General features: G+C 28.4%; 33 protein-coding genes, 2 non-coding genes and 1 pseudogene across 46 annotated transcripts in view; 15 read left to right on the top strand and 21 right to left on the bottom strand.

The window, feature by feature from the left end:
- Positions 1-3,025: 3,025 nt before the first annotated feature.
- On the bottom strand, positions 3,026-7,976 carry LOC145752738 (uncharacterized). 2 transcript variants are annotated; one of them, XM_082569066.1, is made up of 13 exons: positions 7,868-7,976; positions 7,555-7,733; positions 7,206-7,373; positions 6,841-7,008; positions 6,340-6,507; positions 5,971-6,204; positions 5,236-5,862; positions 4,922-5,047; positions 4,688-4,810; positions 4,186-4,305; positions 3,851-3,976; positions 3,498-3,560; positions 3,026-3,275 (listed from the first exon to the last, which is right to left on the bottom strand). In XM_082569066.1, the coding sequence occupies exons 1-12, from the start codon at positions 7,936-7,938 to the stop codon at positions 3,535-3,537; spliced, it is 2,136 nt and encodes a 711-aa protein (XP_082425192.1). In that variant the 5' UTR covers positions 7,939-7,976; the 3' UTR covers positions 3,026-3,275; positions 3,498-3,534. The 2 variants fall into 2 exon arrangements, with proteins under 2 accessions (XP_082425192.1, XP_082425193.1); XM_082569067.1 differs by lacking the exon at positions 4,922-5,047.
- Positions 7,977-10,117: 2,141 nt separating this feature from the next.
- LOC145753420 (properdin-like) lies at positions 10,118-15,348 on the bottom strand. The gene is made up of 11 exons (XM_082569833.1): positions 15,014-15,348; positions 14,507-14,679; positions 14,095-14,259; positions 13,461-13,628; positions 12,857-13,024; positions 12,402-12,569; positions 11,917-12,084; positions 11,295-11,528; positions 10,951-11,073; positions 10,494-10,613; positions 10,118-10,260 (listed from the first exon to the last, which is right to left on the bottom strand). The coding sequence occupies exons 1-11, from the start codon at positions 15,085-15,087 to the stop codon at positions 10,118-10,120; spliced, it is 1,704 nt and encodes a 567-aa protein (XP_082425959.1). The 5' UTR covers positions 15,088-15,348.
- Positions 15,349-15,481: 133 nt separating this feature from the next.
- Positions 15,482-21,442, bottom strand: LOC145752381 (uncharacterized). Of its 2 annotated transcripts, XM_082568659.1 has the most exons (17): positions 21,340-21,442; positions 20,932-21,054; positions 20,560-20,607; positions 20,199-20,309; positions 19,986-20,084; positions 19,697-19,795; positions 19,547-19,609; positions 19,318-19,410; positions 18,755-18,964; positions 18,526-18,612; positions 18,314-18,370; positions 17,507-17,611; positions 16,936-17,031; positions 16,670-16,739; positions 16,186-16,251; positions 15,974-16,020; positions 15,482-15,857 (listed from the first exon to the last, which is right to left on the bottom strand). In XM_082568659.1, the coding sequence occupies exons 1-17, from the start codon at positions 21,424-21,426 to the stop codon at positions 15,816-15,818; spliced, it is 1,503 nt and encodes a 500-aa protein (XP_082424785.1). In that variant the 5' UTR covers positions 21,427-21,442; the 3' UTR covers positions 15,482-15,815. The 2 variants fall into 2 exon arrangements, with proteins under 2 accessions (XP_082424785.1, XP_082424786.1); XM_082568660.1 differs by lacking the exon at positions 19,697-19,795.
- A 677-nt stretch (positions 21,443-22,119) lies between these two features.
- LOC145752775 (uncharacterized) lies at positions 22,120-29,471 on the bottom strand. Its single transcript, XM_082569109.1, has 18 exons — positions 29,251-29,471; positions 29,035-29,085; positions 28,719-28,882; positions 28,097-28,224; positions 27,586-27,685; positions 27,030-27,111; positions 26,419-26,574; positions 25,795-25,960; positions 25,274-25,442; positions 24,828-24,989; positions 24,366-24,536; positions 23,996-24,078; positions 23,866-23,921; positions 23,148-23,244; positions 22,982-23,058; positions 22,869-22,911; positions 22,668-22,765; positions 22,120-22,491 (listed from the first exon to the last, which is right to left on the bottom strand). Exons 1-18 carry the CDS (start codon positions 29,383-29,385, stop codon positions 22,324-22,326), a joined length of 2,106 nt encoding a protein of 701 aa, XP_082425235.1. The 5' UTR covers positions 29,386-29,471; the 3' UTR covers positions 22,120-22,323.
- Positions 29,472-31,402: 1,931 nt separating this feature from the next.
- On the top strand, positions 31,403-32,962 carry LOC145752982 (uncharacterized). Its single transcript, XM_082569361.1, has 2 exons — positions 31,403-32,680; positions 32,785-32,962. Exons 1-2 carry the CDS (start codon positions 31,417-31,419, stop codon positions 32,859-32,861), a joined length of 1,341 nt encoding a protein of 446 aa, XP_082425487.1. The 5' UTR covers positions 31,403-31,416; the 3' UTR covers positions 32,862-32,962.
- Positions 32,963-38,927: 5,965 nt separating this feature from the next.
- LOC145753266 (serine/threonine-protein kinase ULK3-like) lies at positions 38,928-44,696 on the bottom strand. The gene is made up of 15 exons (XM_082569674.1): positions 44,556-44,696; positions 44,143-44,286; positions 43,579-43,699; positions 43,374-43,478; positions 43,017-43,123; positions 42,685-42,801; positions 42,170-42,325; positions 41,742-41,847; positions 41,591-41,631; positions 41,366-41,453; positions 40,950-41,017; positions 40,649-40,724; positions 40,287-40,375; positions 40,062-40,140; positions 38,928-39,140 (listed from the first exon to the last, which is right to left on the bottom strand). The coding sequence occupies exons 1-15, from the start codon at positions 44,664-44,666 to the stop codon at positions 39,124-39,126; spliced, it is 1,425 nt and encodes a 474-aa protein (XP_082425800.1). The 5' UTR covers positions 44,667-44,696; the 3' UTR covers positions 38,928-39,123.
- Positions 44,697-44,700: 4 nt separating this feature from the next.
- Positions 44,701-45,976, bottom strand: LOC145753268 (succinate--CoA ligase [ADP/GDP-forming] subunit alpha, mitochondrial-like). The gene has a single exon (XM_082569675.1). It carries the CDS (start codon positions 45,929-45,931, stop codon positions 44,936-44,938), a length of 996 nt encoding a protein of 331 aa, XP_082425801.1. The 5' UTR covers positions 45,932-45,976; the 3' UTR covers positions 44,701-44,935.
- Positions 45,977-47,144: 1,168 nt separating this feature from the next.
- On the top strand, positions 47,145-50,102 carry LOC145752207 (uncharacterized). Its single transcript, XM_082568439.1, has one exon. The coding sequence runs from the start codon at positions 47,206-47,208 to the stop codon at positions 49,561-49,563; it is 2,358 nt and encodes a 785-aa protein (XP_082424565.1). The 5' UTR covers positions 47,145-47,205; the 3' UTR covers positions 49,564-50,102.
- Positions 50,103-50,890: 788 nt separating this feature from the next.
- LOC145752875 (uncharacterized) lies at positions 50,891-51,905 on the top strand. The gene has a single exon (XM_082569237.1). It carries the CDS (start codon positions 50,911-50,913, stop codon positions 51,610-51,612), a length of 702 nt encoding a protein of 233 aa, XP_082425363.1. The 5' UTR covers positions 50,891-50,910; the 3' UTR covers positions 51,613-51,905.
- A 1,658-nt stretch (positions 51,906-53,563) lies between these two features.
- Positions 53,564-56,798, bottom strand: LOC145753212 (cathepsin D-like). The gene is made up of 9 exons (XM_082569609.1): positions 56,337-56,798; positions 56,019-56,169; positions 55,636-55,759; positions 55,361-55,479; positions 54,985-55,184; positions 54,630-54,726; positions 54,255-54,434; positions 54,002-54,094; positions 53,564-53,920 (listed from the first exon to the last, which is right to left on the bottom strand). The coding sequence occupies exons 1-9, from the start codon at positions 56,390-56,392 to the stop codon at positions 53,747-53,749; spliced, it is 1,194 nt and encodes a 397-aa protein (XP_082425735.1). The 5' UTR covers positions 56,393-56,798; the 3' UTR covers positions 53,564-53,746.
- A 396-nt stretch (positions 56,799-57,194) lies between these two features.
- LOC145753213 (cathepsin D-like) lies at positions 57,195-60,880 on the bottom strand (annotated as a pseudogene). The gene is made up of 8 exons (XR_014283835.1): positions 60,146-60,880; positions 59,608-59,733; positions 59,332-59,470; positions 58,856-59,050; positions 58,656-58,752; positions 58,296-58,472; positions 57,737-57,835; positions 57,195-57,584 (listed from the first exon to the last, which is right to left on the bottom strand). The product of XR_014283835.1 is annotated as a cathepsin D-like (transcript).
- Positions 60,881-61,940: 1,060 nt separating this feature from the next.
- On the bottom strand, positions 61,941-66,271 carry LOC145753171 (cathepsin D-like). The gene is made up of 9 exons (XM_082569572.1): positions 65,564-66,271; positions 65,313-65,454; positions 64,815-64,938; positions 64,459-64,577; positions 63,796-63,995; positions 63,624-63,720; positions 63,281-63,457; positions 62,641-62,739; positions 61,941-62,525 (listed from the first exon to the last, which is right to left on the bottom strand). The coding sequence occupies exons 1-9, from the start codon at positions 65,617-65,619 to the stop codon at positions 62,349-62,351; spliced, it is 1,191 nt and encodes a 396-aa protein (XP_082425698.1). The 5' UTR covers positions 65,620-66,271; the 3' UTR covers positions 61,941-62,348.
- Positions 66,272-66,784: 513 nt separating this feature from the next.
- LOC145752728 (eukaryotic translation initiation factor 3 subunit J-A-like) lies at positions 66,785-69,885 on the bottom strand. Its single transcript, XM_082569055.1, has 6 exons — positions 69,748-69,885; positions 69,192-69,311; positions 68,749-68,952; positions 68,146-68,316; positions 67,436-67,509; positions 66,785-67,170 (listed from the first exon to the last, which is right to left on the bottom strand). Exons 1-6 carry the CDS (start codon positions 69,758-69,760, stop codon positions 67,057-67,059), a joined length of 696 nt encoding a protein of 231 aa, XP_082425181.1. The 5' UTR covers positions 69,761-69,885; the 3' UTR covers positions 66,785-67,056.
- Positions 69,886-70,356: 471 nt separating this feature from the next.
- Positions 70,357-70,430, bottom strand: Trnai-aau (transfer RNA isoleucine (anticodon AAU)). Its single transcript has one exon. It is a non-coding gene; the product is annotated as a tRNA-Ile (tRNA).
- Positions 70,431-70,542: 112 nt separating this feature from the next.
- Positions 70,543-70,616, bottom strand: Trnai-aau (transfer RNA isoleucine (anticodon AAU)). The gene has a single exon. It is a non-coding gene; the product is annotated as a tRNA-Ile (tRNA).
- Positions 70,617-71,175: 559 nt separating this feature from the next.
- Positions 71,176-72,792, bottom strand: LOC145753419 (equilibrative nucleobase transporter 1-like). Its single transcript, XM_082569832.1, has one exon. The coding sequence runs from the start codon at positions 72,790-72,792 to the stop codon at positions 71,176-71,178; it is 1,617 nt and encodes a 538-aa protein (XP_082425958.1).
- A 3,564-nt stretch (positions 72,793-76,356) lies between these two features.
- On the top strand, positions 76,357-80,536 carry LOC145753887 (glucose dehydrogenase [FAD, quinone]-like). The gene is made up of 13 exons (XM_082570407.1): positions 76,357-76,501; positions 76,982-77,042; positions 77,112-77,259; positions 77,610-77,886; positions 77,960-78,083; positions 78,242-78,467; positions 78,544-78,660; positions 78,797-78,906; positions 78,986-79,082; positions 79,222-79,414; positions 79,595-79,703; positions 79,869-79,988; positions 80,172-80,536. The coding sequence occupies exons 1-13, from the start codon at positions 76,387-76,389 to the stop codon at positions 80,308-80,310; spliced, it is 1,836 nt and encodes a 611-aa protein (XP_082426533.1). The 5' UTR covers positions 76,357-76,386; the 3' UTR covers positions 80,311-80,536.
- Positions 80,537-81,785: 1,249 nt separating this feature from the next.
- On the top strand, positions 81,786-82,864 carry LOC145752843 (tRNA N(3)-cytidine methyltransferase METTL2-like). Its single transcript, XM_082569197.1, has 2 exons — positions 81,786-82,175; positions 82,230-82,864. Exons 1-2 carry the CDS (start codon positions 81,881-81,883, stop codon positions 82,835-82,837), a joined length of 903 nt encoding a protein of 300 aa, XP_082425323.1. The 5' UTR covers positions 81,786-81,880; the 3' UTR covers positions 82,838-82,864.
- A 73-nt stretch (positions 82,865-82,937) lies between these two features.
- Positions 82,938-86,942, top strand: LOC145752842 (fructose-1,6-bisphosphatase 1-like). Its single transcript, XM_082569196.1, has 7 exons — positions 82,938-83,174; positions 83,376-83,538; positions 83,802-83,894; positions 84,113-84,253; positions 84,871-85,008; positions 85,261-85,380; positions 86,250-86,942. Exons 1-7 carry the CDS (start codon positions 83,008-83,010, stop codon positions 86,439-86,441), a joined length of 1,014 nt encoding a protein of 337 aa, XP_082425322.1. The 5' UTR covers positions 82,938-83,007; the 3' UTR covers positions 86,442-86,942.
- On the bottom strand, positions 86,887-114,949 carry LOC145752841 (E3 ubiquitin-protein ligase UBR5-like). 3 transcript variants are annotated; one of them, XM_082569193.1, is made up of 58 exons: positions 114,818-114,949; positions 114,224-114,447; positions 113,653-113,856; positions 113,347-113,483; positions 113,060-113,189; positions 112,508-112,640; positions 111,945-112,123; positions 111,367-111,455; positions 110,756-110,896; positions 110,432-110,630; positions 109,967-110,082; positions 109,389-109,548; positions 109,277-109,307; positions 108,911-109,055; positions 108,412-108,561; positions 107,893-108,055; positions 107,123-107,181; positions 106,406-106,554; positions 106,119-106,260; positions 105,633-105,804; positions 104,973-105,183; positions 104,652-104,733; positions 104,278-104,401; positions 103,832-104,015; positions 102,935-103,080; positions 102,245-102,411; positions 101,403-101,494; positions 100,673-100,844; positions 100,179-100,339; positions 99,892-100,067; positions 99,399-99,664; positions 99,109-99,278; positions 98,702-98,768; positions 98,422-98,574; positions 97,953-98,051; positions 97,458-97,573; positions 97,178-97,380; positions 96,879-97,093; positions 96,288-96,450; positions 96,015-96,088; positions 95,577-95,779; positions 95,106-95,304; positions 94,585-94,774; positions 94,015-94,227; positions 93,548-93,669; positions 93,160-93,297; positions 92,366-92,524; positions 91,766-91,906; positions 91,377-91,470; positions 91,124-91,267; positions 90,609-90,725; positions 90,049-90,264; positions 89,758-89,978; positions 89,433-89,585; positions 88,994-89,110; positions 88,444-88,594; positions 87,878-88,115; positions 86,887-87,806 (listed from the first exon to the last, which is right to left on the bottom strand). In XM_082569193.1, the coding sequence occupies exons 1-58, from the start codon at positions 114,910-114,912 to the stop codon at positions 87,746-87,748; spliced, it is 8,736 nt and encodes a 2,911-aa protein (XP_082425319.1). In that variant the 5' UTR covers positions 114,913-114,949; the 3' UTR covers positions 86,887-87,745. The 3 variants fall into 3 exon arrangements, with proteins under 3 accessions (XP_082425319.1, XP_082425320.1, XP_082425321.1); XM_082569194.1 differs by having other exon boundaries at positions 103,832-104,012; XM_082569195.1 differs by having other exon boundaries at positions 113,347-113,447.
- A 2,788-nt stretch (positions 114,950-117,737) lies between these two features.
- On the bottom strand, positions 117,738-119,519 carry LOC145752829 (meiotic nuclear division protein 1 homolog). 2 transcript variants are annotated; one of them, XM_082569177.1, is made up of 5 exons: positions 119,381-119,519; positions 119,062-119,185; positions 118,510-118,733; positions 118,242-118,356; positions 117,738-117,981 (listed from the first exon to the last, which is right to left on the bottom strand). In XM_082569177.1, the coding sequence occupies exons 1-5, from the start codon at positions 119,381-119,383 to the stop codon at positions 117,830-117,832; spliced, it is 618 nt and encodes a 205-aa protein (XP_082425303.1). In that variant the 5' UTR covers positions 119,384-119,519; the 3' UTR covers positions 117,738-117,829. The 2 variants fall into 2 exon arrangements, with proteins under 2 accessions (XP_082425303.1, XP_082425304.1); XM_082569178.1 differs by having other exon boundaries at positions 119,062-119,207; positions 119,381-119,481.
- An 828-nt stretch (positions 119,520-120,347) lies between these two features.
- On the top strand, positions 120,348-132,063 carry LOC145753161 (uncharacterized). Its single transcript, XM_082569557.1, has 22 exons — positions 120,348-120,472; positions 120,829-120,930; positions 121,076-121,169; positions 121,753-121,885; positions 122,268-122,358; positions 122,741-122,845; positions 123,576-123,659; positions 124,034-124,183; positions 124,264-124,371; positions 124,659-124,736; positions 124,868-124,916; positions 125,077-125,162; positions 126,259-126,381; positions 126,568-126,642; positions 126,866-126,976; positions 127,749-127,849; positions 128,145-128,291; positions 128,588-128,689; positions 130,076-130,180; positions 130,516-130,633; positions 130,903-131,071; positions 131,188-132,063. The coding sequence occupies exons 2-22, from the start codon at positions 120,829-120,831 to the stop codon at positions 131,229-131,231; spliced, it is 2,175 nt and encodes a 724-aa protein (XP_082425683.1). The 5' UTR covers positions 120,348-120,472; the 3' UTR covers positions 131,232-132,063.
- Positions 132,064-134,022: 1,959 nt separating this feature from the next.
- Positions 134,023-138,539, top strand: LOC145752804 (ceramide synthase 1-like). 2 transcript variants are annotated; one of them, XM_082569145.1, is made up of 7 exons: positions 134,023-134,290; positions 134,603-134,759; positions 135,865-136,045; positions 136,289-136,450; positions 136,920-137,070; positions 137,403-137,506; positions 137,947-138,539. In XM_082569145.1, exons 1-7 carry the CDS (start codon positions 134,042-134,044, stop codon positions 137,972-137,974), a joined length of 1,032 nt encoding a protein of 343 aa, XP_082425271.1. In that variant the 5' UTR covers positions 134,023-134,041; the 3' UTR covers positions 137,975-138,539. The 2 variants fall into 2 exon arrangements, 1 of the variants encoding a protein (XP_082425271.1); XR_014283790.1 differs by lacking the exon at positions 137,947-138,539 and having other exon boundaries at positions 136,920-137,139.
- Positions 138,540-138,660: 121 nt separating this feature from the next.
- LOC145753243 (uncharacterized) lies at positions 138,661-140,193 on the bottom strand. The gene is made up of 4 exons (XM_082569644.1): positions 140,028-140,193; positions 139,370-139,569; positions 138,876-139,001; positions 138,661-138,800 (listed from the first exon to the last, which is right to left on the bottom strand). The coding sequence occupies exons 1-4, from the start codon at positions 140,191-140,193 to the stop codon at positions 138,669-138,671; spliced, it is 624 nt and encodes a 207-aa protein (XP_082425770.1). The 3' UTR covers positions 138,661-138,668.
- A 1,110-nt stretch (positions 140,194-141,303) lies between these two features.
- On the top strand, positions 141,304-143,464 carry LOC145753121 (uncharacterized). Its single transcript, XM_082569519.1, has 6 exons — positions 141,304-141,401; positions 141,669-141,843; positions 142,047-142,162; positions 142,437-142,546; positions 142,780-143,029; positions 143,228-143,464. The coding sequence occupies exons 1-6, from the start codon at positions 141,350-141,352 to the stop codon at positions 143,386-143,388; spliced, it is 864 nt and encodes a 287-aa protein (XP_082425645.1). The 5' UTR covers positions 141,304-141,349; the 3' UTR covers positions 143,389-143,464.
- Positions 143,465-144,309: 845 nt separating this feature from the next.
- On the top strand, positions 144,310-144,963 carry LOC145753418 (aldo-keto reductase family 7 member A3-like). Its single transcript, XM_082569830.1, has one exon. It carries the CDS (start codon positions 144,310-144,312, stop codon positions 144,961-144,963), a length of 654 nt encoding a protein of 217 aa, XP_082425956.1.
- Positions 144,964-150,830: 5,867 nt separating this feature from the next.
- Positions 150,831-152,173, top strand: LOC145753417 (uncharacterized). The gene is made up of 2 exons (XM_082569829.1): positions 150,831-151,228; positions 151,483-152,173. Exons 1-2 carry the CDS (start codon positions 150,918-150,920, stop codon positions 152,171-152,173), a joined length of 1,002 nt encoding a protein of 333 aa, XP_082425955.1. The 5' UTR covers positions 150,831-150,917.
- Positions 152,174-154,732: 2,559 nt separating this feature from the next.
- On the top strand, positions 154,733-159,184 carry LOC145751908 (metallophosphoesterase MPPED2-like). The gene is made up of 8 exons (XM_082568060.1): positions 154,733-155,155; positions 155,257-155,423; positions 155,819-155,931; positions 156,214-156,409; positions 156,596-156,721; positions 157,377-157,495; positions 157,803-157,916; positions 158,308-159,184. The coding sequence occupies exons 2-8, from the start codon at positions 155,287-155,289 to the stop codon at positions 158,454-158,456; spliced, it is 954 nt and encodes a 317-aa protein (XP_082424186.1). The 5' UTR covers positions 154,733-155,155; positions 155,257-155,286; the 3' UTR covers positions 158,457-159,184.
- A 1,621-nt stretch (positions 159,185-160,805) lies between these two features.
- LOC145751977 (sodium/calcium exchanger 3-like) lies at positions 160,806-168,274 on the top strand. The gene is made up of 18 exons (XM_082568154.1): positions 160,806-161,033; positions 162,205-162,514; positions 162,631-162,857; positions 163,009-163,106; positions 163,568-163,675; positions 164,353-164,525; positions 164,642-164,662; positions 164,883-164,982; positions 165,102-165,249; positions 165,586-165,748; positions 165,878-166,001; positions 166,384-166,513; positions 166,672-166,771; positions 166,852-166,918; positions 167,050-167,248; positions 167,452-167,615; positions 167,713-167,871; positions 168,015-168,274. The coding sequence occupies exons 1-18, from the start codon at positions 160,806-160,808 to the stop codon at positions 168,139-168,141; spliced, it is 2,646 nt and encodes an 881-aa protein (XP_082424280.1). The 3' UTR covers positions 168,142-168,274.
- On the bottom strand, positions 168,221-169,816 carry LOC145751976 (tRNA (guanine-N(7)-)-methyltransferase-like). The gene is made up of 3 exons (XM_082568153.1): positions 169,610-169,816; positions 169,055-169,177; positions 168,221-168,986 (listed from the first exon to the last, which is right to left on the bottom strand). Exons 1-3 carry the CDS (start codon positions 169,814-169,816, stop codon positions 168,522-168,524), a joined length of 795 nt encoding a protein of 264 aa, XP_082424279.1. The 3' UTR covers positions 168,221-168,521.
- A 477-nt stretch (positions 169,817-170,293) lies between these two features.
- On the bottom strand, positions 170,294-172,485 carry LOC145751975 (ATP-binding cassette sub-family F member 1-like). The gene has a single exon (XM_082568152.1). It carries the CDS (start codon positions 172,450-172,452, stop codon positions 170,296-170,298), a length of 2,157 nt encoding a protein of 718 aa, XP_082424278.1. The 5' UTR covers positions 172,453-172,485; the 3' UTR covers positions 170,294-170,295.
- An 839-nt stretch (positions 172,486-173,324) lies between these two features.
- On the bottom strand, positions 173,325-175,975 carry LOC145752871 (ileal sodium/bile acid cotransporter-like). 3 transcript variants are annotated; one of them, XM_082569232.1, is made up of 8 exons: positions 175,782-175,975; positions 175,455-175,579; positions 174,998-175,133; positions 174,810-174,928; positions 174,586-174,674; positions 174,276-174,371; positions 174,040-174,209; positions 173,325-173,920 (listed from the first exon to the last, which is right to left on the bottom strand). In XM_082569232.1, the coding sequence occupies exons 1-8, from the start codon at positions 175,898-175,900 to the stop codon at positions 173,680-173,682; spliced, it is 1,095 nt and encodes a 364-aa protein (XP_082425358.1). In that variant the 5' UTR covers positions 175,901-175,975; the 3' UTR covers positions 173,325-173,679. The 3 variants fall into 3 exon arrangements, with proteins under 3 accessions (XP_082425358.1, XP_082425359.1, XP_082425360.1); XM_082569233.1 differs by having other exon boundaries at positions 174,040-174,197; XM_082569234.1 differs by having other exon boundaries at positions 174,840-174,928.
- A 3,404-nt stretch (positions 175,976-179,379) lies between these two features.
- LOC145752893 (uncharacterized) lies at positions 179,380-180,003 on the top strand. Its single transcript, XM_082569257.1, has one exon. The coding sequence runs from the start codon at positions 179,407-179,409 to the stop codon at positions 180,001-180,003; it is 597 nt and encodes a 198-aa protein (XP_082425383.1). The 5' UTR covers positions 179,380-179,406.
- A 126-nt stretch (positions 180,004-180,129) lies between these two features.
- On the top strand, positions 180,130-182,117 carry LOC145752892 (uncharacterized). The gene is made up of 6 exons (XM_082569256.1): positions 180,130-180,388; positions 180,466-180,664; positions 180,765-180,979; positions 181,068-181,159; positions 181,289-181,469; positions 181,729-182,117. Exons 1-6 carry the CDS (start codon positions 180,130-180,132, stop codon positions 181,842-181,844), a joined length of 1,062 nt encoding a protein of 353 aa, XP_082425382.1. The 3' UTR covers positions 181,845-182,117.
- Positions 182,118-232,072: 49,955 nt separating this feature from the next.
- LOC145752939 (sodium-dependent organic anion transporter-like) lies at positions 232,073-234,754 on the bottom strand. Of its 3 annotated transcripts, none has more exons than XM_082569313.1 (8): positions 234,126-234,754; positions 233,702-233,837; positions 233,518-233,636; positions 233,141-233,257; positions 232,820-232,915; positions 232,581-232,738; positions 232,374-232,449; positions 232,073-232,206 (listed from the first exon to the last, which is right to left on the bottom strand). In XM_082569313.1, the coding sequence occupies exons 1-4, from the start codon at positions 234,229-234,231 to the stop codon at positions 233,142-233,144; spliced, it is 477 nt and encodes a 158-aa protein (XP_082425439.1). In that variant the 5' UTR covers positions 234,232-234,754; the 3' UTR covers positions 232,073-232,206; positions 232,374-232,449; positions 232,581-232,738; positions 232,820-232,915; position 233,141. The 3 variants fall into 3 exon arrangements, with proteins under 3 accessions (XP_082425439.1, XP_082425442.1, XP_082425441.1); XM_082569316.1 differs by having other exon boundaries at positions 233,522-233,636; XM_082569315.1 differs by having other exon boundaries at positions 232,075-232,206; positions 232,298-232,449.
- A 491-nt stretch (positions 234,755-235,245) lies between these two features.
- The window catches only part of LOC145753159 (protein fantom-like), a 14,373-nt gene continuing 3,723 nt past the window's right edge, over positions 235,246-245,895 (bottom strand). Inside the window, exons 9-31 of the mRNA XM_082569555.1 lie at positions 245,721-245,839; positions 245,084-245,223; positions 244,774-244,884; positions 244,283-244,399; positions 243,761-243,879; positions 243,048-243,149; positions 242,718-242,789; positions 241,925-242,112; positions 241,690-241,759; positions 241,399-241,528; positions 240,446-240,528; positions 240,149-240,287; positions 239,641-239,795; positions 238,670-238,795; positions 238,107-238,279; positions 237,938-238,034; positions 237,838-237,867; positions 237,215-237,591; positions 237,004-237,104; positions 236,724-236,935; positions 235,913-236,105; positions 235,693-235,830; positions 235,246-235,615 (exon numbers count right to left, since the gene is read on the bottom strand). Of these exons, the coding sequence (XP_082425681.1) occupies positions 235,428-235,615; positions 235,693-235,830; positions 235,913-236,105; positions 236,724-236,935; positions 237,004-237,104; positions 237,215-237,591; positions 237,838-237,867; positions 237,938-238,034; positions 238,107-238,279; positions 238,670-238,795; positions 239,641-239,795; positions 240,149-240,287; positions 240,446-240,528; positions 241,399-241,528; positions 241,690-241,759; positions 241,925-242,112; positions 242,718-242,789; positions 243,048-243,149; positions 243,761-243,879; positions 244,283-244,399; positions 244,774-244,884; positions 245,084-245,223; positions 245,721-245,839 (3,180 nt within the window). The 3' untranslated portion in view covers positions 235,246-235,427. The remainder of the gene's footprint in view (positions 235,616-235,692; positions 235,831-235,912; positions 236,106-236,723; positions 236,936-237,003; positions 237,105-237,214; positions 237,592-237,837; positions 237,868-237,937; positions 238,035-238,106; positions 238,280-238,669; positions 238,796-239,640; positions 239,796-240,148; positions 240,288-240,445; positions 240,529-241,398; positions 241,529-241,689; positions 241,760-241,924; positions 242,113-242,717; positions 242,790-243,047; positions 243,150-243,760; positions 243,880-244,282; positions 244,400-244,773; positions 244,885-245,083; positions 245,224-245,720; positions 245,840-245,895) is intronic.

Raw genomic sequence — 245,895 nt, 5'->3', positions numbered from 1 at the left:
CCAATTAACGTGTTGACAAAATATTTTTTGAAAATATTAATATTCATAAAAGTCATGACACTTTTATTAAAATTTAATGAAATCTCAAAACCTAAAATTTTATATTTTATTAGACGTACATTGGCCTAACTAACATTCAAGATAAAACATTTCGCAAAAATTTTCGGTAGAACACAAGTTAGAGCTAATTTTTATTTTGGGTTTAATTAGGTCACGTGATATTTTTGGCCAATGATATTGCATAAAAAATTTTTTTAAAAAAATAAAAAAAATAAAATTAAAAAATAATTGCTCCGTGAGAACTGCACAGGTCCAATTAACGTGTTCACAAAATATTTTTCGAAAATATTAATATTTATAAAAGTTATGACATTTTTATTGAAATTTTATGAAATCTCAAAACCTAAAATTTTATATTTTTTTAGACGCGCATTGGTGTAACTAACATTCAAGATAAAACATTTAGCAAAAATATTTATCAGAACAAAAGTTAGAGCTAATTTTTTTGGGGGTTTAATTAGGTCACGTGATATTTTTGGCCAATGATATTGCATAAAAAATTTTTGAAAAAAATAAAAAATTTTAAATCAAAAAATAATTGCTCTTTTAGAACTGCACAGGTCCAATTAACGTGTTGACAAAATATTTTTCGAAAATATTAATATTCATAAAAGTTATGACACTTTTATTAAAATTTTATGAAATCTCAAAACCTAAAATTTTATATTTTATTAGACGTACATTGGCGTAACTAACATTCAAGAAAAAAAATTTTGCAAAAATTTTCAATAGAACAAATGTTAGAGCTAATTTATTTTGGGTTTAATTAGGTCACGTGATATTTTTGGCCAATGATATTGCATATAAATTTTTTGAAAAAAATAAAAAAATTTAAATTAAAAAATAATTGCTTCGTGAGAACTACACATGTCCAATTAACGTGTTCACAAAATATTTTTCGAAAATATTAATATTCATAAAAGTTATGACACTTTTATTAAAATTTCATGAAATCTCAAAACCTAAAATTTTATATTTTATTAGACGTACATTGGCCTAACTAACATTCAAGATAAAACATTTCGCAAAAATTTTCGGTAGAACAAAAGTTAGAGCTAATTATGGTTCGAAATCTTAGATTTTTATTAAAGCGCAGAATAATGAAAAAAATTTAATTTTTTAGTCTAATTATTAAAAAAAGGTATACGTAATATTTGTTTAATTAGTTCAGGTAATATTTTTAATTAAGTAATGTTTATGCATAAATTTATTCCCAATAAAGAATAATTTTAAAAATAATCAAATAATTTCGAACCATTTTTTATTTATGAAATAAATCTAGTTAATATTTTTATTCGTTCTAGTCCCAATTTTAAAAGAAGATATCTTTAGTTCCTTAGAATTTAAAAATCTGAAATTTTAGTATGTTGTTTATTATCAGATTATGTTTTTATTCTCCAATTTACAACATTTAATTATCACTAATTACTAATTAATAATGTTTATTTATTAAAATTTAAAGGTTGTTATTAATTTTTTAAATCTTGGTCAATTGTATATCATGATATTGGTAACTCAAAAATGAATTAAAATTTTAATTTTTATCACTAATTACTAATTAATAGGTGTTTATTTATTATAATTTAAAGGTTGTTATTAACTTTTTAAATTTTGGTCAATGGTATATCATGATATTAGTAACTCAAAAACGAATTAAAATTTTAATTTTTATCACTAATTACTAATTAATAGGTGTTTGTTTATTAAAATTTAAGGGTTGTTATTAACTTTTTAAATCTTGGTTAATTGTATATCATGATATTACTAACTCAAAAATAAATTAAAATTAAAATTTTCATCACTAATTACTAATTAATGGGTGTTTGTTTATTTAAATTTAAAGATTGATATTAGGTTTTAACATTTTGGTCGGTTATATCTTATTATATTTAAAATTTGAAGATAATTAAGAAATAATGCTTGTTTGTTTGTTATATTAAATGCTGGTTTGTTAATTAAAAATCAAAGGTATGTAATATTCTTAGTTAATGTTTATGCATATATTTTTTATTTATAAAATTTTATGTTAAAAATAATCAAATAATTTCGAACCATATTTTATTTATCAAATAAATCTAGTTCTTTTTTATTTTGTTTTAAATACTTTTGTTTTTTGTAGCATGTTTTTTTTATATGTCAATACATTATTTTAACATCATATCTCTATTTCTTAATACCTCACTTACTTTAAGGTTCACGCTATTAGGTTAAGTTTTGCTGTAGCTGTTCATAGCTCAATGGAAAGGTCTTACGCTCTGGTACGATACGTTTCAGGTTAAAATTCAGTTGCCTTTACCCAGTTCTTAGGAATTATGGTTCAAAAGTTTAAATTTCGAAACATATTGTTATTGTCAGTGTATTTATTACTATTATGGTTCAAAATCTTACATTTCGAAACATATAGTTATTGCCAATATTATTATTATTCAGAATAATCTTTTCTAGTGTTTTAAGGCTGTACATTTTGACTTTAAATATAACTTCTGTTCTTGAACATTTACAGTTTTAAAAATTTAGTGTGTTGTTTATTATCTAATTGTGTTCCAATCCTCCTATTTATGAAATTTATGTTTTTAGTCTAATAATTAAATACGTAATATTTGTTAATATAGTTAATATTTTTAATTAAGTAATGTTTATGCATAAATATATTTATTAATAGAGATTAATTTTAAAAATGATCAAATGATTTCGAACAACATTTTTTATTTATCGAATAAATCTAGTATTGAACTTGGTAATGCATTTTATAATCCTATTACTCACTAATATATTTATACAGATGTTATTTAAAAATGAATATATAATTGTAAACCTTTTTTATTCATTAAATAAATCAAGTTTACATTTACTACCACCAATACTTAGTAATATAAGGTAACCTACCACTTTAATGCAATATTTTAATACAGTTCCTATGATTTGTTCAATAATAAAACTAAAAGTATAAAAGAGATTTCAACAGAACAAAATTTATTTTTTAAAATTTTGTTATCAAGAATCGAAAATAACAACAATAAAAGCAACAAAAAATATTTATACATATACAGTCCAAAAGAAACTTTGAAAAACATTATTACAAAATTACACAAAAATGAAAATAGTCTAAGACTTTGGCTTAAATTTTCAATCTATTTAAAGATCTTTACCAGCAATGTTGTTAAAACCAAAAACTCAAGTTTTCAGCAGAAATATTTCTTGCTTGTTGAGTCTTACTACATAAAAAAGAAGAAATTAAAAAATTTTTTTTTTTAGGTAAAATAAAATAAAAACACCAACACAAATTTTAGTTAAAAAAAAACTAAAAAAAACTTGACAATAAAAAGATCAACCTTAACCACAGCAACAACTTAAAACAAAACACTTGCAAATCCAGAAAAACAAATTAAGAAATATTTTATTAACTCAGAAAAAAATTTAAAAACTCATTTAATCACCATTTGAAGCTTGTTTTGATTAAATATTGTTAGAAAATTAAACCTTGGAATCTGGAGCAGTTTCTATGAAAAATAACATATGATATTTTTTAATAAACTTTACCATATAATTAAATATTATTTGCATTTATAACAGTAACCATTGGCAACAATTATTTTATTTATAATTAAATAGTTTTACATGCATTTGTCATATCAGGCAATTAAATTACAATATAATACATACAATGCAAATATTCTCAAATTTTCAAACTTTTTGTTAAAATACTAAGTCTTATTTTTGTTAAATGTTGATTTTACAAAAGTATTTTATAAATAACACAAACAATTAATTCAATAAATTTTAAACCCACCAACACATTGGCCATCTTTGTATTCCAAAAATGCTCCACAATCACAATAAAATGTTCCATCTGTGTTAACACATTTTGCTTGCAACCCTTGACAATTGTCTGTGGATGTTAAGCATTCATCGATATCTAAAATAAAATAATTTTTTAAACACAATTGTTAAACTTTTTTAATATTAATTAATATAAATTACATGCAATACTCAAAAAATTTAGAACCATACAAAAAAAGAGAGAATCTGCAAAAAAATTAAAGCAAAAAAATAAAAAAGTTTTTGATTGTGGACCATAAAGTACAAGTGATCCATTAAAAACTAATAAAAGTTATGCAATTCTACCTTCACAAGTCATCCCATCGCCCTTATAACCAGCATTGCAATTACAATCATAATAACCATCTGTGTTTGTGCAAGTTGCATGAATTGCACAGTTGTTTACCCCAGAACATTCATTTAAATCTGCACAAAGATTAACAAGTTTTATTTTTATAAAAATTTAATAGTATATGTGTCTGGTGTTTAAGGTAAAATAGAACTTCGTATTATGTGAAAAAAATGTGAAATTACCCCCACAAAATATGTTCGCATTTACCTAATCCTGTCAAAAACACAACTTGAAATATAAAAATGCAGAATATGATAATAAAACATAAATAAAACTTAGTTTGCAATTAGAAACTGTATTAAAAAGATACCAAAAATTTCTTAGTATTTTCATAAAACCTTAGTTTGGCTTCCTTACTTTAAGTAGACTATGTAAAAGCAAATCACAAAAAATTAAGCTTTTATAAAGTAAAACATTAACAACCAACCCCAAAAAATAATAAAAACGAAAAATCACCTTCACAATGAAATCCGTTGCCAGTATAACCATCTTTACAAACACATGAATAACTTCCATTTTTATTTACACAAGAAGCAAGAGAGCTACAATCATGGTCATTATTTTTACACTCGTTGATGTCTAAATTATTTATTTGTATCAGTAATTTTTATTATAACCAAACTCAAATAGCTATTTAGATTAGAAGTTTTAAACAAAAAATTTAATAAAGTTTTTAAATTTGGTTTCTACCTTGACATTCATGTACACCATCACCATAGTAACCATGTTGACACGAGCACTTAAAACTGCCCAATGTATCCTCACATCTGGCTAGGTTGTGACAGTTATGAGCGCCATTTTTACATTCATTAACATCTAGGTAAAGTGATAACAGTTTATAAAAACTATAAACTTAAAGATAATATAAATTTATTGCCATTATCTAAAATATGTTGTTTTCGTGATCCATTTTACAACCATATGTTTAATCTCTATTACCAAATGTAAAAATGTATACATCTAAATAAACTGTATTGCTTTTAGAATATCAAAAATTAACTTACTAGAACAGTCTGCACCATTTCCAGAATAACCATTATTACATTGGCATGAGAAAGAACCAGCTGTATTGGTGCAAGTTGCCAATGTGCCACGGCAATTGTCAGTTTTTGCTTGGCATTCATTCACATCATTGCAGTCCACACCATTTCCAGAATAACCATTAATACATTGGCATGAGAAAGAACCAACTGTATTGGTGCAAGTTGCCAATGTGCCATGGCAATCGTCTAAATTTTCCGAACATTCATTAACATCATTGCAGTTTACACCATTTCCAGAATAACCATTAATACATTGGCATGTAAAAGAACCAGCTGTATTGGTGCAAGTTGCCAATGTGTCATGGCAATTGTCAGTTTTTGCTTGGCATTCATTCACATCATTGCAGTTCACACCATTTCCAGAATAACCATTAATACATTGGCATGTAAAAGAACCAACTGTATTGGTACAAGTTGCAAATTCATTTTGGCAATTGTCGGTATTTGTTAAACATTCATTAATGTCTTCACAGTTAACACCATTACCAAAATAACCATTTATACATTTGCAATTGAAACCACCATTTGTGTTTTTACAAATAGCATGTTCTGAGCAGTTATGTGTTTCCAACGAACATTCATTGATATCTACAGAACAATTTTTTTTTACATTTACATTTAAAAATTTAGATACAAAAAGATAGACAAAAACACCTTTTAAAAAATTAATCAAAAAAAAAAACAATTTTAAGTTACCATTTTCACAACATTCTCCATTCCAACCAGTATTGCAGGAACAACCATTTGCAGTATAAAAACCATTATTTAAACAAATTCTATCACATGGTCTTGATTCTTTTAAAGCTGGACATTCGAGGCCTGCACAGAGTGGTTGAACAAGTATTCTTCTCTTTCTGTAAGATAGCCCTTTACTGCCACAAGTGGTTGAACATTCTGACCACTGAGACCAGCTTGATGTTGAACAATTTACTAACAAACAAGAAAATTGTTACTGTTTTAACATAGTCCAGTATGGTGCTTTACGGGTAATGGCATCAAGTTACTTTTTACCTATTACCAAAGTGGGTAAACTTCCACAAGAAGATAAAGATTAATTAAACATACCTGGACAGCATTGAGAGTTACAAGATCTGGATTCAAGTGGGCTTCCAGAACAGGGGCTTCCCCCGCAGCTAGCTGATACAGAGTTTGCTCGTGTTCGCGATTGTTTTCCATTTCCACAGTTCAGTGTGCAAGTAGACCATCCAGACCACTCTTCCCATGCACATGACACTAAAAAAATTTTGCGAATAACTGTTTTAAAAATTTTGTTTGAGGTTTAAATATTTTTGATGTTAAAAGGTTGGCTTTGCAGTTAAATATTGTAAAAACATAAGTATATTTTTATGGCATAGAGGAATTATTTAAAACACCTGACATTTAAAAGGTGCTATTTTAGTTTTACTCTAGGATACTGCAAAAAAGGCTTACACTACTACTAATCATACTTTATAAAAAATAGTGTTAAATTTAACCCATGCAACTTTATTAACGTTGCATAATATTTAAAAATTTGACTTATTCTTGATTCAAAAAAATTTTATTTATAAAGTGTGTACACTGTACCTGGACAGCATTGGGTATTACATGATAAACTTTCAGTACTTGGGCCTGAGCAAGTTTTACCACCACAGGAACTTTGAACAGAAATGGATCTAGATCGAGTTGTGGTTCCACGTCCACAACTTTCTGAACAGGTTCCGTATCCAGACCAAGAACCCCAAACACAGTCCACTGTAGAAAAACACATGTAACTTTAAACAGTATATAATGTAATTAACTTAAAATCTAGAAATAAATGTATGAACAAATAAATCAGTAGAATTAGATTAGTTAGTTTATTGAATAGTTAAAGATTAGATTCCATGGGTAACTTTACAGTTACATTTCCTTGAATATTTTATTCAAAATTGAAAATTATATAAACATACCTGGGCAGCATTGAGTGTTGCACGATCTTGATTCAAGAGAGTTTCCAGAACAGGGGCTTCCCCCGCAGCTGGCTGTCCCAGAAGGTGCGCGCGTTCGCGATTGTTCCCCACTTCCGCAGTTCAAGGTACAGGAAGACCATCCTGACCAATCTCCCCACGCACACGACACTAAAAAAAATTAGAGCAGTGTTTTATTAATCACAAAATAACCAGGATTCTTGATATCTATTTTTAAATGCAATCACTATCTGCTGCAAAAGCGGGACTACTATAGTTTCTATACAAATATTCAACACGGTACCATTATCAAATAAGCCAACTAAAAAAATACCAGTAAGCGTCCAAATACCTGGGCAACACTGTGGGTTACATGAGCCTGGACTCGGTACACTGCATGCACCACACGCTCCTTTAGCCCTTGAAATATAAGGCGAGGTCTGTACTCCGCCCCCGCATGTAACTGAGCAACTTCGCCAACTGTAAATACAAGGGGTGGTATCGCACCTACGTCGTCTTCGTCGACGTCGCCTACAACAAATATTTTGCTTCTGTTTAATAATAAATTTAATACAAACACAGAAAAAGTAGGGCAGCTACTTAAAAAAATTAACTTAGAGCAATTGTGTATGTTATATATAAAAGACTTATCTACTCCGACTTACCATGCGTCGGCTTCGCTTATAAAAAGCGTTGCAAACACCAGCAACAAAATTATTTTAGTAAGTTTATTCATATCTAAAAGCTTTTTTCTAAAATTAATACAAAAATAGGCTTATAGGTTCTCTTTTTTTGTTGCAAGCGATAGTTTATTTCGTCGTACATATCATTAAACATGCACGTTCTAAATTGCTCAAACCTTTATTTAAGTAGGTGGTCCATTCTAAAATTGCAAAATTTAAACTGCGGCAAGAAATACTTTGTTTATAATTTAAAATTTGTTCTCTATCGCGAAAAAATCGAAATATGATGTTACTAACGAATTGAAGAACTTTTATATTGACGTTGTTTTGCAAGTTTGTGATATTTGAACGCAAACAGGAAATCAGGTTAGTTAAAATGCTTTCTTCTGCAACTGACGTCACAATATGTAAAATATGATCCATTTTAAATAGATTGTTTGAAGAAAAGTATTTCCTCGTTTCGTAGACTGCGGTGAGTCAAGGGCCGTGTGAAAATACTAATTAATACACACGACAACTTCGCTTTAAAAACTTTTTTCGAAAGATATAATTTTGTATTGGATAATTACACGTTTTTTTAAGCCAAATTGTTTATTTAATTTTCCGAAAGTGAATTCATAATAGAATAATAAATTTTAACACAATCATGGTAAAACAATTTTCAGTTTCGGTTTGACAAATTTTGTTTGACAAATTTAAAATTTAAAAAAAAGATATCCCAAATACTAATTTAAACTTAACTATATCTTAATCTTGTATTTCACAAAAAAATTGTTTTAGTTCAATTCTCAATAGAATTACTACTAATAACGGGAAACGAGATCATTTTACAGGTAACTAGAAATTTTTTTAAAATTTGAAACCCCTTTCCTATTGTAAAGCGACACAGGAAAATTCGTAATGGAAATTTCGTCTGTTACGTCATTAGGTACGTGACCGGTAGACTATTTCACCATTCCACGTAAATCAGTAGTTCGGGGGATGCAGTTTATAGTCTCAGTATTCCACTTTCCCGGTTTATTGCAACATAACTGATAGTCAAAATTAAATATATTGTATTTGAACATTTTTAATAAGTAAAATTAATCACGTAATTTTTTTCGCCTTTAAAAATTTAAATATGTTTTGTGTACACTATAGGAACGATTTCGAAACCAAATCGCGACTTTTGTAACCATATAACGCGTTAACTTTAAACGGCTTAAAAATAAACGGCATTTTTAATAAATTATTTATTTAAATATATATAATTTTATAATACTAAGATTTTGTGCTGGTGGCATAGTTATAGGTAATAATTCGTTTTTAAAAATTTATTTTAAATAGATAAATATTTTTCTACTGTTTTAAAATTTTTTTTGTGTACTCTATTAAATTTTGTTGAAATCGCTAACCTTAGTTTGCTAACCTTAATCTAGTTCAAGTCCTTGCTCATGCGATTTTGAGTTTAAGTCGGGACATTTATGACGTCACCATATATTGCAAAAACTTTAAAATACTTCAAAATTATTTGGGTAAAATTTTTAATGTAGGTAGTTATTCTATTATATATTTAATAATATTGAACAAAGTTTTTATTTTTAAAGTGTTCAACTTAGTAAAATCATTATTGGAAGTGTTTGACAAAGTGTAAATTAAGTTTTTGGTTTAATCAAACGTGAAATTAAAAATTGTTTTCTTACATTTCGTAAAAAACGAGCACGTGCTTTAACAGAGCGCTTTATGATACAAAACCTGAGGTTGTGAAGGAATGTCTTGTGGAAGCGCACTAATTATGACGTGACGTTTTACGCCTCGCGCTTAATGGAAAATTTAAGGTTTCAACCGTTTGTAACAAGTGTTACTGTCGAAATAATTAATCCTTTTTAAAATTCGTCATTTTTTGTTGACAATACCTAATTATTTTTTTTAACAACACTTTATCTTACAATACAAGTGTAATATAATGCATATAGCTTATGCTGTTATACATTTTAAACAGTTTTTTAATATATAATTACCTATAACTTTAACAATTAAAAATCGGAAGGTGTAATTTTGTTATAGCATGTCACGCGTTATATTTTTATTTTTAAATATATATTTTAAATATTCCGTTGACTTCATTTTAGCAGATAATATTTATAAAAAAATGGTAATTAAGATGTGTTGTTTTCAATAATACAACGTGTATTAACGAAAATAACCATATTGAAATTACCATTAATAAGATCAACAACGGAATACATTTTTTTAAGTTTTAATTTCATCGACACAACGACCACTTTTGTATTGCAAAAATTTTTTACAATCACAATAATATCCTCCATCTGTGTTAACACATTTTGCTTGCAATCCTTGACAATTGTCTGTGAATGTCAAGCATTCATTAATATCTAAAAATCAAACGTTTTTTTAAACATAGTTGTTGAACTTTTTAATAACAATTTATAAGAATAACTTGTACTTTATGGTACTTCAAAAAATTTATGACCGTACACTGAATAGGAGAATCTGCAGGACCTTACCGTTAAAGAGTTTTTTTTGGACATGAAGCACAAGTGGTTCATGTCCAATAATAAAATAATATTTTTTTTAAACAATGTATTAGGTATTTATTTAATTCCACCTCTACAAGTAATTCCATTCCCCTTATACCCAGCATTGCAATAACAATTGTAATAACCATCTGTGTTTGTGCAGGTTGCATGAGTTGCACAGTTGTTTACCCCAGAACATTCATTTAAGTCTGTGCAAAAAGTTTAAATTTAAATTTATAACAATATAAGTGTCTGATGTTATGGGTAATATTTTATTTAAGGCTTATACCTGTTTAACAAATTCAAAACAAAAAAATGCAGACCATGTTAATATTATATTAAAGGAACTTGGCTTGCAATTAGAAACAGTATTAAGAAAATAGTTCACTAAAATATCATAGTATTACTATAAGTCTTCTTGTTTTTTGAAGTACAAAACTTGTTTTTTGAAGTACAAATTAAAATATAAAAACATTACATTTTTTTTAAAAAAACATTAAGCTAACCTCAAAAAAATCACAAAAATTTTTAAAAACCAGCAATTACCTTCACAATAAAATCCATTGCCGGTATAACCATCTTTACAAACACATGAATAACTTCCCTTTTTATTTACACAAGAAGCAAGAGAGCTACAATCATGGTCATTATTTTCACACTCGTTGATGTCTAAATTAAAGATATCTATAAGTTACTAATACAACCTTGGCTGAACATTTATTTATTCCACCAAAAAAAATATACTACATTTTCAAGAGCAGTTATGTGTTTCCAACAGACATTTATGGGTATCTACAAACCTTTTTTTATTATACATTTAACATCCAAAATTTTGAGTACAAAAAGACAAAAATATTTTTTGAAAAATTTAAAAAAAGAACACACCTTACCATTTTCACAACATTTTCCATTCCAGCCATTTTTACAGGAACAACCATTTGCAGTCAATAAACCATCATGTAAACAAAATCGATTGCATGGTTTTAATTTTTTTAAAGATGGACAACCAAGACCCGCACAGAGTGGTTGAACAATTATTCTTCTTTTTCTGGAAGATAGCCCTTTACTGCCACAAGTGGTTGAACATTCCGACCACTGAGACCAGCTTGTTGTTAAACAATTTACTAACAAATAAAGAATGTGTTACTAGTGCGGTAGTGTGGTGAACCAGTCATGGTGTCGGACTACGAGCTGAACTGTTTCAGGTTCGAGCTGCACCAACTCCACACTATTCGCCATTCATCCCGGCGTTTACAGATATCTAAGAGACGTCCCAAAACGCACGCCCTTACACGATAAAAAATATCAAAAACCTATTCCCTTAAGGGGATATAAAAAAAAAAATAAAATAAAAAAATTAATTTAAAAGTTTAATTAAAAGGATATGGAAAAAAAAGTGTTACTATTTTCACATGGATCAGTATTTTCGTTTTACCAGTTGACATAACTAATCACGCAATATTTAAGATGTTATAAATTAAATAATGCCATAAAAAGGCTAACTTATTCTACCTGGGCAGCATTTAGAGTTACAAGATTTAAATTCCTGTGAGCTTCCAGAACAGAGGCTTCCCCCACAGCGAGCTGACCTAGAAAGTGCACGCGTTCGCGATTGTTTTCCGTTTCCACAAGTAAGGGTACAAGAAGACCATCCTGACCAATCTTCCCATGCACACGACACTTAAAAATTAAATAAAATAGTTTCGCGATTATTTATTCAAAAAATTTTGTTTATGGTGTAATTTTTTTTATGTTTTACAGTTGGTATCACATTTTTTTGTTTGTAACATTATTACGTTAGTCTACAAGAGTGACTTCACTACGAGTTTAAAACAACATTCTGCGAGTTTCAATGTAAAAATTTGAGAACAGGCAAATAAACCCTAGCCTTTAATCTCCAGTAAAATTAACCCATGCAACTAAATCAAGACACTTAATATTCAAGATATATTATTTGTTTCTTAACTAAAAAACACAACTCAATAAATATACCGTACCTGGACAGCATTGAGTATTACAAGATAAATTTTCAGTACTTAACCCTAAGCAAGTTTTACCACCACAGGAACTTTGAACAGAAATGGATCTAGATCGAGTTGTGGTCCCACGTCCACAACTTTCTGAACATGTTCCATATGTAGACCAAGAGTCCCAAACACAGTCCACTGTACAAAAACACAAAGTTAATTCAATAAAAAACTGTAGAAACTTAAGATATTGTATAATCAGGTAATGTAATAAAAGGTTTGAAAAGCGAAACTTAAAGAAAGAAAAATGAAAGAACGGATTGTCGGTAATTAGTTTTTAATTAACGACAATATCCACAGATAAATAGCCTATTCTTTTTATTTCCTAAGATTTCGGCTTTAATTTTTAGTTTTGCTTTATATTTCGTTCTACTTTTCCGGTAGGACTACTTTAATTTCAATTTCCTTATTTTTAGGCGACCCACCTGGACAGCACTGATTATTGCAAGATCTATGTAAGCGTGTCATTCCAGAACAGGGTCTTCCCCCACATTTCGCTTCCCTTTCAGGTACACGCGTTCGATATTGATTTCCGCGTCCGCATTTCAGTGAACAAAAAGACCACCCTGACCAGTCTCCCCAAAGGCACGACACTAAAAATTTAAAATTTATATTTTAATTAGGTTAAAATATACTTTCAAATGCAACAATCATTTTAGATCCGACGCTAAATCCGGATATCGTTATTAAATAACAAGACATTTTAAATACGACATTCGTTAAACCAGGCTGTTTAATTTGAATATGAAATTGTTCGTCACCCCATTAGCCTTTTTACAACATTCTTTATTCGAACAATTTTTGCTGTACCAAATATTTTCAATTATTTAACCATCTTTTAGGCAATTTATATGGCATGGTCTTGATTTTTTTAGGAGCAAAGTTAAAAAAAAACAAGATGTTCGTAATTGACCCCGGACAAGATTTACCCTAGCTTGAAGTTGGTATTAAACCAAAGTAAAGATGTCATTGTTAACTTAAACATTTTTCTTATTGTTTTATAAAAAAGTAAACGTTGAAAAAACATACCCGGACAGCATTGAGTATTACACAATAAGTATTGAATACTTCGCCCTGGGCAAGTTTTACCACCACAGGAACTTTGGACAGAAATGGATCTAGATCGAGTTGTGGTTCCACGTCCACAACTTTTTGAACATGTTTCGTATTTAGACCACGAGCCCCAATCACAGTCCACTGTACGAAGACATGTTTGGTTAATTTAAATGATTAAAGTTTGTTACAATAAAAACTGTAAAAACTTAACACATTGTATAATCAGGTAATGTAATAAAAGTTTGGGAAATCGAAATTTAAGGGAAAGAAAAATGAAAGAACGGAATAAAAAAAAATGTAAATTGTAGAAACAAAACCTTAAAATTAAAAAAAAGGAAATCACGTTGACTGTTTATTTGTTGTTTAGGTCAACATTTTTTTATTTAGGTCAACATTTTTTTATTTTGTTTTCCAAAGAATGGAGGTAAGTTAGGGTAAGTATAAAATTACTCAATTGTCGGTAACTTGACTAACGACAATATTCACAAATAAATAGGTCAAGCTTTTTATTTCATAACATTTCGCGTCTAATTTTTAGTTTTGCTTTATATTGCGTCCTATTTTTCCGGTACTTTATTTTTCATATTTTTAGTTTTAAGCGACCCACCTGGACAGCAACGAGTGTTGCAAGATCTAAATTCATGTATAGTTTTTGAACAGGGACTTCCCCCACAGCTTGCTGCCCTAAAGGTTACACGCTTTCGATATTGTTTTCCGCTTCCGCATTTCAGTGAACAAGAAGACCATCCTGACCAGCCCCAGAGGCACGACACTAAAAAAATTAAAAAGTTTATTTTAAAAAAATCATATACAGTCGAATGCAACAATAATTTTGGATCCGAAATATCGTTATAAAATAACAAAACATTTAAATTACAACACTTATATGAGACAATTGATACAATTGGTAAAATGCTTTAAACCTTGCTGTTCGTTCAAATTTAGGTCCAAGGGTAAAATGGCCTACTGTTATAATACAGCAATATTTACTACTAAGATAGAAGCAAGCGTTGAAATACCTGGACAACACTGTGTGTTACATGGACCAGGACTTGGCACAACACATTTACCACACGCTCCTTTGGCCCTAGAAATATAAGGCGAGGTCTGTACTCCGCCCCCGCATGCAACTGAACAACTTCGCCAACTGTAAATACAAGGAGTGGTATCGCACCTACGACGTCTTCGTCGCCTACAAATATTTTACTTTAAAATGTTTTTGATACTAGTGCAAAAAAGCAATTTAAAATTTATGTTAGCGGTTATTAAAACCTCATAAATCATATATTTATAGTCATATGTACTGTAGGGCCTTTTAAAATGTATATATAGAATCTTATACTTGATATATTTATACTTAATTGTCCTTTACGGCACTTAAAAATGAAAGTGTTTTTAACATCCAAGTAGCACATAAATTCGTTTGGTTTGGTTTTATTAAAAAGGGCATAATTTAATATTTTTAATAAAAAAAGTTTAGACCGATTTTTACAAAATTTTGGAAATACGCCTCTACTTCGACTTACCAGCCTGCTTCGGCTTGGCTGGTAACAAGCAATGCAAACACCAAACACCAAATTATTTTAGTTAGTTTTTTCATTTCTAAATTCTCACTTTTTTATGAATAAAAACAGTGCACTGCTGCAATAACTCCTAAATATAATTAATGTTACTAAATAGTTTGGAAGTCTATATAACAAAATTGCTATACAAGTTAGCGGTATTTGCACACAAACAGGAAATCAGGTTAATTAAGAAGCATTTCTTGCAACGCAACCGGCATCCTAAACTAAATATGAGCCATGTTGAAAAAGGTAATAAAACAATTTTCCTTTTTCATAAACTAAGGTTAGTAAACGGCCGTGTGCGAATATTAATTATTTTTCTAGGCCAATTTTTTTCCAGGCACCATTCAGCGTCGAAATGATTTTCCTTTTTTAAAAAAAAATCCTAATTAAATTTTTAAAGATGGGTCTGAGTTTAATAAACAACAATAAGAGTAAAGCATTTTTACTGAAAATGTTAAAAAAGTTGTGTATGATGAGTTTCTGTACCAATGGCAATTTTGTAATGCATATTTGTATCGAATATTGCTTAAAATCCACTTAACTTAACTATAACACCTATAAAAAATCAACTACTTCACCTTATAAAAAACTACTACAGTACATAAAAATATTAACTCTAAGCCAATCTTAATAAAATTTAAGATTGTTGTGGTTTAGTACAAACAAATATGATAAAAAAATGCAATATTAGAACTTGTAAAAATAGAAAATGATGTTCATATACAGCAATATTTATATTAAAAAAGTAACTTATACAGATCTAAACCTCCCATTCTTGCACATCGTTTTCTTTAACTGGATACTAAATTATTAAATAATCATCATTAAATATATACCTTACATTATGTAGAAAATAGTAAGTTTAGAATCTGATTAGGCAATTAAAAATCTCCTTTTAAAGTTTGTAAATTAACTTACCTCTTTGTTGGAAAGCAGCGGTGTAAAAAAACTTTCTAAAGATGGGTCTATAAAAACAACACCCCACAATTATAACAAATCAAAACAAACTAAAAAATAAGCCAACAAAATTTGGAGCTCCTATATACACTTTAAATAAATCATTGCCCTTAAAATATTTTGTTAAATTATATTAAAATGATATAAAAATAAAATAAATAATTTAAAACAACCTTTAATAGCCTTGGTACTTTTGCTAGTATCAACAACTGAACCTTTTTGATCTACTACTTGCGGCACTGCAAAAATCAAATTATTTATATTATGAACCTAAAAACATATCTTTAGTTGTTTAAACAATATGCTTTTCCTTTTTAAAAAATCCTAATACATAATGTAATTAAACAAAATATTGTAAGTTGAAAACAGGGGTAAATGTAAGTCATACATATAATTACAACAAACACTGTACCGAATAAAACTAACAGTAAAAAGCTGGTGGCATTGCATATTAAATATAACATTTGGCTTCACAACATGAGATCATATGTTTGATTTCCACTGCTTCTGCGTGGTAGCAAATTAATTATCAGTTAATAAAATATTATCTTAAACAGCCTAAGGTAACTCGAGAGTGAATTAAGGTAACTTAAGAGTGTTAAGGTAGTAAAAATGGCCCTTTAAGGATAAAATAAAGAAAAAAAATTTTTTACTCACAGTTGAATGGTTGATGGTAATCATTTAAATTTTGTTCATGAGAGAACGACAAAGATTTGATTTCCTCTGTCTTTAATTAAAACAAATTTTTGTAAATTAAACTATATTTAAAAACAAAACTCAATTACTCATTTCTTTTAAAAATGATATAAATTTACTTAAACTTCAAATAACAATTATACCTAAAATTTTGTTACTACTAAATTATTCCAAATAATAATTATCTAACTTTAAACTAGTTTTTTTTATACATTACATTAATTTACCATTGGTGAGTGCAAACTAGCAGCACACAAAACCATATTAAAAATTGATAATGGGATTGTAATTAAACTGGTTAAGACCATGATCACATAAAACGTCTAAAAAATAAAAGTTAAAAATATAATTTAAAAAAGGAGAATTCTGGGAAGGTATTATTCAATGTTTAAATAAATGTTAAATTAACAACAAATTTACTTTAGTTATAAGTTGTATAGGCTATAATAAATTAACATTTATTGTGGGAAAGCTGACTTAAAGGCAAAAATATAGAGTAACATATATTACTCCAACCCAGGCTTAAGTTGATTTTGGCATTTTGGGGTATTGTTGATTATTTAAAGTGGTTGGTTTTTGCACTTACCATGGGTTTATATTAGTTATAGTGCCTTAGCAAAGGGCACTACAGCAAGAATGATGTGAAAATTAAACCATTAAACCCTGAACCCTATGTTTTGAAGTAAGGGCTTTACCAACTACCATAGGTTAAAGCCAAAGGGTTTAACCAATATCTCGAAGCAAGTTTTATTGAAATTAAGCTTAAATTTTTTCAACTAAAAATTGAATTTGTTGTACCGTGCGCCTAATAGAAGGATAAAAATGAAGACGACTACATTCTGAATACACAACAGATACAGCAGCAATGATAGTTAAAGTTGATAACAATATTTCAGCAACAATCTTAAGAAAAAAATAGTTTTTTTTTTATACTAGGGTACTTTAAATACTAAATTGCAGCAAACGAAGTATTTTATCAATTTTTTTTATATTTATTCATCCTTAATGTGAGAAGGTTGATTCATGACTCAAACATATAGTAACATCCATAAATCTGTTTCAGTTTAAGTTTCCTTTGGCAGTTTGCAGTTATTATAGATTATAATTTAGCCGGCAGCGTGGTGTAGTGGTAAGAACACTTTCTACACCACACATGAGGTCGTGGGTTCAATCCCCACTGATGTCATGCTGTAGCACCCTTGAGTAAGGCGCTATAAACGGCTAATCAGCAGTATAATTATCGGGCAATTATAATCTATAATATCCCAAACTGCCACAGGCAACTCGAGACTGGGTCGGAGTAACTGATGTTACTCTATGTTTAAGTCAAGCATTCGACTTTCCCACATCGAGGATAAAGATATACACTAAAAAAAAAAAAATTGCCTGAAAGTTACACTGATGATTAAGTTTTGGCTCAGCAAAAGTTCATAGCATTTATAGTACCTTACTCAAGAGTGCTATTGCATGTGAGCAGTGGGGATTAAACCCAGGACCTCATGTAGTGAAGCCAAGTGTTCTGACCACAATACCACGCTGCCGGACTAAAATGTTGGCCCAACCAAATATAAACAGTTCATATCACACTAAAAAAAATTTACTTACCAAAATCAACCAGCGCCTTTTTCCAGCAAAAATTCTGACAACTGCGTTTATTACCATCTAAAAAATAACAACGTCATGAATAAGCTTTAAGTAATTTTTATTACTATAATTTTGGGTTAGCAATATTTTGTGAATTATATAAACTTATTCTGTCTGATAAAATTTAAATTACTAAAACAGCAACAAAAAAATTCTGTTTATATGATACTTACAAAAACAAAAACATAAACTATTCCTTGGCCCCAGTAGCGAAAATAAGCTGCTATAGCCGCAATAACACTGATAACAAGTTGCCATAACTAAAAATAATTTTATTCAATTTATCTTGTTTTAATGAAACTTAATTTCACTAATGATAAAATAACATCAATTTTAGATATGTTTCTTAAAGTAACACAAATCCAAAAAATTATTATCGTTAAACATAAGAATAGTATTTACCCCAATTATTTTAATTATTTTTGTAAAATCCTCAGTTCCCTTAGCAGCTTTTTGAAAGATGTCATTTGCAACAAATCTTAGAACGTTAGTGTCAAAAATATGTTTTTTCCAGGACATTTTGTATGTTTTGTACGCATAGCAAGCAATCTCCATTGTAAGTAAGCAAAGTGGTATGATTGACAAAAAAGCATGTATTACAGTTGCACTGCTCTAAAATTTATAAAAAACAGTTGTCTATAGCAATATATATTTGGAACAAGTGCTATGTTATAACATGTTTTTAGCAATCCTTGAGCATCAAGCTAATGGATGAATAATGTGGCGTTGTTGTGTCTGGGACCCAAAGCCCTTTCTCTCATATTTAGATGCTATAACCAGTACACCTACTACCCAACTTTATCTTTAGTTAACAATAACAAACAATGAAATTCTATAAAATACTTTTTGATGTCAACCAAAAAATATTTTTTTCATTTTTATTAAGATTATAATAGGACCCAGGTAAATTGCCAGGTAAATTGATCAATACGATGTTAATGCTAAATGTGAAACAGGATATTTACCGGAAAATTACACAGCCAGTGTCCATATACTGTTATAGATGAGTTTGCTTCAATGAGAAACATAATCATTGCACACAAAGATACTATTAAGCTCTATATAACATAAAATTAAAATATTTTAATTAGCTACAAAAAATTAACAAAAAAATAAAGTTAATATTTTTTAACAAGTTATAAATATTTTGAAAATTTAAAACTGGATAATGTTTCAAATTGGATAATAAAATACCTGCTGTTTTAATTTTTCTGATTGTACTTTTTTTTTAATTCCTGATATTCCATAAATAACAAACTAAACAAAAAATATAAATCTTGATAATTAGTAATCACATTATCAATTTTTAAAGATATTTTCACCAAAAAAATATAATATAATTACCCCAATCCAAAGCAGGTTAAATATATTCCAGTACATGCCAAAAATTAAAACTACAACACATAAAACACATGCTAAACAGCTGCATGTTATTTGAATTATCTATTGGTATAAAAAAAATATAGTTTTGTAAAAAAACATACACTAAAATTTAAAACCAATTTAACTAAAAGTTACTATACACAAAATCATAAAACATATGTAATATAATTTTACAACAAAAAATTTGGTCGTTTAACTATTAAAAACAGTTTGATTTTATTTTAAGCACCATTAAAACACTTTACCTTACCCAGTATGACTTTGAGGACCATTCAAAATTATCACATGAATATAAAATATGTGTAACAGAATTTAGATTCATGATTATTCCAACTGTTATCATAACTGCCTAAAAAAATAAACAAAAACTCTTTTTTGAAAGCCTTTTTAGAAAATCAACAAGTTTTAGGTTTTATATAAATCATTTTTGCACAATATATACACAAATACAAATATTTATTACCAATAGCATCGAGTTATATCTTCCATCCCAACATTCATCTTTGAACATAAGCGAAGTGACAGCAAAAGAAGAAAAAAAAGTTAAAATGGAAAAAACCAAATCAACTGTCATCTAAAAATAATAACAAAATTTGCAAAAATGTAATAAATAAAAATATGCATAACCTTAATATAATATTTTGTTGGTTTAAAACTAATAACTAAAAACTAAAAAATTCTAAATAAAACAAAAATAACTTTTTTAATATAAATAAGTAGTACAAATAAAACAATTTTTTGCAAATAAAGCATAAAGAAATTTATGTTACACATACTATATTGAACCTTATCAAACTTTTAAAATACAAATATAACACACTTACAAATTTACGAGAATCAGATATTAATCCAACAATGCCAGCAACAATGCACTACAAACAAAAATAGTTTTTGTAAGTTTAAAACAAGTTACAAAGAAAAAGTTTGACTTATTGCACAAAAACTCAGGAAACAATATTGACATAGTTTTAATAGATTTTAAATTACTTTTAAATGTAATTTAAAAAAAGTCATTTTAACTTTACATCTTAAACATACTTTTATTCTGGCCAGTCAAAACTGGTAATAAAAGAGTAATAAAATGACAAAACTACATTTTTCGCTATTCTTAAAGTTGAAATAATAAATAATCTATTATACCTGTAGAAAAGATTTTAGTATTATTCGTTGTATATACAAATTTGAAAAATTCTTACCAAAAGAATATTAAGTATAAACAGAGCTAGAGTTGCAGGTTGTCTTTCAATGTGCCACCAATAACAAAGACTATATATAATTGTGAACAATATCATAAGCACAGAAGTGACCAGATAACATGACTAAAAATAATTTATGAAGTTTAATTTTTTTATAAAGATAATTTTAAAAGGATAGTTTTGTATTTAATTTAATTTTTTTTTGATTATTTAAACAGCTGGCTAACCCTTGTCTTCACTATATAAGGTTCTGGGTTCAATCCCCACTGCTTTAAAGCCCTTAAGCAGTTAAGTGATGTACAATACTGATATAAACTCCCAGACTCTTGCTTAGCCAAATACCAATCTGTAATTTTATTAAGGTAAACATAAAACTGCAAAAAAAAATAGAATTGTAAAATTTATTACCCGAATCACTTTGGATATTTTGGCCGCTTTTGATTCTTCAATTAAGTATAATCTAAGTTTATTAAGAACATGTTTAGTTGTGTCCATATTTTAACACAATCCTAAAAAAGAAATAAAAAAATATTTGTACTGCTTATTGTAGTCTGAATCTGTAACCAATACTTTATGCCATTAGGAGGATATTATGTATAAACAAATAAGTAATAGTAAAGTTGATTTAGAACCTTTTTAATTTACGTTTACTGTATACTTGAATGACGTCAGAAAATAGGGAGTTACCCAAAAACATTTAGTTATCCTCTTTATTTATTCAGATTTTTTTTCTTTTGCTACTAAACATTTGTTCTTTCGAAATACCGTGTTTAAACTCTAATTGAGTTCAAAATTTAACTCCTGCAATTTCGAGAACTATTGCGAAAAAGTATTAAAAAAAGTATTTTTAACAATTTTTAATACAAACATAAAAAACAGCCTTATTGTACAATGTGAAATTTATACTTAAAGATAACTAAGTAACGGTTTTACTTGATTTGATATAATAACAACAACAAAAAACTTGTTTATCTTTCCTAGATCTGGTCGTTTGACTACATAAACCAGTCATAGAGTCCCCATTCTTTTAATCTGCATTCTTTACTAACTAATTTTAATACACTAAAAGTAATATTGCAAATTAGATTCGTGACTAAATTTTATTTCAAAGGATCGATATGAAATAGAAATAAATAAATAAAACATAGCTCAAAAACTAAAAGTGAAGAATAAAACAGTAGAGAGAATATAAAATTATAAGTGCTTATCCTAATTAAATTTTTGCTAAGACCAAAGATAATCGAATTCATATCTTTAACATCAGTTATTAGTTACATTTTATGCTAAAACTTTTCTTATAAGCCACAAATAAGTTAGGTAACCATTACTGGTTAGTGGTTAGTTAAATGTAAATATATTAAAATCCAGTAAACTGCATCTAAAATTTTAACTCTAGTGATGTATTTTACCATTTAAAACATACCAATCTATATTAGATTGTTGGTTACAGTCTGATATATAAATATTTATTTCATCATGTCCCTGAATAATGGAGTTAATATTTTGCCAGATGGTTTCAGATGAAACACAGTATTTTTTGATTTTCCAATTTGAAAATATCTGAAAACGAATTTTTACAAATTCAAATTTCATTATTTTTCAATTTGGGTATAGATGTTCTGTACAACATTTTAGTACAAATTCAAATATTTATATAGCACTGTTTTGTGTATTCTTTATTTTTAAACTAAACCCAAGTAATTTAGAATAAATAATAGGTTAGAGTGTTTACTTACTAAATTTTGAGCTTCAATAAGTATACTGACAAGAGTTGTTGATTTTGTGTAAAAATTAAATGACTTAAATCCAGAGCAAAGCATATGCACTAAAGTTTCTTTAAACAAAATTAAGAGTTTTTGCAAAGCTTTTGCAAACTTGTGAAAAAATATACATTCGTATTGCTTTTTCAATTTTAATTGTTTTTATGTTAAAAATACCTTTTGGTGAAGTTTGAGTGTCCAAACCCATAAACCTAGCGTCCTAAAAAAAGGCATGAACAAAATGGTTTAAAACTTAAAAATTGTTTATTTAAAGAATTAAAAATACTTACAAAACTATCTTGAAAGGTGTTATCGATGTGTACATGTCTTTCACTGGGCAATCTTTTCAATGGCAAAGAATAGGAAACTTGAAAGTAAAAAGTTAAAAAATAAAATAGAGACATCTAAATTCGCATTTGCTATTTTACTGTTACATAAACTCTAAGTAGCACTTACCCTTTTCAAAGTCTACATTTTGTTTGGAAATTATTTCAACATCATTGGTAATGTTGTTGTCTAAATTTGATTCAGTTAGAGCTAGAAAATTGCCGGGCTAAATTAAAATGAATATGATCAATATATATATATTTTTTTGTATATATCTTTATCCTTGATGTGGGAAAGTCAAATGTGCGACTTAAACATAGAGTAACATCAGTTACTCCGACCCAGTCCCGAGTTGCCTGTGGCAGTTTGGGATATCATAGATTATAATTGCCCAGTAACTATGCTGCTGATTAAGTGCTGGCTCAGCAGGAGTTCATACCGTTTATAGCGCCTTACTCAAGGACGCTACAGCATGAGATCAGTGGGGATTGAACCCACGACCTCATGGTGGTGTAGCAAGTGTTCTTACCACTACACCACGCTGCCGGTTATATTATGTTTGATGCCGATAGCGCAGTGTAGTGGTAAAAAGACTTGGCTACACAATATGAGGTTATGTACCGATTCTCACTGCCATTGTATTGTAATGCCATTAAGTAAGACGCTATAAACAGTACAATTTCTTGCCAAATTTAAAACCAATTAGCAGATTAAATATCAGGTAACTTTAACAATAAAATTTCAACTGCCGAAAGCAACTCTGCACTTGGTCAGAGTAACTCTATGTTAAAGGTCAGCAAACCCATACAAAAAATAAAAATAGTAAAAAAAATTGTTGATTACTTACATCTGCCAGAATAGCTTCCAACTCACTTTGCACCTGGTCTGGATTCTGTAAGGAGTCTAAAAAACGAAATTAGATTAAACAATTTATTAGTAAATGATAATAATGACATTTATTAATTTCAATGTTTTACCTTGTACGTCCATTTCCATTAAAAGATCTTTTATCTGAGCTGTTTCATCATCATCAACATTCTTATCACTTTCATCGCAATTGCTGCATTTAACAGTTATAAATTATAAACTGAAGCTTATTAAATTTGTTTATTATTTATTTTACACTTTAGTGTCTATAATAACTTGTAATATGCATCGGCTGCATGGTGAAGTGGTAAGAACACTTGCCACACCACCATGAGGTCTTGGGTTTAATCCCTACTGCTCTAATGCTGTAGTGCTCTTGAGTAAGGGTAAGTAGTAAAAAGTAAAGGATGTTACTCTATGTTAAGGTTGCGCATTTGACCTTCCCACATCAAAGATAAAGATATACAAAAAAAATTGTACCATCTTTTCTCCATATAAGGTTGTTTAGTGGGTGAAGGTGTGGTCATTACATCTCCACTTGCTTGACTAACATTTGTGTTCTCTTCATAATTAATACTTTGGGTTTGAGGTGTAGCACAAGAAGTTTCCTCGAATGATAGCATAGTTTCGACACATTCATTTGGCTGTTGGCTGCAAGTATATACTATAAAATAACAAATGTGACAGAATGCTTAATTGGGAAGTTTAATTTAATCCCAATTACAATTTTGGGTTCAATCTCTAAAGTAGGGCACAATAAATTCTATAAACTCCTGCTAAGTCTAAAACAAATCAGCAAACTAGTTATTATGCAATTGTAACCTAACCAATAATATCCAAACTGGCAAAGTCAATTCAAGGCTAGGTTGAATTAATAACACCAAAAATATTGTAGCTAAAGTAATACACATTACGTGGCTAAAGTAATACACATTTAATTACCTATATGATAACTTAGGCCCCAAACTTAGTAAACTTTCTTCCCCCAATTTAAGTAACTCTAGGGATGATTTTCGATTTTCAAACAGAGCAAAAGAATGTTTGAAAATGTTTTTAGTTTCATCTTGTACGTCTTCAGGAACTTCTGCTAATATCTCCAAGGATCTAAAGCAACAATAAAAAAATTCTTTACCTTTTTTTTGACAAATATTTAAAATACTAAGCCAAAAAAGTTATATAGATATTATGGTTCTTGTAATATTTTCTGGTCTATACCAAATTGTTGATAATAAGTTTATGGCCAGCAACAGTAGTAAGTACAAGGTTAATTATACTCAAGGACTTTTCAAAAAGAAAGCAGTAAGAATCAAACCCAATACCTAAAGATGCCAAGTGCATTAATGCAAAAATTAGGTATTAGTTAATTTTAAAAACCAGACAACACTTACCTTTCTGCAATTGTATATAAATATGTACTAGCATCAGGATACAAGGTCACCCATGGTTGCTTCAAAGTCAGCATGTTTAAGAAGAAACAAGCACAAGACCAAACATCACTCTTCAGATAAAATTCACTAATTTTAATAACTTCAGGGGCCAAATATAATGCTGTTCCACCTATTATATCAAAAATGTTAGAAAAATTTTTAAAATTAAATTACCCATTAAAATTAGTATATAATTGTTGGATATTGGGCAAAAAAATCCTTTTCTTAATCTATTATGGTTTAATTAAGTGCTTTTAAATGTTACATCTAACACTAATTTTTTTTTCGTAATAAAAACAATAATAGCGATGTTTTAGGCTAGGTTAACTAAGCATCATGCGGAGAAGTCTAAAATAATTAAATCCTTTATACTTTATGGTCCTCAGTAAGGACTGTTTTGTTAAAAAGAAAATCGACAATGACTGAAAAGTGAAGGTGATTCAACTAATTAAATATTAGCATTAACAACCAATCAAACCTACATAATTTATCCAATTTTATAGAAGACTGATTATGTGGTATTAGCTGAGCTTCACCAAAATCGGCAAGAAAACAATGTCGATAATTGGAAGACAAAACTATGTTTTTGGCTTTTACATCACAATGTACTATGTTCCTTTCGTGAATATGTTTTAAAGCTGACATTACCTTAGAAGAAAAATGGAATGTTATGCCACAAAATTGGTATCCCACCATTACTTATTTTAAGTTTAGGTGTTTATAAATTTTTTGAAAAAAATATGCTTATATTTTTGTTCGCATCTATGTATATTCAATGAAAAATTGCTAAATTGATGGCCAAGCATTAAGTAACGTTTTGTTGCCCTTACCCAGTCTCGTGTTGACTTTGGCAGGCTAAATATTTTACAAACTTGTATTTAACAACAAATCTACGAATGTGTTTTAGGCTGGCAGAAGTAAATACCAGTTAAAACACCTTAGAGTGCTACAGCCAAAAAGAAGTGGGGATCTAACAATAAATGTTATGTAAGAAAGCCACTTGTTCTAAACATTACTCTAAGGCCAACATTTAAAAATAGAAACCAACAAATTAAAAAACTATAATGTTTTTGTACTAAGATAAAGAATTATTTTAAGTTATTTACTTGTTTGTAATAGTAGGTTGCCCAGAATTCTTTGTACAATGGATTGTCATTAACAAATCCGTTAGCCGATATTAAATCATCAATGTTACCACCCGAAGCATAATTCATGAAAACATGAACATTTTCTTTAGATCTTACCGCACCATACAAGTTAATCTAAACAATTTTTATTAAACATTTAAAACATGAATTGAAGTTAAAGTTTCTAAAGGTGGTTTTTGAAAATCTTTTACATACTTAAAAAGCTATATCAAAATAAAATGATTTTTTAGCTTAGTAAACAATATATATATATGTATATAAATGCCTGATTTGAAAACTTAAAAAAAAAACTGTTGTTGTGGTGTGTGGACAAATTATCACAAATATATATATTATTTGTAAGTTGTGCCTTTAATGACAATTAAAATGCAGCCTGCTTAACTAGTCTCCGAAAATATATATAAGTTACATTTCTAAGAAATCAATTTTATGTTATACAGTTAATTGTAAATTAATTACTACATAAAACAAATCAACTTTGAATAAATGTGGGCAGAAAATTGAATGTTTAGTAAAAAGAGTCATAATTTATTTGCAAGACCTTTTGCTAATTCAAAATATAAACTTACAATGTGGCTGTGTTCAATTAAACTAAGAATAAGTAGTTCATTTTTTTGAAAATTATTCTGTGGAATGACCTTTTCTGCAAATCTACAAATAGCAATAAAGAAAAATAAAACATTAACATAACAAAATTAAAAAAAAACATTTGTGTACTTAAAGTAACTTTAATAATAACTTAACATTGAATGATTAACAGAAAAAATATTTAAATCAACTACTGGCATATAAATGGTGAGATCCCTTGTGTTCAGTTCATTAGGTCCTTGGTTTGATCTCCAGTGATCTTATGTTGTAGCGCCCTCGAGTAAGGCGCTATAAACAGTATGAACTTGTGCTAAGCAAACATTTAAGCAGCAGCTTGTAATTAGCGGGCAATTGTAATCTATAATATTCCAAACTGCCAAAGGTAACTTGATACTGGGTCGGAAAAACTAATGTTACTCTATGTTTGGATTGTGAATTCGACCTTTTCACATCAAGGATAAAAAAATGTAAAAAAATTTAAAAGATAGAGTAAAGGAAAAAATAGAAAATAAAAAAAGTTGTTTTTACATGACTTACTCAACAAATTTTTTTCTCATGTAATTAACTTTGTCCACGGCTCGATAAACTCTTCCGAACTGACCAACTCCAATATTCTTTATGCTAGTTATGGTTGAATCTAAACAAAAATTTAAAATACTTTTTAACACAGTTTACTAATACATAGTTGTATGTATATTTATCATTTAAGACTTTTTCAAAATTTTTTTTATCCTAATGTTGAAAGGATAACTTTTTGGGCTTAGAATAGAGTACGTTTGCTATCATGATAGAGTACGTTTGCTATCAGTACGTTTGCTATCATGTCTTTAATTAATTTAGGCACTTTAAGATATTATTGATCATATTTGATCAATGATTATTCTGCCACTTGGTTTTTAGCCCACCAAAAATGGTTTACTCAAGGGTGCTAAAGCATAAAAACAGCAAATATTTATCCCCGGTTCCAGGATCTTATTTAGTGAAGGCAAGTACTCTAAACACTACACCCCAATGCAGATTTGTACCAAAAATAAACAAGAAATAATACCATTCATTGTAGTTGATGATGATATTCTAAAGTATTGTACTTCATTTTTATATGACTGCGCGGAGGAGATTGTCAGGGAATGATTAAGTAAAATTCCCTCAGAATCAACACCATCTGCCAGTTTACTACTAAATAATATAATAAATTTTTTTATAACTTTTATATACAAAAATCGACTGTAGATTAAACATTTTTTCAACATATTTTATGGAATTTTGAACAATTAATAAATATGTATATATATATTTTTTTGTATATATCTTTATCCTCGATGTGGAAAGGTCAAATGCGCAACTTAAACATAGAGTAACATCAGTTACTCCGACCTAGTCTTGAGTTGCCTGTGGCAGATTGGGATTATATATAGATTATAATTGCTCAATAATTATGCTGCTGATTAAGTTCTGGCATAGCAGGAGTTCATACCGTTTATAGCGCCTTACTCAAGGGCGCTACAGCATGGGAGTGGGGATTAAACCCTTGACCTCATGTGTGGTGTATTCTTTATCTTATTTAAGCCAAAGTTTTAACAGAAACATATATTTAACAATGTTATGACAACTTGAAAAAAAAACTTTAGCATTTAACTTCAGGTTTACTAAATTTTAGTAGCCCAGCATACTTTTTATAATCTTCCCAATAGCGTGCAAACATCATGATATCTTTTGGTTTTCCACGAGTTACTTGTCCAAGATATTTAGAAATACTGCTCAAGTAATTAATTGTCGGAATAGGGGACAGAATTGAACTAGGAGATTTTCCTAAGTCAAGGGCATATTTTCGTTTCTAAAAATTTATGAGAAGTTTAAAAAAAATTGAAAAATTTTTTCAACAAAAAAAAAATCATTTTATTTGCTATTGGAAAAAAGTAAAGAAAAGTTATTTTTAAATGTGCACTGAAGTTAATAAATTAACACAAACATTTATTTGTTACTTACAGTTTGAAGACGAACTTTAATTCTTCGATTACTAGTACTTTGTCTATCAGTCTAAAAATGTTTCAATACATTAAAATATACAACAATATAACAATATAAAATGTTTTATTTGCTTAAAAAAGCAAATTTTAAAATCACAAGATAATAATTAAAAGGGCATAGCACCTAGTGTATATAACTTACAATGTACGTTTACGTAATGTTTATATAAAATACCGAAGCTAGTGATTGTGTTGTTGTATTTTCTTCGTCATGTTCAACCGGTTTTTTCTTTTTTAATCTGGAATGTGGACGATTAAATGTAAATTCATCATCATCATCATCGTTAGGAGTTCGCTTTCGAAGAGGCATTTTTTTAATGAACCAACAGATCAACGTTATGTAAGTTAAGAAAATTCTGTAATTTTTAAACAACAAAATATAATATCTAAAACTAATTGTCCTAATTTCCATTGATTTTATAGTTTGATACAAAAAACGGCATTTCCGTTTGTCGAAATATCTAAAAGTCATAACACAATTTGTTGCACCACACACAATCTGAGGTATTTTACCGGTGGGGAAATCCCCATAATAAATTTAAATACAAATTCCTCAAAAAATTACAAAAGTGTTTTTTGAGAAAAGAGATAAAAAAACATATAAATTTAAAGAATATTTTGCAGCGTTTTTCTTATAAAAAACAAACAAAAAAACCCTCCAGCAGCAAGTGAAGATTTCCACAATTATTTTTAACGTGTTCATATTTAATAGCACCTAAACACAATTTAGTTGATGCAGGTAACCAACCTAAAACTTTAATATTTACATTTTTTTATTTATTTAAAAACTGTGCATTCCAAGTTAGGTTATTTCACTTTGACAAGTTTTACCCTTTTATTTAAAAAAAACTAGTAAAAAGGGGTGACAAAAATTAAGTTAACTAATTAACGATAAGTTTTACAGTAAATTTAACATTTTTAAATTAAAAAAAAAATAAAAACAGATGTTTAGTATCATATTTAATTTACGTACAAATGCATGCTAATTTAAGATAAATCAAAATTGTTTTGACCGCTAAAAGATGATAGAGATCTAGGAGAAATTAAGCCACATTTTTAACAGAAATGGCGGCGATCAATATTATTCCGTGTTTTTACGTTGTTAAGTTTTTTATCAGTATATAAATAACAAACCAAAAATTTAAGGTTTTATTTTTTTTTGTGATAAGAGCAATTTTAAATATCAACGCTATATGAGCCTAGATTCAAACTCACCGTACACCGCGCAGTAACAACAACGTGAAATTGAATGAAAACTATTTTTGTCTGCGTTTAAACCCCGCTTAAAATTGATAAAGCGTGCTGTGTGGTCTCAGTAATACCACGATATTTTCACGTTACTGACGCTTGTTTTCAGCTAATGACAGACGGATATAAGCAGAGTAAGAAGAAGTTGTCGTAGAGGAAACTGTACGAGGCGGAAAAAAATTTGGGTTAAAAAAGTAAAGAGCTAAAATCTGGACTTTTTTCTTTTGGTTATATAAAACAACCCGATGTCGAAATGCTTCACTTTGCCAGAAAAACTTGAGGGCTGCTGTAGCTAAGACCATATACCAAAAGTTAGTTAAAAGCATTGCTAAAAATATACTTTAAGGAATGTATATTTTAATAATATGGCGGAAAAATGTTTAGTAATAATTTTCATTATTATTAGATTATTTTATCCTTTTAAAAGATTTCGTGTTCTGGGTAAGTTTTAATGAATGTAACGTAAAGCTTGGATTAATTTACTTTACACGCTACAATTCCCCCTCGTTGCGTTTACCCAACCAGAAATGAATTTGCAAGAAAAATATTTAATTTTCACGCGCAAATCCCAAGAATTTATTTGTCGGGTGACATAATTTTGCTTCCGCGTCGGCGAGGGAAATATGTATTTCAATATAAACACATAATCTTTTAAGGAAAACAGTTGCCGCGTAAAAAAACAACAGAACGAGTTTTTAAACAAAAGCCTTATGTCTTAATAAAAGTTAAAGAAATAGTTATTAGAATTTGTGGTAAGAAGGTGTCAGTTTGCTATGAGAGGTGTTATTGTTGTTGTACTTCCCGGTACGCGGGCATTTACCCACCCACGTTGCTAAGCAAGTAAAAACAAAAACAGCAAAAATACAGATTCAACAAAATATCGCAACCTTTAAACTAAGAGCGTGTGCGGCAAAAATATTAACCGATTTATTTATAATTGACTTTTTCAAACGTGACTGCATTGGTTATTTGGCATCTCAGGCTAAATTGCATAATTTTTCTTCATATAAATTTAATGCAAGTAAGGTATTTTTGTAACAACTAATAGTAATATTAAATTCGTTACAGGTATTAAATAAGTAAACTTTTAAACATGGTTAATATTTGCTGCTTTGTGTTTATTTTATTGCCTCAATTGTATATGGTATTAGCCAGACAACCGACAAAAACTAAAACAGCCCAAATTCAACCAAAACAACTTTTACTGCGGGATGAACTGCCATGGCACGATAGCTGGAAAACGTTCATGGAGGAGACAGAGTCTTCCACGGACATTAAGACCAGTATCCGTACCGCATTGTCATCAGACACGTGGTGGGAAAAATGGGAGCAACTTCCTTCATTTACCAAAGATGACGTCATTAAAAAACTTACTCCTGTTTTAATTGGGGGCGAAGATTGGAAAATTCATTGCTCGGATGCTTACCGCCTTTGTTTGGCAGACAGCAACTGCAGGATTAAGTACTGGAACTATGTCACGAGTTGTACCGATGATAGTAGTGACGTCATGCCGAAGGTATCACTGGTGAAGTCACGCTCAGTTTTGCAACCCCTGCTTGCGAAAACTAATAGCGATGGCTTACAAAGAACTAAAAGGTCTGCTCGCAAACACAAACTAACAAGAAAGAAAAATAAATTTCTTCATAAGCCGTCGTGGTATAGGAAAAAGAAATTCAAACTGCGCAGAAAACGCCGAAAAATGAAATTGGAACGCCATAAAACAACACAGCCTCTACATTCTTGGATGGGAAATCGTTACAGAAATATTTTTCATACTTTTCCGCCTCCTTCGGAGTGCAACCACGATTGTGTAAGTTCGTTGCTAATGTTGAACAATTCCGTGTACGGCGCATTGCTAGCTCGGTGCGATTGTAACACTAAACCGTCCAAAGCAACAAATAACAACACTCGCAGTGTTTCTACAATTTTTATAAACACCATAAAACAAGAACAAAGTAAAAATACTTGCGTTCGGCAGCAGTTGGTAGCAAAGACTTGCAGACCCCGTGTTTTTCGAACAACAGCACGGACAATCGGATGTACCGAAGCCCGATTGCGATGCAAAAATAACCCAAGGTGTTACAGAGCGCAACGCAGTTTTTTGCTGAAATGCTCACAGGTCATAAACGGCGTAACCTGTACGCCAGCATGTCGCAAAGCAACAAAAACACTTAAACGAGCGTCAAAATATTTTTCAAAATGTCGATGCGATGGGACAGAGGGTCCTGCTTGCCAAAAAATTCGATTTAATTTAAGCAATCTTTGTGAAAAACAGCGTACGAAGAGTCGTAAGGTAATCAACAGGAACAGATTGTCAAATTCATTTACACAACGTCTTACCTTAAAATCGTCATCAGGTAAATCTTGGCCTATTATTTTACCAAAACTGTTTATTATTATTGTTTTAGTCAATTTTTTTTTGATATAAACATTTATTCGATAGCCTTTCTTTTTCTTGCAGAATTATTCACCGGTTTTACCTCAAAGCGTACAAAGCGCCCTCTTCAATATAAAGTTCTAAACAGAGGAAAATTTTGATTTCTTAAAAATAATTCTTATTTAGCAACATCAAGGACATCAAAAAATTTTCCATTTCTAAGCTGTACCTCATAAAATGTATTTTTTTAAAGTTGTGTTATCTTAACTACCTAAAATATAAGATAAAGTCATATGATTTTTAAAATACCAATGTTTTCAAAGATAGATTTATTTTTTAAAGTTTTTTTTTTTTTGAGATATATTTACTTTAAAAATACAAAATAACATATTTTATTAAAATTTTAAAAACATTTATTTGTTTTTGTAAATACCTTTTTTGAATTTAATTTTTTTTAATATTTTTTATTTTTAATAATGTTTTTAAATGTTGTGCAATCGTCTGTTTTTCATATATGCAAGCAAGTGTTATTAAACGTAGCCTTCACAAAAAAGTGTTTTTTTCACGATTCTTTCTACAGAAAAATCTTAAACTTTAGTATTTTGAAAAAACAATCACGCACTTTTAAATTATTTTAACATTTGTGGAAAGGTGTGGTATTGGGTTTAAAATTTAAAAGAATTTAACAAGGTATCAACCTGTAATTTGGGAGTTGCGTTACCCAGTAATGTAATTTGGTGCTGAATACCACACCTGCCTTTATAACTAGCTGGAATTTCAATGATCGGATTATAGAAAATTTGTCCCTCAAAACACGTATTAAAATCATGTCAAAACATTTTTCTTAAGCTTTTTATTAAATTATCGTATACTTTAATATACAATAAGTTACTTGTATTAACCGTGAATACTTTTAACACACTTGGAACGCGTAAAATGGAGTTTGACATTTTTCAAACCAAATACCATTATGAAAATTTTGCTGATAAAATCGCCTGGTGACAAAATTATTATAGGCTCAATATGTTATTATAAATGTAACTTAGCACCATTCTTTAGTTAGATTTTTATCGTTTTATATTATAGTGTCACAAACATACCACACAATCCGATCAATATCTTTTTAAATCCAGTATTAAGTATCACACCCCCTCGGTGACAGCTAGCAAATTGTAAGTCTTGTTCTGAAATGACAAATAAGGGAATTTCAAAGGCGAATTAGACAAAGTAAAAGGTGTAGGAAACTCCTACAGGCAAACACATTATTCACTTCGATCAAACACGCTTGTCAATAACCAAGTCACACCTCCAGCATAAAAACTAATAGACTATACTTTAAAAACGTTTTTGCCTAATACCAAAATTTTGCCTATTTTGTGAGCTAAAAAATAAAAAAAATGCTTTTTGATGTAATATATATCATGTAAAATACATAAAAATAATTTTTATAGCATGTGAATACTTGAAAAAGGGTAACGATGGCCGTCACTCTAGAAGCATTTTTTAAAACCTTCATAATTAAAAACAATTGTTAGTAAATATTTTCCATATGTATGTATAAGGATATAGGTTAATAAATTGTTTAAAAAAATCTCTTAATATAGTTTTTAAATATTGTCACGGTGAAATATTTGAAATATCTGGATTTAAATTGGGATATGTAACCCAGCTTCAATTTTGTTATCTTTACATGATTTAACGGGTATTTGGAGAAAGATATTTTAAACAGTGTGGCCCACCTTCTAATATGGAATACAAATATGGCAAAGGCCGCACGTTGTTTACTTGTCGATTAACATAACAACCCGGTACTATTCATTACAGAATGATATAGGCAAGAATAAGGCCCTTATTATGTCACATCAACAAAACTTGTTTTGCAACAAATAGTTTAAGGATAGTCGCAAGGCTCCCTGCTGCCTAATTGCCCGAAAAATTCCATTCTACATTGGGCCCAGTGTTTAGTAAACTGGTTAACTTACGGACTGGCTTTTACTTACTCCTGTAGTCCAATAATACTCGGACGTTTTAAAGTTTTTAGTTGCCACCCAGTGTTTGAACATTTTGCACAAACACAACCTGGTTAACCCGTAGGAAACTCTTCATTTTTTGAAGACCTAATATTGCTCTTTGCTTTCGCTAGCACTTTTTTTAAAGTAGGTTCATGGAGACCACCCAGAAAAAAAAAGTTGGTCAAAATAAAGAAATTTCAGTTTTTCGAATTGGTAAAAACGTAAAATCTTGCAAATTCATTTAAAAAAACGCAAATTTATTTATTCACCTTTTGATATGAAAAAAGTATTCAAATTTTTTTCTAAAAATTTCTTATAAGGCATTGTTTTTTCTAGTGAACGGCATTTAATTAACATAGAAATACTCAAAATAAAAAGTATTTAGAAATCAGATCATCATTTTTTGCTTAGACTTAATTATATTTTTAATAGCTGCGCACTTTTATAAAAAAGTAAAAAAAATTTTTAGATGAGAACATTCCAAATATACATAATTAGTCTCAAAACAATTGAATCGATGTTTTAGTTAACAAAATCAACTTACTTAGCTATTATATAAACAAGCATAGTAAAAACAAGTGAGTAAGCGTTTATTGGCAAAGATAAACCAACTTACGAACGTTTATGTGGTGCACCGGAATTTAAGAAATTTTGAACATGTTATACAGCATAAAATATATATGTTAGAACTTTAAAAAAGAGAAAAAATACTTGAAAGCGTTTTATAGTAATTTGAAATTTTTTGCTGTTGTTAAATTCTGTATTTGTTTTTTGATAAACTCATTTCCTATGCGGTGACGCGAGGCCCAAAAATGTTAGTTTTTACAAAGACATAAAAGCAAGGCGGAAAGTTTGTTTTCTGCCAACTTTCACCTGAATGCTGATCCCCGATTTAACAAGCCTAATCCCGAATTAATAACACCGAAAGTACGCGCCAGGCTGAACCACGTGACGTAATACTAGACCACCCAAATGCTTGAGTGACGGGGCACCTCAGATTAATAGATTAACTAAGGTCCATTAAGAGAAAGATTGTTTTCAAACTCGGCGTGTCTGATTAAACAAAATACCACGCGCCTACTCTGCCTAAGCCTACATATCGGTAACCTACATGGCCTATGTACACTGACAGTGTATAACCGCTGGTAACTGCCTACAAACGAGGTGAACCAAAACGAATAATAAAAAGTAACGACATTTAAACGTTAATATTGTTTTGCTCGGGGATAAAAAATACTGGAAAATTTGCCCAACTCCCATAAATTTTTTTTATTGGTGCATTATTTAAAATATATGATATTGGCGAATTTCACTTTAAAAATGATTATCTAAAACAGCTTTATTTTAGTTCTAGGGATATTAGAACAATATTTGTCCAGAACAAACCCTTTCTTAATTTAAAGAAATGTCAACACCGATGAAATTTGTTGGCTAAATTGCAATTTAATTAAAAAAAAAGGCAAAATGGACGAAAGTAGGCTATAGTTAACGTTTTAAAAACGAGTTTTCTGTTTGTTTGTTTAGTGGTCGCGTACAGCAAAACAAAAAAACATTTCACCGGTGAACAAAAATCATCTAAAAGCCTATCGGATTGCTCAAAAAATGCCTAAGCCCCAAGATTTGCCACAGATTATCCTCTCTAATTTCATTAAACTTAATTACCACCCAAAAAAAACTTAAAAGAAGGCTGATGCAAGCAATTGATTAGCAACTGCTTATAAGCTTGGCCAAACAGAGTTAATCGAATATAAACAGAGGGGTTCTTTCTTGAGAAGACCACAGCAATGAAGAAAATTCTCACAAGGAATTTTTCGAAAGATAATTCATCATCGTTAACTTTAATTAAGTCCTAAACCCAACGATCGGCCAGAAAACACGTACACATTTTGTTTTCTTAATTAAACACTAATTACACTTGTATAACTTACATAAGTCAGGTAAAATACAAGTTTCAATTTTAAATAGAAGTTTCGCAATAATAGTTACAGGGGCTACTGTTGTACCTCAAAAATTGCAAACGATTATTTTGGTTTCGAGATTTGATTAGATTGATCTTCAAAGTGAAACTGCATCTTTCAAGGATTAACTGATTTGGGGCGTTATAAAAACTTTCAAAGATGATGAACGACCGACGTATTGCGGTTACCACAAAACAAAACAAGTAAAGCCAAACGCAACAAAACAATTCGTTAAAACCTTTGTGGGTCTAACTTTTGTTAAAAGGCTTGATAAAGTAATTTAAATTCGTATATCGACAAGCTTGTAAAGTTATGGTTTTATTAAATTTTTTTTTTAATCAACTTTAAAAATGTTTGCCCAGGTTTGCGTCTTCTGCCATCTTGTGGAAGGCAATATAAGAAATTTGTTGCAACTTAAGGGGATTTAAATCTATACAAACTTTATAGCAATACAATTTTTATAACATTTTAAAAATATTTTTGTAAAGTTGAAGTTATTTGATAAAAACATACGTTTATTTAAAGACGTTTCTAAATTACTTAAAAATATGTCGTCCGAAATATAAATCACGTGGAATTACTGGCAAAAACGTTTACGTTTCGCTTTATTGTATCTGTGTCTAAACAGTTCTATTCTGTGAAGCGTTAACGCGACAAATTAAAGACCACACAGACATTTCTATTTGTAGCCAGTTTTACATTTAAAATTTAATTAGTGTTTTCCACACGATTCACGTTCGACCAGGGCTGTTCAATAGGAACTTAGTTTGATGAAATTTCTGTAAGGGGAAAACTTGTTGACACCGGTTAAAATAATTAATAATTTAATTAGTGGCCCTTTATAACTCGCTGGTTTGGAAGGAGACCACCCACAACGATTTCATAACTACAACGCGCTTTAAAGCAACCCTTGTGAACCCTAAATAAACCTCTGGCGCGACAAAGTGTTATAATTAAAAATACACGATGCATAGTATATTTAAGGGTAAATAATATATTCTAGAATATGAATAGGAAAATTTTGAAAAAATGAATATTTTGCTACTAATTTTAGAAAGACCTGAACTAGCTGAAATTCAACCGAGTGATTTTTAAAAAACAAGGCCTACCTTTTTTTAATTTGAATTTTGCAATGCACAAGATTATACAAAGGTAGGCTGTATTAATTGTTATTCTTACTTTGCCACAACTCTGCCTTGCGCTACATCAACAACTCCGTCATCGCTTTCAATCACAGCCGAGCCATCAATTACTCGATCGTGCCTCCGACCAATACGGTTCAAAGACGGTTGACTGCTATCAAACACTTGCGCTAATTCAGGTTATGTGCCCCCCGTCAGATTATCGACCGTGTGTGGCGCGCCTGGGTTCACCCACAATCGATTCGATTGCCCCCGGTGAGGCAGGTCGAGGTGATAGGATCAAAGGACCGCCGGGCTGTCGTGGTCGATTGATTTCAAATGGGGCGTGGACAATAGGGCCAAAAAGTGAAACTAATTTTCCTAAGCTAATCCGTGCATTTTGAGCTGCAGAGGAAGGCTTAGTGTTAGCCACACAAAGGTTTCTTTGGCTTACGCATGCACGCGGTGAACACAATAGCTGGGATCAAATGCCGTCCGCGTGGAAGGTGGTCTGATAGCGGCCGAGAAAACAATTTACTTTTGATTGTGAGAATTAATTTAGTGTTCAATGTGAAAAATAATACGATAATAGTCCTCAGAAAAAAAGGCCAATTTGGGAATCCGTTACGGCTTCGATAAAATTAGCATTTAAAGTGTAGGCTTTGTGGATTAAGTATTTTCACAACATACCTTCTGACAACGCTATTTTTTAACAGATTTTCTAATACACATAAACAACTTATTTTAACCGGTTGTAAATATCCAAAGCTCACCTTGTAGTTTTAAAAATAAGTTTGTTTTTTGAAAAGAAATGCCAGCAGCCTTGTAGCTAAAACCAACAACAAATTTAACACGAACTATTTGTTGACTGTACTCGATTAGTTTTAAATTGAATATCCGTAACGAATTGAAAACAGAAAAGATTTTCTGAGATGGGCCTCCCAAGTCGAAACAAAATTAAAAAATAAACGTTGCAGATTTTTTTGAGTTTTTATAATACGCAAGCACGTCACCTTTTACAAATATTTATTTTTTGTTTATTGCTAAAACATGTTTTTCTTGATTTAATTTTAAATCTTAGATAAATTAGTTAAAAAATAAATATGTTACATAATTTTTTTAGAAATACGCGCGTGAAAAAAAAAAGACAAAAAGCACAATTGACAGAAAAATTAAAGAGACAATAGAAACACTATAAATAAAAAGAAAATTGTTGATTTTTTTGATTTGTCATTCTTGTGGAATTGTTAAACAATTAAACAAAATATTGCTGGCCCCAAAAGTATGTGGGTGACACTACTGCTGGGTTACGTCATCACATGGTCTATGACGTCATTGTAACAGGCACACTTAAAAAAAAAGATTTTTTGAAAAACTAAATTAAAAAATAAAAAACTAAAATTTAGAATTTGTATATTTTACGCACCTTTAAAAAAATGTGTTTATTTTCTGACATTTATTTATATAACACCTTATGAATATAATCCTATTACCAAACCAAACTACCGTATCACACCAAAACCTTGTTATTAAATCGAATTTTGGGAAGAAAATTAATTTATATTTGTGTGAAAATTTTATGCCAACACCCAAAAAGAAAACTTATAATAAAAAAAAATCTATTATTAGATGGTAAAAAAGTTTATTTAAAACTGCCACAGGTTTAGCTGAATAGTTTTTAAATATTATCAAAGTTTGGTAGTTATCTCAAAATGTCCATGATAGCAGAGTATAAAATTACAATTTTTAACGTGAGAAACGGTCGATATTTCTATCAGCATCTATTTTTAAATACGTAAGTCGAAACCTCCTGTCACATGCTCAAAAGAGTCAAGATATACGTTGTATAATCGAAAAAGTTTTTTTGCCGATTTTTTTTTAAATACCGACTTTTAAAATTTTTAAATTTTTCGCGAAATGATCAAAATTGAACACAAGTAATTAAAAGTTTCTTTTTGTATCACGTTAAGGTATATAGATTTTGGAATCTTTTTAAAAAAAGTGTGTGCTGTTGTGACGTATTTGAGCTATCCGTAAACGCCAGCAAACAGTTTGGCATTAGTGCGACTCAAACCCGAAACCTTTTGGCTCGTATTACGATACCATGACCGGTGTATCACGCTACTAAACCCAAATAACTGGAAGCCCGATGTCACTTACTATACATGGCTAACGTACACCATCTTGTGATAAAGTTAATTTTTAAAATACGTCCTAATTTTACAAAAAAATTTAGTGCCACATTTCAAAAAATATTTTTATAAATTTACCTGAAGTATGTTCTGACGACGAATGACCAGATTTACCAACATCACTGGTTTCACTTAATTTACTTTTAGATTTATTTATCTAAAAAATAACGTTTAAGTTCGAAAAAATAATTTAAGTTCGAATTTTAAAAGTACCTATTAGACTTTCGTTTAAAAAAAATATAACCCATAGCATCTTATCTATATTTTTAAATTAAAAAATCTACGAGGCCCAGAACTACTTACAGAAATAAACTTGCGCAGTGACTCAGCATTTTTTAAATGAATATTAACTTGCTCATGTACCATATCACGTAATAAAGAAGGTGGTAACTCTAAAATAAAAACAGGTTAACTAACTTGTTACTCATTTTAAACAACTTTAAAATATATGACATTTTGTTGTCATGACAACAATTATAGTACGCAAATTTAACCAGTGGTTCTTTATACAAAATTGATAAACAAAACGAAAGCAGTTGATATATAAATAAATTGAACATCAAAATATAATTTAGGAAAAAACCTAAAATGTTTGTGATTTAAAAAATAAACTAAAACGTAATAAATAGTATATTTTAATATTATTCAACTGAGTTAAAATATACTTGGAATTAAAGGAATAAGAACTTCGAGAGCTTCTTCGTATAATTTCATAGCAACATCATATTCTTCTTCATTTTCCTTTATTAATAAAAATAAGACATTTAAATCGTGAAAAAAATACCAGCTAATAATATTAAATAAATTTTATTCTGTAAATTTTCTGTTATCATTTAGTCATTCAAAAAAGCAAAATAGCTATACAAAATAAAATTAATAAACTCACATACTGATATTTTATTAAAATCTAAACACCACACATATAATTAAGTTTATAAAAAAGAATGCTATAATTTTAAAAATTACCTTATCCTTAGCAACAAATAACTTTTTAATTGCAGCATGCAAAGTGAGATCATTTTGTGACAAGTCAACTAAAAAAAATTAATACATAAACAGTTAATAAGGTACCAATAAAATACTATATTTTTTTAATACCGCTGACAGTAGCTTTTAGTTATATTAAACAATGGACTAATACAAAATTAAATTTTTTGAGCAACAAAATTATATTAATTTATTCTCACTATTAGTTTTATTATTAACAGTTTTTGCATTTTAAATATTTAGTCTATAATGAAGTTAATTCGTGGACAGTATGTACAAGTTATAGTAATAAAAAAAATTCAGTAGCTTGAGTAAACTATTACAAAAAAAATAAATTGGCATTAAAATAAAATAACTAAAATTTAGCCTGAAAGACGTGCAACTGAAAAACTTACGTATTTGTTGTTTTGAAATGTTACTGCTTCCATAACTAGGTTTGGATAAACGTTTAAGCTGTTCAGCCCTAGAGCAATATTCATTTACCTAATAACAGAAAAAAATAACAACTACTATATCTACAAATACCCAATATTCAACCAAAATTACCCCTAACTATCAAATAAGACAAAATTAAATAGCTTAGAGGTATTTTATTTTAAATTTCTTCATTTTATAGTTACCTTTTGTCTTAACGCTTCTTTCTTTATTTCATCTTTTTCGTCTTAACTTAGAAAAAAATTCGTTTAAAATGTTGTATTTTTAAACTATAGGCCTATTGAAATTTTTATTTTTATTGAATTTAAAAAAAAACAAATAATAACATGGAATTACAATATATTGCTGGAACAAAGTATTGGATTGCATCAGAATAAAGCTGAATTGCTTCAACAATATTTTGTTTATGATCTTCTTCTACCGCTTTGTTCACAATTTTTGACTAAACAGAAAACACATTATTAGAAAAAATGTAACTTATTTAATTATATTGAAGCGTGGATGATATAAATGTATATGAAAAAATATACAAATATTTAAAAAGATTTTTTTTTACAAGAAATATAAAAAGTAAAATATATGTGTATGTCCAATTTAATGGCTTTTAAAATGAAAAAAAATGCGATTTGTTGCGCATTAGTAAATAATCATAAGTGAATATTCATTGTTAGTAGCAACCATTTCAAAATGCAGCATGTAGAAAAAAAATTCCCTAGTTAAGTTTATTCACACAAGGATTTAAAACTTAAAAAAAAAATAATTACTGCTTTAGGAAGACATTCACTGCTGGGTCTATGTTCTAAATCAACAAATGGATGAGCAAAAAATTCCGAAAAACTTATTCGAGATTTTGGGTCCCGCTGCAATAATCCTCCCAGTAGATTGCGACACTCAGTAGATATATGGGGATAAACTGGAAACTAAAAAATATTGAAAGTTACTTAAAATACTGTCATATCATTGAAAACCATGTTACTGAATACACATGTGACTAAAAATCATCTGCCAAAAAAGCCATTTTTGTAACAGTGAGGTAATTTTTTAACCCCTTCTTACCTTGACTCTTAATAAAATACCCTTTTAAATTATAAAAAAAATTTAACCCAAATGTCAGTAAAACGTAGTTTCCAAAAAAAATTTTTTTTGCAAAATATCCTTTTGGTATAAGGGGTTTTCATAAAATGGGCAACTAACTGTTACATGACTTAATAATACAACACTAGACAAAAGGAGATTAGAATTACCATAAATATCATTAAAATATTGATAAAGTTCTTACCACAATGGGTCTTTCATCTTGAAATTTTTTTAACAATTCATCCAATGTTCTAGATGCAAAAGGTGCATGACCGTACAAAGCTTCAAATAAAATCACTCCAATAGACCATAAGTCCACCTTTAATACCATGCATTAAAATTAAAAAACATTAAAGGTATATAAATTATATAATTCTCGTTATGCATAAAAGGTTATATTAATAATTATCTAAAAAAATTAAAATACAATACAAAACATTTACAGAATTTTTACAGTAAATTGTATTAAAAATTAAATGGCTGAAAACCACAAAATTTTATTATTCATAAAATATTTAATTTTTAGCTTTTTACATTTGAATCATATTGTTGTTTAAGAATCATTTCAGGGGCCATGTAAAGGGGAGATCCCCTCAACGAGTTGTCATCGAAAGTTTCCAAGTGTTGAGCAAAACCAAAATCTATGAAAAGTAAAACCAAAAAAATAAACTTAAAAAATATTTAAAAAATTAAAACTTTACTGTTATATTTCTCACATAACTATTATATTTAGAGTAACAACTATGTTCAAATCAAATTATTAATTTGTTTTAAAAATATTACATTTTTTTTTTACCTTTACACTAATTTATTTTAATAAACTACCTAATCACTGAATATAAACTAGTTAACTTTAATAAAGATTCACAGTTTAAATGCAAACTTTAATACCTGCTAGTTTTAAAATAGGATTGTGAGTGGAAGAAAGAAGAATATTTTGTGGTTTAAGATCCATGTGGGAAATGTTGTTTTCATGGAGTAGAAATAATGCAGATGCTAAATTTAAATAAACAAAATTAAAATGTTAAGTATAAACATAAAAATAATGCCTGGTACTGTATTTTTATCAGGTACTGGTAAAAAGTAACAACATTACCAATTTGCTGTAGAAATCTTTTTACAACAAACTCGGGAAGGGTTCGTTTGGCTTGAATGAAACCAGATAAATCACCTCCTGCACAGTATTCCATGATCAGATAAATATAAGTTTCATCCCACTGTAATTTAATTTCATATTTAGTAATAACTAAACATACCACTGTTCATTTTTTTAACACAATATGCTTTTCAGTTTTGTGAAAAAAACTGCAGCAGTAAAAAATAAATTCCACCCCTAATTTTTAAATAGCTTAATTTATACATAATAAAGCTCAGTAAATGACATATACATATATAATATAAAAAACTGCCCCTTGTGATGAATATATTATCAAAAGCATATATTAGTTGTGAGTTGGGGCCACATTACAACAATTAAAATATAGCCCATAAGGCAGCGATCAACTAGTATATACCTATAATTTTATATAAGTGGCCAAAGCTTAATTTTATATAAAAATAAATTGCATTATAAAATATGTCAAGTAATAGACTAAACAGAAAAATTGCTTTAGGCCAATTACAAGCATGTTACTAGTTAAAACATTTTTAATAAAGTTACCTGAAAATCGACCAATTTGACAATATGTTCATGTTGTATTTGTTTTAAAATTTCTATCTCAACGAGTAAGTTCTCGATGGAGACTTTGTTTAGGGAAGATTTTTGAACACATTTAATCGCAAGAACTTCCCTTTTTTCACTTGTCTAAAAAAATATTTAAACAACAATTTAAAGTGATATGGTTTTTCAAAATTTGTCCCTTAAAAAATTAAATTACTGGCTTTTTTTATATATGCTACAATGTTTTACTTGTTTTAAACAAATCAAAAAGCTGTATCCCATCAAAATGTTTGCTTAATGACAAAGAATAGAATAGCTTTTACATCATCAAAAAATTAATAAAAATAGAACAATTAAAATTTTATTTATATATAAATAAATAAAGTAAAAAAATTAGACACGAAAATTCAAACCTTTTTAAAAGCTTTGTAAACGTTTGCGTAAGTTCCACTTCCAAGTTTTTCTGTGATGACAAATTCTTTTAATTTCGGAGGATTAAAATATATGGATGATTTACCAGCCATTTTTCATTAGGCCTACTTAAGTTAATTTTTTTTTACCTAAGAAGAAAAATACATTACATAAATAATAAAAATTTCATTCTATTTGAGTTTTTATATCTTTAAGTTTTGTTTTGTAACCCACATAAACAACAAATAAATTTTTTTGCTAAACGAACAAAAACATTTATGAACAAAAGAACAAGTATGAACTTTCAATAAAAAATTTAAATTCAGATTCAAATAACAATTGTTTAAAGGAGATTAATTTTTATAAATATTCCATTTAAAAGTTAGCGGCTTTGCTTTCGGCCACCATAATATTTCTTGTATTGCTTAATCATTTTAGTTCCCATCTCTGCGGGAGATAACGTGACATCAACACCAGCATCTTGGAGAGCAGCAATTTTACCCTCAGCACCTCCTTTGCCGCCGGCAATAATAGCACCAGCGTGACCCATTCGGCGACCGGGTGGGGCAGTAACTCCAGCAATAAACGACACCACAGGTTTCGCATTGGGCCCCGTGTTATGTTCTGCAAGATAAGCAGCAGCATTCTCCTCAGCGCTTCCCCCAATTTCACCAATAAGCAAAATTCCTTCCGTCTGAGGATCACCCAGAAATACTTCCAGACAATCAACAAAATTGGTTCCGTTAAACGGATCTCCACCTATTCCTACGCACAGGGTTTGTCCTAAACCAACATTGGTGGTTTGATGAACAGCTTCATAAGTCAGTGTTCCAGATCTTGAAACAATACCAATATTACCAGGCATGTGTATATGACCGGGCATAATACCAATTTTGCATTCTCCTGGATAAATGATTCCTGGGCAGTTGGGTCCAATCAGTCGAGTTTTATCCTGTTGGCGAAGTCTGGTTTTTACGCGAACCATATCTTGTTGTGGAATCCCTTCTGTAATGCACACCACAAGTGGAATTTCTGCATCAATAGCTTCCATAATTGCATCGGCAGCAAACCTCGGTGGCACATAAATAACAGAAGCATCGGCACCTGTTTTATCCCGGGCCTCTGTTACATTTGCAAATACTGGCAATCCAAGGTGAGTGGTGCCTGCTTTGGTTGGGGAAACTCCCCCTACCATGTTGGTACCATAGGCAATAGCTTGTTTACTATGAAATGTACCCTGTTTTCCAGTGAACCCTTGGCAAATCACTTTTGTAGTATTGTTAATTTTCATGTTTTTTCTTGTTGCATCATAGGAAGCGTTTCTTACAAGAGACTTTCCATTTCTTAAAAAACTTCGGGTTAATCCGGCACAAAACATACTTTAAAATTATTTTTAAATTGAATAAATGAAATTATTTTTACCAACTCTAAATATTTAAATAAACTTTTTTTAATAAAAGTAATTAAACTAATATATATATATAATAAGGCTTGGTAAATGATGTATATGTAAATTTATAAATGTTTGTGTATGTTCAATTTCTAAACCCACATAATAATGTTAAAAAATAATGTTGAAAAATTGCTTAAAAATGAGCAAATGAATATTAAAAATATATTTAGTTCAGAGTATTTTCATTATTTAGTACAGTATTTAGATCAAATAATATGCTTAACTAGATTGTCCTTTTACAAACAAAAATGGTATAAACAATTGTAAAATATAACTGTATATATAAAGCAATCCATTAAAAGATTAGCCCATTTAAGTTAGGCTATCTATAAATAAAAAAAAATTATTAAATTAATGTACCAAGTGCCCTTGTTTGCAATCCTAATGAATTAATGATGTTGTTGCTTGCAACCATAACTTTTTAATGTAAAAACCTAACATCAACATGGTCAACACCCACACGTGTAAAAAGGAACAATATTATATCCTAACACCTAACTGCCTAATGCGTGTTAAAGTTTGGGCTTTTATATCGACCTTCTTATAAAAGATTATGAGAAAAAACACAATATTGGATTCAACAAAATTAAAAATAATATCAAGATTATTTACATAAAAAAAATTATAAATTGGCTTGCCTAATCTACAACGTAAATGTAGAAAGTTAAAAGCATGATTAACCTTACGCTGCATTGATCTTGAAAAAATTAGATCTGCGATGGCTGGTGAGATGGTTGCCGATTATTGTCTAGAGTCACGACACAGTTAGCCGAGTCTTGCAATAAAGTTATTTATATTTAAAAACTGTACAATTTACTTGAACGTGAAAATTTATACATGTAATAAAATCAAAATAAACTTTAAAAAGTATAGAAAGCAGTGCAGTTAACTTATAACGGTAAATAGGTTATAACACCTGCTCGTTCACGTTGCGCAACGTCAAAGTAAATTCACCGTTGTAGGGAAATTAGTTTCTTCTTTCAGTCTTTTTGTCTGCATGTAAGAAAGGAATACAGGCTTACATTTTTAACGGGTTTACAGTATTTTGGATGGGCAGTAAAGTAAAATATAGCATCCTAAATAAAGAAAACGCTTACAGAAGCTTGGGGCTGATAATTTTATTTTTGATTACAGAAAATTTAAAAATATTGAATAGGCAAATAGCTATTGTACTAACATTTAAAAAAATTAGGTTTAACATGTCACGTCCAAATAGCCAATTATACAAAAGAAACAAGCACCAAAGAAGGCCACAAAGAAAGCGCTTAAGCGAAAGCGAGAGTGATGGCTCATGTGTGGTTTGTGCTCATCCCATTGATGTATATGCCATCGGACATTGTGATCACTTTATTTGCTATAAGTGCTCAACAAAGATGAGGTTGTTGTGTAATGAAAATTTCTGCCCAGTGTGTAGGAAAGATTTAAAAAAAGTGATCTTTTCCAATCGAAAGGATACTTTTGATAAGCTGAACACCTTACAAATAATCAAGGACAAAGACCATGACATTAATGTGTATTTCACGGAAAGCAGCATAATTGAGAAGTTTCAAAAGATTTTGGAGCACAAATGTCCAATTTGCAAGGATCGACCACCAGACGATAAATTCGAACAACTACAAAACCATTTACGAAAAGAACACACCTTATTTTATTGCGAGATATGCCTTGAACACAACAATAATTTTACAAGCGAATTTAAAGTGTATACACGAAAGGATCTTGCAACGCATAAAAGGGTTGGAGACACAGATGACTTCTCACACAGAGGTCACCCGCTTTGCAAATTTTGTGATATTCGCTATGTAGATGATGACAAGTTATTTCACCATTTACGAACTGTTCATTACTATTGCCATATATGTGATGGAGCTGAAAATTACGAGTTTTATCCGAACTACCATGAGCTTCGAATCCACTTTAAAGAGGCACATTTTCTTTGTGAAATCGATCAATGCATTAATGAAGAGTTTACATGTGTATTTGCAACTGAAATAGATTTTAAAGCCCACAGAGCAGCCGAGCATATTGAAAATAAATCGCAACAAAAACTAGAGCGACAAATCGACTTAGGCTTTCAATATTCAAGAAGAGAACCATCACACAGAAATTTAGGTGAAAGCAGCAGAGGAAGAGGACATGCCTCAAACAGAGATAGAGATGGAGAGAGAAGAGGTGACAACAGGTCCGGTAATCGGGGCCGAGGGGGAGGTAGGGGAGGGGGCAGAGGAGGAGGCAGGGGAGGAGGCAGAAGGGCTTATGATCGAAATCAGTCCAATGCATTTGAACGTGATGATGATTTGAAAAAAGCAATTGAACTATCGAAGCAAGAGGCAAACAAAACAGGTCAATCTTCAACATCAAACGAACCGGAAGTTGTTGTAGAACCACCACCGCTTCTTGTTCCTCCTATAAATCATAATACAGATTTTCCCTCTCTCCAGCCAGAAGTTCAAGAACCAGTATCTTCTAATGTTGCAGAACAAAAGAACATAAATGCAAAACCTGCTTTAAAACCACAAAGTACGGCACCATTAATGCCAACTTGGAACCAAAAGCCAAGTTTATCTAAACCTGGTCTGACAGAAGAGGAGTTTCCTTCACTTTCTGGTGGAGGAAATATATCAGCAGTACCGCCTTGGTCATCACAAAGTACTGCAAAACCACAAAGGTCTCACACAAATAATGATGCAAGATTTAATACCCAAACAAAAACTAAATTTCAAAAGCCCAAAACAAATGCAGGGTTTAGTTCAAAGCAACAGCCAAAGTCTACAGATATGGAAGATTTTCCATCTTTGAATCCTCTTAACAATGTGTTAGTTGGCAGAGGTGCTAATAAACATATGGAGGGATATAGTAGCAACACAATAGAACAAAAATCAAATGTACAAATGGTGTCTGAGAAAACAGGATTTAATGAAAACAAAAGACCTGTGTTGAACACTACATTTAACAGCAGTGCGTCTGATTTTCCAACATTGCAGTCTAATAACCAACGTCTCTTAACCCCACCAGGGTTTAACAATAACAAACAAAGCAAAAAACAAAAAAATATCCCTAAAAAATCAACCCCAAAACCTGAAGCAGGACCTCCATCACAGAATGCAATCAAAAATGTTAGAGTTCCTCCCGGGTTCACTGCGCTGTCTTCTCAAACCAATACAGGCAATGAAAATACTTTTTCGATTACTGATGAAAGTTTTCCAAGTTTTCCAGTTAAACAAAAGAAAAAGTCTCTAGACTTTGCCTCAAATTCGAAAAATGCAGGTACAACTTTAACATCATCATCATCCTCTTCAACTCCTTTTGGTCAAGTTGATGATGTAAACAAAAGCCAAGTTATGCCACAACATCAAACTAACGGCATCAAGAAGAAAAAGAAACAAAAAGAATTCAAGTCAATGAATCCTCATTTAGATTTTCCTGGTTTACAGTCAGGCAATCAAAACCCGTTAATAGCCAAACCCTTTTCAAACAGGAGTAAGGAAAAGTCTTCGAATATTGAAGAACCGCTTCCACCTGGAACAAAATATAGCTTAGCAAATGTTTTTGATTAACTTTACTGTAAAAGTCAATAACTAACAACCAATATTTGTCCACCTAAAATAACATACGTTTGATTTAGAGCAATCATTTTTCATAAAATATATAATATTCTTGATTAGTTTTTTCGTAATTGCTTTTATTTATTTAATATATAGTTCAATGGCAGCTAGAATTTAAACATAGGCAATACTAAAATATTTTGTAAACACCGTATATATATTTATTATTTATTGCCTTTTTCTTTTTTGTGTTTACTTAAGTTGCTTAACTGGTGAGCAGTGTGTTATAATGTTAATTTAAAGGACGGTTTTTCATGGGAATAAATCAATTGTTTTATTTGTTCAATTTGTAATAACTTAATTAAATTGCATTGCTTGAATAATAGTTTATAAAATAAGTTTAATAATATTCACCAGACAAGTCACTAAACTAACAAATGCCAAGCGTAACAATTATTCAATGAAATAAATAAACAAAGACTAGATTAATAATAACTAAGCAGGTAAACATTTTTTATGTGGATTTTTTCGCGCATTAACAAAATTAATAAAATCTTAAAACCAATTTAATGATGTAAAACATTTGTGCATTAATAAAAGTAATAAAAATCTCAAAATCAATTTAATGATGTAAAACATGCCATAAATAATAGTGTTTACACAAAGAATTTATAGTATATTATGTATGGCATGGTCAACAAACCCAGAACTTGCAAAGGGGACTTAATCACTGACAAATCAGGTAATAATTGATCGATGTATAAAGAGTATAACTATTTTAGATGATTTGTGAAGGTAGAAGAGTTCCTCTATAAAGTTAACCAACCCTATATAGCAATATCCTTTTAATATTTTTTCCTAGGTAATGAAGAAACGCAGAATAAACTAATATTTTTTTCAAGTTACAGAAAGCTCTGCACTTAAAACGATGTGAAACAAAGATAATTGCCTGTTTGGTAATAAAAAGAAATAATAAACGTGATGACAATACTGTCAACCAGTTATACCGTCATGTCAAAACGTAGGCCTAGTATAGGTAAGACTATTACGTGTCAATTTTTTTCGTTATATAATAGAAAACAATAGACCCAGGTGAGAAAACGTATGTTAACAGGTATTAAGTTACTTGTAAACAATTCTTAGGTCTTTAAAAACACAATCGTACATCCTCACTTTCAAAAGAAATTTGATTGCGATGTATACGAACTCCCAACAAAACCTTAAATGTAGAAACGCCGTTATATATAGATTAAACCACGCATACATCAGACGAGGGTTTACAATAATATTAATATATTTTTAATTTAACATTATTTTATTGTTTAACACTTTTAGTAAGTCGTAATTAATAGGTAGAAAATGCTTATGTTGTTGACGATAGGATTACTTACCTTAGTCGGAGTAAATAACGCGATCACGGTTATATTTTTTAATTTGGATTCCAATGACGAGGTAACTGGAATACAGAATTGTACTTGCAGCGTCGACTTTGGGTGTGTTTCGTCATTAGTCCCAGTTTTCTGCTCAATTCCTCCGTGTACAGTTTTGTCCATTGACGATGTTAGGACTCATGCACAGGAAACAAGGGCAAATGGGACTGTCAATTGGTGGTTTACTGATGCTGTGACAGTGTGCTGTGACGACACTTCAACAACTTTAGCAAAAGACATGCTGACTGATTTAGTGGACTTTTCTTATTCCTCAGACACGTCCCTTAAAAACTGTGATGGTATTTCATATGCGGACGATTTTTTTACAATCTATGGACTGCGAAGCTTTTCATTTAGTGCCCCAGCAACAGCCAATGTACCAACAGGTTTTTTAAACTCGGATGACACGGATCTTACAGATGAAACTAGTTCGTACCGAAATCACGTAGTTGGGTACGTGGGGACTGATACCTATAGCGGTAACGTTGAATTGAAATCAATTTCTCTTTTTGCTTCAATATACGATGACTCCAACGAAAAATGGATAACCGCTTTACAGCGAGCTCCAAATGAACTTCGATCAAAATCGGATGGCACTTTTATGTCTTTTATTATATACGTACTACCATGAAAAAACACTATTACACTTCGCCTATTTTATGCTAATTAACTTTTTTGACAATTATAAGTTTTGACAATTATATTATAATATATAGGCTACATGGTTTTGTTATATCAATTCAACTTATGCTAGACACTCTCATGTAATTTAATCACGTAATTTAGAATATGGCACTGTTCTCTTGTATAAATATGTCATTGTCAATCTGTATTTATGTTCTAATCTTTTGTAGCCTATTCACCTTAAAATTGGCGAACTTTACTAATGCGTAAATTATATTTTCTAATAGTAATCTTACACTATTTATGTATTAATGACTTAGAACCATGGCTTAAAGTACCTCCTATAACATGTTATTGTTTCCATGCTTAACGCAACAAAAGCAACCCCAAGTTACTAGGCTTAAGTAGATAGTTTAACTAGGGTAACTCTACCTTAAACCGTTCTTTTTGTAAACATCTTTTAAACTGCATATTATATAACCACGTCCACATGGACTATAAACCATAAAGTTGTTTAACGTATTTTGAGCATTTATTTAAGTTATCCTAACGTGTTAAATTCGTAAAAATATGACGTCATAAGTACCTTTAACAACAGTTTTGCCGTGCAAATTACTTAAAGGTTAAAAAATTAGAACAAAACGAGTAGATAGCAACCCAACGAAAAAAGTCAGGTTTGGTATTTCTAAAAGGTGATAAACCAGGCTATCCTTGCATAAATAGTCATTTCTCTTTATTTTTTAACTACAAAATAAGGCAAAATGGAAGAGACTCTGTGTCCTATTCGATATTCTCTTGAGGTTTTGGACTTTTTGTTTATGGTAGCTACTGCCACAACACCAACTTGGGAATTAATATTTAAGCAAAAGGGTTACTTTGCAATATTGCCTCGTTTTATACATCTTGCCTTTAATATTATTTATGGGTACATTGTTTATGCTAATTATATTCAAATGCGCTGGGCCTCTGATGGATTGGTGCACTCAGTTACACTTTTTGGAGGGTCTCCAATAACATACATGGCTGCCCTTTTGGGGCACAAGCACTATTTTTATAGTGGAAAGGCTTATCACAGAATCAGAAGAATTTGTTCTGCATCAAGTTTTTATCTGCGATATTTTATGGTGCGAATATTTAACAGTGATGAAGAACCAGTTTGGCAATTCTTTATTAGAGGCTTGTCACTGCTGGTTGTGCTTGCTTTTCTTTTCAGCAGGCCTTACAAAGACGTGTACGTGCTATATGTTGCCCTTTTCCTTATTTTTGTTGTTGCTACTTACTTTCAATTTGGTTTTCAGTATAACGAAATAAGCACAACAACAGAAATGATTGTGTATGACAACATATCCATAGGCCCAGTGGTAGCGTTTTTATTATATTCCTACATTTTACTAAATGATTATAACAGTATTTAAATTATTTTTGCCACTTTTTTATTAGTGTAATGCACCGGCCTAGTTTATTGGCAATCAGTATTTAAACTATGCCTTTTCAACTAAGCAAGCAAGGCTAAGCCAACTTTGTTAGTATTGAAATTTAGTTTATATTTTATTTTAAGAATGTGCCAAAAAAAAAAAAAAAAAATTTAGTTTATATTTTATTTTAAGAATGTGCCAAAAAATATAAAAAGCAACGGGTTTACTATTAAAAAGTTTTTTTCACAGTATCTAAGTTGTTAATTTATTTAAACTAAAGTATTTGCAAAATTAAGTGGTCTTTTTTTTTTCTTTTCAAAACCTAAAACTACAGTTTTCAAAATTAAGTGGTTCTTAACCAGGGGGTTTATTACCAGTAGACCATTCAATTAGTTTGGGAACATTTTAAATCCTGTGATTGGTAATATTTATCGCATGAAATCTATTAAGAACTGAGTTATATACAAAAGTACCTCTAATTTATTGTAAAAAATAGTGACCTGCAGAAACTAAAGTAAACAGGAAACTTGTTAGTACACAAAATGTTAATACACCGATTTAATATTTACACCTAAAATACTGCACATAATAACTTTTACAATAAACATAGAATAACTAATATATCCACAACTACAAAATTTGTAAATGTTAGATGAGTTATGGATTATCAAACTTTAAAATTTTAAATAAAATGTTAAGCAAATTTAAACAACCATTAGTTAGCATTTATGGACTGGTATCTTTTAAGGTAGCAAAACCAACACGATTAGTAGCAAAATCAAAGGTGGAGTAAAATTTGCTTATGAATACATCACCTAAGAGCCAAAGTGGACCTTTACTAGTTGGAATGTCCTGTCCCGAAAAACTAGATAAACAACGCCTATACCTCCCGCTTTCAGACTAAAAGTAAAGTAAAATTGAAGAATTGAATACACAAATTTAACAAAATATTAAATTTGCTTACAATTTTAACAATACTACCTGAATAACATAATCATAAGATGTTAGTGTATAATCTACATGATCAAATGTAAAGATAACATCTGGTAGGTAACGAAGCCGTTCACAATTAACCTTAAAAAATTACCCAACAGATTTTTAACTTTTTGATACAAAGGTACACGAATTAAAATTAGCTCCACAAATTTATCTTCTAATTTTGAAATCTAGTATAATTTTAATCTATTAAAAAGATGTCAATAAAACTAATCTTAAAACATTTTTTTAAACAAACTTGTCGAGTAGAAGGGTCTGCACCAATGGCTTTATTAATAGCCTCAATATCATGGGTTGATCCCACAATTAATGATGTTCCAGTATCAACTGCTGCTTGACAACCACCAACACAAACTCTTACATTATGCTGTCTGCGTCGTTTTACCATGACACGACCCATTAGAATTTGCCAATAACCCTACATTACAATACTAGGTTTCTTAAAGATTTTAAGCATTAGGTTTAACAAATATATAAATTAATAATCATGTTTTAATATTGGTGGAATATGAATTAGAAAAAAAAAATTAAATAAAAACATCAAATTAAAACTAAAATACATCATTAATATACAAAAAAACAATATTTTGCTGGGAAGCTTAAATTAACCTACCCGTTTTACAACTCTGTGATAGGTAAAGTCTCCAGTGTAACGGTCAGGGTTTGCTCCCCCTAAATACAGTTCACCTCCAATTGGAGAACTAGGGTCTCTGTATAAAAAAGAAAAAAAATTTACACATGGGGGGATTTAGTCAAATGTAATTGAAAATATTTCCAATTTTAAATATTTTACAACCTAACTATTGCCACACAACTAAAAACCCACAATACTATGTGGGTATCAGGCTATTTCTATCTTCAGGTAAACAGATACAAAACCGCTCTAAGGTGCAGTAGTAAAAGTATTTATAGACATCATGTTAAAAGAAAAAAGGATACTATTTTTAGTAACTCAATACTGTTTATACTTGTTCAAGAAAAATGAAAATTGATATTTGTTGAATGCACCCTGCTGAAACATCTGATTGAAAACTGGTGTTATTCTGTTAATACTGATTTCTGGGTATGCCATTCCTAATATTCCATCAAACTTAGCATACACAAATGATTCACCAGGTTCCTTAATGGCTTCGACAAATATTTGATTTTTTGAAAATGCACCCCCAATCTATTTTTATTAAATATTATGTTTTTAGAGCCAAGTTATTCCTGAGTAAATAAAACTAATGGTCATGTTTGCCAGGACAAGCTTACTTTTAAAATAACAACAAAAACAATAAAAAAATTTACATCATAACAAATATAATATTAATGAACTAAATATTAATTAATTTTAATATTAACCCCAACTATATCTTTACTACAGAATCCTGTCATGCTTCCATCTCCATATTGTATTTCAAATCTTGTCCCATTTTTAACATAAGTCGATGACTTGGAACTATCATATTTTTTGTGATATGCTAAGAATAAAACCTACTTTAATATAAAGTGTTAAAAATTAGATTTATTTCTATTATTGATCTATAAATCGATTTTGATTACTATTTAAAAAAATTCTATATTTATCTCTTCATAATTGAATGCAACAAGTTTTAAAATAAAATTATAATAATAACCACAAGCATGATCACTCCTTGGACACCTGACGGATGGAACCCACAAATTACTAGAACCAGTGTCAAAAACTACTGTGAAAGTTTGGGGTGGGGTTCCTATTGTGATATCTCCAAAATACTGAACCTGTAAAAAAAAAAAATTAATTATCCTAGCAATTTGCTAATAGTAAGAAATTCCAGAAGTACTTAAGGACACTGCAAATTTAACCAAATTTTTCTACCCTTTTTTTAAACAAATTTTAATAGATTAAATAGATGAAACAAAACTGCCTGAAAATTTTTAACATGCAGTGCAAAAGTGCTTCACTTCATAGGTAAAAATAACAACAAAATAACATACAAATAATTCCTAATTAACAAATAACAATATGTTATTTATTTACATCTTCATAATTTGAAAGTGGTTCTGGAACAGATAAATTGTAGTTCAAAAACGATTTTTTGTATTTATCAAATGTTTGAGTTAGTTTTGGGTACTCCAATTTTAGGTCTTTTATTTCTTGATAAATAGATTTTTTTCTTCTCAGTTTAATACTAAAACATAAAAAAACAGCTTTATGTTGCCATAAGTAGATCGTTTTTAAAAACAGTATTTTAGCATATTAATTATGCAATAATTGCAACGTATAATTGAAGTTTAAACATAACATTGGTCACTACAATTAAGTAAATAATATTAAAACATGTGAGGTTACACTTACACATATCCAGCATTACCTACACAAATAATAAAGGCTAGTATAACAAATACTTTCATGTTTATTAAATCTATTTAGTTATTTAAAAAAATGACTATATGAAACACCTTTATAAAGCTTCTATATGAATAATACCTAAATATAATAATAAAAACCAATCCTGTAATTAAATGTGTTTATAATACATCACATTGCTGTGTTGACAAATTAAATATATAACAAACAAAACAATTATATTCAACACCTAAAGGAAGTTGATGTCAACACACACAAAACATTAGTTACATACCCCCTGACAAGAACTATTAATATTCTTCTATTTAAATAACAAAACAAGTTTTTTAACTAAAAATAAAATTTATGGCTACTATTCATTGTTTTATATAAAATGGGCAAATAAATTCGTTCAAGTTTTTTTTAGACTATTAAATTATGGGCATTTAACTTATACATAAAAATTTGTAATTAAAAATATTGAAATTTGTAAGTTGTATTCTTTTTCTTTAAAAAACTTGTCTTATATTTTCTCAACAATGTCAAAAAAAGTATGAATATTTTTATTAACAAGATTTCGACCAGTAAATCATTGATTCACAAAAATTTGATAGTAATAAACTATATGTATTCAAATTTTATTGGAAAATATGCTCAGTTGCATATACATGACAAATATCCCAAAATAGCTGTTTTTTAAAATATTTGTTTTCTACAAACTAGATTTGTTTACCAATTAAATTAAGGTTCAAAATTGTTTCAATATTTTTAATTAAAATCTATTAAAGTTAATATAGATATAAAAAAACATAATATAATTAGAATAGTTTTATAAATTAATAAATCCATCATTAATGATCAAACTAAATAAAAAGGGGATTTTGCTTCCTTTCATAATTTTTCTTCTTTTAATTAAACAATAATTACTCACTAAAACGCCTATTGTTATTTATTAAATATAATTACGTAATTTGATTATATATATTTAAAATAAAAAAAATATTTATTGTCAGAAACTATTTACTAAAATTTAAATACAAAATTTTAATCCATTAAAATATATTGAGAAAAAATTAAACTTTATTTTGTAACACTGTCCTTTTAGGTTGCAAAACCGACTTGGTCACCAGCAAAATCAAAAGTGGTGTAATATTTTCCCATGAACAAGTCACCCAAAATCCAAAGGGGGCCTTTAGGTGGGGGGACGTCAATTCCCATGAACCCAGACAGACAAAAAGTCTCACCTGCATTGGTTTCCTAAATTAAAATAAAGAAAATTAAATTTAGCATGTTAAGTATACAGTAACTGAATTGTAATAAGAAATTGAGAAAATTAGGAACTATTTCAAAACATGTTGTTCTCTAAAGAATCACCAAATTTGCATTTCAATATTTTGTAGCAATTTTACTTGGATAACATAATCGTTTGGGGTAAGAAAATAGTTTTTTTCATCCAAAATGAAAGTGATATCAGGCATAGTTGGAATACGGCTGCAGATAACACGATACTAAAAACACAGAATGATTTTAATGACAAAAAATAATAGTTCATTTTTCTTTTTTAACTATTGATTTTGTTCAATAGCTTTAAGAGTACACATTATTTATTTTATTTCTAAGTAAGAATTTATGTATTTTTAGTGCATATACTAATTATTATACTTTATTATTTATTTATTTTAACAAAATCAACCATAAAAGGAAATAGAATATAAGCGAAGGCATGAGATTGGATGACAGATATGTACTGTAAATTTGAAAATAGGTTTATACTAAAATTTTAAATTGAAATTTTGGAAAGGAAACTAAACTATTTTAAAATCAGTGCTGCTTTTTTATTAACTTTGTTTATTTGTGTATACAAAAAAAATAATAATAGTAAAAAATAAGTCAAGTCAGTACACTTTAAGTATGTTGTTTTGTTCCTGCAGTAAGTAATCTGGCAGACTTAACTATCATTTTGTTTACCTCTCCCTCAAAGATTGAAACAGCTCCTATAGCTTTGTTGATGGCCTTAACTTCGTCGGTTGGTCCTGCAATCAAGGAAGTTCCACTGTCTACAATAACCTGACAACCACCTTTGCAAAACTTAAATGGAGTATGAGAATTAACCACACCGCTGTCCATGTTAATTTGCCAATATCACTAAACAACAAAAATAAACTGGGTAAATTACTATTATATTGAAATTAACTGCGGTGATTTCGGGACTTTTAAAGAATAAAAAATGTTTTTTTTGTAAGTATATATAATATATAGTTTATCTAATAAATTTGGAATAAACTTTCCCTTTTAATAAGCAAATTAACTTTTGTAATGTTAAAATACCTTTTTGGTAGCTTTGTGGTAGGTGAAATCTCCTGAATAACGAAAGGAATCTACTCCTCCTAAATACAATTCACCTCCATCAGGGGTTTCAGCATTTCTGTCAGAGAATTTATTTGTGGTAATACAAGTTATTATTACAAATTAAAAAAAAAAATGAAACAAAAAGGTTAAAAAAAAATTAAATATGTGGTCTAAGTAACCTGTTCAGGTAAAATAAGAACTGATTTTTGCTAACAGCCCCTTGCGCAAACATTTGGTTAAATACTGGTGTAATTCCATTCCCGCTGATTGTAGAGTATCCCATTTCCAAAATTCCATCAAATTTAGCTGCTACAAAATTAATGCTTGGTGCTTGTATGGCTTTAGCAAATATTTGATTCTGTGATTGCACCCACCTACCTACATAAAAAACACAATATTAACCCTTAAAAAATTATAGCCTACCAATTTTCGTATTTGTAAGCAAATTTCTGATTTTTAATTATAGTTCAGTTTGCATTAACACAGCATGAGAGCAGTTGGGATTAAACCCACGACATCATGGTGGTGTAGCTAGTGTTCTTACAACTACACCACGCTCCTGGTGAAATTTGAAACATATGGTGAAAAACCGAACTGCAGTTTAACTGTGTCATACTTATTGCATCTTTTACAGAAATTAATAAAAAAGTAATACCAAATTAAGGTAGGTTTCCTTACCATAACTGTATACTGACTGCAGACTCCAGACAAAATGCTACTACCATATTGAATTTCAAAGTTAGCTTCATTCGCAACATATGTGCTTGATTCAGCACTATTGTATTTGTTGTGAACAACTAAATACGAAAATTTCAAATACCAAAACACTTTTCTTCTTTGTTACATTTAGAATAACAAATAGGATTTTTAAAACAAAAATTTTTTGTTTTTATATTAAACAGTAAAAAATAAATAGTTGTTTTTGAATACTTAAGACATGCTAGATCTGCAAGTGAACATTGAACTGATAAACCCATAAATTACTTGAACCAGTGTCAAAAAACACGTTAAAAGTTTGGGGTGGTGTTCCTATGGTGATAACCCCAAAATATTGTGCCTAAAAATTTAATAATTTGGGATTAAAAACTCTATTCTTTAAATGATTTTATTTATATTAAAAGCCACAACTTAATAAATTAATTTATTAATGAAAACAATATATATATATAAAAAGGTCAAGGAAGAAAATTTTTAGAATTTTCAATAAGTAGCACAATGGGATATCACATAATTAAGCTATAATATGACAATTAGACTATTAAAGGTTTGATAAATGAACAACTTAGAATAATAAAATTCAAAACCAAACATATCATTTTTGTAAAATAGTAGTAAAACCTGTTGTTGTTTTTTTTTCTATTAAAGAACTTCTTTAAATTTAAAATAGACAATTTTTTTTTAATATGAACATACTTTTTTAAAAAAACTGGTTAAATTTGGTAAGCATATTTTATTTAAAAATTATTTACATCCAAATAATTGGTAAGTGGATCCGGAGCAGCATTTCTGAGATACTTTGCGTTATTGTTATTGGATGGAATCTGCTCACTGACATCTCTTTTTAATCTTCTCATCACTTGGCAAATAGATGGGCACTTTTTCAGTTTCACCATAATAAATTTTTCAGGTATATATATATTACAAAAATTTATTTAAGGGTAATTTTTTTTTTTTTTTTTTTTTTTTGTATATATATCTTTATCCTCGATGTGGGAAAGTCGAATGCGCGACTTAAACATAGAGTAACATCAGTTACTCCGACCCAGTCTCGAGTTGCCTGTGGCAGTTTAGGATATTATAGAGACTATAATTGCCCAGTAATTATGCTGCTGATTAAGTGCTGGCTCAGCAGGAGTTTATACCGTTTATAGCGCCTTACTCAAGGGCGCTACAGCTTGAGATCAGTGGGGATTGAACCCACAACCTCATGGTAGCAAGAGTTCTTATCACTACACCACGCTGCCATGTAAACAAATATCAAATATTTTTTGACATATTTTCAAGATTGGATTGTAAACTAATATTTAAATAGCAATAGTAACGCCAAAAATATAGTTATATTTAAATACTTACACGTGGGATGGATTGCCCATGGCCACCAAAATGCCTAAAAGCAGCAAAACTTTCATCTTTTTTTATATCCAACTCAAAAAACTTATAACAACTTAATTTAAAAAAAATATAACAACTAAATTTAAAAATGTTATTTCTAAATGTTAAATCAAAATAAACTTGAAATTTTTTTAACAATTTAGTTTTTCTAAGGAAATCTTTGACAAGATTTCGAAAGGTTGGTATTTCTAATAAAAATAATTTATAGACATTATTTAGGTAAGACCAATAATCCTATATATTTGCACATAGCTTTCTTATTAGTGAAGTAAAACTTTATTTATATATAATTGTTGGTCACTTTTTCTTGCATTAGTACTGTTTAATAAAAATGTTTGTCTAACTGTATAAATTTGCTATAAAATTGACTAAGTAAGTTTTTAAAATAAAACTTACATACAAACGCTAAAACAACCTATACAAAATAACTCTTAAAAAAAATTTTTTTTACCTTGTTTGTTGAAATTAGTAATTTAAAAAAATTAATTGGATAATTTTCACCCCACTACTTTTCTATAATACGAATATACTAACATACCATAACAAAAATTAGGCTGGCTATACGCAACTTCACCTTTTATGGTCAGAGACAAAACTGCAACAAGTAACCTTACGTGTATTAGCTGCTTAAACTTATGCAACCGAATCCACAAAAATCAAAAAAGGAAACCAAAAAAAATTACTTACGTATGTTCATGACATATGACTTAATATAGGGCTGTTGTTGATTTCATGTATCAATTTTCAAATCATTTTTAAATTATTTGTTTTATATCTTACCTAAAATATATTTAAAAAATAAACATAACATTGTGTTTTGTAATGTTTGCTGTTAAAATATATCTTGCTATTAAATATATACGACTTTTAAAATCGCCATGTGGTTAAGAAAATATTTTCAAATTACCCGCTTCAACATTTTCTATTTAAACCTTTACCTATATTAATGTGTGATTGTTCCTGCAGGATTTCTTAATTCATTTAATGGTTGTTTTAATATCTGTATAATACCTTTTACAAAAAGGTCTATAACATCAAAGGGTCTTTATTTACGTCGAGCCCCAAAATCCAAGGAAACAGTTTAAAATTTAATTATTTCCATAAGAAAACTAGAACTAGGAAATGCCCTATAACACACGACCCAGCAAGACATTGATTTCACCAAAAATTTAATAGTAACAAACTATATATATTTACATTTCATTGAAAAAAATTCTGAGTTGCATATACAGGCCAAATATATACCAAATAGGCTGCTTTTTAAAATAATTGTTTTCTACAGAATACACAATTATTTATTATCAGTGGATAAGCAAGTAAACAACAATGGATTTGGTACAACAGTAAATTGAATTTTATAGACAATGAAATACAAAATTGAACTTTCAACAATAAAAAATGGTTTATTTAAAGTATGCCGAAGTAGATTTTTCAGTTTCTTAAGTACCTACAAATGTAACTTACTACTGATTTTAAACACAAGAAAAATAAATGATTATAATTTTAACATATATGATGAACAACGATCTGGATTAAGTATATTAAAGCAAAACTTGAATTTTATTTTGGAACACTGTGCTTTACGGTTGCAAAACCGACTTGGTCACCAGCAAAATCAAAATTGGTGTAATACTTCCCCATGAACAAGTCACCCAAAATCCAAAGGGGGCCATGAGGTGGGGGGATGTCCATGCCCATAAACCCAGATAGACAAACTGTTTCACCTGCCTGGGTTTCCTAGAATTAAGTAATTAAAAAATTTAGAAGCCAACTTAATTAAAATATATTGTCCCTTAGAAATGATCTTAAAAAAAGAATTATAATTTTGTTGATTTTTTAATAGCAATCTCACCTGAATGACATAATCTTTTGGGGTGAGAACATATTTTTGTCCATCCAAGGTAAATGTGATGTCAGGCATTTTTGGAATATTGCTGCAGATAACAAGATACTAAAAAAAACATAATAAATTAATGACTAAAAATAATAATTAATTTTTTATTAATCTATTTAACGAATTGTATTAAATAGTTTTTAAAAGTTTTGATTTGGACCAAATGCGTATAAAATTATTTATTTATTTTTATTTTGCTATATAATTTTAAAAATATAAGTTAGATTTTTTCAGTGTATTTACAACCGTGCCATATTAGTTTTTAATATTAACGCATCAAGATGGGAAATAAAAATATTGATGTAGGTGAGACATCGAAAATTTACAGTAAATTTAAACATTTTTTTATTATTATAACTGTGTGCCCACATATATATTAAAATATATATTAATATTTAAAATTGGAATTTTAAGAGGAAACTAAATTATTTTTCCCACTTGTTGTTTATTAACTTTGTTTATTTCCTCATACTAAGAAAATAGCAATATTGAGAGATAAGAACAGGTTTTTAATTTTTAATTAGAAGTCGGTAAATTTTACTTTTGTTATTTTTTGCTGCTGTAAGTTGATGGCACGCTTAAATATTATTTTATTTACCTCTCCCTCCAGGAATGGAATAGCTCCAATAGCTTTGTTGATGGCCTTGACTTCGTCGGTGGGTCCTGCAATCAACGAAGTTCCACTGTCCACAATAACCTGACAACCACCTTTGCAAACTTCCAATGGAGTAGAAGAATTTACCACACCGCTGTCCATCTTAATCTGCCAATATCCCTTAAAGGAAAATTCAGATGGTAACCATAATTTTAGACAATTTTTTAAAAAAATGCCTTTTACTAATAAGCAAAATTATAGTAAACTTGCTTGGGTTAGTGTTAAGAATAAACAAATAACACCCATAAAAATAAATACATTTTGGCATAGTTGGATGTTAACATACTTTTGTGGTAACTTTATGATAGGTGAATTCTCCTGAATATCGAGCTGGATTTACTCCCCCTAAATACAATTCACCTCCAACTGGTGCTTCAGCATTTCTGTTGACAAAATTTTTTGTGGTAATTTATTCTTTTAAGTTTAATCTTACAATGTAAAATAATATTGTAGGTAACCTGTTCAAGTAAAATGAGAACTGATTTTTGCTAACAGCTCCTTGCGCAGACATTTGGTTGAAAACTGGCGTAATTCCATTCACGCTGATGGTAGAATATCCCATTCCCAAAATTCCATCAAATTTAGCTGCTACAAAAGTAACGCCCGGTTCTTTTAGGGCTTCAGCAAATATTTGATTTTTTGAAGGCACCCCACCTACCTACAATAAAAAAATATTATTAACCTTTAAAAAAATACTAGCCTACCAATTTGTATCAGTAAGCGAATTTTTGATTCTGAAGCATCATTTTGAGACCAAGTTCAAAATCGTTTGGTTAAAATACATTACTCTGGCTCAGTTCTTATTGCTTGATTTTAAAGTTATTGACTTTGGAAGACAATATATAAAAAGGGGTTATTAATTTGTTAGTACTACAGCGATTTTACCCAAGGTTGCTACGACATTATAGCAGTGGGAATCAAATCCGTTACATATGGAATACTGTAAAGGGGTTATCACTTTGTTAGTACTACAACGATTTTACCCAAGGTTGCTACGACATTATAGCAGTGGGAATCAAATTTGTTACATGTGGAATACTGCACTACAGTTTAACCGCCCATACCTTTTTTTTGCAAAAGTTAATAAATGAGTAATATTAAGTTTAGTTTGGTTTACTTACCATAACTGTATCCTGACTGCAGAATCCAGATAAACTGCCACTACCATATCTAATTGCAAATTCAGTTCCATTCGCAACATATGTGCTTGATTTAGCACTATTGTATTTGTTGTGCATAACTAAATACAAAGTTGATATTAAATAAATAAAATTTACAACAACAATTTGTTGTGCAACAATTTTACCTATTTTTTTAACATTACATTTAAAATTACAAAACGAAAATACATTAAATATTTTAACGATAGTTTAAAACAAAAGGGTTAAGACTTATTTTTTTATATTATTAAATAACATTGCATAAAAATTAACTTTCTCAAAATATATATTTTCTTTTTTGGTTTAAATGTACTTACGACATGCTACATCTGTAATTGGACATTGAATTGATGGAACCCATAAGTTACTAGAACCAGTGTCAAAAACCACAGTGAAAGTCTGAGGTGGTGTTCCTATGGTGATATCTCCAAAATATTGTGCCTGAATAAATAAAATAATAAAAATTTAATTTAAAAAGACATTTTATTAAATTGAAAGCCAAAAATTAATTTATTTATGTTAACAATAATAAAAAGGTCCTTTAAGCAGAAATTTTTTAGAATTTCTCGTAAAATAACACAATGGGCCATCACAAGACTAAGCTATCACATGACAATTAGATTATAAAAAGGAATGGTTAATAAGCAATTTAGGATAATAAAACTCAAACTACGCATTTTATTTCGCAGAAAACAGCAGTAAAACCTATTGTTGTTTTCCTTTTTTTAAAAAGCCCTAACAAAATTAAAATAGATAATTTCTTTTTTTTAAAGTGGTTCAGTTTGGTAAGCCCATTTAATTTAAAAATTATTTACATCCAAATAATTGGTAAGTGGTTCTGGAGCAGAATTTTTGAGATACTTTGCGTTAATGTTGTATGTGGGAAACAGCTGATTGACATCTTTCCCCATACTTCTTATCACTTGACGTATGGAAGGGCGCTTTTCCAGTTTTACTCTAACATAATAATTTTATTTATTAGTTTAAAATATTTTTCGATGAGAAAGCAGAATATAACTTAAATAATTCTTTAAAATTTAATTTTAAACATTTTAATTAAACTTACACATGTAATGCATTGCACATGGACACAAAAACAACAATAAGCAGCACAATCTTCATCCTTGTTTCTAACTAACTCAAAAAACTGAAAAAAACTAGGAAAAAATTTTAATAAATAATAATTAAAAACAAACTTCTGTATTTTATAGTTATTTTAAAATGAAAAATTGCACTAAACATTTAACAATTTTCTTAAATGAGGTTAATATTCTTAAAGGGGGTATTTGGTAAATAATTATAAAAAATTTTATATAAAATATAAACTTTACAGCTGTTAGACCAATAAGTAAGGCCCAAATTTTTAATTTTGCATGTAACTGCTTTTTAGCTTAAGGAAAAAGGCAATTGCATTTACTAGTATATTTTACCCAATTTTACTTAAGTCTGTGATTGGTATTGTTTAATAAAAATGTTTGCCTACCCGCATAAAATAGGCTTTTAAAATTTACTAATTGGGCTCTTAATAAAACTGGCAATATTTTACCGTTGGTTGGTTTTGCTTATAAGAAAAAAATTAAATTGCATAAATTTATACTGTAGTTCTTTTCTATAATAGACAGATAGATACATACTAATATACCGTAACAAAATTTGGGTTTGCTAGTTCAACTGCACAACTTGACCTTTTATTTGGTCAAGGACAAACCTTAAAAAATTAGCTTACGTGCTTTAGCTGCTTAAACTTAAGCAGTCGACTCGACAGTAAGCAAAAAGAAAAGGCCGGAAAAAATAAAATACTTATTCAAGTCTCATGACAAATGACGTAAGAGGCGACTGTTATTGATTTCATGCATCAGTAATTTGGCATTTAAATTTTATTTATTACATTATAAACTATTTATTTGTTGCTATTCTTGAAATTTTTAAAATAAATACTAAAATTGATATTGTGTTTGTAATGTTTAAGTTTGTCTTTCTTAAACCTAAAGTTAAAACCGTTACCCTATACTTATAACACACAAGACCCAACAAATTAGCAACATGCAGTAGTAGCAGCCCACAAATTTTTCTTTTTTAAAAAATTTACGGTTTAATATAATTGTATAAAACTATCACAAAATCTTCCATTCAGTTGTAGACTTTTAAAATTGCTATGTGATTTAGAAAATATTTCACATTGAAGCTTGAAGGTTTTCTATTTAATTCATTGGTTTTATTTGTGCAGGGCATTTAAAGTTATTTATCCCTGGTTTTAACATCTATATAATAGAAGATCTACAAAAAGCTTGATAACACCAATTGATCTTTATTGACGAAAAACATTTTTGCAAAAATCTAGTAATGTTATAAATACAAGTCGACATAACGTTTTATAAGAAGTAATTAATTACTGCAGTGCAACAACATACATACAGTCACGTGATTTAAAATTAATTACGATTTCAAAAACATTGTCATCAACTTTTTCACCATAAATTATCTGTAAAAATATTTGCCATAAATCCATTACACACTGTTAAAAACAATAAAAAAATAATAACTTTTTAAGTTAGTAATTTACATAAAGTCGTCAAAATCATTATATTGGGTAAAATCATCCATCGCATCGTTCCGTGTACTTTTCACACCGCCACCTAATTTTGCTTTACTTGACTTTTTGCCTTTCTTTTGCTGAAAAAAGATAATGCATTATTAATTAGAATGTGTAATGTGGTAAAAGGTGTTAAAAAAATCATAATATATTATGTCCTGAAAGCCTAAAGGTCCTAGATTTTATTGTAATTAAAAACATTTTATTGTCTTGCTGGAGGACATTTTGAACTGCAAGCAGTGGGAATCAAACCCAGAACTAGTGGACCTGATAAATTTTAATTTACCCTAGCCACCCTACATTTTTATTAATGTTAACAATTTTAAAACAAAAAAAAAAACTTACTCGTTCCTGTTTTAATTTTTCACTGTGAAGAGAATTCATAGAGGTGGATAGTTTCTTTAAATCTTCCGGCTCCACTAAAAACAAAAAAAAATAATAATTTATTGGAACATAATTACTACCTTAAAAAAGTATATCTGTATATAATGAAGCTAGTTAGACAATATATATTATGGCCCATATATAAATATATATATAGATATTAAATAAAATTACTAGTTTGGTGCGCAGGTTAATTATTGTGGGAAAATATTAGTTGAGAGTTGTGACTGTATTAATACAATTAAAACCTTTGGGTGGGCTATTGACTAGTCATAATAAAGGCGTAATACAAGTATATAACAACTAGATTTAAGCTAATTCGAGGTATGTTTTACCTAATAGTGCAATAGTACTTACATACAACAATTGCAGAATTAATAACTGTTTCAAGCAAAAAGAAATAATAAGGAGATTGTTCCAATGATGTTAATTTTTCTTTCGTAATACAAGTATATAACAACTAGATTTAACCTAATTCGAGGTATGTTTTACCTAATAGTGCAATAGTACTTACATACAACAATTGCAGAATTAATAACTGTTTCAAGCAAAAAGAAATAATAAGGAGATTGTTCCAATGATGTTAATTTTTCTTTCGTAATACAAGTATATAACAACTAGATTTAACCTAATTCGAGGTATGTTTTACCTAATAGTGCAATAGTACTTACATACAACAATTGCAGAATTAATAACTGTTTCAAGCAAAAAGAAATAATGAGGAGATTGTTCCAATGATGTTAATTTTTCTTTCAACATTTCAGAAAATTGCTTAAAATCTTCCTTTGTTCGAGGATTTAGGTTGTCAAGGGTTTGTTTGTTTGAATCAAGATCCTTGCTGTCTGTTTAAAACAACAAAATATATTTAACAATTTTATTTTCTTAATGTAGTGCGTACAATTACTGTCTTAACACTAAAAAACATTTCACCTAATAAGGGTTTGATCCAAAACCACAAGCTCGGAAAGCCATTTTACCCCTTTTTACCCAAACACATTTTTTTAACAAATGTCCTTTAATTTGACCGAATTTTTGTGAAATGTTTATGTAAAATATTGGTTTTGGAGAAAATGTTCATTTAATTAAATTATTTCAGTAATATCAGCAAATACCGCTTAATATTATTTTAAAATTTCAACATTTTTTCATATTTGTGTACAGCCTGCGGAATGACCTTAATTTGTTTGCCATCTGATTTGGCTAGGGTAACCATAGTGCAATGAAAATGTCACCCATACTATGCGAATAAAATATAAAAAGAGAGTAAAGAATACCCAACATTTCTTTCATTGTTTCAATTTCAGACTCTTCAGCCAGTTTTTGGGCTCTTAGTTGTTCACTAAGTCTTTCCTCTGGTGTCTTGTTTTGATCTTCAAGTTGTCTTCGTTCGAACTCTTTTTGCCTTTCGAGTTCTTTTAGACGCAAAACTTCATTTAAATGTCGTTTTCCTCCTTTTTTTGGAACAGGCGTGGGGTTTGCTGAAATTAAGATAAATGTAATACTTTATGATATTTTTAACAAAAAATAAAACGCTTGACATTTTCCAAAAAATGTTTAAAAGTTATTTAATTATTATCAAAGTTTTATGCTGACTTAAAGAATCTTTGATTTCGCGTGTACAAAAAATCTATTCCACAGTTACCACATAAAACTTATATATGCACAGGTTAATTTCTATTTATTCAAAGACTAAAAACATCTTTTTAATAATACACACCTTTTTCCTCCTCCTTTTTTTCCTCTTCTTCATCATCCCAGTTAGCTTTAAGTTCCTCTTCATCTTCACCATCCCACCTGTCCGAGTTATTCGGAAATTTTACCTCAAAATCTTCATCGTCTTAAATTTTAAACAAAACATTTTATTTAAGTACCATAAAAATCATGCCTAGAGTCTTTACATTAAAAATTTGCTTACAAATAAGTTGGTCTTCATATCATAGATAAAAAAATATTTCTTAGGTAATTTTTTAATTCATTTATTAAAAATAGCAATTCAATAATTGTTTCTGCTAAACTGCTGAAAAACTAAGTAAGGTCAGACCAAACAGTCAAAGCCATATAACTAAATGTATCGCTTTGGGTCAGACAAGGTTTTAAATTTCTAAATTTAGCATTTATTACGATAAAACTATATGAAAATATAAAAAAATTAAAACATAATTATTTAACTTGTAAAGATTTTTTAAATACCGGAAAATATTAATATACAGATATGGTTCTTTTAAAAAAAATAATCAAATTCAATTTGCAACTGATTAATAAAAATAACTTACCCCAATTATCCATGGCAGTGATTCGTTTGTAGCAGCAACAATTCAGTAATAATATACCAAGCAAAACTGTTTTTAAGAACCTTAAATTCTAATGTAAGTCAGTGTAAATTTAATCAATTTCAAATGTTTACTAATATTTAAAAAAAAAAATAGTTTATTTTAAATTCATTTGTAAATCCTCAGTTTTATAAAAATTGCCCAAAACTTCACTTGTAGCATAAATATTAACTTACAACTTTTATTTAAAAGAGCCACATGCTAAATGAGCACGCTTCATAACTTTATAGTAAAGTGACATTTTGTGAATTAGAGTTGTAACCTAAAACTGACTTGTACTAGCCAACATATTAAGAAACGTTGGCTTTGAAATTAAAAACGACAAATAAATACGTAACCCCTCTACATTTATACAATTTTGTTACCAAGTAAGTAAATGTCGCCTAAAGTAAAATAAGCGTATTAATAAACTAACATGTGTCGTATTGAAAAGATTTTTTTTTTTACATATCGGTAAATTTATGATTGGAAAAGCGTTTTAAATTGCCACGATAGATACATTCAGCATGCAAAATTATTGCCAAAGTCTAAAAAAATGTTTAAAATAAAATTTGGCCAGTACGGGGATCGAACCCGCGACATTCGCGTTATTAGCACGACGCTCTAACCAACTGAGCTAACCGGCCAGACAACTGCAATCGTACATGTTAAACGGTCTAAGGAAGTTAGGACTTTATAAAAAAAAACATTAGGCTAAAATATTTGCCAAATTAAAAAAAAAAGTTTAAAAGTAAAAAATGGCCAGTACGGGGATCGAACCCGCGACATTCGCGTTATTAGCACGACGCTCTAACCAACTGAGCTAACCGGCCAGACGCCTGTAAGCGTACATGTTGGACGGTCTAAACGAGTTATGTTAAAAGAAGTTGAACAACAAAAGGATATAAAAAAATTAACAAACCGAATTTTTGAAGTTTTTTGTTATGCTTAAACTAATGATTTTAATATAAAACGATCCTTTAATAAAGGGTTGTTTTGTTATTAGACAACTCATTTATCTAACATTATTCAACTTTTCTTGGTTATAAAATTAATTATTGGTGATAAAAACTTGTCACAATTAAAAAAATATTTCACCTTGCTGACTTATAATGTATTAACGTTATTTGTGATCCCTTGCATTATAGTTAGGTTTGCAAATTACGTTTTTTAGTAAAACTTTTTTTCCAGGGCTATGAATGTAATAGTTAAAGTTAGTATAAATATAAATAATTTAATTTTACCAAAGTTATATAAAATACAAACTTAAATTCTCGTAAAACATTAAAAATTAGAAAAGCAGCAAAAGTATTAATTGTTAAGGAAGTTTATTTTTTAAGCTTTATAACATTATTAATTTGAAATAGGTATAAAGGCTTAGTTATATCTAAATTAGGTCGGCACATCGTCCACGGCACCTTCATTGCTAAGCACTACTGGATTTAAAATTAGTAGTTTAAGTTTTTTTTTATACTCGAAGTACAAAGATAATGGATGAACATAACTTAAGACGGTAACTGCAATTAACAGAATATTCACATACAAAAAGTCACCATCAAAAGAGTTAAAAACCCAACCCAGAAGGGGCCTTGTTAGCAAAGCAAGAAGCCCATTAACCACATTTAAGGCCCCAAATAATGCCCCTGTCAACTTAAAATGATATCTAGTTCTAATACAAATAAGGGAAAACGTATATAAAGTGCCACGAAAGAATGAATAAACGACCAATGAAAAGTATTGTAAGTTAACATTTGGTATTGTAACTAATACGGCAAAAATTAGACCAATACTACTCTGTATAATGGCACCTATAAGTAAAGACTTTAAAGTGGCAAATTCATGCAAGTCTCCATTATTTTTAAACCTCAGAATCAACTTGTCTATCGATATTCCGATAAGGATACCTGTTAGGCCACAGGCTAACAGAAAAACCGCAAACGTATCGGTTAATGAGCTTATTCGTTGAGCATCGTCAGTTAAACTCTCAACCCAAGAATTAAAAAATCCAATAAAAAAGACATTTCTGCTGTGTAAACACCAACATTGTATAGATGTAGTCAGAAAAAATCTTGTACGTATGCAATACCAAACAGTTGGAATACTTTCTTTCGGTGTTATATTATTGTTTTCTTTGGACGGTCTTCGATTTAAATTCGAACCAGTACAAATAGGTTCGCTAGTTGGATCGGTAGTTTGCCGTGATTCATTTGATAATGTTTCAATGACAGATATCGTGGTTGTAGGTTTGGAAATATTTCCTTTTGTCTTAAAACGTTTTGTGTAGTATTTAACCAACAAATTGTGAATCCCATAAGTAAAATCATTGCCTTTATTAGCTGGTAAAAACTTGACTGGTGTTAAAAAAAAAGTGATTACCAAACTAAACGCCGAAAAGCTTGAAAAACCAAAGAACATGGTTCGAAAATTAATTTCATTTCGATGGGCAAGGAGAACTAGCCATAACATAACTGCTGAAGTTTGATAAATTCCATTGTATACTGACGATAACGTTGCTTTAAAGTTAGGGGCCAAGTTAATATACTGTATGTTACTTACAAAATAACACACTCCGCCAATTGATATAAAACCTGCTCCCAAGAACAGTATATTGGACATAGTGTTACTGGATGTAGCAAATATAATACAGCCACTTGTAAAACATGCAACAGCAATACCTCTAGTTACCCAAGTTCCAAATTTTCTAAAAACAATTCCGCTAATAAACATACCCAAGCCTATACAACAAATTCCGACAGAGAATATTAAAGCCAAAGCTTCGTCTTGTTCAGGGCATTCAGGGTATATTCTTATTGCTGCAGTAGTCGTAATAATTGTCGTTAGGTTGCTACTAGTGTTGTTGGCATACTCTTGAGTTGTTTTGTCACAGAGATTGCTGTAATAACCTTCGGCTTTTAAAACAAATACTAGAAATGCCCATCCGAATATCAAACCAGATAACAAATTTTCTATACAGGTTATTAAAACAGTCAAAAAATGTTGAATTTTCATATTTACTACTGCCTTCTTGCAATAAAATTTTTAAAATAAATTGTTTTTGCCAATGACTTTGCAAAATAATTGTCTCCTTAAAATATTGTTTAGTCATGCATGCAAAAAAACTTTACATTGTAAAAAGTTTTACTTGAAATGCGTAACCTTAATTACTTAAGACAGCAGTCTTTAGGGTAATACAAACTCAGACCTAAAATTTAAAATATTTTACAATAATATTATTACTTAAAGCTAGGTTTACATATTATTTTGACAAGTTGTTTTGGTCTTAAACCATATTTTTAAACAGTAAAACTTTTCGTTTCCTTGTCAGTAATTTCCTTTCATTTATTGACTTCAACAACATAAAAAAGTAAAAAAAACGTTGTAGTTAAATGAAAAATGCAAATTCAGGTACAAAAAACGTCAAGAAAAAATTGAACGTTATATTTTTCTTAAACTCTAATAATTTTAAGTAATATACTTGTTTTTTTTGAAGAAAATTGCGCTTTATTGGTTTTTTGTGGAAAAAATTTTTAAGTTTTTTGTACCTGCAAACAATTTGAGCGATAAAAATATGCAATTTAACAATGCGTATGTTACAACAAGAAATTTAGTAATTTAATTGTGGGCTTCTGTTATAAGGGGTATGAGTTTTTAATTGGGGCTGAAAATACAGTAAATTAAGATTTTAAGACTGTAAGGTACATGCATGGGCAACTAGTTAAGTGCAATTTTGTTTTAAAAACAATTATTACTACATGATTTAATAATACCTGACTTAGGATACTGTAGCCAGTGCAACTAATTTATGTATGTGGCTGTGTGCCTGTAGGCCAAATTGATTTAAATAGAACTCTGTTTTATAAATGCAAATTTAAATTAAGCAATGTTTAAAGTTTAGTATTCTTTATTCCTAATCAAATTTTAGACCTAATCAAGAGAAGATAAAATAACTTTAAATCAATTAAATAACACTAAGAAAATCAAACGACCAAACAAATTATTATATTTTAACAACAAGATTGACTTACAGAAATAGATGGAAAGTGTGTGAAAAAAATCACAGCACGTCCCCATCGTTTTATTTTGTTACGGATATTGGTTTCAAGTTAAACACATCGTCGTTGACAATTTGTCTTTAACGAAAAAAAAATCCTTTACCGATATGGGTCAACAAAAAAGCAATCTCTTTTTACAGTGCAATTAATCTGCCGCTTACTTTGCGTTGCCTCAACCAATACAGTACACAAACAATAGCAGTTTATCTTATTATGTGACGTCATGATAGGATATAAGGTGTGTAGGTGCTGAACACATTTGTCTTTGCAGTAAAGAAAATGAGTTTGAAATAAAAAGAAAACGATTGAGTATATTAGTAGTTAAATTTCAGTAATACAAATAAAATGTTACTTAAATTCGAATACACTTAAAATTTCGTAAAATATTTAGCATATAATAACTATAACAAGACATAATATCGAGAAAGTTTTTTTTTGGTTTGGATATTGTTGTTTGCATATTTTAGTAAAACAATATTTGTATAACAAAAAAATGTTACCGTTTTATTATAATGCGTTTTTTATAAGAAAATGTTAAAGTTTATCTTATTTGCCTTTAGAATTTTAGATGTTATAAATATTTAATTTAACTAACAAGTTGGATGACAATCAATCTGTTTTAATCTTAATCCTTTATAAAAACGCTTAATAAAATTTTAAGATCAAAATTTATAATATCCTTAGTCATAGTTTTTGCTGTTCAAAAGTTACAACCCAGCCTTTTTCTAGACATCGTTCGCCTTTTATAAAGATAGATAAATACACGTTTTTAAAATTGTATGTTGATAATATCAATCATTAATATTTTAAATAGCATTCCTAGCCGTATTTTAAAAATGAGTTAGCTACTAAAAAGAAAAATTTGTTATGGTTATTTGTTAAAAATCACTCAATAAGTCACGTATTGTAGCGAAAAGGGGTTGTTATGTCATAATCGGTAGCAGTTTAAAAAACGTCACCGCTAAGAACCAGCGAGTATAATTGCAAACTTTAATTTGAGGTATAGTGTACTTAGGATACTGTAGCCAGTGCAACTAATTTATGTATGTGGCTGTGTGCCTGTAGGCCAAATTGATTTAAATAGAACTCTGTTTTATAAATGCAAATTTAAATTAAGCAATGTTTAAAGTTTAGTATTCTTTATTCCTAATCAAATTGTAGACCTAATCAAAATAAGATAAAATAACTTTAAATCAATTAAATAACACTAAGAAAATCATACGACCAAACAAATTATTATATTTTAACAACAAGATTGACTTACAGAAATAGATGGAAAATGTGTAAAAAAATCACAGCACGTCCCAATCGTTTTATTTTGTTACGGATATTGGTTTCAAGTTAAACACATCGTCGTTGACAATTTGTCTTGAGCGAAAAAAAAATCCTTTACCGATATGGGTCAACAAAAAAGCAATCTCTTTTTACAGTGTAATTAATCTGCCGCTTACTTTGCGTTGCCTCAACCAATACAGTACACAAACAATAGCAGTTTATCTCATTGTGTGACGTCATGGTAGAAGTATAAGGTGTGTAGGTATCGAGCGTATTTGTCATTGCAGTAAAGCTAAAAAGTTTGAAATAAAATATTGAGTATATTAGTTGTTAAATTTTAGTAATACAAATAAAATGCTACTTAAATTCTAATACACCTAAAATTTCGTAAAATATTTAGCATATAATAACTATAACAAGACATAATATCGAGAAAGTTTTTTTTTGGTTTGGATATTTTAGTAAAACAATATTTGTATAACAAAAAAATGTTACCGTTTTATTATAATGCGTTTTTTATGAGAAAATGTTAAAGTTTATCATATTTGCCTTTGGAATTTTAGATGTTACAAATATTTAATTTAACTAACAAGTTGGATGACAATCAATCTGTTTTAATCTTAACCCTTTATAAAAACGCTTAATAAAATTTTAAGATCAAAATTTATAATATCCTTAGTCATAGTTTTTGCTGAGCAAAAGTTACAACCCAGCCTTTTTCTTGACATCGTTCGCCTTTTATAAAGATAGATAAATACACGTTTTTAAAATTGTATGTTGATAATATCAATCATTAATATTTTAAATAGCATTCCTAGCCGTATTTTAAAAATGAGTTAGCTACTAAAAAGAAAAATTTGTTATGGTTATTTGTTAAAAATCACTCATTAAGTCACGTATTGTAGCGAAAAGGGGTTGTTATGTCATAATCGGTAGCAGTTTAAAAAACGTCACCGCTAAGAGCCAGCGGGTATAATTGCAAACTTTAATTTGAGGTATAGTGTAATTCATATGACTTCAAGTCTCTATATTATGGCAAAGGCTAAACAGATAAATGAAATGTAGAAATAATACAATGCTTAATGTAAAGATGCAGAATAACAAGTTGTGTTTTTAATATGTTTCGAATTCACTACCAAACAAAATGTTTGGTTTAGTTTGAATCATTACATGTATGAAAAAGCCATGCATTAACTAATGCTAAGTTGTAAATGTCAATTATAAGTAATATTTTAATTCTAGAGTTAGGTTGGTGGTTTTAACTTATTTTAAGAAAATGTTAAAATGGGTAGCAGGTATTCTCTTGATTGCTTTTATGTTACCTAGAATTGTAAGGTGGCATTATTCCATCACAGTGGAAACGCCTGATAACGATTACGATTTCATAATAGGTAAGTACAAACATTGCTATTTGAAAAGGCTCACGTAGTCAGCCTACATTTAACGTAATGTAAACATTACAGCTAATTGTCGTGCTGTTCCAATGGAATTTCTTTTAATAGTTTTAGCATTTTGCTTGCCTAGCGTTTATTACGTTACGGTATAGTTTATTTATATGTATAGACTAGGGATATGCTTGATTGCTTACCTTAACGATTCTATAAATCGCACAGTCTTTTTGCGAAACTAGCTAAAGAAATGTTTTTAAAACCACAACAAATTAAACTTGGTATGTACCTTCTGGCCATATGGCAACCGTCCAAATATGAAAAAAAAACGTCTTTAACTTTTTATTAGTTGGAATTGAGCCTAACAACGAAACATAAATGTGGTCATAATTTTTCCGCAATGTTTAAATAAAAATACATTAATTATTAAAAGTTTCAAAATTATTAACAAATTTTGCTGATAATATTTTTACTTGCATTTAGTTGGAGCTGGCACAAGTGGTAGCGTTGTTGCAAATCGATTAACGGAAATCAAGAATATAAAGTAAACAAAGATCTTTATAAATAACTGGGTGTTTGGACCGTTTATAATTATCTTTTATTAATATTTAAGGGTTTTAGTATTGGAAGCAGGTGACAACGATGCTCCGAATCCATATATTTCCGTTCCAATACTGACAGCTTTTACTCAACTGAGTGAGGTAGATTGGCGGTATAAAACTGTTCCGCAATCTCATGCATGTAAATTGCTTGACCAAAAGGTAGTTATTTATTATTTATCAATCTAGTTGTTTTTTATTACTGCTTGTCAGCAAAAAAATTTAACGTTAAAGGCTACAACCTACACAAAGACAGTTATTGTAAAAAATACATCTTTGTTCAAAGGTGACTGACATTTTTAACCAAAAAGTATAACAATACCAAACCAAACAGTATTATAAAACGAAACGTAAGAGTAAACAGTATTACAAAGTATATTTTTGTCGCCAATTTAATAGTTCATTAAAGTCCCGGCGTTAAAATTTGTACATGTAGCTAACATAAAACTGACAATGGATAAAAATATTTATTTTTAAAACTAACCCAACCTTAGCAATATTTTATGCATTAGCAAAGCAACTGGCCACGAGGCAAAGTAGTTGGTGGTACAAGTGGACTGAACTACATGATGTACGTTAGAGGGAGCAAGCACGATTACGACGCGTGGGAAAAAATGGGAAATCCAGGCTGGAGTTATGATGACGTACTTCCCTTTTTCAAGAAATCGCAAAACGCCGTTGATCCGGAACTAAGTGAAAAGTTCCATGGAAAATCTGGCCCCCTTAAAACGTCTTATAGTTACCTTACTCCAATAAGTAAAATAATGATCGAGGCTGGAAAAAGTTTAGGTAAAATAGTTTACAAATGTCTTCAAAAAAGAAAAAAAGGGAGCAACTATTTCCCTTTTTCGTTTTCTTTTAGGTTATTTTTCTGGAGATTACAACGGAGAAAATTACGAAGGTATCCACCAAACTCAAACTTCAACTTACAATGGTATCCGACAAAGTGCAGCTACAGCATTTTTGCGACCTATCGCAGCTGAAAGGTATTAAATACTTTTTTATTTAAAAAAATGTTTTTTAATGAGTATGTTATTACAGAAAGTACACGTTGCTGTTTGATGTATTTGTTATTAGTTTGAATTTTTTATGCTTTATCGTTTTAATCAGTTAACCTGACTTACATTTCCTTAAACTGAACTAGAAAAAAACAACTGCATATTATTGGAAGAGCCCACGTGAAAAAGATAATTTTTGACAAGTCCAATCCGAAGAAGCCAAAAGCTGTAGGGGTCGTGTATGTCCGAGACGGTATTGAAGTTAAAGTGGAGGCTAAGAAAGAAGTTATTGTTAGTGGGGGTGCTATCGGAAGCCCCCAGCTTTTTATGCTTAGTGGAATCGGACCAAAACAACATCTAAAAGAAATGGGGGTAAATCTATATAAGACCTTATCTGATTTTTACTTTATACAATTCGTTTTTAATTTTTTTCTCGTTTATATTTTAGATCGAAAGCGTTCTTGATTCGCCAGGTGTAGGATCAAACCTGCAAGATCACATTATGATACCCGCGTGTTGGAAAATTGATAAATATGAAACAGATATGGTCATAACTTCAACAACGGTATTTGATAAATTTAAAAATAGTTGATTATACATTGTTAGAAATCTGCCGTTTTATTAAACGTTAATTTTTCTGTCGACTAATAATTAGTTAAAAAAAAAACATTTAAAAAATATAATTGAATTTGTGATGTCAGATGCTTAAACATATGCCAGGATACTTTTTCGGCCAAACTGGAGCATTACATAGCAACGGTGCAGCTGACAGCCATTCTATCATACGATCGCCGATTGCCAATTCCTCTAGGTTTAACATACAACTTTATAGCAAAAAATAGTTTTTTTGTAGGATTTTGGAATTATTTTTATATTTTTTTGTTTCTTAGGCCGGATATCCAGTTTGTTCACTTTATGACTAAAACCGAGCGAACCGGTTCAATTGGTGGAAAACAAATGGCGGACATGACAAACCTCGGTGAAAAGGTAACAATAAACAACAAAACAGTAATCCTTACACCATGACTATAAACTTATTCATATAATATATTCGGTAAATAACTACATAGTTACTTAACTGTTACATCAGATAGGTTAATCTATTTTTATTTGCTTTTGCATATAGCACCGTAAGGCCGCTGATAAGTTTATAGCTGAAAACGATTACGATTCAAGTTGTGATTTCTCGTTAATGAACGTTCTGCTTCGTCCGAACAGTGTAGGAGATCTTAAACTTAAAACAAACGATTACAGAGACTACCCCAGAATCGACCCCAAATACCTTACCCATAAAAAAGATATCGATATCTTACATGAAGGTGAATTTTATCACTTTGCTATTATTTTTGATAATAAAGTATATTTTCTAATCAATTTATTTATTTTAATATTTTATGCGAGTTAAAACGAGGTTTATATGAATAAAAACAGTTGAAAAATTGTTTGTAATTAAGTTCTATTTTTATGCGAAGTTTTTACAAAAAAATGAATTTTTACAGGCTTCAAAGTTCTTGAAAATTACGAAAACACTAAACCGTTTAAAAAAATTGGAGCAAAAATGGTCTTTCCAGGAGGAATAGGAGACTGTGGACACGAAGACCCTCCTAGGTAAACGCCAAATTTAATAGTTAAGTAATTTTTTTTATTACTTTATTATGTCAACAAATAAGTCAATCAAGTATGTATATTTCTTGTATTAAGCACTTGTTTTTCCAGCAATGGAACTGTGTTTTATTTTTAAAATGACTTTTATTTTTTTGTAAAAACCTAAAGATCAGCCAAGTATTATGAGTGTGTTTCGAGGGCGTTGTCCTTTACCGAATATCATCCAAGTGGAACACTGAAAATGGGTAAAAAGGAAGACAAAATGGCAGTCGTCGACTCACGTCTCAGGTAATTTAGAAAAATATTCTAAATACCTTTTTGCGCTATTCATTCTGTTTTATTCATTTATAGGGCTTTAATTAACTAGATGGACGAAACCACCTGTTTTTAAGTTTATTTTTTCTCCAAAAAATAGTCCAATGTTTTTTTTTATTTATAGATTTTTACAGCCTAATGTTTATGTTTTGACAGAGTTCATAATGTAGAAGGACTCCGTGTAGCTGATGCGTCCATCATGCCTGACATCCCATCAGGAAATACTCAAGCACCATGTTACATGATAGGAGAAAAGGCTGCTGACATGATTAAACAAGATTGGAATTTAATTTAAGCATTTATTATGAGCTAATAAAATTATGCACTTTTATCGATTTTTAATTAAGATGTTGTGCACATTTCTTTTTGGAATTAATTTTTTTTTTATTGTTATATGTCACGATAGGCAATCTATTATTTGTAGTATTATTGACGTAACATTTTTAAAATCATTTTTAGTGGGATTTTCATTAAGGGTCATTTTTAATTTTGGTTAAACATGAAATTTAAAAATAAAAATATGAACCAAATACAAGTGTTGATCAATATAGACTGTAGATACAGTACTTAGGAATATAAATTTTTTTAATGTAAACCTATGAAATTAAACTTTAAACGGGGAATTCGTACACATTTCAATGCTTTAATAGGTTTTCGTCTTTGTTTTATATGTTTGACTATTTTTTAACCAACCATGATAATATAAAATTCTACTTCTTTCGACTTTTGTTAGGCTAGCCCTCACAATTTATGTTATAAATGCATGGATACAATTTTTACATATTTTCCGAAAATGTCCCTTTACTTTGACTGCCTAAAGTTGCAAATACAACAGTTTGGTAGCCAGTATTATCCATTCGGTAGTATTGTTTAATCTTTTTCTGCACTAAAGTGTTTGCTCAATGCGCGATAGAGCTGTAAGTACAGTTAGTGCCTTTTTCAAAGTCCCTACCACACATATAAAGGAAGCAGTGGTAATCGAACTCAAGCCTTCACTCCTCGAATTTAATGATGCAAAATGATCTATGCTTAGTCTATAATTAAGCGTAGAAAGTGCTAGAATCTTTAAATGAATATTTTTTTTAATTTGAAGCCTAAAACCTAATTTAAAGTGTTTCTTTTGTTTTAGAAATAAAAATGTCATGTAAAAGGTATAAAAAGAGGGTGTAGCTTACTACCTTGTTTATGATTGGATAAAAAAGTGCTGATTGTTGTCGTTTTGCCGGTTCGTCGTGTTAAGTTTTAAAGCGCGTCAGCGTGACTGTTGTCTTTTGCAATGATTCGAAAATTAATTTTAGGACTTTCGCCAACTTTGCAAATACAAAAAAATTGATAAAAGACTCTAGAGAAATAGTAAAATAGATTGTAAGTCCCGAGTTATGTTTACTTTACCAAGCAACGGATTAAACAAGGTCATTTAACACTCTAAAGTACAGAAGATGTAAAAATATGGAAGGAGAATAAACTATTTATGCTGCTATGTAATCTGGTAATCTGATATTTAATAATCAGCGAAATTTGACACGAAGACAGTTACTTAGTCAGGTTGTGTAACCTTTAAACTGTTAATGTAGATTTAAATGGTTAAAAATGCACTTTTTCTATTTATTTGTTGTACGAATTATACATGCAACTTGTGACTTGATTGTAATTTTTTAAATTTTGAAATAGTTTAAACATGCCTTTTTAAATTTAATATCAAAGACTAAACATTTTTCTTTATTTTTTTAACTAATCCTTTTTGTAATTTTTTCAGAAGCATAACTGATTCATAATTTAATTTTATTATTTAAAGCCTGAAACAGAAGCTGTAATTTACTAAAATCCCTTTTTGAAGAATATTTGCAGTCAAATTTTTGATTGAAATGTCAAACCAAGAAGAAAAAGATGAAAAACGCCCTGTGTTTGGCAATCGCTTTCTAAAAGATGAAAACAATGTTTTTAAACACAATGCTTGGGACAATGTAGAATGGAGCGAAGAGCAAGAAAAAGAAGCAGAATCGATAACGAAAAAACAAGCCATGGAGTCAATTCCTGCTGATGATCAAGTAAAATTTTTAGAACAAGCATTCTCAAATTGGGATAAGTTTTATCAAAAACATGACAACAAATTTTTTAAGGATCGACATTGGCTGTTCACTGAATTTCCTGAGCTACTGCTAGATCAATTCAATAAAAAAATTGATAAAACAAATTTTAAAAACTGTGAGAATACACTGTCTAAATACCCTGGTCAAAATGCCAAATTTAGGTTTTTAGAGATAGGTTGTGGTGCTGGTAATACTATATTTCCTGTCTTGCAAACAAACAATTCAGATGAGTTGTTTATGTATGGCTGCGACTATTCCCCAACAGCTGTTGAAATTGTTAAGTCGCATCATGATTACAACAAAAAAAGATGTCACGTTTTTGTGCATGATATCACTGCTTCTAATGAGTTTCCTTTTCCTGAAGAGTCACTCGACGTTGTTGTCATGATTTTCGTTTTATCTGCACTGCAATACAAAAACATGGCAGATGCTATATCAAGAGTTAGCAAACTTCTTAAACCTGGGGGTGTTGTCTTGTTCAGGGATTATGGCCGATATGACATGGCTCAGTTAAGGTTCAAGAAAGGTCGTTGCTTAAGTGATAACTTTTACACGCGGGGGGATGGTACTTTAGTTTACTTTTTTAAGCAAGAGGAAATTAAGGACTTATTTACTAAATCTGGGTTAATTGAAGAACAAAATATTATCGATCGTAGGTTGCAAGTTAATAGAGCTCGACAGTTGAAAATGTACAGAGTTTGGATACAGGCGAAATATAGAAAACCCTTATAATATTAAGATTGAATACTAAAAAGGGTGGTGAACACCTATGTCAAATTTTTTTTAATTTGTGCTAGAAAATCACTGTTTTTATATAAAAATATTCTCTAAAATTGTTTTTTTCAACTTTAGATACTAAGTTTAACTAATTTTAGTAAATTAGAATTCAACAACCCCAAAAAATGGCAAGTGACGAGATTGACACTGATATGGTTTCTTTGACCAGATTTATCACAGAAGGTGGACGAAAATCTAATGCAACCGGTGAATTGACCCAACTTCTAAACTCCATTTGTTTGGCTATTAAAGCTATTTCCACTAATGTAAGAAGAGCTGGATTGGCAAATTTGTAAGTTTTATAAATATTTAAATAAAAATACTGACTACAAGGTGTTGTAAAAAAGAGACTTAGCCTAGAAATTATTGTATGTAATCCTAGCAAAGTTTTTTAGGCAAAGTTTGGTATATCTTATTAAGAAGCACTTTTTGCCCATTTCAAAAAAAAAATTTTTTTAAAATGTAATTTTGCAAATTAAAATTGTTTTTGCAGGTATGGAATTTCTGGTACAACAAACACAACCGGCGACGAACAGAAAAAATTAGATGTGTTGTCAAACGAACTATTCATTAATATGGTGAAATCATCTCTAACCACTTGTTTGTTGGTTTCAGAAGAAAATGAAAATGCCATTGTGGTTGAAGTGGAAAGACAGGTAATTTTACATTGCCTTCGTTTTAAAAAAATTGCTTTAAAACTTTTGTACGCTTTATTGTATAAGCTACTATTTAAATCTTTTGTTAAATAATTCTTTCTGTCAGCAAGGTGAAGTGGTAAGAATCTCAAACTGCCTAAAGCAACTTAAGACTAGGTCACAGAAACAAATGTTACCCTATAATTAAAGTCGGTATTTTTACATCATAGATAAAAATATACAAAATAGCACATTGGTTGATAAATGTGTTTGTTAACTTTTAGGGCAAATACATTGTTACATTTGATCCCCTGGATGGCTCTTCTAACATTGATTGTTTGGTTTCAATTGGAACAATCTTTGGCATTTACAAGAAGGTATTTAATTTATTTTAAACTAATCTTAAAAAATTAATCTCACCCTAATTATTCAAAAAAAATAATAATTAAAAAACTTGTGTATAATCTTCCATTGGTCTACCTAAAAAATATCCGATGCTCAGCTTTTAACCTAAAATGCTTTTAGCCAGCAAACGACATTAAGAAATAGGTTTGTCATTTAGTTCAACTAAACAAAGTTGTTATGTGTTTAATAGTGTGGGGACAGTCCCATCACTGAAAGTGATGCCCTGCAACCTGGAAGACAAATGGTAGCAGCAGGTTATGCTTTGTTCGGAAGTGCCACTGCAATTGTTTTAGCTACAACAAACTCTGTGGATATGTTTATGTTAGATCCTGTAAGTACTAGGAATTTGTTGAATTTTATTTTTTTAAAGTATTTTTGTTTATGTTTTTGGTAGCATGTGTTAGTTAAAAAGACCTTTTATTAGATAGGTATATATATTATTAGCATGTCCATGTAAAAACTGCAATGTTTTTAGATATAATGCTCTTACAATAACAGTCAAACTCCAAGGTGTAATTTATAAAATATGTTTTTTTTTCATTTTTGGGATTTATTAAAATTTTGCAACCTTTAGCAATCCCATGTATTTATTAAAATTACTACATGCTATATTTAGTGTAGAATTTTTTTTTCCTCAGAACCCGGTTCTTAGAAGGAGCAGTCATGTGTTAAAAAAACACAATCAGACCCTTTTTCTCTTAAGTACTAAGCTTCTTATGTTACAACTGGTTAATTTTACAGTCCAATAATTTAGCCCCAATGAAACCTTTTTTTGCATACAACAAATTTATTTAAATATATGTATAGATGTAGATGCTATATCACATGCAATAATATAATACTAAAAAATATAGTATGCTATTTTAACTTAAATTGATATTTGCTTAATAAATTTATTTTAAATTGCTTTCGATAAAAAATAAAATAATAATTTTTTCTGATTTTCAGATGGTTGGCGAATTTATTCTAGTTGAAAAAAATCTTCGAATTAAAAAGAAAGGAAAGATTTTCAGCATTAATGAAGGTTATGCTAAGTTTTGGGACCCAACGATGACAGAATTTATTAGCAACAAGAAATTTCCAAAGGTAACACATGTTTATAACAGAGTGCAACTTAAAACATGTTGTCATTGATAAACTACACCTTTTTATTAAAATATTAAACTTGTATTACACAAATGTGTCAAAAGATAAATTTTTGGCCGGCGTCAATTTTATAGCTGAACATTTGACTTAACAGCACGAGGTCTTGGGTTTTATGCCAGCTGCTTCCATGTAAATTAATTAATCGATATAAAAGCAAAAAATGTTATTCTATATTATTAATGGTTTTTATAGGATGGTGCTTCACCAGCAAATGCCAGATATATTGGTTCAATGGTAGCTGATGTACACAGGACACTGGTGTATGGTGGTGTTTTTGCCTACCCAGCTCATAGCAAGAGCCCGTCTGGAAAGGTTAATATAAAACAAATCTTGACAAAAAATTAAAAGAAAAATAAGTTGAATAAATGTAACTAAACACTTGCTTAATCGTTAATTATAAGTATCTTTTTGGCTGTAGAAATAGTTTTTGTATTTGTTGAATACTTAAAATGGTATGCAAATTGGTAAATGGATATCTATATATAATGGTGCTTTGTAAACAAGTATATGTATACACATGTATGTTCAATTTAAAGGCATTTAAAATAAATAAAAATACAATTTTGGTAAATTAAAAGGCATATATATTAGTTGTGAGTGCAACCATATTACCAAATTATAGTTGCAACCATAATATCAAGATTAATAGGCAGCCCATAGGGCAACTATCCACTACTATATCTAAATACATGTCGTTGTATAGCAATAAGCTATTGGTTAATACATAAACAGTTGAAAAAAGACGCTACTAATTACCCTGTGTTTAAACTAAATGCTATTGGCCGGATATATATACCACGCACGTTTGTTATATACCCAGAAAATAGATGTATAATCGTGCACGTTTTTAGGCGTTTTTAATTAACATGATATACTTGTTTTGACATTTTTTGGTATATAGAATTGTGTTAGTTCTTTTGTTTTTGATATGTTAAATTGATGGTAGTCTTTTCAAGCTTAACTGATAATATTATGGGTTTAAGAATGGGTTTACCCATGGTTAGTTATACTGTAAAATCAATATAAAAAACATATACAAAATTTTGGCATGTTTAAATCATGCATTGAATATTGGAATAATTAAAATGTCGTAATGGAGTATTTATACATTGTTAATCCACAATTGTATTTTGTTTTTATCACTTTTAGATTTTATATTTTGTTTTTTTGAAAATTTTTAGTTGAGATTATTGTATGAAGCTGCGCCGATGGCTTTTATAATGGAAAAGGCTGGCGGCAAAGCAACCGCGGACGGCGTACGAGATATCCTTGATATTACCCCCGACACCATCCACCAACGTGTACCTATCGTACTGGGTTCTCCTGATGATGTGGACGAGTATATTGCTATAGTGAAAAAACACCAAAAGTAAAAATTTGGTAAAATTCCTGAGAGTCGCAAAAATGAACCTAATCATTATGAATTAAAAAGTGGTTTTATAATACTTCTATATATTTTTTGCCTTAGGATATTAATAAATAGTTTACCAAATGTGCCACAAAAATTAATCCAATTTAAATAGGTTTATTTAAATGAAAACTTTATAATACTACCTATTTGGAAAACTTTTATGCAACTTTGGTACTGTAAAAATGTATTTGCAATCAATTAATTTAGATGATATTTTTTGGCTTAAAAACATTTCGTCTGGCCAAATTTCTTTATTATTAATATGACATAATTTCGTATACCATAATGCACTTTTTTGTATATTGTCATATATTTCAAAAATATAATCTTTAATCATGCTAACATTTCTAAATTTTTTTCTTGAGCAACTATTTTATTATATTCTCCATTTATATTTGTAGACTAACAAAATATGTAGTTGTACTAAATATATATTTGTATATCACAATATACAGAATTTGGAAAATGCGATTTAGTATAAAATATAAACCCTTTAGCACAAAATGTCATGTTTGATGTAGCAAAGATATTTATTATAAAAAGAACAGTCTTAGGCAAGTTCAAAACAAACTTAGTAACACTTTTTTTTGTTAGTTTATTTGAACTAACTGAACCATCAGGGATAGGATTGGTAGACCACCTGTAAGCGTTGGACAGTGTAAGGGCATCGAACCATTGTAAAAAGTTTTAAGTTAAACTCTTGAGTCCTCCTCACATACAGGTTTTAAATTTAAGGAAGCATAAAGAAATCACGACGCCGCGTTTATTACCCTTATTTTATACTTACATAAGAATTCCGTTATTTTTTTAATTTGATTAAGCAGTTTTTCAAATATTTAAGTTTAAAAGTGTTCTAATATAAACGAAAATTTTCATCATCGCAAGCGTATAATTCCGGGACTCTTAGGATGATCTTGTTGCTTTTTTTCAGTTTGTGGTAACTTTAGATTATATTTTAGAATAGAAACTAGTCATGATAGCAATATTTCCCCGTATAAAAAACGAAATCATACTTTTAAAAAAGTTGTTGTTAAATTTGTCAGCCTATTAGTCAAAAAAACGGTGATTATAACACTTGCAATAAACAGCCAAGTTACTTCATATTGTAGGAAAAAAATATAGCTGCAAAAGAAGCGTTAGTTTTTTGCGAATTGTTCAATAAACAAAGCGTTTCTAAAATTTCTTTATTGAACGAACAACAACACAAACACAGAGCCTAAACAGATTTTGTTCCAACTACGAAAGAACTAGCAGCAAAATTTTTATTTAAACGAACCCAAAGTTTTTGGTTTTTATAGCAACTGTCAGCTTTTGTTTTAAAATTTGCCTGAAAATATACAAATAAAAATTAACATTTTTCAAAAAGTATAATAAAAATATTTAACCTAACCAATTTACCTTGACGAGTACAAAGGAACGTAGAGTCTTGAAATACAAGTATTGGCAGTTGGTAAATGTTGGTCGTCTGGTGGCCTAATGGTAATGGTTGGCATTGGTTGGAAACCATCCTCGCTTGCTGGTAACGCTGGTGAACCAGTCCAAAAATATAATAATTCTTGGCGTTCCATCGCGCTAAAACGATGAACAACTGACCAAAACCATTGCTTGAACTGGGTCAGTTTTTCTGAAGTCGATCCTGTTTTTATGTTTAAACGCAAAATAAAAGTTTAAATAAAAGAACTGAATAAAACTATGGTGCCAAGACAAGCTTGTTTTGGCGATATAAATTTTTAGGCACTTCAGTCACCCTTCTTACAATCCCCCGAAATCTACCCCAAAAATAAAAAGTATTTCGGAAAAACTTTTTTCAAGAGTAATATATTTAAGGAAAATGCAAACAGGGCATAGTTCATTCGGCAATTTTAGGCAATCTTCATTCGATCAAAAGATTTTACCCATATAGGTGGATACCATTTTCTTTAAAGAACAATGACCCTGAAGATCCCGAATTTACTCATTTTTACCTGTTTTTCCACTTTCGTCATTAAACATCGTGTAACTAATAAGTGTTCGAACGTCGACGTTCCCACAACCGTTCACTAATAATCGTAAATCTTCTGCTGTTAAACTCGTCAGTGAACTTGGTGGCAAAACATCGAACACTCCTTGTCTTATCTGTTAGGTAAAACAAGAAAAAAATAAATTAGTTTAGGGAAGTTGATGTTTATCTAAGAATATCCCAATTTTTGGCTTGTTTTTAATATTTTTTTGTTAATTTATATTTATTTTCGATGTGGAAATGCAGACTTTAAAGCTTAAGGATGAAGTAACATTTTTTATCCCGACCCAGTCTTTAGTTTTCTTTGCCATTTGACGATATCAATAAACACATAGCATAATAAATAACTTGTTAATTATTCATTATGTTAAGCAGAAGAATTTATTTATCATTAGCAGTCTTAGGATCTGACGCTACGATTTAAAATCATTGGGGATCGAACTCAGGACCTCATGCATTAAAGCAAAAGTTCTAACCACTATTTAAAAAATGCCTTATTTTTTTACGACGTTTACCTTATCAAGTTGTGGCTTACAGCATATAAGCATGCGATGTAGAGCATATCTTCTCACATAATCTTGTATGTTGTCTTTATCAACTTGAACTGTATCTCCATTAACCATTAGTTCAACCTGAAAGTGAGTTTATAATTTAAAAAGTAGTTTCTAAATCACATTGTAACTAACATTAGCATATGATAAGCAACCTGTGCACCACAAATGGCACTTTACATATTTTGAAAGCCTATAAAGTGGATATTAGTAAGCTATATTCATTATACAAAGATATTTTTTTGTTTTAAGGTTACATAAATAAACCAAGTGTACGAAAATGCGAGGTTATTTTTCTTATTTAATAAATTTGGTTTTAAATTTTTTTATTACTATATAATTACACTACCCCTAAAAGCCAACAAAAATTAAAAAAAAATTAATTTCCAAAAATTTATTTTACCTGACCACCACCCTCTTCTGGTAGTAAGTCAACCATGAAAGTAAGTTCGAGGGCTTCCAATACTCCCCCATCTTTGCTCTGTGAATCCACCACTAGCTGGCGCAAGCTCTCGTAGAGCGAAGGATCAAAAAATGCAAGATCATGCCAATTTATCTTAAAAATTAAAAAATTTAACGTCTACAATTTGCTTTATGGTATACTTAAAAATTGAATTTAAATAGGTAAAATTGTAACTTTATTTAAGGAATTTTAGTAAAACTTTACTTAACAGATTTGTGTACAGATTTAAAAATGTTCTTTTTTTATACTTTTTCCACTATCTTACCTTGCTGCCCAAAATGACTTTTAAAACATGTCTACATAATGGTAATGGACACAGCTCGTTTTGTAGAAGACACAAACCAATAATTCGGCCGACATTTCGGTAAGCATTTAACCTCACTTCGTTTAATACACCCCACGATGTCGGGGCATATACCCCCCTTTTACCAGGCTGGTAGAATAAAGGGGGACCACCATCGATTTCCAGTGGGGGTAATAGTTCTTCTGCAACCCCCAAAAATTAAAAATTTTAATTATTATTACAAACATAACAGAGTTTAAGTTAAAATCTTGCCTTTTTCCTTTTTAATGACAGGTTTCTTATCTTCCTTCTCTTCTTTTTCGTTCTCTCTCTTTGTAGGTAGAGGCACACCTTCAGGGCCACTAAATGGAGGTACAGTGTCACCGCTGGTATAACCACTTGCCACAAGTTGATCTACGGCCTTTTGTACCGTTACTTGTAATGCTCGCTCGCTACGAAGTAGGAGTAATAATTCGTAAGCTGGTAAACCTGAAAAATAATAAAAGGGATGTTAGTGTTTGATTTGTAATAAAAGAATGTTAATGTTAGTAAAATAAAAGTTAGTTTTTTAGGTCAATTAAATTATTTGTTAAAGTTAGGCTAAAAGACAAACTAAATGTTAGCAATATTATATTTTTTTTGAAATTGCTTCAAGCATATTTTTATTTAAACCTCTATATTAACATTTTATTCCTCAAAAAAAATCAATTTCAAAAATGTTTAAATGTAAGAACAGATTTTTAGTCAGCCAATAAATTGTTAATAAAATGTTTTTATAAAATTCATAGTTGAGTAAATTTTTACTAACACTGAAAATATTTATCAAGACTTACCAATAAGCATTCCAGTTATCTTTGAAGCCCAGTCTGATCTTATTGCAGTGACTTTGGGTAATAATCTATCTCCGATCGCTTGTTTGCTTCTTTCTATTGATGATTGGTTAGCTTGTGCTAAAAAATAAATATTTTAATTAACTGGTGAGGGAGTTAGAACACTTGGTTTCACTACACGAGGTCTCTGGATTGATCCCTACTACTTCTAAGCAGAAAGTGCTTCTAAGTAAGGGGCTATAAACAGTGTAAAATTATAGTGAGCCAAAAAAACAAATGACAGTTCCATTATTCGACAATTACAACTACTAATACCCTAAACAGCAAAACATAAATGGTCAAAGTTCCGCATACTTTTAGGGCGCGAATTTGTCCTTTTTATTTTTAGGACAAATAAAAACAAAAAAGAAAAAACACCATTGCACTAGTAACAAAATTTTAAAATAAAATAACGTAAACATATAATGTCGGATTTACTACTACATAAAAATATACAAAAATAAAAATTTTCTACTTACATCTGGCTGACTTTTTTAGAAACGGTTGAGCAGAAATAGACATTGGGGTCGTGACCCCGTCAAGGTTAGCATATGACCTTCGAGATGACCTTGCAGAGAGAAATGACCTTAAATCAATCTCAGAATCGGGTCTTGTTGGATAGGCTAAAAAATAGAAATTGTATAAATAAATATAGGTTCTATACAATTCCACGGTATAACTGTAATAGTCTTACTAGAAAGTCAAAAAATATAAATAAGTTTTTTTTTAAACCTCTATTGCCTCCAGTGCCATCCATTCTATCAGTTTCTCGCTTATACCATCTTGCCACTAGGGAGCAGCTGTGTTGCAATGATTTCCGACTCCCCTAAAAATTGTTAATTTTTTTCGTATAAGCTTAAGGATTTGGGTTTAAATTTTTATTGGGATAGGGTGTGTTGTTGTGAAGTGTTAAAGCTATTCATAAAGGCCAGACTTATAAGCGAATAGCGTGGCATTGGTGAGGCTCAAACCCAAAACCCTTTGCCTTATAATCCAATGTCATGACTGGTATACCACACTGTTTTTACATATTAGTTACTTTTTAAATTAATTTTCAGGGTATCGTGTTGGGTATTTTTTATGTTACCCAGTAAAAGTTTAAAAATAATAATTTAAATTACCGGTGGGGTGGAGGAGCTAGGCAAGACGCCATCCAGTGTTGGTAAATGGTCAGGTGAGAGCAACGCTTCACAGATGGCAGTGTAAAAACTACGAGCAACCCCGGTGCCTTCGCCAGGCTCATTCTTAAACAAAACTTTCACCTAAAAATATTTAAAATTAGGATAAGTAACATTTGTTTATTTAAAATATCATAAAAAAACTCAGTTTCATTTAAAGTACTAAAGGGCAATTAACTTAAGGGCATTAAACAATGGTATTTGCTTACATTACAGAAAACTATTTGGCTTAATAAACATTTTTCCAAAATTCAAATTTCGAAACAAAATTTTACCGAAATTTGGATCAACATTTTTGTAGATAATAAAAGTAATTTTTTAGAAAAATTAGCGTAAAAGGAATAAATAAAAGGTTTTATTGTCGTTAAAATGGCTTTTTTTAGCATATGGGGTTAGTTTGGTCAAACGTCTTTTTGGTAAAATGGTTATCTATGATGTGCCATTAAAACATTAACAAAGCTAATAATTTTTAAGCAATTCCTTATTAAAAAAATTAAAATTCAACAAAAAATGTTTGAATTAAATTGAAATATAAAATCTTACTCTTAATACAGCACCAGCTCGCCGCTTAAAATGTTGATTAAGTTGTTTTAGAGTTTGTTGAATGATTTTGTCACGCGGCCTTTCAACATTGAGGACCAAATCGTTGTATTGACCGCTCCTTAAACGTTCCATTTCCTTACGAAACTTAGTTTCCCTGACCTGACAATAAGTTAATAATATAAGAATATAAACATGAGGTAGGAAACGAATTAACGTTTAAAAATTTATTTGCTAAAAAATTAACGTTTAAAAATTGATAAATGTGGTCGCATTTTTAGAGCTTCCATTAGGCCCAAGTCATGATCTTCGTTTTCTCATATCAATTGAAGCCTTGCATTTTTAAAATGTACTACTTACTATGCTTCTTACTAAACTTTAACTACATTCCACTATAACTAAACGAATTGTGGGAGTAAAATTTTTGCATTGCAAGATTATGAAAAGTTATTGTTATTAAACACCATATAGTAACCTACATTGTCGCAGGATTATGTTGATGTAATTAAATTAGTTCGAAACCGGTTTAAAATAGCTTCGTGAAAATACGTTAATATACATAAATATAGTTTCATTATCGCTTGAACCGTTTTTGGTCGATTCGCTAATTCCAGTATATTTGTAAAAAACAATTCCCTAAATTTTAAAAACGATTCGCTTTTAGCGAACAGCGATCCGTTTTAATGAAGCAAGTACCAATTTCTTAAAAAAAAAAAATTCAAGCAGTTTTTTTTAAAAGCTCTTTGGTATAATATTAAATATTACATAAAATTTAATCAATTATAATTAGGATTTACCTGAAAACCACCAAGTTCGTATAAAATCGAGTTCGGTTCTGCACCAACGTCATCAAGAAAAGCTCGACTGAAAAGTTCAAGAGTTAACCGACATTTTCCTAAAACTTGATTCACTATCTGTTCCTGCTTGTTTGTTGTCTTTAAAAATAAAAAAAAATTAAGAAATAAATTATTTATTTTGTACCAAACTATGTTATTATGTTTTAAAACAAAAATGATTTTGTTTAAAAAAAAAGCAAAAATATTATTAAAAATATTAAAACTAAGAAAAAAAAATTTAACATAAAACGTTATGGATACTATCAGAATTCCTTTTGTGTTTTAAATTATGAACATTGTACAATAACTTAAAAAAAGCTATATTTATAAAACTAACATTTATAAATACCATGTTATTTTCTTGAGTAGTTTTATTTTTTTTATTTTCAAATTGTGAGTTATCAGTTGTAACATCAATAATCATAGATGTACCTGGTGCTTCTACTGTTGGTAGTGGTTCAACTAAAATATCTAGAATTAAATTAAAACTTAAATTTCTAAGATAAATTTTTAAAGAGATTTATTATTTTATTATTTTTGTTATACAACAATATGGCTTTACTGCATCCCTGACACAGTCTTAAACATTCGTTACCCTAACCCTTTGGCAATTTAAGGTATTAATAATTATAATAGCCTAATAATTATTCATCTAATTAATTATTTTATAAGGCCTTATTCAAGAGCACTACAGCATAGAAACTGGGACCATCAGAGACAGGAACTCGTGTAGTTAAGACAAGTGTTCTAACCACTACACCGCGCCACCAGTATTACAATATTACCACATTTAAAAAAAGGTAGCTTAACTAAAACCTTTTGATGTAGATGTCATATTCATTTCCTCATTTGTAACATCTGAAGTGGATTTAATAACAGATGGATAAGAAACAATTGCTTCAACTTGGTTTGTCTTTGATTCAACTTTTTCTTTTGTGACAATTACATTTTCAGTATTTTGATTTTCAGATTGCTTTTTTGATTCATCTTTCAATGTTGTTGCAGCATTTGTAGTTTCTGCATCAATTTCTAAATACAAATGTTTATTAATTTAAATTAAAATGGAATTGATTTTGTTTTCATCGCAAATAAACTAAACTTAAAAACAATATAAATGGCAAAAAATACTTGAAAAAAAAATGAAATAACATTTTTTTATATACATTAAAACTAAGTTAATATTATATGAATATATGTATGAACAATATACAAATTTTTTGTCGAAATTAAACGAAACTGCTATTTGTGATAAGCAGTTAATCACAAGCTTATATTGGTGTGAGTTGCAACCATATTACAGCAATTAAAATGCATCAAACAGGGAGGGCAATTAGATAATATTTATAACACTATTAGAAGTAAAAATGTTTTAAATTTAACATAAACCTGTTGTCAAACTCTCAGATTTTTCTTGAAAATTTTTGTCATCAGCTCGATGTGATAAACTCATGGAGTTGGCGTAAGATTGTTTTAGCTTGGCAAACTTCCGCGGTCGACCGAACATCTCTTCCTTGCGAGCAGAGGGTTGGAGTAAATGGGGTTTCTCGGCTAATGGCAACCCTGTTACCATGGGAACCTAAAGAAAAGCAAAGAAATTTTTTTTTGAATACTATGTATATATTTATAAACAGATTTTAGTTTTTTTATTGTCAAAAACTTGAAATTCTATTAAAATTTTTTGGGTATAATTTTATTTCTTTTTTTGTATTTCAATTTTATTTCATTTTGAGAGTTTGTTTATCATATTAATGCTGCATGTTTTATAATTAAGATTTTTTTTAGAAACAAATTTGTTAAAAATTCAAAACTAAAAAAAAATTAATTTCAATTAAACAAAGTCAACTTCACACTTGTTTTAGTGTTTAAAACTCAAATAATTTAAAAAAAGTAAAAAAATTAAATTTCACCTCAAAAGGATTTGGGTCAGTTTCTTCCAGAAAACACATTGACTCTGACCTTCTAAAGAAAGAGGTCATAGGTTGTGCTTGGGTCAAAAGGTCATCAAAGGGTCGGGTAGAGGTCGAAGGGTCGCTGTGATCGATTTGAAACTCAGGATACAAAAATAATTTGTTGTTGTCGTCGTCTTCATTGTCACTGTTGTCATACCTACAATAACAAAAAAAGACAAAAAAATGATCAAGTTGGTATAACTACAACAACAAAAAAGTGATCAAGTTGTCATAAAAACAATAAAAAATTACTAAATTATTATACCTACAATAACAAAAAACAATATAAAAAAATTTAATAATAGCGTCATTATATCTACAATAACATAAAAAAATAAAAATAATAGAGTAGCGAAAAGTACTTTAATGCAGTATACTACTAACAGAATTAAAAGCTAAAAATGATAAATAAATGTAACAAAATCTTACCCAATGTCCAATGATATGTTAGCATTACTAGCAGACAGTTTATTGTTAACATCAGTTGAATTAGAATTTCCTCTTAAATAAAAGATATAAGCGTCGAGCACATAAGCTATGTGTTTAAGAGATGATATATCAATCATGGGCATGAAGTCAGAATTTTCGTTGCTATGGGATCGCATTAAGGACAGTGCATATGACAAGAAATCCTTTAAAAAAATTAAATAAAATTTATTTAAAATGATATTATGTCCACCTAACCTTTAAGGAATTTATTAATAGAACAATACATTTTTTTTAAATTTCTAGAAGTCAAAAAAAAATTTTTAAAAGTTTACGTTTTGTTTTAAAAGTATAAGTTAAATTTTAAACTATGACCAAGAGTATTTTTAAACAAATTTAATTTTATTCTGATTAAATAAAAAAATAGAGTTAACGAACTACCTGTCTGGCAACATGATGTTCAATTGTTGATAAAATACCAGAAGATTCTCTACCTCTTCGATTCTTATTATTTTCTGTAAAAATTAAATAAAATAAATTTATTAGAACAGGAACAATGGGCTTGTATTAATATATTAATCACCGGGTTTACTAAAAAAGAATATACACATAGATTTGCTACTTTAAAAAAAACATTTTTTAAAAAAATAAAAAAGGGAGTCACTGGGAATCGAACCCTAAAGTATGCAACCAAACAAACAATATTAAACTTACTAGACTGTTTATGATGGGGGTGGCCAGGGTGATTAGGTGAAGAAGCCATGGTTAATATTTGCCCGTATTTGAGTTGACATTCAGTGGCCTCCACAACTGTTAATACCCATGCCCAAGTCTTCTCGAAATATTTTTCAACAAATTCGTGTAAATTTTTGTCCTCCTAAGGAAAAGTTAATTGTTTAAAATTATTAAGTCAAAATAAAGTATCTTGTATTTTGGGGCAGTGATACTGTTTGTAGAATTTTATTTAAAGACACTACAACATGGAAGCAGTGGGAATTAAACCAAAGACTTCATGTGGTGTTGTACAGTGTAGCTAACAAAGGTGCCCAATGTTAATCTCTGTTACTCATTGATTGGCAACTTTTAAAGGTGGATAATATCCTGTGCGCTTATTTGGATCAATTTTTCTTGCTTTTATATTAATGTGTTATTTACACCCATTCACAACATGCCAAAACAATTGGTAGGTCAAAAAATAAATTTTGTTGCTAGGGGACATCACTTTAACCAATATACTCACTATATGAATTTAAATTGTTGATAAGAAAAATTTAATAAAAATATCAAGTATAAAAACAAAGTTACCATGCAAGATATTTCTAGCATTGTAAACAAACTGGAGTCAGTCAAATAACTGCCTTTGGTGAGGGACGATAGCAAATGAGAAATTTCACGAACACAGGTTGCAAATAATCGAGCTAGTTGTGCATTTGTTACCGCAGTAGAGTTATACAAGGGCGTGTCGGCGGGTTTTGGTCGTGTAATGCCTTGACGACGATCCAGTATACTGTTCACATAATCTAAAAAAAATTTTAATAAAAAAATGGAATAAATTTAAAAAATATAATATTAACCAAAATTTTGTTTTTGCAGAAAATTCTTACCTTCCTCCCAATTTCTTCTTCGCCTGATCGAGTCGATATAAACTATGCCACTAGGGTTGCTTCCGAGCCCTGAAGCCCTTGGTCCTGGGGTCAGGGGTGGGGCTTTGGGGGTCGAAGAAGATCCACTTGAGTCTCTTCCCATGGCCCATTGCATTGCATGTGGGGTTCGTCGTGCTTGAGCCCTTTCTTGTCGGGTGTTTTGCCTAAAAAAATTTTATTTTTAAACTTCAAATTTTTAAGATTTTATTTTTACTTCAGTATCTTCAAAAAGATTTCCCACCTCTCAAGAGGACTTTCCTCCCTCCAAGTAAAATGATCAGAATCTGTATCTTCTTCCTCCTGATCCTGGTCCACTTCGCTTCCCTCCTCCTCTTTACGACCTTCTACTGTGATCGTCTAACAACATAAATTCAAAAAGGGTGTTAGCCACATATATTATGTATCTTTATTAAATTAAGCTTTAATCCATCCCCAAAATAAGGCTTTAAAAACAAAAAAAAATTTATGGTTGACAATAAAAAAAAAAAATCTTCATATTCAAAGTGTTGTTTTTATTTAAATTTTGTATTTCTTATGAAAATATACTCGCAACGAAATTTACTACTCTATATTGTTTTAACAAATAAATGGCCAGTGTTAAAATTTTGTCGTTTCACTAAATTTTCACTCAAATTGGTTAACCAATTTTTAATAGGAACTTGACATTAAAAAAAAAATGAAAAATCAACAGCATTACCGGAAATCCTGAACAAGATATTTTAGTTTAACAACTGACCTGATCACTATCCATACTATGGTAAGAGTCCGAGTCTGAATCGTTAATTAACTCAATGCAGGTGATATCCATATCACTTTCATGTTCTTCGTCATCATCCTGATTAATATGAAGTTTTAATTTTTTTTATTAATTGACAACAATTATATAGATATCTTTAAATATAAAGAAAATGTATAACAAAAACCGCTTTAATAAATAAAATATGCCAACAATGGGTTATTTTCGTTAAACCCATTTTACCTAACCCTCTAGAAATTGTCATTTATTTTTAAAAAGTTTGGACCCAAAGTTGGGTAAAATGTAGTTTAAAAATTTCCAATTTTAATAATATGTATATCATTAAATCAATCTTAAAAAGAAGAATCCTTTCTTAAAAATACCAAAAAGTAATTTTTTTTCTAAAATTAAATTACTTTTGACATAACTTTCAGTTTAATATTATTTTTAAAGAAAAGTCTTAGATTACCTCATTTTGAGTTGTTTCTGATGCTTTGGGTTGCGACTCCTGTGAAGTTTGAGTTGGATCCTCAATCTTATAACTACCCCTTCTGTTCCGTTGACCCCTGCTTGTCGACGGTCGTTTGCTGCCCCCTTTTTTTCGCTTACTTTGATGTCGAGACTATAATTCACAAAAAAAAATTCATTTTTTGAACGAAAAAAAAAAATTTTTTAATCTAAATTTAAAAAAAATAATAAATAATTTTTTTTTTAAATTATGATTAACGAAGTTAATAAAATTAACATACCCGTTTTGAATTACTGGCTTCATCTTGGCCATTATTTTTGTTTTCATCATCATCTGACTGATATTTTCTAAAAATTTAAATCATTTTAATTTAAACTTGAAGTATATATACCAACCGCAAAATTTTGATTACAAGAAAAACAAAATATATTTTATGTTAATTATTCTCCCCAGTAACTTAAAAAAATAAAATTTTTATACCACAACTATTTTTAATCTACAGGTAAAAAAATGTATAACAAGTATATAACACCAGCACATCTATATACAATAAAGCTTAATTGAACAATGCATATATATATATATAAACATAGCCTTTAACAAGTACAAATAAAATATAAAAAATACAAATTTGCCATCTTTTAGTTTTTTCTAAAATAATCTAAAAAAATTCAAAAATTTAAAAACCTGGGTGGAAACGGTTTGGTGTTAAACACGCTCGTACTTCCGATTATGACATCACTATGAGTGGGTAACAATGAGAACTCGGTGGTGGGTCGAGTTACCCCCATTCTCACTGGAGTAATAAGAGACTCTGCCATCTCACTTAGCTCCTCAATCGCCACTGGCAACAGTGCCTAGAGTTAAAAAGATATATACTTAATTCAAATTTGTTTAAATTATAAAATATTTAAAGATAAGTTTGAAAAAAAACAGAAAAATTTATTTAAAAAAACAGAAAAATTTGAAACACATACTGTAAAGGCTCTCCGGCACTTGGTCAAGGTAGGATTTGAACTCACAGGGGACCGTGTAGTAAACTTATCAGGTGTCGATTGAGCGACAATCACAAGATAAACCCTAATTACAGATCGAATAAATCGCCTTGCCATTAATTTTCCTTCTTTTTTGTTGCTACCACTTTGCATGGAGTGAATTAAAGTCTCAAGAAGTTGGTTTAAGTATTCGGAACTGATACATTTAACTAAGAGAGTATGTGTGAACATATCAAGTCTAGCAGTACCTAGAACATAAGTAAATTTTAATGATTAGAGTTATTGTATTTTAAGATAACGGAAATCCAAAAAATTTTATAGCTTTTTCTGGTCCTGTAAATACACCAGTTTGTGGTAATTTTTAGGCCCTTTTTATACCAGTATAATGCCCTGGTTAAAACCAGTTTAAACAACCATAAATATCACAAATAAACAAAAATAACAACCATAAATATCACAAATAAACAAAAAATACCACTTTGAGAGCTTAGAATATCGATGTCCTCTGGATGAAGGTTTCCGTCACTCTTTTCCTCCTCCAGGAAGCAACTAAGAGAATGTTTGTCCCGTCTACCTTCGCATCCTCCCATTATAAGTGAGTGCAACACCAAATGGTCGTTTAGAAGAGCGAGAAGTGCTCCTCCACAAAAACTTAAGTTAGTAAAAATATTTTTTTTATTTTTTTTTTTGAAGTAGTAAAAGTTATTAATTTTTTAATAAATCATAATTTTTTTAATTCTTTAAAGTTAAAAAAAAATTTACACAGGGGGATTCAGATCGTGTTCGGGCATATCCTGGTCACTAGGTGTCAGTGGTTGCTTGGTGCCGACTCTTGAAATACGAGGACGTGCGGTCATGCGCGAAGTCTTACGAGGTGGGTGATATTGTTTCTGCTCTTCCATTTGGCGGGCCACAGTCTCGATCTTAAAAATTTTTTAATGTAAAACGTGAATAAAAATGAAAAAAAAAATTTGATTTGGTTCAAAAGGTCCCCCAAGATATTCCCTTAAAGTAAAAACTTGACATGAATTTTTACTTAAAAGGAATTTTTTTTAAAAATTTATAAACAAAATAAATAAGAAGCCAAAAATAATGCCAAAAGACAAAATACTAACTAATAATGATAAAATATATATTTGTTAAAAAAAATTTACATTGACAATAAAGAATCCATAACCTCCAAAAATACAATTATTCAATTTAAAATTTAGTTTAAATTTATTTTAAATTCGTAAAAAAAAATATTAAAGTCAAACCAGGAAATGTAGAATATGTTGTCCACTGGAGTCAGGTTTTTCATACAAATCAGTTGTGTGCATCAACAATTGAATCAATGCTTTTCTATCATTGTTATCTCCGGCTATTAATGATTTACAAACACATTTCTCCCAGCAATCACAATAAGCCGTTGGATTTGTTCGTTTTAATCTAAAAAATAAATTTATAAGCATATAACAACAAGATTCACAACATAGGGTCCTGGGTTTGATTCCTACTGCTGTCATGCTAAAGTACCCTTAAGTAAGGCACTATAACAGTACAAACTCCTGCTGAACCAAAAACCATCAGCAGATTAAATAACAGGCAGTTACAATTAATAATATCCCAAGTTGAATAAGTTAACTTAAGACTGGTTGGAAAAAACTAATGTTACTTTATGTTTAGGTCGTAAAATCAATCTACTTTTATCAAGGATAAGTAAATACCAATAGTAAATGATTTTGCATTATTCTGAAATTTATACTAATTGCAAAATATCTTTCCAAAAAGTCATAACACCTTTTAAAAATATTATTGACATTCTTTAAAATATATTAATTATTAAACCTGCTAACTGTTTTTTGAGTTTAACAACAAAGAAAAATTAACAGCCTTTGATATATATTTTCCTAATACCAAAACCTTTATATTTAAAAAGCTGAAATTGTGCATCACAAGAAATTAAAAATGTAACTTATAATTTAATTTAAAAAACTATTGACTTACTTGCAGTCATGACCCTTGTGGCAAACTCTGGCACACTCTGAACAGCAGCATAATGTCTCAGTCAAACCACAAGTTAAACATTCAAATATATCCTGTAATATATTATTTCGGTAAAATACCTTAATCAATTTTTGATATAATGCAATACATACAAAGAATACAATAAAGGGTTAACTTTTTAACTGGTGAAATTTTTTAGCAAAAATGTTACTGTTTAAAACACAAGTTAAATTTATAAACGGTATTTGGCAATACTAGTCGATAGTCAATGCAGGGAATTTTAGTTTTTGAAATATTATCGCATTTCTCAACTAATATTCGTCATATATATATATATATATCGTCCACTAAGACATATGCAAAAAGGCAAATATCATATAAAAGTAGTGATGTGCCGAATAAAAAGAGTGATCATAAATCGCCGATTTTCGAAGGTATTTTGCAATCACCCAAATAAGTCCAAAATCGGAAGATCAGTAATTACGTTACAATTAAGAATTGTGTCACAAATAAACATGCTTTTACATGCTTTAACCACATGATTTTCTATAAACTTTTTCAGAATATTGCAACGCCATAGTCATTCAGTGTTACGTAAAGGCTACTTTTATTTTTTAATTCTATGCAAAATGAATTACAGCGTGTTATTTTCGTGTTAGTAAGTTTGTTCTTTTGTGCTTCAGTCATGGAACAGGTTGTAAACACAATGTGCTCGAAAAAAATACTTCTGATTGCAAGCCGATTTTGATCATAAAAAATGGCGATTTGCACATCACTCTATTACAGTGACAACAACAAAATTAAAAAATCAAATCGTTAACATCAACAAACAATTTTTTGACCTGGTTAATATGAAGTGCACCAGTCCACGTGAAGCTACAATTATCGTTACAGCAAATCATGTAAAGAGGGTTGTCGTCAGGGTGGGACCCTTTGGGGTAAAGCATTGGTGCAAGATACCCGAACATTTGGACACTTGATAATTCAAATTCTCTTTCCAGGATATTAACTAAAAAAAAAATTCAATTAAGTAAAAAAATAAAAAAAGGATATTATAAAAATAAGACCGGCAGCATGGTGTAGTGGTAAGAACACTTGCTACACCACACATGAGGTCGTGGGTTTAATCCTCACTGCTCTCATGCTGTAGCGCCCTTGAGTAAGGCGCTATAAACGGTACGAACTCCTGCTGAGCCAGCACTTAGTCAACAGTATAATTATCGGGCAATTATAATCCATATAATATCCCAAACTGCAACAGGCTACTCGAGACTGGGTCGGAGTAACTGATGTTACTTTATTGTTTAAGTCACGCATTCGACTTTCCCACATCGAGGATAAAAATATATACAAAAAAAGGTCTTTAAATTGAACACTTATTAACACAAATATATTGTCTATTGAGCTCCGTTGAATATAGGTAAATAAACCTAATTTTTATTTTCCAAATTTCTTTCATTTACAAACAGTTTAAATTGACTCTATTTTAGGATTATTATTAAATGATAAAAAAATATAAAACTAAAAAGCACCTTTCTTATCATCTTCTTTAGAACCTTTATTATCTTTCATATTCTTCTTATTTGCAACATAATGAACAGCTTCGAATAAAACTTTAGCAGCTGGATAAGCACGGTGAGCAATTGCAAACATGAATGGAGTATATCCGTTCGAATCTCTGAAACAATTTAAACAAAAAATTTATTAGTTTTTTATTTTTATTAAAAAAAAAGACTTTTCTACATTATAGTGATAAATTTAATATATACACAGGAAACAAAAATTACGGGTCGCCGTTTGCTAAAAGCGAGTCGTTTTTTTTTTAAATTTAGCGAATTATTTATTTACAAATATATTTGAAATAGCAAATCAACACAAAACGGTTCTAGCGATAATGAAACACTTGTGTATATTTAGGTATTTTTACAAAGCTATTTTAAACTTGTAGTGCAATGTAGTTAAACTTCAGTAAGAAGCATAGTAAGTAGTACATTTTAAAACTGCAATGCAATGCATTAATTGGTATGAAAAAACAAAGATCATGACTTGGGCCTAATCGATGTTTTATCAATTTTTAAATGTTAATTTTTTAGCGAGTCAATTTTTAAATGTAATTCGTACCCTGATAGATAATGAATTACTGTCACATTATTTAAAATTGTTTCACATAACAGATATTTTAAAATGTATATCACATGCCAGAAAATACTACTCTACCAACAATTAGACAATTTTTATTAACCTATCTCACCCAAACCTCCTTTAAAATGCCCTTTAATTTTTAAAACATTTTAACCTAAAAGTCAATAAAATAGCGCTTTTGAAATTTTAATTAACATTTTTAAAAGTTAATTTCTTCGTAAACTATTTAAAGTCATCAAAAATAATTTTTAGTCGATCATTTATAAGTGTTTCCACAAAATAATTACTTTTGGGTGAGCAGTGTTTCCAAGTAAGGAATGGTGGCTTGTGATGTACAAAGTAGATCGAGAATCGCAACTGCGTCCAAGCGTGACCCACGACCTTCCTTGACCTCGTTCCAGTTGAGCGATTTCTCTTTTTTTGATTTTGACGCTGAGTTAGAAGTTGTAAGATTTAATCCTTCTTCCTCTTCTGAAAAAATTTAACTTGTTAAAAAACGTGACATAAAAAGCAGTTTTATTAAAAAAAAAATTACAAAGTTTGTAAATTCTGATATTTATTTTTTACAATTATTATTCCCAAAATATTGTTATGTTTATTTAAGTGTGTCCATTAGTTTGTATTTTTTATAGTAACTTAGTCATTATCTACTGTGATTTTTTTCCCTTTTTTGTGTTTTCTCTTTTGTGGATTTTTTTGTTTCTTAGATTCCAACAAAAAATAACATATTTACCTCTTTCTACATTGTTCCAGTAAGGCACAAGTTCTGGAGGCCAACTAGAAACTGGACTTTCAGGGGGACTCCCCTCATTACCTATCATACTATCAAGTGCTTGGGTAGCTTGAGTATAAAATTTCTAAAAATCAAAAAATAAAACTTAAATAATAATTTTTCAGAGATTGTGTTAGTTTTTTTGTTCATAATTAAAAGTCTCTTATTAAAAAAATCAAAAAAAAAATCTTTTGATTCCTTTTACTTTTTAGTCCCCAAAAAATTCAGACTGTCAAGTACGATAGTTTGTTTAAAGACCAAATGTTTTATTATTAATTAATTTGAAGCAGATTAACACTTGAATTTTTGAAAAATTAAAATTAAATTCAACTCACCATAAAACTTCCTTGTCTTTCCATTGTCGATTCTTTATCTGATTTGTTGTCAGAATCGGTTGCTTTAGCCGGTGATTTAGAACTAAAAAAATATTAATTTGAAATATTATACTTTCATTGCCTTAACCTTTTTTTGCCATATTTATTTTTATTTTACATCTTAAAATTTTTAGGAAAACCATAATGAAGACATAATCAAAGTTTAAGATTAAAAAAATACAACATTTAAAAATTAATATCTCTAAAAAAATAAAATTTTAAAATTTGTTTTTTACAAATAAAAAATTTAACCATGTTCATTCAAATATTAATTTTATTAACCTGGAAGAAGCTGTGGTAGTAATAGATTGATCAGTTGTTCTCTTATTTCCTGTTCTGATAACTGATGAAATTGCATTTGCTATTGCATTAACTGCTTCATTTCTATCAGTATCTGTTATTCGAAGACCGTCACTTAACCCCGGATTCTCCGATGTTGATGGTTTATCAGTTTGAGAAACATTAAAGTTAGATGTCGATTTTGTGTGATCACCTAAAATTAGAAAATTTAAGGCAAGTTAGGATTGGAAAATTAAAGTTTAAAAAAACAACATGTCATTTTTAAATTTAGTAGCATGAGGTAACTGTAAATAAAATCTGTCCTAGCACAATATGGACATGAAGCAACCTTGAAAAACATTTTATTCACGTAGGGTAACATTAGAAACCTTAGCCTAGTCTTGAGTTGTCTGTGTAAGTTTTGTTTATTTTGCCTAACAATTAACTTGTCAATTATTTTTTGGTTCAGCAGAAGTTATTATGAACTATTTAAAGCACCCCATTACTGGGAGCTTTAACATGAAAACAGTTAGGATTAAACCCATAACCTAATGTGGTAAAACCACTTTTTTATAGTCAACCTAAAAACAAAAGTAACTACAAAAGCAAATTCAAATTTAAAAAAATTTAACACAAATATAAATATTATTCTTTAAATATTACTTGGTCTGGTTGGTATTTTCAGCGACATGAATTTATTTTTCTGGGTCGTTATAAAAAGTTCCTTTTTCTCTTTTTCGTCACTTTTTTGTTCCTTGTTTGAAGATGGAATACTCTTTTCAACACACACGTGGAAAATGTTTCGCTGTCCATCACATTTTTCATTCACCAAGCTCTAAAAAAAACAAACATAATTTTTAATAAAAAATTAGATAAATTTCTCTTATCATGGAATGTAAAGTATTTTCTTATCATGGAATGTAAAGTAGCATGGAATGTAAAGAAACAATTATGAAGGAGCATAATGTACAAGTAATCCAAATTTTAAACCAATTTTTGATACAAAATCTATATATACTGTATTGTAAAAATATGATAAATAATATTAGATTACAATTTGCTCTAAAAATGCTACCAAAAAAAACAATTAAAACGATTTTCTGTATTAGAAAATAAATAATTTACAAAAACAAAGCAACTAATATTTACTTGGTAAAATACTGATGACCAGGATAGTTCTTTATTAGAATTAAGTTTGTTTATTAAAGATTCAAAAACTTTCAGGTTACGTTGTAAAACCCAAGGCATTAAAATCTGACTTTTGAATGAAAGCACAGTGACAGCATACCGACTAAAACCATAAAATATAAAATTAAAAAAAAAAAAAATTTTTTAACACACTTTCAAAAAAATTATTAAAAAATTTAATTTTTTTTTTTTCAATTTTTAAAAACTGTAAGTTATTTAAAAATTTCGTGTTTTAATATTAAACTTACCTTTGTTGATATACGCCGCAGTTTATTCCCATAGAAACAGAATGTAAAGAAGAAATGTCAGACCAAATGGGATCCCTTATACCTTTATGTTCATCAGCTAAGAGAGGATACAACATTGAATAACCGTCAAGTAATAATGTAGGACAATCCTGTTAAAAAAATAGTTATTATTTTAATAATAAAAACCATTTTAGGTAAACAAATACAGTTGGTATATATATATATTGTATTTTTTTAAATATAATTTTTTTAATAATCAAAAACAGGTTTTAGTTGATATTATTGTTAAAAAATAAAAGCACCTTAATCTAACTTTAAATTTAAAACAAATCACTATAAAGAATTAATAAATTAAAAAAAACTAAAATTTAAAACATGCAATGTATATATATTTACAATTAAATATAAAAGTGGATTTGATTTTCACAGCTTACATGGTGTAGTGTCCCCATGTAAGGCGCTATAAACAATATAAACTCCTGCCGAGCCAAAAATCAAGCGACAAATAGACTATTATAATCAATAATATCCAAACTGCCACAGTCAATTTAAAACTGGATAACGACAACAAATATTATTCCATGTTTGGGGTGTAAAGTTGACCTTTCTACATCAAAAATAAAAATAAATAAATACAAAATTAAAAATATGTGGACAACTTAAACATATTATATACATTTCATTAAAAATAATATAACAAATTTATTTAATATTTACCATGCCACCATTGATAAGTTCACATGAATTTTTCTTATTAGCTTGGTTAACTTTATTCTCTGTAAATTAATAAAAAACTGTCATAAAAAATTTGTTAAGTTAAAAAAAAAAAAGATTTATAAAAAACATTTTTTTTGTATATATATATCTTTATCCTCGATGTGGGAAGGTCGAATGCGCGACCCAAACATAAAGTAACATTTGTTACTCCGACTCAGTCTCGAGTTGCATGTGGCAGTTTGGGATATTATGGATTATAAATGCCCGATAATTATACTGCTTGTTAAGTGCTGACTTTATATCGTTTATAGTGCCTTACTCAAGGATGCTACCGCATGAAAGCAGTGGGGATTAAACCTACAACCTCATGGTGGTGTAGCAAGTGTTCTTACCACTACACCCCGCTGCCGGATTACAAGGTAGTATTAATAAAATTTAACAATACACACTTAGAATGGATTACTGTTATATTACTGAAAACCATATTACAGAATAGTTATTGACTAAAAACCATAGGCCAAAAATGGCACTATATAATAAGACAATTTCTATTAAGCCCCATTTATTCCTATTCTTAGAAAGAGCCCATTAATTCACGAAAAAACAATAACCCTAATTTTAATAAAATGTTGTTTTAGAAATTTTTCGGTTTTTAGAAAAATTTGTATTCAGTCACATCTTTTTTAGTAATATAGGAAAATACTACTTAAAACATACTAATACTGTTTGTACTTACTCCAATTTAGATTAAATAACATATAGGAACTTACCAATAAAAGCAGTTGCCTTTGCAGGAAAACTACGCTCCAATACAGTTTTCCCATGTGAAATGTTGAACCTAACAAGTGATAATTTTTCACCTGGTTTGCTGACCAATGCTGATATATAATTATCTACTGCAGATATGCAGTAAATATTTAATTGTGGATCAATCTAAAAAAATTTAATTTTTAGATAATTCTAAATACTTACATAAACTTTACGGTAAGAGACAATTTTATTGGTAAAAGAAGTTGATATATATTTAGAAACTATTACTTGTTTTGTTTAAAAAAGTGTTTTACTATTACATAAAAAACGCCTATTGGCAATTAAAACCCACAATTAACAAATTTATTAAAAAAATTATTTATACAAAAAATAAAAGGACTTGAAAAATGCAACAGCTATACATATATAATAAAGCTTAGTTGGGCCTTTTAATTAAAAAAGGCCATTTGAGGTGCATATATAATGTATAAGTTTCAACAATATTACTATAACTGAAATGCAGAATAACAATTAAATACCTGTAGTCTTCTTGGAGTAACTTGTATACATTCAAGCATATTCGGCACAGACGACTTCATTTCAACGATGTCATTTTTATGTAATAAACGACAAGAACTTAAATCGTTTTTGTCTGAGTTAAAGTTAACTGCAACTATATTTTCGTCCACCTGGTTGTTTAAATAATAGTGAATGTAAGCATTTGGAAACAAGTTAAAAAATTACCTACATTTTTAAATAAATTTTTATTTGATAATTTTTACTACAACATTTTTTAAGATGAAACCAAAATTATCTTAAAAAAAAAAAAAAACTTTTTTTTTAAATAAATTTTTTAAAATAAATGTTTAAATGTATTAAAAAACAATATAATAAATTGAACGAAAGTACTAAAGAAATATTCCATTTATATTTTAGAAATATCTTAATAACATACTGTTAACATTTTTTAAATTAAAATGTTAAAATATATTAAAAAAAAATAATAAAAAAAGTGTGGTAACTGAACTTTTTTATTACCTTGGTAACTATGCCGACAGGAACTGATCTAACATCTTCGAAAAAGACAACATCATTTAAATTCCATTCCTCCTCCTCGTACAATGCTGAGAAATCGGAAGATCTTTTTCTCTTCTTAGATGAAATAGGAGAAGATGACAAAGAACTAAATATTTCAAAAATCCAAAAAAAAAATAATTTAGAAAAAGTAAATAAAAGAATTTTGTGTTTATTTAAAAAAAATTTTTAAAAATTACATATCAAACAAAAATTCTAACAATTTAGATTGCTTTTAAATAATTTTTTTTTCGAAACAAATTTAAAAGAATCTTAAGATACATTAAATTTAATAATCAATTGAAAAATAATAAAATTGTTGTTTCTTACGTTTCAGTATCACAAGTTTTTGTGGCATCATCTAAAAATAATAAATACAAATAAAATACCAAAAAAATATTAATACACAAAATTAAATTAAATTGCACCAACATACACATACCTTCTAAACTGAGAATCTCAAATAAATATTTCATATCCAGGACCCAAACAGATTGCAATAATTTTCCTACTTTAGGTTTTCCACTTGTGACGTTAATTGCCACTGCACCAGCATGGTAAATGGGAAAGTTTTTGAGGCAAACTTGGCTGCCCACTTCAATCTATTTAATAATTAAATAAATTATCTGTGTTAACCTTTTTGTACATTTTTTACAGGCTATTATCTTAAGGTGACAAGTTTTTACAGATTTATTTGAAAAAGCTACCTTTTTGAAAGTGACATACATAGTTGTTATATTTATGTCACTTTTTTGTTTATTGACACTTAAAAATGCTTAGTGTGTGGTGTATCATTCATAGCATTAGACTAAGACCCAAAAGGTTTTAGGTTCGAGTCGCATCAATTTCACACTATTTGCCCTTGAGCCTGGTATTTACAAATAGCTCAAACACGTAACAACACCCTTTTTCAAATAAAAATACAAAAACCTGACCCCTTAAGGTAATGGGAAAAAATGCTTAAATACATATAAGGTAAAATCGTACAAAGTACTGCCCCTAAGTTTTATATTGGTTTACCTCGGTTTGTTTTTTGTTTGTAGAGCTGTCTGCGTTTTGTTTCATCTGTGCATTAGTGGACTCCCACATTTTCTTGCGAAGATTAAAAGGCATGACCCCCCACCAATAAATTCGACCTTAAAAAAGATATGTTTAACTAATTTTTAATATACAAGAGTTAGTAACCAAAAATTAATTCGCTGATATATTAAGAATATATTTTGCATAGTGTTTAGGATACTATCAAATTCAAAAATGGTTGATTTTATAAATTCTTAGTGTAAGTTTTGTATAAATCAACAAAAACTGTGCCTTAATTTAAAAAATTTTGACCTTCAATTTTAGTAAAATATTGTTTTTAAAATTTTGGTTTTTGGGAATATGTCCGTCCATTTAGTAAAATGGTTTTTAAAAATATAGGCAGATATATAAAACCTTATCTGTCATTTAAAAATGGTCTTAACTTATATTAACTCTTTAAATTACCTTGTTCTGTAAGCACAGCAGAATATAGAGAACAAGTGTGCAAAGATTTCACTTTTTCATTTTTCATTACTTCGTGAACTTTACATGGTTCATCTAGCGACTTCGTGTGTTTAAAAACACTTTTGTCCATCCAAGTAGCAGTCGATCCATTCTCAGTGTATATTGAAGCCCGCATTTGACAGCAAGATAAATGTGAGATCTACAAATTAAAATTTTGTTTTAAAAATAAAAGTGTTTTGATAATTTAACTATGGTCCCTACATGCGGTCTTGCGTTTGATCCTACAGCAAAATCTTTATATTTATGCTTTTTTTTAAAAGTAACCTTAAAATTTCCTATTTTTAAGAAATTTGTTCTAGAATGTAAATCAGCTTCTCCATAAGGCTGTTCTTTTTGCCATGTCCACTCCCTCAAGTTTCCTTCAGTATCTACTCCAACTAGATCACTATACATCGAACCAATTTGCTAAAAAGTTGTAACATTTTAATTAGTTTGATTTAACTAATTAAACGAAAAAGATTAGTTAGTTTTAGATTTATTAGTTAATTATAGCAATAGTAACTATTTAAAAAAAAAACAGCAAAATTTACTTGATTTTTTATATTATTGCAAGTCCCCCTTATTTTTTATATTATTGCAAGTTTTTTTTCCTTGATGAATTAACTAACTTCATAGGTTAAACATAGATTTTACAATTGTTACCACAGATCAGTCTGAAGTTGCCAGATGACAAGTTTGAATGTCAATGTTCATAATATCTAAATAACTGACATATGCATTGGTTTTTGTCTAAACAGGCACCAGTTAAATTGCTTGTTTTAAATAGCAGTTAGGATTAAAACAGGTCCTCCTATTGCTAAGCCAGGAGTTATAAACCCACACCATTGAATACAGTTTAGAAACAAAATTTTTGGAAAATTAAAATTACTAATTACCTTGAATAAAACAGGGTTTTTGTCAGCATCTAACCACCATTCTAATGTGTTCTCAACCCAAACTCCCGATTCTGTTTTTAAATTTAAACCTTAATAAAAAAAAGAAATAAACCTGTTTATTAAATCAAATATTGCATACTAATAATGAGCTTTTTCAAATTTGTTTATCTATTTAATTTTAAATGCAGAATTAAAAGGAAAAAAAATAAACCAGCAGCGCGGTGTAGTGGTAAAAACACTTGCTATACCACACATGAGGTCGTGGGTTCAATCTCCACTGATCTCATGCTGTAGCGGCCTTAAGTATGGCGCTATAAGCGGTACGAACTCCTACTGAGCTAGCACTTAATCAGCAGCATTATTATCGGACAATTATAAACTGTAATATCCCAAACTGCCACAGGCAACTCGAGACTGGGTCGGAGTAACTGATGTTACTCTATGTTTAAGTCATGTATTTGATTTTCCCACATCGAGGATAAAGATATATACGAAAAAATAAAATAAAATGTTGTTTAAAAAAACTAACTTTAATTGTTTTATCTGCTTTAAATAGTGTACTTTTAACCAGATTGTACCTGTAGCTGAACTAGAAGCTGTCGGTTTTGTTTTACTTCCACCAGATTTAATAACTTCTTGCCAATCATTATTAAAACTTGGAATTATTTCTTCGGTAGAATCTTCCCTAACCTCATATCGACTGCTCTTGTTCACTCCTCTGCTGCTGCTAGTGGTAGTGCTTGTTGAGCCAGCACGACTAGAATTTTGCCAATAAATTTTTTGGTTAAAATTAAAAAAATCATTAATTTAAAAACAATTGAAGATTATAAAAGTCAGCCAATGTTAGAAAGGTATATTTTTACAACAAAGAAAAATCAACATTATCATATTTTTTGTATATTTATCCTCCGTGTGAAAATTGACAACTTCGTGGTGCAAACATAGGGTTGTTACCCGACCCATTCTTAAGTTACCTTTGACAGGTTTAAATAATATTGGGCATATTGCCAGTTAACCAACCTTTCAAAAGTATTTTTTAAATGGCATATTTTTTAACGATGCTACAGCACAAAGCTGTAGAAACTAAATTGGCTGCCGGTAATTAAACAACAGTTTGTAATCGAAGGGCTGCGATATTTACCTTGACAAACTAAAACCAAATATTTCTTCGGACAACATGGCATCAGCGTCAATGACCACTCGGGGGTGATCTCCTGGGTGCATTCCCCCATCCAGCAGTGACATCAACTCCTCGCCAGGAATAAAGTCGCTACCTGTATTAACATAGAATGTCTGTGAGCATTAAGCAAGATTGATTATTCATAAGAAAGGTAATTAAGCTGTGAAAAAAAAAAAAAAAAGTATTAAAAAATATTTAAACTTCAATTTTTCAATTTCTAAAATTAAATTTTGCCTTCTTTAAAGTTTAAATAACAGTCAAATTTATTTTAATTAGTTTCCAGCATATCAGTTTTACAAAATGCTGAATAACAATAAAATAAGTATAGGCTATATATATATATTATTTATAAAAAAAAACAATAAAATAAGCAACATAACAAATAGGATAGAGCTATTCTTCACTAATAAAACCATTTAAAAAAAAAAGCAACAGACTTTAATAAAATCTATTTACTCAGATGTCTTTACAAATATTGATTAAAAATTAAAAAAAACAATGTTTAAAATTTACCTGTGTCATCCATGTCATCATTATCTTCATCATCCCGACTCAGCAGATTATTAACAGCAAGGTTTACGTCCAAACTTGTTCTTTGTAATTCTTTTACTATTATGTTGTGTGATTTTCCTTGCAACACATTCTAAAAATTTTATAAAAATAATCAAAAAATTAAACAGAAAACAAATAAAAAAATGAACAAAAAAATGAAAAAAAACTGATCAACTTTCATATTTGAGTTATACCAAAAAAATTTATATTTCTTCGACAAACAAAAAAAACCTAATTTTGGTATATACCTGAACTTGATTTACAAGATCCTCCGGGACTTGGGAAGCAGGAACCACTGGTCTCTGTCCTGAAAGAACTGGCAGCGATAAATTGCGTCCACGCACTTGACCTGTTCGAATTAACCTGATTTTAGGACTTGGCAATCCTGTGTAAATTTTTTAAAGAAAAGTCTATTTTTTTAATTTTTGGTCAAAAAATGGCAACAGTTTTGTATGCTCAATAAAACCATTTTAACCATGTATGGTTGCCCTTAAAAATTTAATGACCAGTAAAATATAAAATCCGTTTAAAAGGTATAAAGTAAAAAATTTCACCTCCAGGTGCTGAATTCTCATTAGCTGATCCTCGAATTCGTTTGCGAGCTGAAATAGAAGAGTTTGACCCCTCCGCAGCTGTTGACCTTATGACACCAATTCTTGACCCCCAACGACCCCATGAACCTCCACTTATTCCTAAAAGGTCAGTTTGTGTCCATCTTGAGGTGTCTCTGCTTGAGCGAGATGTCAAAATTGGGGAACCTTTGTTTATATAAATAAGTTAAAATTAATTTTAATGGCTTTAATTTATAATTAAAAATTACATTAAATGTTTTTTATGTTTATCTTGATGTGTTAAGTTCAAATTCATGGCTCAAACATATCATTTTTAATTCAACCCAAAGAATAAGTCGCCTTTTGTGCGGTTTAAAATATTATTAGGTATTTTGTAGTCTGCAAATCGATTTTCAACTAAAAAGGAAATTTGTACCAATTATAGGGTGCTACTTAGGGGCGCTGGGACACAAAAGCACTGAAAATCAAACCAATGACCACATGCTATGTTGTCAAGTGTTCTAACCACTACACCATGTTACAGGTAACTAGAAAAGATTTTTGAAAAACTGACCGCTTTGATCCTTAAATGTGTCTTCTCCGGTTTTAGTAGGTGGAGCTGTATCTTCTCTTTCAAGCACACTGTAACCCAGCCTACAAACTCTTCCATCTTGTAAGAGAAAGCCAAAGTGATTTGGTCCAACTACAGAGTCTTTGATGTCATACTGATTGAGTTCCAACAGAGCAGCAGAAAAGTCACTTTGCAGGCGAATGTTATCTGATAGTAATCCAAGAAGTCTAAAATAAAAATCTAAAATTATTTGTATTCTGCCAGAAAGAGCTTGTTTAAAATACTTAAGAGCAAAAACAAACAATTGTACATAAATATATATACTAAAAAAAATTATATATATATTTACAAATAAAAAAGGTATTTTTTTTATGTGAAAAATTACTTGAATTCATTTATGCATATATATATTAATTGTAGTGTGGTTTAATGATGGATGCGTGACTTAAAAACAGGTAAAACATAGAATTTTTGAGTTAAATAACAAAAGACTAAAAAGTCTATTTATGTATATCAAAAATGCCATTAAGCTATAGTTTGAATACATTATTCAAGAATCAAACAGGAACACTGCGTCTATTGAAAGAAAAATTTTACCTTTCTTGAAATCGTTCCTCCTCCTCTAACGAAGTAGAAGGTTCGTTTGCAACAGATTGAACAATAAATCTTATATTCGTGTTTGCAGTTTTCATACTTTTTATATGTTCTAATTTGAACTATAAAAAAATAAAAGTGTTCATATACATACATCATGGACTATTATACATAATTAACACATAATGGTTAGGTATGTCACGCTGTTCCTGTAGAACTTTTATAGTTTGTAGCTTTTGCCAACCATATCTGATATAATATATATATATATACTAAAAAACTGGGATAAAATTCCACAATTTTATTTAAATATTTATATATTAATATTTAGTTTTCACACAAAATATGACTGTATGAGAACTGTAGTGTTTAATTTATGTTGTTTAAAATCTTAGAATTTTATTCAATAAATTTTGACAAGTCAGTCAAATATTTGTGTAGGCTACTTATTTTATATAGGTAATATGATAATGGCTGAGTTTTTTTAAGTAAAACAGCTACTGGCCAACTGACTGCAGAAAAAATACAATCCTAAAAAACGCACTACATTTTAACAAGTTATAAATTTGTTCTTGACACGCGTTTCCAACAATATTTACACATTTTCATTCTGTTACACAACCAATAATTAAAAATTGCGCTATGATGTTGTAACACTACAACGATTTCTTAATCATGACAATTTATTCGATAGAGAAAAGTATTTTCTTAAAAATTTTTCCAAAAACATGCGCTATTAATTTTTGTTCTGTTGCCCGACAGCTAGCCTTACAAATGATTAAAGTGGAACCCTGACTAGAAGAGAGAATTAAAAAAAGGGAAAAATGGAGATAAGGCATGCTTTTTATCGTTTTTAAAAAAAGAGACAAAACTTTTTTTGTGAATATATCTTTATCCTCGATGTGGAAACGTCGACTGAGCGATTTAAACATAGAGTACCAACTGTGAATCCAACCCAGTCGCAAGTTGCACGTGGCAGTTTGAGATATTATAGAATATAATTTTCCGATAATTATGCTGCTGTTTAAGTGCTGGCTCAGCAGGAATTCATACCATATATAGCGTCTTACTTACGAGTCCTTGGTTATGAGAGCAGTGGAGATTAAACGGATGCCATCAATAAGATCATAAACGGATTTGGATATTTTAGGAAAAAAATTTCATTTACCGTAATTAGATAAAACCAGTAACAAAATCATTACAAGAATGGTATCACTCAGGAATTGAACAACTAACGTATTTATATCAACTCAAATGAATAAAAACTTTGACAGAATAGCATCACAGTAGTAATTGCTTCCATAGTGAAAATAATATTAAACTTATTTAAATAAAAACTGCTATAAGATTCTCCTATCAGACTTATCTCAAGTTGGCTGTAAAATCACAACGACGAAATAAGATCGCAACCGACGGAATAAGATCGCAACCGGCGGAAAAAGATTACAACCGACGGAATAAGATCACACTTGACGGAATAGGATCGCAACCGACGGAATAAGATTACAACCAACGGAATAGGATCACAATCGACGGAATAAGATCGCAACTAACGGAATAAGATCACAATCGACGGAATAAGATCGCAACTAATGGAATAAGATCACAATCGACGGAATAAGATCGCAACCAAGGGAATAAGATCGCAACTGACAGAATAAGATCTCAACCAACGGAATAAGGTCACAATCGACGGAATAAGATCTCAACCGACGGAATAAGATCACAACCGACGGAACAAGATCACAAGCGATGGAATAAAATCTCAATCGAAGAAATAAGTTTACAATTTAAAGAAATATAAAAAAACGCGAAAATCGCATTGGCTGTTTATATAAGATTACTGTCTGTTAATTTAAAACCAAATACTTAATAAGACAATTTTTATTAACCCCTTACCCAAACCCTCTTCTGGGAAACGCCCTTTATTTTCAAAAGTAATATTAGTCGTCGGTTATGACCTTATTCCGTCGATTGCGATCTTATTCCGTCGGTTGTGATCTTATTCCGTCGATTGTGATCTTATTCCGTCGATTGTGATCTTATTCCGTCGGTTGTGATCTTATTCCGTCGGTTTAGATCTTATTCCGTCGATCGCGATCTTATTCCCTCGGTTGTGATCTTATTCCGTTGATTGCGATCTTATTCTGTCGGTTGTGATCTTATTCCGTTGATTGCGATCTTATTCTGTCGGTTGTGATCTTATTCCGTCGATTGTGATCTTATTCCGTCGGTCGTGATCTTATTCCGTCGATTGCTATCTTATTCTGTCGGTTGTGATCTTATTCCGTCGGTTGTGATTCTATTCTGTCGATTACGATCTTAATTTTTTAAAATTAATACTGAAAACCAGATTTTATTCCGATATGGTATTTGTTCTTCATACATCTATTTGTCAAATCATCAAAATCGGTATATTATATTATTACCTAAGAGGTTATGTTAAGTATAGGGTCACTTTACGTCATAAGTATTATTCCTAAAAAAACTTTAATCTGGTAATTTGAGCTTAGTCCTTTTGTGGTCATATTACTTGCATGAGATTCCTACGCATCCCCGATTAAACCAATGACCTCGGAACGTGGAACTAAAACAAAAAAGTGGGGCTAAGGAGAAATAAAATAACTTACAGCAATATGTATTTTTTTAAGCACGAAATCCTATGAAAAGTTATGTGAGAATTAACGTTATTCCCATATAAAGAATAATGACCGATAAAATAAATTTTGACTAATCTTTATTCTAAACATCAAAAATTCGCTTTACTAAATGTTTAAAATTTGAAATATTTTCTAATTTAACCTAAACACAGATGGAAATCAACAATTTTTTTTATTAAAATAATATGAAACAACAAGTTGGCAAACAAAAAACAAGTTGAAAATTGACAATAAAATAAAAATAACACCTAAAGCAAAGCATATCCTAACTTTAAAAAAAGTTTTATCATTTTTTGTTGGTAGTCTATTTTATCAAATTAAAATTATTTCTAAACGAAGCATTCATACATTTTATTCACACCAGATAATCCATTTCCTCTGGTATTTCAAATTGTTTGTTAATTTGTGTTTCATCTATTGGAAATTTTCTTTTGATCCAACTTTTAAGGGAAAGTAGGTTATCAGTCCACCTGTTAGCGGCATCTTTAGTGTCAACTGCATCAGTTTCTAAAATTTAAAAAGGGGGTTAATCAATACTTTTTTATTATCATTTTTAAAAATGTAGTAAAATGTTTTTGAATTCTTTGGTATATATATAAATATAAGGTTTTTAGTTTTTTTTTTAAGATAGTTGCTTGTACCTACCCATTTATTTAATAAATAATTTTTAAAAAGTATTTTGGTATTGAACACAAAATTAAAAATATAAATTTTATACCAATAAAAGAATAAAAGCATCATTTTATTAGGTAAAGTAATTTACTAACTTAATTTGTCAATAATTTTAGGGTCACAATCTTCAAATTGTTTTGCTTCAGCTAAAAGTTTTACTTTCTTTGCTTCATACAGCGGAAGTTCTTTAAGTATTTTTTCTCTTTCAGCCTAAAAAATAAAAATTTTTGCATATTTTTATTGTGTTAATAAAATTTTATTTTAAAACATTTGTTTGGGTTTTAAAATGTTTGATTTTTTTAATTTTAATTTAATATTTTAATCACATCAATTGACCCAAGTTTAAATTATTTGCAAACTTACAGATGGTTTTCTATCTTTTTCAGCTTCAGATATGGATTTGTTTAGATGTTTTTCCTTATCTTGCAGTTCCTGTATTTGTTTTTCAAGTGCTTTTAATTTGTTCTGCTTTATATTTAAAACCTGACTTGGAAATGCCCAGTAAAAGCTGCTGCTTCCAACTTTTTCGGAATTGACCAAGTCGTCATCTACCAAACTCTGTAAAACTTCTTTTACCGACATTGGAGCTTAAAAATTAAGTAGGTTGTTAATAATATCAACTTTATGTATATATACATTTGATATATTTTATTTTACATGTCGATTTTAGTGGTCTTCAATAAAATTTAGAGTATATAAATTTTAATGAACCATTATAGTAATAAAAAATTTGGTTAAGGCTGTAAAATTAAGGAGTTTGTTCTAGGACTGTAAACCACAAGTGGCCCATTTATACAAAAAAACTTCCATCACGATATGTATATACTAATGATCAAATCTATTTATTGTTTTAACCAAAAAACAGATTAAACTAAATAAAAGGTTTGAGAAACAAAAGTATAGTTAACTATTTACTGATTCCTTTCTGTTTGGGTGCAATTTTTTCAATCTCCTTCAGGTGAAAAAATTCCTTCTTTTCAAAAAATATTTCCAACATTCTTGTTCTCTTTTCTTCCAAACTTAATCCTCGTTTTTTAGACTATTAGAAAAAAGATTCAAAACTAAAAAAGTTTCCAATATTAAATAAGTAACTAATATAGCTAATTTTTTTTAATTTTTTTAAATTGACAAATTTCAAAATAACGTTTATGATATATATAACATTATTAAAACATTTGGATTAGCCAGTATTTTTTCCCCTAAAAATGGGGAAATTTTAAAATCAAACACTTACCATGGTGAGTGATGTAAATTTGTTTAGAATAAGATCAATATAGAGCTAAACTTCAAGGCATGCAACAATCATGTTTTTAAAAATGTGTTGTTGGAAATTCTTTAACAATAATTTATAAACAGAACCCTTTAAACAAAACTTCATAATAGAAACATAAACTAATTTAAACAAAACCAAAACTAAGCCGTAAAATAAAACAAAAGAAAGCAAAAACTTTTGGCCAAATTATAAAGTTTTTAGTTTATAGTTATGGTATAAAAAATGCTTTTTAATATTTATACCATAACAAAACGTAACAGTCGCATAGTCAGGATAGTTAATAGTAGGTTAGTAAACAACCGTATCGAAAACATTTAATATGGCGCGAAAATATTTTAGTGTTGCCAATTGTAAACTAATTTGGATGATAATAAAACTTAAAAACAACTAGTACTTAATATTTTGTATAGTTTTTTTATTTAACAAAATAACTGCAGCAAAAAAAAAATATTTTTGTGTAAAATTAAATATTTTATAACGTAATTTTCTAATAGAATTTATTTTTATTAAATAGTTTATTATATTTTTTGCACAAGTTGTTTAAAAAATAAAACTAATTTACAAAATTTTGTTGTAACATAATGTTTATGTATCAACGTTTTTTAAAACTTCGTGTGCATAAATAGAAAGAAAAATATTAATGGTATTGGTTTTACTTTGCGGAAAGTCCCTTTATGGTTAAACTGTGACGTCACATTCAATATTCGGCTTGCTTTATGTTGCCTAGTTACAATATTGTAAAAAGTTTTAATGTTATTGGTTAGACCCTTTTCGTGTTCTTATCTGATATTTTTACCCGCATGGTGATAACATCGTATATTCAGTAGTTAACTGGTAATAAATCAGTTTATTATTTGGTTTTACTCTATGTTAGGCCGTAAATGGGCCGGCTTATGTTATTTATTGCTTTTATGTTTTATTGATTTACAGAATAATAGCACATTGTTTTAATTTCAATAGCAATACCAATCATCTAAAATGAAATAAAATTAATTAATTTATAATAATCTCAAAAAGTACAACGCTTAGACAGAGTACAATCAGGCTGTCAGGGTAAGTTAAAAATATTTTTAAGTTAAAAATAAATAAAAGTAAATAATAAAATAAAAACTAAAAGTCTATAAAGTCATATACTATATATTATTAGCATAATGTGCAAAAAGATTTGCTTGCCTTTAATACCCTTTTTATACACCTTTTTACACTGCCATGCAGAGTAGTTTTGCAAAATTTACTGCATGTTTAATCTTTAAAATGTATATTAACTCTTGGTTAAATTGGTAATGGGTATAATAATGCATTTTAAATGTTTAGGTTGTGTGAATACAGATTTTATATGTTTTTTTTAGTGACAAACCAAAAAAATGTTATGTTTTAGTAAATCTTAAAAATTATATAAATTTTTTCAGATGTCAACTTCAGTATCCAACATAGAATTGTCGTCTGGGTTAAATGATCAAACTGAAAAGACATTAACAGAGCTTCTTGATTTGTCATTAGGAACACCTGAGGTAGTTTAACTTATAATTTAAGTTGCTATAGCATTTTTTTGCCAATTAATTGCCTATGGGCATAATAATTTGTTATGAGATAATTTATTTTTTTGGTATTGTATTTTTTACTTATAGAAAGTTTTTTTATAACATTTAATTTTAGATTGGAGCTGTTAATTTTAATATTTTGCACACTCTTCTCGGTTCAATTTTAAAGCGTCTAAATCTACAGAATGTTGTTACAGAAGTTAGTACAGGTAGTTAAAAAATCAATTTCTTTAATATAAACTAATTCATACAAAAATATTTAAAAAAAAATATATTTTTTCAAAATAGTTTTTTAATAAATTGTCCATTTTAATTAATTTTTAAAATAAGAAGCCAATTTTGCAGCATCATTGTTATGGTAATTTTATGAGGCAGTCTCAGTTTTATGATACCCCCCCTAATTTTTTTTGGTCTGATGTTCTGTTCTGTTTACTCACTTGGGCATTAGGCTTATCATATTAATATTAACATTTTCAGATTATATTTTAGTATTAAATTTTTTACTTACACCACCAAAAATAAATACTTATACAAATGTGTGGGTTTTACAAATGCGGTATAAGTTAGAAATAAAACTCAATAAAAAAACAAAAATTTTTTTATTATCGTACAAAAAGTGTGCTAAGAAATTCAAACGGTTTATTTATTGACTGTTTTAAAAATTTTATTATTCTGTTATCAATTGTTACGACCAATTTTTTATTTAAGTACTGTTATTTTAAGATTGTTTTTTTTGTTAATTTTTGTATAATTTCCTGTCTAATTTTTAAATTGACAAATGATCTGCTACAGATCAAATTCCGGTTGTTGAAGCTAGACAATCACGCTCTGTTGAAATTCTTGACAAAAAACTTTCTGACTTGGAAACTCAACTTGAGGTTTTAAATGCTCTTCCCTCAAACAAAGATCTCCTTGAGAAAGCCAAGTAAACTTCCTTTTAAATTTTGATTAACTTTTGTAATATTTTTGGCATTTATTTGTATATATATACAATGTATAAACAAACTTATCTAATATTGTTGTGTAATACATATAAAAAAAGTCGCTGGTAGACACTAAACAAGGCATGAAAAATGTAAAATTAGATTAGTTTAACATAAAAACCAATGTTTTAACTTTTGTGACAAGTTTATTTATACAAGCTTTGATTAAACAACTACAATTAGGCAATATAGGCATGTTAAAATAGCAATAGCTATACAAACAAACCATATAATTACCATTACTAACTTTTCGTATTCTTGAAATACTTATTTTATTTAAGCTATGTTATTTCAAAATATCAAAAATATGTATATTTTAATTAGATCTGGCACAGCTTTAAGTCCAGCATCTGATGTGTGGCAACATATGCAACTACAGAAAAAAGTTTCCAGTAACGAAGATGGTGTGTCAAAGGTCAGTTTGTTTATATTTATTGTATGTTTATTGCTCAATTTTATAGACAATCAAAAATGGAGGTATTGTTATGAAATTAACTTATAAATGTAGTTTACAGTCTTTAAATGAACTGTTTACCTTAATGCCTTTTGGTATTTGCCAAATTTTAACTACTTATGTTGTTCTTTTATTAAATATATTAAAGTACTCTTGTCCTCTTTATTATCCTAACTATATATTCACTCTATATTTAATAATAGGTTATTAATATAAAAATTTATATTTGCAATAATTAATATATTTTTCTTACCTTACGGTTCTCACGTCTCATTACCTTATTTGTCTTAAATATTAAACTAAATTAAATGTGATTTGTATAAATTATAAACTTTTCTTTAAGGCATTATCTCTGATTGATGAATTAATGAGGGAGATAGGCGACTTAACATCAACGCAAGAAAAAATGCAGTCTGATATGAATAAAATGAAAGAAAAATTAAAACAGGCACGTACAATAATGTTTTAGGTGGTATTTTTTATAAAAAAATTTTAGTTATTTATTTTTTTAATAAGGCTGTATAGAAATGACATACACCCACGCATTGTTACATGTTTTGTTTATTTTTATAAATATTTTTATTATAACATTTTTGAAGTGTAAGATTTTTTTTTGTTAAGTTTATTTAAAAACAAATTCAATTTGATTTCAGTACCCACTTGTTTTATGTTTAAACAGTGTCGACAGCTGAGTGGTGTAATATGTTAAATGTTTCTGTCTCATACCTGTTATGTTAGCTATACAATCTTTCTAAATAAAGACAGTCCAATATTATTGAAAGTTTAGGCACAATAGACTGAACTTAAAAATATTAGCCGGGCTTGTTTAACAACAAACCAAACAATAGGATTTCAAAAAATCCTTTGTTGAGGACTTGGTTTAAGGCTCTGCCCTAAATCTTCGTTATATCAATAAAGCTGAATGTCATTTTGTTATATTGATAAAGAGTTTCTTTATTATTCCTTTAAAATTGCAGTTTTTTTAAGATTTAATCTATTTAGCTGGTTAAAATCAAAATGCCAAAATGTTTCGTGTCGATTAACCGTTAATATTATTCTTTTTTTAAAAGTATTTTCAAATTGTCTAACTTTAAAAAACTTTATTGATTTTTTTTAGCAACGTTTTTGTTTTCTTTTTACTCTTTGATTTTTAAATTTATTACTTTATTATGTTTCAGTCTGGTGATCTTAGTGGAATTAATTCTCGCTTGGATGCTTTGGAATCTTATGACAAACGAATCAAAGATTTACAGAAACAATCGGTAATCATAAACCACTTTTTTCTATTTTAATTGTAAAAACTCATATTTAAGCACAACAATTTGTTTGTTAAAAAGCAATTGTTTTTATTTTTTTAAATTTTTTATATTTTTGGGGTTCAAGGGCTTGAATTATGTCCATTGAGATAATGTAGAAAGTTAGGTTTTTTGGATTGTTGTTTTTATTTTTTGTATTTACTTTTTAAAAAAAAAAGGATTAGTAATTCCAAAATTAAGGCTAATAGATGGTATTAATATAAAGCAGTACCCGTATGTCATAGAGTAAAATTTTACTCAAAAAACAATAGCTTTTCTAATAAAAGGAACTTAATAAACCTAGAAAAATGGTGCCATAAGTTGGGAAAACTTTTTTTTAGGATGCATTTGCAGCCAAGCTGGATCAATATCCTGATGCAAGTGAGTTTGAAACTTACATTACTTGGCCTGTGCTCGAGGAGGCCTTAAGTCAACACATGAATAAAATGGAAGAACTCCGCGAAAAAGTGGAAAAGAATTTGGAAAAACCTGTAATTTTTTTTTCCAAAACATCTTAATTTGCAGATCATATTTTTTTTATATTGGCCAAAAGAAATTGTTTTATTTTTAGGATTCAGTTGTTCCGGACATGGAAGAAGAGGAGGTTGTTCCTGAAAGTCTAGTAATTTCCCGACCCCAAAGTTCAAGTTTGAGTTCTGCCAAGGAGAGATTTCCACAGGTTTGAAATTAATTTTAATGTTAGAGGTTAAGAAAATGTTTAAATATTCTTTATCGATGTCAGTAAATTTATGTGGATACAGAATCATGAATTATCCTTCAACACATTAGAAGAATCTTATTTAAATGGGTGTATTCTAAAAATTATGGGTGTATTCTAAAAATTAAATTTATTGTCTCTGTTTCTATGACAGCTGCAGAAAGTTTTGTTCATTTTTTTTCTAATTTTAATGTATTTCCATATTTCTATTTGGCCTATTAATCCCTTTTATTAATTATGTTTTATAGGCAACTGAAATGTTAGAAAGAATAGGAGCATTGAGTGATCGTCATGAAAAACTTGATGACAGAGTTGTCATGGTTGAGGTATAGTAAAAACAATTTAATTGTATACACGTTTTTTTTGTAAAAATACTAAGTAAAAGATTTAAAAAAAATTTTTCATGCTAGGAAATAATTTACTTTTTATTTTTTCAATAAAATCTTTACTGTTTTAGGAAATATTGCCGAACAAAGCAGATAAGTCAGACTTAGATGGCATTCAAGGTATTTTCATTTTCAATTTGAATTATTTTGTCAAAATATAAATAAATTTTATTAAAGGTCTTGTTAATGTAAATCAAAATGATTAAAATTTTCGAAAATAAGAAATACAAACGTTTTTGAAGATTTAAATCTTAAAAATCGAATTTAAATAATTTTTAAGGAAGGGGTGCCATTCCAGACGATCTACTTGATCAACTAGAAAAACTCAGAGATCAAATTAATGCACTAGAGCGGGAAAGAGAAGGGGTATTTTATTGATTTTTAATTAAATTAAATTTGTTTACCATTATATGCATTTTTATTCACCATAATTTTAATTTTAAGTAAGTCTACTGTAAGCTAAGAGACTAGTAGTTTTTATTTATTAAACAAATGAATATACACATGAAAATTTTTTAGTTCAAAAACGTTAAAAAAATTTAGTTTAAAGTAACAAGAATATGTTAGTAATCAAAAAATTATAAAAAATTGATCGGAATTTTGGTATACTATTTTAAAAAAGTTTAGGTTAGACAAGAAAAAATCGTATTTAACAGTCAGCATGTTATTTAGATGAGCAATACAATCAAATCCCAGCAGGAAAGTATAGACAGTATGCTTGCCATAAAAATACAAATGTCTAACGAGGGAGACAGTTCTGGATATGAGTCAGCTGGAGGAGCCTCTGGATCTATCGATCTCAGGAAGATGGAGCTTTCCTTACAGAGACTTACTCAGAAAATGAGCAGCCATGTCAAGTATTTTTTGTTACATTTTGTATTATGGCTATTTTAAGTAATGAACTCTTTAGTATTTAGTAAAGTTTTCGTATATAGAACAGTATTCAAATTTACAGCCAGGTAAGTGTATAAAAATAAAAGTCCTGTTAGTTATTACTACGCTATTAAAAGCAAGTATGCAACAGCAAAAAAGATTGCATTGTGTTGAATTAATACGAAATTGCTAGGCAACTACAGATAAGTGATGAAGAGTTAGGCACATCAAACCAAAACATAAAAAGTGGAATTGAAGATGTTTTAGCAAGGGTGAACGAAATTGCTCAGCAGACAGATCAACTGCGTACTACACAACAGGCACTAGGTGAAACAGTTAGTTTATCAGGATTATATAATGTGGAAGGTATATTTGAGGATGCAAATCATGAGTTGCATGCCCCACCAGCTAGGGATTCTACTCCGAAGAGAAGTTTGTTAAGGAAAAAGGTGCAGAGAATTATTGAAAGATTAAAATTAAGAAGTATTATCAGACATACTTCACCTTGGCTTATAAAAATAAAAATTTTTTGTAAAGTTTTTATTTTTAAATATGTTGAAAAAAGTTCAATTGTGTGTTCTTTGTACAGGAAGCCACAACTATTACAAATATTCAAAATGCTTTGCTTAATCTCCAAGCTGAAATGGAAAAACTTGGTCGTTTGGTGAACATGGCAATAGATGAGCACACTAACAAACAAAAACATATTGATGTAAGTTAATTTTTAAGAGTTTCTTGTATTTAATGTATGTAGTTTTGAGAGTCTATAGGTTGCTTAGAAATATTAACTTTTATTTTTTAATTTTTGTATCCATTTGTTTATTGTATAAATTTTTGAATAGTTTCATTAAATTTTGTAATTTAGGGCTTATTAAAAAAATATTTAAAAATTTTTTAGGCTTTGTATGGATTTGTGGAAAAGTTGGATAATGAAAAGGCTGACAAGGAAAATGTAAGAAAAGAAATCGATGTGGTAAATATCTTTTGCATTTCTTTAAATAAACTTATGTTTTTTATCTTATAAACTTAACCCTGTCAAAAATATATTGATTTACTGTATTATATTAGGTTTTTATTAAAAAATAACTAAAATTTCTAACTTTTAAAAAAATTTTAAAACAAATATAAATTACATTTGTTCAACTAATTTTATTTATGGTACAAAGTGTCGTTAATAAAATACACTTTTATTTTAGAAAGCAGATAAGCGTGTTTTAACTTCCAAAGTTAATCGAACTGATTTCGATCAAACCACTAACGAAATAACTAAAAACTTGGACAATTTGCTTGAAAAGATATTGGGGCAGGTAAATTCAAAATTAAATTAAAAATATTAAAAATTGACAGGTTGTAAAATTAATCAAAATTTTTTATGAAAAGTTTTTTGACACTTAACATGGCATTCCTACATAACATTTTTAATATATTCAAGCTGGTAATTTTAAATCTTTACTCAAATATGTGGAAACCTTTTTTTTATTTCTCTCTACTACCAGCTAACTCTATTTAATTTTAAAACATGCTTTATTATTATATTAAGTACAATATTAAGAGTTTTGGGAGGTATTAAGTTAAACCTCTTGAATTATGTTGGATACATGCTATGTGAGGTTAAGCAAATAAAAAACTTAAGTTAATTGCCTGCTTATTTATTTAGAATTAGATTAGGGAGTGGGTTGCTTTTACAAGCTTTGGTATCTATTGACAACAAAAATGTAGACATGTTTTTGTAAATGGCATTTACAATTTTTAATGTATTTTGACAATTTTCCTTACACACTTTAATTTAATTAGATTTAAATGTGTGAACAAATCTGTTATTAAATGATTATTATAAAAAGTGATTATTTTTTCCCAATACTTTATTAAATTAAATTATTAAAAATTAAATATTTTCTTAACCCTTAAATATAACTGTTAACTTTTTCTTTGTTTGCAACATTTTGATCAAACCCTTATAAATTTAAAATTGTTGTAATTATGGGTTAATTTAATTATGTGTTTAAAATATATTTCACAAGAGTTTACCTTCTTAAATAGCCTAAACATTAGTAAACCTGGACTAATTTTTAATTACAGGAAAATGAGTGGCAGAAAGGAATTAAGGAATTGTCTTCTGAAGTTGATGGGAAACTTGATAGAATGGAATTGGAATCATTGAAGCAGCACTTAGAAAACAGGTTACATACTTCGTTCAATTAACATGTATAAATTTAGTACAAACAAAATTTTAATATCAAATATCCTATTATTCCAGCAAGGTGTTATTTTTAAATTACATTTTTATGTTAAAATATTTTAAATTACATTTTTATGTTAACTAACTATAACTGCATATTAGTACAGTGGTATATTATATCCGGTATAGATGGTAATTTTTTAATATTTTTTTGATTCTATAAATAAGTTAAAATCAATTTTCTTTTATCACAATATATTTGTAGGTGATTTAACTTTTCTAAAATTAAAATTAAGATTGAAGGCGATGAGAAAAATGTTGGAGCAAACACCGCAAAAGGAAGGATTTCCAGAGGGAGATGATGCAGCCGGCTTTCGCAAACAACTACTGCAGAGTTATCACTGCATCTCATGTGATAGACCTGTAGATATGGGTCCTGCTGGGTAATTATTGAATATTTCTGTATCATGTTTTAACCTTTTTTTGTTAAAACCAGCGCTGAAGCCTAATCACTGGATAGTTTCTGTGCTAGCCAGTGTTCAAAATTGCCCATGTGTGTTCAAATTATAAAGAAATTATCAAAAATATATAATATCTTTAGATGTTGATTATAAAATCTTTATCACATTTGCGTTTTATTTTTAGGATAATTATGGGTTTTTTGTTTTGTTTGAAACTTTGTTTTAAATGAAACTTGGTTTAAAATATAACCAAGTTTATTTATAAAAATTCTTTGCAGGCCAATTCCCTCCATCCCAGCTACTGCTGGACTACCAGCTACCAAGTCAGTTCGACCTTATACTTCCTTTGAACTTGATCAAATAAGGCAACAGGCCAGAGGGTAAGTAGAAATTGCCACAGTTTAAAAAGCAATTTTTCATTTTTATACTGTCTTACTTAAATGCATTGATATATTTTTTTATTAGTATGATATTCTCATTTTTTATATTATTGTTATTTTTGTTTATACAGCAGAGTGTAACCTTATTTAGTTTTAGCAAAAAATTTAAGGGATTAGAAATTTATTCAATTAAAAATAATTTTTTTATTTTTTACACTATTGAAATAGAATGGCATCAGGAAAAAATGCAGCTAATTTTAAAGCAGCTTTAGAGGAAAGAGAAATGGCAAGATTACGAAAGTTGGATGAGTTAGCTTTCCGTACCCACTATCCACCCCATACCCATTACCAGGGCTATACCGGGTGCTTATTTAGTTATTGTTACAATTAGTAGTTAAAGTACTAGTTAGTGGGTTATACAAAAGTAATAAGGGTAAAAGTAGAAAAGTGTTTAGTACTAGAAATAAGATGTGGGTTTAGTAAATGAAATGTCCAACACTGTAAACAAGGAAAAGTTTATGCCCTTTCGTTGTTTTTTTGTTATACATAAAACATGTCTTAATTTTTTCAAGTTAGGAAGTTTAGAAATAAAGGAAAATTCAACAGGATTTAAATGCTTTTTACCTTTTATAGCTATAGCTAATTTTAACCCATTAAGTTTTCTCAATACCTATAAAGCAGGCTAAAAATAATTTTTGGTTCACACAGTTTAACCAAATCATATAAACCCTTGTCAAATAATTATTTTTTTTAGCAAAGTTTTTTTACACACTTTTATCATGCAAATTATTAAAAGACGTCCACTTAAACAAAATAATTTTCCAATTATAAATCAAATACAGTCGAAGCAATTGTCTCATAACACAATTTATTATATTGTGTAACAGATTGTTACAGCCTCGCAAACTGCCTGCTATACCATATTATAAATTGTTAAGAGAATACAGGTAAATTCACAAAACCATTTTTCACAATTGAATTTTTTTTTTAATCTTAATTGATGCAATAAGGAAAAATTGATTTAAAGAAAATTGTCATTTGAATGCAAAACTTGCTATGCAGCATGTTTCTTACATTTTTAATTGCCAATGCCTGCCCATAAAATTTAAATTATTTCTATGCTTTTATATTGTTAAATTTTTGAGACTTGAGTTTGCCTGTTTTGCAGCACTTACATCATTATTCACGTTAGTGCATGTATGCAATCAATTATACCTTTTATCTATATCATAATTTGAAATGTTTATAAAAGCAGACCTTTAAATGTGTACTTTAGTTGTTTAAAATGTGTCTATTTACATATAAGTAATGTTATTTTAAAATTGGTGAAAACTAATTTTAAATTTATAATGCTAAATATGTTTTAAATGTAAATGATATTTATAGGGAAGAGGGAGAGATAGACTCAGTTATGCCATCAGGTCGAGCTTGTGGTGGGAATTATACTTTAACTTATCCTCACAGGAGATACACAAGGTTGACTCACCTTAGGTAAGTTAGGAGTTTAAGTTAAAATGTTGTAATTAAAATACAAAACCCCTCATACTTTCACATTTTATCTATATAATTATTCACTTAAAGTTGTAATTGAATTTTAAGGAACAAAAGTTATCTTTTTTCAAAATTAGGACTAGTAAGAAAAAAATAAATACATTGACAATATAACAATATATTTCGAAATCTAAGATTTTAAATCATATATAATTAAAAAACTATAATTAAAAAAAAAAAGTGTAGTAAGGATTGTCAGAAATATTATTTTAAAATTTTTGTTTGAAATGCGTACATTTCTTTAAAGTTAATATTTATGTTCTTTATTAAATTAGTGAGTTGTGGCAAGAAGAGGAAGCTGTGCTTGATGAAGCACGAGAAGAGGTCGAACTACAAGGTCATGATGGTCATATTTACAAGGGAAGACTACCTAACATTCCAATGCCTGTTCAGGTTTGATTAAAACAAAACATTTTTAATGTTGCAATATTTTTCTTTAATATTCCAAGTTCTATTTTGACATTTAAAATTAACTGGTTTTCAAACTTACTTGAATACTTGTTACATGCTATTTAAATACATCGATTAATACTTTTTTTAATGTCCTCTAAAATTACATTTTTTTTAAATTGTGTGTTTAAAAAAATTTATATTACTAAATTCTGTTAAATATGCAACTTGTGTAAAAGTTATTAAATAATATCAAAAAACAATTATTTCAGGTGCGCAAAGATGTGTCCTATGGCTCTGCTGGACCACAACCACAGCCAGGGATTTCTCCAAGACCTAGTTCAGCAAGAATGGGGGTTCGACCTCCATCTGGAGGTCGTCGTCCTATGTCCTCAGGCAGTGAAAGACTACGAAACACCCCTCCACATTTATCCCCAGATCGTGAGTCTATTCACTCTTTTTATTCATTGTAAATATAAACTTAAAACAGGCATTGTAGAAATATTTAGATACAGTTTTATGGTTTAAACTGTAAATCAAAATTGTATTTATTTTAGAATCTCGCAGCCGTATATCAGCTACCAGCACCACTGTCGAATAAAAAAACTATATGTTTTATTGTTAATTTCTGTTGTGTATTATAAAACTAATCAGTATTAATATTGTTTTAAATGATTTTATTTGTTTTGTTAAAGCAGTTGCAATTAATATTCTGTACCTTTATGTTTATTGTATAAATTTAAATTTAACTATTTTTCTAAGTTTTTGATAGCATTTTTATTTCTATATTATTTTTAATAAAAGTTGGTAATTCCAAAATATAATATGTTTGTCGTACAAATGTATACTATTTTATTATATTTTATCTTTTTTGTATTACGTTTATTTTAAGCCATGATTTTGTTGTTGTCCGTCCAGAACTACTGTGAAAATGATATTTTAGTAAACATTAAGCTGTGATTATGGAAAAAAGTGTTGGTTTTAGTGTATTAACCATAGTGCAAACTATTTAACTTGGAGTAAACGTCCCATTGTTTATGTGATGCAAATGCAAAAAAACTAAAACCTCTACTCGTGTTTTGTTTTTGTAACTTATAGGGCTAATGTTATGTAAACTACATTGTACATTTGCATTACGATATTGCATGTCCTATCACTGTTGCCTTACAGTAAGCAAATTAAAAGTGTTAACGTATGAAAATTGTTAACTTTAAACTAGTGTCAAATTTTATATGTGAGTCTAGATTTTTTCTGTAGTTTTTTGTGTATTTTGTGTCAAGAAACCACTGCTTTTTGTATATCACGCCTAGCTTTTAACTATATCCACTGACCAACCACTTTTGTAGTAGGAAACACTTGTCTAAAACTTTTCAAATGTACCTTGTAATTTTAAACAGTATTTTAACGTTTTACGCTGTCCAATTCCTATATTATAAAACGTCCTTTTTTGAATCTCTAATACTAATGCTAGAAATGCTTATAATAAAGTTGCCAATTTTGTCATTAGGGTGTTATGATAAGTAGGACTTGAAGTTGAGTTGTTTACAAGTAAGTTTTCTATTATTATTATTAGAAGAAAATGCGCAAAGTTGACGAAGTTTTAAGTTAGTCTGTTAAATGAAACAGTGTCATTAGAACCACAATGTAAGGAAAATGTAGGTCATTTTTTTTCATTTTGGTTATAACTTATTTGTTTTACCATTAGCTGGGTAGGGATCTATTAAAATTTCATTCAAATGACGTCACTTCCCGCTGATTGTTCTCAGGAATTGTAACAGCATGAAATCTTAATTTACAACGAACTAATTTTGGTGAATGGATAGTTGCGGTAATTTCTTTATGTCTATATGTGGAGTGGGGAAAAAATCGACATTTGACACCAAAATCATATTTTATCATTTCCTTAACGACCGTTAGTGTAGCTTTTATTCAGCGTAGGTTTTACGTAAATAACATACTGAAAATCTTGAAACGGTTTATTTTTTAGAAAATGCAGTTTATTTCATAGATCTTAGCTAACACATAACTTTAATAGTGAGTTAAAATATGGTAGTATCCCTAGCTCGTAAGGAGATAAAATTTAAAATTTTGTTAAAATGTTATTTATGTTCATCAACAGAAACTATAAATTACACAAAATCATGTTTCGGTTTGTTAAAGCAAAATAGGTCATTTCCGTTAAAAGTACTCGATTTTAAATATCAGACTAAACAGTTCACGAAAAGTAAAAAAAAACGAAAGTGATATTTTGTAGGTTCACTAGTAAAAATACAGCAACGTATTTAAAAAAATGTAAAATAGGCCTAATATATTTACACTAAAAAGAATACGAGAACATTATAATAAATGTACATCTAAGTAAGCTGACACTCAACGCAAAAAAGATTAAATGCCTACGAAAGTGAATCCGGTTATAAGATTCGGGTTTGTAGATTATTTCAAGGACAGATGTATTATAAATTTTAGCGCTTTTAGAAACAACACGAAAATCTTATTTTGTGTGATAGTGTAAATAACACTAGCACAATGCTCCAGTATTATGATAACAAACAAAACATTTTTAGTACTTTACATGGCGTGATCGCTAGTTGATAGTCACGTGGTTTGCCTACGGTTCACTGAGTTTAATAGTAAACGCGTGTCTAGGGATTACACGTTTTGTAAAAGTTTCCTTTAATTATTTCTCTCCGTTTTGTTAAGCTAGGAAATGATGACATATGAATCAGTTTATTATTAATTGATTATTGTGAGCGCTAAAAGGGGTTAGGAAATAAATTTAAGCTGTAACATGTTATATTTACCATTAAACTATGCTTTCGTAAAAATAAAACGAAACTAGCAGACTAACGAACTTGCTTTATAATAATTAGCGGCTTTTTAAAGACCATCTTGTAGATGCTTCTGTAAGTTTGGTGTAAAAGTGTATAATTCGTGTTTCGGTCAAACAATCAGCGCTTAGAAAATATAACAGATTGCCCGAGGCCCGTTGGTGCCCTGATAGTTTTTCAAAAACAGAACATTAAAAGTAAATGACAAAAAGTTTAACTTGATCGGCTACCCATACCATATACAGCATATTGATTTGGAAAAAGTCCGAAACTAAGTTTTATTCGTAGGAAGTAGTTCAGCAACTATATTGGAAAGTTTGCTATGTTGGCATGTAGCGCCTATTTGTTCACTAAAATCAATTTGTTTGCTTAGCACATCGACTACTTTTCGATTTTGCCTACTTGTAAATCGGTTGGTAGGCGCAAAATCGCTAAAGGTAAACAGTCTAGTTCTAGTGCGTTGAAAATTGTGGTAACTGAATTGACATTTACTGATGCGTAAGTGATACCTACTAGCTATATTATAGACTTAAAAATTAATATCTCAATTTTGGTTTTAGCAAGGTAAAATACTGTGTGTAAAATGTTCGAAATTAAACCGGATTTAAATTTAAATATAACCTACCCTGGATTCTACCAATTTTTAACCGACGTGCCGTATGCACTAAAACAATCCTGGAACAAATTGGAACCTAATGACGTCACGCCAAGTGGATGGCTAAACACTTTGTTCACGTATGGTTCTTGCACAATTAGTGACGTCATTTTGGTGGCGTTGTTTGCTTCGTTATGGACGCACTTGAGGGCTGCAGTCTCAAGACATTTATTCATGGTAAAAAAAAAAATTGCGCAATTTGATATTTTTGTTGTTGTACATAAAATGTACTGGTAGAAACTTTTACAAATATTTTGATGTAAAATAAATGGTTATGCGAAAAAACATTGGTTCAAACATTAAACGTGTATGTAGAAAACCAGTATACGTTGAACGATGTTTACAAAATAATAAATGTTTCACGGTTACATATTTTTTATGACCACCTATTATATTTATTTTTAATTTTCAGGTTTGCCCTGGTTATTATTAAATAAATACATTATTAATTCTTAAAACACGAATAATGTGTATTCACTTTATATTTAGCCTCTAGCAAAATACTCTGAATTGCCACCGAATGTTTCAGCCAAGTTACCCGAGTGTCTCTGGAAGTTTTCGTTTTCCACGACGGCGTGGCTGTTTTCTGCTTATCTTGTTCTTTATAAATATAAATTGTTTTTTAACCTCAACGACATAGTTACAGGTAAGATGCTAGACTTTCCAAATATTTAAATACGTTTAGGGTGGTAAAATTAATTTAAAAAACTTTAAGTGCTATATTAAAGAGTTTTGCAATTTTGTGAGTGATATATATAGCACTGAATCTCAAAATGCCTTTAGAGCTTCTAAAAATGTCTGTGGTACTTACAATTTAATTTAAAAAAATATTGGAAATAATGAACACAAAAAGCCAGGTTGTCATATTTTTTGTGTGGCGTAAAAAGTACTAAGTTGGCGTAGTGAGTGTATACAAGCTAGTACTTTCTATGTCATCACAAACAGAGCTTTAATTTTTTTTTTAAAGTTATAAAAACTTAAAAAATAAATAAAATAATATAAAATTAAAATCATTTTTTTGTTCAGTGACACCAACTTTTTTAAATTTTTGAGTAAAAAAATGCCAATATAGGACTTAGATTAGAGTAAAATTAAGCTAATTAAAAAAAATCCCAGATTTTAATTATTCTTTACAACAATCTTGTATCATCGCTTTGATCTAGAAAGAAATGTATAACACATGACCTCATTAATTTTTCATCGACTTCGTCTACCCGGTAATTAAATTACCTATTTCCATACGCAAGGTTAAATACGTTCCGCCTTATGGTGCTTGAATAATTAACCATTTGTAATGTATTGGCTAAATTCAACGTTGTTTAAGTAGGTGATTACGCAAGTCTGAAAAAAAGAATCCTGTTTTATGAGAAAAATTGAAATACAAATGTATCGCAATTTTAACTAAATTGTTTTTATTTATTTTAATAATTAGATTGCAAATATATTTTTAAGAATTATGCTTACAAAATCATAAGAAATACAAATCGTAGTCGACAGCCCTTCAGGATTTTCATTGTCGTAATATGGTCACTTTAATATTTGCCCACGATAATTTACCCACGCCACAAATGACTATTTTTTTTATTTTGTAAGCATATTAATTAAACATGTTGCATCGTCCACTAAGCTCAATAATATATAGATTATACATAAATAGCAAGAAACAAACGCTATGTCAAAAGAATTTTAAAAAAGCTTTAAACAAGTGAATATACAACTTATTTATTAAAGGTTATTTTGATTCAATTTAGTTTGGTCGCTTCACTCAGCAGTCACCTGGGATATTTACGTCGCATATTTGTATCAAACCAGTTTCTACATTCAAGCTGTTTATTCCTTAATTGCGTGGGACGAATGGCGAAAAGATTCAATCGTACTTTTACTTCATCATTTTGTTACTCTCGCGCTGCTGGCATTTTCTTATTTGTTCAGGTATCACGTTATCCGTTTTAAGATAAATCTTAAACTTATGGTTATTTATTATTTGTTTTTTTTCAATTTAATGTTGGTCTGTCAATTTTTTTTTGCTTAACTAGATTTATACTTTTTTTAAGTTTACTATTGTTGAAAACACCAAGAAAATAGAAAATAGCAAAAATTTAAAAAAAAAATTGTTTTTATCTTTTATTAGATAAGTGTTCTAATATTAAACTAAAACCTTGTTCGTTTTTTTAGATACACCAACATAGGTCTTCTTATTTTATTCTTACACGACTTTAGTGATATATTTTTGGAAGCAACCAAAGTTGCTGTTTATTATAAATCCAAGGGGGGGAATTGGAGCAAATATTGCGATTTTTTGTCGACGATTGGTTTTATAGGATTCGGTGTCTCATGGTTAGTAGATATTTTGAGTTTAACTTGTTGTTAGCCTAAGCACTAGCTATATTTGGTATTTCTAAAATATCAGTCGCAAATTAACAATACAAGTTTAAAATATTACTGATATAATTTTTCCTCTATTATGCACAAGAGACATGTCGAAAAAAGCAAAGGTGCCGCTTAGTATATAAAAAAATAATTTAGGAACAAATAAAAGTTAGAAAGTATTAGTGCGGTAGTGTGGTATAGTGGTCTTGGCAGAGAAAAACGATGCGAAAGGTTTGCGGTTCGAGCCGCAACGATGCCACACTATTTGCCATTGCTTGTCGTATATTTTAAAAACACAACTCAACAGCACACCTTTTTCAAAAAAAGAACATGAAAACCTGTCGTCTTAATTAATACAAAATAAAAACAAAGTTTAAAGATTGGTGCAAACTAAAAAGTGTAAACTTTATAAAATTTTCAAATTTTTATTTTTCAGGTTTGTTTTTCGTCTTTACTGGTTTCCATTGAAGGCAATATACTGGGGATCTTACGTGGCAACTTTAGCTTACGACGACGTTCCACCATTTTTCTTTTTCTCGAACGGATTAATGATTACGTTGCTAGTTATGCACGTTTACTGGTTTATGGCGAGTCAATAGTTCGCCTAAGATGCTGTGTTGTATTATTTAATTGCAAAGTTGCAACATGAGCAAATAGTAATAACGCTTACGCAAACTAAACTCGGTTTTTTTTCAAGTATTTTGAATTTATAATTGCTCTACAGTTTTTGCACTAAATCACTTGGTTCATTTACGTGTATATAACGATGTTGTTATTTACAAAGAAAACCACATGTTCAATTTACTGTGTATAGTCCGAAGTCTATAGCATAGACCTATTTTAATAAGCATTTATAATCTTATTTGCACTATGAAAGTATTCAACCCCTATTTGCTTATCAACGTTTCTTTTTGTTCAGTTTATTTTGCAATCCGCCTACAATGTTTTGACTGGAAATGCACGACAGATTGATGACGTCAGGGAGTATGAAGGGGATGAAAGTGAAAAAATAAAGTATCAACAGTAAGTAAAATGCAGTGTGAAATTTTTAAGAAAAGAACCAATGTTAAATCTAAACTATATGTTTTGTGTTTTTTTGTATTTTCATCCTCGATGTGGAAAGGTTGAATGCGCGACCTAAACATAAAGTAACAAGTGTTACCCCGACTCAGTCACGAGTTGCCTGGGCAGTTTAGGATATTATAGATTAATATCGCCCAAAAATTATGCTGCTGATTAATTACTGGCTCAGCAGAAGTTCAAACAGTTTTTAGCGCCTTACCCAAGGACGCCACAGCATGAGAGCTAGGGATCGAACCAACGACATCATGTGGTGTAGCAAGTGTTTTTACCACTACACTACGCTGCCGGTTAACGAAGTTTAACAATAACATTATACATTTTTTCCTTTTTTGTAATAAAAAGTCTCACATTTTATTTTTTAAACTAAAATTTAAATCTAGAAATGGAAATGGAATAAAACGGGAATAACCGTCGGTGACGTCATCATTAGGAAATTACCACTCTCCAAAAAGTGAGCGGGCCAAACTCAGTCACGTGATAACCTCTGCGCGACGAATTACTTGACAGAGTTTATACATAATTGAACAGTGTTTATTTTGATAAAAGCAGTATTTTAATTTGCTGTTCGACTCCGTTTCAGTTAAACTGTAACTCGTGTGCCATGACTGCTTTTCTCGCTTGCGAACTATATATGTTTTTTTTAGGTTAATTTGTGTCGTTCATTTTTGCAAATTTTTGTGAAAAATAAAACTATTTATTCAGTTACGAAATAGGTTTGAGTGCAAGGAATTTTTTTTACGTTACAGCAAATTATTTTAATTATCTGAAATTACCCTCTTTAGAAACGTTTTTTGGTTTACTTGTACTTTGCGGTCCTCGCCAAATCTCTTATTACTTTTAAGGTTTTCGGAGCTAATATTTATAATATTTTCCTGTATCTACCCTTACCCAAATTTTATTTTTACTAAATTTCTAATGATGGGTTAATCTTTTAAAATCCTGATTATTAATGCACATTAAACTATTTTTATGAGATCAAGATCTCATTTTTTGTCCATGTTTCAACTAACAAACCATGAGATTTAAGAAACACGGTATTCTCATTATTATAATATCAAAAAGAATCTACAATATTTCTAACAGATTATGGTTATATAAAATTTTAAAGATCTACATTTTTTGAAATCAACACAAATAATACAAAAGAAACAACCAGCACTAAAGAGGGCCATAGCAGTCCATTTACCACTACTGCTATTGCTGTTCCACGCTCATATTGGGTTTGCATCAGCGCCTTAAAGTAAAAAAACAAATTAATTTAAAGTTTTTAAAAATAAAGTAGTTGTTGAAACAGCAATAATGTAGTCACCAGGTTTCGATCACTTCCGATGTAGCAGCTTATTAAAGCACCTACAGAAAGTTGGTGATCTGATATAAACTCGTCGACGAAATTTCTGTTTTGATTTGAGTCTTCGTTGCATATTTCGATAACGCACTAAAAGGTTAATAGGGTCATATTTGTTACGATATGAGAGTTCGACAATAACGGTATCCGCACATTACCAAACCATTTCACCGAATTTAATGTATATGGCCGAAAATCAAATTTTTGAAAACAAAATTTTAACGACAATTTTTCCAAAATAAGGGGCATTTTAAGAGAAGTTTTAATGACGCTTTTAATATTTTTGTTTAACTTTATTCAGTTTCAAGTTAGAACAATAAGGGCAATGCGTTTTGTTTTTTTTCTAAGATATTTAAATACATGCAAATAACCGGTAATTAATTCTAATTGTGCATGTTAACATCTGTTAAAAAAATGAAGGCGCTTAAAATATATACTTAAATTACTTAAATATTTACTTCTTTATTACGCAGTACTTCTTCTTCACTGATAAACAATAAACCGGTAGTTGTTTCGTTTTTTCCACTGCTCCGTTTAACAGGGTAGCTTACCCAGACAACAAGACATGGATAACTCGAGTAACAGCTGGTACTTGGTCCGCGAGGGTCGTCTTCATCAAGCAAACGACTGCATTCACAACCCACCTCTGAACCAATGTCTTAGAACATAAACATTTGTTTTAAGTTTGGTAATGGTATTAGGCCATGTTTATTAGCGTTTTTTTATTTATTGAGTTTTTTACGCACCAATGGCTATTACTATGAACGACCTACCCTAATCACAAAATGAACAATAAAATAATGCGAAAATTAAAAATGACATAATCAGTACTAAGACTTAAAACCTATCAAAATTATAAAATTCTAGCACTTAGTTCAATAGAATATTATGGCGTTTTAATAGATTATTGTAACAACCAGCAAACTTATCGTTACAAAAATTTAAAAAATACCTTAAGCCTAGGGTTACATTACCTAAAAAATAATTTAAATCTTTACAAAATAGATAAAAGATTAGACGTCGTGTCATAATAAAAATAATACTTCGTTCAACTAATTATAAGACTTTAACTAAATTAATTTTACATACAATGCTGTAAACCTTTAAAATACTTACCGATAGTGATAACTGTACATTCGGTCTTATGCAACTCCAACCCATACCAAGCTACTTTTACGATTTTTGCACCAACGTAAATTAAACTAGCAGTAGACGCCAGCATAGAAATTATAATAAACAGTGACAAAAATGGTCGATTTTTAGGTTTCTTTCCTGCCCTCATCATTATCAACTTTTACTCAAGAATAACAAATGGTAAGAGTAAATTAAAGTGTATACCTACATAGTAACCATTTGTCCGTTACTAAGTTAATTTAATAGATTGAAATGAAGCGTATTATTTCTGTTAAACGAACCGTTGGTTAGAAACGAATTACTAAGATACTAGAAAGAATTATATATAGCTTTGTGTTAAAGGAAACAATGCCCTAGTCCAGGTTGTATGTTTTGATTTCTGATAAAAGGCCATTAATTTACCGCGTGCACTTAAGCCGGCGCTTTTAGCATCTATGCTTCTGGGTGATTGTGCATTTTAATTTAAATCGCGAATTCTACTACAATCGAACAGTTTTATTTTAATTCAAAGGCAAAGCCTTTTAGTTTAACTTATCAAGGTGTTTACTTATTGCATTTTAATGTTAAATAATTTGTTTACGTTGACAAATATCCAGTTTCTTTTTAGTCATCTAGGTTTCTATTTTAAAAGTTTTGTTATGAAGTTTTTGCCAGTTGTGAATCAAAGTTAGTTTTACATTCATTAAATCTTAAATCTGAGCCTGAAAGCAGAATCTCTTTGTGCTCTCTTTCTAAACGAAGTAAGGGTGGATAATGGAATATTTGGAGATGTAAAGATCATGATCATATTTTCGACAAAGGTTAGTTAAACAAACACAGGTGTGAATTATTTCTAAAACCGGTGACTTTCAAATTAACCACATTTCCAAACAAAACATAAACTTTATTATATCGCTGTAATAGATAACTTAGACTTTAAATATTTTTAATAAAACATGAAATTTTGTTTGTTTGATATGATCAAAGTCGTTTAACTAATGTTAATAATCACAAAACGCCCTAATAGATATGAATAGTTTTTGATTTTGACCCATTGAAATTTTAAATTTAATGAACAAAGGCTGCATAGAAAAATAGATCACGTTTCGGATAAAAATACAAAAAATGATGAAATTTTATTATGCTAAATTGGTGCCTAAACGCAATTTCTTTTTTTTGCTTTGTTAGGTTACATTTATAAGCCGTAAGTTGACCTGCGTTATTTCGTATAAGGAAGATTGTGGACTTACAGGTGTTTAAAATTAATTTTATCATTTTTTAGAAGTCTTTTAGGATGTGTTTTGAAAAATAGGTCTAAATTTAAAATGTTTATTACAATTTTCGTGACAATTTTAAGTGTGGTTTGTATTGGATCAGGTTTGTGTTATATTTTTTATTACTAAAACAAAACTGTGCACCCAACAATTACTTGATGTTATTCTAACTATTTTGATGTTTGTTTTCCTTTTTTTTTCGAAAACTTTTATGTTGAACTAATGTCTGTAGTTGGTTATGCGAATAGTTTTCAACGTTAAACGTGTTGACGCCCTATGTACACTATTGTTTAAAAAACACGATTTATGCAATAACACTATTCTAAGACATTACCTAAAAAGTGTAAATTGCATATAAAATTATTTTCAGGAAACGAAGAGAACTGCGAAGCTTGGACTCCTTATTTTAACGTAGGTAGCCCGAACGATAATGGTGGTAACGATATCGAACTGCTTGAAACAATAATCACTAACTTTGATGGATTTTTGTGTCAAGAACCATCCATTATTAGTGCAAGAACAGTGGGAACCCAAATCGGTTACAGGTACATTAACAAAAAATATTTATTTTTAAGATGTAATTTGTTATTGGAAATCAAAATTGCAAGCTGTGAAACTTGGCTTATATATGAAAGTTTTGGTTGGAAGAATCATTTTAGTCTGCAAATTTTACATATTTGTTAAATTTTGTATATTTTCAATGTTTGTTTTTTTATTGTAAATTCTGTATTGTTTTTATTTCTTACAGAGAATCGGGCCAAGTCGTTTCAATTGATAAAAACGTGGGTTTTAAATGTTTAAAAGAAGAACAACAAAACGGTGAAGATTGCCTTGATTATGAAGTTAAATTTTGCTGTCCAGCAGGTAAATTGCTTTTTATCATTTTGAGAACTAACACTGGTTGAAATTAAATTTCGTTAAAATACAAAATAATATTTAAACCTGTTTCATTTTTTTAATTAGATTTTTTAGTATTAAACATGTCACATCGAAAATCAATTAACCAAACTTAGTCATCTCTATTGCACTATTTTGATATGTGTAAAACCAATTCCTACCATGCTTTACTAACACCTACCATGCTTTACTATGTCGTTTGCGTGCATAAAATTTTAAATTCTTTTTACCTTTTTTTTAGTAATTGGGACTTGTTTGGGTGATTACTGGACGAAATGGTATGGGATTGGTGATCTTAATGAAGATGGAGATGTCGCTACTTTCCCAAAATTTAAGGAGATCGATCCTACAGTAAAACATATTTTTTATAAATTTGTTCAATAACCTTGTACGTTTTTTTTAGTTAGGCATTAAATTTGTAAATGATTAATTACAATGAAAATAACAATAACCATTTACCATGTTATAGTTATTCAATATCGTTTTTTAAACTATTGGTTAAATAATTAAATTTATTTTTTTTTAATTTAAAATCATATTAAGGTGTAACTTTATTAAAAATCGTTACACCAATCTTTATTCAGGGTACTTGTACAACTACAAGCGGAATTGAAATTCGCTTGGCAGATGACACTGAAAAACCTTACATTGCTGGGTATGACAAACTGGAATTAAGCAAAGACGGTCTGGTGTGTAAAAACTCCAACGAGCCCAATTCAAACCCAGGCGGAATACCCCAAATCTATTACGACAGTGAAGATGGCCGGTTTAAAATAGTTGGCGATACTCAAATTGCGTGCAAGGATTACAAGATACGATTTTGCTGTCCTTTTAGTAAGTTAAGCAGTATTGGTTGTGAAATAGATACCAAGAGGCAAAATATGATTTATATTGGTTTGTAATGTAACAATGTCAAATGAAAATACTTACTTTAAAATAAAGCTACCAATTTAATGTAGTTTTATTTAAAAAAAACTCTTATTTGTAATATTTTAAATATGCAGTTTTAAGTAAATTGTTGCTGTCTTTCAGCGGCCGACAAACTACTCAAGGGACTATTTACGGGGCTTGACGAAACACCACCAGAAGACAAAAACCAGTTACCGCCTACAGAAAAAGATGATTTCTTTGAGCGCATAAACAAAATTCTCCCAGTTGATCCCAACGAAAAATTTATTGGTTGTTTGGTTTAGTTTTTGTTTTTCTTCCCTGACGCCGATTGCGATATTTTTATTTTAAGCTGTAAATAAATGCAAGCATTCAATTGGAGTTTCATTGAGAATTTTTTAACGTTTAAAAAAATATTTTAAGAAAACAAAATTTCAGCTAACATAGCCTAAAACACAAATTATTTTTTAATATGCAAGTTAATGTTTTATGACGCTTGTTTGAGGCTAAAATATTCTTTATTTGTAATTAGTTTGGTGCGAAGTGCTTTTTTACATCATGTCTGCATTATTATTAAATTAAACTACCATCGCGGTGAAGATTAATTAACAACATAAAAATGTTAAAAATGAAAAGTTAATCCTGTTTCGAAACGGATAAAATGACATCAACCTTTTTCCGCTTTGGTGATTAATGGTAACCTAATGCATTTACAACTTAACTAATTCACACTTAACAAATAATATTCAAATAAGCGATAACAAATAACACTACTGTAAGTAACAGAGCATTTATATAAACTGTGCTAAAAAAGGATATTTTAAAGCTTTAAAGAAAAAAATTAAATATTTTTTTGATTGTTTGTTGTATTTAATTTTTTCAAGTCCGAATTTTCTAAAAAATTTTTTTTATTTAAAATAGTCTAACTGTCATTTAAAAAAAATGTCAATCCGAACAATTTTGGGAGCTGGACGAATAGGAACCAGACTTGATTTGGTTGAAGGAGAAAAAATGGTAAAAGCATCTATTGCATCACAAAGTGACAAAGACAAGATTGAAGTTGATAGTGCTTTATTGTATAGCGAGGGAGAATCAGATAAAGTATTAGGACAAATGATGTGCAAGAAACAAGTTAAAATCTCAGGAAAAGCAAATCCGTGGGAAGAAGGGGGATTAGAAAAGAAAGTGTCAGAATGCAATTAAACACATCTTTAAAATCACTTCAAATGAGCTCATTAGATACTTTTTATTTGCATGCTCCGGATCATAAAACCCCGATATCCGAAACTCTTGCTGTTGTGCATGAGCTTCATAGAGAAGGTAAATTTCAAAAGTTTGGTATTTCCAATTATGCAGCTTGGCAAGTGGCTGAAATTTTTACAATCTGCAAACAAAATGGTTGGATTTTGCCAACAGTGTATCAAGGCATGTACAATTGCCTAACTAGGTCAGTGGAAACAGAATTATTTCCATGTCTTCGATACTTTAAAATGAAGTTTTATGCTTACAACCCATTATGTAAAGGCTTGTTAACCGGAAAACACAAATTTGAGGATGTAAAGATTGAAGATGTAAGCATATATCTCGAACGGTATTGGAAAATTTATAACTTTAAAGCTGTAGCTGATATCCAAAAAGTTTTAAACCAAGTTTATGGAAAAGAAGTTACTATAACTGAAGCTGAATTTAGATGGTTATATCATCATTCAATATTAGATGGTAACCATGGCGACGGTGTTGTTATTGGTCCTGCATCAATGGAACAATTCAACCAAAATATTGCCTATATTAAAAAGGAAAGTTTGGATCAAAAAGTTGTTGATGTCATTGAAAAATGTTGGCTTGATGTTTATAACTCTTGTCCTGAATATTTTCTGTAATTTTTCTGATTTGCATTTAAAGATCTATAAACGAATATAATTCACAATGTGTTTGGTTTGTTTTTATTAATCATACAATTTAAACCGACAAAATCATAATAACATGTCACGTTAACATAAAAGTATGTTAATAAAAAACAACAAACTTTTCTTACAAATACAAACACTTAAGATTTTAACTTAATTTTTCTACTTCTGCTATGATTTAAACTTGTACGTTTTTAATTAATTGCTTTTGCACCTTTGCAAAGTAAGTTGTAAATCAAATGTTTGATTAGTTCCTGTATGAACAAATTATTTATGCAAATATTAGTTGAATTTGATTAATATAGTTTATTTAAAATGTATTTTCTATAGTAATGTTAATGTCAATGTATGTAAAACTATTGCCCTTTAAAAGGTGTAATAAATTTTAAATTAAAAAAAAAAATTTGAAAAGATTTTGTACAATACATTTTTATGACGCCCTATGGGTTAATATAGGTCACACTATACGCGAGATATAAAAATGCTGTAACTTTTGATCTAATGCATATTTTTAAGAAATGTTTTATCTAGAATTTTAATTACGACAAGACGATTTTGTTTCTATACAAGTTTTTAAGTTTGGCGATTTTGCAAATAATAAATAAAATCGTCATAACCCTGGCATATATTATTGTGCAGTTATATATTTATGCAAAAAATGTACGTTAAACTAGTACGTTTTTTTTGATATATTAAATTTTAAATTAAAAAACAATTTTGGTGACTACTTTTAAAAAGTATTACAATTTCATTTTAAATATTTTTGATTAACAGTAACTTAAGCTATTGAATATAATTCACTTTTCTATAAATGTTTAATGGATTTTTGAGTATGTTAATTAAATTCACAAATCTAACTTTCAAAACTAAATCGAATTTTGTTACTTTTTAGACTTTGCATATTAGCACATACATTTTAGCTATTATGTTCTTCACAAACTAAAGTTTCTTTAACAGTTTCATATACGTTTATGCACCAAAACTAAGAACAGTTTCATTCTTGAACAAAGCAACCTAATGTCCGCATTTGTGAAATGATGACGTCATGCGAAGGACTAGAGAGTAGTGCGCGGATTCAAACAACTAATCAGTGCTTTTTGATAAGAAAAATATAAACAACACCAAGTGTGGCGTCACATACTTAAAAAAACAAAATTAAGTTTTAGATTTTACAAAATTAGGTTTTAATTAGGGTTTTAGAAAAATTGTATAGGCCGACTCTAGTAATTAAATTAATGCTGTCTTAAAGTTTGACTTAAATTTCTATGAAAAAAATATGTTGTTAATAATTTTTTGTTTACGTTTTTTACGCATTAGTACTATAGTAGTGAAAAAAATAAACAAATAAAACAATTTTGCGTCAGCAAAGTATGAAAAAATCAATATTGTCATGTAAATAGTATAATCCCCTTTGAACTCCAAATGTTCATTTAATAGGATTATTTCAAATTGACGTTTCTCTAAAATTTTAAAACCATGCGATTTTCGGTAAGAAACTGCTAATAATAAATAAAACGTAAGAACGGTAAAAAAACTATTGAAAATCTAATAAAAATTGTTATTAATTATAGAGATTATATTTAATAATAATTTTTATTTGATATAAGTTGTTTGTCAAGTTACGGTATACATATATTTTTTTAAGAATCGTAAAACTTTAAGATATTAGATAACAAACTTAAGCGATAATTTGTAAATGTTTGAGAAATATAACTTGACATATACTTAAATAAATCCTTCTACTTTTAAGGCTTACAAATGCGAAATAAATACTAGGCCTCGATTTAAAAAGTTGTTTTTACGTTAAATATAGCTTAACGGGAACTACAAGCCATAAGGCAGAATCATTGTATGAACTATTTTACTAGGCGCATGACGCATTAAGTTTTTTGTAAGATTACACTCAGACCTGACTGTGTAATCGGTAAAAATTGATTAATTTTTATTATCAACACACTTCATTATAGCTTAAATTGTACAAAACGTATGCCTTTATTAGTATTTATAAGTTAACAAAAATTTTCCATCGTCAAAAAAAATATATGAATATATATTACATTTAAAAGCTATACCATTGGTACTAGAGATTTAATAAAACGGCGATATCATTATGCTATATCAAGTTTCAAAAATTGTAGCCGGCCGTCATTCAATAGTATGTGTCACCTTTACTCATAGTATCTTACTTAATGGCGCCCTAACGTTTAAAACATTGACATCTACATTTTAAACAAACCGTTTTAACTTTCATCTTGCAACAATCTTAAGGCAAAGTAACTCCTAAATTTAAAATAAGGTTAATTGTATTCTGAAAGCTTTGCTAGAAATTGAAATCTTGTTATCTTATATTTCTCCTTGTACGTTAACAGGCTTATGTCCACCAACTGCTTTATAATGGTCACGCCGTCAGCAACTCATGCCGGACAACGAATTTTTTTTTAAATGAGCAGTTTGTTTACATTATAGTTCAAAGGCTTACATTCCATTTAGGAAACAACATACAAAATTGGCTTAATATCAAAACCGTTCATTGGCTTAAATAACAAGAATGACGTTTGTTATTATTAAATTGTTTAAAAATGACCGTTTATCTAAAACATTTATCGGCACAAAAAGTTACCTTTTTCAGTTTTTTTATTTTTTTGCATCAAGTTTGTATTGTATAAAGTTTAAAAACCGATAAAACGTAAAATTAAAAGTTAAGTCTTTGTTGTTAGCTTTTTGCAGAGAAATTTTAAAAATGTCAAACTTGTTAAGCGAATAAATAGAAACGTATATACAATTTCACGCTATATTGATGTCTTGTATTGAATAACTAACACAAACTCTGCATGTATTGTTTTCATATGATGGCAAAACAATTTATTTTTAAAACAGCTTTAGAATGCGGGCTTTTTGGTATTAAGGACTTGTATAAGCCATGGTCATTGCCCATCAACATTGATACAATGTTTTCTAAATATTTACGATCAACTACAAAAAAGTTACACAATGTCGGAAACCTTTGACACTAATTGCACCTCGAAACACGATCGAATTAATACTTTAAATGGAAGGCAAGCGCCCTTGACGTATTTGTTTGTGTTGCATTTGGTGAAAGTATTTAGAAACTTGTGTTTATGGACATTTTACAAGGGGGATTAATAGCGGTTTCTAGTGCGTGCACGTTTAGAAGGCAAACAATTCCACAACGACAAAAAACTGCATCGCCCGGAATTATAATTGTTCAAATTAGGTCATAAAATTATTAACTTTAACCTCGTTGTTTTACGTCTTGCAGTGTAATCTATTGTTTAATAGGAAAATAACAATGTTAACAAAATAATTACAATATCTTTTCTAAATTTTCTAATTTTTTGGGTTACATATGTTACTGTCATAGTTTTTTTTTTAAATTGCTAAATCCTGTTATTAAAAAAAACTTTCTGTATAACATTAAAATTGCTTTTTAAAAGCTACGTAGGTACAAATTTATAACATGCCAAAAAAAAGTTTTTAAAGCATGTTTTGTATTTACATATTTAAACAACAAATCCCTTTTCTGTCGTTACTTACAAAACCACTTTCAAATTTTAACACTTTTAAAAAAATGTAATAAAGGAACTAAAAGGTGGCAATTTAGCAAGCGTTTGTTTGTTAATTTTTTTTACACTTTCTAATTTTTTTGTTAAGAATCAATTGTATTTATTCAACAAAACATTATTTTATAACAAAGGCGAACGCGTGCCTTCAAAACAGCTTTAAAGAAATATCGTAATCAATTAATCGTGTTTTACGGTAGCATTTAGTCATTGCAATACGTAAACACCATTTGATTGTCTTATAATGGACTTAAGGCAATACACACTTATTTATTAAACAGTTCAAGAGGCCGAGCAAGTTGTTTTACAAAAAACTATTATACAAATATTGCACGCGTCCTTTAATGCAGTTATCTTCGTAAATATTTGAGAAAAAGAGGGAGTTTCCCTTGTTCAAAATGGCGCCACAATCTACAGAAAAGTCTGGAGTATTGTCCCGTAGGCCACGTGACCAAATTTGTTTAGTAATTCGTTTTGCGAAGATAGGTATAACTTACAATCTTGAAGGGAAAATTATTATACAGCAGCTTGCCTTGGCTCAGGGCAATAAGTGGCACGATTAAATTATACTTCACGGGCCACAAACTCAATTAATTCTGTTTGTCAAAAGCGCCGTTAAACCTTCAAAAGTTAAAAATAACAAATTGGCCCCTAAAACAAACCGACAGCGGTTGTTTATTAACATTTGAGTTTTAACTAACTTGGACCGCAGTTTGCCTAACTCGATTAATCTTCATTATCGAGCAGTCCCAGTAGACTGTATCTTCTTATACAGCAACAATTTACTACTAAAAGCAACTGTTGTGTTAAAATACATCACAATTATTATGTTAACGTGTAGTTAAAGTAACACGTTGTTGCGAGAAATGATTTCGTTTGTAAACCAATTCTTACGACTCCATGACCTTTATTTGCCGTACAGCTAAAAACTAAAAAAATCAAAACGTTTTTGTTATATCGTGGTGTGAAAAATGCCGACTTAACAAACATAAAAGACCAGCAAAATGATGTGGATTTACTTAGGGTTTAATTTAAAAAATCAGCACCGCCCTATAATTTGTTGGTTTATTGTGTTCTTACAAAAGCCTGTAAATTTGAAGCAGGTTGGCTACAACTTTATAGTGATCCCTTTATAACCTTAAACAAAAACAATTTCAAAAGTTCAAAGCCAATGAAGAGCTTTCCGTTTTAAAGGGAGCATAATTGCTTATAAAAAAAATGTCTAGAGCCAAAATAATTGCAATTCCCGGCGCTTTTAAATAAAGAAATCTTAGGAATAACACAAGAACATAACATACATACTTATAGATAAATATTATAATACACGTTCTTAAAAAATGAGTAATATAATTTTATCTCGTTTTCTGTATTGTTTTCTTTTATATTTGTTTCAATTATTTTAATAACGATCGATTTTCTGTAATTTGCCAATTTGAATATTGATAACAGGCTACGATAAAGAAATATGATGCAACATAAATATTAAATTGTTTGATTCATAGTTTTCCGGTTCTTTGTTACCAATATAATGTACTCGTTACTTCTTAACACCCTTCTTTTAATTTAGTTGGTTGAAAAAGTAATTTAGCAATATTGGAAAAATATGTTCTTAATCACATTTGTTAGTAACTTACAAAGTTTGTATCTGGGTTACGTTCTCACGCCAAACCTAAAACAAAGTATTAAATGAATTGAGAATTTACCTAAATTGCCATACGGTAACCTTTTAACATTATGATTTAAACTAGCGGGAGATTTGCTTTGTTAACAGGCATCCGGCAGCGATGACACCATTATAAAAACCCTTGCAAAAAGGAGAGAGTTTATTCGAAACTCTCTCCTGTTCGGTTTGCAAGAGACGGCCTCGAGGGATGTTTTTTTTTTTCGTAGGTGTAAATGTCATTTATATATATATACACACAATTGGCTAGGACGGTAAATTTAGCGCCAGTGGCCTACTAGTCGCAATTTAGACCGCTAAAACAAAAGAGCATACAATAGGTCGGATATTTAGAAAAATTTTTTTTGTTGCTAAAACGTGTGTAAAAATTTTTTGTTTAGATTTTTATGTTTTAGTTTTTGTTAAGTTAAGTATTAAATCAAGTTTATAAAGGTCAAAGTTATTGGATTTAATAAATATGCCGAACAGGTATGCAAGTTATTATTTTAAAAAATATTATGTTTTTAAATAATAAAAATCTACGAATTAAAAAAAATAATATTGCAATTAAATATTTCTCTTATTTTAGTAAAGTGAGTATCGAGTTAACGACCTTGGTCGAGGATTGGAAAATCATCCGAGAGTGTTACGTCAGATCTTTTTACCGCTACCCCCTGTACACTTACATGGTACCCGATGAATCGAAACGCGAGGAGTTTCTGCGGGCTTACCTAGACGCAAATTACGAGGTAACTGTGGGCAGTGGTCACGGTATTTTACTGAGAATCCGGATAACCAAAAACCAAGAAAAAACGGCCGACCTGGATTTACTGAGGCAACACAAACCACCGTCGGAGATTGTAGGAGGCGTGGTGTTTGTACCGCCCTCCAGCGACGGCTGTGGGTGGGCTATCAACAGTGACGAACCCTACTGGGAAGCCTACGAGAAATACAAGCTAGGACAAATATCGAAAAAAGGCCTGGAGCGAGTTAAAAGGTTTGGAATTTTAATTTTTTTAAATACGCGAAAAATGTGTTTTGCATAGATTGTTTAATTAGGTATTATTCGTATTTTTTTTGTAACATAAGTAAAGAAACTAAATTAAAAAAAATTATATTTAAAACATTTAAGTACATAACGACTGTGTTTCCCTAGCATATTTAAATTACTATTTGAATAAAAAATTAAACATTAAGTTAAACAACGCGAAAATTCGACTCTTTTACATTTTTTTTCTTTTTCTTTTACAGATACGAAGCATGGGAAAATCAAAACATCAGCGAAAAACTAAAAAGAGCACGAGTCCCGATGTGGAACGGTTTATTTTGTGCAATAAAACCCGAGTATACCTCGCAAGGAGTAGGCAGTTCTGTTTACAAGGAGGCTATTCGAATCATGGCGGAATACTGGCTCAAACAAAATCGGCTTATTCGTAAAGACAATCTAGAGGTAAAGAGAAAACCTAAAAGGATTTCTGACGCTGCATCGAACGATAATGTGATGACAAATTTACTGAACATGTTTTCGATCAAAAATCTGCATTATTTTACCATGTTAAGTCATCGGCCGCTGCCAATACCGACCCAAAGCAAACCAAACGCGAATCAATTATTAACAGATAATCAAAACAAAACAAAGGGCAACTTGGACTTGTTGGATATACTGGGTAGCACTTCAGCGCCACTTGTGGTTGCAATAAGTCACAGCACGCGAGCTGCCAAATTTCACGAATCAAACGGCTTTCAACAGTTGATCAGGTTGCCATATTACGACCCCATTGACGACGTTACCCCCTTTTTTACTCACGTGCTTACACTCGACCCATTTAGAACTGGCAAAATGAATAAACTGTACAACGAAATGAACTCAAACTACATTAAGTCCAGCAAGGACTTTGAATCTGAGATGTACGATCACTACCAGGGATTTGTTTTATTGTGATTTATTTTACTTTTTATCTTGTATTTTCAAGTTTCTTATTGTTTTATTTTGCACCGTATTTACATTTTACTTAACTATTTTTAATAAAAACAAAATAAAAATATTGCGATGGCAATTTGTGAAATGATTTAGGTAGTTTGTCGATATTTACGTTTATTAAAAATTTAAAAAGTGACACTTAACATTTATTCAATTTGACAGTGTGTAAAAAAATTTATATTAAAAAGAAGCTAAAAAATAAGATTAAACCCGATTTATAGCTTTAAAATTTTAAGTGATTATTTTATATTTTTATTTAGTATACACCTACCCCATTTTTAACAAGGTGTTTAATAACTTATTAGTCCCATTTAACACATAAATTAAATTATAGGTTTAACACAATAACAGCCATCAAACTGTAACTAGTAGAATCTTAAAAGACTAGTTGCATTGTTCAGACACGTTAAAAAGGATTAGGAAATCATAAAATAAAGTAGTTACCGGATCAATTAGGACACATCAAAAATACGTCCATCAGCAACGTTTTTTTATGACAACACAAACTGGAAAAAGGACAAGTGACTAAGGCCCAACATTCTTTGATGTTCTTTTAAGCATGCGATTGTGAAAATGGGCGGAACCTTTTAATCGGATTTAAATCAAAAAAAATAAGAGGTTTAAATAATCGGTCTGTCATTATAATTTTAAAAAGATCAACTTATTGTTTGGTTACTAAAATTACAAAAATCTTTTTAGTTTACAAGTTTGTTAAGTTCTCCGAATTTGACAGGTGGAATATAGGTGAAGGTAGCGGGTTTTTTTAGGTAAAAACAAGTCTGACCAATACACATTTTTTTCTGGGCAAAAAACAAATACAAAAGTAACAATACACAATTAACAATGTTACCTATAAACTGATTGCTCCAACATAAGTTTTACAGAAAATTGTTTTTAAATGTAAATAAACACAGTAATGTTATTAATGTAGTTTTTTAAACCCAAACGCCCTCACATGTAGAGTTGTTTTTTTAGTGATAAGAATTGCTTACATTTAAAGCCCGTAATGCTATTTAAAGTAATATAATACCAGGTCTACTTGTAAAGCAAATGAGGTCTGGATTTTTTTATTTTGTTTATCCTCAATGGGAAAAGGCTTGTTGTCTGAATTTTGTACTATATTAACGTAAATAATTAAGAAGAGTGACAACGAAAAACGATAGTATTTGATCATCGATCTAAATTTAAAATTTCTAAAAAACCGTTTCCTTTATTTTTTACATCAAATTGAAGATTTTGTAGGCTCTATTTAGTACTATTAAAACACTTACCCTTGTTTTTTAACCCTAATCATTCCAAAGCCCTAGCTCATGCGATTTCATAGAAAGCTAGCGAGATTTGTGACGTGGATGATATTTTGCTTTTAAGTTATTAATACGATTTTTTATTAAATTTGTTTAATCAATTAACATTTTAGGTAAACAATAGACTTTTATACCTATTGGGTTTAGGTATATGCACGGTTTTATAAACTCTTAAAATGTTAAACACTGAGGATAAACAAAAAATAATTATTTATGGTTTATTGAACAATTATTGACAATTTTGTAACTCTTGTGTCGAATAGGTTTATTATATGCTTTTTTAAAAATGTTTTGTGCCAAAGCATGATTATAAAATCATTGGCCAAAGATTTTAAGTTATGTCAATTTATCAATTTAGAATGCCACATAAAATTTAAGCCAATTTTACATTTTATTTACCTCACTTAACAACTCTGTGAAAGTACCAGCCTATCAACATAGGTTTATTAATGTTCATAATTTTTTAACATTAAGAATATTTATAAAAATTAACTTGTTTACTTTTATTTGGACGTTTGAAAATTAAAACAATTATTTGCTTTGTAAATTTTTTTATTTTGACTTTTAAATATGATTTATTTTCGCAACACGCGTTGCACATTATTTTGCAATAGGCGTTGATAAAGGAATTTCTTATCATGATGCAACAACCCGGGATCTCGTGTTAAAGGAATTTCTCGGGGCGGCGCATTATTTAGGATGTCACATTCCTTGCGCCTCCCTTAATGAAAAATTTTAAGTTTCAATGCTTTATAGCGGACCTACTTTAGTAATATTAAATTATACTTTTGGCTCTTTTTTAAAATAAAAATCCTAATCTATTGCTTGTTCGTATTTTTACATATTTAGATTATTATTTGATACATATGAAACTTAAAATACAATTTATACTCGTATGTATTTAACTCTGGCGTTGCATTTTACAATAAAAAATAATGCTAGAATAACTTTAAATATATTAATATGGATAAGCGTAACCTACACCAATGCTTAACAATTTCAGTTATACATTTTCTCTTTTTAAATTTTAAAACAAGCAAATATAGTTATATTATTTAAATTTTAAATAGTTATTTTTGGAAAATAGTTTTTAATTTCTTGCGGAAACGCTGTTTTTTTTTTAACAAACACCGTATGGGACTTCCCCAAAAAAAATCGTTGGGGAAAGTTCTTAGTTTGCTTATTTTAAATATTTTTTTGTCATTTCATCCTTGTTTCAAAATACCATTGCGAAAACAATTTTATTTTTAGTATTGACATAGACTAGAATAAATATTTAACGCTTAGTATGTTCAATGGTCAACTGTTTAACGAAATCGTTTTTAGTTTTGGTTGAAACCAACCGTAACCAACAAACCAACCAACAACCAACAGACCAATAAGACCAAATGTAAAAGATTACCAAATCTGAGAAAAGGGTTTAGGTTCTGGCAGTACTAAAGTGTGACAACGTGTTTAGACATAACATGTCAAAGGCATCCTGACTTAGCACCCTTGAGTCAGTCACTATGACTATACAGCTATGGTTTAAAGTTGTAACTGCTGCCAGCCGAAAATCAATCAGCAGATCAGTAGATTCGATATCTGGCAAAATGTTCAACAATATTTAAACCTAACAAAGGCAACTAAAGTCTGAAATGTATGTGGTAACAAATGATAATCAATGTTAATGCTTTTTAAAAAAAAGTTCAGGCATAATTTCTAAAAAACATTTTTTTATTGTTTACTTAATTTGTTTAGCTTCAATAACTTAAACACGCAATTAGAATCATGTTTAATTTTCCTGGATGCAGAGAAATTGAGAAATGTGAGGAAATCAAGGTCGATCCTCTGAGTGAAGATCCAACCCAATTTGCCAGATTGCTTCCACTCAAAAATGAAACTAATCACCGAAGACTAAGAGTAACGTAAGTACTCACTTTAAAAATATGTTTATAAACTGATTAAATATTTAAATAGTTATTAAAGTGAGATATAGTTGTTTGCAATGGTCAGTGTAAAAACTCACACTTTGTGCTATTTTCACAATAGAAAACAACAGTTAAATGCCTTTTGGTTGGGAAAAGCAGGGTGGAAGGCTGTGTGTTTTTAATTTAAAAGCAGTAATAACATAGTTAACAATGTGTTTAGAGATTGTTTCTAAATTCATAATAATTTGGGTATTCCTAAATCCATAATAAACAATGTGTATGCAGTTAAGATTGTGCATTATTACCGCTAAACAAATAATAATAAAAATGATATGGTAACTTGGCATGATGTGTAAATTTAAATTAAATTTAATTTTTATAACTATTTTTAGAATGAAACCAACCCCACTTGACACAAAAAAACCTGAAGGTCACACCAGATTTGTTTGCATTTCTGACACTCATAATTATCATGACGAAGTTACGGAACATTTACCACCCGACGGTAAAATTTATATTTATAGTTAAAGGGTATACTTTTTAGGTACTTTTACATACAGGAAGTATCTTTATTACACAATTCAAACACCCATCTATTGAATTTAAAACAATGGGGCAATCGAATTTTGCGTAAACCTTTTTCAGCCACTAAACTGTATTCATTTTTTAACTTTATTGCCTTTTTAAGACATCTATTTTATATTATTTTACTATTTTATTGTATATACCAATCATTAAAATAGTCTTTCAAAACTTTTCAAAATTAGAAAAAAATTTTACATATTAGGTGACGTCTTGCTTCACTGCGGAGATTTTTCTGATGGTGGAAAGTTGGAAGAAGTTAAAGACTTTAACAAGTGGCTTGGTAAGCTTCCAAAATGTTACAAGCATAAGATTGTAATTGCTGGTAACCATGAGCTGTCTTTCGACCCAAAACTTCTCGACAATGTGCGAAAGTGTGTGAAGGAGGAGAGACCAGTCAGGTGATTTTATTGGTTTTAAAAATAAAAAAATAAACATTTATTTTAATGCTGGTGCTTTAGATCTGAAAAGGCATTAGTTAGCAAAATAAACACTAAATATGATTTGCCATAATTACAGAAATTGTGACATTAAAAGTATCATTTAATTTTTTTACTGGCTTAAACATAAAAAAAATTATTTTACAGGTTTAAATTTTTAGCCAAAATTGACAAAAAGTACACCAACAACTGGGCCAAGGTTTTGTCCAATTGCACGTATTTGCAAGATGCAGAAGTCACAGTAAATGGAATTCGAATTTATGGAACACCATGGTAAAAATAACTGAATCACAATGTTACATAATATTTTAATTTTTTTTTTTTTACAACTAAGAATGTTTTTACACATGTTGTTTCTAAATTTTAAAAGTATTTATAAGAAAAGTTAGTAATCTGGCTAAGTAAACAATAAAACTACCGTTGTCGATATCTAGTTAGTAAAGTTCATTAATCATTACCCACAAACCAACAAAGAAAGATAAGGGTTTAAGTATTAAAAGTTTTGGGTAGGATTTAATTTCAAATGAAATAAAATATGTTGTTAAATACAATTTAAAACTTTCCATGTATTGCAGGAATTTTAACTATTTTAACAATATTGTTGCCTATTTTAAAAAGAAACAACCTCTTATTTTAAACACACTTGTTATTAATTTAATTGAAAAATTAAAGCAAACCAAACAGAAAACCAGTAAACAACATTTTCCTGTTCCCCTTTTTTTAATCTAAACCAATAAAGTAGGGGTAAAAATATTTTTATATTGTTTAATAAACTTCCTGGTTTAAGGCTTTTAATGCTAATAAAAAGGAACTACAAAGTACTACAAAGTACTACAAAAACTTTTATGGTATCATTAGATTAAATATAAAATAAAACTAGATATGCTTTATATTGGTAATTTTTTATTTAATTTAATTATTTTGGCAGGAATCCTTATTTTGGTGGTTGGGCATTTAACGAAGACAGAGGTCAACCATTGCTTGATCACTGGAACAAAATACCTGGAGATGGAATCAACATTCTGATGACACATACTCCACCTGCTGGTAAAACAATTTTGCTCGGCTTGGTTAACCAAAATATTTTTCTGTGCGCGTAGCTCCCTTTTTTACAAAAATAAAACTAACATTCCCGATTTATTATTTATAACTGCAATTTGCATTAATTTAAAGTTTTGTTTTTTTTATAATAGCAAATAAATAAAAACACATTTTAAGATGTAATTTTAAAAAACAAAACAACTTACATAAATATTAAAAACCCAACCTTTAAACACATGTTATTAAAATATTTTAAACGGTGATCAATGGAAATACTGTATTTTATATTAAATTTACACAACATTATGTTCAGGTCATTTAGACGAAGTATCAGACTATGGTACAAAAGCTGGTTGTGTTGAGCTTTTTAACACAGTCCAGCTTAGAGTTAAACCAAAATACCATATTTTTGGTCACATTCATGAGGGTATGTATTATATTTGTTTTATTTTTGAATAAAGCCATTTATAAAGGTTTACTAAGAAAAAGGAAAAAAATTATTTTAGATTTAAGGTTTTTAAACAAATAGTACTAAACACTTAAAATATTACAATAAAGCTAATTTTTGAAAACTAATTTGTAAACTATATTGAAAGGATATGGCTTATTATCGCCTAAAAATAAAGTAATATTGGTACTCCCCAGTTGTTGTTAATTGCTTCATTTTAGTAAATCTATTGCCTAATGATTACCCTGCAAGTTAGTTTGATATTGAACAGAACATAGGACCTTAACTATAATCTTATGTCAGTTATAATTATACTTGACGAATTTTTTTGCATTTCTTTTATAACTAATAATTAAAATCTATGTTTTAGGTTACGGATATACTTGTGATGGGTATCATCATTTTATGAATTGCTCTTTAGTTAATGAGCATTACAACCCTATTCACAAGCCGATGATAATTGACTTTCCAACACCAGAAGGGGCTAAAATGGGAATTTCTGAAATTAAACAATATTAAAACTTGTTGTGTAAATTCTACTGATCACTATAAACAATTAATTGCTGTAATTTTTGATGTTTCGGTTTTTACTGCATTACCAAGTATTAATATATTTTATAGGTTTTTAATTTTTAGTAACTCTTAATTTTCTTTTACTTTTATTGTTTTTTGGCTTTTTGAATCATTTTAAGTTTACAGAACTCAATTTAGTTTTATACTCCAACGCTAGCATGATAATTAATTTATTTCTAAAGATAGTTTGTCATCACTTTAATATCCTGGTCATTTATTTTTTATGTTACTTTTACAATTCGCCAGTTCCTTTACTTTTGTATTACTATTTTGGCTCTAAAAATTCTGTAATGAAGACTGTAATGACTTAACATGTAGCCTATCGTTTTTTTGGTTGCACTCAACAAACACTTGTTAAAATTGTTTTTAAATTTCCCACCATTAACCTTCATAACACTTATTTTGTACAATTTGATAATTGCCTCTTTAAAAATTGTGTTACCCTTGCTGTTTTAAATCCTAAGTAAAAAAAAAATTTTATTCAGTGTTTGGTATTGTAAATAGATTTTTATTTTTAAATTCTAATAATATTGTGCATGTTCAATATTTGAAACATTTAAACTGTTACTTAAATTTTCTGGTATGGAATGGTGTAAATTGCTTGAAAATAATTGTTTTGAAACAGTGTGAACAAGTAGATGAAATGTCAATAAATTTACCAAATCAGAGGGCGATTGAAATGCTCTTTTAACTAGAGGATAGTTTCATTTTAAAACGTGTATCTATAGATACACGGATTAATTTAGCACTAAAGTAAAAATGAATCAATAGATCATTACCTATTTCATTTAATGCCTGGATTAATGTGCCGTTTTTTCGATTGCGTTTTATGTAATCCTACCCTTTAACAATTGTTCATTGAAATAAAAAATTACGCCATTTTTCAACAATAACAATACACTCAGGTTAAGTAACTATTTTAAAACAAAGAATAACTTTTATGATGTCATAAATTAATTGCAGATAAGCTTAAAGATATCGTATGTAAAAGACGGTCAGAAAATAAAGTCATGTTGCCTTATTAGGCATTTACAATAGATATATAAAACTAACTTGGGAAAAGACCCTTTATTAAGCTAGTTTGTGTTAATGTGATAAATATATAAATACGAATATTTCTGAAATAAAAAAGACTTATTTAAGTTGAAAATCTCGGGAAAATTTGCTTCTACTTCACTACTGTATAAAGTAAAACGAGATTTTAAACCGTGCAAAAACATCTGTAGTTTGAGGCAATGCAATATCAGCAAGGCAGCTTAAACAGCTAGCAGTCAGAAATCTTAAATTTGCAGCAAATTAATTTATCAATGCATTTGTAATACGTTTTATTACGAATTTAGTTTTATCTTAACTTGTAACTATTTTGGGTTTTTATGCTTTTAACATTTAACGATACATCAACTTTATTGATTAATTAAGTAACTTATAATTCCAAGGCCTGGCACGTTTTTTTCCTTGAAGGGATTCACATATTTTTAAAAAGACGCTGCCTAACGATTTAAAAAGAAGTAAAACTGTAAATCATTTTAAGAAAATTAGGCGGTAATAGATAATGTATTGTTATAAAAAGGACATTATCTAGTATTATGACTTCCGCTTCTTTATGAGAATTAAGACTTGAAAGTTGTTAGACTTGGCATCGACATACGGCGTTAACTTAGCATATATAAGGGAAAGTAGATAAATAAAAGTAATGTTTATAAATCACAATAAAACTTAAGACCACTTAAAATGTGTTATGAACAAAAAAATACGAAATAGGCAAGCTAATTGGTGAAATGAAATGATTTACAGAATAAGCTACGGCATTTAAATGTAAGAATAAAAAATCCCACAAAAGAGTAAACAGGCTATCAATTCAGCAAGTCTAATATAAACCTCACTGGAAAAACCGTAAGATTTCCCGGAACGTAATTTTGTTAAAGATGGGTCGCACCTAGAGCTAAAAATAACACTTTAAATGAAAGCATATACGTATCTACAACGTAAAGTTAAACGTGATATCCTTATGTCCGACATGGAAATGCCGTACGTTTTACCAATTGAATACGGGCGCTTGTATTGTCAAAGACAGAAGCAATGTATTGTCATTTTATTAAAACGTCGCTTACAGACGGCTAAGCAAAGGCAATGGATTTAAAAGGGGCAGATTTTTATTGATCGTCCATTGTAAAATCTCAGTATAGGATTATTTATTTAAACATTTTCAATATCGTGATCTGCTTTTTATTAGAAAAAAATTTATGAATGTCTTTAAATTTCGGCTGTAAATTTAAAAAAAAATAAGGTCTCAAAATGGCAACTGTTGATGTTATAAGTTATTATGCAAACGGATATATTGTTGAGCGTGCACCAGTGGACAGCAATGGAAACTTCACAAGCGCTTACTGCGTTAGTTGGCTGCTTCTGCCTGCCGAAAATCTTTGGCCTGCATGGTTACGAGGCTTACTCTACGTTGTCGCAATATTTTACCTCTTTATTGGAGTAGCAATTGGAAGCGACGTTTTTATGACAAGCATAGAGGTAATATAATAGTATTTTTTAGTCAAGTTCTGCCAACATTAAATAAATGTAAAAAAACTTTAATACATGGTCTTTTTAAATAGAAGTACATAATTAAAATTTTACTGCCAATAAAATGCATGTAGGTATAGAAAGCACTTTTATTAAAAATGCAAATTTGAATTAAAACAAATGCCAAAAAGCAATTAATTTTAAATACTTGTTTTAAATTAATTGTAAACGTTTAATTTTTGCACTTAACTTCCGCGTATAAGAATGTTTATTTTTGACAGTAGCATTTGCCCTGACCCCATTTTAAACTAAACACGGTTTTCCCGAAATTGTATTTATTTACAAAAGGGACTATACGTAAAAACACCTTTGTGCATAAATCGTGGAATTTAAAATTAAACCCAGGCTATGTTGATATAGTACACATGTCCGTATAATAAACTAGTTGAACCATATATCGTACTTAAATGACAAGATGAACGGGGGACAGAGGAGTCAAATTTCGCGAATGACAGTCGCAACGATTTTTAACAATTGGGATCGGCTTATCGGCTATGTTGAGTGTATATTAGCGCTAGCCACAAAGTATAATGTTACCGATGTATCTTTCATACAATGCCCTAGTTAAACCTATAGTGATACCCAAAATAGAAATGCAGACGTCATGATATTCTATAGAAGGACCGATGTCGTTTCTTTTAATTTTTTAATCTACTAACGTTATTATCTACAAGGTTAATTAATAATTTATGCTTTTATTTATTGGTTATGACTGACTCGATATTAATAAAGATTCTGATATCTTAAATATTGTTCATTAAATTTGTTTTCACAACGTATGAAAAAAACCATTAACACGAAATACAATCCTGGATGAGCTGCCTTCTTAATTAAGAAATACAAAAAATTACCCAACATGAAATTTGATATGGCATTGTTGTACGTGAATCTCCCCTTAAACATGATATTGATATTCTACATTCTGCAACGTAGTAACCTATATATATAAGTACACAAAAGCATAGTTAACCTACTTTAAAATGCCGAGTGGAATAGTGTTTAAAGTCTTTTTGATTGGTAAAAGTAGTTCCTAAATAAAACATTTTATAGCAAACATTTTTGCTGTAGCATTTTTTGGTATTATAACCATTTTTATACATTTTGTTGTAATGATTTTCAGACAATTACAAGCAAAAAAAGAACTTTCGTTGTTTGGGACGAGGAGCGAGGGGAGAGCACCAAAAAAGAAGTCCTGATTTGGAATGAAACGGTTGCAAATCTCACCCTTTTAGCACTGGGTAGCAGTGCTCCAGAAATCCTAATATCAACTGTCGAAGCTTTTAATGAGCTAGCTTCAGGTCCAAGTAACGGCGGCGGCGGATTGGGTTTTTATACGATTATAGGCAGTGCTGCATTTAACCTACTAGTCATTACAGCGATATGCATTGTATCTGTACCCTCGCCTGATTACAAAAGAATTCGGGATTTTGGTAAGTACTTTTACGGCTGCTAACTAGTGTCTACCAAACATTTATCGTTATATTTTACTGCATTTTTACCATTGTTTCAATAAAAGTTTTTACTGTTTAACTTCTTTATTGTTTAGGTGTCTTTCTTTTAACATCTATCTGGTCGCTTCTAGCCTACGTTTGGCTTCTCGTTGTCCTTTTATGGATCAGCCCACAGGTAGTTGAACCTTGGGAAGCATGGCTGACACTTCTATTTTTCCCTGTCTTGGTGCTAAGTGCTTATGCACAGGATAATAGATGGTGGATATCAAGTTGCAGATCTAATAACCACCAAGTTGATGTGGAACCACCCGCTGAACCTCCGGTATTTTGTTAATTTTTATTGTTGAGTTTGAAGCCTAAGAAAATTATAATTTAATGGCAAATTGTCTTTTTAAAAATAATAAACAATAAAAAGAGTTGTTGTATTTGTTTTAACTGGTAAATTTATTTTTAAATATTGAATAATAATGTAGGTAATTAACGGATTTGGATCTAGAAGAGGCTCTATTAATTTTGCTGTTACTTTGTCACCCCAATCACCCGAAAAGAAAGAAGTGAACTCTTGGAAAAAGTAATCTTGTTTATAGTAGTTTTAATTTAAAAAAAATCACAATAGTATCTATGTTGTAAAAATGGAACCCACGAAATACTTTGCTAAAAATCAGTTTAGATTTATTCTGCTAACCTGAATAAAATGCCTTTGTTTTGTTTGAATTTAATAATTCTGTGTGTTTTTTGTTAACCATAACATAGTGGTGATGTAGTTCAAACAAACGGCCTTGTTTTACATCCGACTAACATTGGGCATTCACCGAAGTCAAGAAATAAAGCGGTTACAATAAAAGATGCTGGGTAAGTTGAAACGGCTAAAAGAAACAAGTTAAAGTTAACTTACTTTCATTTTAACACTTTAAATTTTTGTTTGTTTTTATTTTGGCTTGATTCATTTGAATTTAAATTAAAAAAAACTAACAAATTTTAACTTGATTTTAAAGCTTTTTTAAACAATTTCATTTGTATTTTTTCGAGCAGGGCAATTGAAATGATGTCAACAAAACGAATAGAACCGATTTACGATGTTGCCAGTATACCCCCTTCTCAACATGAAGAACCCTACTACCGACCTTTTGCAAGAGCTAGGTAAATATTACCTGTAGGGAAGTTGTATCCATTTTATAATATTTCAGCTAAAATTAAAAATTATTGCAATTATTTTGTAATATTGTACTGAACCGAGAATATGCTATTATGTTAAAAAAGACAGTTAAAATGACACCACAATAAACCAATTCTTCAAAAATCTTTTTTTATAACTTACTTAACCTTTCTTGTGATAAAACAATTAAATTTAACCGGTAGCATGCTGTAGCGCCCTTAAGTAAGGCGATATAAAAAGTATAAATTCCTGCTGAGCCAGCACTTAATCAGCAGCATAGCTAATGGGCAATTATAAAAAAACGTACGAAAAAAAATGGGTTTGGTGACCATGTCATAACATACTTAAAATCTTTATGTAAACATTAATACTTTTGGCATGTTTTAAATCATTAAATTGATTTTGTCATTTTTTCCCGTCGCGTTGTTATAATATAAATTGTATATCGTATTTATTATTTAATGTGCGAAAAATCAAAATAAATAAATAAAAAAAAATTATAGTCTCTATAATATTCCAAACTGCCACAGGCAACTCGAGAATTGATGGCAGTAACTGATGTTCATCTATGTTTAGGTCGTGATTCGACCTTCCCACAGGTTAAAAATGTATACAAAAGAGGTTAAAAATGTATACAAAAAAAATAAAGTACTATGTTTAGATTTCGTCATGCTGCAATAAGAGCTTTAGGAGGCACCAGACGCACAGTTCCAATAAATCACACTCAACAAGATGTTACAAGGCCAGCCACACCAACGGAGCCTAAATTATTGGCCATAGTCGGCAAGATTGCTGCAATCAGAAGATTGTATTCGAATTCCAATGCAATACGAGGTAATTCTACATATTTAGTACTTTTTTGTTATGTCAAAACAATCTAATTTATTAATAGAAAAATAGTCATTTGTTTTAACAATTAATTGCAAAAATAACTTTTACATTTGTTTAAGCCTACCCCTTGGATATGCTTGGTAAGTTTTTAATGCGTTAAATGTCGTCTTGTCAGAATAAATTGTTCTTGCACGTTAATTTATTTGTATACATTTTTACTAAAATTAAGTTATATTTTGCGCACCCATAAGTTGTGGTATCACGATGCTATAAAATGCGAATGGCACTAAAACTTTGTATATATTTTATCACCTAACTCAGGTTGTATGCTAATACCAAATTAATGTTAATTGTTGCCAGATGAGTCGAGTGGAAATATCTCCTTTGCATCATCCACTTATTCAGTTTTGGAAAGCGCTGGCACTCTTTCGATAGACGTTTTGTTCCATAGAAGAAAATTGTAAGTATTTTTTTGTTTAAAAAGGGTTGGTTAATAAAAAGTCGAAATAAAGATTTTGTGATTAAATCAAATTATTATTTACCCCTAAAAGTAAATCGTTATTTGAATATTTTTTCTAGGCCAAAAGGACAAACCGTCATACCGACAACTAACAAGGATGGTAAGTTTGATACTGAAATAGTCCAAGGAGCTGTGTCTGTGGATTACGAAACTCGGGAGGGCACGGCCAAAATCAACACCGATTTCAAATACACGAGTGGAACACTGGTAAAACATTTATTCTCTTATAAACTTAATAATAAAGTCCAAGGCTTTAATAGTTGTAGCCTCGATAGTTAATTCTACTTCTTAATTGTCTACTTAAGAATATTTTCTCTAGGTTGTAATTAATAGAGGTTCAGATAATCCTTAACAGAGTTGCATTGAACCCATTGGTAAAGTTCATTAGTAAATACGTAATTTGGCGGTAGCATGGTGTATTTGTTAATACATTTGGCTCTCAAGGTTAGATCATAGGGTTCGGTAGTGTGGTGAACCGGTCATTGCGTCGGAGGCTGGTTCGAGGTTACAAATGCAATCCTATATTTATGTTTTATTGTTTAGATCTTCACTGAAAACGATTATGTTAAATCAATTTCCATTCCGATCATAAACGACGATCAATATTTTCCCGACACTGATTTTTACATTATTTTAAAAAATCCAGGCGGTGACGCTACCTTAGGAGATCCCTCCGTTACCAGGGTTACAATCATTGATGACGACAGTAAGTTTTAAAAGAATGTTATAACAAAAGCCTATTTAACAATAAGAACTCCTTTTAAATTAGTGTACATTTTCTATGATTAATTCAGGTAAGAATTGTAGAATAATACATTTTAACAATCGTTCTTAGAGCCTGGTGATTTTGTATTGGAAATGTCTCAGCTATATGCTGACATGAACAAAGGAGAAGTAAACGCAACAGTTTTACGTCAAATGGGGAGTGATGGTAACGTTAGCGTCCATTATGCCACCATGTAAGTATTCTTAAAAATGTACTTTGTTGCACAAGATTGTATTGTTTTATATTGAATAAATTTATGTATTTTTTTTCGATTCGGTAGGTTTGACTTTACAGTCTAAAAATAGAGTCACGTTTGTTACATCAGTTTTAGATATTATAAAGCATTCTGTCCAAATGTATTTTGGTTAGGCAGAAGTTTAGGGTTAGGGTTAGGGTTAGGGTTACCATACGACATGAAAACAGGGGGAACCAAACAAAAGACCGAATGTTGAGATATTGTCTTAAGTTTTTAAAGTTTTTACACATTACCAGCATATTTAATTTCTGTGTGTTATCAAGTACGAGGATTTCTATAGTGTAAATTCAAAAGCTAAAAAAAATCATATATGCTATAGAGACGGAACGGCAAAGGGCGGTCAAGAAGGGGATGGAAATGCTGATTACGTCATCTCGACCGGAGTCCTTCAATTTAAACACAACGAAACTTCAAAAACGATCACAGTAAAGTTAAACAAAAATACAAAGGTAGGTGAACTAATTTCAACCTTTTTGTTGTACGATACTGGTAACTTACACAAAAGTATGCGATGGTTCAAAACACTTCGTTTAAAATTTAGCATATTTTGTTTTACTCCAAATTGATATTGTTATACCAAAAATATTTTTTTTGTTGATAACTTTAGGAAACGAAAAACTTTGTCATTGTACTAAGAAATCCTAGTCAAGGGTCGCATTTAGGCGAGCATAGCGCTGCAGTAGCCAACATTAATCTTCAAGCTGGCGGTAAGTTATTACTACAATCTGTAGTACAAGTACTTTGTCATCTAATTTTTTTTTATATTTTCAACATTTGTTATTTAAAGGACTTAACAGTCTAAGCCGTGTTATTGTAGAAGAAGATGTCAGCAGTTGGACTGGCCAGTTCAAAAAGTAAGATAGTCATGAAAAAATTACTGGTTTTAAATTTATTAAGTTAAAAAATAAAGTTGTCTGTATATATGCTAATTTAATTTATATTTAAACAATTATGTTTCAAATAAATACAATCTTTTTGCCAATAGTGCAATGATAATCTGTGGAGATATCGACGAGTTTGGTAATGAAACCCCACCGGGAACGCTCGACTTTTTTCTCCATTTTATTTCTTTGCCATGGAAGTTAATGTTTGCGTTGGTTCCAACTAGAAACATATGGGGTGGAGGTGCCGCTTTCCTAATCTCACTTCTTTTTATTGGAGGAATAACAGCGTTTATTGAACAGGTAACGCTACTGCTTTTTATATAAATAGCCTGCTAACTAATTTTTCCATGTATTACAACACTTACATAGAATTACTTGTTATAAAAAACTAACAATTATTTTAAAAATATGTGTAAGAGAATTTTAGAGAATTCAGAAAAACTAAACTTATAAATTTGCGCCGGTTTTTTGTGTGTTGTAATAAAACACAATTTTTGTTTTAGTTGGGCCATTTGTTAGGCTGTGTAGCTGGGCTTCGAAACCAAGTTACAGGCATGACGATTATTGCTCTTGGTACTAGTTTACCAGACACAATTGCATCGAGGACAGCTGCTTTGCAAGAAGATTACGCGGATGCTTCTATAGGAAATATTACTGGAAGTAACAGGTTAATTTCTGATTAGTTATCTAGTAAAATGGTTTAGTTGCCTGGTAAGTTTAACTACCCTGACTAAATTTAAGCAATTATGTTTAACTATGTACAGCGTAAACGTGTTTTTGGGCTTGGGCCTACCTTGGGTGATCAGAACGATGTACTTCGTGGTGAAAGGGGGACGGTACGAAGTTGATACACAAAGCCTGGAATTTTCAGTTACTTTGTTTGGTTCGATTGGGCTACTATGTATAGTGATACTGATAGGAAGGTAATGATGATTTAATATTTCAGAATAAATTGTTTTGTTGCAAATCAACAAACACATGGTTAATCAAAAAAATTTAGCTTTAGTAGCTGTTCCATAATATATAAACCTTTTTCTGAGGATTAATTTACTGGATTTTTTATCAGGCGATTTATCCTGGGTGGTGAATTGGGAGGAGGAAAATTGACTAAATGGATTTATGGTGGTTTACTTTTCTTTCTCTGGTTCACTTTTATTATTGTTGCATCACTTAAAGCGTACGAATATTTCTGAAGAAATGTGCAAACCCAGTTAAAAAAAAAAACTACCCACTGAAACTAACCCAGTAAAACAAAAACCGGTTCTGATTAAAATGTGTAATTCTAAGACAGTTCACAAACTAAAGTTAATTTAATTTACATTAAAAGGGGCTCATTTTAAAAACCTTTTTTTTAATAATTTAGAAAAAAAATACATGTACATAAATAATTATTTCAAGTATCTATCGCAATAATACTAATTCGGGTTCATTTTTTAACTTTTTAATAAACTAATTATTTAAAAGTAATTTTGTTTTATTAATATTTAAAAAAGTTATTGGACAATAGATTTAAATTATCAACATTCTAATAATTGAAGTCAGGTATAGTAACATGGGACTAAATGACTAATTACTAAGTACCAGAAATTCTTCGAAAAACGGCGGGAAATTTGTCGCCTTTATTCCGCGCGACCTTTCGGCCTTCTTCGGTAGCTACGAACATTGCCTGATAACATAAATCGTCTTTAAGCGACTCATTCGGAATGCGTTCAAATAAAGGGTGCTCACTAAAATGGCGTACCATCCAATCATGGACTTCTAGTACATCAGATATAGTATACATAAGAGCACCGATTTGTAATACATATGCGTACTCGGCTAATAAAGTCGAGCTGACGATGCGCCATTTGTGTTTTTGCCTTTTAAAGTGTGGATCGGGAAAAAGTATAAACGCTTTTTTAAGCTGCCCTTTATGAAAAAAGTTAGGTAGATATTTCATGGCGTTAGTTCGAATGCAAGCAATATTTTGGTAGTCTGTTTCTTTGGTAGTAGGAGTAAGGCGCAGAGCTTCGATACGTTCTTGTACATATTCTGAAACCTGTTAAATTCATAGTTTTTAAAAGGCAATATTTATTCATAACTTAACATAGGTATATAATCGTATACCTTAACCCGAATTTCCATTCCCAAAATAAGTGAATTTGGTAGAACTGAAGATAGAGTAATAAGAAGGCCACCATATCCACAACCAATATCTAACACTTCAACTTTTTTCGGATCTGTTTGATTCTGAAAAATGTAAAAATAAATATGCGATGAATTAAAACAATAGGCTACAGTTAAAAATAAAATATTTCTTAATTCTTGATGTACAAACGATGACTTTCTTGCCTAAACAGGGTGACATTTGTTACCCAAATCCAGTCTTAAGACTACTTGGAAGTTTTAAATATTATAGAACACATTGCCAAATAATTAACCTTTCGATCAGCATCGGCAAAAAGTAAAAACAGTTGTATTTGGCCATACAAAGGCACTACTGCATAGAAGCAGTGGGAATCAAACCAAAAACCTAATGTTGTTCAGCCGAGTGTTCTAACCACTTCAACATGAGGGCAAAAATATTTTTTGTTAGTTACAAATTTATAAAAATAGTTTTAATTTATTTGTACAAAAATAACAAACAATATTTAAAGTTATAACAACTATTGTCACCCTTACTTCATTATTCTCAGTGTCTTCAGCAGGCAAGTATTTTGGAAAATATTTTGTCCAACTCATTGTATCAGGTGAGATAGGATATTCAACACTATGATCTCCTAGTGGGTTAGAATGTGCACGTTGTCGAAAATGTTTTTTTCTCGGCAACCCAGCAACTATCATGGCCAAATTTGCAGCATCATCACTGGTATTGCCACACACTTCCATTTAAAATAATCTTTTTAAAAACTAAAACCCTTTTAACAACAAACACATTTGTCATGAACAGATTCGTATCCTCTATGAGAGACAAACCACAAAATTTACCACAAAAATTAAATTCTCCGCAAAAAATTTGAAATAATTATAACAACATCACCTTATCTTGTATATGTTTTTATTATTTACAAAATGAAAGAAATTTTAGACAAAAACTGTTAATAACTATAAGTTTCAATATAATAACTTTACCTCACATTTAGACATTAACTTTAATTAGTTCAGCTTTTTAAAATATGTTTAAAATTGGTTTCATTATAAGAAAAAAAACTATGAAATTATTTATTAAATATTATTGCCTTATTTAACCAAACCAAGTATTGCATAACGTATATACAAAATATATTACTACACTCATACAATATCATTAGCATGGGAGCTTCTAAAAAATAATTTAAATTGACCTAAAGCATGACTTTAACCTTTGTTTAAGTTGATTGTTTTTTTACAACCTCTTCACCCAACTCGGTCAAAATCTCCTGTTTGTAATCATCAAAATCTCCTTCTATTTGATTAACAGTTTGATCTTCAACAACCCACAATTGACAGTTAGTTTCAGTTATTAGCCTTGCGTCGTGGGATACAATTAAAACACCGCCGTTGTAACTGTTCAGTGCCAAGGCGAGCGCGTCAATCGATTCAAGGTCTAAATTGTTGGTGGGTTCATCAAGAATCAATAAATCAGGGGCAGTGGCAACTAGCTCAGCAAGTGCTACTCTTGCTTTTTGTCCCCCACTTAAATCACGGATAGGAATTTCGTGAGCATGACTGATAAGACCGACAGATCCCAACCGTTTTCGTGAATCCTGGTAAGCAAGGTTAAACTTATCGCGAAGGTATTGAGTAGCTGATTTTTCGACATCTAATTGATCAGCCGAATGCTGGCTGTAATATGCGATCCTTAATCTATGATTTCTTCTCATTTCACCACTAGTTGGATCCAGATGACCACACAGCAATTTCAATAGGGTAGACTTTCCAACTCCATTTGGTCCTACAATTGCGATTCTTGAATCTAGATCCAGACCAAATTCAACATTTTTGAAAAGGGGGGGCTGTCCGGGATATGCGAATGTAACATTGTATAATCCCAAAATTGGAGGACTAAGAGATGGGGGGTCTGGAAACGAAAATTTAACAATATATTCCTTAGGTTTGATTATAAGTTCTTGGGTAGTTTCCACACTTTCCTCCATGACAGCTGCTCCTCTTCTTTGTCCTTTTTCTTGTTTTCTCGTCAAAGCCTCTTTCGTTTTTTTCTCTGCAACTTTCTTTGATGCACCATGTGCTTTCATTTCGCGAATTCTTTTTTCCTGTTTTTCGTATTCTTTAATTTGCTCTTTCAACCTTTGCCCGTACATCTTTTTAAACTGTCCAAAATTACCTCGATAAGAATACAATTTGAGATTATCTAAATGAATTACATCTGTGCATATATTGTCCAAGAATGACTGATCGTGAGAAACTATCAACAAAGTTTTTTTCCAATTTTGAAGGTAATTATCAAGCCAAATTACAGCGTTAAGATCTAAGTGATTAGTTGGTTCATCCAGTAAAAGAAGTGTTGGCTCCAAAAACAGAGCTCTCGCTAGTGAAACTCTCATTCTCCAACCACCAGAAAAATCTTGTGTGGCACGAGCTTGCATAGATATAGTAAAACCGAGACCAGCTAGTATTCGACGAGCCCTAGATTCTGCCGAGTCTACTCCTATGGCTGACATATCTTCATACAATTTCTTTAAATCATCTTGGACTGATAAATCACCCTTTTCTTGTTTTAAAGTTAATTCTTTCTCCAAATTAAGCAAGCGCTGCCGCTCCTTATCAGCATTTAAAACAGAGTCAATGGCAGAGGTTTCATTAGCTATGACCTCCTGTTCACAGTACAAAACATCAATGTGGGGAGGTATTTTAAGCTTCCGAGATGCTACGTGTCGTAATAATGTTGTTTTCCCCTTACCATTTGGGCCAACTAGACCATATCTTCTACCGGCCACTATTGTTAGGCTTGCATTTTTTAATAGTTCTTTACCCTTAGCAGCTATGGAAAAACTTTCAATTTTGATATCCATTGCATTTTCAAGGTTGCTCGATTTGTTTGCGCTCGATTGTTGGGAAACGCTGAAATTTCCTAGTTCATCTTCACCTCTTTCGGCTTGCATTTCGTCAAGCTGTTTTTTAAACTTTTGGTCTTTCTCATATTTTTTCCGCTCCTTTCTTGACATCCCTTTTAACACATCCTCATCGATTTCTGTTTCAACAACAACAGGACCATCTTCATGTGAAAAATCTTGGACAGCACCCCTGTCTACTCCATCAACATTTTTTGACGACTCCTTGCGACGTCCTGTTGGTTCAACAACATTTTTTTCTGAATCTAAGCTCAGTTCAATTACTTGAGTTGATAAAGCTTCGGCATTTGATTTATTTTTGGATTTATTAGATTTCAATTTAGTATTTTCCACCACCTCATCTTTACTAGCCTCTGTTTCATCCTTTAAATCTTCGAAAAATGATTTTTTAGAGCTTTTTTTCTTAGTTTTGCTCTTTTCTACATCACTACTTGTTTTGCTTTTTTTTGGCATTATTTTTACATAAAATTTTGTTAAAATGTTGGTTTTAAATTCTAAACAACAAATAATATTTAAAAACAAACAGACAAACAAAACCCCTTTTTTGTTTATCCTTAATGTGGAAAGGTCGCCTTCCTGATCTAAACTGAAGTAACATCAGTTACTCTGACCCAGTCTCAAGTTGTTGGCAGTTAAGGATATTATAAAATATAATTGCCCGATTATTACGAAGTTGATAAGGTGCTGGCTCAGCAGAAGCTCATATTGTTTATAGCGCCTTACTTATTGAACCCATGACCTTATGTAGTGTAAGCATTTTGACTACTACACTACGCCGTTGGTCAAACAGTCTGACGGTTATAGACAACCCGATATAATTGACTTTGTGGGCAACAAACAATAAAAGGAATAAAAAGAAGCATGATCTGATGGTTGGTATTATTAACTGACAGGCTTGGAATATAGATAATGGAATTGCTAAATTTTGAAATTTAACGTCTATTTAAATAGTTCTGTAGGTCAGACAGTCAGGAAAAAGCAATGACATAGAAAGAAAACTTAGACTTGGGGCACAGCTATGTACGCTTATATTATGTCCATCTAAAAAAATCCTTTTACTACCAACTTGATAAAAGTTGGAAGATTATAAAAATTAATTAGTTAAAATAAAATTCTCCTTAAAATACATGATTTTTACTTTCATTTTTGCATAAAATTTAAAAACCAACTAACTATCTAAAAAATGTTGTTCTTACACTTTAAGTGTTTAAAATTATAAATCTTGGTTAACAAATTAACAAAAAAAAACTAACTTAACTTGTTAACCTTTATTATTTTTTTAATAAGTTTAGAAAGTTACAACCACGTATGAAATTTCCATGCCTTTTGTTGAATCAGTGTTTCCAAATTATTTTTTTGCTGTTATTACATTTTTAATATATATTTTTTATAATATATAATATTTACAAAAACGTGTACGCCTGCTAGCTTTTTAGGTCAATTTTTGGTTGTTTAAAGGTTCTGTCTTATTAGGTCGGTTTTAGGTGTCTGCCTCATTAGCATCAAGTGTAGAAACGGGATTACATTTGCTTCAAGCAAATTGGACTTTTTGGACTTTTGGTTGTACCCATTTGACCAATTATTTTCTTGTTCTTTATTGCATTTTTTAAATAATTTGTTAAAAGTTACCAAAGATACATAATATTCACAAGTAATGTGTACTTCTGCTTTCTTCATTATTCATTTCTGGTTGTCTAAAGGTTCTGTCTCATTAGGTTGGTCAATGGGATATGCCTCACTAGCATCAATTACAGAACCGTTAGCATTTGCTTGTTCTTGGCTTTTTGGTTGTACCCATTTAACTCCACAGTGCTTGGAAATTTGATATACTGCACATATCGCTACTGATGCGCATATTAATAATGTTCCGTAAATCATTGTAAAAATCGAAATTGTCAACAACGTATTTACATCTCTGTCTCTAATGAAAAACAACATCGTATTAAATGTAAAATAAACAAAACGATTATCATTTTACCTCTTGTGCAGGCTTTAAAAAATAAAAATATTTAGGATGGATTACGATTAGCTTAAACCTACCCAAAAGAAATAAAGGCAACTGCAAATGCTATAGGAGCATTCTGAAAAGCCGTTTCTATAGCAACAGTTCTCCTGGCCGCTATACCAAACTTCAGACAGGGTAAAATCGAAGCAAGATATCCTAGTCCGACTGCTTCAACTGGAACGATTAAACTTGCCTGTGGTTTAAACTTGTAATTAAGTAACACGTTATAGTTTAAATCAGTTTTGTTGCAGTTGTATGTTTGTGTACTTACAGCCAATATTCCCTTTGGCGGACTCGATAGAAGCCCGTTATATAACATGAAAGTTAAAACACCAACAATTGCCAAGGAACCAATAGCACTTCCAAACTAAAAAATAACCATTACTTGCACAAACACGATTTTAACTTATTTCAAGTAGTTTTTTAAATAAACTCTTCAACAACAAGTGTGTTGGCAATTTTAAAACAAGCCTAATATATCCCAATTTAAGGCTAATTTATCCGTAATTTTTTTTTAAAGACATAAAACGTGATTATAGTTCTTTTATTTAAACTTTACAAATAGAAATTAACGTTCTTACTTTGGCCACTTTGGTTGCCACCTTTGGAAATTTGTATTTGAACGCAAGTGCTAAGATTACTGGAACTGTTGCAATACTTAAGGAAATACCTAATCAAACAATATTTTGTGAAATATTTACTCAGATATGCTATAGAAAAAGTGGTAATTTCTTTTGAAACAATAAAGTACGTCAATTTTAAACTTTACTACAATCATCAAACATCAAATTAAACTTTTTCTTACATACTGTCGCAAACGGTATTTGAAAATCACCTTCAAGGTTCATAATTTTTGAAAATATAAACAACCACATTGGCATTGTTCCCAGAGACAAGATAGTTGAACACGAGGTCATGGTAACACTGAAAAGAGAATAATAAACGTTTTAACAAATTCCATACTTTTATTTAAATTGACTAACGAAATTCAACCTTAAACTAATATCTCCATCCATCCAGTACGTAACAACATTGCTGTAACTTCCACCGGGGGAAATAGTCATGATAATTACACCAAGTGTTGCGGGAACTGACATTTTTAACAAGGTGGCTGTGACAAAACCTAGTACTACAAGACAAAAAAGAAAACAAGGTTTTCACAAATACGAAATGGAACGTAAAATGGTTTAATATATTACATGAAGTAGGTATGGTAAACAATCCAAAAATAAATCATCTGTGAATGTGTAAAACCTATGTCATGTGTGAATCTTAAAATTAAATTTGTATCATTTTGTCACTACTTAATGCATTGTAATTTCATTTTACTGAAGTCATTTTTAATAAAAACGCGTAAACAAACTTTTAATTTAAATAAAAAAAATACATATAAGTTTTAAATAAGTTTAAACAAGTTTTTATTAGTTCTAAACAATGGAATGATACTAACAAGGCATTCCAAGTAGTTGCAATAATGTCGCTGTTATAAACTGCTTTGGAGTTTTTAAGTAGTTTTTAATGTTCTCGAAAGATGCTGCACAGCCCAACGAAAACATCAATATCACTACATTAACGCTGAGTAAAATATATGATTAAAATATTCGTTTTCAATATATTATTAATGATTTCCAAAAACGATTTGCCACATCTTTTTCCAATAACACATATAATAAATCAAACCAGGTAAAATATTAGCCATAATTTATGGAAGTAATACCCATAGTTGCTTAAAACTAAAAACCAAAAATAAGTATTTGTTTTTACAAATAAAACTTACTTTGTAATTTTCTGAAGTATATCCATGGCTAACTGTAGGTCTAACGTGCTATTGATAATCGTAGGCGTTGCATTATTTAAAAATAACATTGTCGTTGATATAAACGTTGTATTATCCATTGCTTTATATCGTATTTAGGCAGATAACAAAACTAAAAAAGTATGCCTATTCCTGTAATTTTTTGAGTGTAAACGTTATTTATGTATCTAAATGAGAAACGTTGAAATTTATCATTTTTACTACTATTTTAAAGTTACCAAAGCGCTCAAATTTCGGTAAAAGAGAAATAAAAACGAAGTGTTTTGCAAGTTTAAGCAGCCGACCGTCACGACAATCCACAAACTAAACAGCGTAACAGTTTTCAATTCGTGCTTGTCATGACTAAAGCAATAAGTTTCTGCAAGGTAAGTACTTTAGCTACAGACATATGGGCATACAGTTTTTCGTTTCATTAAGGAACACGATTAGTTATGTGCTGAAACTGCAGCAACTAAACTTCATGTCTATAACGCTCTTTATTTCGGAACCGGTAATTTATTAATTTTACAACTCTCTAAAATTAATAGTCTTTAATCGAAACACTATAATAAATTTTAAACGTTTTTAGCTCCATAAGGCTACGTATAGTAGCTTTACCTGCAACATTGTCATTTTAAAGTATTTGCAATAACAAAACTAACTATATATTTAAAAAACATTTTTTGGGTTGTTTATTTTGTTAAAACAAACACTTAAAAAATTGTACTGTAAATTCTTACATTACATGCCAATTTTCATACCTAATTTATTAACCAAAAGTGCAATAGATAAATATCAGAAACATAATAACGTATTTACATTAAAATATTTATACTTCATGAACATGTTTCATGTCACAACAACGTAGTAAAATATTAAAAAGTAAGTTTTAATTGTTTTATTTGCACTTTTTTTAGCGTTAAAACGATGTAGCAAATAGGTGCGTAAAAAATTGCTGTCTCATTTCCCCTTTCACTTAACTGCCTATTACCTTCTTGTTTTTTCCCTTTTCTTTTTTCAAATGGTGGTGTTACTTGTTTAGCGAGACGCGAAATTAGTTCATTTTTAAAAAAGGTCCCTGAATAAATATTCTATATTTCAATCAGCTAAAACTTAAAAAAATATTTGCCCAAACTAATAGGTTTTTTGTAACTTTATTCAAATAATAAATTGGAATTTTAAAAAATTAATTAGGGATAGACAATTATCTCATCCTACATCAGATACTTTAATTAAGTTAAGGAATAATATGCACGAATTCTAAATAATTTTTAAACAATATTTTATTACGAACTGACACATGATAAATTTATACCCCATAAAACTCTTATTTTTATTTAAATGCACATACAAATGAAGGGTATGTTTTTCTTCTAGTGTAAAATTCATTAAAATAGGTGAAAGTAACTCAATGCGTAACAGTTCGATACAGGTTTTTTTAAGAATATATGCAAAAAATTACATGAAACATACACCATGTAAAACAATAACAATTGTTTAACACTGAAATACTAACGACCATCGATTTGTTACGACACTTGGATTTATTTAAACAATAAATTTCGGCATAAAGCTTTTGCGTAATTACAAGGCTATACGAATATCTCTTTGACATGTAAATTTTTTAACTTTTCAACTTTGCGAAGCAAAACCGTAAAGAACATGCCTGTTTTAAATCAGTTTTCACAAAAACCTTTTTATTTTCAATTTTCTTTGTACAATTTTTTACAAAATTAGTTGTATTAAATTAATGTTGAATTATATCATCATAAATTTACGATGTTGTTTTAAAAAAAAGTGCAACGAAGGAACAAAGATTGCCAGTTTAAAAAAAACATTTATGAACATTTTATACAAGTTAATTGTTTGTTATTGTCTTTATTTTTCATCGTAGTTAGTTTGTCTAAGGGTTCTGCCTCATTGGCATCAAGTGCTACCCGCTTTGTATTTATTTGAACTTGGTCTATTCCCAGTCAAAAATTGAGACTCGGCATAAGCCCGGCCCATGCTAGGCATATGCTGCCGTGCATTACTCATGCTAAGCCCTAGCGTGGCATTTAGTCGGGTTGCCGACCATCGCATTAACTGATATACACCACGCATGGGCCATACTCGGCGGTTCGGGTATAATGCGACCATCGCACGATCGAGTGTTAGCTACGTATGGGCCTTAATCGGCGGTTCGGGTATAATGCGACTATCGCATGATCGAGTGTTGGCGACGCATGGGCCATACTCGGAAGTTCGGGTATAATGCGACTATCGCACGATCGAGTGTTAGCTACGTATGGGCCTTAATCGGCGATTCGGGTATCCAGCAACCATCGAAAGTTCGAGTGTTAGCAACACTTTGAAGTATCGTCCTAAGAAGCAATATGGTAACAATATTACCCCAAAAACGCAACAATAAATATCTTAAGTTTAGGTTGGCATTTTTATTACAAGCGTAGAGCCATGTTTAAAACAACAACGTGTAAAAGCACAGCATGTATTCTCATTAATTTTTAAATCAAGGGGCGAAATCCTGTTGTCTTTTATGGCACCAGAAAACACTTAATTCATTAACGGTTAATAAATTTTCTGAGCAAACTACAGACCAAGTAAAAAAAGGCGATTTTAACTAATTTAAACGAAAAACGACATATTTTTGGTTGTAAAAAGAACTTTACCCAAAAAACGCAACAATAAATATCTTAAATTTAGGTTGGCATTTTTATTACAAGCGTAGAGCCACGTTTAAAACAACAACGTGTAAAAGCACAGCATGTATTCTCATTAATTTTTAAATCAAGGGGCGAAATCCTGTTGTCTTTTATGGCACCAGAAAACACTTAATTCATTAACGGTTAATAAATTTTCTGAGCAAACTACAGACCAAGTAAAAAAAGGCGATTTTAACTAATTTAAACGAAAAACGACATATTTTTGGTTGTAAAAAGAACTTTACCCAAAAAACGCAACAATAAATATCTTAAATTTAGGTTGGCATTTTTATTACAAGCGTAGAGCCACGTTTAAAACAACAACGTGTAAAAGCACAGCATGTATTCTCATTAATTTTTAAATCAAGGGGCGAAATCCTGTTGTCTTTTATGGCACCAGAAAACACTTAATTCATTAACGGTTAATAAATTTTCTGAGCAAACTACAGACCAAGTAAAAAAAGGCGATTTTATCTAATTTAAACGAAAAACGACATATTTTTGGTTGTAAAAAGAACTAGATATTCAGCCTCTGTATTATTAAAGTTTTGTTAAGCCTTTTTTTCTTCGAGTTTTATTACATGAAAAGTGATAGCACATAACATTCACCAAAAGAGAAAAAGTTAGCGAAGTGTTAACCAAAAGAGAAAAAGTTAGCGAAGTGTTACTCTCTTATCGCTTTTTTTCTGCATTAACGCGCCAAATTTTAAGTGTTAAAAAAATTTACAGGGACAAAGAAGACGTTATTTTTTCAGTTTATTTTAGTTAAGTTAAGTTGAATTTTATTTCATTTGTTTGTGTATTAAGCTTAGTGTAGGCCTGTTATGTTAGTCGTTCAGTTTGTATTATTTGTTAATTGTTTAAAGTAATTTAGATTCTGTTTTTAATAACAATAATCTGATAATATGCCTAAACATTCAAGACCTCAATATAAACAGTATAACCAACTAAGTCGTCAGCAAAAATGGAGAAGGAGAAAACAAAACCAAAAACTGTTACGTTCTAAAATTGCAGTCCCTGTTGCTGTTACAGGTTCCAGTTTAGATATTAATCAGTTGCAGTCTGTACGGTCGCAGTCACCTGAGCCTTCCACAAGTACTGGAATTACTGTACAGCACTCAAACTTTAATCCAATTAATGTTGAAAAATCTTTGGAAAAGCCATTTACATTACCACCCCCAGAGGATTCAGAAAAAGAGTTGTCTAGCCTGTCTAGTAGCTGTAATTCAAATTCTGATTGGTCAAGCAATTTAAGTGATGAAGAAAACCTTTTAAGTAAATACCCTTTACCAGAAGACTCTCAATCACTAAACATTCGCCAAATCTTAATTGAGTGGATCCTCGAAGAAAAAAGTGTTCCAAAATTGGCTGTAAACCATCTTCTTTTTTGTTTAAACAAATTTCATCTTGAATTGCCAAAATCCTACAATACATTGCTTCCTCCACCGCAACTTGCCTATGAAACAATGAATTCTTGTGGCCAATATGTACACCTACCTTAAGGATGTTGCATGCAAGTGTATCCTTTTACCCTTTCAAACAAAATTTGTTGCTGCTGACCTAATTCACACCGTTGGTCATTAATTTACATCTTATAGTTATAATTGTATTATTTATGTATTAATCTGATGTTTTTTTACAGAACTATTTTACTAAAACTATATTTAATCTGTATTTCTATTTCCAAAAAGATGAAAAACTTTGTTGCAGTTTCATTTGAGGATGGGTCAAATGATGTGATCCCAATGTGTTGGTTGGTAAACAACGAGGTGTGTTACTGGCCCAGGCACCCGATTGCAGGTACCACAATTCAAGAAATGGCTCGCAAATCCATGGAGCCAACGGATGATTTTGAGAGCTTTGCGTGTGTTGTACTAGCCGAAGCATGTAAGTGTTTGTTCTTTTTTAAAGTTTTCTTTGTGTTTAATTCAAAAATTAAATATTGGTAACTTTACTCTTTTTAGCAACATATGAACGTGCCTGTAGCAAAACTTATGCTACTGTTGATTTGTCAATGTCCTCGGCAGATGACCAAATCATGGCACAAGAAACACAAATGCAACCAAGTACAAGTGGGGAGCATGAGCTCAGGTTTGGTGATTTAAAAAGAAGAACACCGAAATCACCAAAAAAATTTTATTCTTTAAAGTCTCCCCGTAAAAGGTATAAATTAGTATTTTTGGTAGTATAAAAATATATTTTTATTTCTAGTTATCAATATAATTTTTTCTACCTAAAATTTAACATTTATTTTTTTAATTAGGCACAGAAATTTTGCTTCGCCTTATTCTCCTCAAAAAAGGCATGAACCTGTTCCAATTAGTGGGGTGAGGCATGAATTGGCTTGCCTAGGTAAGCAGGTGAAAGCAATCAGTGAAAAAGTTGGAAGAATCGAGGACAATGTTCAATATTCGGTTCATATATCCAACAAAATCCTTGAAAAATTGGATTCTCAAGTGGAACTTGAAGTTACTGCAGGTTTATTAATTAGGCTACTTCACATTATCTATTAGCTAATCATTAATATATTGAAAAAATTTAATTTTTGTAATATATATGTTTCTAGCTGAAAAACAACACGAAGTGGTTTCGCTGCCGAAACCAGCAAACACCATGGAGGAACTCGACGACAACATTCCGATGTTATTTGAAAAGAATGTATGTTATTAAGGCCTTTTTCCTTAATTTTAAATTTAAAATAAATGTTGCACATAGTCATCCTAATGTTAAGTTACCTTTTTTATGAAAGTTGGACTTTTATTTTAGCTAACGTTTGTATTTTTTTAGGCTGTTATATTTCTTCCCCATTGTTGTGAAACAAGAGATTTGCGGCAAACCATAAGAAACTTCTTAAAAAGGATAATAAAGCGAAGTGTTGGTCTTCAGTTTTCATGGACTGGAAAAGATAAAAATAAAAAAACGACCAAAGTTTCCCTTAAAGAGCACAAAATTTTTGAAGTTTTATTAGGTAAGGTTTAACATTAAAATTTTAGATATATACAGTTAAAATTGGGCAAGGTGGGTATCTATTTTGTATTTATGTAGTATTTCTTTAGTACTGAACTAATAAAACTTATTTATAACTAAATGTCCATCCCATGTGAAATAGGTCAATATAAAAAGGCATCTGTCACATTAGTTTTAAGCTTAAAAAGTGTCCTGCTGAGACAAAAGCTTTTAAAGTAATTTAATTTTACAGTGGGTTAAAATTAATTTTTTATTTTTAGCTGTGCTAAAGGAAACAAAACACAGAGATTCTACTGTGGAAGAAATTGGCCTTCAAGTTCAAAAAGTTTGTATTGGAATTTCCGATTGGGAAGGAGGGCGAAAAACGCGCACTTAATGACTGTTTTAATTTTATACTTTTGCTGTGTTATGTTTTTTCACTGTTATTTTGTATTTTGGTGTATATTTTTTAACTTTTAACAATTTTTTTATATTTGCAAGGTTTTTTCGTATTCTCAAGGGAGATTGTTTACGTAGTGTTATATCTTTTGTAGTTCGTTTACTTTATTTTTCGCAGTGTTATATGTAGTATTATTTTTTTCTTTTTTGTGTTATTACTTAATGCGCTTAATTGATTTATTAACCTTACCGTGCAATAAAGAACATACCAGGTGCATTAACGGGTAATCGACAGTAAGCCTAGCATAATACTAGTAAAACCAAGCGTGGCCCGTGCTTGATTTTATGTTTGGCCCGTGCACGGCTAATCGAGCATGGGCCATGCTCGCATAATCGAGCACGGCCGATGTAACATTTCCAAGCACGGCTGTACCATGGGCCAGGCTGGCGACCCGTGCATGGCCCTTGCATAATCGGGCATGCGCCGATGGTCGGCCGAGTTGAATTTTTTTGACTGGGTTGGTTGTACCCATTTGACTTCAAAATGCTTAAGAATGTGATATACTGCACATATTGCAACTGATATGCATATAAGAAGTGTTCCATAAAAAAATGTAAAAGTCGAAATTATTATCGCCTCTTCAACTTTTTTGTTTCTAAAACAATAAAACATGTTTTTAAGTTGCATTGGTGGCAATAAATAATTATAAAAATCATTTTTTTGATAAGGAAAATTACAGCCATTTAAACGTTTCAAATTAGTTTAAATTTTGTTCGAATGCCGGTCTATTACCAAAACTATATTCTAAAAACACGATTTTTAACCTTGTTTTTTTACAACTCTGTCTAGGTAACAGTCTTTCAATTTCTAAGATATTTTGATTTTTTACTTTTGTAAAAAGTAATTTTAAATCTCGATTTTCGAAAATTAAAAAATTGATTTCAAGTCTTGATTTAAAAAAAATAACTTTATGTGGTTTAGTGTAAAACTTTTATTGACAAATACCTTTTAAGTTATCCTTTGGTTAACTGTGAAATAAATATTAGGAATCAATATTCGATTTATACCTTACCTAAACGATAGAAATGCAACAGCGAGTGCAAGTGTGCCGTTCTGAAAAGCTGTTTCTATAAAAACAGTTCTTCTTGCCGCTATACCAAATTTCAGACAAGGTAATATTGAAGCAATGTATCCTAGCCCAACAGCTTCAACAGCTACGATTAAACTTGCCTGTAATTTTTAAACTTGTATTTAAACAAATAAGGCTATAGGGGATAAATATAGGAAAAATTTGCCTTATAACGATTGGTCAGTGTACTTACAGCCAATATTCCTTTTGGTGGATTGGACAAAATTCCATAATATAACATAGAGATTATAATACCAAAAATGACCAAACACCCAAAAGCACTTCCGAACTAGGTAAAAAACATATAACAGCTTGGATAATAAATATTTTAACTTTATCTTATGTGGGTTAATTAAATAGGTTTTGTATATTTTACTTAAAGATTTTAGGTTACAATAATCATTAGTTAAAACAACTTAAATTTAATTTAAATGCTCGATTTAAAAAAAAAAGTTAATATGTAGAAATTAATTTTTTTACCTTAGCAACCTTATAGTTGCAACTCTTGGAAATTTGTATTTAAATCCAAGTGCAATGGCTATTGGAACTGTTACAATACTTAAAGAAATACCCGATCAAGCAATTTATTGTAATGCATTTGCATTTATATTAAAAAAGATTCAAAAATAAATTAGTAATGTTTCTCTTTTTATTCTTGATGTACAAAAAGCAACTTTATTGCTTCAACACGTGGACTAACTTAAATAAGTAAGTATACTTGTCCCACCCTTAACTGTGTGCGTAAACTAATTCTATAACTTACATACTGTCCCAAACGGTATCTCGAAATGTGCTTCAAGGTTCAGAATTTTTGAAAATATAAACAACCACATTGGCATTGTTCCTAAAGACAATATTGTTGAGCACAGGGTCATGGTGACACTAAAAAAGAATAATAAGTGTTTTAACATATATAAGTACCTGCAATTTTACCAAAAAGAAGTATAGTTAGTAGGCTTTGTTCTACCTTAAATTGATATCTCCATCCATCCAATACGTAACAACATTGCTGTAACTTACACCAGGAGCTATAGTCTTGATAATTACACCAAGTGTTGCAGGAAGTGACATTTTCAATAAGATGGCCGTGGCATAACCAAATATTAAAAGAAAAAAATTATTAACTCATTTCGTAAGTATTTTTAATAAATATGGTTACAATACATTGTATGTTATTGTTAAAAAAGCCATATTCTAGTATAAATTGCTAAAAAAATAAGTTTTAAAATAAAGTTTGCTATATTTTTTAATTTCACTACGTTATTATCTATTGCAGTTTTTAATTTTAATAATGCCACATAAAACTTAAAAAAAAAATATAAATAAAATTGAAAATTGTTTATTTCAAAAAGCTGTTATTTTGATCTTTTAATAAATAGTAAAGTTTCTTACAAGGCATTCCAAATAGCTGCAACAATGTCGCTGTTATAAACTGCCTTGGAGTTTTTAAATAGTTTTTGATGTTCTCGAAAGATGCTGCACAGCCCAACGAAAACATCAAAAGTAACACATCAATGCTGATTAAAATATTTTAAAATATTAGTTTTAGATATAAAATTTTACCAAATAAAACAAAAAACTGACCTAGCAATTGTCTGGGTAATATTGAAAAATTTATCCATTTCTAAGGCGCGATTATTATTTGTTGATGTTGCATTACTAGCAAATGACATAGTCGTTGATACAAACGTTGTATTATCCGTTGGTTTAATTTTTTTAAGCAGTTGACAGAACCTAACAGGTAAAAGAGCGTTTGAATGTTCTCATATATTTATAAACAGGCAAAAACAAACTAATTTTTTTTATTTTTTTGCTAAAAAGTTGGCAAAAAGTCTCAAATTTCGCAGTGCAAATTTATTTAGGTAACCGCTGTAATAACCGCTGTAACCGCTTTCAACTAAATACTGCCAAATCAGTTTTTAATTCGTGCTTGCCTTGACATTTGTAACTATGTTTTGGGGTTTCTGTGTGTTTATAATTATATCACATGGGACTGTTTAATGTTTTTTTAACGTATATATATGTTTAGCGCAAGCAACATGTAAAAAATATAGAATAGGTTTTATAAAAAGCCTAATGTATATGTAATGTGTATTTTATGCGAAAAAAAATTAAAAATAGTCCCAGCACCTCAAGACAGGCTTAAAAAATTCTCAGGACCTTACTTAACAAAAGATGGGCCGTAGGGATTTACGTACCATTTTAAAAAGTTCTTATATATTTATGAACAGACAAAAACAAACTAATTTTTTTATTTTTAAGTTGGGAAAGGGCTCAAATTTCGCAATGCAAATTTATTCAGTCAACCGCTATAATAACCCATCAACTAAGTACTGCTAAATCAGTTTTTAATTCGTGTTGCCTTAACTATTTTACCTATAAATATGAATATTATAGCTATAAACATTCCAACATAAACTAATTACTGTTTCAAATCTGATATTCTGTTTTTCAAAAAACATAATAATTATCATAAGTGAAATCACTATAAATTATAATCGACGTTTGTTAGACTAAAACTAATTAAGCTTAAATTTAATTATATAATTTTACTATTGCATAAAACAGTGACGTATTGAATTACAGAACAAATATTATTCGGCTTTGTTCGCATTTTTAAAGTCTAGGTCGACAAATTGGTTTTAGTAAATATATGTGTTAAAAATTATTTGTGCCTAGTTGCATAAAAGTTGGTTTGACATTAGGTTTTTCACATCAATGCAATGTTGTGTGTTAATGTTACTTGGTTGTCCTAATGTTCAGTTTGTTTTTAATTACAAAAAGTTAAAAAAAAAGGCTAAAATTAAAATAAACTTAAAAACCTCAAAAAAGTTGCGTAGGCTGATCAAGCTGATGTTACTATTTTTACATTGTATATATTAAAATTTATAACTAAATTCATTTGATAAATAAAAATGGTTCGATACAACGCTCTTTTATTAATCAAAATTATTTTTATTTGGATATTTATAACTCATTTGTTAGGTTTTCCGTGAAAAATCGGAAACAAATTCGTTGCTGTGAGAAATGTTTAAAAAAATCATTTTGTTACGTCAAATATTGATATAAATGGTTTTAGTCAAAAATTTTAATGTTTGTTGACACAAACACAGAACTAATCTTTTTCGAGCTCAAGCCCTAGCTCATGCGATTTCCAAAGCAAATCGAAGAATTTGTGACGTCACCATATATCGCGAAAGCTTTAGAGAGCTTTTAAATCATTTGTACACTATTTTAAATGCATTTGGTTATTTAATACATGAATTGTTATATTAAATAGCTCTTTTTACTAGTTAAATTTTAAGTTTATGCTTTTATTACGAAAACACGAATTAAATTTTTTTATTACAAATTAAACTTTTAACTTTCGATTTTATTATAAAAATACGTATTTGGGACAACCAAGATAACTAAAATACAATTATCTGCTACCAAAATATTGAATGTCAATTCCAGAGTGGGTAGCGGGTCGCAGTTTGGAGAGACATAAATTATTAGACCATAAAGTTAAATATGGATTTAACTTTTCCGAATATTAGCAAATCATGAAGATGTAAATTGCTATTTCTATTTAGTGATGAATAAACACAATGTGGCATTATGTTTCGCAACTTCATATTTCTTAACATAGCGGGAAATTTTATTAATAAAAACAACTTAAAAATAGATCTAAAATTTTCAGATATAAGCATGTCGAAAAAAAGTGGGGCATGCAATTTCTAATTTAATTTAAACCACAATCTTTTTAATACAAAATCCTTAGTATATTAGTGAAGTAATGATTAAACATGCTAATATTACGGAAAATGCTCTAAGTAACCTTAAAGTTAAGACGCTCAAAAATAAAGTAAACCGAAAACTACTTAGGGCAGGACCTAATCACGTGACTTGCAATCACAAATAAAAATGTCCTTTTATTGTTACATATATGCCAAATTACTAAAAAATATATTTAAAAAAGTATAAGCTATATATGCAATATGTTATGTACAACGTAAGATAAGGATCAAGACGTTTTTAATAAGAATATAATAGTTTAAACCTCTTAACTAAGAAAAAAAAATTGCGGAATTTAAACAATGAATAATTATTTCAACAGTACCATCTGCTACAAAGCGTTTAAAATTTGAAATTTTTCTTTTTCTTGAAGCGAAGCGCGAGAAACGTCGCGTCTTAATTAGTGCGCCTCCACGAGACATTCCTTTAGCAACCCCATTGTTGCGTCATAAAGCGCTCTGTTGAAACACGTGCTCGTTTTTAGCCAAAATTATAAAGGTTAATCAAAGAATTAAAATTTGATTGACAGCTAGGACGGCGCTTTTTTAGTTCAAGTTTTTGATTTTGAAATCGGATTTCTAGTTCTTTCCAGATGGACTTTCGAGGTGATTATACGTGTTTTTGTTAGTGCTTTGTAATACACGTGTTTTTGTTAGTGCTTTCGTTTTTTTAGAGTTATTATTAATTGTTATAGTCTTTACATTATATAAGTTGGACATTTAATACATTAGTATTTATTAATAATCTTTTAATTTTTATTTACGAAAGTTTTTGTTAAATTTTTTTTTATTTTAATTTAAAAATAATTAATTATGGCAAAAAACATTTCTGTAAGTTATAATAACAATTTTAATAAATTATGTTTGTGTAGTGGATTTTTAGTTAACAATAATTATTTTTTTAGTTTAAAAAGTGAGCAAAGTAGGGAATGAACTTGAGCAACATCTTGTAGTCCTAAAGTTCTACAAACTTTTCAGGTGATATTTTGTTAGATTTTTTTTAATATTTTATTCTAAAAAAAAAAAATTAATTCGATATGGCCTTAGTTTATTTTTTTTAAATTAGAAGGCATAATTAAACATATAATTTAATACTAAGTGTTTAAATATTTATGAACATTATTAAACCTGTGTTGATGCACAGGTACTACCATGAAATAGTAAAACGAGGTATTTAATCTATAAACTCAGTTAAAAAATTTGGCATGTCTATGATAAGCAATTAAATATATAACATATCATAAAATTATTTGGCATATGACAATTCAAACATTGGCATATCTTAAATTATTTGGCATATAAAAATTAAAACTTTTGCATATCTTAAATTATTTCGCATATAAAAATAGCATATCTTAAATTATTTGACATATAAAAATTAAAAATTGGCATATAAAAGTACAAATTGGCGTATCTTAAAACACTATGGCAGAAAATTGGCGTATCTTTGTTAAATTAGTGTTTAATGTCCATTATTTATTCTAAACAATATTTTCTATGCAGCAAAAATGGACTATATTTGGATTATGTAATTGGAGGAAAAAGATATTGGCAGGAATTGGAGGAATGGAAAATGGAAGGAGTCATTAAAAGTCTTCCTTGCAACTAGCAAGGAAGAAGTTAAGTTTCGAAAAAACTCAGGACCAGAAGAGAACTTTGGAATGGATTATATCATCTTACAAACTTAAAATCAGTTAAATCTCAGGACTTTTATTATATTTAATATTAAGATGAGGTCTGTAGGGTCTGTAGGCTTTTACGTGCCTGTTTTTTTATATGTATTATATATTAAATACTTCATAATAAAGCGCTTTAAAATTCTTACGGGTTAAAAGTTTTACGTGTCTGCATTTTCTTTTTATGTGTGACTAGTTAAAAAACTCATAATTTTGCGCATAAAATGTTGTATAGTTGACACAGTCCCAATGTGTTAAGGTTTCTGTGTGTTCATAATTATATTAAACGGGACTGTTTAATGGTTTTTTAAAAGTGTGGTCTATAAAAGTTTTTGGCGCTGTAGAATTTACATTAGAATAGACTTTTTTGAAAACTAGGCCTATGTGTGGTATATATAAAATTTTTATGTGTATTTTTATGCAATTTACTGTATTTCGCCCTATGTTAAACGTATGCTGTATAAATTTAGTTAAAAAGCAGATGTGAGTTGGTGGAACAGGCCTTTTTTTTGATTTTGTGACTAATTTAAAACTCTTGATTAAGCGCTTTGCTGGTATTTTAGGTGTGAAAGTAGGCCTAAGAGTGTGTTATATGTGTATATATTATATATATGTATATGTAATAGAACGTGCCTATTCTCTTTTTATTTTGTGGCTAGTTAAAAATTCATAAACAAGCGCTATAGTGGTTTTTAAAGTGTATAAAACCAACTTTAAAAACTAAGCCTATGTGTGTTATATATATGTGTTTATTTATGCAAATTACTGTATTTTTAGCTGCATATTATATTTATGCTATATATATTATTAAATTTTGTGGGCGGAGCCTATTGTAAATACTACTTGTGGGTTGGAACCCAAAATAAATATTACTAATATGTTTTCGTGGGAGGTACCTAAACTAGAATTGGCAACAGACATTTAGATTTAAACATAACAAAAACTAACACTAAGAAAGCATACAAACAATTTTCTAATAATGATTTTAATACAGACATTACTTGATTTTTCTCTGCATTCTAAAATCTTTTTTTTATTACAGGCGTTTCTTATTTTCCAATTTCTGTATTCCTTTATTTATTTACAGGCGTTACTTATTTTTTCTGCATTCCAAAATATGCAAATTCTTTTATTTATTACAGGCGTTTTTTATTTTTTTACACAGGGGGCCTTATTAACCCAATTTTTTTCCTAAACAGGGGCCTTATTAACCCAATTTTTTCTCTACACAGGGGCCTTATTAACCCAATTTTTTCTTTAAACAGGGGCCTTATTAACCCAATTTTTTCTTTAAACAGGGACCTTATTAACCCAATTTTTTCTCTAAACAGGGGCCTTATTAACCCAATTTTTTTCTTTAAACAGGGGCCTTATTAACCCAATTTTTTCTCTAAACAGGCACCCTATTAACCCAATTTTTTCTAAACGGGGGCCTTAATAACCGAATTTTTTTCTAAATAGGGGCCTTAACAACCGAATTTTTTTCTAAATAGGGGCCTTATTAACCCAGTTTTTCTCTTTACAGGGGCCTTATTAACCCAATTTTTTCCATACAGGGGCCCTAATATATTTTTATCTATACAGGGGCCTTATTAACTAAACTAACTCTTTTTTACAGGCTTTTTTTCAGGTTAGATTACAAAAAACAAATTTTAACATTCTGTTTTTTATTTTTAGATTCTGGTTGAATATTTCGAAAAGCTCGTCGATTTGTTTTTGGCCAATTTTAATTTGTTTTTTTATTTTTAGAGTTCCTGTTACAAGAAAACTTCAATCTAACATTTTATATATTTTTTTTGCAGGTTAGATTACCATAAACTAATACTAACTCTGTTTTTTATTTTTAGTATCTGGCCGAGCAGCTTTTTGTATGATCGGGTTAATGACCAAACTAAATGCAATTTATTAAACTTTCGTTAACTGTAATGCCAATTTATAGTAGTTTGTAATGTTATGTGTATTTTATAATTATTACAATTTATTCTACAGTGGGACTTTATATTTTTACTTCAATGTGAATTTGTTTTTTTTTATCACGAATATTTATCCTTCTTATTTACATAAATTAATTAACTCTTTTATAAACCATAAAATACATCAAGTTAAATATTACACCCTAACTTATACTGTATTGAATTTATTTGTGCTTGCAACAATCAATAAACATGTAAAAACAGTTTTATCATTTAATAGCTTTTAACTTTGACCTGCCAAACTTAAAGTCGTAACTTAATTAAAACTTTGTTCAAAACTCCGAAAATGAATTTAATCTTTGTCCAAAACCCGAAAATAAATTTAATCTTAAACTTTTATTAAAAATTGATAAAATCTTAAAACATAAAATTTTATATTTTATTAGATGCGCATTGGCCTAACTAACATTCAAGATAAAACATTTTGTAAAAATTTTCAGTAGAACAAAAGTTGGAGCTAATTTATATTTTTGGTTTAATTAGGTCAAGTGATTTTTTGGCCAATGCTATTGCATACAATTTAAAAAAAAAATTAAAAAAATTAAATCGAAAAATAGTTGTTCTGTAAAACTTCACAGGTCCAATTAACGTGTTTACGAAATATTTTTTGAAAATATTAATATTCATAAAAGTTGTGACACTTTTATTAAAAATGGATGAAATCTCAAAACATGAAGTAATATTTTTTTAGACGCGTTTTGACCCAATTTACAGTCAAAATAAAACATTTTGCAAAAATATTAACTAGAACAAAAGTTTAAGCTAATTTTTATTTTGGGCATAATTAGGTCACGTGATATTTTTAATGTTGCCAATGATGTTGCATACAATTTTTTTGAAAAAAATTAAAACTCTTAAATCAATAAAACACTAGATTTATTTGATAAATAAAATATGGTTCGAAATCGTTTGATTCTTTTTTATAAATATAATTTATTTAGTAGGTTTATTAATCAAACTATAAATTTAAATATGAACTTTTTTATATTTAAACCTAATTTTAACAAACGAACGCGCATTCATTGATATTGTAATAGAAAAGTAAACTAAATTTAAAAGCAAAATACCGATCTTAATTTTTTAGTAATAAAACGAGTATTTAAATATAATAATAACAAAACAATTAAAAAAAAAATTTTACACATTTTTGACATATACTTAAACATTTTACTTAAATTTTCAACCAATATTTTTTACTTTAATAGACAGCGAAAAGGACGATTTTTGACGGCGACCAGAACGCTATTAAATTATTCAAGCGTTAAACTTACACTGATTCGTTATTTTATAAAAAAAAACTAAAATAATGATTAAACGATATTTAGCTAGAGTTAAATCTTCATTTTAAATAGCAACATACAAAATAATAATACCAACAACATATTAAAATTTCAGAAAATTTAATCTTTAAATTTTAATATTAAATATATTAATTAGTAATTAGTGACATTTAAATGTCGTAAATAGGAGGTTTGCGATTCGTTGGGATAATAACAAACATACTAAAAATTTAGAACTTTTACTTTTAAAGAACAAAAGTTATCGTCTTTCAAAATTCGGTCAAATAAGAATAAAAACAACTAGATTTATTTGATAAATAAAATATGGCTCAAAATTATTTGATTATTTTTAAAATTAATATTTATTGTAAATAAATTTATAGACAAACATTACCTATTTAAAAAGATTAACTAAACTAATTCATCAAATATTACGTATACCTTTTTTAATTATTACACTAAAAAATTAAAATATTTTCTTTGTTCTGCGCTTAAATAACAATCTTTAGTGTTTATGGAATAAACAAGCATTTAAATATGATAAATAAACAGAAATTATTTTTCTTATATGTTTTTTAACTACTTATATTATAAAATAAATACATCATACCAAATTTTTAATGCTTAATGTCGAACTTTAATATTAAATGAACAAACCAACATTTAAATATAACAAACAAACAAGAATTATTTTTTAATTCATTTTCGAAATATAAATATTATAAGATATAACCGACCAAACTTTAAAAACCTAATAACAATCTTTAAATTTAAATAAACAAACACCTATTAATTAATAATTAGTGACAAAAATTAGAATTTTAATTCATTTTTGAGTTACCAATATCATGATATACATTTGACAAAAATTTAAAAAATTAACAACAACCTTTGAATTTTAATAAACAAACACTTATTAATTAGTAATTAGTGATAAAAATTAAAATTCTATTTTATTTTCGAGTTACTAATATCATGATATACAATTGACCAAGATTTAAAAAATTAACAACAACCTTTAAATTTTAATAAACAAACACCTATTAATTAGTAATTAGTAATAAAAATAAAAATTTTAATTCATTTTTGAGTTACTAATATCATGATATACAATTGACCAAGATTTAAAAAATTAACAACAACCTTTAAATTTTAATAAACAAACACCTATTAATTAGTAATTAGTGATAATTAAATTTTGTAAATAGGAGGTTTGCGATTCGTTGGGATAATAACAAACATACTAAAAATTTAGACATTTTAGTTTTAAAGAACAAAAGTTATCGTCTTTCAAAATTCTGACTAGAAAGAATAAAAACAACTAGATTTATTTGATAAATAAAATATGGTTCGAAATTATTTGATTATTTTTAACATGAATTTTTATAAATAAAAAAAGATATGCATAAACATTAACTAAGAATATTACATATCTTCGAATAAACAAACAAGCTTTTATATATACTATACACACAAAAACTTATATTTAACGCAGTTTTAAGTTGTTTATATCAGGATATAGATTATACCAAATTTTAAATTCCTAAAATTGATTCTTGATTTAAATTAAATAAACAAGCATTTAAATATGATAAACAATTGAAACTTATTTTTCAAATATGTTTTTTAACTACTTATATTTTAAAATACATCATACCAAATTTTTAATGCTTAATATCGGACTTTAACTTTTAATCAACAAACAAGCATTTAAATATAATAAACAAACAAGAATTAATTTTTATTTCATTTTCAAGTTATAAATATTATAACGTATAACTAACCAAAATTTAAAAACCTAATAACAATCATTAAATTTAAATAAACAAACACCTATTTATTAGTAATTAGTGTCAAAAATTAAAATTTTAATTTATTTTTGAGTTACTAATATCATAATATACAATTGACAAAAATTTAAAAAATTAATAACAACCTTTAAATTTTAATAAAGAAACACCCTTTAATTAGTAATTAGTGATAAAAATTAAAATTTTAATTCATTTTTGAGTTACTGATATCATGATATACAATTGACCAAGATTTAAAAAATAAATAACAAATTTAAATTTTAATAAATAAACACTTATTAATTAGTAATTAGTGATAATTAAATGTTGTAAATAGGAGAATGAAAACATAATCTGATAATAAACAATATACTAAAATTTCAGATTTTTAAATTCTAAGGAACTAAAGATATCTTCTTTCAAAATTGGGACTAGAAAGAATAAAAATAGTAATAATAATAATTAATAATAAAATATATTAATTAGTAATTAGTGATAATTAAATGTCGTAAATAGGAGGTTTGCGATTCGTTGGGATAATAACAAACATACTAAAAATTTAGAACTTTTAGATTTAAAGAACAAAAGTTATCGTCTTTCAAAATTCTGACTAGAAAGAATAAAAACAATAATAATAAATACACTGACAATAACAATATGTTTCGAAATCTAAGATTTCGAACCATAATAAAAATAATAATAAGTATAATGACAATAACAATATGTTTCGAAATCTAAGATTTCGAATCATAATAATAAATACACTGACAATAACAATATGTTTCGAAATCTAAGATTTCGAACCATAATAACTAGATTTATTTGATAAATAAAATATGGTTCGAAATCGTTTGATTCTTTTTATAAATATAATTTATTTAGTAGGTTTATTAAATAAATTATAAATTTAAATATTAACTTTTTTAGATTTAAACCTAATTTTAACAAACGAACACGCATTCATTAATATTGTAATATAAAAGTAAACCAAATTTAAAAGCAAAATACCGATCTTAAGTTTTGGTAATCAAACGAGTATTAAAATATAATAATAACAAAACAATTAAAAAAAAATTTACACATGTTTTACTTATACTTTAACATTTTACTTAAATTTTCAACCAATATATTTTACTTTAATGGACAGCGAAAGGGATGATTTTTGACGGCGACCAGAACGCTATTAAATTATTCAAGCGTTAAACTCACACTGATTCGTTATTTTATAAAAAAACAAAAATAATGATTAAACGATATTGTGCTAGAGTTAAATCTTCATTTTAAATAGCAACATACAAAATAATAATACCAACAACATATTAAAATTTCAGAAAATTTAATCTTTAAATTTTAATAATAAAATATATTAATTAGGAATTAGTGATAATTAAATGTCGTTAATAGGAGGTTTGCGATTCGTTGGGATAATAACAAACATACTGAAAATTTAGAATTTTTAATTTTAAAGAACAGAAGTTATCGTCCCTCAAAATTCGGTCAAATAAGAATAAAAACAACTAGATTTATTTGATAAATAAAATATGGTTTGAAATTATTTGATTATTTTTAACATAAAATTTTATAAATAAAAAATATATGCATAAACATTAACTAAGAATATTACATACCTTTGATTTTTAATTAACAAACCAGCATTTAATATAACAAACAAACAAGAATTATTTTTTAATTATCTTCAAATTTTAAATATAATAAGATATAACCGACCAAAATTTAAAAACCTAATATCAATCTTTAAATTTGAATAAACAAACACCCATTAATTAGTAATTAGTGATGAAAATTTTAATTTTAATTCATTTTTGAGTTAGTAATATCATGATATACAATTGACCAAGATTTAAAAAGTTAATAACAACCCTTAAATTTTAATAAACAAACACCTATTAATTAGTAATTAGTGATAAAAATTAAAATTTTAATTCGTTTTTGAGTTACTAATATTATGATATACAATTGACCAAAATTTAAAAAGTTAATAACAACCTTTAAATTTTAATAAATAAACACTTATTAATTAGTAATTAGTGATAATTAAATGAAATCTAAGATTTCGAACCATAATAAATATAGTGACAATAACAATATGTTTCGAAATCTAAGATTTCGAACCATAAAAATAATAAATACACTGACAATAACAATATGTTTCGAAATCTAAGATTTCGAACCATAATAAGGGTTCAATAGTAAATTAAAATAAAAAAATAATTAAATTAAAAAATTGTTTTACAGTTAAATTAAAAAAAATGATTCAAAACATATTTAAGTTTTAAAAACTATTTTTTTGTTATCTTAAAGTTAACTGAATTTTTAACATTCAGTTAAATACATAATTTAGCATTTTTTTAAAAACTAAAAAAGTTAAAAATTAAATAGATATTTATTTTTAAATTTAAGAAATTTAAATGATTGTTTGATGTGTTCGATAGTGTATCAAGTTTAAAAGCTTTAAAGTATTTGATTTAGTATGGGAATCTAAATAAATACATCCCAAAAAATAAATATTTATGTAGTAATAACAATATATCAAAGTTGGTTAACTAATGATAATTTTTGTAAATTTTTAAGAAAACTTGAAATATTTAACTGTATTTAAATTTTTTGATTAAGACAAAAAAATAATAACTTATTAAGAACAAAAATTTGTTACATACATTGTGATTCAATTTATATTTAAAAATGTAAAATATTAATTAACATGAATTATTATATAATCGAGGATAAAGCAATTTACATCTAAAACCATCCGAGCGTGATAAATAAAAACAGAAATCGGGGAGTTCCCCGAAGCGTCTTGAAGAAAATTGTAATTTCTTTTTTCTTTTTGATTAGGTTTTTCTCGCTTTCACGTAAATAGTTGGAAGGTTAACAAAAGAAGTTCATCAAGTGCAACCTAAAAATGACGAAGTTAAATTCATAGTTTTAACATGTTATTAATATTAACTGTTTACAAAAGTATTTCTTCGTGCCAAAGTGTCTTGTTATATCTCTAATATTGTTATATCTCTACTGACGATCACAAAACTTCATTTCTGCGTTTATCAAGTTTAAATAAATTTAATTTGTTGATTACTTTTAGGTTTTAGGCTCGTTTGCTTTAACTTTTAAAATGTGTTTGGCTTAAACAATCATAGCAAAATTTTATTTTTAAAGTACTTCAAAATAGTTGGATGTCGTTACTTTAACTTGAGATTATATTTATGTTAAAACACTCAAAAGAACACCTAAGATAAAAAAAAATTCAAAAAATATTGAACAGAACAAAAATGACATCATTTTTATATTACGTGTACAGTTTATATTTATATATCGCGTGTAATTTAAGTTTTCAAATTACGTTATGTAATATTTTATTAAATATATTTTTTGTTCTACAGCAGGATTGATCATTACAACACATAACAACATCGGTTGTTCAACTTTATAAAATCATTTTTGTTTAATAAAATTGATCATAATATTTTTTTATTATCGAAAGTATAATGTATTATCATTGGTCAAGCTAAGTATACAGTTTTGATAGGTCAAAAGGTCACGCGAACGATTCTATGTACGTGAAATAAAAAAATGCTCCTATTTTTGTTTTATTAATTGTTTTCGAAAATTTCTTGGGTTTAATTAGGTCACGTGATATTTTTGGCCAATAATATTGCATACAAATTAAAAAAAAAACTTTTAAATCAAAAAATAATTTTTCTGTTAGAACCGCACAGGTCTTATTATAATGTTTACAAAATATTTTTCGAAAATATTAATATTCATAAAAGTTATGAAACTTTTATTAAAAATTTATGAAATCTCAAAACCTAAAATTTTGTATTTTATTAGACGCGCATTGGCCTAACTAACATTCAAGATAAAACATTTCGCGAAATTTTTTAGTAAAACAAAAGTTTGAGGTAATTTTTATTTTGGGTTTAATTAGGTCACGTGATATTTTTGGCCAATGAGATTGCATACAAATTTTTTGAAAAAAAATTAAAAATTTTAAATCGAAAAATAATTGTTGTGTTAGAACCGCACAGGTCCAATTACCGTGTTTACAAAATATTTTTCGAAAATATTAATATTTATAAAAGTTATGAAACTTTTATTAAAAATTTATGAAATCTCAAAACCTAAAATTTTGTATTTTATTAGACGCGCATTGGCCTAACTAACATTCAAGATAAAACATTTTGCGAAAATTTTCAGTAAAACAAAAGTTTGAGATAATTTTTATTTTGGGATTAATTAGGTCACGTGATATTTTTGGCCGATGAGATTGCGTACAAATTTTTTGAAAAAAAATTAAAAATTTTAAATCAAAAAATAATTGTTGTGTCAGAACCGCACAGGTCCAATTACCGTGTTTACAAAATATTTTTCGAAAATATTAATATTCATAAAAGTTATGAAATTTTTATTAAAAAATTATGAAATCTCAAAACCTAAAATTTTGTATTTTATTACACGCGCATTGGCCTAACTAACATTCAAGATAAAACATTTCGCGAAAATTTTCAGCAAAACAAAAGTTTGAGGTAATTTTTATTTTGGTTTTCATTAGGTCACGTGGTATTTTTGGCCAATGATATTGCATACAAATTTTTTGAAAAAAAATAAAAAAATTTAAATCGAAAAATAATTGTTGTGTTAGAACCGCACAGGTCCAATTACCGTGTTTACAAAATATTTTTCGAAAATATTAATATTCATAAAAGTTATGAAACTTTTATTAAAAATTTATGAAATCTCAAAATCTGAAATTTTATTTTTAATTAGGCGCGCATTGGCCTAACTAACATTCAAGATAAAACATTTTGCAAAAATTTTGAGTAGAACAAAAGTTTGAGATAATTTTTATTTTGGGTTTAATTAGGTCACGTGATATTTTTGGCCAATGAGATTGCATACAAATTTTTTAAAAAAAAATAAAAAATTTTAAATCAAAAAATAATTGTTGTGTTAGAACCGCACAGGTCCAATTACCGTGTTTACAAAATATTTTTCGAAAATATTAATATTCATAAAAGTTATGAAACTTTTATTAAAAATTTATGAAATCTCAAAACCTAAAATTTTGTATTTTATTAGACGCGCATTGGCCTAACTAACATTCAAGATAAAACATTTCGCAAAATTTTTTAGCAAAACAAAAGTTTGAAGTAATTTTTATTTTGGGTTTAATTAGGTCACGTGATATTTTTGGCCAATGATATTGCATACAAATTTTTTGAAAAAAAATTAAAAATTTTAAATCGAAAAATAATTGTTGTGTTAGAACTGCACAGGTCCAATTACCGTGTTTACAAAATATTTTTCGAAAATATTAATATTTATAAAAGTTATGAAACTTTTATTAAAAATTTATGAAATCTCAAAACCTAAAATTTTGTATTTTATTAGACGCGCATTGGCCTAACTAACATTCAAGCTAAAACATTTTGCGAAAATTTTCAGTAAAACAAAAGTTTGAGATAATTTTTATTTTGGGTTTAATTAGGTCACGTGATATTTTTGGCCGATGAGATTGCATACAAATTTTTTAAAAAAAAATAAAAAATTTTAAATCAAAAAATAATTGTTGTGTCAGAACCGCACAGGTCCAATTACCGTGTTTACAAAATATTTTTCGAAAATATTAATATTCATAAAAGTTATGAAACTTTTATTAAAAATTTATGAAATCTCAAAACCTAAAATTTTGTATTTTATTACACGCGCATTGGCCTAACTAACATTCAAGATAAAACATTTCGCGAAAATTTTTAGCAAAACAAAAGTTTGAGGTAATTTTTATTTTGGTTTTCATTAGGTCACGTGATATTTTTGGCCAATGATATTGCATACAAATTTTTTGAAAAAAAATAAAAAATTTTAAATCGAAAAATAATTGTTGTGTTAGAACCGCACAGGTCCAATTACCGTGTTTACAAAATATTTTTCGAAAATATTAATATTCATAAAAGTTATGAAACTTTTATTAAAAATTTATGAAATCTCAAAATCTGAAATTTTATTTTTAATTAGGCGCGCATTGGCCTAACTAACATTCAAGATAAAACATTTTGCAAAAATTTTGAGTAGAACAAAAGTTTGAGATAATTTTTATTTTGGGTTTAATTAGGTCACGTGATATTTTTGGCCAATGAGATTGCATACAAATTTTTTAAAAAAAAATAAAAAATTTTAAATCAAAAAATAATTGTTGTGTTAGAACCGCACAGGTCCAATTACCGTGTTTACAAAATATTTTTCAAAAATATTAATATTCATAAAAGTTATGAAACTTTTATTAAAAATTTATGAAATCTCAAAACCTAAAATTTTGTATTTTATTAGACGCGCATTGGCCTAACTAACTTTCAAGATAAAACATTTCGCAAAATTTGTTAGCAAAACAAAAGTTTGAGGTAATTTTTATTTTGGGTTTAATTAGGTCACGTGATATTTTTGGCCAATGATATTGCATACAAATTTTTTGAAAAAAAATTAAAAATTTTAAATCGAAAAATAATTGTTGTGTTAGAACTGCACAGGTCCAATTACCGTGTTTACAAAATATTTTTCGAAAATATTAATATTTATAAAAGTTATGAAACTTTTATTAAAAATTTATGAAATCTCAAAACCTAAAATTTTGTATTTTATTAGACGCGCATTGGCCTAACTAACATTCAAGATAAAACATTTCGCAAAATTTTTTAGCAAAACAAAAGTTTGAGGTAATTTTTATTTTGGGTTTAATTAGGTCACGTGATATTTTTGGCCAATGATATTGCATACAAATTTTTTGAAAAAAAATTAAAAATTTTAAATCGAAAAATAATTGTTGTGTTAGAACCGCACAGGTCCAATTATCGTGTTTACAAAATATTTTTCGAAAATATTAATATTTATAAAAGTTATGAAACTTTTATTAAAAATTTATGAAATCTCAAAACCTAAAATTTTGTATTTTATTAGACGCGCATTGGCCTAACTAACATTCAAGATAAAACATTTTGCGAAAATTTTCAGTAAAACAAAAGTTTGAGATAATTTTTATTTTGGGTTTAATTAGGTCACGTGATATTTTTGGCCGATGAGATTGCATACAAATTTTTTGAAAAAAAATAAAAAATTTTAAATCAAAAAATAATTGTTGTGTCAGAACCGCACAGGTCCAATTACCGTGTTTACAAAATATTTTTCGAAAATATTAATATTCATAAAAGTTATGAAATTTTTATTAAAAATTTATGAAATCTCAAAACCTAAAATTTTGTATTTTATTACACGCGCATTAGCCTAACTAACATTCAAGATAAAACATTTCGCGAAAATTTTCAGCAAAACAAAAGTTTGAGGTAATTTTTATTTTGGTTTTCATTAGGTCACGTGATATTTTTGGCCAATGAGATTGCATACAAATTTTTAAAAAAAAAATAAAAAATTTTAAATCAAAAAATAATTGTTGTGTTAGAACCGCACAGGTCCAATTACCGTGTTTACAAAATATTTTTCGAAAATATTAATATTCATAAAAGTTATGAAACTTTTATTAAAAATTTATGAAATCTCAAAACCTAAAATTTTGTATTTTATTAGGCGCGCATTGGCCTAACTAACATTCAAGATAAAACATTTTGCAAAAATTTTGAGTAGAACAAAAGTTTGAGATAATTTTTATTTTGGGTTTAATTAGGTCACGTGATATTTTTGGCCAATGAGATTGCATACAAATTTTAAAAAAAAAAATAAAAAATTTTAAATCAAAAAATAATTGTTGTGTTAGAACCGCACAGGTCCAATTACCGTGTTTACAAAATATTTTTCGAAAATATTAATATTCATAAAAGTTATGAAACTTTTATTAAAAATTAATGAAATCTCAAAACCTAAAATTTTGTATTTTATTAGACGCGCATTGGCCTAACTAACTTTCAAGATAAAACATTTCGCAAAATTTGTTAGCAAAACAAAAGTTTGAGGTAATTTTTATTTTGGGTTTAATTAGGTCACGTGATATTTTTGGCCAATGATATTGCATACAAATTTTTTGAAAAAAAATTAAAAATTTTAAATCGAAAAATAATTGTTGTGTTAGAACCGCACAGGTCCAATTACCGTGTTTACAAAATATTTTTCGAAAATATTAATATTTATAAAAGTTATGAAACTTTTATTAAAAATTTATGAAATCTCAAAACCTAAAATTTTGTATTTTATTAGACGCGCATTGGCCTAACTAACATTCAAGATAAAACATTTTGAGAAAATTTTCAGTAAAACAAAAGTTTGAGATAATTTTTATTTTGGGTTTAATTAGGTCACGTGATATTTTTGGCCGATGAGATTGCATACAAATTTTTTGAAAAAAAATAAAAAATTTTAAATCAAAAAATAATTGTTGTGTCAGAACCGCACAGGTCCAATTACCGTGTTTACAAAATATTTTTCGAAAATATTAATATTCATAAAAGTTATGAAATTTTTATTAAAAATTTATGAAATCTCAAAACCTAAAATTTTGTATTTTATTACACGCGCATTAGCCTAACTAACATTCAAGATAAAACATTTCGCGAAAATTTTCAGCAAAACAAAAGTTTGAGGTAATTTTTATTTTGGTTTTCATTAGGTCACGTGATATTTTTGGCCAATGATATTGCATACAAATTTTTTGAAAAAAAATAAAAAATTTTAAATCGAAAAATAATTGTTGTGTTAGAACCGCACAGGTCCAATTGCCGTGTTTACAAAATATTTTTCGAAAATATTAATATTCATAAAAGTTATGAAACTTTTATTAAAAATTTATGAAATCTCAAAATCTGAAATTTTATTTTTAATTAGGCGCGCATTGGCCTAACTAACATTCAAGATAAAACATTTTGCAAAAATTTTGAGTAGAACAAAAGTTTGAGATAATTTTTATTTTGGGTTTAATTAGGTCACGTTATATTTTTGGCCAATGAGATTGCATACAAATTTTTTAAAAAAAAATAAAAAATTTTAAATCAAAAAATAATTGTTGTGTTAGAACCGCACAGGTCCAATTACCGTGTTTACAAAATATTTTTCGAAAATATTAATATTCATAAAAGTTATGAAACTTTTATTAAAAATTTATGAAATCTCAAAACCTAAAATTTTGTATTTTATTAGACGCGCATTGGCCTAACTAACATTTAAGATAAAACATTTCGCAAAATTTTTTAGCAAAACAAAAGTTTGAGATAATTTTTATTTTGGGTTTAATTAGGTCACGTGATATTTTTGGCCAATGATATTGCATACAAATTTTTTGAAAAAAAATTAAAAATTTTAAATCGAAAAATAATTGTTGTGTTAGAACTGCACAGGTCCAATTACCGTGTTTACAAAATATTTTTCGAAAATATTAATATTTATAAAAGTTATGAAACTTTTATTAAAAATTTATGAAATCTCAAAACCTAAAATTTTGTATTTTATTAGACGCGCATTGGCCTAACTAACATTCAAGATAAAACATTTTGCGAAAATTTTCAGTAAAACAAAAGTTTGAGATAATTTTTATTTTGGGTTTAATTAGGTCACGTGATATTTTTGGCCAATGAGATTGCATACAAATTTTTTAAAAAAAAATAAAAAATTTTAAATCAAAAAATAATTGTTGTGTTAGAACCGCACAGGTCCAATTACGTGTTTACAAAATATTTTTCGAAAATATTAATATTCATAAAAGTTATGAAACTTTTATTAAAAATTTATGAAATCTCAAAACCTAAAATTTTGTATTTTATTAGACGCGCATTGGCCTAACTAACATTCAAGATAAAACATTTCGCAAAATTTTTTAGCAAAACAAAAGTTTGAGATAATTTTTATTTTGGGTTTAATTAGGTCACGTGATATTTTTGGCCAATGATATTGCATACAAATTTTTTGAAAAAAATTTAAAAATTTTAAATCGAAAAATAAGTGTTGTGTTAGAACTGCACAGGTCCAATTACCGTGTTTACAAAATATTTTTCGAAAATATTAATATTTATAAAAGTTATGAAACTTTTATTAAAAATTTATGAAATCTCAAAACCTAAAATTTTGTATTTTATTAGACGCGCATTGGCCTAACTAACATTCAAGATAAAACATTTTGCGAAAATTTTCAGTAAAACAAAAGTTTGAGATAATTTTTATTTTGGGTTTAATTAGGTCACGTGATATTTTTGGCCAATGATATTGCATACAAATTTTTTGAAAAAAAATAAAAAATTTTAAATCAAAAAATAATTGTTGTGTCAGAACTGCACAGGTCCAATTACCGTGTTTACAAAATATTTTTTGAAAATATTAATATTCATAAAAGTTATGAAATTTTTATTAAAAATTTATGAAATCTCAAAACCTAAAATTTTGTATTTTATTACACGCGCATTGGCCTAACTAACATTCAAGATAAAACATTTCGCGAAAATTTTCAGCAAAACAAAAGTTTGAGGTAATTTTTATTTTGGTTTTCATTAGGTCACGTGATATTTTTGGCCAATGATATTGCATACAAATTTTTTGAAAAAAAATAAAAAATTTTTAAATCGAAAAATAATTGTTGTGTTAGAACCGCACAGGTCCAATTACCGTGTTTACAAAATATTTTTCGAAAATATTAATATTCATAAAAGTTATGAAACTTTTATTAAAAATTTATAAAATCTCAAAATCTGAAATTTTATTTTTAATTAGGCGCGCATTGGCCTAACTAACATTCAAGATAAAACATTTTGCAAAAATTTTGAGTAGAACAAAAGTTTGAGATAATTTTTATTTTGGGTTTAATTAGGTCACGTGATATTTTTGGCCAATGAGATTGCATACAAATTTTTTAAAAAAAAATAAAAAATTTTAAATCAAAAAATAATTGTTGTGTTAGAACCGCACAGGTCCAATTACCGTGTTTACAAAATATTTTTCGAAAATATTAATATTCATAAAAGTTATGAAACTTTTATTAAAAATTTATGAAATCTCAAAACCTAAAATTTTGTATTTTATTAGACGCGCATTGGCCTAACTAACATTCAAGATAAAACATTTCGCAAAATTTTTTAGCAAAACAAAAGTTTGAGGTAATTTTTATTTTGGGTTTAATTAGGTCACGTGATATTTTTGACCAATGATATTGCATACAAATTTTTTGAAAAAAAATTAAAAACTTTAAATCGAAAAATAATTGTTGTGTTAGAACCGCACAGGTCCAATTACCGTGTTTACAAAATATTTTTCGAAAATATTAATATTTATAAAAGTTATGAAACTTTTATTAAAGATTTATGAAATCTCAAAACCTAAAATTTTGTATTTTATTAGACGCGCATTGGCCTAACTAACATTCAAGATAAAACATTTTGCGAAAATTTTCAGTAAAACAAAAGTTTGAGATAATTTTTATTTTGGGTTTAATTAGGTCACGTGATATTTTTGGCCGATGAGATTGCATACAAATTTTTTGAAAAAAAATAAAAAATTTTAAATCAAAAAATAATTGTTGTGTCAGAACCGCACAGGTCCAATTACCGTGTTTACAAAATATTTTTCGAAAATATTAATATTCATAAAAGTTATGAAATTTTTATTAAAAATTTATGAAATCTCAAAACCTAAAATTTTGTATTTTATTACACGCGCATTGGCCTAACTAACATTCAAGATAAAACATTTCGCTAAAATTTTTAGCAAAACAAAAGTTTGAGGTAATTTTTATTTTGGTTTTCATTAAGTCACGTGATATTTTTGGCCAATGATATTGCATACAAATTTTTTGAAAAAAAATAAAAAATTTTAAATCGAAAAATAATTGTTGTGTTAGAACCGCACAGGTCCAATTACCGTGTTTACAAAATATTTTTCGAAAATATTAATATTCATAAAAGTTATGAAACTTTTATTAAAAATTTATGAAATCTCAAAATCTGAAATTTTATTTTTAATTAGGCTCGCATTGGCCTAACTAACATTTAAGATAAAACATTTTGCCAAAATTTTGAGTAGAACAAAAGTTTGAGATAATTTTTATTTTGGGTTTAATTAGGTCACGTGATATTTTTGGCCGATGAGATTGCATACAAATTTTTTGAAAAAAAATAAAAAATTTTAAATCGAAAAATAATTGTTGTGTTAGAACCGCACAGGTTCAAATACCGTGTTTACAAAATATTTTTCGAAAATATTAATATTCATAAAAGTTATGAAACTTTTATTAAAAATTTATGAAATCTCAAAATCTGAAATTTTATTTTTAATTAGGCGCGCATTGGCCTAACTAACATTCAAGATAAAACATTTTGCAAAAATTTTGAGTAGAACAAAAGTTTGAGATAATTTTTATTTTGGGTTTAATTAGGTCACGTGATATTTTTGGCCGATGATATTGCATACAAATTTTTTGAAAAAAAATTAAAAATTTTAAATCAAAAATAAATTGTTATTTTAGAACCGCACAGGTCCAATTACCGTGTTTACAAAATATTTTTCGAAAATATCAATATTCATAAAAGTTATGAAACTTTTATTAAAAATTTATGAAATCTCAAAACCTAAAATTTTGTATTTTATTAGACGCGCATTGGCCTAACTAACATTCAAGATAAAACATTTCGCGGAAATTTTCAGTAAAACAAAAGTTTGAGGTAATTTTTATTTGGTTTTCATTAGGTCACGTGATATTTTTGGCCAATGATATTGCACACAAATTTTTTGAAAAAAAATAAAAAATTTTAAATCAAAAAATAATTGTTGTGTTAGAACCGCACAGGTCCAATTGCCGTGTTTACAAAATATTTTTCGAAAATATTAATATTCATAAAAGTTATGAAACTTTTATTAAAAATTTATGAAATCTCAAAATCTGAAATTTTATTTTTAATTAGGCGCGCATTGGCCTAACTAACATTCAAGATAAAACATTTTGCAAAAATTTTGAGTAGAACAAAAGTTTGAAATAATTTTTATTTTGGGTTTAATTAGGTCACGTGATATTTTTGGCCAATGAGATTGCATACAAATTTTTTAAAAAAAAATAAAAAATTTTAAATCAAAAAATAATTGTTGTGTTAGAACCGCACAGGTCCAATTACCGTGTTTACAAAATATTTTTCGAAAATATTAATATTCATAAAAGTTATGAAACTTTTATTAAAAATTTATAAAATCTCAAAACCTAAAATTTTGTATTTTATTAGACGCGCATTGGCCTAACTAACATTCAAGATAAAACATTTCGCAAAATTTTTTAGCAAAACAAAAGTTTGAGATAATTTTTATTTTGGGTTTAATTAGGTCACGTGATATTTTTGGCCAATGATATTGCATACAAATTTTTTGAAAAAAAATTAAAAATTTTAAATCGAAAAATAATTGTTGTGTTAGAACTGCACAGGTCCAATTACCGTGTTTACAAAATATTTTTCGAAAATATTAATATTTATAAAAGTTATGAAACTTTTATTAAAAATTTATGAAATCTCAAAACCTAAAATTTTGTATTTTATTAGACGCGCATTGGCCTAACTAACATTCAAGATAAAACATTTTGCGAAAATTTTCAGTAAAACAAAAGTTTGAGATAATTTTTATTTTGGGTTTAATTAGGTCACGTGATATTTTTGGCCAATGAGATTGCATACAAATTTTTTGAAAAAAAATTAAAAATTTTAAATCAAAAAATAATTGTTGTGTCAGAACCGCACAGGTCCAATTACCGTGTTTACAAAATATTTTTCGAAAATATTAATATTCATAAAAGTTATGAAATTTTTATTAAAAATTTATGAAATCTCAAAACCTAAAATTTTGTATTTTATTACACGCGCATTGGCCTAACTAACATTCAAGATAAAACATTTCGCGAAAATTTTCAGCAAAACAAAAGTTTGAGGTAATTTTTATTTTGGTTTTCATTAGGTCACGTGATATTTTTGGCCAATGATATTGCATACAAATTTTTTGAAAAAAAATAAAAAATTTTAAATCGAAAAATAATTGTTGTGTTAGAACCGCACAGGTCCAATTACCGTGTTTACAAAATATTTTTCGAAAATATTAATATTCATAAAAGTTATGAAACTTTTATTAAAAATTTATAAAATCTCAATATCTGAAATTTTATTTTTAATTAGGCGCGCATTGGCCTAACTAACATTCAAGATAAAACATTTTGCAAAAATTTTGAGTAGAACAAAAGTTTGAGATAATTTTTATTTTGGGTTTAATTAGGTCACGTGATATTTTTGGCCAATGAGATTGCATACAAATTTTTTAAAAAAAAATAAAAAATTTTAAATCAAAAAATAATTGTTGTGTTAGAACCGCACAGGTCCAATTACCGTGTTTACAAAATATTTTTCGAAAATATTAATATTCATAAAAGTTATGAAACTTTTATTAAAAATTTATGAAATCTCAAAACCTAAAATTTTGTATTTTATTAGACGCGCATTGGCCTAACTAACATTCAAGATAAAACATTTCGCAAAATTTTTTAGCAAAACAAAAGTTTGAGGTAATTTTTATTTTGGGTTTAATTAGGTCACGTGATATTTTTGGCCAATGATATTGCATACAAATTTTTTGTAAAAAAATTAAAAATTTTAAATCGAAAAATAATTGTTGTGTTAGAACCGCACAGGTCCAATTACCGTGTTTACAAAATATTTTTCGAAAATATTAATATTCATAAAAGTTATGAAACTTTTATTAAAAATTTATGAAATCTCAAAACCTAAAATTTTGTATTTTATTAGACGCGCATTGGCCTAACTAACATTCAAGATAAAACATTTTGCGAAAATTTTCAGTAAAACAAAAGTTTGAGATAATTTTTATTTTGGGTTTAATTAGGTCACGTGATATTTTTGGCCAATGAGATTGCATACAAATTTTTTGAAAAAAAATAAAAAATTTTAAATCAAAAAATAATTGTTGTGTCAGAACCGCACAGGTCCAATTACCGTGTTTACAAAATATTTTTCGAAAATATTAATATTCATAAAAGTTATGAAATTTTTATTAAAAATTTATGAAATCTCAAAACCTAAAATTTTGTATTTTATTACACGCGCATTGGCCTAACTAACATTCAAGATAAAACATTTCGCTAAAATTTTTAGCAAAACAAAAGTTTGAGGTAATTTTTATTTTGGTTTTCATTAGGTCACGTGATATTTTTGGCCAATGATATTGCATACAAATTTTTTGAAAAAAAATTAAAAATTTTAAATCGAAAAATAATTGTTGTGTTAGAACCGCACAGGTCCAATTACCGTGTTTACAAAATATTTTTCGAAAATATTAATATTCATAAAAGTTATGAAACTTTTATTAAAAATTTATGAAATCTCAAAACCTAAAATTTTGTATTTTATTAGACGCGCATTGGCCTAACTAACATTCAAGATAAAACATTTCGCAAAATTTTTTAGCAAAACAAAAGTTTGAGATAATTTTTATTTTGGGTTTAATTAGGTCACGTGATATTTTTGGCCAATGATATTGCATACAAATTTTTTGAAAAAAATTTAAAAATTTTAAATCGAAAAATAATTGTTGTGTTAGAACTGCACAGGTCCAATTACCGTGTTTACAAAATATTTTTCGAAAATATTAATATTTATAAAAGTTATGAAACTTTTATTAAAAATTTATGAAATCTCAAAACCTAAAATTTTGTATTTTATTAGACGCGCATTGGCCTAACTAACATTCAAGATAAAACATTTTGCAAAAATTTTGAGTAGAACAAAAGTTTGAGATAATTTTTATTTTGGGTTTAATTAGGTCACGTTATATTTTTGGCCAATGAGATTGCATACAAATTTTTTGAAAAAAAATAAAAAATTTTAAATCAAAGAATAATTGTTGTGTCAGAACCACACAGGTCCAATTACCGTGTTTACAAAATATTTTTCGAAAATATTAATATTCATAAAAGTTATGAAATTTTTATTAAAAATTTATGAAATCTCAAAACCTAAAATTTTGTATTTTATTACACGCGCATTGGCCTAACTAACATTCAAGATAAAACATTTCGCGAAAATTTTCAGCAAAACAAAAGTTTGAGGTAATTTTTATTTTGGTTTTCATTAGGTCACGTGATATTTTTGGCCAATGATATTGCATACAAATTTTTTGAAAAAAAATAAAAAATTTTTAAATCGAAAAATAATTGTTGTGTTAGAACCGCACAGGTCCAATTACCGTGTTTACAAAATATTTTTCGAAAATATTAATATTCATAAAAGTTATGAAACTTTTATTAAAAATTTATAAAATCTCAAAATCTGAAATTTTATTTTTAATTAGGCGCGCATTGGCCTAACTAACATTCAAGATAAAACATTTTGCAAAAATTTTGAGTAGAACAAAAGTTTGAGATAATTTTTATTTTGGGTTTAATTAGGTCACGTGATATTTTTGGCCAATGAGATTGCATACAAATTTTTTAAAAAAAAATAAAAAATTTTAAATCAAAAAATAATTGTTGTGTTAGAACCGCACAGGTCCAATTACCGTGTTTACAAAATATTTTTCGAAAATATTAATATTCATAAAAGTTATGAAACTTTTATTAAAAATTTATGAAATCTCAAAACCTAAAATTTTGTATTTTATTAGACGCGCATTGGCCTAACTAACATTCAAGATAAAACATTTCGCAAAATTTTTTAGCAAAACAAAAGTTTGAGGTAATTTTTATTTTGGGTTTAATTAGGTCACGTGATATTTTTGGCCAATGATATTGCATACAAATTTTTTGAAAAAAAATTAAAAATTTTAAATCGAAAAATAATTGTTGTGTTAGAACCGCACAGGTCCAATTACCGTGTTTACAAAATATTTTTCGAAAATATTAATATTTATAAAAGTTATGAAACTTTTATTAAAAATTTATGAAATCTCAAAACCTAAAATTTTGTATTTTATTAGACGCGCATTGGCCTAACTAACATTCAAGATAAAACATTTTGCGAAAATTTTCAGTAAAACAAAAGTTTGAGATAATTTTTATTTTGGGTTTAATTAGGTCACGTGATATTTTTGGCCGATGAGATTGCATACAAATTTTTTGAAAAAAAATAAAAAATTTTAAATCAAAAAATAATTGTTGTGTCAGAACCGCACAGGTCCAATTACCGTGTTTACAAAATATTTTTCGAAAATATTAATATTCATAAAAGTTATGAAACTTTTATTAAAAATTTATGAAATCTCAAAACCTAAAATTTTGTATTTTATTAGACGCGCATTGGCCTAACTAACATTCAAGATAAAACATTTCGCAAAATTTTTTAGCAAAACAAAAGTTTGAGGTAATTTTTATTTTGGGTTTAATTAGGTCACGTGATATTTTTGGCCAATGATATTGCATACAAATTTTTTGAAAAAAAATTAAAAATTTTAAATCGAAAAATAATTGTTGTGTTAGAACCGCACAGGTCCAATTACCGTGTTTACAAAATATTTTTCGAAAATATTAATATTCATAAAAGTTATGAAACTTTTATTAAAAATTTATAAAATCTCAAAATCTGAAATTTTATTTTTAATTAGGCGCGCATTGGCCTAACTAACATTCAAGATAAAACATTTTGCAAAAATTTTGAGTAGAACAAAAGTTTGAGATAATTTTTATTTTGGGTTTAATTAGGTCACGTGATATTTTTGGCCAATGAGATTGCATACAAATTTTTTAAAAAAAAATAAAAAATTTTAAATCAAAAAATAAGTGTTGTGTTAGAACCGCACAGGTCCAATTACCGTGTTTACAAAATATTTTTCGAAAATATTAATATTCATAAAAGTTATGAAACTTTTATTAAAAATTTATGAAATCTCAAAACCTAAAATTTTGTATTTTATTAGACGCGCATTGGCCTAACTAACATTCAAGATAAAACATTTCGCAAAATTTTTTAGCAAAACAAAAGTTTGAGGTAATTTTTATTTTGGGTTTAATTAGGTCACGTGATATTTTTGGCCAATGATATTGCATACAAATTTTTTAAAAAAAAATTAAAAATTTTAAATCGAAAAATAATTGTTGTGTTAGAACCGCACAGGTCCAATTACCGTGTTTACAAAATATTTTTCGAAAATATTAATATTCATAAAAGTTATGAAACTTTTATTAAAAATTTATGAAATCTCAAAATCTGAAATTTTATTTTTAATTAGGCGCGCATTGGCCTAACTAACATTTAAGATAAAACATTTTGCAAAAATTTTGAGTAGAACAAAAGTTTGAGATAATTTTTATTTTGGGTTTAATTAGGTCACGTGATATTTTTGGCCGATGAGATTGCATACAAATTTTTTGAAAAAAAATAAAAAATTTTAAATCGAAAAATAATTGTTGTGTTAGAACCGCACAGGTCCAATTACCGTGTTTACAAAATATTTTTCGAAAATATTAATATTCATAAAAGTTATGAAACTTTTATTAAAAATTTATGAAATCTCAAAATCTGAAATTTTATTTTTAATTAGGCTCGCATTGGCCTAACTAACATTTAAGATAAAACATTTTGCCAAAATTTTGAGTAGAACAAAAGTTTGAGATAATTTTTATTTTGGGTTTAATTAGGTCACGTGATATTTTTGGCCAATGAGATTGCATACAAATTTTTTGAAAAAAAATTAAAAATTTTAAATCAAAAATAAATTGTTATTTTAGAACCGCACAGGTCCAATTACCGTGTTTACAAAATATTTTTCGAAAATATTAATATTCATAAAAGTTATGAAACTTTTATTAAAAATTTATGAAATTTCAAAACCTAAAATTTTGTATTTTATTAGACGCGCATTGGCCTAACTAACATTCAAGATAAAACATTTCGCGGAAATTTTCAGTAAAACAAAAGTTTGAGGTAATTTTTATTTGGTTTTCATTAGGTCACGTGATATTTTTGGCCAATGATATTGCATACAAATTTTTTGAAAAAAAATAAAAAATTTTAAATCGAAAAATAATTGTTGTGTTAGAACCGCACAGGTCCAATTGCCGTGTTTACAAAATATTTTTCGAAAATATTAATATTCATAAAAGTTATGAAACTTTTATTAAAAATTTATGAAATCTCAAAATCTGAAATTTTATTTTTAATTAGGCGCGCATTGGCCTAACTAACATTCAAGATAAAACATTTTGCAAAAATTTTGAGTAGAACAAAAGTTTGAGATAATTTTTATTTTGGGTTTAATTAGGTCACGTGATATTTTTGGCCAATGAGATTGCACAGAAAATTTTTTAAAAAAAAATAAAAAATTTTAAATCAAAAAATAATTGTTGTGTTATAACCGCACAGGTCCAATTACCGTGTTTACAAAATATTTTTCGAAAATATTAATATTCATAAAAGTTATGAAACTTTTATTAAAAATTTATGAAATCTCAAAACCTAAAATTTTGTATTTTATTAGACGCGCATTGGCCTAACTAACATTCATGATAAAACATTTCGCAAAATTTTTTAGCAAAACAAAAGTTTGAGATAATTTTTATTTTGGGTTTAATTAGGTCACGTGATATTTTTGGCCAATGATATTGCATACAAATTTTTTGAAAAAAAATTAAAAATTTTAAATCGAAAAATAATTGTTGTGTTAGAACTGCACAGGTCCAATTACCGTGTTTACAAAATATTTTTCGAAAATATTAATATTTATAAAAGTTATGAAACTTTTATTAAAAATTTATGAAATCTCAAAACCTAAAATTTTGTATTTTATTAGACGCGCATTGGCCTAACTAACATTCAAGATAAAACATTTTGCGAAAATTTTCAGTAAAACAAAAGTTTGAGATAATTTTTATTTTGGGTTTAATTAGGTCACGTGATATTTTTGGCCAATGAGATTGCATACAAATTTTTTGAAAAAAAATAAAAAATTTTAAATCAAAAAATAATTGTTGTGTCAGAACCGCACAGGTCCAATTACCGTGTTTACAAAATATTTTTCGAAAATATTAATATTCATAAAAGTTATGAAATTTTTATTAAAAATTTATGAAATCTCAAAACCTAAAATTTTGTATTTTATTACACGCGCATTGGCCTAACTAACATTCAAGATAAAACATTTCGCGAAAATTTTCAGCAAAACAAAAGTTTGAGGTAATTTTTATTTTGGTTTTCATTAGGTCACGTGATATTTTTGGCCAATGATATTGCATACAAATTTTTTGAAAAAAAATAAAAAATTTTAAATCGAAAAATAATTGTTGTGTTAGAACCGCACAGGTCCAATTACCGTGTTTACAAAATATTTTTCGAAAATATTAATATTCATAAAAGTTATGAAACTTTTATTAAAAATTTATAAAATCTCAATATCTGAAATTTTATTTTTAATTAGGCCCGCATTGGCCTAACTAACATTCAAGATAAAACATTTTGCAAAAATTTTGAGTAGAACAAAAGTTTGAGATAATTTTTATTTTGGGTTTAATTAGGTCACGTGATATTTTTGGCCAATGAGATTGCATACAAATTTTTTAAAAAAAAATAAAAAATTTTAAATCAAAAAATAATTGTTGTGTTAGAACCGCACAGGTCCAATTACCGTGTTTACAAAATATTTTTCGAAAATATTAATATTCATAAAAGTTATGAAACTTTTATTAAAAATTTATGAAATCTCAAAACCTAAAATTTTGTATTTTATTAGACGCGCATTGGCCTAACTAACATTCAAGATAAAACATTTCGCAAAATTTTTTAGCAAAACAAAAGTTTGAGGTAATTTTTATTTTGGGTTTAATTAGGTCACGTGATATTTTTGGCCAATGATATTGCATACAAATTTTTTGAAAAAAAATTAAAAATTTTAAATCGAAAAATAATTGTTGTGTTAGAACCGCACAGGTCCAATTACCGTGTTTACAAAATATTTTTCGAAAATATTAATATTCATAAAAGTTATGAAACTTTTATTAAAAATTTATAAAATCTCAAAATCTGAAATTTTATTTTTAATTAGGCGCGCATTGGCCTAACTAACATTCAAGATAAAACATTTTGCAAAAATTTTGAGTAGAACAAAAGTTTGAGATAATTTTTATTTTGGGTTTAATTAGGTCACGTGATATTTTTGGCCAATGAGATTGCATACAAATTTTTTAAAAAAAAATAAAAAATTTTAAATCAAAAAATAATTGTTGTGTTAGAACCGCACAGGTCCAATTACCGTGTTTACAAAATATTTTTCGAAAATATTAATATTCATAAAAGTTATGAAACTTTTATTAAAAATTTATGAAATCTCAAAACCTAAAATTTTGTATTTTATTAGACGCGCATTGGCCTAACTAACATTCAAGATAAAACATTTCGCAAAATTTTTTAGCAAAACAAAAGTTTGAGGTAATTTTTATTTTGGGTTTAATTAGGTCACGTGATATTTTTGGCCAATGATATTGCATACAAATTTTTTAAAAAAAAATTAAAAATTTTAAATCGAAAAATAATTGTTGTGTTAGAACCGCACAGGTCCAATTACCGTGTTTACAAAATATTTTTCGAAAATATTAATATTTATAAAAGTTATGAAACTTTTATTAAAAATTTATGAAATCTCAAAACCTAAAATTTTGTATTTTATTAGACGCGCATTGGCCTAACTAACATTCAAGATAAAACATTTTGCGAAAATTTTCAGTAAAACAAAAGTTTGAGATAATTTTTATTTTGGGTTTAATTAGGTCACGTGATATTTTTGGCCGATGAGATTGCATACAAATTTTTTGAAAAAAAATAAAAAATTTTAAATCAAAAAATAATTGTTGTGTCAGAACCGCACAGGTCCAATTACCGTGTTTACAAAATATTTTTCGAAAATATTAATATTCATAAAAGTTATGAAATTTTTATTAAAAATTTATGAAATCTCAAAACCTAAAATTTTGTATTTTATTACACGCGCATTGGCCTAACTAACATTCAAGATAAAACATTTCGCTAAAATTTTTAGCAAAACAAAAGTTTGAGGTAATTTTTATTTTGGTTTTCATTAGGTCACGTGATATTTTTGGCCAATGATATTGCATACAAATTTTTTGAAAAAAAATAAAAAATTTTAAATCGAAAAATAATTGTTGTGTTAGAACCGCACAGGTCCAATTACCGTGTTTACAAAATATTTTTCGAAAATATTAATATTCATAAAAGTTATGAAACTTTTATTAAAAATTTATGAAATCTCAAAATCTGAAATTTTATTTTTAATTAGGCGCGCATTGGCCTAACTAACATTTAAGATAAAACATTTTGCAAAAATTTTGAGTAGAACAAAAGTTTGAGATAATTTTTATTTTGGGTTTAATTAGGTCACGTGATATTTTTGGCCAATGAGATTGCATACAAATTTTTTGAAAAAAAATAAAAAATTTTAAATCGAAAAATAATTGTTGTGTTAGAACCGCACAGGTCCAATTACCGTGTTTACAAAATATTTTTCGAAAATATTAATATTCATAAAAGTTATGAAACTTTTATTAAAAATTTATGAAATCTCAAAACCTAAAATTTTGTATTTTATTAGACGCGCATTGGCCTAACTAACATTCAAGATAAAACATTTCGCAAAATTTTTTAGCAAAACAAAAGTTTGAGATAATTTTTATTTTGGGTTTAATTAGGTCAGGTGATATTTTTGGCCAATGATATTGCATACAAATTTTTTGAAAAAAAATAAAAAATTTTAAATCGAAAAATAATTGTTGTGTTAGAACCGCACAGGTCCAATTACCGTGTTTACAAAATATTTTTCGAAAATATTAATATTCATAAAAGTTATGAAACTTTTATTAAAAATTTATGAAATCTCAAAACCTAAGATTTTGTATTTTATTAGACGCGCATTGGCCTAACTAACATTCAAGATAAAACATTTCGCGAAAATTTTTCAGTAAAACAAAAGTTTGAGGTAATTTTTATTTTGGTTTTCATTAGGTCACGTGATATTTTTGGCCAATGATATTGCATACAAATTTTTTAAAAAAAAATAAAAAATTTTAAATTAAAAAATAATTGTTGTGTTAGAACCGCACAGGTCCAAATACCGTGTTTACAAAATATTTTTCGAAAATATTAATATTCATAAAAGTTATGACACTTTTATTAAAAATTTATGAAATCTCAAAACCTAAAATTTGAAAAAAAATTAAAAATTTTAAATCGAAAAATAATTGTTGTGTTAAAACCGCACAGGACCAATTACCGTGGTTACAAAATATTTTTCGAAAATATTAATATTCATAAAAGTTATGAAACTTTTATTAAAAATTTATGAAATCTCAAAACCTAAAATTTTGTATTTTATTAGACGCGCATTTGCCTAACTAACATTCAAGATAAAACATTTCGCGAAAATTTTCAGTTAAACAAAAGTTTGAGGTAATTTTTATTTTGGTTTTCATTAGGTCACGTGATATTTTTGGCCAATGATATTGCATACAAATTTTTTGAAAAAAAATAAAAAATTTTAAATCGAAAAATAATTGTTGTGTTAGAACCGCACAGGTCCAATTACCGTGTTTACAAAATATTTTTCGAAAATATTAATATTCATAAAAGTTATGAAACTTTTATTAAAAATTTATGAAATCTCAAAATCTGAAATTTTATTTTTAATTAGGCGCGCATTGGCCTAACTAACATTCAAGATAAAACATTTTGCAAAAATTTTGAGTAGAACAAAAGTTTGAGATAATTTTTATTTTGGGTTTAATTAGGTCACGTGATATTTTTGGCCGATGAGATTGCATACAAATTTTTTGAAAAAAAATAAAAAATTTTAAATCAAAAAATAATTGTTGTGTTAGAACCGCACAGGTCCAATTACCGTGTTTACAAAATATTTTTCGAAAATATTAATATTCATAAAAGTTATGAAACTTTTATTAAAAATTTATGAAATCTCAAAATCTGAAATTTTATTTTTAATTAGGCGCGCATTGGCCGAACTAACATTCAAGATAAAACATTTTGCAAAAATTTTGAGTAGAACAAAAGTTTGAGATAATTTTTATTTTGGGTTTAATTAGGTCACGTGATATTTTTGGCCGATGATATTGCATACAAATTTTTTGAAAAAAAATTAAAAATTTTAAATCAAAAATAAATTGTTGTGTTAGAACCGCACAGGTCCAATTACCGTGTTTACAAAATATTTTTCGAAAATATTAATATTCATAAAAGTTATGAAACTTTTATTAAAAATATATGAAATCTCAAAACCTAAAACTTTGTATTTTATTACACGCGCATTGGCCTAACTAACATTCAAGATAAAACATTTCGCGGAAATTTTCAGTAAAACAAAAGTTTGAGGTAATTTTTATTTGGTTTTCATTAGGTCACGTGATATTTTTGGCCAATGATATTGCATACAAATTTTTTGAAAAAAAATAAAAAATTTTAAATCGAAAAATAATTGTTGTGTTAGAACCGCACAGGTCCAATTGCCGTGTTTACAAAATATTTTTCGAAAATATTAATATTCATAAAAGTTATGAAACTTTCATTAAAAATTCATGAAATCTCAAAATCTGAAATTTTATTTTTAATTAGGCGCGCATTGGCCTAACTAACATTCAAGATAAAACATTTTGCAAAAATTTTGAGTAGAACAAAAGTTTGAGATAATTTTTATTTTGGGTTTAATTAGGTCACGTGATATTTTTGCCCGATGATATTGCATACAAATTTTTTGAAAAAAAATAAAAAATTTTAAATCGAAAAATAATTGTTGTGTTAGAACCGCACAGGTCCAATTACCGTGTTTACAAAATATTTTTCGAAAATATTAATATTCATAAAAGTTATGAAACTTTTATTAAAAATTTATGAAATCTCAAAACCTAAAATTTTGTATTTTATTAGACGCGCATTGGCCTAACTAACATTCAAGATAAAACATTTCGCGAAAATTTTCAGTAAAACAAAAATTTGAGGTAATTTTTATTTGGTTTTCATTAGGTCACGTGATATTTTTGGCCAATGATATTGCATACAAATTTTTTGAAAAAAAATAAAAAATTTTAAATCGAAAAATAATTGTTGTGTTAGAACCGCACAGGTCCAATTACCGTGTTTACAAAATATTTTTCGAAAATATTAATATTCATAAAAGTTATGAAACTTTTATTAAAAATTTATGAAATCTCAAAACCTAAGATTTTGTATTTTATTAGACGCGCATTGGCCTAACTAACATTCAAGATAAAACATTTGGGAAAATTTTTTAGTAAAACAAAAGTTTGAGGTAATTTTTATTTTGGTTTTCATTAGGTCACGTGATATTTTTGGCCAATGATATTGCATACAAATTTTTTGAAAAAAAATAAAAAATTTTAAATTGAAAAATAATTGTTGTGTTAGAACTGCACAGGTCCAAATACCGTGTTTACAAAATATTTTTCGAAAATATTAATATTCATAAAGGTTATAACACTTTTATTAAAAATTTATGAAATCTCAAAACCTAAAATTTGAAAAAAAATTAAAAATTTTAAATCAAAAAATAATTGTTGTGTTAAAACCGCACAGGACCAATTACCGTGGTTACAAAATATTTTTCGAAAATATTAATATTCATAAAAGTTATGAAACTTTTATTAAAAATTTATGAAATCTCAAAACCTAAAATTTTGTATTTTATTAGACGCGCATTTGCCTAACTAACATTCAAGATAAAACATTTCGCGAAAATTTTCAGTTAAACAAAAGTTTAAGGTAATTTTTATTTTGGTTTTCATTAGGTCACGTGATATTTTTGGCCAATGATATTGCATACAAATTTTTTGAAAAAAAATAAAAAATTTTAAATCGAAAAATAATTGTTGTGTTAGAACCGCACAGGTCCAATTACCGTGTTTACAAAATATTTTTCGAAAATATTAATATTCATAAAAGTTATGAAACTTTTATTAAAAATTTATGAAATCTCAAAACCTAAAATTTTGTATTTTATTAGACGCGCATTGGCCTAACTAACATTCAAGATAAAATATTTCGCAAAAATTTTCAGTAAAATAAAAGTTTGAGGTAATTTTTATTTTGGGTTTAATTAGGTCACGTGATATTTTTGGCCAATGATATTGCATACAAATTTTTTGAAAAAAAATAAAAATTTTAAATCGAAAAATAATTGTTGTGTTAGAACCGCACAGGTCCAATTACCGTGTTTACAAAATATTTTTCAAAAATATTAATATTCATAAAAGTTATGAAACTTTTATTAAAAATTTATGAAATTTCAAAACCTAAAATTTTGTATTTTATTAGACGCGCATTGGCCTAACTAACATTCAAGATAAAACATTTCGCGAAAATTTTCAGTTAAACAAAAGTTTGAGGTAATTTTTATTTTGGTTTTCATTAGGTCACCTGATATTTTTGGCCAATGATAAAAGTTTGAAGTAATTTTTATTTTGGGTTTAATTAGGTCACGTGATATTTTTGGCCAATGATATTGCATACAAATTTTAAAAAAAAAAATAAAAAATTTTAAATCGAAAATTAATTGTTGTGTTAGAACCGCACAGGTCCAATTACCGTGTACAAAATATTTTTCGAAAATATTAATATTCATAAAAGTTATGAAACTTTTATTAAAAATTTATGAAATCTCAAAACCTAAAATTTTGTATTTTATTAGACGCGCATTGGCCTAACTAACATTCAAGATAAAACATTTCGCGAAAATTTTCAGTTAAACAAAAGTTTGAGGTAATTTTTATTTTGGTTTTCATTAGGTCACGTGATATTTTTGGCCAATGATAAAAGTTTGAGGTAATTTTTAATTTGGGTTTAATTAGGTCACGTGATATTTTTGGCCAATGATATTGCATACAAATTTTTTGAAAAAAAATTAAAAATTTTAAATCGAAAATTAATTGTTGTGTTAGAACCGCACAGGTCCAATTACCGTGTTAACAAAATATTTTTCGAAAATATTAATATTCATAAAAGTTATGAAACTTTTTTTAAAAATTTATGACATCTCAAAACCTAAAATTTTGTAATTTATTAGACGCGCATTGGCCTAACTAACATTCAAGATAAAACATTTCGTGAAAATTTTCAGTAAAACAAAAGTTTGAGGTAATTTTTATTTTGGTTTTCATTAGGTCACGTGATATTTTTGGCCAATGATATTGCATACAAATTTTTTGTAAAAAAATTAAAAATTTTAAATCGAAAAATAATTGTTGTGTTAGAACCGCACAGGTCCAATTACCGTGTTTACAAAATATTTTTCGAAAATATTAATATTCATAAAAGTTATAAAACTTTTATTAAAAATTTATGAAATCTCAAAATCTGAAATTTTATATTTAATTAGGCGCGCATTGGCCTAACTAACATTCAAGATAAAACATTTTGCAAAAATTTTGAGTAGAACAAAAGTTTGAGATAATTTTTATTTTGGGTTTAATTAGGTCACGTGATATTTTTGGCCAATGATATTACATACAAATTTTTTGAAAATAAATAAAAAATTTTAAATCGAAAAATAATTGTTGTGTTAGAACCGTACAGGTCCAATTACCGTGTTTACAAAATATTTTTCGAAAATATTAATATTCATAAAAGTTATGAAACTTTTATTAAAAATTTATGAAATCTCAAAACCTAAAATTTTGTATTTTATTAGACGCGCATTGGCCTAACTAACATTCAAGATAAAATATTTCGCGGAAATTTTGAGTAAAACAAAAGTTTGAGGTAATTTTTATTTTGGTTTTCATTAGGTCACGTGATATTTTTGGCCAATGATATTGCATACAAATTTTTTGAAAAAAAATAAAAAATTTTTAATCGAAAAATATTTGTTGTGTTAGAACCGCACAGGTCCAATTACCGTGTTTACAAAGTATTTTTCAAAAATATTAATATTCATAAAAGCTATGAAACTTTTATTAAAAATTTATGAAATTTCAAAACCTAAAATTTTGTATTTTATTAGACGCGCATTGGCCTAACTAACATTCAAGATAAAACATTTCGCGAAAATTTTCAGTTAAACAAAAGTTTGAGGTAATTTTTATTTTGGTTTTCATTAGGTCACCTGATATTTTTGGCCAATGATAAAAGTTTGAGGTAATTTTTATTTTGGGTTTAATTAGGTCACGTGATATTTTTGGCCAATGATATTGCATACAAATTTAAAAAAAAAAAATAAAAAATTTTAAATCGAAAATTAATTGTTGTGTTAGAACCGCACAGGTCCAATTACCGTGTTTACAAAATATTTTTCGAAAATATTAATATTCATAAAAGTTATGAAACTTTTATTAAAAATTTATGAAATCTCAAAACCTAAAATTTTGTATTTTATTAGACGCGCATTGGCCTAACTAACATTCAAGATAAAACATTTCGCGAAAATTTTCAGTTAAACAAAAGTTTGAGGTAATTTTTATTTTGGTTTTCATTAGGTCACGTGATATTTTTGGCCAATGATAAAAGTTTGAGGTAATTTTTAATTTGGGTTTAATTAGGTCACGTGATATTTTTGGCCAATGATATTGCATACAAATTTTTTGAAAAAAAATTAAAAATTTTAAATCGAAAATTAATTGTTGTGTTAGAACCGCACAGGTCCAATTACCGTGTTAACAAAATATTTTTCGAAAATATTAATATTCATAAAAGTTATGAAACTTTTTTTAAAAATTTATGACATCTCAAAACCTAAAATTTTGTAATTTATTAGACGCGCATTGGCCTAACTAACATTCAAGATAAAACATTTCGCGAAAATTTTCAGTAAAACAAAAGTTTGAGGTAATTTTTATTTTGGTTTTCATTAGGTCACGTGATATTTTTGGCCAATGATATTGCATACAAATTTTTTGTAAAAAAATTAAAAATTTTAAATCGAAAAATAATTGTTGTGTTAGAACCGCACAGGTCCAATTACCGTGTTTACAAAATATTTTTCGAAAATATTAATATTCATAAAAGTTATAAAACTTTTATTAAAAATTTATGAAATCTCAAAATCTGAAATTTTATATTTAATTAGGCGCGCATTGGCCTAACTAACATTCAAGATAAAACATTTTGCAAAAATTTTGAGTAGAACAAAAGTTTGAGATAATTTTTATTTTGGGTTTAATTAGGTCACGTGATATTTTTGGCCAATGATATTACATACAAATTTTTTGAAAATAAATAAAAAATTTTAAATCGAAAAATAATTGTTGTGTTAGAACCGTACAGGTCCAATTACCGTGTTTACAAAATATTTTTCGAAAATATTAATATTCATAAAAGTTATGAAACTTTTATTAAAAATTTATGAAATCTCAAAACCTAAAATTTTGTATTTTATTAGACGCGCATTGGCCTAACTAACATTCAAGATAAAATATTTCGCGGAAATTTTGAGTAAAACAAAAGTTTGAGGTAATTTTTATTTTGGTTTTCATTAGGTCACGTGATATTTTTGGCCAATGATATTGCATACAAATTTTTTGAAAAAAAATAAAAAATTTTTAATCGAAAAATATTTGTTGTGTTAGAACCGCACAGGTCCAATTACCGTGTTTACAAAGCATTTTTCAAAAATATTAATATTCATAAAAGCTATGAAACTTTTATTAAAAATTTATGAAATCTCAAAACCTAAAATTTTGTATTTTATTAGACGCGCATTGGCCTAACTAACATTCAAAATAAAACATTTCGCGAAAATTTTCAGTTAAACAAAAGTTTGAGGTAATTTTTATTTTGGTTTTCATTAGGTCACCTGATATTTTTGGCCAATGATAAAAGTTTGAGGTAATTTTTATTTTGGGTTTAATTAGGTCACGTGATATTTTTGGCCAATGATATTGCATACAAATTTAAAAAAAAAAAATAAAAAATTTTAAATCGAAAATTAATTGTTGTGTTAGAACCGCACAGGTCCAATTACCGTGTTTACAAAATATTTTTCGAAAATATTAATATTCATAAAAGTTATGAAAATTTTATTAAAAATTTATGAAATCTCAAAACCTAAAATTTTGTATTTTATTAGACGCGCATTGGCCTAACTAACATTCAAGATAAAACATTTCGCGAAAATTTTCAGTTAAACAAAAGTTTGAGGTAATTTTTATTTTGGTTTTCATTAGGTCACGTGATATTTTTGGCCAATGATAAAAGTTTGAGGTAATTTTTAATTTGGGTTTAATTAGGTCACGTGATATTTTTGGCCAATGATATTGCATACAAATTTTTTGAAAAAAAATTAAAAATTTTAAATCGAAAATTAATTGTTGTGTTAGAACCGCACAGGTCCAATTACCGTGTTAACAAAATATTTTTCGAAAATATTAATATTCATAAAAGTTATGAAACTTTTTTTAAAAATTTATGACATCTCAAAACCTAAAATTTTGTAATTTATTAGACGCGCATTGGCCTAACTAACATTCAAGATAAAACATTTCGCGAAAATTTTCAGTAAAACAAAAGTTTGAGGTAATTTTTATTTTGGTTTTCATTAGGTCACGTGATATTTTTGGCCAATGATATTGCATACAAATTTTTTGTAAAAAAATTAAAAATTTTAAATCGAAAAATAATTGTTGTGTTAGAACCGCACAGGTCCAATTACCGTGTTTACAAAATATTTTTCGAAAATATTAATATTCATAAAAGTTATAAAACTTTTATTAAAAATTTATGAAATCTCAAAATCTGAAATTTTATATTTAATTAGGCGCGCATTGGCCTAACTAACATTCAAGATAAAACATTTTGCAAAAATTTTGAGTAGAACAAAAGTTTGAGATAATTTTTATTTTGGGTTTAATTAGGTCACGTGATATTTTTGGCCAATGATATTACATACAAATTTTTTGAAAATAAATAAAAAATTTTAAATCGAAAAATAATTGTTGTGTTAGAACCGTACAGGTCCAATTACCGTGTTTACAAAATATTTTTCGAAAATATTAATATTCATAAAAGTTATGAAACTTTTATTAAAAATTTATGAAATCTCAAAACCTAAAATTTTGTATTTTATTAGACGCGCATTGGCCTAACTAACATTCAAGATAAAATATTTCGCGGAAATTTTCAGTAAAACAAAAGTTTGAGGTAATTTTTATTTTGGTTTTCATTAGGTCACGTGATATTTTTGGCCAATGATATTGCATACAAATTTTTTGAAAAAAAATAAAAAATTTTTAATCGAAAAATATTTGTTGTGTTAGAACCGCACAGGTCCAATTACCGTGTTTACAAAGTATTTTTCAAAAATATTAATATTCATAAAAGCTATGAAACTTTTATTAAAAATTTATGAAATCTCAAAACCTAAAATTTTGTATTTTATTAGACGCGCATTGGCCTAACTAACATTCAAGATAAAACATTTCGCGAAAATTTTCAGTTAAACAAAAGTTTGAGGTAATTTTTATTTTGGTTTTCATTAGGTCACCTGATATTTTTGGCCAATGATAAAAGTTTGAGGTAATTTTTATTTTGGGTTTAATTAGGTCACGTGATATTTTTGGCCAATGATATTGCATACAAATTTAAAAAAAAAAATAAAAAATTTTAAATCGAAAATTAATTGTTGTGTTAGAACCGCACAGGTCCAATTACCGTGTTTACAAAATATTTTTCGAAAATATTAATATTCATAAAAGTTATGAAACTTTTATTAAAAATTTATGAAATCTCAAAACCTAAAATTTTGTATTTTATTAGACGCGCATTGGCCTAACTAACATTCAAGATAAAACATTTCGCGAAAATTTTCAGTTAAACAAAAGTTTGAGGTAATTTTTATTTTGGTTTTCATTAGGTCACGTGATATTTTTGGCCAATGATAAAAGTTTGAGGTAATTTTTAATTTGGGTTTAATTAGGTCACGTGATATTTTTGGCCAATGATATTGCATACAAATTTTTTGAAAAAAAATTAAAAATTTTAAATCGAAAATTAATTGTTGTGTTAGAACCGCACAGGTCCAATTACCGTGTTAACAAAATATTTTTCGAAAATATTAATATTCATAAAAGTTATGAAACTTTTTTTAAAAATTTATGACATCTCAAAACCTAAAATTTTGTAATTTATTAGACGCGCATTGGCCTAACTAACATTCAAGATAAAACATTTTGCAAAAATTTTGAGTAGAACAAAAGTTTGAGATAATTTTTATTTTGGGTTTAATTAGGTCACGTGATATTTTTGGCCAATGATATTACATACAAATTTTTTGAAAATAAATAAAAAATTTTAAATCGAAAAGTAATTGTTGTGTTAGAACCGTACAGGTCCAATTACCGTGTTTACAAAATATTTTTCGAAAATATTAATATTCATAAAAGTTATGAAACTTTTATTAAAAATTTATGAAATCTCAAAACCTAAAATTTTGTATTTTATTAGACGCGCATTGGCCTAACTAACATTCAAGATAAAATATTTCGCGGAAATTTTCAGTAAAACAAAAGTTTGAGGTAATTTTTATTTTGGTTTTCATTAGGTCACGTGATATTTTTGGCCAATGATATTGCATACAAATTTTTTGAAAAAAAATAAAAAATTTTTAATCGAAAAATATTTGTTGTGTTAGAACCGCACAGGTCCAATTACCGTGTTTACAAAGTATTTTTCAAAAATATTAATATTCATAAAAGCTATGAAACTTTTATTAAAAATTTATGAAATCTCAAAACCTAAAATTTTGTATTTTATTAGACGCGCATTGGCCTAACTAACATTCTAGATAAAACATTTCGCGAAATTTTTTAGTAAAACAAAAGTTTGAGGTAATTTTTATTTTGGGTTTAATTAGGTCACGTGATATTTTTGGCCAATGATATTGCGTACAAATTTTTTGAAAAAAAATTAAAAATTTTTAAATCGAAAAATAATTGTTGTGTTAGAACCGCACAGGTCCAATTACCGTGTTTACAAAATATTTTTCGAAAATATTAATATTCATAAAAGTTATGAAACTTTTATTAAAAATTTATGAAATCTCAAAACCTAAAATTTTGTATTTTATTAGACGCGCATTGGCCTAACTAACATTCAAGATAAAACATTTCGCAAAAATTTTCAGTAAAACAAAAGTTTGAGATAATTTTTATTTTGGTTTTCATTAGGTCACCTGATATTTTTGGCCAATGATAAAAGTTTGAGGTAATTTTTATTTTGGGTTTAATTAGGTCACGTGATATTTTTGGCCAATGATATTGCATACAAATTTAAAAAAAAAAAATAAAAAATTTTAAATCGAAAATTAATTGTTGTGTTAGAACCGCACAGGTCCAATTACCGTGTTAACAAAATATTTTTCGAAAATATTAATATTCATAAAAGTTATGAAACTTTTTTTAAAAATTTATGAAATCTCAAAACCTAAAATTTTGTAATTTATTAGACGCGCATTGGCCTAACTAACATTCAAGATAAAACATTTCGCGAAAATTTTCAGTAAAACAAAAGTTTGAGGTAATTTTTATTTTGGTTTTCATTAGGTCACGTGATATTTTTGGCCAATGATATTGCATACAAATTTTTTGTAAAAAAATTAAAAATTTTAAATCGAAAAATAATTGTTGTGTTAGAACCGCACAGGTCCAATTACCGTGTTTACAAAATATTTTTCGAAAATATTAATATTCATAAAAGTTATAAAACTTTTATTAAAAATTTATGAAATCTCAAAATCTGAAATTTTATATTTAATTAGGCGCGCATTGGCCTAACTAACATTCAAGATAAAACATTTTGCAAAAATTTTGAGTAGAACAAAAGTTTGAGATAATTTTTATTTTGGGTTTAATTAGGTCACGTGATATTTTTGGCCAATGATATTACATACAAATTTTTTGAAAATAAATAAAAAATTTTAAATCGAAAAATAATTGTTGTGTTAGAACCGCACAGGTCCAATTACCGTGTTTACAAAATATTTTTCGAAAATATTAATATTCATAAAAGTTATGAAACTTTTATTAAAAATTTATGAAATCTCAAAACCTAAAATTTTGTATTTTATTAGACGCGCATTGGCCTAACTAACATTCAAGATAAAATATTTCGCGGAAATTTTCAGTAAAACAAAAGTTTGAGGTAATTTTTATTTTGGTTTTCATTAGGTCACGTGATATTTTTGGCCAATAATATTGCATACAAATTTTTTTTTTAAAAATAAAAAATTTTAAATCGAAAAATAATTGTTGTGTTAGAACCGCACAGGTCCAATTACCGTGTTTACAAAATATTTTTCGAAAATATTAATATTCATAAAAGTTATAAAACTTTTATTAAAAATTTATGAAATCTCAAAATCTGAAATTTTATATTTAATTAGGCGCGCATTGGCCTAACTAACATTCAAGATAAAACATTTTGCAAAAATTTTGAGTAGAACAAAAGTTTGAGATAATTTTTATTTTGGGTTTAATTAGGTCACGTGATATTTTTGCCCAATAATATTGCATACAAATTTTTTGAAAAAAAATAAAAAATTTTATATCGAAAAATAATTGTTGTGTTAGAACCGCACAGGTCCAATTACCGTGTTTACATAATATTTTTCAAAAATGTTAATATTCATAAAAGTTATGAAACTTTTATTAAAAATTTATGAAATCTTAAAACCTAAAATTTTGTATTTTATTAGACGCGCATTGGCCTAACTAACATTCAAGATAAAACATTTCGCGAAAATTTTTAGTAAAAAAAAAGTTTGAGGTAATTTTTATTTTGGGTTTAATTAGGTCAAAAGTTTGCGCGAACAATTCAATGTACGCAAAATAAAAAAATGTTTTTTTGTTCTTTTAATTATTTTCGAAAATTTCTTTATCTTGAGCATTAGTTATACCAAAACAGTTCTAAAAAAATTTGAAAATCAATGTCATAAATTTGTAATAACTCTCGGAAATATTAATGTTTGCTAAAAAATTTTTGCAAGCACGGCTGTTAGAACAGTGCGGTTTTATTGGTATAGTTATCTTTTGATTAAAAAAAAAAATTTTTTTTTAAACTTTTTTACTAGTGTGCTAGGTCACGTGATCATATGACCGGCCCTATGTACGCAAAATACAAAAAATTGGTAAGTTGATTATTTTGAGGAGTCTAAGTTGGGAACCAAACCTCGGAACTCAGTTCTGAGAGTTGTGGGCCTTTCGCACTGAGCTAACTGCCACGACCTTTCAATGATGCACAATTGTATACATAGTTTAAGTAAGCACAAGAATTATTTTTTAATTTATTTTCGAATTATAAATATTATAAGATAAAACCGACCAAAATTTAAAAACCTAATAACAATCTTTAAATTTAAATAAACAAACACCTATTAATAAGTAATTAGTGACAAAAATTAAATTCGCTTTTGAGCTAGTAATATCATGATATACAATTGACAAAAATTTAAAAAATTAACAACAACCTTTGAGTTTTAATAAACAAACACTTATTAATTAGTAATTAGTGATAAAAATTAAAATTTTAATTTATTTTTGAGTTAGTAATATCATAATATACAATTGACCAAGATTTAAAAAATTAATAACAATCTTTAAATTTTAATAAACAAACACCTATTAATTAGTAATTAGTGATAGTTAAATGTCGTAAATAGGAGGTTTGCGATTCGTTGGGATAATAACAAACATACTAAAAATTTAGAACTTTTAGTTTTAAAGAACAAAAGTTATCGTCTTTCAAAATTCTGACTAGAAAGAATAAAAACAATAACTAGATTTATTTGATAAATAAAATATGGTTCGAAATTATTTGATTATTTTTAACATAAAATTTTATAAATAAAAAATATATGCATAAACATTAACTAAGAATATTACATATCTTTGATTTTTAATTAACAAACCAGCATTTAATATAACAAACAAACAAGAATTATTTTTTAATTATCTTCAAATTTTAAATATAATAAGATATAACCGACCAAATTTTAAAAACCTAATATTAATCTTTAAATTTGAATAAACAAACACCCATTAATTAGTAATTAGTGATGAAAATTTTAATTTTAATTCATTTTTGAATTAGTAATATCATGAAATACAATTGACCAAGATTTAAAAAGTTAATAACAACCCTTAAATTTTAATAAACAAACACCTATTAATTAGTAATTAGTGATAAAAATTAAAATTTTAATTCGTTTTTGAGTTACTGATATCATGATATACAATTGACCAAGATTTAAAAAGTTAATAACAACCTTTAAATTTTAATAAATAAACACCTATTTATTAGTAATTAGTGATAAAAATAAAAATTTTAATTCATTTTTGAGTTACCAATATCATGATATACAATTGACCAAGATTTAAAAAATTAATAACAACCTTTAAATTTTAATAAATAAACACTTATTAATTAGTAATTAGTGATAATTAAATGTTGTAAATAGGAGAATGAAAACATAATCTGATAATAAACAACATACTAAAATTTTAGATTTTTAAATTCTTAGGAACTAAAGATATCTTCTTTCAAAATTGGGACTAGAAAGAATAAAAATAATAATAATAAAAATAATAATAATAAGTATAATGACAATAACAATATGTTTCGAAATCTAAGATTTCGAACCATAATAACTAGATTTATTTGATATATAAAATATGGTTCGAAATCATTTGAAAATTAATCTCTATTAGTAAATAAAGTTATGCATAAACATTACTTTATTAAGATTATTAACTAAATAAATAAATCAAATTTTACGTATTTATAATTGTTGTTAGACTAAAAACGTATTAAATTATTAAACTAAGAAAATTTTAGAACAAAATTATTTTAAAAGTTTTAAAATATCAATCTTTAACTTTTCAATCAACAAACAAGTAATTAAATATACTTAACAAACAAAAATTAATTTTTTTTACTCAGTTTTAAGTTGTTGATATCTAAATATACATTAGACCAAGTTTTAAATGCCTAGAATTGATTTTTGATTTTTAATAAATAAACAAGCATTTATATATAATAAATAAATAAAAATTATTTTTTAAATATGTTTTTTAATTACTGAAATTATGAAGTACATTATACTAAATTTTAAATGCTTAATATCAAACTTTAATTTTTAATAAACAAACAAGAATTTAAATATAATAAACAAACAAAAATTAAAATTTTAATTCATTTTTAAATTACTAATATCATAATATACAATTGACCAAGATTTGAAAAATTAATAACAATCTTTAAATTTTAATAAACAAACACCTATTAATTAGTAATTAGTGGTAAAAATTAAAATTTTAATTCATTTTTGAGTTACTAATATTACGATATACAATTGACCAAGATTTAAAGAATTAATAACAATCTCTTTAAATTTTAATAAACAAACACCTATTAATTAGTGATGAAAAATTAAAATTTTAATTCATTTTTGAGTTACTAATATCATAATATACAATTGACCAAGATTTTAAAAAATTAATAACAATCTTTAAATTTTAATAAACAAACACCTATTAATTAGTAATTAGTGGTAATAATTAAAATTTTAAATCATTTTTGAGTTACTAATATTATGATATACAATTGACCAAGATTTGAAGAATTATTAACAATCTTTAAATTTTAATAAATAAACAAGCAATTAGTAATTAGTAATAATTAAATTTTGAAAATAGAAGGATTGGAACACAATATTATTATAAACAACATACTAAAATTTTAGAACTTAATATATACAAGATCAAAAGTTATTCTATTTCAAAATTCGAAAAAGTAAGAATAAAAATAATAATAAAATTGACAATAACAATATGTTTCGAAATCTAAGATTTCGAACCATAATAAATACACTGACAATAACAATATGTTTCGAAATCTAAGATTTCGAACCATAATAAATATAATGACAATAACAATATGTTTCGAAATCTAAGATTTCGAACCATAATTATTCTTTTTAAACCAAACAGATCTATAAACGTGATTACAATATATTTTTAAAAAATATTAATATTTTAAAAAGTTACGACACTTTATTAAAAATTTATGAAATTTCAAAATTTAAATTTTATTAGATGCGCATTGGCCTAACTAACATTTAAAATAAAACATTTGGTGAAAATATCCAATACAATAAAAGTTCGAGCTAATTTTTATTTGGGGTTTAATTAATTTTTAGCCAATGATATTGCATACAAATTTTTAAAAAATAATTAAAAAGTTTTAAATCGCAAATTAATTATCCTGTTAGAACTGCATAGGTATATAAATCAAATGTAAATGTTTAATAGGTATATCATGTTTTAAATCTCGAAATTAAATTTGTCACTTTTTAATTTTTTGTATTTATAGTTGACTAATTTCTCTAATAACGTATCTTTAAAATTTTTGTTATATTTTTATAAATTTACAATATAATTTGTTTTAAATGCAGTGAATAAAAGCTTGTCAGTTTAAAAAAACTTTTATGAACATTTTATACAAGTTAATTGTTTGTTATCGCCTTTATTTTTAATCGTAGTTGGTACTTCTAAGGGTTCTGCCTCATTAGCATCAATGGCTTCCCCCTTTGCGTTTTGCTGAATTTGGTTTATTGGCTGCACCCATATGACTTCAAAATGCTTAAGAATTTGATATACTGCTATTATAACTGCTGATGCGCATAATATTATTGTTCCATAAAGCATCGAAAACATCGAAACTGTTACCAACACTTCAATTTCTTCGTTTCTAATACAATAAAAACAAATTTTTATATTACATAAATGGCAATTTAAAATATTAAGAAAACTTAATAGTTTTTTTAATTTTAAAAAATTACAGCGGTTTGCTGAAAATTCCGCGGAGATTAAAGTTTTGTTTGATATCTTACTGACAAAAAAATATTTTCTTTTAACCTTCCCAAGAGATCAGTTTTTAATTTCACCCCCAAAAAATTAGCCTGAACTTCAACAAAAAGCAGATCTCAAAAACCTAGGTTTTAAGAAATAATTTTTTTGTAAAACGTTTACTTTTATAGACGAATACTGATAAAGTTTCCCCATGGAAAAGTTATAAAAAAAATAATTATAAAAACTATTTATTAACATTTGATTTTAACATACCCAAAAGATAGAAAGGCAACTGCAAAAGCAAGTGGACCGTTTTGATACACCGTTTCTATAGCAACAGTTCTCCTTGCTGCCATATCGAACTTTAGACAAGGTAAAATTGATGCGAGATATCCCAGTCCTACTGCTTCAATTGGTACGATTAAACTTGCCTGTGGTTAAAAACTTGTATTTAAACAACATGTAAACCTATAAGTTAAAATAGCTTTATAACTTTTGGTCAGTGTACTCACAGCCAATATTCCCTTTGGTGGATTTATTAATAATCCATAATAGAAAAAAACGGTTAAAATATCAAGAATGATTAAAGAACCAACAGCACTTCCAATCTGAAAAAAAAAACATATAGCTAAACCGCTTGAAAAACAATTTTCCAACTTTATTTCGTATAAATAATTTAAATAAGTTTTTATAACAATTAATTTCAATATATATCTAGCATTTGTTGATAAAAACTTTATCTAATGTAAGGCGTTTTTTGTATTTTTTAAATTTAGTTGCAATGGTTGATTTCTTTAAAACAATCTTAAATCTGTAAAACATAACGTTCTTACTTTAGCAACCTTGTTTGCAACTTTTGGAAATTTGTATTTGAACGCAAGTGCAACTTTTGGAAATTTGTATTTGAACGCAAGTGAATACCGGAACTGTTGCAATAGTTAAAGAAATACCTAATTAAACATTTTGTTGTAAAAAAAATAAAAATATATAAATATAAAAAAGAAGAAAATTTTAAAAGCATTTACGTTACAAATTATTCACAATAAAATCTAAAACAAAATGCATTTACATCCATGCTAATTAACATTAAATGAGTATATATTTTTTTATTTTTCTTGATGTAAACAGATCTACTTTATTAGGTTTAACATATAGAGTATCTATGTTAAGTAATCATATTTAATATACTTGAATCTCAACTACAACTTACATACTGTCGCAAACGGTATCTGAAAATCAGCTTCAAGGTTCATAATTTTTGAAAATATAAACAACCACATTGGCATTGTTCCTAGAGACAAAACGGTTGAACACCACGTCATGGTAACACTAAAAAGATTAATTAGGGTTAAGCGTTTATAAAAACTTATATTTTAAATTTGGTTTTGTTTAACCTTAAATTGATGTCTCCATCCATCCAATACGTAACAACATTGCTGTAACTTCCACCAGGAGCTATAGTCATAATAATTACACCAAGTGTTGCAGGAATTGACATTTTTAATAGGGTGGCTGTGGCGAAACCTAATACTGCAAGATAAAAAATCAACTCAATTTTAAAAGTTTTTTTAAAAATAGGTAAATAAAATTAAAAAATTACAATAAATTATAAAACCCGTCCACTATATGAATCATATGTAAATTTTTAATAAGTATGACATGTTTTACATCTTAAAGTTAAGTTTATATCACTTTGATTTGTTTTAATCTTATTTCTTAAATGTCCTTTAGCGCATAAATAAACTTTTTATTAAAATTAAGAAAATATTTTGTGGTAAGTTATTAATTAGATTATCTAAAGCAATGCTAGATACTTACAAGGCATTCCAAGTAGTTGCAATAATGTCGCAGTTATAAACTGCTTTGGAATTTTTAAGGAGTTTTTGATGTTCTCGAAAGATGCTGCACAGCCCAAAGAAAACATCAATATCACTACATTAACACTGAGTAAAATATTGGGTTAGAATATTAGTTTTAATTATGAAAATTTTACCGTATTTAGTTCAGACATAACATATTTTAGTTCAGACGAGTGATTAATATTTGGCGTTGTTGCATTCTTTAAAAATGACATAGTCGTTGATTTAAACGTTAAATTATCCATTGCTTTGAATTGTTTATAAGCAGTTAACAAATTTTAATAGATGAAATAAGTCCAGCGTTTTTATATAGAATGTTTTTCTACTTTTAGTTGAATTTGCAAAAGGTTTAAATTTTGCACTGCGAATTTATTCAGTCAACCGAGGAAAGAACCAATCAACTAAAAACCACTTTTTTTTTATTTGTGCTTATTTTGACATTTGCAACTTTAAATATTATAGCTATATACAACCTTATCTAATTACTTTTTTTAAATACAATATTCTGTTTTTAAATTACCAAAATCGGTAAATCATAATTACAAAACTTTATAAAATAATAATAACCATAGGCCAACTTCAGTGAAATCACTATCAATAATATTCAACGTTTTGTAAGACTAAAACTGATCAGGCTTAAATTTAATCATACAATCAGCACTTTTAAAGCAATGTTGCATAAAACAGTGACGTATTAAGTTACAAAACAAATATTATTTGACTTTATTCGCCTTTTTAAGGTCTAGGTCGACAAGTTGCTTTTAGTAAAAATATGGGGTTAAAACTATTTGTGCTAGAATGCATAAAAATTGGTGTGACATTTTTTTACTTTAATGCTTTGACGTGTGTTGTAACTCAATTGGGGTAATGTTTAGTTTTCATTTAAATTAAAAAAGACTTCTAAATAAAAAAAGTCTAAATTCTATTTGAGCCAAAAACCCCAAAAAGCTTCGTAGGATGGTAAAGCTGATGATACCATTTTTGTACTAGAATAAAACTAATAACTATAATGTTATATTAATAAACAAAACCAAATAATAAATTGTTTTTCCTTAAAATATAAAATAGAAAATTTTTTTTTTAAAAATTAAAGTTTTATTAACAAAAGGTGACTCTACATAAAATCTACTTAAATACAAACCTTCTAATACTTGCGATTTACAAATAACAAAAATACAGAAAAAATAAAAAATATCTTTAAGGTTTGCTCCCAAATCAAAATACAAATGCCAAATTTAGATTTTTTATTTAAAGTTTGTTTTTAGGATTCCTCTTTTAACCTTTTGTTTAATTCGCGTTTAATAGCTTGCAGAGCCGCCAAAGCTTCCACGTCGATGTTCAGCTTTCCAAGGACTTCATCGGGATTCCGTAAATCTTCTATTGTGACGTCTTCGTTAATGATGTCACGTTTGTTTCGTAAAATTGACTCGACGTCAACCGACGCCGTACCTGATATGACGTCATAAAAGATTTTAGAATATAAAGAAAAACAACAGTAGATAACTTTATACTCAATTTCCTCTTACCAATTTCTTCACAATCTCTATCGTCATCATTTATTGGCTCGGACACGACCGTCATCTTTAAAATAGCTTGATTGTGACTCAGCATATTTTTTAAAGTGTTTCTCTTCTCCGAGTTATTTTTGGAGTCAAATTTTAATTCTATGAAAAAGAGAAAATTTTCGTAAAAAATACTTACAAAAAAAAGAGTAAAAAAATGGTAAAACTACAAAAAAATAAAAACCTTTTTCAAACTGAAAGCTAAGTTTTTCGTCTTTGGTTTTGGGTTTGGGAATCGAAGTCGGGATCTCGTCAACTTCACCCAAGAAATCAAACTCGACAAAGATTTGCTCGACTTGGGTGTCGCCCCAGACGCTCGTGTCAGGGTCAAGGGTCAAATGATTTATGGAGAAGCGAATTGTGTCATTTTCGGTATCCTGTTTAACACATTTTCAAAGTAAAAAGTGGTAATATTTATTTTTTGTATAGATTTATTCTTGATATGACAATTTTTAAACAATAAAGCATTGTAGACCAAACAGATTTTAAATTAGCATCACGATTTTAAAGCCACATCCTTTTTTTATTTATATAACAAAATGTCTGCAATTTGTAAAGTCTGGCTTTATGAGTTAATCAATACAGCATGTACAAAAAAAACAAAATTCCTGGATGCATTGATATTTATCAGCTTGTACTAGCTCTAAAAACTTAAAATATGTTACCCTGCTTTTTCCAGCCCTTAATAATAGCAGTAATAGAGGTTATATCAGTAATAGTAAAAAATTAATTTGCGTAGTAGCCTTAACAACATCTTTATGTACTAAAATATACCCCATTTTCTGTTTAAAATCTACTTCTAGTTTACTTAACTTGCCGGAAGCAATGTCTTTTTAAACCTTACTACCATATAAATAAGTTAAAATCTAATAAAAACTCTTAAACTGAAAAAAAATTAGATGTAATTTGTCCTAACCATTCAACCACAACAGTTCGATCACGAATTTACAACAAATATTAAAACATAAAAAAAAATTTTTAAACTGAAATCTTACCTTTGTGTCATCCTCTATAGTCTTTACTTCTGTGACGTCATCAGATGCTTCATTGTCTTTATCTGACACTTCTTCCTCGTCATTTGACAATATTTCCTCTCCATTCTTCAACCTATCCTCGTCTCTTTTCACTTTATCCCCAACGTCTGCATCTTCTTCCTTCTCAGAAATGTCGTCAGGTATTTCCTCAATTTCTTCATCAATCTCGGATACTTTAAGAACGATTTTGTTAACTAAAAAACTTTACTAAAAAACTGAAACAATTTAAATTTTTTATAACCTTCTTCTTGTTCTTCGGGTAAAACTTTATCCTCATTTTGATCTTTATTTGATTCCTCTTCCTCGGATTTTAGTAGGTCATCCAGAAGATCATCATCATTGCTATGACAACAACAAAATATAAAATAAAGAAATAAAACTTAAATATTTTATTTTAAAACTTTTATTTAAAAATTATTTTTTTAAATTTATTAATAATTTAATTTTAAAACCTTTCTTGTTTATTATCATCATCCTTATTTTTCACTTTATCCTTAGAGTCTTCGTCCCGCTGAGCAATAAAGTCCTCAAGGTCATCCAAGTCATCATTATTACTCCCAACTTGAATAAGATCTGGAAACTTAGCGAATTTTTTATCCTTTTCATCTTGATCCTCCAAATTTTCTGTTTCCTCCTCAATTTCGTGATCTGAATTTTCCTCGTTCGATTCCACTTTTTCTTCAATTGATTCCGTGTTTTCCTCATTTGATTCTGCATTCTCCTCAATTGATTCCGCCATGTCGTTTAAATCTTTATCCTCAAAGTGCACAACTTTATCCTCATGCAGTTTTGTTGGTGTTTCATCATCGTATTTCTTTTTTTCCAACAACTAAAAATATATATTTAACTTTTTTGCAGTGATTGCAGATTCTTTTTTATTAAAAAAAATAAACAGAAAAAAAAAAGTAATCGGACTCAAACTAAAGACCTCATGACTTAGCCCTGTGTAATAAAGGCTACAACTTACCAGGAGAAATCAAATACATAGACATACCAGAATGCATCAACGGATGCTATTAACATATGACAATTAAAAAAAAAAATCCTAAAGTATAAAAAATAAATATAAACTTACAGATCTGGCCAAAGGAACTGGTTTCTTTATCTGTAAATAAAACATGATAGCAAAATATATTTCTTTTACATTGCTTACTTTGGTAAAGTAGTATACTAACCGCACTCTTGGGTTTGGTGACAAGTTTCTCATCAACGCGCTTGAGTGGTTTTGGGGTGGACGAGGCACTGGGGCGTGACAACTTGCTAATGACACTTCTATTATAACAAATATTTTTATAAAGAGAAGCTAAGAGAATACAATTGTACACTAAAATGTAAAATATTTACTGTCTTGATTTCTTCTTTGGTGTGCTAGGAGGTTTGGAGATTAATTTTTCTGCTTGATTGATTTCATTGTCATCCTCTATTGACCTTTGACCTCGCATGACCCCCTCTGGTGACAGGTAGGCCACCTGCCACCTCAGTGCCACTTCTACTGTGCCATTTTCACTGCCGTCAACCTAACACAGCATTTTATTTTTTTAATATTTTTTTATTCACGCTGTAGGAAGGTTGACTTCACACCCAAAATATAAAGCAACATCAGTTAGCCCAACCCAGTCTTGAGTTGCCTTAGGCAGTTTGGAATATTATAGATTATAATTGCGTAAAAATTTAGCTGTTAATTAAGTAATGGCTCAGCAAGTGTTTATACCATTCATAGCACCCAACTCAAGAACAATACCGCATGAGAGCAGTGGGGATTGAACCCAAGATCTCATGTAGTGAAACCATGTGTTCTGAATACTCTGCCGGTCATTGTCATTTAAGTTTTTATTTACCTAATATTGGCAACAATATAGTGTAATCTAAATCGAAAATGTTTATTCTTGTTCTATAAAAGTATTTACCGTAATAAGTTGAAATGGAGCCTTGATTGTTTTGTTGTGAGCAAGAGGAATTAAATCGATCGAAGCCTTTCCCAAGTAGGAAGAAATATCTGGATCGGTGTCATCAAAAACATAAACTTGCAATTTCTATTAAAAATTTAAATTTATTTTAACCTTTATTCATTGTGTTAACTTTATCTTAATAAATACTTAAGAAAAGGGTGATTAACTTTTTATTAATGCAAAGCTTGCTAAAAACAAAATAAGAAAAGCCTTATCGAAGTGTTAGGCAACCTATGGCCAAATGTCAGCTAATCTTTTTAGACCTCCACTACATTAATAGATTAGTTATTAATCTGGCTATAAGCTGGTTTAAGCAATTAAATCATAAATTAAGCCTGGGTTATAGGCTTTTAACTATAGCGAGTACACTAAAATTACATTTAATTTTTATCGGGAACACTCAATTTTTATAGGGAACATTAGGCAATAAAATGGAACACTAGGATTATTTTAAATAAATAACATTTAGCAAACATTTATTAATAAATAGGTACTAAATGTAATAAACATCTAATGTATGTAGCATTTTAAACCTTAAGTTGGCCCATTTTTTTTGTATATATCTTTATCCTCGATGTTGAAAAGTCGAATGCGCGACTTAAACATAGAGTAACATCAGTCACTCTGATCCAGTCTCGAGTTGCCTGTGGCAGTTTGGGATAATATAGATTATAATTGCCCAGTAATTATGCTGCTGATTAAGTGGTGGCTCAGCAGGAGTTCATACCGTTTATAGCACCTTACTAAAGGGCGCTACAGCATAAGATCAGTGGGGATTGAACCTACGACCTCATGTGTGGTGTAGCAAGTGTTCTTACCACTACACCACACTACCGGTTGCCGGTGCTGCCATTAGGGTTGTAGGGTCGCCAAATCCTGCCTTAACAATGTAAATAGTGAAAAAATTGCACAAATATAAACAAACCAACCTCTGATTTAAGGTAGGAATCAAGATCTGAGTTCATCTGAACCGGATAAATTTGTTTATCTTCGAAATGAGGGCTGTTGGAGTTTGGAATAATATTGGTGTCGTGATCGGCAAAATCAAATAACTTGTAAACACAATAAATGTGAGGTTGAGTTCCTAAAAATTAAAAATCGCAAATAAATTTATTTAGTTTTAAATATATTTTCCTAATTTTTTTATCTTGGTTAAAAAAAAGAAAATTTATGGACAGAATAAGATAATAAAAGAATAAAATTATATATAATTTAAAAAAATGAAGCTAATAGCAAAATCACCACAGAACTAACCCTAAAGAATAGCATAACTAACATATTTATACTAAATTAAATAGTAAAAATACAATTTTAATCGTATTTTGCATACTTTTTTTATATTGTTTTTAGTCTTATTGGTACAACATAGAAGAAACAGGAACCAAACTTTCAACCTCTTAAAAAAAAAATCAATTTACCAAAACTCTTAAAATTTACCTATTCTTCTTCCTTCAACTTGGTTACACGAGATAATCTCAATCAAAAGTTGGTTCATATTTTCATCGTCTTTACTGTCCTCTAGTGTGTTATCACTTGGTTGCGTCGGAGCAAGGTAGCCGAGAGCCTTAGTTCTTTCCTGTAACGGAAGTACATGTTATTTTTTTTAACTTATAATTTTGGAAAGAAATTAATGCAAAAAAATTAATTTTTTTTTTAATTGAAGAAAAAAATTTTACATAAATTTTAATTTAAAAAAAAAAAAATATTTAAAATATGCATATCAATAATATATACCCTGTACAATCTTATAGCTTGATCCATAGGCACTCTGAGCCTTGCCCAGAAATCCAAACTTCCAAAATTTCCACCATTTAAACCTTGAAAAAATGTTATTTTTTTATTTAATTTAAACTTTTTAAAATATTTGGTATTACTGCGTATTCTAAAAAAAATAATTACAATTTGGATACTTTGGGTAGGGCACTATAATAAAAATCACTTTGTGCCAAGTCAAAAACCAATCTTAAATACTTTTTGGAATAGTTGTTAAACAATTCAGGGAAAGAAATAATGGGGGGCTGTTCGCTAAAAGCGAATCGATTTTAGAAATTTGCAAATCGTTTTTACGAATATATAAGAAATAGCGAATCAACCAAATATGGTTCAGACGATAATAAAACACTTGTGTATGTGTTTGTATTTTTAACAAAACCATTTTAAACTAATTAACTAACATTTACATAATCCTGCATAAATGTAGGTTATTATAGGACTTTTGATTACAATAATTTTGCGCGACCTCAACAATGCGTAAATTTTACTAAGTTCGCAATGTGGCTAAACTTTAGTAAGCATTATAGTAGTACATTTTCCAAATGCAACGCAAGGCGTCAATGGTTTTGAAAAATAAAGACCATTACTTGGGCCTAATCATTGTTCTCAAAATGCGACCCCATTTTTAGGGAATCGATTTTCAAACAGTAATTCGTACCCTGCAATTATATTAAATATTATCCAAAACTAAAACAGTCCACTTAAGACTGGAAGGGGATAATAAATGTTACTCTATGTTGAGACTGTAAAGTCAACCTTTCCACATCAGGTACAAATAGAAAAAGTATTTTAACATTTGAAAAAAGGGTATTTTAACATTTGACAAAAAAATTTTTTTTTTATTATTTTTATAAAAAGTTATTTGTCTGTTAACTATGTTTTTACCGTTATCTAAATTTTGAATATAAACTTACCAACAATAGAGACAGTAGCATGCAATTTGCCTTGTGTTTTGTCCAGCAATTGACTGAACTTTATTTTACAAGATGCTATGGTCTTGTGTTCGATCCCTAAGGCTTGATGTATTTCAAACAATGTACTTTCCTAAAAAAAACAAAAATTTTAACAAAATAAACGTTTGTATTTATTTTGTAAAATTTGATCTAAAAAAATTTTCACTTTAAAACTTAGCCATTTCTTTATTTAATTTTTAAATAATTTTAATGATTTGTAAAAATTCTTTTTTTTGCGCTTCTTTATCTTACTTTTTGTAAATGATGTAAGAACAAATCGTCAACTTTGATAATAAACTGGGATGTGAAATCAAATATTGGGCTAAAAATATAATAGAAAAATTATTTAATCAGAAATACATTTAAAAACTTTAAATAATATTAATATTAAAAAAATCAGAAAACAAAAATTTGAATACTTATTTTAAACCTAATGCATCAAATTATAAAAATATAAAGTTTTTACTCCTTCCAAAAAAGTGCCTACCTTGAATTTTTTAGTATTGGAGTGCTCACTAACTCAAAATCATAAAACGCAAAAGTTACGAACAAACATGGGTTTCGTTCTCCTAAATATTCCAGAGTTTCCGGCGATAAAGTCAGTTTTGTGACGTTAATTTCAAACAAGTTTTCACCTCTTTCCAACCTGACAGTTTCGTTTATGTCATCTTCATACTAAATAGAGATTGTAACAATGATGTGATATACCTAGTGGTGAAGGCGTATCAATGTGAGTATAAATAACAGTTATGAGAATCATGTGTGCATAAACAGAAGTTACGACAATAACACAAAAAAAGGCTGTGACAATAAACGGTCAAAAATAAAGATGTGACAACAATACGAACATAAACAAAGGTTGTGACATTGGTTTAAAAAAATAAGCTGTGACTATAAAATATTTAAAAATAGAGGTTGCGCGAATAATATGTTTTCAAATGCTCACCGGGAGCATGGTATTTTGGACACTTTACTCTGCGCCCCTTGAGTAAGGTGTTATAAACGTTTTGAACTCTTGCTGAGCTAACACCTAATTAGCAGCTTAATTATCGGGCAACTGTAATCTATAATCGGGCAACTGTAATCTATAAAACTGCCAAAGACAACTTGAGTCTGCCTTTAGGAAACTCTTGTTTCTTTATGTTTAGATCGTGAAGTCGACCTTCCCACATCAAGAATAAAGATATAAAAATCAAATTTGTGTAATGTTTTAACAGAAATTTCTCTTTGTTTTGGAGAAAAATCGAATGCCAAACAAGTTGTTTGCAACAATTACTTACATCATCTTTCTCTGGTTGGAATTTAAATTGTTTGGTTCCATAAGCAACATCATGAAGTTGAGATTCCAATTTCTGTAAAGATAAATAAACGAATATTAACTAAGTTGTAATAAACATAAATATTTTGGTTAAACTTTTGATATAACTTAAAACTAAAACATCAATATTTAAAAATCTATTTAGAAAAAACACAAACAAACTTACAAAAAATATTAACAAATTTAAAATACTAAACATAAAATTAAAACAACATTAACAAAAAATAACTAAAATAATTTTTTTTTAAATAGTGCTAATTTTTTAAAGATTTAAAAACAAGATTAAAATCACCTTTATTCTTGCAGCTCTAGCATCAAGTAATCTTGCAAATTTATCAAGTTTGTCCTCATACTCTCGTCGCATTTCCTCTAATTTATTGGAGACACTTTCAACCTAAAATCAAATTTTTTTTTAAAAACACTTTAAAACTAAAACAGGGAACGAAATAACGGGTCGCTATTCGCTAAAAGCGAATCGTTTTGTAAAATTAGCGAATCGTTTTATACAAATATATTAGTAATAGCGAATCAACCAAAAAAGGTTACAGCGATAATAAAACACTTGTGTATACTTATGTATTTTTTACGAAGCTATTTTAAACCGGTTTCGAACTAATTTAATCATATTAACATATTTCTGCGTAAATGTAGGTTACTATAGAGCATTTAATAACAATAACTTTCCATGTTTTGGCAATGCGTAAACTTCACTCTTGCAGTTTGTTTAGTTGTTGCGCAATTTTTTAAATACGTAACACAGCCTTAAAGTAATCAAAAATGACACGTTTTTTGTGCAAAAAGTTAATTGTTTAACAGTACGTTTAGCGAATCGTTTTTTAAACGTTAATTCGTACCCTGTAAAATCATTTTAATTTTAAATTTAAAATGAAAATTACAAAAAAATAAACCAAAATTTAATAAACAAACGTGAATACAAAAATTTTATTTTAGGTTTGATTAAACACAATAATTATTTTTTGATTTTTAAATTTTTAACAAACATACTTCGGTTTGATAATCTTTATTGATCCGATGTTGCATTATTAACATTTCTCGTGTTTTATCCAACTCTTGAATAGTCTCCGCATGCTGACCTTGTAGCTCTAACAAACTAACTTCTGGATCTAAAAAAACATGTTTTAGATTTTCTGACAAATTTTAATTTTTTTAGTTTAGTATAACAGATATGCAACAAATTTTGAACTTTGGTTCAAGCCACACCAATGCCATACTGTTCGCCCTTAAACCTAGCTTTACTGATATCTGAAGAAACACAACAGCACACCCTTGCCCAAAAACTACAAAATACTATTCCTTACTGTTGTACAAAAAAAGCAATACATTTTTTTTCTTCCAGTTAAAACATAAAAAAATTCTAAAAACTTAAAAAATGTTAGCAACATTTCTAAAAAATAATAAAAAGATCTAAAATTTACTAAAAATTCAAAAAATTTTGTTTATTATTAAAATATCGTAAACTAAAGAAAATTTATTTAACAAAACTTTAAATATTTTTGTCATAAGGACCTTTGTTGTCGTCGATTGACTCTAGAAATTCGGGCCGCTGTCGTTGTAGTTTATTGTGATGTCGTTGGCGCACAATCGACAAAGCTTCTCGTAGTTCCACAATGTCAACAGAATCATCTGTTCGACAAATTTTTTTTAATTGCTTTAAAATTTAAAATAGCATTTTAAGCATTCAACAACTAGAATAAAAAAATATTTTTAGTTGTGTTAAATATAAAAAATCGAATTAACTCAAGTAAAATATGGTTAATATATTAATTATTTTAAAATATAGGTAATGTCTTTACAATTTAAGCCAAAAAGTTAGGACCTTTGTGCAGTTTTATGAACTATAAACTAAGTTAAGAGAAAACAATAGTTGTTAACAACAGAAATTTATCTTAAGATGAAGCTAGAATATCAAAAGTTTTTAAGTTTAAAAAACTAAAGTGGAATTTAACATAGAGAATAAATTTATTAAAAAGAAAGAATAGATTAAAATAAAAATAAACCTGAAGCATTGTAAAGTTGAAGTCTCTGTCTGAGATCTTCATTTTCTCTTCTCAATCTCATTCCTTCTTCCTCTCTTTTCCGAGTCTCAGAATGAAGTGAACTTACATAACCTGAGATAAGATAAAGAGAAATAAATTATTTTTAATAATTTTAATATCAAACTAACAAAAAAGTAAGAGACTTTTAATAATAAAATAAAATATTTAAAAAAATATTTATATATTTATAAATGTATGTATTATTTAAGTTACCAAAAGTAGCTGAAATAAAAAATTATTAATTTTGATGTCAAAAAGATGAAATAGTTACCTTGATTATTGTTGATCTTCTCCAGAATGTGGCTTTTATCGGCCACATCAGATTTGATTGCAGCTTCAAGTTGTGCGATTTGTGTTCGAAGTTTTCGCTCAAGTTGCATCCACTGTTGTTCTTTTTCAACATCAAAAGCACTGTAACATAGTTAAATGTTTCAAAAATAAATAAAAAAACAAATAAGCCATACTTTTGTAAATAAGCCCTACTTTTTTTGTAAAAAATAAAGCAAAAAAAGAGTGAAAAAAGGCACTAACAGTAAGTACAAACCTGAAATCAATTCCAGTTTTAAATTGCTGCACTGCTGGAGTGCCTTTAAGTACAGCCTTAATCATAATACAAATAAGTGAATTCTTTGTCAAAGGAAATAAGCAGATTGACAAAGAGATAAGTAAAGTGAAAAATTTATACAAAAAAGGGAACAACTAAAACTGATAAAATATATGATGTGATTAGACCAAAAAAAAATGTTTTTTACAACAAAGGAAAATCAATAAAGCTTTAATACAATTTATACAACCAAGTTTCTACTAATTAATTTAAAAATATTTTTAAACGATTTTTGGCAACCTATATATCAAACAAGGCAAAAAAACTTAATTTTGCATTACAAAAATTTCTAAAGATTTTTTACCTGTTGGTTAACTTGTCATTTGATTCCTTAAGAATTAAGATTTCATTTTCAAGATCACGTTTTTGAGCTTGAAATTCCAATATAGTTCTCTGGTTGCTGTTTCCATGTTTTAATTGATTCTAAGCAAATAGTAAAAAGTTAAATAATTCCAAACTTTTGTTTAAAAAAACCTCTC

The sequence above is a fragment of the Corella eumyota genome, chromosome 5, assembly GCF_963082875.1.
Source record: "Corella eumyota chromosome 5, kaCorEumy4.1, whole genome shotgun sequence".
NCBI classification, from domain to species: domain Eukaryota; kingdom Metazoa; phylum Chordata; class Ascidiacea; order Phlebobranchia; family Corellidae; genus Corella; species Corella eumyota.
The sequence above is the reverse complement of the archived record's forward strand: the minus strand, read 5'-3'. Positions and strand labels throughout refer to the sequence as shown.

What these genes read in the sequence shown, in the direction of transcription:
- LOC145752738 (XM_082569066.1), bottom strand. Translation starts at nt 7,938, where the DNA reads ATGAATAAACTTACTAAAATAATTTTGTTGCTGGTGTTTGCAACGCTT. An exon ending in CAACGGATTTCATTGTGAAG is followed by an intron (nt 4,306 to 4,687) that starts GTGATTTTTCGT and finishes ATCTTTGTGCAG; the next exon opens with ATTTAAATGAATGTTCTGGG. An exon ending in CAAAGATGGCCAATGTGTTG is followed by an intron (nt 3,561 to 3,850) that starts GTGGGTTTAAAA and finishes TATTTTTCATAG; the next exon opens with AAACTGCTCCAGATTCCAAG.
- LOC145753420 (XM_082569833.1), bottom strand. Translation starts at nt 15,087, where the DNA reads ATGAAAAAACTAACTAAAATAATTTGGTGTTTGGTGTTTGCATTGCTT. An exon ending in TAACACACAGTGTTGTCCAG is followed by an intron (nt 14,260 to 14,506) that starts GTATTTCAACGC and finishes TAATTTTTTTAG; the next exon opens with TGTCGTGCCTCTGGGGCTGG. An exon ending in CAATAATCAGTGCTGTCCAG is followed by an intron (nt 12,570 to 12,856) that starts GTGGGTCGCCTA and finishes GTTTTTGTACAG; the next exon opens with TGGACTGTGTTTGGGACTCT.
- LOC145752381 (XM_082568659.1), bottom strand. Translation starts at nt 21,426, where the DNA reads ATGGACACAACTAAACATGTTCTTAATAAACTTAGATTATACTTAATT. An exon ending in ACTGGCTGTGTAATTTTCCG is followed by an intron (nt 18,965 to 19,317) that starts GTAAATATCCTG and finishes TATAAATTTTAG; the next exon opens with AGCAGTGCAACTGTAATACA. An exon ending in CTAGTTTGCACTCACCAATG is followed by an intron (nt 16,740 to 16,935) that starts GTAAATTAATGT and finishes TTTTAATTAAAG; the next exon opens with ACAGAGGAAATCAAATCTTT.
- LOC145752775 (XM_082569109.1), bottom strand. Translation starts at nt 29,385, where the DNA reads ATGCCTCTTCGAAAGCGAACTCCTAACGATGATGATGATGATGAATTT. An exon ending in CCTTATATGGAGAAAAGATG is followed by an intron (nt 24,079 to 24,365) that starts GTACAATTTTTT and finishes TGTTAAATGCAG; the next exon opens with CAATTGCGATGAAAGTGATA. An exon ending in ACACCTTTCAAGATAGTTTT is followed by an intron (nt 22,912 to 22,981) that starts GTAAGTATTTTT and finishes GCCTTTTTTTAG; the next exon opens with GACGCTAGGTTTATGGGTTT.
- LOC145752982 (XM_082569361.1), top strand. Translation starts at nt 31,417, where the DNA reads ATGGTTAATATTTGCTGCTTTGTGTTTATTTTATTGCCTCAATTGTAT. An exon ending in TACCTTAAAATCGTCATCAG is followed by an intron (nt 32,681 to 32,784) that starts GTAAATCTTGGC and finishes TTTTTCTTGCAG; the next exon opens with AATTATTCACCGGTTTTACC.
- LOC145753266 (XM_082569674.1), bottom strand. Translation starts at nt 44,666, where the DNA reads ATGGCTGGTAAATCATCCATATATTTTAATCCTCCGAAATTAAAAGAA. An exon ending in AAGATTTCTACAGCAAATTG is followed by an intron (nt 43,479 to 43,578) that starts GTAATGTTGTTA and finishes ATTTAAATTTAG; the next exon opens with CATCTGCATTATTTCTACTC. An exon ending in TCTTATTCCTTTAATTCCAA is followed by an intron (nt 40,376 to 40,648) that starts GTATATTTTAAC and finishes TTTTTATTTTAG; the next exon opens with AGTTACCACCTTCTTTATTA.
- LOC145753268 (XM_082569675.1), bottom strand. Translation starts at nt 45,931, where the DNA reads ATGTTTTGTGCCGGATTAACCCGAAGTTTTTTAAGAAATGGAAAGTCT.
- LOC145752207 (XM_082568439.1), top strand. Translation starts at nt 47,206, where the DNA reads ATGTCACGTCCAAATAGCCAATTATACAAAAGAAACAAGCACCAAAGA.
- LOC145752875 (XM_082569237.1), top strand. Translation starts at nt 50,911, where the DNA reads ATGCTTATGTTGTTGACGATAGGATTACTTACCTTAGTCGGAGTAAAT.
- LOC145753212 (XM_082569609.1), bottom strand. Translation starts at nt 56,392, where the DNA reads ATGAAAGTATTTGTTATACTAGCCTTTATTATTTGTGTAGGTAATGCT. An exon ending in ATCACAGAGTTGTAAAACGG is followed by an intron (nt 54,435 to 54,629) that starts GTAGGTTAATTT and finishes ATTGTAATGTAG; the next exon opens with GGTTATTGGCAAATTCTAAT. An exon ending in CTTATGATTATGTTATTCAG is followed by an intron (nt 53,921 to 54,001) that starts GTAGTATTGTTA and finishes CTTTACTTTTAG; the next exon opens with TCTGAAAGCGGGAGGTATAG.
- LOC145753171 (XM_082569572.1), bottom strand. Translation starts at nt 65,619, where the DNA reads ATGAAGATTGTGCTGCTTATTGTTGTTTTTGTGTCCATGTGCAATGCA. An exon ending in CACTTACCAATTATTTGGAT is followed by an intron (nt 64,939 to 65,312) that starts GTAAATAATTTT and finishes TTATTTATTCAG; the next exon opens with GCACAATATTTTGGAGATAT. An exon ending in TTCTCATTTTACTTGAACAG is followed by an intron (nt 63,721 to 63,795) that starts GTTACCTACAAT and finishes TTTTGTCAACAG; the next exon opens with AAATGCTGAAGCACCAGTTG.
- LOC145752728 (XM_082569055.1), bottom strand. An exon ending in AAAAAAGGAGGAGGAAAAAG is followed by an intron (nt 68,953 to 69,191) that starts GTGTGTATTATT and finishes TCTTAATTTCAG; the next exon opens with CAAACCCCACGCCTGTTCCA. An exon ending in AAAAATTAAAACAGGAACGA is followed by an intron (nt 67,171 to 67,435) that starts GTAAGTTTTTTT and finishes ATCTTTTTTCAG; the next exon opens with CAAAAGAAAGGCAAAAAGTC.
- LOC145753419 (XM_082569832.1), bottom strand. Translation starts at nt 72,792, where the DNA reads ATGAAAATTCAACATTTTTTGACTGTTTTAATAACCTGTATAGAAAAT.
- LOC145753887 (XM_082570407.1), top strand. Translation starts at nt 76,387, where the DNA reads ATGTTAAAATGGGTAGCAGGTATTCTCTTGATTGCTTTTATGTTACCT. An exon ending in TATCGATATCTTACATGAAG is followed by an intron (nt 79,415 to 79,594) that starts GTGAATTTTATC and finishes GAATTTTTACAG; the next exon opens with GCTTCAAAGTTCTTGAAAAT. An exon ending in GGACACGAAGACCCTCCTAG is followed by an intron (nt 79,704 to 79,868) that starts GTAAACGCCAAA and finishes AAAAACCTAAAG; the next exon opens with ATCAGCCAAGTATTATGAGT.
- LOC145752843 (XM_082569197.1), top strand. Translation starts at nt 81,881, where the DNA reads ATGTCAAACCAAGAAGAAAAAGATGAAAAACGCCCTGTGTTTGGCAAT. An exon ending in TGAATTTCCTGAGCTACTGC is followed by an intron (nt 82,176 to 82,229) that starts TAGATCAATTCA and finishes ACTGTGAGAATA; the next exon opens with CACTGTCTAAATACCCTGGT.
- LOC145752842 (XM_082569196.1), top strand. Translation starts at nt 83,008, where the DNA reads ATGGCAAGTGACGAGATTGACACTGATATGGTTTCTTTGACCAGATTT. An exon ending in TGGTTGAAGTGGAAAGACAG is followed by an intron (nt 83,539 to 83,801) that starts GTAATTTTACAT and finishes GTTAACTTTTAG; the next exon opens with GGCAAATACATTGTTACATT. An exon ending in TCTTTGGCATTTACAAGAAG is followed by an intron (nt 83,895 to 84,112) that starts GTATTTAATTTA and finishes TGTGTTTAATAG; the next exon opens with TGTGGGGACAGTCCCATCAC.
- LOC145752841 (XM_082569193.1), bottom strand. Translation starts at nt 114,912, where the DNA reads ATGAAAACTGCAAACACGAATATAAGATTTATTGTTCAATCTGTTGCA. An exon ending in AGCTTCTAGTTCAGCTACAG is followed by an intron (nt 111,456 to 111,944) that starts GTACAATCTGGT and finishes TTTTTTATTAAG; the next exon opens with GTTTAAATTTAAAAACAGAA. An exon ending in AAAACCCTGTTTTATTCAAG is followed by an intron (nt 110,897 to 111,366) that starts GTAATTAGTAAT and finishes ACAACTTTTTAG; the next exon opens with CAAATTGGTTCGATGTATAG.
- LOC145752829 (XM_082569177.1), bottom strand. An exon ending in ACCCAAACAGAAAGGAATCA is followed by an intron (nt 118,734 to 119,061) that starts GTAAATAGTTAA and finishes TTAATTTTTAAG; the next exon opens with CTCCAATGTCGGTAAAAGAA. An exon ending in AAAAAGATAGAAAACCATCT is followed by an intron (nt 118,357 to 118,509) that starts GTAAGTTTGCAA and finishes TTTATTTTTTAG; the next exon opens with GCTGAAAGAGAAAAAATACT.
- LOC145753161 (XM_082569557.1), top strand. Translation starts at nt 120,829, where the DNA reads ATGTCAACTTCAGTATCCAACATAGAATTGTCGTCTGGGTTAAATGAT. An exon ending in TGTCATTAGGAACACCTGAG is followed by an intron (nt 120,931 to 121,075) that starts GTAGTTTAACTT and finishes ATTTAATTTTAG; the next exon opens with ATTGGAGCTGTTAATTTTAA. An exon ending in AGACTTAGATGGCATTCAAG is followed by an intron (nt 124,917 to 125,076) that starts GTATTTTCATTT and finishes ATAATTTTTAAG; the next exon opens with GAAGGGGTGCCATTCCAGAC.
- LOC145752804 (XM_082569145.1), top strand. Translation starts at nt 134,042, where the DNA reads ATGTTCGAAATTAAACCGGATTTAAATTTAAATATAACCTACCCTGGA. An exon ending in CCTCAACGACATAGTTACAG is followed by an intron (nt 134,760 to 135,864) that starts GTAAGATGCTAG and finishes GATTCAATTTAG; the next exon opens with TTTGGTCGCTTCACTCAGCA. An exon ending in TGCACGTTTACTGGTTTATG is followed by an intron (nt 137,071 to 137,402) that starts GCGAGTCAATAG and finishes CTTTTTGTTCAG; the next exon opens with TTTATTTTGCAATCCGCCTA.
- LOC145753243 (XM_082569644.1), bottom strand. Translation starts at nt 140,193, where the DNA reads ATGAGGGCAGGAAAGAAACCTAAAAATCGACCATTTTTGTCACTGTTT. An exon ending in ATGTACAGTTATCACTATCG is followed by an intron (nt 139,570 to 140,027) that starts GTAAGTATTTTA and finishes TTATGTTCTAAG; the next exon opens with ACATTGGTTCAGAGGTGGGT. An exon ending in AAGTACTGCGTAATAAAGAA is followed by an intron (nt 139,002 to 139,369) that starts GTAAATATTTAA and finishes TTAACCTTTTAG; the next exon opens with TGCGTTATCGAAATATGCAA.
- LOC145753121 (XM_082569519.1), top strand. Translation starts at nt 141,350, where the DNA reads ATGTTTATTACAATTTTCGTGACAATTTTAAGTGTGGTTTGTATTGGA. An exon ending in GGAACCCAAATCGGTTACAG is followed by an intron (nt 141,844 to 142,046) that starts GTACATTAACAA and finishes TATTTCTTACAG; the next exon opens with AGAATCGGGCCAAGTCGTTT. An exon ending in TAAATTTTGCTGTCCAGCAG is followed by an intron (nt 142,163 to 142,436) that starts GTAAATTGCTTT and finishes CCTTTTTTTTAG; the next exon opens with TAATTGGGACTTGTTTGGGT.
- LOC145753418 (XM_082569830.1), top strand. Translation starts at nt 144,310, where the DNA reads ATGAGCTCATTAGATACTTTTTATTTGCATGCTCCGGATCATAAAACC.
- LOC145753417 (XM_082569829.1), top strand. Translation starts at nt 150,918, where the DNA reads ATGGTACCCGATGAATCGAAACGCGAGGAGTTTCTGCGGGCTTACCTA. An exon ending in GGCCTGGAGCGAGTTAAAAG is followed by an intron (nt 151,229 to 151,482) that starts GTTTGGAATTTT and finishes TTTCTTTTACAG; the next exon opens with ATACGAAGCATGGGAAAATC.
- LOC145751908 (XM_082568060.1), top strand. Translation starts at nt 155,287, where the DNA reads ATGTTTAATTTTCCTGGATGCAGAGAAATTGAGAAATGTGAGGAAATC. An exon ending in AAGGAGGAGAGACCAGTCAG is followed by an intron (nt 156,410 to 156,595) that starts GTGATTTTATTG and finishes ATTATTTTACAG; the next exon opens with GTTTAAATTTTTAGCCAAAA. An exon ending in CGAATTTATGGAACACCATG is followed by an intron (nt 156,722 to 157,376) that starts GTAAAAATAACT and finishes TTATTTTGGCAG; the next exon opens with GAATCCTTATTTTGGTGGTT.
- LOC145751977 (XM_082568154.1), top strand. Translation starts at nt 160,806, where the DNA reads ATGGCAACTGTTGATGTTATAAGTTATTATGCAAACGGATATATTGTT. An exon ending in TTGTTCCATAGAAGAAAATT is followed by an intron (nt 164,983 to 165,101) that starts GTAAGTATTTTT and finishes TATTTTTTCTAG; the next exon opens with GCCAAAAGGACAAACCGTCA. An exon ending in TACAATCATTGATGACGACA is followed by an intron (nt 165,749 to 165,877) that starts GTAAGTTTTAAA and finishes AATCGTTCTTAG; the next exon opens with AGCCTGGTGATTTTGTATTG.
- LOC145751976 (XM_082568153.1), bottom strand. Translation starts at nt 169,816, where the DNA reads ATGGAAGTGTGTGGCAATACCAGTGATGATGCTGCAAATTTGGCCATG. An exon ending in AAGACACTGAGAATAATGAA is followed by an intron (nt 169,178 to 169,609) that starts GTAAGGGTGACA and finishes TACATTTTTCAG; the next exon opens with AATCAAACAGATCCGAAAAA. An exon ending in GAATGGAAATTCGGGTTAAG is followed by an intron (nt 168,987 to 169,054) that starts GTATACGATTAT and finishes TGAATTTAACAG; the next exon opens with GTTTCAGAATATGTACAAGA.
- LOC145751975 (XM_082568152.1), bottom strand. Translation starts at nt 172,452, where the DNA reads ATGCCAAAAAAAAGCAAAACAAGTAGTGATGTAGAAAAGAGCAAAACT.
- LOC145752871 (XM_082569232.1), bottom strand. Translation starts at nt 175,900, where the DNA reads ATGGATAATACAACGTTTATATCAACGACAATGTTATTTTTAAATAAT. An exon ending in GATGGAGATATTAGTTTAAG is followed by an intron (nt 174,929 to 174,997) that starts GTTGAATTTCGT and finishes TTCTCTTTTCAG; the next exon opens with TGTTACCATGACCTCGTGTT. An exon ending in GTTGCCTTTATTTCTTTTGG is followed by an intron (nt 173,921 to 174,039) that starts GTAGGTTTAAGC and finishes GTTTTTCATTAG; the next exon opens with AGACAGAGATGTAAATACGT.
- LOC145752893 (XM_082569257.1), top strand. Translation starts at nt 179,407, where the DNA reads ATGCCTAAACATTCAAGACCTCAATATAAACAGTATAACCAACTAAGT.
- LOC145752892 (XM_082569256.1), top strand. Translation starts at nt 180,130, where the DNA reads ATGTTTTTTTACAGAACTATTTTACTAAAACTATATTTAATCTGTATT. An exon ending in CGATGTTATTTGAAAAGAAT is followed by an intron (nt 181,160 to 181,288) that starts GTATGTTATTAA and finishes GTATTTTTTTAG; the next exon opens with GCTGTTATATTTCTTCCCCA. An exon ending in AATTTTTGAAGTTTTATTAG is followed by an intron (nt 181,470 to 181,728) that starts GTAAGGTTTAAC and finishes TTTTATTTTTAG; the next exon opens with CTGTGCTAAAGGAAACAAAA.
- LOC145752939 (XM_082569313.1), bottom strand. Translation starts at nt 234,231, where the DNA reads ATGTTTTCTTTGGGCTGTGCAGCATCTTTCGAGAACATCAAAAACTCC. An exon ending in GATGGAGACATCAATTTAAG is followed by an intron (nt 233,637 to 233,701) that starts GTTAAACAAAAC and finishes TAATCTTTTTAG; the next exon opens with TGTTACCATGACGTGGTGTT. An exon ending in GATACCGTTTGCGACAGTAT is followed by an intron (nt 233,258 to 233,517) that starts GTAAGTTGTAGT and finishes ATGTTTAATTAG; the next exon opens with GTATTTCTTTAACTATTGCA.